Source organism: Typopeltis vanoorti, chromosome 7 (assembly GCF_054136105.1).
Source record: "Typopeltis vanoorti isolate ZY-2024b chromosome 7, IOZ_Tvanoo_1.0, whole genome shotgun sequence".
NCBI lineage: Eukaryota > Metazoa > Arthropoda > Arachnida > Uropygi > Thelyphonidae > Typopeltis > Typopeltis vanoorti.
The window spans coordinates 146,944,209-147,222,952 of record NC_143555.1 but is presented as its reverse complement, the minus strand read 5'-3'; the positions used below and the strand labels follow the sequence as shown (position 1 = coordinate 147,222,952).

General features: G+C 36.8%; 1 protein-coding gene across 1 annotated transcript; it reads left to right on the top strand.

Annotated features, from left to right (window-relative positions):
- Positions 1–73,640: 73,640 nt before the first annotated feature.
- On the top strand, positions 73,641–263,777 carry LOC150105174 (meiosis inhibitor protein 1-like). Its single transcript, XM_090395131.1, has 7 exons — positions 73,641–73,682; positions 91,986–92,091; positions 111,057–111,266; positions 155,946–156,161; positions 207,483–207,528; positions 241,314–241,384; positions 263,674–263,777. The coding sequence occupies exons 1-7, from the start codon at positions 73,641–73,643 to the stop codon at positions 263,775–263,777; spliced, it is 795 nt and encodes a 264-aa protein (XP_090251257.1).
- Positions 263,778–278,744: the final 14,967 nt, after the last annotated feature.

Genomic DNA, 278,744 nt, shown 5'->3' with positions numbered 1-278,744 from the left:
AAAAAAAAAAGAAATTAGCACAACAGGTGAGAGGGAGGATGTATCCAGAGGTTTGCTTGGGCCAACCACAGTGAAGGTATTAAAGAGGGTTGAGGTGGTGGAATTGTGGGAGGATGTAAGTAAAAGCCAGTGGTATCAGACGGAGGGATCACACAGGTATATCCAATGGTCAGGGGAAATTCCTGAGCACTTGCGGTAAATCACTTTTACAACCATTCACTATCCGCTGAAAGCAGCAAAAGCTACCGTGTCAGTAGCTTGACACTTCCTGTCTCAAACAATAGCAAAACAGAAAACAACGAGCAGAAGAAAGAACTAAACACTTACGTTCGAGAGCTATTCTGTGCAGTAGAAATGGCTGCCGAGCTTATAAACCCCTGCAATCGGATATTGCTACCGGATGATTGTGGTGGAAAATGTAAGCAGCACTATGATTGGTTACTTTACATGGATGGGCTGACCTGTGTTATCAAGCTGTTCAATCACGCCCTTAAAGACAGATTAAAAGAGTCAGACAGAGAAAGGAAAAACAGAATGACGTATCATCTTCGTACCATTTTTGGGTCAGAGGTGCGACAGCCGCTTCTGGAATCCAAGCGTTCACTTGCTCGCTCTTTTTCCGCACGTTTGTTCTCTATTTCTGTATGGACTGCTCCACAATATAGTGCCACTCACTGAGCCAGCCGCTCGGACTAAAAATACCCTTGCACGACTATTACATGCAACTGTTAAGAAAGCTGTCATGGGTAGTGTAAATCGCATATTATAGGCCTGTGATTGGCTTTTCGCTACATAAACACATTTGATTATCTGCAAATGAATATTTAGACATGTTAATAGTAAACGTCCCTCCACCCACAGATATAATGAGAATTCATGGTATCACCAACGAAACATTCATTCCACATTCTCCTGTCTAATTTTAGACGAAAGCAAATCTACCCGTTATAGAAGAGTTAACGGAACACCACAAAAGGTTCATTTTGTTCTTTCATTGTCTGAGTATACCAATAGAAGTTAGGTGCCATGTGGCTTATGACAGTTAACCTAAAGATTATCTCATGGATAATTATTATATCAGAGATATTAATTATTCCACTAAACAAGAAAAATCACATCTCATCTCATTATCACTGCAAATTGCTTAACGGATGATTTCCTGTTTTTTTTAATAAAAAATCGGTAAAAAAACGTCAAAATAAATCTGCTACAGTACTCACATTTATTTCTGGTGTTTGTTTTAAAACTAAGGTTATATAAATAATATATTTAAACGTCTTAAATTAGCGGAAAATTAGTAATTTTAAATAAAAGACTTTAAAACTGCTTACATAAGAAGTCGTTTGCTTTGTTATTGCCATGATTAAAGCGACATCTAGTCATTTTGATAGTTATATGAAATCTTAATCAGGAAATCGTAATTTTGAAAATAAGCTAAACGAAATAAAGTAAATAAGAAATTAGAGCATAAATAACACAGATAAATAGTATTCGAGTATTTGTTATCCCGTAAAAGAAAAAAAAGTATCTTTCAATCAAAATACTTTGAAAATCTTATTTATTTAATCTTCATCCAACATAAATTTTAGTTTTGTATATTGCAAAAAATAATAAAGAAAACAGATAAATCCTTCGCAGACGAAATTTAATTTATTCTAGTTGATCAATTTTATAAAAATCCTACTTTAAGATATTGATTGTAATTACTTACGTAATCAGTACATCAAGTTATAAACTGAATTTAACAATTAAATAGCATAATCTGTAGCCATGAATTGTATGCAATCTTGCATCATTCATGATTTAATCTAAATTTTGTATTTTTATATAAACAATATGTATTTATGTATGTATTTTATATATATATACACACTCAGAAATTGAATTAAAATTAAAGTTAATATAAGATGGAAGGTTCTCTTAAGAGGGTCATACAACTAGATAGCTTGGCTTAGTTCCTTGTAGTAAAACTGGCACTGTTCCAAGTCACCCAACCGTCCGCCATGATTCTATTCGGTAACTTAACGACCCCTTTCTACTCCGCTTAATGGCGTATAGTGAACTATGCATCAGATAGTTCTAAGTGACGTGAGCAACATTAGGAAGCCTTTGACCGTGCATGTACTACTGCCATGAAAGACTGATGACAGTGACCTTGTGAATGTTTCAGACATTTGTAATAAGGTGGGAGTTATCATTCTAGGTTCTAAAAAAATAATAAGATATGGATTTATATATTTATATATATATACAGATGAAAATGTATTTAAAACCGGATCAATTGTATACCAAAGATAATTTTTTGGTCCTACTGGAAATTGAGATTTTTTTGATTCATTAATAATCGCCTTAGTCTTTTTAGAGTGAATTATATTTGACGTCTTATATTTGTGCAAAATTTCAGTAACTTCGTTCTATTAAGCTGCTTAAATTTTTTATTATTACTTATTATTATTAAGATCTTTGTTCGTTGCTGAACTAGCTTCGGTGTGGGCAAAATCATGTTGCATAAAAATCCAGGCTTACTGATTTATTATATTTTGTTTTTCAAAAATGGAGTGAAGTATAGATACCTTGCTGCTGGAAGTAAAACTTGCTTACACGAAACTAAGTTTTATCCCCTTATATTCAACTAGTTTCTATTCCAGGTGCTTCATTAGTATAGCAGTATACTAAAGCGGGGCTAGTCTATCACCGGGACAACCTCGATGACTCATTAGCTAAATTTAGATTAATGATTAAGAATAGTAAAGAAAAGCTCGCTCCTGTAAATCTACTTTTACTGCATCGCAGAATTGCTTTAACGTAACAATGACTACATATTTTAAGTTGAAAAAAAAAATAGGGTTTTTCTCTTTTTTTATTCAACTTTTATATACATCATCCCAAGAAACTTTTCTTTTCTATTTTAAGTGAAAATTTTAGTAATACGAATATAATATTCACGCCATTGAAACTGGTTTCAAGTAATGCAATGCAAAAGTTATTAAACCAACATCCACAGGACGGAAGCGACTTGAATACTTTAATCCGAGATCTAAATATATTGAGAAATTAATTTTAAAAACATAAAGGCATAGACATGAATGAGCACATACACATTCAATATTGTATCCACGAAATGCATGTAATTGGGCAACAGTCCATATATTAAACATGCATATTGACCTTCAGAATTTTTTTCTTTTTACTTCTTTTTTTTTCGGTTCCAATTTCTGTCCTGTTATCAGCATTTTTTTGCAAGGAAACTTTTTATCACATGAAAAGTTGTAAACTGAAAACTAGAAATTAGATTCCAAGCTGAAATTGGATCCTCATTGTTTATTGCAAATTAATAAATCCTCCTTCGAACCTCAGTTAAAAAAAAAAAACTTTCACCAGTATACAACTCCACGCATCCAGGTGATATATGCATCTTTAACAACTCAGAATTAGGCATTATAAAGTTAACCTATATGCTTTGATAATATTCTTTAATGAATCCAAGAAATATTATTTTTCTATGCATTTTAAATATTCGGTAATAAGATAGTCCTCGGTCACTTACCATTTAAAATTCGGCCCGCATTATCATTAACAGAATAAAAATAAATAAAAAAATACTATAACGTCTTTTATTCATCAAAGGATGGAATTCCATTAGCTCTAACTTTTTCTGAAGACCGGTAGGTAGCCAGACCTTCAATCACTTCTTTCCCCTGTTTCACTGATAGTCAAGTCAGCCCAAGCTACCGATGAATTAGCCTTTTTAGGAGAAAGAAAGTACAGCAAACAACTGACGCCATCTTATGGTCGTGAGGCCTAATCTCCCTTACATCTATTCCAGTACCACCCCCCCCTTTCTAATTTCCATATAGGGGAGAGTTGCCCAAATTTAATTGCTTAAGACATTTTCGACATGTTTATTGCCAAATATGCTTTTAAATGATAAATCATGTTTGATTCTACAAATCGGTTCCTTATGCATCTCATGTCTGTATTTTTAGTACGTTTTTTTTCTTTTTTTGCAAGTGTTTTAAACGTTTTAATATGACTCTGCAATGGGTACTATTTAGGAAACCCAGTGCCTAAATCGTACTAGTCTGTTTCCAAAATCGTACCTGATAATTGTGAATAAGGAAATTACAGTAATATGAAACTTACTCTAGAAATTCAATTCATTTTTAAAAAAAATTGAAAAATTACAAAATGTTTAGGGATTTTTATAAATCACATTTGGGGCAGTAATATATTTTGTCCTCTTTCAGTACACCACCACAAGAATTTTTCAAAATAATAAAAATGTGCATGTAATCTCCTAAATCGTACCAGTACGATTTTAGAAACACTACAGTGGTACGATTTAGGAAACTATGCATTTCGTTTGAAAAACTAACATAACCTTAACAAGAGTTAAATGGTTTTTATAAAACAAATACTGAAAATAATATAACCAGTCTAGTATCAAAAAAACTCTAGTAACGTACCATGAAATGTTATTATTCGATCAATATTTAAATAAAGTCAAAATTTACATTGAACTTACCTGATTTTTTTCGACCTTAATAACTCATGAAAATCACAATTTAACCTCTCAACTTTTTTCGTACAATAGACTAGCCATTTAGTTTATGTGCCAGCCGCTAGATACCGCTTATATTAATTGGTTTATGAAAAATACCTAAAGTACGATTTAGGCAACCGGTACTGTTGCACCCTGATACCTGAAGAATGTAGAATTCCCAGTTATCATGGTGTAACATGAAGAGAAAATAAAATAAAACCCCTGTATAAAAGCTAATAGATGAATTATTTAAAAGAAAGAAAAATATTCTTACATCCAAGTAATATATATGAAAAAAAAAAGAAGGGTGTTTGTTGAACTAACTAATAAAAAAAGGAATATATTACAGTTGTGATATAAAATATTAAATTAGCTAAGTAAGACAGAAAGAATTAGTCATAAGAAATTGTATGTGAGAGGCTAGAGATTAAAATATTAAGTAAATTCTTAAAAATTTGGAAGGGGGATTAATTTAGAGGCTAGCAAAAGAAAAACAATAGACTATCGCTCAGGGTCAATTCCCGGATTTGAGACATCGTTACAGGCTCGTCGACCAAAGGATGTTTGGTAGAAAAGCGCCACCCTAATTGGTCGGTGAAGTCGAATTAAGTAAGGGGCGGAGAAAAGAAATTAAAGTGGGTGCCATTAGGGATCAAGATATAAAAGGGTTAGAAAGCCCCACAAGAGGCTTTTTCCTGGATAATTTCTTCACGAGCTCCTTCGTATAGGTTTTCACGTGGTTTTCCTGAGTGGCGGGATTGGAGTTATCTCCGTCATCCAAACAAGGCAACAAAAGTGAGCGGGATTTCGATTCCGTATTTCCTATGGTGAGAAACGAGGAATGCCATTTAACTAAAGGAAAGAAGGTATTATCTATGTGTTTTATAATCCAGTGACAACTACGAAAAAAGAAAATCTGTAAAGAAGTCTGTGTCCACGTGGTGAGTTTCACAGCCATTGTATAGATGATTCTAAAAGTGTCCTTAATTCAAGTACGAAAGGTTAAGATCGCGTAAGCACAGTTTATTGCCAAAAGAACTTAGGAGTGACCGATTATAGGAATCATACCAGGATAGTTCAATCGGAAAAAGGTAGAAGCCAATATAGAAAACTCAAGAGAAAAAGGTACTGTAAAAATCTCGTGTTAACTGAAAATCGTCTGTAATTGTAATCATTATTCTATTACTGAACTGTTGAAGAGACTAAGGAAATTTATACTAGGACTTTATTACATGACTGATTATAATGAGAGTATGCTTGTTAATATTAATATTATATAAGTAATTATGTGTCTTGAGAATTATTGTAACGTACAGGAAAGTTTAAATGTCAAAGTTATGTGTTAGTACAGTGAAAGGATAAGTTAATCTACATAGTTTTGGATAGTTAAATAGAGGGAATTGATCACACATGTCCATGTACTACAGCATATAGCGTATTCAGACTAATATAGGGTTAACTAAAGTGTTAATTAGATAAGGGATTATACATATGATTGTATGAGTCGAATTTTTCATGGCGGCATGATCGCATTACTCATATAGGATCATAGCCAAATTACTTGTGATAAGCAAATGCTATTTTGTAAATATTTTCTTAGTATTGAATTGAATTATATTAGAAATTGAATTGTACCATACTAATGAGTTTAATAAACCTTTGTTCATTGATAAAACAGTTGTCTGAAATTGCTGCCCAATGCACCACTTGAAAAACGTACGAACCTAATCACGAGGGAAATGAATGTGTTAAAAAACGAGATAAAGTGTCACGACTGCAATATTGTTTCACATTCAGACATATTTTAGTAATTGCTCCTTGTTTTTGTATTTGATATCTCAAACTAAATGTCCCCAAAGGCGCAGCATGATATAAATATTAGGGACACTAAGGTGAGAAATAACTTAAATATTTGTATTTTGGGGTGATATCTCGTACATAGATAAAAGTTGAATATAGATAACCAGAATTTCACTAGATAGGATAATAATCATAAATTGGGACACAACAGTACGCATTAAGCAACTCTCACCTATTTATGACATCTTCTTTCTCTTCACCTATGATCATACTGAGATGAAATTAATGATGATTCTAGTGCTACCATTAGAATAATCGTTAATTTCTGTTTATGAATGCTAAGTATAATAAAAGTAGTATAGTAAGAAATAAATAAAATAAAATATTGAATATTGCTGCTTATACCGTGTATATGGCCAGACGGAATACCATTTAAAATTCGGCCCGCATTCACGCTAACAGATTAGTTCATCAAACATCAAAGTTACCTCTTGAATCGTATCTTAATGCATTAGTTTAATAAGGAACAATATGAAAAATAACTTTCTCTCAAGCTTATGTTTTTGACGAATTTCAGTTACGCTGTGACCCAAGGATTTTAATGTTTAGTGATCACTTTACCACACATCTTGCGCGAAAAGGATTAATAATATTTTTACCAAGTATTTATAAAGAGAGCACAGCGATAATAATAAATGACTGTCGATGATAATATTGTACTTTGTACAACCATCATCCGATAAATCAACATTCGACTCGAAAAACATTTACTGTACATGTGTATGTTTTCCGGCATTACGAGATCTATTTAACTGTATGTCTATTATATCAGTTTAATTTGTGAATATACGGAAAGTATCTTAATGTAACTTATTATTAATAATAATATTTGAGACATTGAGAGCATTATATAAACTATATTGAAATGATTATCTGAGTCTCTGCTGCATTTCTGTCTAAACTGAATACACATCCATCATATGGGCTCTCACTGTTCACCCTACTAGGCATACTGTGTATCCTTTTGCAATAATATGAGTGAGGTCTTTTGGATCACACTTCATCACAACTACTAGTATATCTACCGTTATTGGACGCACTGTCTGATTCGTAGTTGAAGTTCAAGTTCGTATCAAGAGGTGTTCTATTTGGTTTGAGATAAGAACTCTGTGGAGGCCAGTTTTACCACATCGTTTCATTATTTCTGTCCACCCGATCGGGAATAATGTAGCTAGATTCATCGCTTCATATAACGAATTCCCAACAATCTCTAGATCACTTATGTTCCTTACATTAATGTTGTCTGCGCTATTGCAATGATTCATTTTTGATTGTGTGAGCTGTTCTTCAGTATAAACTGAGATTGTGCAGCAGCCACTAGCCTTTTTTGAACTTATCGATTATTTCCACATCGTATTAACATTTCTATAGCATCCTTCCGAGCATCGTTTATGTTAGTGTCAGCTTCCTGGGTCAACTTCCTGTAGGATGGTAGCTTTACCGATGGTTGATTTTGGATAATGTTAATAATTTCATGAGTATGCTAATAATAATCTTTCGAAATCCATAAGTTCTAAGTCGATTGCGCATTTGTATTATCACTGGCATGTGGAGAGGTATCAGTGTTATTTACGTATATATAAATAGCATACATCCTATAAGCAGCATCACACGTGTATGACGACAGGAATATACATATCAGCATGTTTCAATCTAAGACATAGGAAGTCCCAGTACTTATATGCGTGCATTTACATTCGTTTCATATGATTACCATCAGGAAATAATGTATAACAGATATAATGCTCTAGTTGCTCACTGATATGCTATCTTTAAACAAGAAACAAAAACACAGACAATAATCCTATCCTGAGGAAAAGCATAATTATATTAATACGTTTTACAATTACTTCAAATTAGGCTTATTCAACCTCTGTTCTGACAGCATTTTTTCGAAGAGAGAGATGACATATCATCATCAAAATTAGTTATTAATATTTGAATTTTTCCTCATTGCTATTGTGCTACCATTCTGTTCATATCCATCACATACCTCCATTGATTATACACCCTATCTCTACTTTTGCTTATGATGATAGCTACACCAATATTTTTCCTTTCATCAAACTCTCTCGTAAAGAACCGATCGTTCCAGAAATTTAACTTTTTTTTAAATCAAACCCTTAAATGCTGATTTACAGAGGATTTGCCATCGTGAGAAGTCCACTGGATGCTAAGTTTAATAGATAACCCTCGTTTATTGCAGTACTATATATATAAAAGCCAGAATGGTACTTTTTTACTTCTTCAAGTTTGTAATAAGCGTGATCGTGGTCTCACACCGAGCGATGAAAAATCTTAAACTCCACTTTAAAGCATTCAGAAATATCGATGTCGCCATGGATATTTCTGAATGTTGTTCGAATCCCATGGATGTTTCTGAACCTCCATGGGATTCGAACTCATATATTAATAGTTGCAAAGCGAGACGATATACCATCGGCCATCCAAGTCGGAACCTGGATTGCTGTTTTACATCTTGAACTGATATTTCAAAAACCTTCATGAAATCCTCGATACCGCACAGAAGGGGACAATTTGATAATAGATGGTATCCCACAAGTAGCCACCTCGTTCCATTCTCCTCTGCCACACAATCTGTTTTTGCTTTAATTTACTACTGTTATCTATGTATTTCCATATATTCTACATAATCGAAATGACATTTCACAATTCCTCTAAACAAATTAATAAACAAGAATAAAAGCCGGATTGATAGATACGAAGCTGAACTGTTCATAAATATTTCTTATGAACAGGTGATATTTTTTCTCTTCAATTTTCTTCGGTCTATACTGTATATGCTGTCGTATAAGGCACATGAGTTCAGCGCATTATGCCTGCCAGTCATCTGTATATTGGAGTATATATATATATATATATATATATATATATATATATTGGTTGTTTTTTTTTTGTTTTGTGTGTTTATTTTTCAGAATAACACCACTAGTGTGTAATGACAACAGCTAAATTTAATTATATCAGAAAAATTACTTAATGTAATTGAATTTTAACTTTTTTTAAAATTTAATTTATCATTAAAAGAGCTTATAATGAAAATCCATTATCGTTTTATACTCATGTGGCCAAACAGCGTCTTTAAAATTAAAAAACGATTGCAACTAAAAGCTTGAGAAAATTTATTTCTTCTTGTTCTTAATCAGCGGTTTTCCGTTTGGTGCTAGGCGAAGGCCTCCCTATAGTCCTTAAATGCTGATTTATAGCTAAGTTTAATACTATTCAGTTCTGTCTTGAGCTCTTCTATGCCACTGAACTCTAACCATCTCTTTAATCTCATCTTCCCCACGTTTCTTTGGTCTTCCTGTAGCTCTCTTTTCATCTCTTGGATAGCCTTCAGATATCAATTTTGTCCATTTTGAGTGTTACTTTTTGCAATATGATCTGCCTGTTGCCATTTAGATCTTTTAATGGTTGTTATAATGTCTCTCACCCTAGTCTGAGCTCTGATCCAAGTATTGCGCTTTCTATCTAGAATGGTAATGGTCTTTCCATTTTCCTAAGAGTAATCCTCCACATGGTCATTTTAGTCAACATTTCACTTCCATAGGTCATGCATAGAAGTATAGAACTGTCGAATATTTTTAAGGCAGATTGGGATGTTTCTTTTTGAGTGCTTAACGGAGTTTTCCAAATTACTTTTAATTTTTTTAAAAATTAAATGTACAAAGATAAAATGTACAAACCTTAAGTATTAATTTTCAATGTAATCTTATTTTTGTCCAAACTCTCCATATGAAACCGACCAATCACCTGATTCTCCCCTTTTAAATTCCTCTTGTCCTAAAGAGAATTCGAACCAAAGTAACACTTTTCAAAGCAGCTAGTTTTTATGCGATTTCGCTCAGTAGCAGTAGACGTTTGAAATTGGACAAAAGGGTTAGCTTCCATTCACATATAATAATAACGTAATAGAAGAAGTAAATGAAAACGAATATATTGCTTATGTGATCTGCATAGAAAAAATCTATTTCATGTAATATTCGAAACTAAATACTGACAAATGAAAACTGCGAACTATGTAATGATCAGGGTGTTCAAGTTAATTACGAAGAATAATTTTACAAAGTACATGTAGTAACAATATAATAAAAGTGGAAAGTATGGTTTAGAAAGTGAATACTTTATTTGGGAACAGACTTTTAAACCACATATTTTAAGAACAACGATTTGTTTGTGATATACCTTCTCCTCTATACCGTTTTAAATACCAACGTATTCTACTGCAAAAGTCGGTTTCAGCATTTACGCCTTGGCTTGCTATCAAAAATCTGTGTGCAAGTCAGGAAGCACTCGCCAATGATATTATTACCCTATCTTACAGGAATACAATAGGAAATTCTTTTATTTCTCCAATTCAAGTAAATTGGTTGTTATCTTCAAGTTTGAATGAAATAAATCACTTATTTGCTTCCAGAGTAACATATTTTACAAACGAGACAATGCACCGCAATACTCAACTATTTGATTGTTGCTATGGTCGAATTATCATTCATGATAATTAAAAACTAGCCATATTTTTGATTGCATATATGAAGATAAAACACTACCTTTTAGTATTAGTTTTCAATGTAGTCTTCTTTTTGTCTAAATTTACACTATAAAGCTCTCTTAAAACTGAATAAATGCCGTTTGAATGAAATGTTTTTTTATAGTACTAAAAAATTTTTGAAATTTTAATAATCACTGATATTGTAGGATGGGTGACGAATTTTAAAGTTAATCCCTAAAACTACTTCAGTAATGGCATCAATTAAATGAAATTGAACATGTAGTAATGGAACATGTAAAAATAGTAATCTTTTGTGTTTACAACTATGCCGATATTCTTCTGCAAATCTCGAAAAGTTTGATACCATGTAAAAACCAAAATAAATCTGACGACAGATTAAATTTAAGCCGAATAATTGTAGAAAGAAAAAGAATATCATTTCTTGTACTTAAACAAAATAAATTTAAAAGAAATTAATACGGCTCTTTTACCTGAGAAGGATTAGAAGGAATTCTTTTAGACATAAATAACATTTTGAAATCAGCAGGTAGTCAATATCTACCCTTACTAGTTGTTATTATTTGAAATTAAGGTACAAACAACTAAGATTATGAGGCTAGAAGGAAAACCTCTACCATCTCTATATGAGACATGCAGTTGAAAAGCCCTTATAAAGTTCTTTTCGTCTCAGACTGGATTCAAACCCACTCTTTCCAAACAAAGGGCATCGTCGATACACACACCTTTACTTGTTACTAATGTTCAGTTCATAGCTACTGATGATTTTGATGAATTTGGGAAAATTCCCCAAAACTTAATAGGTATATATCACGGTATTAACAAGTGCTGAGTTGTAAGGACAACTAATCTGAGTTGCGTGGCTAAAACAGTAGTTTTCTGGAGGAAAATCCTTTTTGCCTGCTCCAAAGATTAGCCAATAGTAGCCTAACGTTGTTACAAGTATACATAAGTATAAATACGCAAATTATTAGTAGATAAATAGTTTAACTATAGAGAAATTTATTGAAAGAAACCATAATAAATATCTTCTTATACTAAGTAGGAAAATAATGTTTACTTATGATACTTAAAGGTTAAGAAAGTTGTTGACAAGATATCAAAAAATTGAATCCTCAATACAAAAATCCCTTTATCTCGTTTCATTATTATTATTGGTAAAGTCAGAGTTTTTCAAACTGCTTCAGTGATGCCATCAACTGAATGAAATTGGCGGTGATGTGTATATTTATTTTTTATTGATTTATTTTTCAGTATAATTTTTACAGCCAATCACGTACGAGTGGGGGGATAAAAAGTTCTGATAATCACCTAGAATAAAAATGATATAAAAGCAACTCTTCTTATATATTTTAAAAAACAAAAAAAATTATTACAATTTGATTAACATGGGAGTTTAAAGGGTTTTAATAGATGTTTTTCTCGTGGTTATATCAATTGCTTTAATATCATTTTTGTTCTAGGTTTTTATCAGAACTTTTCAGCTCCACCTAGTATACATGTTTGAATATAGTTTGGATATAATATCAGTAAATCGTCTGATATTTTTACTAGTATCTGATATTGGTACTGGTATTCTTTATGTGTGCATTACATAAATAAATAATAGTTACATATTTTTGTTGTTTAATTGTTTAATTTAGTTTTGTTCACGTTCATAGTTTGATTTTCTGCGTCGACAACTCACATGGCATATCTGAAGTTTTGTAGTTTATTTCTGAATTAATTCTGAAACTGGCACCTCGACCCTAATCATACTTTTGGAAAGACTAGGCAATTGGTTTAGTGAATAAAAAGAAAGAGAAAACGTTTTGAGTTGCTTTAGTTAAGGTAATTAAATTGGACGAAAGCGATAGCATTACAAATGAGCAAACCCAAATAGATTTCTTGAGTTATTGGCTGTAATATGGGAAACGCAAGATTCTCATATTACAGCCATGTCAATATTGTGTGAAGAAAGCTATCTAAAGACTTTCACAACATTTCGCAAATGCCATAACCCACAGCGTATTGGTTGGACAGCTGAGACACTGTCCACCAAACCAAACAGGATGGCATTTTAAGGTTTCAATTTGAAACGCAAGGTCGAATGCTATAAGCGCGATTTGTGGGAATCTATTGAAAGAGGGGAAGCATACAAAGACCTGGATGAGATGGAGACTTGAAATGAGGGGACTCATTTCAAGTCTCCATCTCTTGAAGTGAGGGGACTCATATATGAGAATTGTGAGGACAACGCAACAAATTATGACATTTTAATGAAAGTGCATTGATATGCATAAAAAAAGGATCCTCTTTTAATATATAAGAGCGTAAATAAGATGATTCTTGATTCCTATGCCCAGATTGGCTGAGTTAAGTGGTTTCATAGTGGCGAAGACATATTGGAGAGACTGCAAGGGAAATGGCTAAGGTGATTTTACTGTCACCTACTGCTACCACCACAACTATTACAACTACTGCTAATAATGATAATAATAATAATCTGAAACATATTATTATTATTATTATTATTATTATTATTATTATTATTATTATTATTATTATTATTATTATTATTATTATTATTATTATTATTATTATTATTATTATTATATCGTGGTTATATCAATTGCTTTAATATCATTTTTGTTCTAGGTTTTTATCAGAACTTTTCAGCTCCACCTCGTATACATGTTTGAATATAGTTTGAATTAAACGATCCTGTAACATTATACGAGAATTTTCAACTAAAGTTCACAGAAATATACAAAAAAGCAACAAAACCTACACAAGCGAGGCGACAAACATACAACAATCCATGGATAAATAACGACATACTAAATACTATTACTGTAAAAGAAAATCTATGGAAAAAACTTAAAAAGTCACCCAGTAACACACATTTACAAACCTTATAAAAAACACAAGAAATAAACTAACAACACAAATTCGTAGGGCAAAAAGACGCTACTACTTCCAAAAATTCATGGAATATAACGACAACATTAAGCAAACATGGGCTACACTCAACGAATTAGTAACCCGAAAAAAGAAAACTTCAGCACAAGATTTTATTGCAAAAAGCTTCGGTCAGGACACAAACCAAGAAAACTAGCAGACTCATTCAACCATGTTTTCACAAACAACATCACACAACTCAAAAAAGACAAACTACCAACGATCAACAAAAAACTACCAACACAAAGTCAACAACAAACGATGTATTTTCCACCCATAACAAAACAGGAACTGAAAGAAGCAATCCTACAACTAAAACCAAAGACCACTCCAGGAAAAGACAAAATAAGACTCACAGACCTTATAACACACTTTGAGCAAATAAATCCAATACTTTTGAAATTCGTGAACATAATATTCAACACAGGCATTATTCCACAACAACTAAAAACTGCAGTGATTACGCAAATATACAAACATGGCCAAAGGAAACGATACTCAGAACTACAGACCAATAGCAACACTACCAGTCATATCAAAAATTCTAGAAAAAAATAACACACACCAGATTACAGAACTATTTACAGAAGTACAACATCATCTCACAAAACCAATACGGCTTTCAGAAAACAAAAAGCACCATTACTTTATTAGAAGACATCGCCGACACAATAAACAAAGCTCTCGACAAAAACAAGTACGCCGTCCTTATACTGCTGGACCTAACCAAAGCATTTGACACACTTGAACATGGCATACTACTCACCAAACTATACTCAATAGGTATAAGAGGAACACTGCATACATGGTTCAAGAAGTACCTCTCAAACAGAACGCAAGTAACAAAAATAGGTACATGTCACAGTTGGAGTATACAAGTAAAACACGGTGTACCTCAAGGTGCCATATTATCACCCACTCTATTCAACATATACATTAACGATGTTCATAACATATCCATAAGAAGTCAAATATTTCAATACGCAGATGACACTGCACTACTAGCAATCCACACAGACATTAACACAGCTCTCTGAAAAGCACAACAAGACCTAAACGAAATCACAACATGCTTCCACCAAAACGCAATTCTAATCAACGGCACCAAAACACAGATGTTGATAATACACAACCCAAGAATCATACGCCATGCATCACTATCGATACATTGTCACACATTCCGCTGCATTAACAACAAAAATACCTGCCAATGTTCAGAAATCAAACCTGTAACACACGCAAAATACCTCGGTCCCTATATAGATTCCCAACTTAAATGGACAACACATATAGGTTACCTACACACCAAACTCCGGATCATCGCAGCAAAACTCTTCCAAGTTAAAGACATTATTCCACTCAACATAAAAAAACTCTTACATCACGGTATCTGCGAATCCATACTCAGATACGGAATAACAGTCTATGCAAATACATGAAACAGCCACCTAACAAAATTAGAAACACTACACAGGAATATCGTGTCAACAGTGATCTGGACACCTTACACGCAACAACCAATATCGAACAAGCACATGGTGATACACAGAATTCTGAGCATTAAAAACCTGAAACACTACATGACATTAACAAGGAATTACTTCAACATCATCTATCGAAACAACAGAGACACATATCGTATAACACGACCTACAACAACCCTCTACATCCCCACACCCTTCAACAACTCATACGGTTCTTTTGTGAGATCACATCAGATACCCACGCAACTCAACAACCTACCAAGAAAGTTAAAACACGTAGATAACTACAGAACATTAAAAAACGAACTCTGGAAAATATACCAACAAAGATAAGAAACCATTAACACTAATATACACATCACAAATCACTAGCATCCAATGCCTACATCCCATAAATAAGCAGTAGCAACAACAACACAAATAGGGAAGGCTAAATCCCACTCTCTTCATAAAAGCTAACCCAAGCTTCGAAGTAGGTGGGATTAACTTGCCTCACTCATCTACAAGTAATCCTTATAAGCAAATGCAGAAATTTGTATGTTTAACCACTCTTTCTTAAACTTTAAAAAAATAAAATAAAAATAAAATAAAAAAATAAAAATTATGCAAAAATTCTGTATAATCTTCATTGTTAATATTAGAATAACATGTGTTGTAAATACATAATATAAAGGCAAAAAAGTATTACCAAAAATTTTAATTGAAATCCAATGTAGGAATTGCAGCACTTAGTGCTGAACTCTGTAAAATTATAAGGTGCAATGTCACACAAGATGTTTATTGTATGTATAAATATTTTAGCAATCAAAAAAATATATATTTTATTTTAAAAAAAATAGTAGTAGTAGTAGTAGTAGTAGCAGTAGTAGTAGTTTTGACTAAAGGTGTACCTGGTCTGACAACTGGGAACTTAGTTTCCAAGTTGTCCAAACTGTTAGCTCTCATTATAGACAAGGCATAAACCCTGAATAGCTAAGAAGTTCATGCTTGAATGTTATGCATTTTTAACGTGATCTTTGGATTGCTAAGTAAATCATTATAAAAACAGCATTATAAAAACAGTAAAATGAAAAAATAATAAAATAAATAAATCCTCTAATGCATTTTTAGTTCCCAAAAGGAGGTAAGCAGTACTTTTTAATAACTTTTGGAAATCCGTAAGTAGCAGGTTATCCCTTCCCACTATCGCTGAGGTCGAGTGCATTCTCACACCTTGCTAGATGAATGGTGATATTTCCTTATCCTAGGTAATCATAGGTGATAGAAGGATAAAATATGCATATGTTTTTTTTACTCCCCAAAGAGAATAGGCAGTACCGCTTTTTCTGATTTTTGAAGATTGTTGGCAGCTAGACTACCTTTTTTCGTAGCTGAAAGACTAACGCCCTTTTAGGGTGTGGATAGAACTAAAGTGAAATTAGACTATCTCTGACAACATTTCCTAAAACTAGTATTATTATGGAATTAGGTATGATCACTATTGTCGATTTTTCTTAATTGAGGGTTTAAAATCCAAGGTTCTTCGAGGGGGAAAATAAACCCACTTACCTGTACCAAAGATCGATTAACTTTTTTTCTAGGCGTTGTAAACGGCCCAAGTAAAGTTCATCTAGTCGGTGAACAGAATAGAACCTAGAAGGTTTTTTGTTGTAGGGCTACTACGGTCATCATATCACCATCAGGCTAATCAAACACCCAGTTAATGAATAATTTTAAAAATAATTTTCACTGCTAGTTTGAATCATTTTAGACTCTTTTCAATAAACAATGATTTTGTCGTGACGTTCTATTTTCATGTTGTGTTTTAATCTGCCATCTTGTTTCAAGTCACTCTTATTAATAAAACAACTAATTTCAAATTGATCACCGATCCAAAAGTAGGGAAATTTATAATTATACTGCGCCACCCTATTTTTAGATTAGTCTATATAAAACAGTAGGATCAATTCTTAATTAAGTTAGCAGTCTTCTCATTTAGGCCGAATTATTTACTATTCTACTTGGGGCACCCGCAAGATTCGAATTTTTTATGAACGGTGCAATAAAAGGGAATTCAGGCAAACACAATATTTAGATTAACAAAATAAAACATTTAATATATGATATATAACAAATACAAGAATTCTACTTTTAAATGGAACAATACAAATAACTTAATACATCTTGCTAAGTCACTCATTCCAATTCAATGTTCTAAAGTTTAGCATACAATTCACAGCTTCAAAATTACAAGCTTTCTTAACTCAAGTTAATAAAACAAAACTTCTCATTTGATCAGTCTGCATATATCTATCAGTTGTACTTAATGTTTAAATTCACAGCAGGCACTAATCAAGGTAGACAATATTCCAAGCAATCTTATTTCGGATCTTGAACTTCGAAGATACGTTATAGTTAATGTTAGAATAAACAAACATGTATGACTACTCTTACCAGATACAATCTTCAATACATTAATCTATTGTGAGCACACTTATGAATTAACTTATTTAAGCTAGCGGAACACATTAAATAAAATTCTCCAACGCTTTAACTGAACTACTGTTAATCGCGCTTCACTACTCTAAACAACAGCAATAAGGTACTGATATCTTTCCTTGTTTACTTTTCTCCAACTAGTTAAATTCATTATAATTCTTCTCAGGGCAATATAGAATTAAGACATAATCCTAGACTAATTGGAGCTAATCAGAATTTCCCATTGAATGTCCAGTTCTTTTTTTTATCCGATTACGAAATTAATTTTCCTCTACAACAACAGCTGATTTCACTTGCAGCTAAGTATTCACTACGTTTTGGCTCACTTCTAAACACTATTCTCATGAATTTCTGCCCTAAAGAATTTATAATTTTCTTTCACTTCCTTGCTTGTATCCTACCTTCCTTCAGGCTCCGCAAAACTCTCTCCTTTTTCTCTCTTTTCTACTTCTTATTGCCTTTCTTTCTCCTTTTTGGTTCCAAGGTCCCGCACTCTTCGACTCGTGCTTGTTTATTTCATGCGTCTCCATGACAACCAATGAACGCAAACATTTCGCTAATGTAATACAACGCTCCACAACTACATAAGTGATTACATAACGTTAAATTTTTACAAATAAGAATAAACAGAATAATTGAGCTACTTAATCAGCTTTTTCATTACGTATACAATTATTTATAATAACACTTTTCGTTACTTTATATATATCTTAGTTATCATAAATTTCTACACATATTATTATTTAATAAATTAATAGTAGGTTAAGTTTAGAATAAATATTTAAATAGTAATCCTTAATTAAGGAACAATAAATAATTTTTATACAAATCATGATTAATATATAATAAGCAATGTTAAATGTGAATGAAAAAAAAATAAATTACACAACATAGTTTCATTCACAATTTAACAATTTAATTTAAGGAAAGATAACAAATAGATAAAGAAACGGCATATCTGTTATTATTTTATACCAAGTAATAAATTTTAAATGATGCGAAAGGGTTTAGATATTTTAAGTTTCATGCGTTTTTCGCGCGTAGCAGTCGTTAAAAGACACCATATCTGTAGAATACGTATATGCACCATTTATTTATTTATTTTGATACATGCTCTGTACATAGCTTTCTAAGGAAGTGTCTTTTAATTATAGCTAACTCTTCTTGACTAATATTTCACTAATTAATCACATGTATTTATAATTTATAATTATAATTACAGTTTATAAATCTATTTATTCCTAGACACAAAATATAAAAATTAAAATGTTTATTATATAGATTTACGTCAGTTTTAATTTATGTGCACGTTAATTCATATACGATAACTCTAGAGGGCGTTTTTATCATAATAATAATTCTACAACTAGCAGACGAAGCATTTTGTTGCATGGCGTTTAGTTTTGCTGCACGTTACTGTATTTATAAAGGTAAATGTTCTTCATTTATTAAATTTCATTCAGAAATATAGTAATGGTGTTAAGTAATAAAATTTAAATTAATTAAAAAAATATTTGGATGTTACATGAAATATTTATAAATATGCACCAAAAATAATAAGAAGCAGAATATTTCATTATGGCTTATTTTAAACTTTTGATTGCGCTTTGAATCCATTTCGTATAAGTCATCACAACGAGAAAGTAGACATAACGAAGAAATTATTCAATCTTTCTTATAAACAAATCAGTTCATTTATCACTTACCGTTATTGTATTTCATATGTTTACTTAAACAAATGCATGAGATAACTGAGTTGATTTGTTTATCAGAAAGGTTGACTAATTTCTTCTCTCGTGAAAAAATCAATTCAAGTATTTCAAGCTTACATGACTTTAACGAAGGTATTAAGTTGACGATGGACATCGATTGCGAATTACATATATTGAATTGTTACTGTAATTAGAAGTGAAGTAAAAAATTATTTTTTATATTATGAGCATATCATATATATGTATCTTATGTGCAATTATACAGAAACTATATTACCATATATTCAATAAACACATACAAATAATTCTTATCACAAAATCCTTAACTTTTTATTTATTTTAATTAAGTTTCCAAGCTGATAAGAGCGTTTGATGAATCCATGCCATACCTTGTCATGGATTACTTCGCATATAGCATATATTTCACAATTTGCATAATCCTAATATTTCCACGTAAGCAGAAATTATGTCATGTTTTTTCAAGGACATTTTTTTTCTCTCTCTCTGTAATAACCAAATGGTATATTCCTTACTCACATCAAAATCCACCATATTTTTAAAGTGAAAATATAAACACCTGTGAAGTTTTACACTTTTAGTACCATTATAAATTGATTTGTTTTGTAATTCCGTTAGTTGATAATATTCATTCTGTCATATAACGTGTCTGGCAGAATTACTATCACAAAAAAAAGGATACATTTTATAAACTAACACTAATAGAATATCGGGTTTCATTCACAAATGCAAAAAATCATAAAATTTTAATGATCCACATAGCAGGCGATCGCACCTACTGAGTTGTGTGCATATAGTTAACTGTCAAAATACGCCTGTTTAGGGCAGTAAGCGTAAAACAGTGTTGTTTTAGGCTTGCTGACTACAAAATTCCACTCCTGTCCGTATTCCTACCTTAACTGATTTTTACATATTTGCATTTGAGGGACACAGTATAAACATTTCTTTTAAATAAATGCTGTGTTGTGAGAAAGCTGTGATAAGAAGCTGTGTATTCAGTTAAGCACTTTTACAATGGAAACTGTTCAGTGTATTACCTCGGTACGTCGAGAAGAATTTCGTATCGCATTGAGATGATCACGAAAATCTCAAACTGCTTATTTCCTGGTCAACCGTAAATAAAAATCACGTGTGTAGGTTTTACTGTATTTTTGTGTACTGCGATTGGAAAGTATATTTTTTTGAGTAGTTAGACTAAAATATATTTACAGCTGTTTTTGGCTGATGGCTTGAGTAAAATGTTTGTCTGTGATTAATGCTTTAAAGAGGATGTTCTCCTTTTGATTAAACCATTCATTGCGAGTCGACTGTTTGTTTCATATCGTTGTATCCTGAAATTCTCGGAAAGTTGCAGATTCTTTTTGTACCGCGTATTTCGATTGCTAGTTCGCATTTTATACAATTTTGTAGCCTTTGTTGGATGATATTTACTCATGATGGATGATATCAGTGTTGTTGGATGATATTTACTCATGATGGATGATATCAGTGTTGTTGGATATTTACTTTAGTCTATCTTAGTAATAGATTAAGGTGCAGTTGTTTATCCATAGAATAAAGCTGTTACTTCTTCCCTTTCGGATGTTTTGTTGTGTGTGTACATGGAATTCGGCGAGCAGTTTTGTTAGGGGAATTGTAAGCGATTTTTCCACTTCTGCAAATAGTCACAGAAGATGATCGACCCATTATTTCAAAGCTAATACTTTTCTGATAGTGAGAAAAAGAAACGGTTCCTCTGCAATTTCCAGTATTTGCACACATGCAATCGAGGATGCAAGGTATATAATTGTAAAACCACTGTAAGGTGTGAATGGGTTGATGAGAGCGTATTCTCAGAATCAGTTTGAAAGCCATAGGATTTTATACAAAAATATAATGTGGAACGAAGTTTATAATAAAGCCTTTTGAACATGGCAACAAGCTACTAGTTTTTAATACTTCTGTGAACAGCAGTATATGGTAATAAAGCTATTGGGTGGTTTATTTTAAGGTACATAGGGTCATCCGGGGTTTTTCTTGATAATATATTATGAAAAATATACCAACATCAATTAAAAATAAGCAAAACAAAACAGAATAAGAATGATTGAATGCTTTAAATGCTCGATTTGGTCCACAGTAAACGTAGACCCAAAATGAGGACAATAAACAATAAACTATGAAAACAGTAGAAGAATGTGAGGTAGAGAATGGCATGTGGAAGTACAGAAAGGCATTGAAGATTTTTTGGATCCAAAAGAAAAGGAATGAAGAAGTTTATGATGGGTACTAAAATGAAACTAATAAAGAACAGACAGAAAAGAAAAATATCATATATGGGGTTATATTGTGAAACAAGAGGGTCTTCAGAAAGATTTATTAGAAGGAAAAATTGAAAGCAAGCAAATGAAAGGAAGTCAAGTCAGAGACATACGCTGTTCAAACACACATATCTGAGCATGAGTTATGCAGAGAGCAGAGAGTATCCCAAGACAGAAATATATGGAGATCCATAATGCCGACTTCCTTGATGGAGATGACACTTGACAAGACATTATATTAAAGTATAGTATATCTTGTTTTATGCAATGCGTGGGAGGGGAAGAATAGCACCGTGAAAGTGAATGCCAGGTAATGATCCACTATTTTGGGTTCTCGTGGTGACCTGTGTATCCTGAGAAGCACTACACTTGTACTTAAAAGTTGACATCATGTCACAATTCACTTAAAAGTTTATATAATGTCATAATTACACTTAAAAGTCTATATCATGTGGACAGTGCTTTCAGCTATCCTACAGCAGGGTAGCAAGACTATTTAGCCCCCATTCAAAAAAGAAAAACAAAGAATAAAAAAAGAAGATGAAATCTGCCTTTTTATTATCGATCAATTGTTCTTACCAAGGTACTGTTTGAAAGAATAAATAATGTCATTAACAGCCAACTTCTTTGCCCCTCCAATTTGAAACCAGAATGGATTCCTCCATCCTAGATAGCGGTCTACACATCTAGCCTACAGATCTGGCCTACATCACCCACTCTACATGACATGCCGCAGAATCGTTTGGAGAATATTTGTTGTTGCACTACATTTCAAAGAGTTGGTATTTGATTTTGTAGGAATTAGATAACGTAGGTTTTGTTTGGTTTAAATTACGACCGAATCAACTGAGGTTATGAAACAGCGTGTTATATCTATTCCGTTGAATGGATTTTATTCTGGGAATTTTACCGCCTTTGCAGAGGGCTGCTCAACAAATTTTCATCATATGGCCTGCTCTTCAAGACTGCTTAACTAAACAGTTAGTGTTTTCTCTACTTGTTTATTACGTTTTATTATGTTGAAAATGGTTTTCTCTTCAAAGTTTTCTGCTAATACCCTGCTATGTTCCAGAGCCATTCTCTTTCTCACAAACAAATGACCTTTCACTGACCACAAACCCTATTCAGCATACTTACTGCTACTACTAAACAGTAATTTCTACAATATCTTTCAGAGAGGTGAAAGAAATCTAGTCTCGTCTACTGCTATCAAACAGTCCTGTCATTTTTTTGCAGACAAGAACTTGCTTTTCCCCCTTCCTTTTGTTAATACCCATTTCTCCAAACAAGATCAGATCTCGCTCTCTTCTGGTTGGGTAGAATTTACCTTTAGCTCTTCTAGGATTGGCATTTAGCCTTTCCTGGTACAAACACATCGCATCTCTAGCGGCTTTCTAAACTCTATAAAACATTTGATGTCCTTTTTCCGTTAAAGAAGTATACGGTTATTTATACAAAGTTATTAGTATGTACAGCAAATAGCTTTGCATAAATTCCAAATCTGCCAGCCTTGAAATAATGGTTTCATATTTGGAGTTGTGCACAGAAACTTCCCTAAAGTTCTTGATGCCGTTCAAAAGAGAATAGTTCAGCTAACTGCTCTCAGACAATTCGTTTGTGCTTTACATATTTTATAATTGTACGTCTATGGGTTCCACTAAATTTTCATCGACCATCCCTCAAAGTTTCTCTAAGTTAATAATAATAATAGGGCAATCTACCCCTCTTCCTCCTCCTCCTCATTCATTCAATCTGCCTTTATCTTCTGGAACAGCATTCCTCACAAAGTGTTTCCATGGGATTTCTTCTCTTTTAATTCCTGTACACACACGGTACTAAATAAATTACTATAAATTCTGTCTTCTCATGTGAGGGAATGGTACACTAGAATGTAATCAATGCATGATTATTTTTTTGTTGCTGAGTATTTATTATTATTTAATGGCTTAAAGTTTTTATCGACTTAATGTGCCGAGTAATGTATTAGAACGAGAATGAGTGATATGTTCTGCGTCCTGCTGGTGCCTCTTATCTGCTTTTCTAGTTCATGAAGAGAAAGTTGCGTTCTTTTTTCGAGAGTCTGAAAATTATTGTTATGTGTACAATTCATTTGTGACTACATCCAGCGCTTGTGTTGATCTTAAAGACTAGTGTTTCTGCTTACTCGAAGTGGATCAAGATGTCAAACTACACGGCACTCTTTCCTTAATGGCGATCTCCCCAACCCTTCCTTCTGTTTTGTTGTCTACATAGTCATATGCGTGCGCTTCTGTATTATTCCGAACAATTTCAGAAACATTAAACTTAGGATTTTCTGCAGGTTTGGTGAAAGTATATTGATTCAGTCGGACACACACACACACACACACACACACACACACACACACACACACACACACACACACACACACACACACACACACACACACACACACACACACACACACACACACACACACACACACACACACAATATATATATACATAATATATATATACATAATATATATATACATAATATATATATACATAATATATATATATATATATAATATATATATACATAATATATATATACATAATATATATATATATATATATATATATATATATATATATATATATATATATATATTATGTATATATATTTCTTAAATAAATACATATAATTATTTATTTATGAAATATCACCCATTAAAAGGGAATAGATCATTCATTTGAAAACTCGGTCCTGGAGACCAAACAGAACATATTCCAGCCTCTTCATATCTTCTAATAAACAGAATTATTTCACACTGGAATACTAAAAATCTTTAGCATCTAAAGACTTTCCCGAAAATCCATGCCACCGTGGATTCAAGCCATAGCCTATTGGATGGAGAGAGGGGATACGCTGTATATGCTTGTTCATCTAAGTAGATAATTGCATACATTCAAGAACTGTCATATTTTTGATTAAAAATATCAGTATATTTATGTTTATATTTATGGATAAATTTCATTTCCTGGAATGAGTCCACATCGTGCTTCTTGGAGACCTGAATTGCTGAAATGGTCGAAAAATGTTCAATGTTTAGTCTCTATAAGAGTCTTTTCGGGTTATCTTGCTCTTAATCCACTCACGATACTGATGTGCTATAGGTTTGTGACCTGCCCTGGGTAGGACCCTATTATATATTATATATAATATATATTATATTAAAATAATATATGTTATTTTATTTGAATTGAATTGATAACATTTTATGGTCCGTGTTTCAGTTTCTCTAACTGTTTAGCGAGTTTAAATTGGATAATAAGCAGTTCAGTTATGTTTTTAAAGCTACACCATAAGAGTTATTAGGACTGTGTCACAAAGTTGTAGTAGATACGACATGCAGCTATTAAACTTGAAAAGAAATTATATTCTTATTTAATCCTTTATCCAACTATAAGCAAACAAAGTTTGCAGGTGCAGTGTCTTCGTGATTAGGTTATTTGAAGACACTTGGATAAAGGATTAAAAAATAATATAATTTCTTGGCAAGTTTAATTTAATTTGATAGCAAATGGAAAAATTTTGTACAACATGCTCCTGTATAGTCATGTCGAGTATCATCTTCGTTATTTCTATCCAGGAGGTTGACTATTTTGAATCTCCATCAATTTCTGTCTTGAGCTGCTTTCTTGCTCTATAGTTCAGGCCATTCCTTTAAGTTTCTAAACCATATGTATGTCGCTGTCTTCCTTTCTTTCAATTGTATTCAATTCTTACCTCTAATAAATCCTTTTGAAGACTTTCGTGACTTACAATATGACCCATACGTGCTAATTTTCTTTTTTGTATGTTCTTTATTAGTGCCAATGTCGGGTCCATCATCCCCAAAACTTCGTCATTTAACTCTTACTGGATCCACGAGATCTTCAATGTTCTTTAATATGTCCGCATCTTGAAAGTATCAATCCTATTGCTATCTTCCTTGTTTATTATCCATGTTTCTGCACCATTGAGAAAAGTAGAAGAAAATAAAGCATTTAATCATGTTAATGAAGTATTTTTTATTTCTCTTTATGTCAGTATATTTTTCGTTCTGTTAAAGGTTGATATTGCAGTTTCTATTCTTCTCTTAATCTCTCTTTTGCACTTTCCATACTCTATAACTAAGTGTCCTAAATAAGTATATTTGACTCGTTCTATAATTGGTTGTCTAGTTTAATTTTTAACTTGGGGATACATTTCTTCTCTGCTATCTCATAACTTTAGTTTATTTTGAAATTTAATCTAAGACCATATTTTTTCTCTGTGTATTATTTGCTCTATTAACTTATGTAATACTTCCTCTTTCTCAGAAATAATACAGTATCAGCTGAATAACGAAGATTATTTATATTTCTTCCTCCTATTTGTACACCCTCCAGTTCTTCTATACTTACAAAAATTTCTTCACTGTGCAACATTCACCGAAGAACGTCTTTCGACATTTCCAAGTTTCTTTCTGTATCATTCTGATATTGAAGATACTCTCTCTATATACCATCTATATATAAAACATTCTTAAATGTACTGTTTATTATTAATAAGTAGTAGGTTCAGATTATTTGTGGGGACATTTTGTGTTAATCCATAACTGTATCACATATTCAATGATAATTTGAGCATGTTATATCCATAAAGCATTTTGAAAGAGTTCGTTAGTGTATTTTTTAAATTTTAGTAGCATCTATTCATTTAAAATGGCAAGTAAGTCTACGTATTGACATATTTAAAAGTGTATTATGCGTATAGTTTCAGGGAAAATGTTAATGTTGTCGATGAGGTAATGAATTGTATTTGTAAACTGGTAGCGAGAACACAGTGGTACGATTTTTGACTTTCTTGGTAATTAGCGTCTGTTTTTATATTCATTTTCATAACTGACCTTTTTTTTGTAGAGGTACGTTGTTTGTTATGTTGATATCTGTGTGTTTTTTGTTTATTATTTGTATGATATAATTTTCATATCCATAAATCTATACTATAGAAACAGACATTCCTCTTTTCATCTCGCTACCTCTCCAGTTCACAAAATCTACCAATTTCTAATTTTTGTTCTGCTTTTTATTCGTAATCAAGAAGCATAAGTCACGAAAAAGGCACAAGTTCTCTTCTCCGTTCATTTTTTAAAATTTATATTTTTATTAATATATTGGCGAACAAATAAACAATGTAACAAACGAAGTTTTCAAATGGATTTTTTTTTTTGCTATTTTTCTGGTTGTTACTCAGCTTTCATGAGCGTGGGTTTTATAACACGTGACCTGAAGTTGACAGAATGCATTAGATGGGATCTTACATCTGTAGAGACTGCACTTTGATGGTTTAACTTATTTCGAGTTCATTATTTAATTTAAACCTATGTATTGCATAGTGCAATAAAATTGTCTATTTGCATACATTAAGCTCATTGGGCTTGTCAGCGTGCAGTGCTATTTTTCTGTGATTATCTCTCATTGAATAGACTATACTAGCTTTTTTGTGACTATATAATTGTAATGTAATTACCATCTGAGAAACTCTGCAATGTTTTTTTGTTTTTTTTTAAACTGGGGTTGTGGGAGATTGCTTTCTGCTCAGTGAAAACAGTAAGTGGTCTTAACTAATAATTTGTAGGAGAGGGGAGACAAACCTAAACAGTACTATGGGAAATTTTACGTTTTCTATGGGCCATATGCTTGCTACCGAAACTATTATAGATATAAATGATTGAGAGAGAGAGAGAGAGAGAGAGAGAGAGAGAGAGAGAGAGAGAGAGAGAGAGAATCTTTCTAGTTTAAATCTGATCGCATTGGGGTGATCAACACATGACTTAATGCTATTGTCAGATGAAGGTGATGATGGACTGCAGCTCAACAAAATGGGCTGTAAAAATTCTGTAGGTCTATTTTAGCAACGATGTGACTAGAGATCTCAAAAAGCCAGAAATCAATGATGTGTTTTTAATCAGTGAATGAAATCACTTCATTCTTAATTTCATATTATAGTGCAACATTTTGGATAATCATATGTGCAACGTAAAAGCAATAGCCTCATCCAGGTTCATAACGCATATAGTTAGACATTTTCCTGTTGGGCTTATGTTCCCTGCTGCAGGAGGCGTGGACCGGTTTGACGACATATCTTGGTCGGCAGACATTACACACACACAATGGGATTATTGGTTGTTCAGGTGTTAAAATGTTATGAATAATAATTTTAAGCGAACAAGATCTAGATAAAATTATTAACCTAGATCTTGTTCGCTTAAAATTATTATTCATAATTTTAAGCGAATGTATAATAAAGACCATTTTAAGGATAAAATTGTCTTTATTATACATTCAGAGAATAATTTTCATTAAAATATCACTCTCTCTCTCTCTCTCTCTCTCTCTCTCTCTCTCACACACACACACACACACACACACACACACACACACACACACACACACACACACACACACACACACACACACACACACACACACACACACACACACACACACACACACACACGCACGCACGCACACACACACAAAATTATTCATAGGGCTACATGTTTGAATTTGATTATTAATAATGTGTGACTTGCATTTAACAATAACTGTAAGTTTCTCAGTTCTATATAAATTTGTTTTTCTGTTCCTTACAGAAAAGTGATGGAAGATTTATGTTCCATAATCACTGATCAGCATCAAATCCACGATCAAAAGTGGATCATTGTGAACCAGTCTCCGGAAGTCGCCGATCTATGTTTAGCTTGTGTTGTGCTGACGTTAGAGAATCATGAACAGCTTACTATACGTAAACGCTTTGCTCTTTCTATGGTACTTGATGCCCTCCAGACGAATTCTTCGACTATTCTGAAGGTCATTAGTAGCGATGAGCAAGCTACCTTCAAAATACTTACAGTTCTTCTAGGTTAGTAAAATAAACAGCAGATTTATATAATTCCCATATAATTAAAGAACTCCGTATTAAAAACAAATGTAATTGATGCTTGTAAAATATAATGAAGTCACTGGAATAATAAATAAAAGAAATTTATGTGTTTCGAATTAAAAAAAAACTGTAAATGATGCATTGATATCGAACTTAAAGAAAGGGTTATCTTTGAAAGGGAATATACACTTCTGTAATTTGATGTAAATGATTCGCATATTGCAAAGTGATGAAAAAATTTTTTTTCATCACTTTGCAATATGCGAATCATGGTAACTCTTCACTTGTGTAGCTATCGATGTTATCTCTCAGTGGTTCGTCTGACCGCATAGTACATGCATGGATAGCTTAACATTTTTAATTGAACATTTTTGAATAGGAAGATCTCGTATGATGTCGGTCTGATTAACAGTGGATTGCTTACTCTCCAACCAACAGCCTGCACTGTGGCATGTATGTTTGTAAATATCTTCTGGCGGTAAATGGTTTTCGTTGTCCGGTGTGGGGGCATCACCATGCTTACGGAAAATCTGAAGCGGATTAAAATAGTTCCGATTTTGACCCCTAGAATTTTCGAACTCTCAGCTCACTCATGGTACTCATGTAAGACAGGTGTATAATCTTGCATGGTTAAAGATTATGTGCTTTTTCTTTACTGAGATTTCAAGATCGTCAGATCTTGAGATCCGCAGTTATCTTGAAAATGTTACCATCATCAAAGAACTTTCGCGGTAAAGCCATTGTATGAATAGTATGAGAATCAAGTCCGTCCTATTTGGCTAGCAGGTTCCTTCGTCAAGAATGAAGATAAAATGATGAATATTCTGGTATGCCTCAACATCGACTTTCCTTATTTGAAAAGCTGATCTCCTAATATCCGTTTTTTATTTATTAAATTCGAACTGTTCGCCACTCTTTCTGGAATATAAAGGTTTTGCAGTGAGTTCATATGGCCTTTCCAACGAATATTTTAAACTATCTCGAATATTAATATCTGAGTTACTGAACAACTTAACGTTGTGTTTTTCTAATTTCTATCAGAAATGATTTTGTCTAATTTAAATAATGAATTTGTTTTTGACCTAATTAAATTTTATAGTGTTAAGGTTGTTGAAAGGTGAGACACCGTTTTATTCCTTTTATTTATTTCCTTTTTTTTATGCAGATGTAATGCACAGTGAAGATGAAAGGCAATCCAAGACAGCAACAGAATGTAAGTGTTCTTTTGCCCCCTGAAATCGTAAAATGTTCTTAAAATAGCAGCTTATTTATTTAACCAGTAAAATATTACTTTATTACATAGAGTTTGTTACAATGTCATAGCTTTTAAATCAAACATAAGGATAGTCATTTTAATGGGAAAATTTTAAATACTTAGTCAAGATCTATTTCCGGTTTGCAATTCCACCAATTGAGGTAATGGATTTCGCATGAAAGAGGATTCTGTGTTTTATATATAGTATATGAAAAGGAGAAATGTAAATATATTCTGTCGTTTGGTTCTAGAATAATTTTCGAAGGTTGAAGACAAAACTAGTATAAAGATGGATTATGAAAAATACTCCAAATCATATTTGTTTAATTTATTATTATCTCAGATCTTATTTAGTTATTTATTTTCAGTTAAATATCCTAAATATCATATCCCATCTCTAATTTCCTAAACTATGACTATTCACGTAGTGATATTTTAGGAAACTATACTTATTCTATGAATTACTACAGCAGTTATAATTAAAATTATAACTGCTGTAGTAATTCAGGGCTTTTCTGATACCTGGCAAAAAATGGACAATTTTATGAAAAGTGTTTCCTTTTTTCGATATTTTATATCATTATCTTATTGCCTTTTATTATTATTTTATTTTTTTGTAAATTGGTTCGTTTTAATTGTTTTTATAAATTAATTGATTGTTAAGTTAAACTTTTGTAAACTGACATTTTTTAAATTTCTTTCTCTCTCTTTTTTTCCCCTTTCTTTTTACCCTTCGTTTAAAATCTGGCTCCTGAGATCAAAACCTATTTCCTACTCCTACAGGTGCCGATTTCCCCGTCATCTTTATTTCTTTATTTGTTTTTCGGTTTCATGAAAATAGGACACTCTTATACACTAATAAAAATACAAGCAAATATAATTCTTCTCTCTCTCTCTCTCTCTCTCTCTCTTCTTTCTTTCGATCTTAAGAAATTTATATTCTTAGAATGTGTTCCCTTCTATATCTCCAGTAAAACAACTTACATGTCTTGTTGTAAATAAGCGGTTATATAGGTGACAATTAATTAAACGTACCAATAAACGGTTATTTAGGTGACAGTTATTCAAAGGAAGCCATTTAGCAGCATAAATATTTCTTTTCGCTTTTTGTAGGGATAGAGTTAAGTATAAATACATAATTCCGCACGTCACATGCACGTTAGTGTCTTGACCTAGTGGATGTCAGAAAATTAGGATAAAAAATCCAGCTTAACTACAATGGCGTTTCTCAATTTAAATCATGAAAAATTGCTAATAAAGATTTGAAACACAAAATAGGATAACTGTAATATACATTATTTACGCTTAATGAAACACTTTAAAAGCAAAGCAAATACAGAACATCTTTAAAGACAGCAGGAAGTCTGATTTAGTATTTAATATTTTTCTGAGAAAAAAGAGATTTTGTCAGAAAAGTATTCGCTGATTTATCTGGCTAAAACTCTCGGATGGATTTTCATGACCGCAAAACTTACGCTGTTTGATTTGACTTATCATGTGCGATAGTTGTCTTCTATATTTTTGTCTCCTTAAGTCTAAAGATTTTCACTAGAAATAAATCCAATTGTCGATGATGACAAAGGGTGGATACTGCTGCCTATCGATTTCCAAAAGTTTGGACTAAAAAGAATTTCTCCTTTGCTTCATTTGGGAAATGAAAACGTGTCAGAGGATTTATTTATAATTATTTATGCGGGGGAATATTGTGCTTATCAATGATTAAAAGCGGTAAATTATAACGGTTCATTGGGATTTATTAATAAAAGGTATTTTTAAAATATCTTTTAGGAATTTTATGGTTAAAATATCTTTCATTAATAAATCTTGGTTTCTAAATCATTAAAATCATTATCTTTCATTAATAAATACTGGGTTTGAAGTCCGTAATTTTCGCTAATTAAAGCATATTATACAATATTAGTCATCACTAATAAATAAATGAAACCATACTCTTTTATTGCTTCAATTGTAAACATTTTTGTATAAAATAATTTAAATTAAAAACTTTCTTTTCCGTGTTATTTAGAAATATCTTGGTTTCACTAGACCTGGCTTTGAATTCTCTCTAGGATGTGAACAGATTATATAAGGGTTTTTGATTCGAAGGTGCGTAAGAAGGTCTCATACCGTTGTGGAAAGGTTTTTCCATGGAACTTGAACATTTCATGTCTTAAAATAGGGAAAAAAAAACGCCCAGAAGAACACGCAATTTACAGACATAAGACACATGCCTCATACGCTTAGATACTTCGGCGGTAATTCAAAAGAACTAAGTTCAGTTGGTAATGGCGATTTCCTTTTGTTTGAAAGACCTGGATTTGAATCCCAGCTAGGAAGCGAAAAACTTCTATAACGGCTTTTTAAAAGTGAAGGTGAGCCAGCTTGTTTCATTTGAAGTTGGCAAGGTTTTCTCCCTCCCAGCAATACTAGTTTTTCATTCCGCAATACAGGCAAACCGCCCAGAAGAATATGTGCAATAATAAACGTAATACATTAGACTCATAGCCTTATTTGATTCTACCATAATTCCAAACAATCCAATCCAAACCATCAACAAACTAACTTGCCCTCCTACCTTTAGTTTCTGTATCCATAATTGCAACCAATCCAATTGAAATTTGCTTATTTTGATAAGTTCATATCACTAATGCTACTTCGAAATTATTTAGCTGAAACGAGAGAAGCTATTGTGGATATGAAAATCACCGAAATTTTTTTGTGTAAAGAATCGGTAAATAGCTTACATGATATATAAAGGTTTTACACATCATGTATTCGGTGAACAGTTATATGATATGTTTAAGAAACACTTTACGTGATAATATTTTAAATCGTAAGTGATTTAACGAGACACACTCTTTATCGCTTAAAGCGAGTTGATAAAATCTCATTTCATTTTTAAATCTCTTATTCAAACGAAATAAGAGATTTCATTTGAAATCGCTTATTTCAAATATCATTACAATATTATCATTTTGTTAGCATCATTTTCCACATTGTCTTAAGAACATACTATCATCTAACCTATAGATGTTTGTGGAACATGAGGAATGCAAATTAAAATAAATCCAAACTACAGCTTTGCGTGTTTTGCAGAGAAAAAATATGCTGTCTGTAAATATGAAATCAGCTGACTAACCTATTTTCCGGTGGGGAATGAGGAGAACTTCTGCAATTACCTGTGCATTTGGATTAGAAAACCTGGATTTGCATACAGTCCAGGATGCGAGGAATATTTATGGTTATTCTGCTGAGTCTCATGCAGAAGTATTGAGGTGGCAAGATTTCCTTCCTCGGAAGCTGGAGTTTCTCTCTCTCCCACACGAGAGGTCTAAACTGCTTAGAGTGTGCAAGCAATTGACAGAGATAATACACTCCTCGCAGCGTTGGCTGGAAAGACGGTGTAACTACTCGCTTCGTCTGATATTGTTTATGACCAATTAACCGAAAAGTTCCTCACGTCTGTGAAACGATGTATACTTTTCTAAGAGACTGACTTCCTGAAGAAACTACTGCTTTGCACAGGGGTGATTTTCTTATTAAATAAAAGAGAAATTAAGAGTGCCAATGCAGTTTAGGTAGTAGATGATTTTTTTCTCTAGGTGTGGGACCACCACCTTACATAATTATTAAAGGCCTGAAGTGGCGTATAATACGTGGTCTGTATAGCAGGAAATCTCAATTATATAAGCTTCCACCAGCGTCATTAATGCACAATAAGTGTACATCCTTTCATCGATAGGATTCAAGTAAAAAGCAAACTAGAGGCAAAAACTAAGACTACACATTTTCAGGTGTTATTCGAATATTAGCTTATTATTAAAAAGCACCTCCGTGATGTTGCAATACTCATTGCTCAAAAGTACTGCAAGTATTTTATCTTTTCCTTTCTTTTAAGTTAACACGGTGATCTGAATGCATTTAAAAAGATAAAAGATAAAATGTATTTTATCTTTTATCTCAAGGGAAATAAAAATACAAATGCATTTTTATTTCATCAGCGTACAAGTTCCTATAAAGATACTTCGCATCCTAGACCGGATTTGAACCCAATTATTTCTAATCATTGAGTATCGTTCTTGATCCTCCGTAACTCTGTCGGTAAAGTTAATATGAGAATGATTTCTCTCATTATGGAAGAAATTCTTCCATCCTTGATAATAGCACTGTACTTCCAAGAATGATTCTCTTTCTTTTCCATTTCTTCCATGTTCGAATAATTTCTACTGAATCTTTTCTTTTACTATCTTGTAAATTCTTTTTAAAATTCTTTAAAATTTTTTAAATTCTTTTACTATCTTGTATGTTTCTATCGTATTCCCTTTTCTTTTGTCTATTTAATTAAGCCTCGTAGACGACATTTTTGTGATTTTTCCTCATATTTACTATTACACCGTTCTGAGGCTAACCTGGTTAATCTCTTCTGCATCTTCTCTACCACTTTCTCATTCTCTTGAAATGCAGGTGACTAAATCTGAGCACGATAGTTCAGATGTGACCGTATCAAGACCTTATAAAGAGGAACAATAGATCCCTTATCCCTACTTCTACAGTCTTTTTTCAGCATCGCTTTTATGCTGTGTTTACAGAGCGCGCGCTGAACCTTTTCGTGATGAATCTTTATTCGCTGCTACTCTTCAAATTACACTCTGGGAACTGTAGTATGTTAATTCTAATTGTAATTCAGTATGTAAATTTTAGAAATGGAATATTCAGTACATAGGAGATACAATTCGCGTTTTTTTTTTTTTGTTCGACTAGTTTTTAAAAGATGAATAATTAGTTTTATCAATTACCATTGTCTTCAAGTTACAAAAAATAAAATAAAATAATCATCGGCCATCGAGTATAACTGTTTAATTCCATTGACAAAAGAAGTTTGAATTTATTGTTTGCAATGTCGAATATATATTCTTATAATTTTTACTTGTTAGTTTCTTTAAGTGACTTGTTATTTACGCATAAGTAATATGCATATCATAAAAATGTGTACGCATTTTTTTAATATTATCAATAATTAGTCATCAATAAATACTAAAATGTTGCAATCAATATCAATAAATAATTTCTCATTGCTTAAAAGATCCAAGATTTATTTTTCAGTTTCTTTGATTTTTAATTCTAGGCATTCTTCATATCCTACGTCAACTGAAAAACGAGAAGTTGAACTTTGCAATTACTCAAAAGTTAACCGCACGAGTAAGTATGTCTCTTTAACTTGAGTAAAACAAGTGGCATGCCATTACGTCAGCCTGATATTTTAAGTGACCTAAACAGCGGTGCCGTCTGCTGTCTTTTTCTTCTTTCCCTTTCTTTGTTTTCTTTTAGTAGGAAGTAGCGAACGTGAAAGGTGATCTTCAGCAAGAATATTTCTACTTACTAGCTATATCAAATCTCTTAAATTTTGCAAAGAAAATAATGTTTGTATTGATGTTGTTTTCTTTGTGTTTTTTTTTATTTCAGGTTTTCTGTAATTCACTGTAACGAAACTACGGCCTGAGAAAGAAACTACAAAATATTGCCCTCATTATTTTCATTAAGCAATTACTACTGATCATTACGTAACGCTTTTTTCCTGTTATTTTTAGTCTCCTTTCACCTTGTCATAAAGACTATATATATAAGGGATCATCCTTGACTCCCAGCCTACTGCTGCATAAATTTTATCTTCCCATTCCACAGATGAGTTGCGTGATTTCTAGATATTTAAATAACTAGAATATTTCCAGAAGTACAATCATTACTTTGTTTTCCATTTAGCAAAGTAGTGATTATACATCTAGAAATATATTTTTTCTTGATGGAGTGCGGAATGGAACTTTTCCCAGCAGAAAATTTTTAACAAATAAAAAGCAAATATTGACATTGAGATATTTGCTTCAGAATTCCCCAAAATAATTACAGAATATATCTGTCTTAAAGTTTACGATTCTAGGAGCAGAATTTCTTTATTTGTTTAACAAATAAACAAAGCAGATAGGAATTAAGTTAAAGTTATCGCAAACGGAAAAACGGAATATCAATATTTTTTGAGTTTTGTGGGATAAAAACCATGACTTGTCGAATGAAAAACATTAATATCCCAGTATGAGACTGGCTCACTTATCTTCATTTGAAAAGCCCTTATAAAGTTTTTTTTTTTTTTAATTAAGGGGATATTAAATCCCACATAGTTTTAAAACCGATTCTTATTCGGTTTTAAAACTATGTGGGATTTAACATCCCCTTAATTTAAATATTGTTTTCATGGCCGAAATGAAGCTTATTAGCTCTTTATACTTAAGTAGCCCTTATAAAGGTTCCTCACATCCTAGATGGGATTCAAACCTTACTTCTTTCCAAAAAGGGGCATAGTCGATATCAACCGCTGCAGATGTTTCAGCGAAGGACTTAGGCAATCATTCCAAAATACACTGGTATCTATTATATTCGTTTTGCTGTCGATACGCAAGTTATTCTTATTTTCAGGTTGAATTGATTTTATTAAAATTCAGTACAGGACCATGTAAAGATTCTCAGTTATCATTTCTGTCCGACTACTTGCAGGAAAAATTTGTTGGTTGAAATGTAATGATATCTAGTATTTGAATGCACTCTAAGATGTGTCTGCTCACCTTAATTTACACCTCTGGGAGGCCATTTTATTGACTTTTTTTTTAATAGGGGCGTGTATTTCTTTACAAACTAAAATACAAGATATTTATATTATACAATTCAAGTTGTATAATTCAATGTACAGTATTATGCAATACAATTCAAGTATTACTATAATTTTCTGTTGGTACTTACGCTTATTTTTGGCTATTTATTTTGTTATAGTTAAATAAAAAGTTTTCTCATATATGCAAGTAGAGTAGAATACATTTCGGATAGTTGTTGTAGTTTATAATAAGTTACTGGTTTTAGTGATAAAGTAAGTAGTTTATGTATTTACTAGAGAATTTAATTAGTTCGAAACAGTTACTGCGAGTCCAGTGACCGTATCTTTGAGGGCTCACCTTACACGGTTTGATTTGATGTACATGTTAATATATTAGTCTCCTAATTAAATGAACTAGTTAGTATATTGTTACCTTAATTGGATATGATATGCGAGTTCCAATGACCTCTTATACTATGCGTTTAAATTAATTGTCAACATTGTTTAGTCCCATGAGGTAGTCTCTCAATCTTTTTCTGTATGCATATTCTGAGATTATGGATTTGATTTCATTTGGGAGTTTATTGTAGCTGCTTGTCGCTAGGTATTCGAAGAATTTATGAAAAATTTCTTTGTTTGCCTTGGGTACTACCAGCATGTTCCGAACGCAGCGTAATCCATAGTCTACATTATATACCATGAAATTTTCAGCGTTTCTTTTTACATATTTACTATATTGGTCGATAGAGGTCTATAAACGTTTGAATGGGTGTTATAGCATTTCAAATGATGAAATGGAAGGCTGGGAGAGAACACGGGGGGCATCCATGGAAGTTAAGGTTGTTCTCAGTCAAGAAAGGGTTAAGAGCTAGGTTTTTCTCCCAGAGAGCAGTGAGTGAGTGGAACAATTTGCCCTTACGGGTAGTGAGTGCATCTAGTGTAAATGAATTTAAGGGAAGGCATGAAGCTGGGTTGGGTAATTTACAGCCTCTCTCGATGAGTTCTTGACTCCCTGAAGGTCTCAGATAATAATAATAATAATAATAATAATAATAATAATAATATAACAGACAACCATAGAGATATAATTTCTGTAGTGGTAGAATATTATGAACGACATACAAATCGTTGGTCGAATGCTCGAAGTCGGTAGTGGTTATGGCTCTAATTATTCTATTTTGCATTCGTATTAATGGAAGCAGATTGTTGTAATAATCTCCACCCCAACAGGTGATGCCATATTGCAGTGAGGAATTTACCCAGGAATAGTATAAGCATCTTAAGAATGCTGAATTTACAAATTTTTAACATAATATATTCTGTTAATTATGAACCTAAACTTATTTGTTAAGAAAGTGGTGTGGGAGTTCCACTTCAAATTGGTATTGATATGGAGGCCCAAATACTTGACTGATTTTGTTTTTTTTTGATTAAGCTACAGTTACAATTTAGGATGCCACTACATTTCCTTTCATGCCATTTTATGGTTATATTGTGGTCTAGCTTATCCGTTCATGTGAAGTACATATATCTCGCTTTATCGGTATTAATTTTAAGTCCATTATTTCTAAACCATTTATTTAGTTTTAACATATCACGATTAATCCGATTTTCTAGATCCTCGAGGGTCGTTTCAGTGTATACTAATGCCGTGTCGTCAGCGAATTATATCATTTTGCCAAACAGTTTGTATTTACATAGATCATTAACATATATTAAAAATAGGATGGGTCCTAGTACCGACCCTTGCAGGACTCCATATTTTATTATGTTTGTTGTGCTATTGAATGTGCATTAGCTGGTATATTGTTTTCTATTATTCAGATAGGATCTGAACCAGTCATTAGTAATTCCTCTAATGCCGTATTTGGACATTTTCAGTAGCAATAGGTCATGATAAACACAGTGGAACGCCTTAAATATATAGAAAAAAAAAACGACTGCTGTGTACATTCCTTTATTTATTCCACTACAGACCATTTTATGAAACTCCAATAGAGCTTTCCAAACAGTTCTAAATTATAGCAAATAATACTTCTCAGATTGCAGATATTTATGAATTTGGGATTAAGATGATGGCAAAAATTTATCGAATCACTCTAGTTTTGATTTTAGCAGTTTTAGGACAGTTTTTTTTGGAAAAATAGCAAAATGAAATCATGTCTTCAATATAAAAATGGATCAACTCTTAAGATAATGATCGTCACTACACAAGAATGGTATTACGAAAAAAATCTTTCGTTTATGATCGTCTCCAGTTATTTCCTTTCTCGTTCTTATATTTGGTTCATGTTTAAGATGCTAAAATAAGAGAGACACGGGCGAAAGTTTTTCTGAAAATAAATAATTTTCCACAAGTTTTTTTTATTTTTTATTCGTGTGGGGTTCCCCTTTCCTCAACCGTCCCTTAGGACTGGTTGAGCCCTCTTAATGACGGATTAAGTATGTATTTTATGACTGCATATCCGTGCGTGTTCAATCGGTTTGCCTGTACTGAGAGACGAAAAACCGTCTACCTTCGTATGAGCCCGGTTAACTCACCTTTAGTCGAAACAGACCAGATACATTCCTCACGTCATAGACGGGAATCGAACCCAAGTCTTTCCTACCATAGGACTTCGTTTATACCGACTGAGCTACGGAGGCTCATTCCGTTATATATCGTCGCTTATAATCTAAAACGCTCGCTTATAATGTACCGTGCAAGCAGGGCCGGATTTAGACTTGCTGAGACCCTAAGCTATACAAAACCCAGATGCCCCCTACTCTTTTAAATTACATCAGCTGGTCTCAGAAAAATTTAAAATATATACGCCTTTTTAATATATGAAAAAATATTGTCTTTTAATTTTTATTAAAAAAATAATAAAGTATGCGTTTACAAAATAATCACAGAAATAATTATATAGTTAAAGGGTTTAAAAACGACAAATAAGGCTCAAAAAAAAAAAAAGAAGACAAAATATCTCAATCACTTTTACAATGAGCCAAAATTATTTTAATGTTATATTTTGTATATTTAAAATTATTTAGAAATTATCATCGTGATATGTCTGACTTCGTTTGAGTGATTCTTCCAGGAATAGTTTTTTTATCAATTTTTATATTTTTTTGTTTTTTTATTTGAGGCCCCGGCAGAATGCGAGGCCCTAAGCTGTAGCTTTTTTAGCTTATCCATATGAACATCTGCATTACATAAGAAAAGTATATTCCCACTAATGTCTGAAAACTTTCCTACTTGTTTAATAATACTCTTCAATTTTTTCCTGATATAAATATATAATGAAGACTTCCACATTGTCGTTCTTTCTTTAATATGACAAAATATAATCGTGCTACCATAAAGATTGGAAAAAAAGACCACTTTCCACGGAAAACGCTTCGATTTTGTCAGGAAATGAAACCAGAAGGACCTGAAAATCACCCCAAATCATGAAAAATGTAGTTTTGTATACAAAGTCTAGCCAAAATATTATACTCACCTTCCATTATTTCACAATCCCATTCCACTCCGTCAGTATACGTGATACTAAAAGTGTGTTCGTTCGAAGTTGCTGATCGACGTGAGCAAAGGGACCTTTGCTCACGTCACGATCTGACACACTTCTCAAAGCCAGTTGATGGGTGGCAGTACATCATATCCGGAAACAACCAATACTGTAGGTTGTTTGCGGAGTGCTGCAGCTAAGGTGGTCCAAGAGTGAAAGAATACTAGATAGAACAGCCTCTGGGGTAATAGTAGACATCTACTCCTCATCGATTCTCGTGGTGAACGCAGGTTGTCTCGTCTCGTGCAAACCCACATAAAAAAACTGTGCAATGGCTGACTATGAAATTTAGCCAGAGGAAGAATGACAGTGTTTCCCATACTACAACTCAGCGCATCCTCCTCCCTATGGGTTTCAGAAGTAGGTATCCAAGATATCCAAGCATGGATATCTTGGATACCTACTTCTGAAATACGACTACTTTACAGTATCTACCTGAGAGACGTCAGTGGACCATTAAAGACTGAAAAAAAAAGTTAGCTTTTAATACGAATCTCATTTCCCAGATATGGCATGTAGACGTATGTGGAGGATTAGGGGAAAAAAACCTATATATATGAGATTATGTTGATCGAGAGATCCGACATTTACATCCTTCACTTCGAGCACTCGAAGATCTGAGGTAAACAAATACTCTTTCAACATCCTTATAGAATCCATGCCATGCCGTGGTGCAGTTCTGGAAGCAAGATGGGAGTAGAGAACTATAAGGGTGGTGATCATAATATTTTGACTAGACCGTATTCTGAAAGAAGGTCACGCTTTAATAACAAAGGCGAAAGAGCGGAAGTGTATTTTCATCTTTAGAGTTATTTGATTTTGTATATTTTTGGTTAGAAATAAGCTTATCTGACTTCGTATCGAGATCATCAGCCATTTTCTCTCTTCCGTTTTTTTTTCTTCTTCTTCCCTGGTCTGACAGTTTCTCTGATTTTATCTTCCACCCCACCAGCGTCTTTTTTTGGTGTGCCTCCAAGTCTGCTTTGATCTTAGATTTTCAAGTAGACAAGACACAAGTAGACAAACCATAAGTTTGTCTACTTGTGTGCGGTTTTCGAATTTTTCTCTTTTTGTTTAAGTGATAGAAATAGAGAAATAGTTTTTTTTGATGATGTTTATACAAATTTCGTAACTAAAAGTTACGAAAGGGGTCTGAAGTTTTAATAACTTTTTTAATTAATGTTTTTTATTTTTATTTTATTTTTAATTATTTATATTTCTTTTATTTATATTTTTATTTTACAATGGTATTGTATATTACCATTGTAATATAGTAATACTCCAAAAAATAAAGTGTATTTAAACATTGTAATACTCCAAAAAATAAAGGAGTATTTAAACATTGAAACCCCTTCGTGCCTTTTAGCCCACCCTGTATAATCATTTTTATGGAATAATTGTGCACTTATGAAGGCGAATTCAGATTGAGCGCAGATTTTATAGTTAATTTTGATTAATTATAAAATTAATCAAATTAACTCACAAAATGTTGAAAAATCGACAGATAGAAAGAATCGTCATATAAGTGATAGAAAGAAATGCGTTTATTTTTTGAATACTTATAGATTGTGGTTTCTTGGAATGAAAAATATACAGCTGAAGGATGCTTCTTACAAACACAGAGGTAACGGGAAAATAACTGAAAAAAAAAAAGGATGAGCAGTGAGATTACTAGTTTCATGTTTAATAAAATTGCTGTTGATTGACTGTTACCGGATTTTAACATATTCTGAGGAAAGTGGTGGAATTAAAGATATGAGTTCGGATGAACGTAATGTCCCTCTAATATTATCGTCCCACATGCCCATGAAAACATTTTATGCATATTTGTATTTGTGTGTATCAGTCTCAGACTCAATGTGTGTGTGTGTGTGTGTGATAGTCTAGCTTTAATAGAGTGTATTAAGTTGGAATGGGTTGGAATAATATTGGATGGAGACATTGGAGAAATCACTAAATAAAATAAGCGAAAAGTATGAGTTATCGTATAATTTTTTATAGTACGTTCAAAAATGGAAAATGAACTAAATGGAAAAATACTGGTATACAAGTACTGAAATTTAAATATCTACAAATAACTGTGAAGAGTGAAAATATAACTCAAGATGATGTAAAAGAACAATTCTTCAATGCTAATAATATAAGAGAATGTCTAAATTCAACTATATGAAAGATATAACAAAAGTAACATTATGTAAATCAATAGTCCGACCAATATTGACGTATGCATGTGAACAAGAAGGGAAACATCAAAATTACAACAGATAAATACAACATGTGAAATGAAAAGATTAATATCTTTATGAAGAATGTCAGTTACCACCAATAAACGCGTGGATAAAAAAAAAAGAGAACATTGGAATGGAATCAACATGTTAACAGGATGAACACCAAAATAAGCCAAAGACTGGAAACCAAATATGAAAAGACTAGTTGGTACTGATTAAAATGAGAGTGCATCTGCATAGTAACTGAGCGCATAAAATGTTTGCTTTCAGAATTTATAGTCAATAATTTTTGAACGTCTTCTTAATTTTCTTGCTTTAAGCTTCGCATTGTTGCGTCTTCAATACCTCAATGCAGGCAGTCTGTCCATCGCTTTTTTTTTTTGGTGTAAAAGCGATGGACAGATGCTTGCATTGAGGTATTGAAGACACAACAATGCGTAGCTTAAAGCAAGAAAAATAAGAAGACGTTCAAAAATTATTGACTGTAAATTAGATATTCTGAAAGCAAAACTTTAATTGTCTCAGTTACTAAGCAGTGCACTCTCATTTTGATCGGCTCACGTGAACGCAAGTTAGAGGAAACATTGCCATGGAAGTATTATGCATAGCAGATACTGAACGTCTGTATGCTTGATAGTGGGATACGCAATCAGATTAATTTATTCAATCAGTATACTGGATTAAATCAAGTGTTTGGAGATACTTCCACAAAAATGAAAGCCGCGTTCGATGTTCCATTGGGACAATTATTTGGGATTTATACAGGATAAGTAGTGGTCTATATAAGAAATAGCGACTGGAAAGGAAGCCCAGATATTTGGATGCTAAGCCAGCCTTATTTGTGATAAGTTCGGTCAGGTGCTATTACAAATGAAAATTTCTTCTTAACTTAAATCTGCTATTTCCAAAACAGGAAATGGTCTTATTTTTAATTGAGGCAGGATTAATTTTTGAGTTTGATCACCTTATCTTTTCCAGTTATCGAATAGTATGGAATGGTTGCACATATTAAGTAGCCTCCGTAGCGCAATTGGAACAACAGCAGAAAACATTGCGCCCTTCGATTGGAAAATACTTGGGTTCTATTTTCGTCGTGACAATGGGAATCCTTATATGGATTTTTTCAATTGAAGGTGAGTTAGCCGATCTCATACGGAGGTAGCAGGCTTTTTTCTCCCTGAAACTCAGGTTTTTCATCCAGCGTACAGACAAATCGGTCTTCAGAACACACACAATTTACAGACAAAAAATATGTTGTTGGTGATGATGGGCGGTAGATGGCATTGATGGTAATAGTGGCGTAGTTTTTGAGATATGGTTTGTTTGTTGCAGAGTTTCTGAAACGAAAGAAAGAAAGAACGTTGAGTGCCCTCTACAAAACTGGTTTACAGTCAGCTAAAGTAAGTGTTTGATATAAAGTAGAAAAAATGAGAAAGAGAATAGAGCTTTAGAGCTATTTCCGCATTCGAGAAGCTAAAGGATAAAAAGCGATCGACAGAGAGAAAACATACACAATTGCAGAAATACTACCATAAGATGGTGGCATACTCTGAAGATCTTTATACCAAACGCAACGTAATAGCAAACTGCCCCCCCCCCACGTGCCCACTCAATCGTATCTTGGGAAGATTAATGGCTGTTAGCATAAAATAAATATAGACCAATCCCTTAGCCTTTCCAAGTTGGGAACGCAGATGTTGAGCGTTTTTAACTTTCTTAATTTCGAGTGATGACGACAAATATAATAATGCAGCGATCTGTGATATTACTTTTATTTATTAAGTGCATTGCGCAGTAAGTCTATATATCTAATATCTTCACAGATATTAAATGTCCAAAGATTTGAAGATTCTAAACTTTCTAAATCTAGTTTCTAGTATTTGAGACAGATTGTATCAAAATTAGAAAGGGAATTTGATCTTCCTAATTAAGGACAGCACACGAACGAATGCAATTTCCTTAAAAAATAAAAATAAAAGGAATTCTGTTCTGTGTCATTAAAGACATTTTAAAAGATGACTTACACTGAAATTGCCAGAAGTTTATGTTTCATGCAACGCTGTTTGAAAGGAAATAAATTCGTAGCTTTCAACGAAGACCTATTCGTAGCAAGGCAGAGTAACTCATAAGGAGGTAAATGTATCCCATGAGAATGCTGTACAAATAGTTGCTTAGTTTAGAAAGTACGAATGCCGACGAGGTAGGGGAGTCAGTTGTAAATTTTGTGATTTATAGTGTGTGTGTGTGTGTGTGTGTGTGTGTAAGAGAGAGAGAGAGGTTGTTAATTCTATGGAAGAACGACGATGCTGCATTTCTATCATCGAGAATGAAAGCATACTGTGAGCTTTTATTAATTTATTTTTTACTCGTGAGCTAGATTTATATATATTTGCCGGCCTGGTTGGCCGAGTGGTTAGCGTATCCGCTCTCTAGCCAAAAGTTCGAATCCCGCTGTGGGCGTGATTGTCTGTGAAGATACTAGTGCTGGTGGTCGGCGGTAGATGGCGTTGGTGTAGATGATGAAGGTTGGTGGAGACGGAGTTACAGAGCAGGTACCTTCCTTGGACTCCCTGGGAGTGTTATGTAATAATTATAATAATAAACTATACATCTCTATGTAATTAGATATAGGAGAGGGTAAAGCATAACTAATGTATTTTTAATTACTTAAAATAAGATATATACATAAATTGGCTAGATGGTAAAAACAAAAGCTAAATTTATCATTTGCAATCAAGGGAGCTTTAGAAGCGCTCACTTTCCTGTAGAATCTGATCATTACTATGTAGCCTTTGATTTTTGTTATGATAAAAAAATCAAATTGTGGCGAATGAGAAACTAGAACGCTAGAAAGGAAAAAAAATCAGACATGATATAAAGAAGACGAAAGAAATTTAGGTTAATATATAATGAGGTGACAAGAAATTCTTCAGGTACTAAGAAAGAAAAACAGATACTATGAATCCCACATAATGTATGATGACGATGTTATTCTTATCTTTTTTTTTTTTTTTTGATGCGTAAGGTTTAGTGTTTTGGTTTGGAAACGCCTTCTTTGGAATCTGATCAAAAATACGAGAAATTTTAACTGGATTCGAACAGAGGCGGTGGTTTTCTTTTCTCTTCCAATCCAAAAAATCTGTACTCCATACATATCTAAACAGTTAACTTGTAACAGTGTTTTGTTTCAAACTTTGTTAGCCTCTTCAAGTGGTTCGGAATGCCGTCTGTTTTTTTTTTTTTTTACTTAATATGTATATTTATAATGCTACCGTAGCACAACTGAAAGAGCTATACGTATTCTTCGAACACGTATGGTTCTTACAACTGTGCCAAGCATCTCCCAAAAATTGTCAGGAATATTAACAAGGATTTTTAAACCAAAGGTGAAAAATTTGGTTGGCTTCAATAAGAATATAAAACAGTCCCCTCTACCATAAAAAGGCAAACCAGCCAAAGAGCACATGCTATTAAATATAATTTTTACTTAAGAAGTAAAAATTATATTTAGGAAAACATGGAACTTTTAAGCTGTTAGTTTTTCGTAAGTCCTAAATAATTATTCATTTATGTTTTTAGTATCTCTAGTAGACAATTCTTTATTCAGGGGATGACAATTAATTTAAATTTCCATCTATGATTTTATTAAAGTTATTCGTTAATGAAAGAACTTCCGTATCTCAGTCAGCTTGGTTGGAAAGACCAGGGTTTGTATCTTGTCAAGGACGCGAAGAACTTTCTGCTATCAGGGCTTTTCAATTGAAGATAAGTTAGCTGTTTTGATACGGGGTGACAGGTCAGCACGTAGAAATTTGGGTTATTAGGCTGTCTGGACAGGAGAACATCCATGATTTACGCACAAAAATATATTTCAGAATAAGTCTAACCAACTTATCCTAAAATTATGATTAAAACTAAGAATTACTGACCTATTGAAACGTCGTGGATATTACGAGTCTACCACGGATTATTATTATTATTATCGTTTAATGATTCGAAACTGGTCACTGAAGCATGGGCTGCAAAACAATGAATAATTACATCAGTATGAAAAGAAGTTCGTTGTAAGAAGAAAATGTAAAGATAAAAAGGTGTTAGTCTGAAAGAACAATCTAACTGGATGGTTCGCTTAGAATAACGGCAGAAGTAATCAAAGCTTTGGCGGACAGTAAAACTGGGAGTGTTGTCTCTAATAGAAAGAAAAAAAAGTTGAAACATCACCAAGGTTTTGTAATGAAAATGTGGTATTTTATAAAATGCTTCTTAGGTATATTTTAATGTTTAATATTTTTAAATATAGTTAGTGGAAGTGAGTGCATAAGCGCAGCCTTTTTTTACTCTTCTAAAATTTAAAAAAAAAATCAATTAGTTATTCGCAAATTGTTATTCTTTCTGCCCTGAAGCGTTTACGAGTATCTTAATAAACTCTAAAAAATAAACAATTGTTAAATATTACCGCGAAACACTTAAACCTCTATTAATGGAAATATTGCTCTTGGTACTCTTCCAGTGTAGAGAACACACACGCTGTGTGCCAATTTTCTTTCTTTCTTTTTTTAAATAGAACCTCGGTCTTCTTGTAGCGAGTGTTTAACGTATTGGCAGTGAAGTTCCAAAACTACCTCTTATCAAGAAGGAAATGAATAGTTCTCCTTATCTATATTACCGAAGAGTTTGCTTTTGAACTAACCATTGTCACCAAAAATGGACTCCTATTGTGATAGTCCCAAAAGAACCAGGTCTATACATTTGTTGCCCTCTCTCGGCCCACATAACAGAGGTGCCTCTGGTAACACTGCCTGGACAGCAGGCAACGCCAAAAACAACTAGGACGTAGTTTCCGTGCATCTGGCGTGTAGTTGAATCAGCACTTGAATAAAAATAGACAAACCTTCCTTCTAGTAGGCATCGCGACTCCAGCATGTTAGTGACGTAGTTAGACTAGTTTTTTTTTTAATTGTCAGGTGAAAATGATTGTCAAAAATTCCGTAAATGTTCCGTATATGGTATCAAAGCGTAGGGGTTAATTGCTTTATCTTTTATTTTGTTGTTTAATTCCAGCATATCAGACATAAGATATTATTTTCTCGAGCTATTGTTGTTGTCGTTGTTCAATGATGTAATAACACAGTTTATTTAAAGCTTTAAAACTGTTTAAACATTTAAATAGTTTTCTATGATCACAGAAATTATGAAATATGCTATTTCAAGATTTACGAGGTTTAAGTTAGAAATATTTAATATTAATCAATTTTATATTAATAATAAGCATGAGTGTAAATAAAAAAAAAAATCAGTGAATTACACGATAGGTAAATGTTAATAACCTTTATCAGGGTTTTTTTTAATTCAATATGAGTTAGTCAGTCTCATATGGAGACGGAGCATTTTTCTCTCTGAAACTCGGATTTTTCATCCCTAGAAACAGTTGAACCGTCTGCCTGATCACAATATCTACAGACAAAATACTTATCCTTAGAGGGAATGGCAAGTTGGCCCCATTAAATTGCCTAAAAACCTCTAATTAGAGGACTCAACTCATCTAAGCACGAGAACTGGATGGATAGATGGACATGTTAATATTTTGTCAATATAAAAATATTCTCTTGCAACTCACGTGATGCCTACTTATTTCGTCATAAGAATGCTTAAGATTTTTAAAGGAGCGTAAAATTTTTTTTTTTTCGCTTTACACCTTTCAGCAGCTAATCAAGTATTCCCTTGTAGTATGAATAAAAAGGTTAAAATACACAATACTTCTTATTCGTTTGTTTGTTACTTATTAATTCACTCAGGCATTCTCACTAAAATGTTCGGGTGTAAATCTGAATTGTGTCATTACTATTCTCTCTCTCTCTCTCTCTCTCTCTCTCTCTCACACACACATGCACATTGAATTTCAAAAATGTAAATCTGCATGAAAAGTTGAATTATCTTCATAGTATCCAAGGCATGTAAATTCATATTTTTTTTCTGTAGAATTGCTTCGTTCCATTCTGAACCCCTTTGCATTGTTGCTCTACTTCCCCCTTCATTTTCTATTGTATATTGCATTCTGCCATATGTTAAGGGTTTCCTATTCACTTTTCAAATTCACAGTTTTCTCGATTGATTCCATCTCAACTGTTCTTAAGCCAAGGTCTGCCTAGAGTAATCTCCAAATATGTAACAGTTATGGAGTCAATTTATAGTATATTACGAAACTTTCGTGTAGCCGAAAGCTAAAGAAAATTTATTTTTCCTTTCTTTCCCAACTCATTGCGAGAGTTGTGTCGGCATCTCTCGCGATGAGAAGAAAGGAAAGGAAATCCTTCGCAAAAACAGCTATCGTAGCAGTTTTACTGCGCATGTTTAAATGTGAACGCAACCAACAAACGTAACAGGGAACCGAGTCTGTAGGAAAGCTGAAAGTGAAAAGATGACCGCAATCTACAGCCAATTTGTAAGACCTCTCTCTCTCTCTCTCTCTCTCTAATGAAGTTTACACTCGTGAAAATTCACGACGTATTATTTTCGTAAATTTCTGATTTTCAGATCACTCAAAAGGTCTCTACGAATAGATTCAGAAAGTATTTTTCTGAATTTCGAATAACCCCGTTTTAATGTGGATATTTCTGAGACCTTCCTTTTGGACCTGTCTCTTTTAATCCCCTTGTGTATCTCACCGCCTAGAGAGAGAGCGATAATTTCCAGTGCCATTCAGGAATGGTGCTGGAATTTGACATTGGAAAGGGGGGGGGGATAGTCCTCAAATTCAGGTTAAGTTGCTAAGACACCCGATAAGTCCTTTCCCGATTAGCCCCAGGCAAGGTTCTGCTGTTTGATTTCCTCACTACTACTACTCCTCACTTCGTTTTTGCTCCTGACTTTTGTAAGAGAGAAGCTGCATCCAAAATAATTCCATTTCAGCATAAAATATTGAATAATTATCATTAATATTAATATTAAGTAGGCAAAATGCTCATTCTCTTCACATTTTCTCCTCTCGATAACTTTAATTAGATACAATCAAGTTAAAACTAATTAAAACTTAACAATAATTTAAACTCTTAAAAATTCTCATCAAAAGTATATTAAGGCTCGTTCATAAATAACATAACGCTATTTTGGGGTTTTTAGGACCTCTCTCACTCCTTGTCACAAACTGCGATACATTATAAACTTCTCAAATATCATGAAACGAATATATTATATTATATCTCGCTTTAGTTTTGATAATATAAAATTGAATAAATTGTATATTTTATTTTGAAAGTTTATGTCTGGTATATATTTCAATGGAGATCGCTCGTTGAACAATTATTATTATTATTTTAATTTTAATCTCTGTTAGTTTCTTTTGCGTGCACTACAGTACACTTCTTCAGGAGAATGAAATAAAAAAAAAACAACTAAACTGATAGTATACTGATCGAGTTAAGCAACAAGCAAGTTAACATTAATAAGAGATGTATGAAATAGATTACCAATGTTATGGCTGCGTGATTTGCGTTGTATTATGATGGCTATCTAGCTATGTGATAAGTAGAGTATCTCACATCTGTGTGCACCACATTGTTGATAAAAGATGACCAAACGTGATGTAGGATTATACCTTGTTTCTCGTTATGTTGATTTGTCTTTTTTTTTTAATATTTCTGATGACTCTTTAAATGCTCCTCCGACGAAAAAATGTATGATGATTTGTAGGCCATTTCCCTTCACCCCCCCCCATTTACTTTCTTAATGTGTTTTGTCATACGTATCTCTCTTGATTGACCTGTTTGTCCCACATAGCGAATTCTACACAAGCAAACAATCTTGCATATCCCGATTTTTTCAGTGCTAAATGAAGAGTTTTGGAGGTCGAAGGGAACTTGAGATCTTGGGCAGCGAGGAGAAGGCCACTTTTGCTCCTTTTGACGCAAAAAAAAAAAAAATATATATATATATATATATATATATGTATATGTTAAAGATACCAAGCAATTTATATGTATATATACATATATATATATATATATATACGGGAGCTCCTTTCGGATGTTCTAAACCATTTTTTAAATTAAAACTATTTTTGGAAGAATATAACTGAGGTATCCAAGATCTATAACGCAAACACCAGCGATCTACTTGACTATAATCACATTTGCACGATTATAAGCCGGCAAACAACTCGTTTCAAGACTGTCAACTAACCTCAGGATATCAAGAAGCATCTTACAGAATAGATATCAGCTACTTCCGATTTTCATAGTGATGGATCGTCATCGCCTCTTTCTCTTCAAAATAATGGAGAAAGTCATCAATAGCCAACTCTTCCACTACACTACTTCTAATTAATCAGCGACCAATAGTACGGATTCCGCTATTGAAGATCCACAGCTGAACTTGTAACTTGCATTACCCACCACTGGACACGTGCTATGGAAAGGTTCGGAGAAACTTGTGCTGTTGCCTTTGACATTTTCAAAGCTTTCAACCGTGTGTGGCATCAAGGCCTACTAAACAAATTTCCGTTCTTTTGTCTGTCTACCGCCCTCTGCAATTGGGTAGCCAATTGTAGAGGGTGGTAGACAGATGAAAGAATGGTAATTTGGTCGTTCTCTGCGAGTCATGGTAGATGGCTCGTCGAGCTTCACCACCAATGCTGGAGTGAATCAAGACTTTGTCCTATCACCTACTCTCTTTCTTCTGTACATAAATTATTTACAATCTTCACTAATCCTATCCTCAGCTTTGCAGATGATAGTACTCTTCACTCATCCAACATTCGACAAACCAGGCAGTACTCTGACATCCCAGGCTACAAGATCACCTACAACTAATGCCTTAAACATATTATCCTTAAATGGAGTAAGGATACACATGTTCAATGTCTAAGTTGTAATAATTACTGATATAAAATAAATAAAAAATAGTTCCGCTAAACGCCCTTATTGCGATGCACGTGCTGCTATATGGCTGCAAGTTAATTTTGTATATTACATATTCTGAGGGGGGACAGTCCATTAAATTATTATAACTTATCATAAAAGCAAGCCATGTGCAGAATTACATGGAATCTCTATTGGATTTGGGTGCATTGAAATCTACATACAGTGAAACACGCATAACACAGAAGCGCATGATAAAATACCAATGTATCTAGAGCGTACAAATATAGATAATTATGAAAGATATACGATGAGTACATGAGAAAAGGAAGCAAATCAAGTTTGAAATTACGGAAGAACATTTTTGGAATGGTTTTAAAAACCATTCCAAAGTTAGCAAGAAATCCAGTGGAAACTCGCGAAAAAGGTTAATAGAGATCTCAAAAAGGGGGGTTTATTGGGTTCATCACATTCTTTTCCACCCATTCCTGAATTGTTTTTGACCAACTTTTCCAATACTTTTACTATTGGAAAAGTTGGTCTTCCTGAGATATCCTGAGATTCCTGAGATACTAATTGGTCTATAATTTGCTACCACATACTTTGGTTCTCCCTTATGCAAAGAAATTATTTTTCCCTTCTTCCACTCTCCTGGGACTTTGCCAGAGCTGAGACTTAAATTAAACAGCCTAGACAAAGGCATCACCTCTGTCCAGGCGATATTCCCCTGCATATTCTCATAAAACACGAGCCAATATCTCATCCAATCCCACAGCTGTATTTCCATTCAGATTACCTCAGATTCATCAACCTGTTCTCACATCAGTCCCTCTCACCTCTGTCATAACAGTATCCTCACTTGGATAAATGATATACACTTGCAAAATGATCACTCAGTAGCTGAAAAATTTCGTTAGCCTCTCTCTCTCTCTCTCTCTCTCTCTCTTACCTCTCTGCCACCTGCACTGATTATTCTCCATAGTTATTCTTCATCCTAATTGCCACATAACGAAAAATTCTAGGATTTTAAGAAATTCGCCAAACAGGTGAATTTCTTCTCATGATCTGATTTTCCCTTCTTTACCATGCTGGTCACCTTTCTTGTTTGTTCCTTGTACTATTCACGAGTTATCTGGTCAACTTTCTCCTTATATACCTTTTACAACATTTTCTTTGCTTGCTGCTCATGCTTAATGATACTACTCATCCATCTAACTCTACTCGATTTACTCACCTGGCCTTGGATATATTGCGTGATAACACCCATGCACTGTGAAATCCATCCATTACAGAACTTTATGTCATGGTGCTGCTTCAAGCTGCATCCTAAATCACCTGCCTTATAGTTAGTTCCCTTTCTTAACTGGAATTTCCACTTTTTGCTACCTACCAAGTTCAAGACCACATAATTACTTTCCACAGTTGGAAGCAATGTAGCCATCTTAGTTATGGACAAGTCTTCTGACCCTATAATATCATCCAACACCCATACTCCGAGTCCCCTCCGTGACATTCTGCTTCAAGTAATTATCTCTCAGTAAGTGTATACATTCCATTTCCTTCCTGCCATGTGATCTTTCCTCCTTCCAATGTATGTCTCCAAGGTTGAAGTGCTCCATAATAATTACTCGACTTGCACTCATTGTCTTGATCTGCTGATATAAGTCTTCCACATCATCCCTGGCACCACCTAGCCTATAGCAACAACCAATTTTACATTTTGTCCAATTGGCCTCGATCTCACACCAGATTGACTAAAAATAATTGCCATCTGTCCGACTGACTCCTAATCTTGTTGGCTGCAAGTCATCAATTATGGCGAAAGCAACTAAAGTGTATTCCATCTTTAAACTGTGTGAGTGTGTGTGGGTTCTTCAGACCAGACTGCCTGTTTTGATGAATAAAAAGCCTGAGTTTCCAATAAGAGAATCCCTGCTGCATCCATAAAAGCTAGCTAACTCACCTGCACTGAAAAAGAAGAAAGAAAGAAAAAGGGAAATTGCTTAAAAAGGTTTTTCGCTTCCTATACGTGATTCAAATCCATGTCTTTCCACCCGAAGGGCATTATCGATAAGGACTAAATTATGAAGGCTCGCAATAGGTTATACAAATTCTCATGTATGGAGTTAAACATACACTCAGTCGGCTCTAAAATGTTGGTAAATATTAAAGTTACAAAAAAAAAGCACCCAAAAATGTTAAAGAAAAACCGAGAGATAACCGAACGCGCAACTAGTTTCGTCTTATACAAGACTTCATTGGGCGCATAACGTGAAATGAGAAATATAAAAAATATACATTACACGAGAACAACAGTTTTAAATTAAGTTGCAAAATGATTAATGATGTTTGAAGGCGTTCTCAGTGGCGCACTCAGGATTTAATCTTGGAGGGGGCCGAGCACTCAAGATTTAACCTTTGAGGGGGGGGGGGGAGTTGAGTAGACGATTTGAGAATACACAGTGCGCATTGCATACGAGCTATGACTGAGCATCTGCAGTGATCGCCAATACATGATACCCGTGATCTCCTCTGACCCGGCTCGGGCAAACTAAGTAGCGCCCGAGCACTACTTCGTTCGCCTTGCGTTCACAGCGGCCAGGATTCCCGACCGCTATAGGGTATTCCCACCTTATGTGACCGCTAATTCATATAAGTAGCATAGAAATAGAAGACACAACATACATTTAAAAAAAAAAAAAAATTTAATTAGGAAAAGATTTTTGGAAATTTTTCTAGTGCTTATTTTCTTTTTCTTTTTTTTGGGGGGGGGCAAGAGGATCCCTTGCCCCCCCTGGGTGCGCCAATGCGCGTTCTAGATGTCATAGTATTGCATAGCATGTTTATACAGGAATGATCTCGCGTACGCCAAATTATCTCCAGGTCATCATAGCATCTGATAATGGTTTCTGATTTGTGTTCCACGCAGCTCAATGGATTTCTCCATCCGATCAAAACAGGGCATCACAGTTACATAAAAAACGATAAACTTCTGGACACTTTAGGTTGTCATGTTCACGTCATGTCATGTTTAGGTGTACCGAGTAAGGAACTCCGCTCCTTTCCGTTCTTTATTCGTTTCCTTACTCGATACACGTAAACTGAAAACCGCTATCCAACACGATATGCCAACGTGAACATGCTCAACAATACTATGCCATCTAGAACACTTTCAAACATCAGCAAATTTATAGCTGTTGTTCTCTTGTAACGTATATATTTTTGTGTGTGTTTCTCTTTTCATATTATGCACCCGATGAAGACGACGAAACTAGCTCTGCGTTCAAATAATAAATAGTTTATTCTATTTTGTTATTCCTCGGCTTTCAGTCATTAAATTTCTTAAAATTACCGAGTAAATCCGTTGCATCAAATATATACTGTACTATATACATAGAGTATATACTTAGCGCATTTACAGTTCGTTAGTTTTGTATTTGTATTGCTGCCATCTACCGTCAGAAGCAAATACTGCAATAGTTTAATAATAGCGAATCTTTCTCTTTTTTTATATATTGAACAACTTGAACTATCTATTTTGATGATGTAGGTAATTACTTGATAAATGCTATTAACTAATTAATTGAATATTTCATTAGCTGTTATGTGCTAATTTAATTTTAATTAAGGAAATGTTGAATTTATTATAAAATATGCTTTTCAGAAAAAAAAAAACAGTGGCTTATGATGGTTAATAAATAAATACAAATAAATAAAAATAATAAATGAATATATATTTAGCAGTATATAATATTGAAATAACCTAATAAATTAGCTGCTATGAACCAGGTAATAAGGCGTCGCCAGTGATTACATATCAGGAAGTCATTCATCATCATCATATTCCCTCATCCATTCCCCCCCCCCGGGACGGGTTGATTCCCCCCTGCTGAGGGGCTTATAGCTAATTAATGCAGCCCGATCGCCACTCGTTGCTGCGTATCAGTTCTTTAGAAAGCACTGATCTTAATGCTAGATTATTATTATTATTATTATTATTATTATTATATTATTTCCAAAACACAATACGGTTTTCAGAAAAATAAGAGAACAACATCTCTCTTGAAAGACTTTACAGACGTAATTAATACCGCCTTAGACATAAACAAAATTGCCATGGTAGTCTTTATTGATCTAACTAAAGCACTTGATACACTCACACATCAAACAAAAGCTGAGGCATGTTGGAATAGATGGGCCTCTGCACAGGTGGTTTACAAACTACCTTCAAAATAGAAAGCATAGTACACGTATCGGGTCAAACCGAAGTAGAGAGCTACCAGTAACCTGTGGAGTGCCACAGGGAGCTGTACTCTCCCCAACTCTATTCAACATTTACACGCACGATATTAATCAGCTACCTCTCAAAGGTAAGATCTTCCAATACGCAGACGATACAGCTATAATGTCCATCCATAATAACGCAAGCATAGCCCAAACAAATATGCAACATGACATAAATCTGCTCATAGACTGGCTCACCAAAAACTCCATAACCTAAACTCAGATAAGACAAAATTAATGATATTCAGAAATCCACTGATTCAACCAGTTGATAACAAATATATAACTATCCAACATCTACTCTCCAACATTAAAAACACACAGCACCGTAAAACTACTACAATCACTCAAGTTAGAACATTACGACACCTTGGAATTTACTTCGATGCAGATATGAACCATCTACACAACAAACTCCGAACAATAACTGGCAAACTCTACAGGTAAAAGACAGTTCCCAAACGCCTAAAAACACTAATGTGCAAAGCACTATGCCAAAATATACTAAGATACGCTATAACAACATATGCTTTCTGTGCACCCTACTGTTAAATTGTGAATGAAACTACGTTGTGTAATTTTTTTTTTTTTTCATTCACATTTAACGTTGCTTATTATGTATTAATCATGATTTGTATAAAAATTATTTATTATTCCTTAATTTAGGATTACTATTTAAATATTTATTCTAAACTTAACCTACTATTAATTTATTAAATAATAATATGTGTAGAAATTTATGATAACTGAAATATATATGTAAAGTAACGAAAAGTGTTATTATAAATAATTGCATACGTAATGAAAGAGCTGATTAAGTAGCTCAAATATTCTGTTTATTCTTATTTGTGAAAATTTAACGTTATGTAATCACTTATGTAGTAGTAGAGCGTTGTATTACATTAGCGAAATGTTTGCGTTCATGCGTTGTTATGGAGACGCATGAAATAAACAAGCACGAGTCGAAGAGTGCGTGCCTTGGAACCAGAAAGGAGAAAGGGAGGCAATAAGAAATTTATTAGAGAAAAAAAGGGGAGTTTTTGCGGAGCGGGAAGGAAGGTAGGATACAAGCAAAATAAGTGGAAGAAAATTATAAGTTCTCTAGGGCAGAAATTCATGAGAATAGTGTTTAGAAGTGAGCCAAAACATAGTGAATCATATACTTAGCTGCAAGTGAAGTCAGCTGTGTTGTAAAGGAAAATTAATGCCGTATCCAGATAAATAAAGAACTGGACATTCAATGAAAAATTCTGATTAGTTCCAGTTAGTCTAGGATTGCGTCTTAATTCTATGTTGCCCTGAGAAGAATTATATTGAAATTAACTAGTTTCAGAAAAGTAAACAAGGAAAGATATCAGTGCCTTATTGATGTTTTTTTTTTTTTTTTTGAGTAGTGAAGCGCAATTAACAGTAGTTCAGCTAAAATCGTTGAAGAATTTTTATTAATGTGTTCCGCTAACGTAAATAAGTTAATTCATAAGTGTGCTCACAATTAATTGATGTATTGATGATTGTATCTGGTAAGAGTAGTCATACTTGTTTGTTTATTCTAACATTAACATATCTTCGAAGTTCAAAGTCCGAAATAAGATTGCTTGGAATATTGTCTACCTTGATTAGTGCTTCCTGTGAAATTAAACATTAAATACAGCTGATAGATATTTGGAGACTGTTTAAATAAGAAGTTTCGTTTTACTAACTTGAGTTAAGAAAGCTTGTGATTTTGAAATTGTGAATTGTATGTGAAAGTTTAGAACATTGAATTGGCATGAGTGACTTAGCAAGATGTATTAAGTTGATTGTATTGTTTCATTTTAAAGCAGAATTCTTGTATTTGTTATATATATCATATATTAAATGTTTTATTTTGTTAATCTAAATATTGTGTTTGCCTGAATTCCCTTTTATTGCACCGTTCATAAATATTCGAATCTTGCAGGAACCCCAAGTGGAATAGTAAATAATTCGGCCTAAATAAATGAGGAGACTGCTAACTTAATTAAGAATTGATCCTACTATTTTATATAGACTAATCTAAAAATAGGGTGGCGCAGTATAATTATAAATTTCTCTACTTTTGGATTGGTGATCAATTTGCAATTAGTTGTTATATTGATAAGAGTGACTTGAACCAAGATGGCGGATTTAGAACATAACATGAAAATAGAACGTCACGACACTACAAACTAAATAGATTAATGTCGTTATAGCGCAAAATGATAAAACTGATCTTTTGGGAACAAAGAGACAATAACGACTTTATATACACTGCAATGTCAGAACACAAAATACTGACAGCAAAACACTTATGTCACTATGCAGCTTTGCTAAAACATTATTTCGATGCCAACTACAGGACAGTCAGCAATACATACCGTATAACAAGACCTCAGACAACTAATTATATCATATATAAATACAATAATCACTTCGGAAAGGCCTCACGAAACTTCTACATCCCAGATATGATAAACGAATTACCTTTTGAATACAGAAACCTTACAAACTACAATAGCCTGAAAAGAGCTCTAAGGACATACTATGAACAAGAAACACGCACCCAAAATACCACACAAACTTAATGAAACACAACATATTCGTTCAAGCTTCCAGTTCAGCCACGCATCAAGGCATTCCAAGTTATCATATGTGTGTACGTGTGTGTGTGTGTGTGTGTGTGTGTGCGTGGCATGCGCGAATTTCACAATCAACGGCTGCAGTGGAAATCAAATCTATTAAACATAGGTTTGATATCGTAACTTCCCAACACAGCAAACAAACCAATAAATAATAACTAACTGGTGTCATCTTCAGATAACCTTACAAATAAGCTTCGAGGATGAAAGCTGAGAAATTACATCTCACCCAAGATTAAAAAAAAATAATAATAATAAAAAATATCCAAACCCATATATCACATTTCAGCGCTGTAATTACAGCAATTAAATATACTAAAAAAAATCAAAATTGTAAATATATATATATAATGCATTTATTCATTGTTAAATGCTGTATTATTATTATTTAAAAAAATATTATTATTATGTTCAATTAACAGAGTTCACAGTCAAAAAGTAACAAGAAACAAATAAACAAACAAATGAAATCTTTGACTGGCAAATGGGTTCAATTCGGGTCTTATCTATAGGCCTAGGAATCGACTAGATATCGTCGTGAAATGTGAGATGTTACTAAAAGTGCCGTTTTCTGGAGTTGAGATGGTGTTATATCTTAGAGGTTCAACTTTTCCACCTATCAACTGCTGCCAGTGCTCTTATGGCAAATGGAACTGTTGTTGCTTTCTTGCTCAAGTCGTTGAATTTTAATCACCAGATCCCTTAGAACCTCCGTAGCTCAGTCGGTATAGACGAAGCCCTTTAGTTGGAAAAACCTTTGTTCAATTCCCGTCCATGATGTGAGGAACCTTTACGTCTCTTTCGAGTAAAGGTAAGTTAGCCGGTTTCATACCGAGGTAGAGGTTTTTTTCACATGGAAACTTGGGTTTTTCGTCCCTCGCAACAGGCAAACCGGCCCATGAACAAATACAAATTTACAGTCATAAATACATACTTAATCCCTCATTAGGAGGGCTCGACCAGTCCTATGGGACGGATGAGGAACGGGGGGAACCCCATACCATTATATATAAAAATAAAATCAGATCCCTATACTTGGTTAATTTTTCATGCACTTTTTCTACTATTCTACTATCCTCTAGTATTGTCACATCAATAAACCATACGTTGCTTTTCGATTATAGTGATGTCTAGCATATTATATTCAAGATGCCTATCTGTTTGAACTTTAAAGTCCCATAATATCCTGGCGTTTTCATTTTCAATAACTTTTTCAAATGTGTGCTCCCAAGTAATTTTGCAATTTAGGAAACCATATTTCCTGCACAAGCCAGTTTACAGTGTTTTCTATCCAATCATGCTTTTGTTTATAGTCTGTATGGACAATCTTGCTGCAAGAACTAATTAGATAGCCAAATGTCTCTTCTTTATCTCTCCACAGTCGTTATTTGGTCTCATTACAGATCTTTTCAATCTCTGCCTTTATTGCATTCTTTTGTAGTGCTTGTTCTTGAGCAGTAAGTATTGGACTTGCTGTCTTTCTTGATGCTGCTCTGCTGAAGCCGTTAATATCAAAGCCTTATAAAGAGGAAGGATAACTTCCTTATCTCTGTTTGTTTTTCAAGAAGGGATATGTAACCAAGTAATCCTGTAAGCTATCTTCCAGCTTAGCAATATACCCTCTGAACTTCAACGCTGTTATTCAACCCTTTCTCCCCCTCCCAAATCCTTAGCTTCATCAATTTCGAGGAGTAAAATTACACCAGTGTGGTACACAGCTTATTATCCTGTTATCCCAAAATGCGTAACATCATATTTTCCACATTACACTAGCATCCATTATTTGTTGTGCATATTGTCAGCCTATGTAAACATTTTACCATTTTACTACTTTTTACTACATCCATATCACCAGTTTCACATCCATCCTCATTTGTTCCAATTTGCGTACCAGAGTTCCATGTGGTATTTTGTCAAATGCCTTTGCAAAATCCTGCAGAATTATCATGTAGCTATTCACTTTTCCAAGTCAGCTGTCACTCTATGAAAATTGTTAATAAATTATTACGGAATGACTGATCTTTCACAAAGCAATGCTATGCCAACAAAGAGTATTGTATTCTTAACAACCCATCCCTGCATTCTGCCTTTGACCATTCTATACACAAAACCATGGAAAGAAATAAAAAAGATTGTATAATACATACAACATGTAACTGGAGAAGATTGAGTGAGGTAAATTGTTCAGAGATCTTAGTAGTCCGAACTGTAAGCGATGGACAAGTTCAAAAGTCTACAAAGGAGCTTTGGTTGTTAGACAAGAAAGAAAAGGATGGCCAGTATCGGCTCGCTAAATGAAGACTTGAACTAACGTACCTGAACTTAACTGAGTGCAAAATATATGTGCAATAATGTGCCTGGTCCTCTTAGTATAAAAACCGAGTTTCTGTGGCAAAGGTAAATATTGTATATATAATTTCACGGGAAGGCACAATTTTCTGTATTATTATATCGGCGGCAGATTATATTGAAGCATTTCATTTATCTTAACTTGAAGTTGTTTTGAGGAACATTTCTTTGGCGCAGACATCCGAGTTTCTTTCCTCCCAGAAACCTTTGTTTTCAACCACTTAACGCAGAAATATTTACTATAGAACTCACACTATTTCACTAACCTCCCCAAATGTGAGGATAATATTCGATTGTTGATCGGATTTGTGATTTATAAAGTTAACAGCTATACAGAGGTAATGCTTTGAGTAAAAGAGAAATCCTAGTTTTTTGGAAGCTGAGGAGGCAATGGTTATGATGTGTTTATGCTAGGAGAGACTTGATGTCAGGGTAATGCCAAGAAGAGAAATTTCTTCTCGTTTAGAGTTTTGGGTGTTATCAAAGCTAATCTTCTTCTTCTTCTTCTTCTGCAGCTTCTCCCACTTAAGTGGGGTCACTGTTTATTATGAGTCTCCTCCACACCTTCCTGTCTTGGGCTGTCACCACATCCAAGTTCTTCATCTTCAAGTCCACTTCTACCAGCTCCCTCCATCTCTTCTTTGGCCGCCCACGCTTCCGCCTTCCTTGCACATCCATCTGCATGACCCTTCTTCCCACATATTCGTCCTCCCTCCTCATCACATAACCAAACCATCTCAACCTTGCCTCCTGTATTTTCGCTCCTAAGTTCGTAACTTTCACTGTTCCCCTGACATAGTCATTTCTCAGATGATCCTTTCTGGTCACACCGCACATCCACCTAAGCATTCTCATCTCTGCTACTTCCATCCTGCTGATGTTATTTTTCCTCAGGGCCACAGTTTCCATAACATACGTCATAGCTGGCCTCACTACTGTCCTATAAATTTTGCCTTTCAGATTGATCGGCACCCTCTTATCACATAACACTCCAGCCATCTCTCTCCATCATTAGTTATCAAAGCTAATGCTGGAAGAAAATGTTTCTTTCTTTCTTTTTTTTTTAATGGGAAAAATGTGTTTCACTAGCATTGAAATTGAAGAAGTTATACGAATCCCATTGAATGATGGTTTAGAAATCAGAATCGAGGATAGTGGAGGTTGATGCACTGCAAGTTGAAGTGCACTGTATAGTGAATGTTTGTGAAATGAAAAGGAAGAGACTGACGTCCTCGAAAGTGTATATTGAATTGGCGGTCAACTGGAGTAGGTCGCTGATATGCAGAAGGAAAAGGGTTGGTGAGAGAACACAACCATGCCCATCCTTCTCATTAGTTACTATACATACTGGAAGGAAAAGGAACCATCATGCCATCACACGAATATGCATCTAGTCAGAATGGTAACCCAATTGCAGCAGTCGTCGAATGGAACAAATGATGGGAATTTTATTAATAGGCCTTTGTACCTGATCCGATGCAAAGCTTTGTAGATACTGAGCAGTCACTTGAGATTCTCCAAACGCTTCCATGATTCTTGGGTGTGATTGGGGTGGAAGGAGTGTTTTGCAAAATTTCTAAGATGCTTTATATTTTTCAAAATCTTTGGGACACATTGAGAGTTTTCTGGTAGCAATTTTGGGCTTGGGTGCAAAGGAAGATCGAGTTTCGGATGAAAGCCAATCATAGTATGATCGATTTTTCGCTTGTACAACCTTACACACCTTTTGGACAACCAAGAATTGCCAGCCCTATCTAGCCCTTGGAAAGGTTTAGATAGGGGTGGCAGTTTATAGTGGGGTGAATGATGTATGTTTTCATGCCATTAAGGGCTGCTTCGAAGATAATACGTTCAGTGTATATGTTTTGGTTGGAAGGCTAAAAAACAACAGTCCATTCATGGAACAACAAAGCATAGAAATCACGAAAGTCATCCCACATGGAACTGGTATAATGCTAGACTACTCTTGATCGAGATGGTTGTTTGAGCATTGCTATGTAGGAACGAAAATATGCTCTAGTGCAGTTTGAATTACCTTGGGGAATTCCCCATTCACAGTGAAGTTGGAAGCGTGACTAGTAAGGAAGAAATCTAGGATGTTTGGGGAGTGGTTAGGATTATTTGACATTTTAGTAGCCATGTGATTAATTTGTATAAGTTCATTAGTGATAGCAAATGTCTCAGCATATCTTCCTGCTCGGTTTGTGCAACTGGAAGAGGAGGAGTGCCATTTGGTGATGTGAACATTAAAATCTTCTAAGATAATGATTTTGCTACTAGGAAAGTAGAACTAGAGAAAATCGATGTTTAAGGAAGGAAGTTAAAGAGTTCAAGAGTGATTGGTGGCACTATGCGAGTGATGGAAACAGCGAACGAATTGAACTAAGTGTGGCAGAAAGATTTTCAACCAGAACAAATCAAAGTCTGTTCTCTGGAATGGTATGTCAGAGCGGACGTGTGCATAGACACAATCCTCAGGTTGAGATGATTCAAAGAGTGTAATTGAGAAAGCTGAGATGAGTAGCGCTTGAGTTAGATTTAGGATTTCTTCCAGGAAAAGTAAGTCCGTTGTTGCAGAATGGAGATGGTAGTGAAAGCTGTTGAGGTCTCTTATGTGTTGAGCGAGTTTGGAAAACACTGTGGGCTTATTGTTGACCGCATGGGTGGTGCACATTTCCTATGCAGTGCCTGTATACTGGTTTCCAGGATGGCTAACAGCATCACTTGATTCCTGCAATAGCTTTCATTTTTTGTCAACCGAATAATTCGACTGAAGTTACCATTTTGGAGTTTTTCTTCTAGCTGTTTTCGTAGGAGTCAATGCATGTGGGTCGTAAGTGACGTTGAATTGTTTATCACTCTTATTAGATTCAATGTACTTTTTTTATTTGTGGGTTTGAAACAATGTCACCTAAGCTTTTTTTGGGATCGAAGTTGCATTCTCCCCGTTAACTTAATGTTATCATCCTTTAACTATTCGTCAATTTCTGTTTGAAAATTTAGAATGAGAGCGTTGAACTTTTTTTTCGGTCCCGATCAAGTCGTCTACCGCTGATGCGATGGATTGCGGAGTTTTATTGGTGGTTTCGGGGGAAGGCAAATTTGTGTTCAGGCACTGATCGTCGAGCAATTTGAGCCAGTGTTCTCATTTTATTATTATTATTGTTATTACATGACACCTCCAGGGAGTTCAAAGACTCACCGAGGGAGGGCACCTGCTCTACAGCTCTCTGTCTCCACCACTCTAATCCATCAACTACAACGAACCGCAGCTACATCAACGCCATCTACCGCCTAACACTACTAGTATTTTCACAGACAATCACAAACATCTATGCCTACTGCCTGATTCAAACCCACAGCCTTTTGGCTGGAGAGCAGATACGCTAACCACTCCAACCAAGCCGGAAGGAGAAAGTTTTGTCATTAGTGCTAAGGTGCTATTGAAAGTTGTTGTAGATGAGTTTTCCTAAGTTCACTGAAGAGAGCTCTCTTGCTTTACTGAAGAGAGACACGGTGAACAGAAGAAAGGCTGGCAATGAGCAGCTTGTGTGTCGATTCTTCTATCTTTGCACAGCTAGCATGCAACTAGTGGCAACAGAAATCCAGCGTAAGATTTTTTTTTCTTTCATGTTTTTTCGTGTTATCTTCTTTATGACTTGGAGCTTTGTAGCAATTGATTTCGTTGGTAATCGACTGTGCTATGCTGGTAAAATCCCAAGGACTCTTCTCTTCCATTGGTGGCCTTTGTTGCTGCCATCTTTGCTTCGGTTGGTAGACAGCAAACGCTTGTTCGTGGCCATTATTAAATTGAGAAAACTAACTGTCTTGAGGCACTTCAAGAACTTTAGCGGTTGTGTGAAAGTCTTCACCTACTTAGTACCTGCTGTTGCGGTTTTCATTCATAGATATTTTGGTGGGAAACATTTTTAATAACTATAAAACATAGGAACACAAGCTTAGGCAACGTATTCCAAGGCGCTACCTTATGATCACTGAAAGGAGAAGGCCATGGAAAGGTAGGGAGTAAATCACGTCGTTGCTTGATATTTCCAAGGCATTTCATTCAGGTCTTACCAAGCTACCATCTTATGATGTTCCTCTTCTGTGTGATTGGAATACTAACTTTCTCTCCTGTCGTCATGGTGGATGGCTTCCTCATTAAATTTCTTTTTCATTGGTGAAGTATCCTGGAGTATGTATTCTCTCTCTCTCTCTCTCCTTCTTCTTCTTCTTCTTCTTCCTCTTCTTATGCATCAATTAATCTCTGTCTCTAACTTTAAATCCTATCCAGTTTTGCTGATGAAAATGTTGTTCGTTTGTTTTCCTCAACTCAGAAATCCTGTAGTACTCAAATGATTCACACTTCAAGATTCTCCATAATTAATGTCTTAAACACTGATTTCCTCACCATTCTCAAGTGAAGGTAATCTAGTGAATTTCAATGCTATCAAAACATCCTAACTTATCATTCTGAAGAAATATCCAATTTCACTCCGCATTACGTTTGATAATATTTTCTTGCCAGTCCTGATAGTTTCCCTCTTCTTGGTCTATCTTTCACATCTGGCTTATCCTGACTTAAACATATCGCATCCATAGTCTTAAAAATACCCCACTCTCTTGCTCAACTGACGCTTTACAAATTTCAAGTCTGACTGATATCAGAATATTGTTCTTACATTTGGTGTGCACTCACACTTTCTGAATTCTTGATTATATACTGAAGAGGGCAATTTGCTTAATTGGTGATGCATCTTTCTCAGAGATTACCTCTAATCACTTTGTATAGGCACTCTGTTTTCAGAGTAGACTTTTTTATAGGTCGATTCATGGGTGGTGTTACTCCAATAAACTGGTCACTACCCATTCCTTCACTTTTCTCATATATGAACATGAGCAGTCATGGTCAACATGTATGCATGCATACACTCAATTCTGGATTAACCCTGACATTGTGGCACAATTGCTTCAGAACCCCTACTCTTAAGGGTACACAAATATTAGGAAACTGAACAAATGAAATTAAACAGTCATATTTATCTTTAATCCAGTGTTACATACACAGTTCAAATGTAAATAAATAAATAAAATCAATTTCTAACCTTCTTCATTTTAACTGCTGTCTGTTCTTTAGAACAGCCTTTACTATTGTGTTTTCTCAAATGAATATAATCCCCAAACGTTTAAAGGAACTTATTTCTTTTGGGCTACTTGCTTACACCATGGCACTAGTGTTGTATGTTTTTGTGATACATCTCATTGAGTGGTTAATATAAATGATATATATATATATATATATATATATATATATATACACATACCAAAGCTAATTATGAGAGGAAGCTAGCTGATGAATCCAAAAGAAACCCTAAGGAGTTCTTTCGCTATGTGGCAAGTAAAAGGAAGAATAACCACGGAAAGATTACTTCAAAAAGTGTTGATGGTAGGGAAATTACAGAAGCAAATCAAATAGTTGAGTCGCCTAGTGATCATTTTGCAAAAGTGTACCATTTTGGTTGTGATAGTACAGTGTCAAATATGTCATTGACTGATGAGAGTCTAGAGATAGACGAAATAGAGGTGCTTAGTATATTACAGAACCTTAATGCTAACACTGCCATTGGGTTAGATGGCATATCGGCCCATGTGTTACGAGAATGTGCAAGAGAATTAACACCTCCTCTAACCAGGCTGTTTAATTTAAGCCTCAGTTCTGGTAAAGTACCAATAGAGTAGAAAGAGGAGAAAATTCCACTGCACAATAGCGGCTCTAAAACTGAGGTTGCAAATTATAGACCAATCAATATATCTGGACTGGTGGTTAAGGTTTTGGAGAAATTAGTAAAAATTAGAATTCAGGACTGGGTGGACAGCAATATGATACTTTATAAGGGACAACATGGTTTTGGGTAGGGTAGGTCTTGCTTCAGTAACTTGCTTACGTTCTATAATAAAGTAACAGTAGAGTTGGATAAAGGAAATCCTTACTCAGTGATACTGGTGGACTTTGCAAAGGCATTTGACAAGATTTCATACGGAACTCTTTTTCATAAATTAGAGCAAATTGGTATGGATCAGAATCTGGTGATTTGGATTAGAGTATGGCTGGTGGATAGATATCAAAGACTGATTTACGGAGGAGCTGAGTCCAGGAGAAGGCAAGTGACTAGTGGTGTACCTCAAGGCTCAGTCAGTGCTTGGTCCTCTATTGTTTAATTTGTACATCAATGATATTGGAAATACTTTGAAAGGAAATATACGCTTGTTTGGTGATGATGCAAAATTAGGAAGAGCGATAGTCAATTCAGATGATGTAGATATCTTGCAGGATGACTTAAATAGGCTGATAGTATGGACTAAGGTAAATGGCTGTCAGTTTAACGTGGTTAGGTGTAAGGTGATGCACTTCGGGAGGATGAAATCACATGCTGTTTACTATATTAACGGAACTGAACTGCAAGAAGTTGACAAGGCAAGGGATGTGGGAGATATTGTGGACAGAGAACTTAAGTTTAAAGGGCATATTGCAAATATTACCAAAATATGAAATCAAATTACATGGTTGTTGAAGAACACACTAACAAGTAGGGATAAGGAAGTTATTGTTCCACTTTATAAGGCATTAATAAGACCTCATTTGGACTATTAAGCACAGATCTGGTCACCTGGATTTCTTGGTGATGAAAAAATGGTGGAGAAGATTCAGAGGCGAGTTACAATGATTGTTGCAGGTCTGTGGGATGTTCCCTACGAGGATAGATTGAAGATCTGTGGCTCCAAACACTAGCTGATAGATGTTGGAGGGGAGATATGATAGAAGCATATAAATTATTAAAGGGATTTTACAGGATTGATACTTATGACATTTTTAAGACCAGTGCAGGAATGGAGAGGACGAGGGGCCATCCCTGAAGATTATGTAAGAGTGTGGTTAACAAGGGTGTTAGGACTAGATTATTTACTTGGAGGTTGTAAAGGGGTGGAATGCGTTGCCAGAGGTGGTTGTGAATGCTTCTCCTGTGAATGAATTTAAGGAGAAGTATGACAGGTATTGTGTAAATAATGGTTAGTGGTGTCAATGAGGAGTCTCCCGCGATGAGTCTTCTGACTCCATGGAGACCGTTATAATAATCATCATCATAATAATAATATCATCCTTCTATATGTCATATATATGTGTGTGTGTGTGTGTGTGTGTGTGTGTGTGTGTGTGTGTGTGTGTGTGTGTGTGTGTGTGTGTGTGTGTGTGTGTGTGTAGAAAGTTTTTTACCTTGGGTATATGCTATGTTCAAGATACAAAGCAATTTTATAAGCTAGGTTTAAATCCTTTTTCCCAAGTAAGCAAACAGACAAGTAAGTCAAGTTTGCGCCTGCATGAAGTGCAAGTCTGAGGTAACTCGTGGTAAAGGTGGAATAAGATCCGATCACTTTCCTTAGTATTTTCCCCTAATGCAAAGCACATCCACATGCGAAGATGTATGATACTATGCATTAAAGGCAAGAGTCACTACCCAGACCGGTTTCGACCTTTATTGAGGTCTCGTCAGTGGGAGCCAGACCTAAAAATGCCAAGGTTGAAGTAATACAGAGCTTATAAATTTTACCTAAACAAGTTGAATAAGGTGCTTTGACCTTATTAAATAAAAATCTCAGGATGAGAGTAAGATGTAGAAAGATTTTTATCTTGAGTATATACCTATGTTTAAGACACCAAGCAATTTTATAAGCTACGTTTTAATCCTTTTTCCCAACGTAAACAGACAAGTAAGTCAAGTTTGCGCCTGCACGTAGTGCAAGTCTGAGGCAACTCGTGGTAAAGGTGGAGTAAGCTCCAATTACTTTCCTTTGTATTTTCCTCTATTCCTCTTGCCTTTAATGCATAGCATTCATGCATCTCCGCAAGGGGTTGTACTTTGCATTAGTGGGAAATACTACGGAAAGTGTTCAGGGCTTACCCCACCTTTACCGCGAGTTGCCTCAGACTTGCACTACGTGCAGGCGCAAACTTGACTTACTAGTCTGTTTGCTTACTTGGGAAAAAAGTTTGAAACATCGCTTATAAAATTGCTTGGTATCTTAAACACACACACACACACACACACACACACACACACACACACACACACACACACACACACACACACACACACACACACACACACACACACACACACACACACACACACACACACACACACACATAATATATATATATATGTTAAAAATACCAAGCAATATATATATATATATGCCTCCGTAGCGCAATTGGAAGAACGACGGTACATTGCGCCCTTCGATTGGAATAGGCCTAAGTTCGATTCTCGTCGCGACGGGAGGGATCTTTATCTGGTCGATTTCAATCGATGGTGAGTTAGCCGATCTCATACGGAGGTAGCAGGGTTTTTTCTCCCGGAAACTCGGGTTTTTCATCCCGCATACATACAAATCGGCCCTTCAGAACACACGCAATTTACAGACAAAAATTACTAGTTGTGGTGGTGTTGGAGGTGGGCGGTAGATGGCGTTGATTCGTAGTAGAGGTAAGATGTAGAGACAGTTGAAGATGTCCTCCCGCGATGAGTCTTCGGACTCCTTGGAGGTATCAGGAATAATAATAATAATAATAATATTATATATTATACACACACACACACACACACATATATACAGTATATATATATATATATATATATATATATATATATATATATATATATATATATATATATATATATATATACAGGGTGTTCGGGATAAATTTGACATATTTATAATTAATTATATTTTTCCGTAAGTTACATGTATTAACACACACTTCTCTTCATTTAAAAGTTTGGACCCTTCTTCATTCATATACAAGATGTCAGAAAGGATGGATAGCTGGAACCCACCTGAATCATGGAAGAGAATAACTTGTATCATGATGATTCGTGCCCGCCATCAAAATAAGGATATTACGACTGCTGCCCAATGCTCCCTGAATACAGTAAAAACAATCAGGCATGAACTAGAGACTTGCAATGGTGACTACGAGGATGTAGCAAGAAGAAAGATCCCTAGCAGACGATCTGATTGCGTTCGTACAGCAGACTTCCTCGCAAATCTGCAGGAACAGGTGTTGAAGAACCCTGGCATTGGAATTCGGGCTTTGTTCGTGGAGTTGCTAACTGTAGTCAAGCCCTGGATAACAAGGGTAGCCAATGGTAGGCCGTATGTATGGCAGCAGGATTCGGCCCCTTGCCACACCTCTGGGAAAAGACAAAAATGGTTGTCTGAAAATTTCTACGACTTCACCAGTCCAAATGTTTGGCCTCCAAACTCCCCAGACCTTAACCCCATGGATTATTTTGTATGGGGCGCAGTTGAAAAAGACACCAATCGCACTTCCAGTAATACAAAAGCCCAGTTAATGGATAAAATTAAAACAGTTTTTGCGGCCCTTCCCAGGGAGACTGTAGCATCAGCTTGTTCGAGGTTCCGAAGCAGAATTGAAGCTGTGATCGATGCTAATGGTGGTTATTTTGAGTAAATCTTGTTGATAGTATTGTAATTAACTCTGCCTGTAATGTTTTTTGTCAATTCATTAAATTTAATAGATACAAAGAAGATTTTCTTTTTCCTTACGAAACTGTCAAATTTATCCCGAACACCCTGTATATATATATATGTGTGTAATTATATGCTTCAACTCGGTTGTTGTGATACATTTTTAAAAATAGATTTAATGAGTTAAAAACCGAGATTACTTATATAGATTTAATAAGATTAATACAACTAGTTTCGGTTTATAATAGCCTTCATCAGGTATTCTTAAAGGAAGAGAATAGTAATAAACATTGAAATATCTAAAAACTTGAAAATACAGGTAAAATATCGCCACACATAATTGATACATAAAAAAACGTTGTATCCTCCTGGATCCTCCTAGACAGTGCACCACAGGAACTAGTAATTTTAAAGGCAGCATCTCCATCCCATATATTAGCACAGTCTCTAACAAATCAGCAAAAGTCCTTAAAAAATATAACATCAAGACGTTCTTCACCACCCTTCCAAAAATCCGTACTCTAATCAGTCATCCAACGCCTCCTCATCACAACCTAAAATATCCAGGTGTATATAAATTATGGTGCGATTGCAATATCCCTTATTTCGGACAAACTAACAAATCTGTTGAGCAACGTATAGAAGAGCATAAAAGAGACATCTCTTACAAAAGATCACATGCAACTGCGTTATCCAGCCATGTTATTTTTTCAAATAATCCTAATGATGATCAACAAAGCCATTCCGTTTGCTGGGATAGATCAGAAAATATTTTTCGCTCTGATGATGAGTTTGAGAGAAAAATTATAGGATCAAGGGAAATCCTTCTGAATCCTGTCCACTTAAACAACAATTTGAGTTATAACATCCCAGATAGCCATGCTGCAGTTATTCAATATTGGCGTTCACGTGAGTCTGCATGCATGCTTGCAATAAACAATGCACGTCTGTTAGAACAACTTGAAAAAATACAACGTTTTTTATGTATCAATTATGTGTGGCGATATTTTACCTGTATTTTCAAGTTTTTAGATACTTCAATGTTTATTACTATTCTCTTCCTTTAAGAATACCTGATGAAGGCTATTATAAGCCGAAGCTAGTTGTATTAATCTTATTAAAACTTTATAAGTAATCTCGGTTTTTAAGTCATTAAATCTATTTAAAAAAAAAAAAAAAAAAAATATATATATATATATATATATATATATATATAAACTTGGTTTTAATTCTATTTCCCAAGTAAGCATATACACAGTATACTATGCGGCACTGTCCGTTGCGCAGTGTTCCACTATTGTTTATATGCAGTTTGCGCAGTAGTAGAGTGTTCGTAGTGCATAACGTGTTTATATGCAGTTTGCGCAGTAGTAGTGTTCGTAGTGCATAACGTGTTTATATGCAGTTTGCGCAGTAGTAGAGTGTTCGTAGTGCATAACGTGTTTATATGCAGTTTGCGCAGTAGTAGAGTGTTCGTAGTGCATAACGTGTTTACTCCGTCTCTTTATAAATATTTGGACATTACAATTAAGACTTAACATTTGTTATAGTTTTTATTTTAGAACATTATTGGAGTTATGATAATAGATTTTATTTTTAAGTAATTTTGAATTATACTAAACTGTATAATTTTATCGATAATAAAAAATGCCAGCAAAGTTTGGTTGATTGGTAGCGCATCTGCTAATAGTGGCTCGCAAAAAGTTAAACAGGTTTGAGCGTAATTAGAAAGGGACAATCGTTCGATGGTATTGCCACATTCTCCCTTGATGAGTCTTTGGACTCCCTGGAGGTGTCACATAATAAACAATATTTTTTCATCTTTAATTTTTTTTAAAATTTTTGCCATGATTTTGATATTTTTTCCAAAAATGTATACACTGTACTTATAATGTGTATGTTTATTTCGAAAGTTGCAGCATCCCCACCGCCATTGTATAGAAGGTGCATCATTTGCATATTCTGTACACTATGTGTTCAGATATATATTATTTATAATATATATCTGAACATATATATATATATATGTTATATAATTTCAGAATTTGGTTACTTAGTGGACATAGAGGCACTGCTCAAAATATGAAATTTCAGATATGTTGAGTTTGTAGCATATCTAAAATTTGACCAAATCTGAAATCTCAAATTTCAGATTTTGTCACCCAGTTTTCAAACGGATGAAGAGATATTGGAACGGGTCCAAATGTAATGATTGAGGTGGTTTCTAGTCTCTGGGCCATTGAGTATGAAGAATGGTTGGAAGATGCAATTTACAGATTCTTATCAAATTAATGTTGAAAATGTTATTTCATAGAATGATGGGGAGGAGAACAAGAGGTCATTCCTGTCAGCTATATAATGAGAGTATAAGTAACAGAGTGAGAAGCAGGTTTTTTGCATGGAGAATCACGAGTGATTGGAATGCACTGCCTGAGAGCATGTGTTTGCAGAAAAAGTGAATGTCTTTTAAAGCACTGCATGTGACAGAGCCACCTTCCACAATGAATCTTTGACTTCACAATGAATCTTTGACTTCATGAAGATCTGAAAATGAGCAGTGGCCCTTATGGTACCTAATGGCTTGAATTTTGATTTCTAAACTTTATATCTACAAAGTTTTTTTGGTACCTGAGGCAAAACTAATTCAGTGTATTGTTGAATTAAATTTTTGAAAATTAGTGCCTTTAGTATTTAGTTATTTTTGCAAATCCATATTTAAAAAAATAAAAATCCTGCAAAGGACATTTCATGCTTTGATTCAATGCCTAGGGACAGTTCCTCACTTGCCAACCTGTATTTAGCAACCAGTCTAGAATAACTATTTTAAAGATTTCTTCCTTGAAAAGAAGAAATATTGGGAGACATTCATGATGCTCTTCATTAGTCAGAAAATATAATTTAAACTGTGTGCTATAAGAAATAGGATAAAAAGAAAGGAAATTTGGAAAGTTCTGTATAGCCAAACATTTTTTTTTCTCTTCATAATCTTCTGATAAAATGTCAGCATTACACTAGTCAATGAAATTCATCCAACACAGTGGTACCTGGTATAATTGATTGTTGGTGTTTCATCTTAGGTTGTGGTCATTACTTGATCTTTTCATGTACACATTTATCCTTAAATAATTTTTTTTTTTAATTTGACATAATGCATGTTGGCTAGGAAAAATATTCACAGCTATTGAGACCTGCTATATGAAGTATAGAAGATGATTTGGCTGCTGCAGACAGACAGACACATTTCACGAACATTTATCATACATCCAAATGAGGTTGTAGCAGGCCAAACATGAATATTCCCCTCTCTCTTGTGTTTGTTTGACTTCCAAGGTTTAATGTCACTTGTTAAATCCTTGACTGTCTCAAGCAGAATATCCACAATGAAAATTATCACCCCTCATAGACTAAATAGATGCAATGCATTATTTCTTATGCTTTCTTTGCCTCTTCTGACAGTAAGAATAACACTGATAAGCTGGTAAAAAATAGGAAAATGGTGTACCATGATAACAAACAGAATTACCAAGCTGGTATGGTAAGAAGTCAGCTGAATAAATTAAATTTATATGGAATAAAGAGAGAGATTAGTCAAAACACTAAACTAGCTGTTATCTGGAAGTCAATTTTCAATGGTGGCTTCTCCGTAACGGCTACAGGGCTGCATTGACAAGCCGCCACTGCCAATTTTAACTTATGGATCCGAGAGCTGGGTTAGAAATTATTATTATTATTATTATTCGTGACATCTCCAAGGAGTCCGAAGACTCATCACGGGAGGACACCTATTGTACAACTCTCTGTCTCCACCGATCTCTGTACATCAGTGATCGGTGGAGATCGCTGATGGACAGAGCTACATCAGCACCATCTACTGACCACCACAGCTAGCATTTTTTGTCTGTAAATTGCGTGTGTTTTGAAGGGCTGAGTTGTCTGTATGCAGGATGCAAAACATGAGTTTCCAGGAGAAAAACCCTGCTACCTCCGTATGAGATCGGCTAACTCACCTTCGATTGAAAAAGTCCATATAAAGATTCCTCCTGTCATGACGAGAATCGAACTTAGGCCTTTTCCAATCGAATAGCGCAATGTACCGTCGTTCTTCCAATTGCACTATGGAGCTTCAATAAAGCTCTTGATCAAAGACTGGGGACCACAGATATATGAGAGTTCTGAGAAAGATTAGGGAGCTAAACAGATGAGTGTATCACATTAAAAATGCAGATATTTGACAAGAACTTGCCATTGGTAGCATTCAGGAATGTGTTAGTAGAGCAAATCTCAGGTGATATGGCCACTTAAACTGAGTGGGAGAGGAAAGATTAGCTATAGAAATGTTCTTTGCCAGGATGGCAGGAAAAAGACCCAAAGGAAGACTACAGTAAAAAGTGCTTTAGAAGACAGAAATATAAAATCTGATATTGGAATATCAGATTTTATATTTCAAATTTAATTATTGACAAATAACAGGCTAATCTGGAGGAAAATTGTTAGTTATGAAATTAGTAATGATGTAACTTTTCATGTAGTATTACCATAAGATCCTGTATCCCCCCTCTCCCAAGGGTATATGTCAAGAATTTGATGATGATGATTTTGCCAACATCTGAGGTCCTAAGTCTAATATTAATGATGTGCACCACCAGCTACAAATATCCAAACTCAATGGAGTATATTGTCATGTGGGTGGAGAAGTGGAGACTGAGGAGATATATGTGTTAAGCGGTGATAAAAGTGATTTGGCAGGTGTAGTGGGGAAATCACAAACAACATATGGCTTGGATAGGACTGGCTATAGACCTAAAAATGAACTGTTGTGTTTCTTTACAAATGCCAGAAGTATCAGAAATAAAGGAGATGAAATGGTATCAGTAATTGAGTTTATTCGCTCCCAAATCATTGGAATAAGTGAAACATGGGTGAATGAAGATGATATCGTAATAGGAACAGAAATGGAAGGGTACAGTATTTTTCTGAGGATAGAAAGGCAGGAAGGGAGGGGGAGAGTGTTGCTGATGATAGCAGGGGAATTAAGTCCACATAAGGTAGCATGAAAGGGGGAAATAGTGGCAATGGTTATGAGGCAGTGTGGGGTAACGTAGGGGTTGAGAGGAAGACATATTTAGTTGGATGTTGCTATAGACCTGGTAATGTGGAAGGTGGTGATGAAGAAATGTATAAACAACTTGGATTAGTGAACAAAGGAAGGGTAATTACAGTGGTGTAGCTAGAGCTTTTGCTGCCTGGGGCAGTTCCTGAGTTTGCCGCCCCTCTCAATACACACCAAAAATACTACAAAAAGTCAAAACGATGTATAGAGAAATAAATTAAAACACTGCATTTATTTTTGAAGTAAAACTTTAATTTCAACATTCTAAAATGGTATTTTTCTTGCTTTTCTATTAGCAGAATCATCGATGACATTGGCGAAGCCTGTTTCATAATAATATAGGTAATTCTTAATCTGTATTATTTAGAAAAACTCCTCTCACAACTAGCAACACTTACAGCAATTGTGAGGAAAATTCGCAGTAGTATTTCATTTGGAAATGAGTTCTCGAGAACTGTATTTTAGAATTAACTGCAAAAGTTCAAAAAGATTCAAAGTGCTGCCCGGGGCGGACCACCTCCTCTGCTCCTCCCTAGCTATGCCTCTGGGTAATTATTATGGGTGATTTTAATTATGGCGGTATAGATTGGAATGAAGAGATAGCATTTGGGAATAAGGAAAGTGAATTTCACGAATTCTTCAGAGATAACTATCTCAGGCAGCATATAAAGAAAGGCACGCGAGGATCAAGAGTTCTAGATCTCATTATTTCATCAGAGGATGAAATTGTTAAAGGTGGGTTTCACATTTTCCTCCAGTTTGGTGAAAGTGATCATGAAGTAATCACCTGTGTTGTGGCTAGTCATATGCAGGCTTTTGCGAGGAAAGGATATATGTGAAATTATAAGGCTGGTGATTATGACAAGCTTAGGCGACAACTTCAAGCTATAACATGGAACAAGGAGTTGAACGGTAAGGAATTAAATGCTGCATGGGAACTTACAAAGAAATACATAACAGGATCAATGTACGAATGTATCCGAAAGGCCAAAAGGCTGAATAAGGTTGTAAAATGGATGAATGTGGAGCTTAAGCATTAAATCTGGAAAAAGAAAGTCCTTTGGAGGAAGTACAAGATGAATAATGGTAATCAGTCACATGAAGAATATAAAGAACAAGCCAGGAGAGTGACTCAGTTAGTAAGGAAAACAAAAGTAGAGGATGAGCAGAAATTGACAAATCAGGCTAAGAAAAACCCTAGAGAGTTTTTTAGATATGTGGCAAGTAGAAGGAAGAATGGTCATGGAAAGACAAAGTTAAGGGATGAAAGTGGTAGAATGGTAACTGCTGCAGAAGACATTGTTGAGGTATTCAGTGATCAATTTATAAGTGTGTTTCATCCTGATCAGGGTGGAATCATGAGGAACTTAAGTGTAGAGGACATGGGAGAGAATAGCTTAATTGAGTGAGCAGGAGGTATTTGAGGAAATAAATAACCTTGATGTTAATAAGGCGATAGGATGTGATGAAATATCACCACACATCTTAAGAGAATGTTCCAGGGAACTGGCAGTAGCATTGGCATGCCTGTTTAACAATAGTTTTCCAACAGCACAGGTTCCAAGGGAGTGGAAGTAGAGTAAAATTGCATAAAGGCAGTGATAAGGCTGTAGCTTCAAATTATAGACCAGTCTGTATATCTGGAGTTGTGGTGAAAGTCCTAGAGAGATTGGTGAGAAGTAGGATACAGAAATGGGTTGATGACAGCAGTGTTCTTTGTGGTTATCAGCATGGGTTTGTTAAGGGGAGATCATGTTTAACTAACTTACTTATATACTATAACAAGGCGACAAATACCTTGGACAGAGGAGATGCATATACAGTAGTGTACTTGGATTTTGCAAAGGCTTTGATAGACTGCCACATGACAAGCTCTTAAATACATTGAAACAGATGGGATCAGATAACAGACCTGTGTTGGATAAGTGACTGGCTGTCAGATAGGTATCAGAAAGTTGTATATGGGGGTGCAGTATTTCGAAAGAGAAAGGTTACCAGTGGTGTGCCACAGGGGTCAGTTTTGGGGCCATTGTTGTTCAATTTGTATGTTAATGATATTGGGTTGAGTTTAACTAGTGATATCCAGCTGTTTGCAGATGATGCAAAACTGGGAGGTCGGATGTTGATAATAATAATAATATGGTATTCGTTAGTGAACCATAAGTCAGGCTGATGTTAATGTCTTACAAGAGGACTTGAATAGATTGCATGAATGGGCAGGTAAGTAGAACTAGCAGTTCAATGTTGCCAAGTGTTAGGTTTTGAGATTTGGTAAGCAATGATGGGATGCAAAGTATACACTTGGTGGGGAAACTTTAACAAAAGTGGAGGAGATCAGAGATCTAGGAGTGATGGTGGACAGGGACCTGAAATTCAGGGGGCCACATTGCACAAGTTGTGAAGACATCACATCAAATAATGGCAATAATGCGGAGAACCCTGACATGCAGAAATAGGTTTTGATTCCATTGTATAAGGCCTTGATCAGGCCTCATATGGATTATTGTGCACAGATTTGGTTACTGGGTTTTCATGGTGATGAGGATATGTTGGAAAGGGTACAGAGAAGATTCACAAAGGTAGTCAGTGGTCTTTGGAATGTGGAGTATGAGGACAGATTGAGAGAATGTAAGTTGCAGAGGAGCCTCGTGAATAGGAGGAAGAGGGGGGGGGGATATGATTGAGACATAGAAACTGGTCAGGGGTTGTTATCAGGTAGACATGGAAGATAGTTTTCATAGAATTGGAGAGGGGAGTAGAACAAGAGGCCATTGCTGGAAACTGTATAAGGATGGTGTGAGCAAAGGAGTGAGAAGCAGGTTCTTTGCATGGGGGGTAGTTGGTAAGTGGAATGCATTACCTTAGTGTGTTGTGGATGTGGACAGACACATTGAATCAGTTTAAGACATTGTTGGATGAGCATTGTATGCAATAGTGAGTACTTCCCATGATGAGTCTCTGACTCCATGGAGGTCGGATGTTGATAATAATAATAATATGGTATTCGTTAGTGAACCATAACTAACAGCTTCTGTAATAATATCTCACCTCAACTTTCCTCATTATATTTTTGATGATGCTTTTATAAGAAGGCTGCATTTGCACATTTGTCAGGTCTGACATCCCATGAATGCCAATGGTTATTAATTCTTATGATTCCCTTTGCCTCAACATTTCCTTAAAACACTTTGTTGTCTTCATTTGCTGCCTATACTGTTCTCCTATCTCCAATGCCAATGACTTCACCATTCTATTTCACTATTTATCTCTGGAAGTCTAATTATACTTACAGTCTAATTACTCTAACAGTGAGATTGTCTTCCTTGATCCTTCCTTGATTTCAACATCCACAATTCAAACTCACTTCCTTCTCCAACATTGCACTGAAAAAGAAACTGAACTGTTTGTAATGATTTTACATTGTTTACTAACCCAGCAAAATTTCATATAATCCTCATCATTCTCTCAATAACCTGGACCTTTTGTTTGCCAACCCCCTCCAAATACACCACTGATATTAGTGCTCTCCCTGGTAATCTTAACATAACTTTGTCCATGTCCCCTTTCTGCAGATTGTCTTCTACCCAGTCAATTGTAGTCATATCGTGTGGCATAATTGTGCCAAAAGGAATGACCTTTATGACTTCCATGGCACGTTTCCATGAACTGATTGCTCCTCCTGCTCTTCTTATCCTAGCATCTGCTCTGGTCTAATAACGATAATTATTCTCCCTGGAAATTGTGGCAAAGCAGTCGAAGCCAGAAATTCACCATGTGCCCAATGATTCAAGTTAAAAATTGACCTTTCACCTAGTTCACACTATAGCTTGTAAGAAGTGTGTGTGTGGGGGGGGGGGGGGGGGGGGAATCAACAGCAGACTTTTTAAGGGTCAAATACACTAACTTGTCTATGCCCAAATGGCAGTTTGTCTCTCTAATCCCTTGTCAAAGCTATGGAATTCAACTTCTGTCCTTCCATGTTTCCATATCTTTCACATCCTGATGGTACATCAGTAATGTCTCATCAGTTTATTGTTCCAACTCTTGTGTAGATGATTAAGATAAATCAAGATTTCTTCCTGTTGTTTCAAACTATCCACAATATGCTTCCTTTGAAATTTGACCTGAATGAACACATCAGAAAAATACCCAGTAGCCATAGCCTTGGTACTATTAAGTCTTCTGATTATGATAGTATTCCTTCAGTTGTTGTATTAAAACATGTCCAGAACTCAATATTGTATTGTCTCTTTAGGCTATTTTGCTCATCTGGTCTGTCTAATAGCTTGGAAGCAAGCCTTTATCCAACCTGTTCCCAAAAAGGGAGATAAAATGCCAACCATCAGATCATTATCATATTGCTCTGACCTTCATATTCTCAAAATAATGGCTATCAGCAGCCAACTGCTTCACTTCTTGGAGATCCACCATTGACTGAGTGATCGCCAATATTCATTCTGCCATTCTCATTTCACAGCAGATCTGTCTAGCGCACCTAGCCCATTGTTGAATGCAGACCATGAAAATTCCAGAGAAACTGAAGTGGTTATTTTTGATATTTTCGAGGAATTTGATTGCATCTAGCATCACAGGCTCATTTCCAAGCCAACTCTTATGTATTCTTCTTCTTCCCTTTGAGAATAGATTACTGGCTTCCACTCCAGTTATTCATTGAAAGTCATAGTAGATTGCTTCCTTTCATCAGATTTTTCAATCAGTGCCAGTGCGCACTGAGATCCTGTGCTTTCACCTACACTTTTCCTCCTATACATCAATGATCTTTTCTCTATAAAATCCAATCCTATCTGTAGCTTTTGATGACAGTACTCTCCATTCTTCTTTTTCATTTTTAAAACCTTGTAGTGCCCAGGTGAGCCTCCATAGCTCAGTTGGTATGGAAACCCTTTGATTCAAATACTGTCTTTGACTTGAGGAACCTTTATCAGGGCTTTTCAGTCAAATGGTGAATTAACCATTCTCCTTCAGAGGTAGATGGTTTTTTCTTCTGGAAACTAGGGTTTTTCATCCATCAGAATAGGCAAACCAGCTCCCATGAACACACAGATCTACAGCCAAAAAACAGTTACACTTATGGGATGCATCAGAGGAGTAATGTGCTGATATTAATTTGTCATGACACCTAATCAGGGGACTCTACCCATCTTAAAGGACAGAAGGGTCGAAGAAATGCCTAGATAATTCAGACTTCAAGATCTTTAATGCCTTAAGCACTGATCTTGTCATTCTCTGGGTTAAGGATAAATAACCTGGTGAATTTTAGTACCACTAAAATGCAATATATTTAATTTGCTAGAAGATAGAGTCTGCTTTACTTGTCTTTCTGTTTGTCAACCAGATGGTGACAAGAAGAAGGACAGAAGGTTTTTCTCTTTTAGGGTTGACCTCCACATCTAACCTATCCTAATATAAGCACATCAGTTCCATACTATCGTCAACCTTCAAAACAAGTTGTTTTATTCCAAACAGTAATTCTCTCTGTTCAACTCTGGACACTTTATAAAGCTCAAATCCACCCAACTTTGGAATACTGTTTCCACACCTAAGACTTCATCAGAATGATTGATTGTATTTAGAAGACAGCAGTATGCTTAATTGATGACCTACTCTCCCACTGACTCCTTCCAGTCACTTTTCTGTAGATATTCTGTTGCCACATTGTCTTTTCTATGCAATATTTTTTAACATAAAAATATTGTTAGGGTCAAGGACCATGAGATGGCAGCATTTGTTAGCCATCTCTTCACTGTGTGGCAATTAAAATTAGTAATAGCCTTGGCCAGCTATCTCTGATTGGCTACCAGTGGAGATTGAACTGCCTACTCAGTCTCCAAAAAGTTAGATAGGGCTAAAACAGCCTTGCCTACTCCCTGTATGGTAATAAAAGGTTGGCTGATTTTTTTTTTTTGATTAAAAGTTCCAAGGATATTCTGGCAAGAATTACATTTCAGTTGTACTGAAATACAAAAAAAATAAAAAATAAAATAAAATAAAAAAAATGGAACACTGATTTAAATTGATTGATTGTGTGACACTGATCATAAGTCTATCTTGACAAGACAACCTTGAAGATGAAACCGCATAGATTTTTTCACCTTATATAAGCATCAGAAACTAAAATTGAGTGTGTTATTGAAATTTTCAATAACATAAGTGTGTTATTGAAAATTATCAAGAACCACTGGAGTAAGATTTAGGAATTTTCATGATGAGTGGTATGAAATACATTGCCTAAGATGGAGTGAATGTACAAACAGTGAATAATTTTAAGATTTGGTTTAATAAACTTTGTATAATATTTTTATGGCAATATTATCCAATAAAAGTAAATCTGTACCACATCATTACTGTGGGCAGGTATAAGCAGTGATGAGTTGCAGCCAGCTTCCACAAACCATTAATAAAATGGTCTTAAACTTATAAAATGTGGAAAACATATGGTGTATAAAATAAACTTCAAATGTAAAGGTACATGAAATTTAACAGTTGACGATCACTTTCTACAGCAGATGGGTAGAGATCTGTATCAATAATCGAAATTAAAAAAAAAAAAAAAACCAGGCTGTTTCATGCAACTGCATCACATTTAGGGTTCTGAGATTAAAAGAGAGGACAAGAGGAATCTTTATATGGGCTTTTTAAATTGAAGGCAAGTTAGCCGATCTCATTCTGAGATAGCAGGGTTTTTTCTCCCAGAAATTTGGGTTTTCATCCCACATAAAAGCAAATTGGCCATGAGAACACATGCAATTTATAGACAAAGAAAATACTTGGTGTTGTCGGTAGATAGTGTTGTGTGTTGATGGTAGTAGGGGCATTGCATTTAATTGGAGAATTAAGTAGTAGAGAAGATGGTAATATGTATGTAACAGAGTCAGTGGTGTAGCTAGAGCTTTTGCCACCCGAGGCGGTCCCTGAGTTTGCCACCCCTCTCAGTACACACCAAAAATACTACAAAAAGTCAAACTGACGTATAGGGAAATAAATTAAAACACAATGTTTATTTTTCTAGTAAACCTTTAATTCCAACATTTTTGTTTTTCTGTTTTTCAAAATCATCGATGACATTGTTTCAGTTGCTGTTTTATAGAAAGTATGACAAGATTTCTTAAACATAAGGTACTCATTGTAGATCTTAGGTTATTCTTAATCAATTTTAATTTAGAAAAATTCCTCTCACAACTAGCAACGTTCACAGTAGTATTACAATATTTGGAACCGAGTTCTCGAAAATGTATTTTAGAGTAAGCTGCAAAAGTTCAAGGGGACCGCCCTTCCACGTCTCTGTTTCGTCTTGCATAGCAACAACAGAAATAAAACTCTGAAGTCTTTTTCTCTCAATGAGGAACTCTTCCTTATTAATATCATCGTGATCATTATTATTATTATTATTATTATTATTATTATTATTATTACCCAAGACCTCATGGAGTCAAAGACTCATCTGGGAGGTCCTTTTATCACACACACATCTCATCATACCGTGTCTTTAACATACTCAAACTCCTTGCAGACACCATAATCTCAGGCAAGGCATTCCAATCATTCACAACTCTGCACAAAAAAAACCTGCCTCTCATTCCCCTACTCACACTCTCTTTATACAGTTTCCAGGGATGACCTCTGGTTCTCCCCTGATCTCCCACTATTCTCTGTAGAACTTCTCCACCATTGATCTTATAACAACCCCTTACCAACTTGTAGGTCTCTATCATATCGCCCTTCTTCCTTCTCTCCACCAGACTCTGCAAAATGCATCCTCTCAATCTTTCCTCATACTCAACATTCCAGAGGTCAGAAACTACTTAGTCAGTTGCCTTTGGACCCTTTCCAAGATCTCTTCATCCTTCTGAAAACCCTGTGACCGAATCTGGGCGCAATAGGCCATGTGTGGCTTAATCAAAGCCTTATACAATGGAACAAGAATGTCCCTACTTCTACACATCAGTGTCCTCTGCATCATTCCCAGAAGTCTTTGTGTTGTCTTCACAATTTTGGCGATGTGTCCCCTAAATTTTAGATCCTCTACCTCCAACAATATATTCTCACCAAGCATAAATAATGCATCCCATCTTTGTTTTCCAAATTTTAAAACTCACATTTTGCAACATTGAACTCACATCCCCATTTGCTTGCCCATTCACTCAATTTATTCGTCTTCTTGCAAGGCCACAACATCTTCACTACTCTTTATGGTTCGTCCCAACTTTGCATCATCTGCAAACAACTGAATATATCCATCCAAATCTTTGCCAATATCATTAATATACAAGTTAAATAGTAATGGCCCTAAAACAGACCCCTAAGGCACTCCACTAGACACTTTTCTTTTCCTGGATATCGCACCTCCATACACAACTTGTTGATACCTATCAGATAGCCAATCTCCAATCCAATGCACTAATCTAATATCCAACCCCATCTGCTCTAGTTTGACTCTCAACTTATCATGAGGTATTCTATCAAAAGCTTTTGCGACATCCAAGTATATTACTGTGTATCCTTCTCCTCTGTCCAAGGAAGCAGTCACTTTATTGTAATAAGTAAGTAGATTACTAAAACATGACCTCCCTTTAGCCAATTCATGCTGTCCATCAAAGATTATACCATTGTTGTCTACCCAACTCTGGATCCTAGTTCTCACAAACTTCTCAAACAACTTAACCACAACACCTGACACACAGATAGGCATATAGTTTGATGCTTGAGTTCGATCACCTCCTTTATGAAGTGGCACAATCTTGCCCTCCTTCCACTCTTTAGGAATTTGACCAAGTGCAAGACTCGTATTAAAAAAATATGTCAAGGCAGGTGTCAACTCTCTGGCACATTCCTTCAGAATACACCGTGATATATTATCAAGTCCCACAGCCTTATTTACATCTAGTTTACTCAACTTCCCAAACACCACTTGCTCACTTACAGTCAGTCTCTCCTCCCCATCATCAACTGCTCTAAATCTCTCCATGAAGTCACATTTACAAGATTGAAAGATCTTTATGAACTGCTCATTAAGTATCTCCACCACACATTCTGCAACAGCTGTCTTCATACCATTTCCTCCAATCAATGTCATCCTTCCATAATCATTCTTTCTTTTGCTGGCTACATATTGAAAGAACTCCCTAGGATTCTTTTTGGCTTCATTAGCTAACTGCTGTTCATACCTCTCTTTAGCTACTCTTACCAACCAAGTCACCCTCCTTGCCTGGTCTTTTTAGACCTCATGAAATTGGTTACTTCCACTTCTCTTATGCTGCCTCCACAATGCTCTTATTCTCTGTATCGCATGCTTAATCTCTTTATTCATCCATCTCACATTTATCTTATTTAACCTTCTCACCCTTGGAATACATTTAGACATTTCATCTACTAGATAGTTTTTGAAAATCCCTCAAGTTGCATTGATCTCTTTTCCAGCTAACTCCTCATTCCATGCTACACCCGCAAGCTGTCTCCTGAGCACTTCATAATCCCCCCCCCCCCTTGTAGTTCCACATATACCCTTTTCTCAGAGGGATCCTTGCACTGCTGGCAACCACCCAGGTAATCACCTCATGGTCACTTTCACCAATTGGTGGATGATTTGACATCTCATTTATAATTACATCCTGTGATGAGATGACCAAATCTAAGACCCTTAATCCTCGTGTGCCCTCTGTTACATACTGTCTGAGGTAGTTATCCCTCAAAAACTCAAGAAACTCATTTTCTTTACTTCCAGTTGCTTTTTCTTCATTCCAGTCTATATTGCAATAATTAAAATCACCCATAATGATCACCCTTTTCTTATTTGCTTGGCTAATTTGACTATACATTTCACTATCACCACCATCCACATTACCAGGTCTATAACAACATCCCACCAAGTATTTGATTCTATTTACCTCTATCTCACACCATACTTCCTCAAAACCACTGGCCCTATTTCCCTCTAGCATCTCTACCTTGTATGGACATAACTCTTTCTCTATCATCAATAGCACTCCCCCTCCCTTCCCCTTCTATCCTCATGAAACACTAAATCATGATTTAGTTGACATTCGTATTTATCATTCAAAAGATTCAATGAAGTAAGGAAGGCATATTTTTCAGCAAGAACATGAAGCTGTTGAAATGACATGGTGATTTCTTGGATCACTCTGTCCAGTGAAAACACATTTCTCTCCTCAACTTCGTTTCGTATGACAATTCAGCTTCTCGTGATTCTTCACCTGCCATCATTTTCTTTTTTCTACACCCATGACTATCCCCAGATCATCACAAATTTCTTTGACGTAAGCTACTGAATTGTTAACTAATTCATCCCTATTTTCAGTTAAAAATACTTTTAAAGCCTAGAGGTTTATGTCATTATTGTATATTCAATCCTTTGGTTTGGAGGTAGACGTGTGTGTGTGTGTGTCGTTAATTTCTAAAAGGACGGATTCCCACCAGAAAAGCAGGAAGGAAAACTATTGCAACGCAACAAGGAACACGCGAGCATCTGACCTAGTAACTCTATTTTCTTCTTCACTAGTTAAATGTTCTACAGCACTTAAGATTTTTAAGAAATTTTTTTACAACACTCACAGCATCTCCCCATGAAAATCCACTGAGATTCTACTACACGCTTGACACTTTGATCAGTGACTGAACTCAAAAGTATCTAAGCGATGGGTTGAGGAAGAAAAAAAAAACGTGAACAAATGCTCCACATTTCCAAAAAAAAAAAGTATCTGAATTCACAGCAACAGTAGCTGCATGTACACTTGCCAAATTCAGCGAGGGATTTGTACATGTGAGAAATTCTGCTTTTCCATTAATTTCCTCGATGCATCTCTGAACGCCAGTATGTTGACCAGCCATCACAGCATTATTATTATTATTATTACGTGACATCTCCAGGGAGTCCATGGACTCATCGAGAGAGTGTACCTACTCTACAACTCTCTGTGTCCACCACTCAATGAACGAACTGCAACTACCATGATTATCTACACCAACATCATCTACCACCCACTACCACCACTAGTATTTTCACAGACAATCACAAACATCCATGCCCACAGCGGGATTCGAACCTGCAACCTTTTGGCTGGAGAGCGGATACGCTAACCATTCGGCCAGCCAGGCCAACCGAATGGTTACCTCTACAATTCTGAATATCAATTCTGTTGTTTTTTTCTAATTTTTGCAAAATCATAGTTGAAATATTCTCGGCAGTTTTACCTTTTGTTTCAATGAAATCAAAAAATGATTCCACAACCTTCACTTTATTTCCATTGATCATAACGTAGGGTAAAACTTGGCTCATTTGATCCTTATGAGAATATCAGGGGCACTGTTGAATATCATAGAAAAATACTTTGTTTCTTTTACTTACTCGATAACTTTTCTTCTTACTTTTTCTTCCAAAATTTCTATAAACTCGTCCTGAATGGTTCTCAATCGCGTGCCATATGTTTTATTTTTAAGAATTTGAATTATAGTATGATAGGGAAATGTAACGGTTTTGTTATATATATATTTTATTTATTTTAGTTGTAAGTATAGTTGATAAAAACTAATTACTAATTAAGTAATAAAAATTACTAATTAACATAAATAAAAGAATCATCGAAAAATAAAATTGTCTCACATGAAAACCTCCAAAAAAAGTGCCACCCGGGGCAGACTTCCCCCCCTCTTCCCCCCTCCACCCCCTAACTATGCCACCGAATAGAGTAGACTTACATAATGAGTCCTTGGACTTCTTGAAGGTGCCATGTAACAATAACAGTAATAGCAATGAAATAATTACACATATGGAAAGCAAAAGCATACTATTAAAGCAAATAGAATTGAGAATTGTGGCATATCCTTTAAATCTGAACTGGTTAAGCTTTTGGCAGCTTATCACTGGGTATCAGGGTTGGATTACAGTGGAACCATCTACTTGAGAGATAAAGCTGGTATTGAAGCCACTTTCAGGCCTCCAGTGAGTGAGGTGGTGGTGTTGGTGGTGTCGCAACAGGTAACCTAAAGATATTCATCAACTAAGATACAGTATATGATGCATCTTATACTGAATACTGTATCCAATCCACAGCATAAAGAGTGGAGATGCTGTCCATAAGGCCAATAAGGCTAGAAAATAGTAACAACAGTAGTAGTAGTAGTAGTAATACTAATATTGCTATTATTTAATAAATAGAGAAATAATAGTGATAGTGGTTTGTAATATTTGAAGAAAGTTTTTTCTTTCTCCCAGCCTGATAATAAAGTAAATTATGCTAGAAAAGAAATTATTATCATTATTAAGAGAGATTTTTAGGGAGTCAGGAACTCATCGAGAATGACACACACCAGATATCATACTTATTCTTGAATTTATTCACACTGCTTGCACTCACAACATTCAACAGCAGTCCCTTCCAATCGTGCACTACTCTATTAGAGAAAAATCTAGCCCTAGTCCCCTTCTTGACAGCATTCATTCTCAACTTCCATGGATGCCTTGTGTCCTTTCCCAAACCTCCATAAAATGAAAAATTCCATCTACCGAAATACTGTATAACCCATTCAGAAGTTTGTAAGTCTCAATCATATCACCCTTCTTTCTCCTGTTTGCTAGTGTCTGCAGCCTACAAATTCTCAATCCGTCTTCATAATCTGTATTTCACAATCTTGATATCATTTTGACACTCTCTCCACTGTATCAGAATCACCACGGAAACCAGGAGACCAGACCAGACCTGGGCCCAATAGTCCAAGTGAGGTCTTATAAAGGCCTTCTAAAGAGGCAAAATAACTTCCTTATCTTTACATGTGAAGGTTCGTTTCAGTATTGCCATTATTCTCTGAGTTGTATTTACAATTTTTGCTATATGACCCTTGACCTTCAACTTCCTGTCTACTAAAACTCCAAGATCCCTAGCCTCATCAGTTTCTTCAAGCATAATCCATCAATATAATACGACAGATATCTAATAAACCCAAAGTGCATGACTTTACATTAATTAACATTGTATTGACAGCCATTTTCACATGCCCACAAATCCAGACTTTTAAAATCATTCTGCAAGTACTGCTTATCAGCAGCACTCCTAATTACCCTACTTATCTTTGCATCATCAGCAAATATCTGTATGTCACATGTCAAATCCAACCAATGTCATTAATGTACAGATTACATAACATGAAAGCATATGGTGTGAGGTAGAGGTGGGTAAGACAGAATATTTAGTGGGGTGTTGCTACAGACCCAGGAGCACAGAGGGCAGGGACCAGGAAATGTTCAGACAGTTGAGTTTGGCAAGTGCAAGAAGAATGATTATTATGGGAGATTTTAACTACAGTAGAATAAAGTGGGGAGAGGAAGATGCATGTAGCAATAAGGGAATGGAACTTCTAGAATTCTTGAGAGACAAATGTCTTAGGCAACATGTAATAGAGGGAACAAGTGGTTCAAGAGTTTTAGTTTTGGTTATAGCATCGGAAGAGTTGATAATAACTCAGAAAACATCTCTCCCACCAGTTGGAGAGAGTGACAATAGGGTTTTGACTTGGAAAATGAATAGACATGCAAGAGTATCAAAGAGACGGGAACGTATGTGGAATTATAAGGCAGGTGATTATAATAGTCTAAGACGTCAACTTGGGGAAGTTTCATGGAGGGAGGAATTGGAAGGCTGGGATATCATTAGTACGTGGGAAATTATGAAAGAATATTTGTTAGCAGCAATTGTAAGTTGTATACCACGAGTGAACAAGAGGACACAATTTGGAGTAAAGTGGACGACAAATAATATTAAATAGGAATTGCATGCGAAAAAGAGGCTATGGAAGAGATATAAGGAGATATGTGAAGAGAAGATGCATGAAGAGTATAAGACACAGGCCAGAAGAGTGACTAGTATGGTAATGAAGACGAAACAGGAATATGAGAGGAGATTGGCCCTAAGATCCAAAGAAAATCGTAGGGAATTTTTTAGATATGTGGCCAGTAGATGGAGAAATGATTGTGGAAGAATGATATTGTGGGATAAAAATGGGAATAGAGTGACTGATGCAGAGGTCATAGTAGAATTGTTCAATGAACACTTTATTGGTGTATTTCATCCTGGAGGAATCAGTTTTAATGCAAGAGGGATAGGGCAGGTTCGAGTTTTAGAGGTACAGGAGGAGAGTGTGTTTTAAATACTGAGTATTTTGGATGTCAGTAAAGCTGTGTGACTGGATGGTATTTCACCACAAGAGAATGTGCTAGGGAACTGACAGTGCCTTTGACCTGGCTTTTCCATTCCATGGGCACCTTTTCCGCAGCCAGACTTGCTGCGGAAAAGGTGCCCATGGAATGGAAGGAAGGTAAGATAGTGCCATTGCATAAGGGCAGTAGCAGACTGGAAGTGTCTAATTATAGGCCAGTTTGTGTGTCGTCAGTAGTTAGCAAGATCTTGGAGAAAGTAGTGAAGGACCATATATAGCATTGGGCAGATGAGGGTAATGTTATCTGTGAGAGTCGACATGGATTTGTGAAGTGGCACTCTTGTTTTAGCAATATGCTAGTCTTTCATGATAAAGTTACAAGAGCATTAGATGAGGGAAAGGCATATACTGCCATTTTCTTAGACTTAGTGAAGGCATTTGACAGGGTGCCACATGATAAACTGATATTTAGGTTGCAGGACATGGGTCTCGATATCCGATTGGTCAACTGGATTCAGGATTGGCTGTCCGATAGGTATCAGAGAATTGTGTATGGTGGGGCAGTTTCAAGGAAGCAGAGGGTTATAAGTGGGGTCCTACAGGGCTCAGTACTGGGACCTATTTTGTTTAACCTTTATGTCAATGACATTGTCAGTGGATTGCAAGGGTATATTCAGTTGTTTGCAGATGATGCAAAGCTGGGAAGGATTATTAGTAATAGTGCAGATGCAGCAGCCCTACAAGAGGATTTGAATAAACTAGATTGATGGGCAAATGAATGGGGTGTCGGTTTAATGCAGCAAAATGTGGTCTTGAGGTTTGGGAAACATTGATGGGATGCTGCATACTCTATGGGAGGAGTTATACTGGAGGAAGTAGGGGAGACAAGACATCTGGGGGTTGATGATTGATAGAAACCTAAAATTTAGGGGACATATTGCAAAGGTGGTAAAGGTAATACAGAGGATTGCTGCAATAATGAGAAGGATGCTGGCCTGCAGAGATAAAACAGTTATCATTCCATTGTATAAGATCTTGATCAGACCACACTTGGACTATTGTTCTCAGATTTGGTCTCCAGGATTTGAAGGGGATAAATTAACTGTGGAAAGGGTACAAAGGCGAATAACAAAGATGGTTTCAGGACTGTACAATGATAGTTATGAGGATCGGCTGAGGGAATGTGGACTGCAGAGTTTGGTGGATAGAAGAAGGAGAAGTGATATGATTGAACTTTTAAACTGTTGAGAGGTGGTTACAGAGTTGACACTTAGGAGTTCTTTTGCTTGGTTGAACAGCCGGAAGGAGTGATGACAAGAGGCCATCCCTGGAAATTACGAAAGGAAACTGTGAGCAAGAGGGTGAGGAGTGGCTTCTTTGCATGGAGGGTGGTTGAACCATGGAATACATTGCCTGATGGCGTGGTGAGAGCGAGAACGGTCAATGAGTTTAAGGAGTGGTATGAATGATAGACTTTGTATTGAGTGTAGGAGGATCCTGCACTCGATGAGTCTTGATAGACTTTGTGTTTCTTAGGAAGGACCTCCCATGATGAATCTTTTGACTGCATGGAGGCCTGAATAATTATAATAATAATAATAATAATATGGACCAAGGACTGATCGTTGAGGCACACCACTGGTTACCTTGAATCTTGCAGATTCACACACCCCATATACTACTTTATATTCTTGCATTAATCCTTTATCCAAGTGTAAGCAAGCAAACAAAGTTTGCATATGAGGTATCCTCATGACTAAGCTTCCCATAATGCAAAGCAATATACATGTCTCAAAGGAGGTGTATGCTGTGCATTATGGGATACTTAGGAAATCTGAGTATTTTGATATTATTTTCACTAACTAGTGGCAAAAATACTTCACATGTAAACTTTTGTTTGGTCATGCTTATGTAAAATATTAAAACAAGAATATAATTTCTTGTCTAGTACAGTTTAATATAGTAATATATAGAATACTGAAAAAGATTATCTCCATAGAAATGAGTAACATATGAAATAACTAACAAGTTTTTTTTTCTGGAAACTGAGGTTTTTAATTCTGTGCATCAGCACTTGCTTTCATAATACATGCAATTTACAGAGAAAAAAAATAGTGTTGTTGGTGGTAGTAGTAGTAGTGATGGATGGTAGATGGCATCTCCATAGAAATGAGTAACATATGAAATAACTAGCAAGTTTTTTTTTTCTGGAAACTGAGGTTTTTAATTCTGTGCATCAGCACTTGCCTGCATAATACATGCAATTTACAGAGAAAAAAATAGTGTTGTTGGTAGTAGTAGTAGTGATGGATGGTAGATGGCATTGATGGTAATTATGTGTAGTAGGAGAACTAAATAGTAGGGGGAGACAGATATTTGTAGCAGAGGAGTAGAGTGCTTTCTCTTGGACCCTTTGGAGGGGGATCACGTAATAATAATAATAACAATAATAAATTATCATCCATTTCATGTTTGTAAGCATTTGTCCAGATAAATTCCTTAAAGTTTTTATTTATTCATTTATATTTTTTTAAACTTTAGCTTAAAGAAGAATGTAACTACCAGAAAAGTTTAAGTAACTTATATATTCTTGGTCAGTTATTGCAGGGAATACCAGAGCTGATAAAATTACTTTTATGTGATAATGGTAGGTACATTAAATTATTAATTTTTCTTCTAAGAATTATTATTTTTTTTATACATGCATGGCATTTACATTTCAGAATTAATGCCTAAAAGAATTTTTTAAAATGTTGTTATAGTTACCAGCATAATGGATATAATGGATGTCTGATATGCTTCATAGACATATTAGAGACCTTGGGTCTCATAATATCTAGTAAGTTTCTTATATACCTATGTAGCATATCAGACCACCATTAATCTAGTAACCAACTGAAGGTCATTCACAACAATGTCATAAACATATCATGTTATTCCTTAAATACATTCACATTCTCTGCAGACACCACAATCTGAGGCAATGCATTCCAATCATTCACCACTCTTCATGCAAAAAACCTTCTTCTCACTCATTTATTCACACTTCTTATACAGCTCCTTCACCTATCCACAAGACTATAAATTGCATCTGCTCAACTTTTCTTCATATTTCAACATTCAAGAGACCAGAAACCACCTTAGTCTGGACCCCTTCTAATACTTCTTTTGAAGAAAACTATGTGACCAAATCCATGCATAGTAGTTCACACACACACACACACACACACACACACACACACACACACACACACACACATATATATATATATATATATATATATATATATATATATATTATATAATTAATATATAATTTCATTATATATTATATAATGAAAGCAGTATAAAACATTACTTCAACAAGTCAGTGTCCTCCACATCATTTCCAGAACTTGTTGCATTGTCCTCACAACTTTAGCAGTGTGTTCTCTGAATTTTAGATCCCTATCCACCATCATATCTAGATCACTTATTTCCTCCAATGTAAGGTTTTAAAAATAAATTTTAAAACCTTACATTTTGCAACATTCAACCAGCAACCTCAATACTGTCCTCATTCACTTACCTATTCAAGTCCTCTTGTAAAGCCACAACACCTGCTCTACTTCTCATAGTTCTTCCCAACTTTACATCATCTGCAAACAACTGAATATCTCCATTTAAACCTTCCCCAATATCATTAACATACAAGTTAAACAGCAGTGGCCCTAAAACAGACCCTTGAGACACACCACAAGTGATTTTCCCCTTCTTGGATATTGCTCTCCTATGCACAACTTGCCAATACCTATCAGACAGCCAATCTCTAATTCAATGGAGTAATCTAATATCTAAACCCATCTGCTCTAGTTTAACTATCAACTTATGTGGCAATCTATCAAAATCCTCTGTAAAATCCAAATATACTAATGTGTATCCATCTCCCTCATCTAAAGCACTGTCACCTCATTGTAATGAGATGCTAAAACATGATCTTCCTTTAGCAAATTTGTGTTGTCCATCACAGTAGTATTCTCTTTGATGGACAACACAAATTTGATATCATGCAATGGTTCTCACTATCCTCTCCAACACTTTAACCACAACACCTGACAAACAGATTGTCCTATAATTTTGAAGGTTTGAGTTCTGTCAATTCCCTTATGAAGCAGTACAATCTAGCTTTCCTTCCACTCCTTTGGGACTTTACTCAGTGTAAGACTCATATTAAACAAATATTAACTCCCTGGCACATTCCCTCATAATATTCAATGATATATCATCAAGTTCCATAGCCTTATTAACATGACGTTTGCTCAGTTCCCCATATATCTCTTGTTTTCACTCAGCATTATTGTCTTCCTCCTCTTTACTTCTCTCAAATTTTGCATGATGTCACATTCACAAGAATGAAATATCTTTATGAAATGCTCATTTAATATCTCAACTATATCCTTTTATCATTTTTTTCAATCAGTGTACTCTTTCCATAATAATTTTTTTTTCTGCTGGCTATATATTAAAAGAACTCCATTAGGTCTTTTTGGCTTCATTAGCTAACTGCTGCTTACACCTTTGTTACCAACTGAGTTACCTTTTTTTTTTTTTCCATTGTTCTTTGTATTACTCATGGAACTGATTATTACCAATCATCTTATGTTGCCTCCATAATGTTATATACCTTCCTTTTTATTATATATATATATATTTGTATGTTTCACTACTCACTCATACACAGTTAATTTCCCTTCTACCTTCTGTAATAGTTTCCAATAAATTTAGCAAATCAGCTATCACCCTCCTATCCTTAAACAAACTAAAATTCAGGCTGTTCTTAAGTTTAGTCACGTGTAATTCTTTCATTCATAAGTGTTTTGTCAAAGTATGAGACAAGGCCTTAAAATATAACCTCTAAGACAGTCCGCCTGTTAAATATTGATGAATTTATATTTTTGCTGCGCCAGCCAATACATAGGATAGATGAGACTCTTATCCATGGCTCTCTCAGAGTATTACACAGTGATGAACTTTCTAACAGTAATTCAACTAATCTCAATTCACTTTGTCTCCGCATGCAGTCGTGGTCTGGAAAATCAAACTATATTCATATATCCCTCCCGCTAGGTTCGATAATAATTTTATGAGTGGCTATTTGAATTCATAAGATGGGCTAGATTCAGGCGAATGCTATAAAACATGTTTATTTAGGTTTAAAAGATATACATGAGAAAATTAAAGTACATGGTTAACTTAATCACTTTCCTAGTAAAATTCTGATATCATTACTAACACAAGAATACATGCATAATAACTAGATCCACAGTTTTTCTATAAACATACAAACTTCTGGCTTGATTTAACATTATCTTCAATCACTCTCTGATCACTGCTCATATCTCACAATATATCTCAGTTATCTCACATACAGATCCCTTCTAGGGAGACATTCTTCAAAACAGGGACAGGTCACTGCCAAATTGGGATAATCTCTAAAGTTCTCTACAGCATGTCCATACACAAATTAACCTATAGAGTTCACTTCAGATCTTTAATTGGAAATCAGATACTTTAACATTCTACGTTACCATCCCATGGAATGATTTTCTGTTCTATCATCAGCCTTGTCTGCACATCAAGGCCTTCGTTCTGCGATTCTCCAGATCACTTACAATAACAGCACGGCCTGGTTCCCCTAGTCGATAAGGTGATGTGCCGCTCTGGACTTTCTCTGGTACTGCAGGCACACATCTAGATTACCGGTCACTCAATATGGCTTAGCTACTCTGTTATGAAGAGATAGCTAGCCTTGCCTCGCAAACATCGATAGGCCTCTCATGACTTCTACGGCTGACCTGGACTCTTCACGTTGGCAGAGAGTGCAAGCCAACATCCACGAGTGCAGGAAACAGGAAAACCAAAAAGCCCCGTGTGTGTGTGGGGGGATTGACCCTCATATTCTTCCCCTTTTTTCTCAGAGATTCTCGCGCTTAGCTACGTTTTTTACCACACGGCACTCATCCACGTGCACGTGGCATTCTTCCGAGAATGCATTCTCGCTTCACTTTCCTTATAATTTCTCTTTCCCTTAGGCCATACGTTATACTGGACGGCTAAAGTGTGACCCTTGGACTTTAGCTTACACTCAACTTGCTTTCATACAATACATAGAATGGGATACTCTAATTAAATTATAATCTTATATAAATTCCTCTATTTGACTCTGTACAAAGGTTAAGTCTCACATTTCTTATGCTAAACATTTCTTCAGTTTTGCCTTAAAATTATAATGTACATTTTTATTTCCTTGCCAAAGCACAACATTCTCTACCTACAATTAAAGATAGTTGATCCTGAATAAAATAATCTTTTGTCCCAAATTTTGAATATTCAGGACACAACAATAATGCCTTCTTCCTTTATATTGAATACTTCTCTGCATTCATCCATTTCATATCTACCTTATTTAACCTTCTGACCCTCGGAATACATTTAGACATTCCTTCTGCTATATATAAATCTTGAATATCACCTAAGTAGCATTGATCTTATTTCCACCCAATTCTTTGGTTCACGTGATAGCTGTAAGCTCTCTCCTGTAATCACCAACCTTGCAGTTCCACATATATCCTTTTTTTACAGAAGACCTCACATGCTGACAACCACCCAGGTAATGACTTCATGGTTACTTTCACTAATGGGAGGGAGATTTGATATCTCATTTATAATATACTCTAATGAGCTGATCAAATCCAATACCCTAAATCTTTGAGTATTCTCTGTTATATATTGCCTGAAGTAGTTGTCCTTCAAAAACTCTAGAAATGAATTTTCTTTCCTTCCAGATGCTGTGTCGTCATCCATAATTAACATCACCCATAACGATCACCCTTTGAAAACTTGAACTGTATCCTGAACAGTACAGGATACCTATAGAACAAGTAAAACATTTCAGCTATTTAGGCATATTTTAATGAAGATGGCAAATTAAATATGGATATAGACAACACAGTTAGTGAAGATGGTATGGGTTAGAATAAATTTAGTTTAATCCTTTATCCAAGTGTGTGCAAACAAAGTTTGCCCTGAAAGTATCTTCCGGACTGGGGTAAAGTGGTACAACACCGGGCAGCTCCTTGCAAAGGTGGAGCAAGCTACCAACACTCCTATCTCAGTATCTCTCATAATGCAAAACACATCTCCTTGCGGATATGTATAATGTTATGCATTAAGGGAAGGCCCACTACCCAGACTAGTTTCGACCTTTATTGAGGTTTCTTCAGTGCTCCACCTTTGCAAGGAGTTGCCTGGTGTTGTACCACTTTACCCCAGTCCTGAAGATACTTTCAGGTGCAAAGTTTGTTTGCACACACTTGGATAAAGGATTAAACTAAATTTATTATAGTCTGACCAAGTGAAAAATAAACTTTCAACATCTTTCTCTAAATCCAGAGTAATTTAATAAAAAGGTGGCACACCGTTTGGCAGCTCCTATAGGAGGAGATGACCTTGCTAATGCTTCTGCCTTGGTATCTCCACTTGGGCCTGGCTCCCACTGAAGAGACCCTAGCTTCCACTGATGAAAGCTCCATGTTCCAGTCCTTCTTCAAGCCTGTTCCAGCGGATTCCAGCAACAGTTTTCCAGAAAGGAAAGTCTTCTTCCTTTCTTTCGTTAAATAATGGCTTCGGTTTTATCGAGGGTGAGAACCCTCGGGTTCGAAATAGATACTGGTATTTTCATCAGAGGACGTTTGTGAGGGCTATTATTGACTGCGTCGGGGCAGACAATATTTCCGGTTTCACCCCTTATGGGGGGGGGGAGGTTTCAAGCTGTATGCAAAAACGCTGCAACTAGAGAAAAACTTCTGAAAGGAGTCGAGTGCGAGGCAAAAATTTTTCAACCTTTTGTGGTAGGAAGCTTTGCCAAAAGAGTAAGAATAGATCGTTTCCTGCTTGAATATCTAGAAGAAGACACTAACATCATAACTAAAGTCTTCTCGAAATGGGGAGCCGTGTGGGATATCGAAATTGGCACGGACGCTGAGATCCCACAATGGAAATCTGGTGAAGTCACCTTTTCCATCATGATGAAGGCAGAAATTCCGAATTTCGTCAAGATAGGATCGGCCAGGGTAATGGTGAGTTACCCTGGAGTAAAGAGGTAATGCTTTAGATGCGCCGCCCTCACTCATCTAGGGGCCCAGTGCCCGAAGTTAAAATGCAAGAACTGCCTAACAGCAGGCCATACAGTAGCACAGTGCCAGTCAGCATGCTTAAAATGCGGCACTAACGGCCATAAGGTGGACACCTGTCCGGACAGAAACCTGGCCGAAAAATTGGGAGGCAGTATTATGCCCAACACGGAAGCAACAGCCAAAAATGTCATTGGCGCAGAACCGAATGAGTTCCCTACCCTGAAGGCCACGCATGAGGGAACAACAACAAAGAATCATGCCACCATGTCTGAAACACTGTCAAATACACCAATAGAGAAACCTACAACCAGGAAAGATAAAAGGCAGAAAGAACCAGCCACTGAGCAAGCCGCCACTACAAATGTAGCAACCGAAAATAACCAGCAGCACCAACAAAATGGAACTATCACTGCAGTCACAGTAGACGAGGACACGGAGGCAGTAGATATGGAAATCAACAATGCAGAAACCACACAAAAGAGGCCAGCCAGCCCTGAAGAAGTAAATATAAAAAAACCAAAACCAGCTGAAGTTGGAAAAATAAAGTCAACTTCAGAACCCACAAAGTTCCCTCATGCAAAGGCCAATGCATATTGCATCTCTTAAAAGACTTCCCCAAGGAGGAGACGATACTACGAACAGCAATAGAAATATTCGGAGACATTCAACTGATACTCACAGGACAAAACGGGCCAAGAGTCGTCAGTGCAGAATGGAACGATGTGTTTGTCGATAATATAGATGAAATCACTCCTGAAGAGATCAATGATTTTATCGATGCAGAGGACGCATGGGACTAGCACTGCACAGAGGCCTCTACATGCTAAATCACATCCGTCGAGACAAATTAGCAGATCTCATCATTAAAACCCACAACAATAGACAGCAGGAGGATTTAAACCTCACCTAACAAGTCAGTCGACTCCTAGTATCGATCTGCCAGGGGGGGAAAAAAAAAAAAAAAAAAAAACTTTTCCTTTTTTTAAGTTTTGTTTCCGTTTAAATTTTGTCCACACAGGAGGGGGGTATCCTGAGAACCTGGGCTGTGAAGGCTTACACCAAGGCAGTGCAGCTCCTTGTGGGCTGCATCACCCAGGCCAGGCTCTTCCCCCACTCTCCTCAGTTTAAATTGGTCTTTCATGTCACCCAGTTGTTGTTGTTGTTTTTTTTTCATTTTGTCTTTGCTATTAGTGATATGTAACTTCTTGTGTCCTTTCTCAGTTCTTCTTTTTAAGTGTCATCTTTCATTTGTTTTTCACTCCTTTCGCCGGCCAGACATCTGAAGAGATGACTGGCCGTCGAGAGCTGAAAATAACGGATGGAGAAAGGAAATGTCAGAGATCTGCTTGGCAATGACTCTTGAGTGTGGCCAAGTAGATCGACTGAGGCCTCTTTTAGCTACCTACTACTGCTATTACCTACTACTATCAACTCTATCTTTTCTACTCCTCTCTTACTATCAAAGCTGGTTCTCAGCACAACTTTTTGACTCTAAAGAGGCCAATGGTGATGAGATATGAACCCCCATTCTACCTCAATAAAGGTCGAAACTAGTCTAGGTAGTGGCCCTTCCCTTAATGCATAACATTATACATGTCCGCAAGGAGATGTGTTTTGCATTATGGGAGATACTGAGATAGGAGTGTTGGTAGCTTGCTCCACCTTTGCAAGGAGTTGCCCAGTGTTGTACCACTTTACCCCAGTCCTGAAGATACTTTCAGGCGCAAACTTTGTTTGCACACAGTTGGATAAAGGATTAAACTAAATTTATTATAGTCTGACCAAGTGAAAATTAAACTTTCAACAGGTATGGGTTAGAAGTCAGCTGAATAAATTTATATTGAATAAGAAAGAAATTAGTCAAAACATTAAATTAGCTGTATACAAGACAGTGTTCAAACCAATTTTAACTTATGGATCTGAGAGCTGAGTTAGAAATAAAACACTTGATTAAAGACTGGAGACCATGGATATGAGATTCCTGAGATTAGGGGACTGAACAGATGGCATCATTGGCAGTATCATATAAAAAACGAGGATATTAGCAAAGAACTTGCCATTGTTAGCATTCAGGAATGTATTAGCACAGCTAATGTCAGGTGGTATGGCCACTTAAACAGAATGGGGAAGGAAAGATTACCTAAACAAGTGTTCTTTGGCAGGTTCGCAGGAATAAGCTCCAGAGGAAGACCAAGGCGTAGATGGATTGATACAATAAAAATGCCTTAAAAGACAGAAATGTAAGATCTGATAAGTTGGAGTCTTGACAGATAATGGATGCATTTGGAGGAAAATTGTTGATCGGAAGTTAGTAATGGTGTAACTTTTTTATGTAGTACTGTCATAATTATCCTGTACATCCCCTGAGGGTGCATATCATGAATTTGATTATTATTATTATTATTATTATTATCATTCAGACCTCCAAGGAGTCAAAAGACTCGTCGAGGGAGGTCCCTCCCAAGACACAAAGTCTGTCAAGACTCATCGAGGGGAGGTCTCCCCCTGATAAACACAAAGTCTATCATACCACTCTTTAAACTCACTGACCGTTCTCACTTCCACCACTCCATCAGGCAATGCATTCCACGGCTCAACCACCCTCCACACAAAGAAACCACTCCTTACCCTCTTGCTCACAGTTTCCTTTCGTAACTTCCAGGGATGGCCTCTTGTCATCACTCCTTCCCGATGATCAACCAAGCGAAAGAACTCCCCAGTGTCAACCCTGTAACCACCTCTCAACAGTTTAAAAGTCTCAATCATATCACCTCTCCTTCTTCTATCCACCAAACTCTGCAGTCCACATTCTCTCAGCAGATCCTCATAACTATCCTTGTACAGTCCTGAAACCATCTTTGTCATCCGTTTTTGTATCCTTTCCACAGTTAATTTATTCCCTTCAAATCCTGGGGACCAAATCTGAGAACAATAGTCCAAGTGTGGTCTGATTAGAGACTTATACAACGGACTGATAACCCTCTTATCTCTGCAGGTCAGTGTCCTTCTCATAATAGCAGCAATCCTCTGTGTTACCTTCTCCACCTTTGCAATATGTTCCCTAAACTTCAGGTTTCTATCAATCATCAATCCCAGATCTCTTGTCTCCCCTACTTCCTCCAGTATAACTCCTCCCATAGAGTATGCAGCATCCCATCAATGTTTCCCAAACCTCAAGACCTTACATTTTGCTGCATTAAACCAAAACCCCCATTCATTTGCCCATCTATCTAGCTTATTTAAATCCTCTTGCAGGGCTACCACATCTGCACTATTACTAATAATCCTTCCCAGCTTCGCATCATTTGCAAACAACTGAATATCCCCCTGCAATCCACTGGCTATGTCATTGATATAAAGGTTAAACAATATAGGTCCTAGTACTGAGCCCTGTGGGACCGCACTTGTAACCCTCTGCCTCCTGGAAACTGCTCCACCATACACAACTCTCTGATACCTATCAGACAGCCAATCCTGAATCCAGTTGACCAATCTGACATCCAGACCCATGTGCTGCAACTTAAATATCAGCTTATCATGTGGCACCCTGTCAAATGCTTTCGCCAAGTCTAAGAAAATTGCAGTATATGCCTTTCCTTCATCTAATGTTCTTGTAACTTTATTATAAAAGGCTAGCATATTGCTAAAACAAGAGCGTCCTTTCACAAATCCATGTTGATTCTGACAGATAACATTACCCTCATCTGCCCAATGCTGTATACAGTCCCTCACTACTTTCTCCAAGATCTTAACAACTGCTGATGACACACAGACTGGCCTATAATTAGACACTTCCAGTCTGTTACCACCCTTATGCAATGGCACTATCTTACCTTCCTTCCATTCCCTGGGCACCTTTGCCAAAGCCAGACTTTCATTGAAAAGCTACGTTAAAAGTACTGTCAATTCCCTAGCACATTCTCTCAAAATTCGTGGTGAAATATCATCCAGTCCCACAGCTTTACTGACATCCAGAGTACTCAGTATCTGAAACACACTCTCCTCCTGTATCTCCAGACCTCGAACCAGTCCTATCCCTCTAGCGTTAAAACTGACTCCTCTAGGATGAAATACTCCAATAAAGTGTTCATTGAACAATTCCAATTTGTCGTCTCCATCATTCACTCTGTTCCCATTTTTATCCCACAATATCATTCTTCCATAGTCATTTCTCCTCCTAATGGCCACATAGCTAAAAAATTCCCTAGGATTTTCTTTGGATCTTAGGGCCAATCTCCTCTCATATTCCAGTTTCGCTTTCCTTACCACACTAGTCACTCTTCTGGCCTGGGTCTTATATTCCTCATGCATCTCTTCACCTGTCTCCTTATATCTCTTCCATAGCCTCTTTTTCGCATGCAATTCCTGTTTAATATTGTTTGTCATCCACTTTACTCCAAATTGCATCCTCTTCTTCACTCGTGGTATACAACTTACCATTGCTGATAACAAATATTCTTTCACAATTTCCCACGCACTGGTGATATCCCGGCCTTCCAATTCCTCCCTCCATGAAACTTCCCGAAGTTGACGTCTAAGACTATTATAATCACCTGCCTTATAATTCCACATAAGTTCCCGTCTCTTTGATCCTCCTGCATGTTTATTCATTTAAGATTTTAAAAGAGGTAAACCGTGAGTAGACATAACTATACATAATAAATAACGGAAAAACTCACGTAGAAATATTATTTAATAGTATAATTTTCGCCTGTGTGTCACAGGCATCTTCATTACAATTGAGCACAAAATTAAACACTAACTGACAATTCCAAAAAGCGCTACCTAAGTAGCTGGTGTAAGATAACTAAAAAGGTCAATAACTTTCCTAAAAAAAAAAAAAATAATACAATAAAAAGTTAGGAAAGATTAGCTGATTTGTAAAGTACTATCTCCCATAAAGGAGATAGACGTAAGCCGTCAGATCTGTTTAAGTTAGGAGAATGAAGTAGAGTTTCACATGCTTCTTTATAAAGGCGTTCCATGAGAAACTGACTTTTGTGAAGAACTCTTGTCTTTCTCCAATGAACTCTGTGTCTAGTGAAGATGGCATGTTCTGCAAGTCCAGACTTTTCAGGTTTAAAGTATTCAATATAAGATTGGTGTTCTTCTAGCCGAATGGAGGCAGATCTTCCCGTTTGTCCGAAATAACATAATCCACAAGAGCACGGAATCTGGTAGACACCTGGATGATTAAGATATGGAAGCTTGTCCTTTGGAGAAGCGAGAAAGGTGGAGATTTTTCTAAACGGTCGAAAGGCAACAAAAATATTCAGTGGTTTTAAAATTTTTGCTATACGTTCACTGATGCCTTGTATATAAGGGATGGTAATGTGCGTTATTTCCTCTGTGTTTGAAGAGGGAGACATATTAAATCTACTCAAAGTTCTTTTAATGAAGCAATTCTTATAGCCATTAGATAGAAAGGAAGAGGTTATATATCGTATTTCTTTCTGTAAAAGATCGTCTGTAGAACAAAACTTCTTCTTTTCTATCTAATGGCTGTAAGAATTGCTTCATTAAAAGAACTTTGAGTAGATTTAATATGTCTCCCTCTTCAAACACAGAGGAAATAACGCGCATTACCATCCCTTATATACAAGGCATCAGTGAACGTATAGCAAAAATTTTAAAACCACTGAATATTTTTGTTGCCTTTCGACCGTTTAGAAAAATCTCCACCTTTCTCGCTTCTCCAAAGGACAAGCTTCCACATCTTAATCATCCAGGTGTCTACCAGATTCCGTGCTCTTGTGGATTATGTTATTTCGGACAAACGGGAAGATCTGCCTCCATTCGGCTAGAAGAACACCAATCTTATATTGAATACTTTAAACCTGAAAAGTCTGGACTTGCAGAACATGCCATCTTCACTAGACACAGAGTTCATTGGAGAAAGACAAGAGTTCTTCACAAAAGTCAGTTTCTCATGGAACGCCTTTATAAAGAAGCATGTGAAACTCTACTTCATTCTCCTAACTTAAACAGATCCGACGGCTTACGTCTATCCCCTTTATGGGAGATAGTACTTTACAAATCAGCTAATCTTTCCTAACTTTTTATTGTATTATTATTTTTTTTTTAGGAAAGTTATTGACCTTTTTAGTTATCTTACACCAGCTACTTAGGTAGCGCTTTTTGGAATTGTCAGTTAGTGTTTAATTTTGTGCTCAATTGTATTGAAGATGCCTGTGACACACAGGCGAAAATTATACTATTAAATAATATTTCTACGTGAGTTTTTCCGTTATTTATCATGTATAGTTATGTCTATTCATTTTCCAAGTCAACACCATATGGTCACTCTCTCCAACTGGTGGGAGAGACGTCAACTCAATTATTATCAACTCTTCTGATGCTATAACCAAATCCAAAACTTTTGAACATCTTGTTCCCTCTGTTACATGTTGCCTAAGACATTTGTCCCTCAAGAATTCTAGAAATTCCATTCCCCTATTGCTACATGCATCTTCCTCTCTCCAATTTATACTACTGAAGTTAAAATCTCCCATAATAATCATTCTTCTTGCACTTGCCAAACTTAGCTGTCTAAACATCTCCTGGTCCCCATCCTCTGCGCTCCTGGGTCTGTAGCAACACCCCACTAAATATCCTGTCTTGCCTACCTCTACCTCACACCATACGCTCTCAAAATCATTTGTCTCACTTCCTTCCAAATTCTCCACTCTTAGAGGACATAGGTCATCACTTATCATAAGCAGTACCCCACCACCACGCTTTCCCCTCCTATCCTGACGAAAAATGCTATACCCAGCGACTTCTATTCCTGTTGTTATATCCCCTTCTGTCAACCACGTCTCAGTGATCGCAATAATTTTTGGCCAGGCTGATGCTATCTGCGCCACCAATTCCTCTCCCTTATTCCGGATACTCCTGGCATTAGTATAAAGCATATAAATGCCATTGTTTCTATACCCAGCTTTATCCCTTCTAGACTCCACTGGGCTCAGTGTTACCTGACATTGTCTCCCTTCTCCCAAGTATCCATTCCCACAAGAGGCCACCCCTGCTATCATCCTCCCTGGGACACACTGACTCGTTCAGAACAGCAATCTCTCCAGATGCCTACGTCCTTCCTCATTCAAATGTAAACGGTCTCTCGCATACAATTCCTCTCTTTCCTCAAATGCACTCCAAGAATCCACATATACCAGTCCTCTCTTGTCACACATTCTCGCTATTATGCCATTCAATATCACTGCTCTTCTGCTCAGCTCATCATTATCATACCTAGGCAACAAGCACACTATTTTTCCTCTCTCTGTCTTCTTCCGTACAGTCTCATGCAAAAATCTCATATCTCTCGCTGCCCAACTTACATTACCACTCAAGTCATTCGTTCCTACCATCACAATCATCTCATCCACCCTTTCACCTCTCTTAATTGCCATAGCCACCCTTTCTATTGTTCCTCCTGGCAAACACTCCTCACACATCCTATCTTGAACACCACGGATCATTGAGTCGCCATACATTATACCTCTTACCATTCCCTTGCTCCTATTGTTTCCATTCTCTCCTCTTCTTTCATTCCCATACCTCTTTCTTCTACTGTTTCCATTCTCTCCTCTTCTAGCACTCCCATACATCTCTCATTCCCTCTCTCCTACGGTTTCCATTTTCTCCACTTCTAGCACTTCCATATCCCTCTCTCATTCTGTCTCTCCTACTACTATTTCCATCCACTCGTCTTCTAGCATTCCCATACCTCTCTCTCATTCCATCTCTCCTACCGTTTCCATTCTCTCCTCTTCTAGCACTTCCATATCTCTCTCTCTCATTCCGTCTCTCCTACTGTTTCCATCCTCTCGTCTGCCAGCATTCCCATACCTCTCTCTCATTCCCTCTCTTCTACTGTTTCCATTCTCTCCTCTTCTAGCACCCCCATACCTCTCACTCATACTCCCTAAATTCTCTCTCTCTCCTACTCTGATTCGCCTTGCATTTATCTCTTCCATTCTCCTAATCTTATCTTTCATACTTCTGCTCTCATTCACAAGACATTCCACCTCCTCTTTCAACTCATCTATCTCCCTGTGCAGGTCAGTCACTCTTAATCTAAATTCACTCTCCAAAAATTTCCTCTAGTCGCTGACTAGACTCGAAACGAAGTCTTCCTTCGTGCGGCCAAGCGCCGTGGTGCGCAAACGCCACATCCACTGAGCTACACAGGCTCTCTCAAAATAACTCACTGCACCGTGATCCTTCCAACCAAGCCACACGAAACCTCTTATGGTTTGATTATGATGATTTTCCTATTTGCTGGCTAATTTGCCTATACATTTTATGATAACTTTATGATTTTATCATTACCTTCTACATTTTCAGGTCTATAGGCAACATCTGACAAAGTATTTCATTCTATTTTCATTCTCTCAGACAATAAATGCTTCACAAACCTCTGCCACTATTTGTCCCTTATATATCTATCTGTCTTCCAAGGTCATAACTCCTTTTTTTATCATCAACAGCAGCCCACCTCGTTTTTATCCTTTTCTGTCTATAATAAAAATATCATACCTTTCCTTTGCTGTCATGTAGTTATTATTATTATTTACTGATGATAAAATTATAGTAGAATAATAGAGTAGCAGAATGACACTTACATTAGGAAAAAATTACTTAAGATTTGTAGAATTTTCAGCTAGGTTTTCTAGCCATTGTCAATACAACTGAAAAGAGATAACTACAATATGAACAACACTTGAATTGCAAGCACAATAGGCTATCAACTGATAATTCCATCTACAACTATTAGAATTCAAAGAAATAAATGTAGATAATTACAATTTTAATACATTCAAGAAGATGGGTATTACTTAATGACTTCCCAAAATATTGGGACAGTTGAAAAAACTCATTTTAATTGAGGCAAACCTCAATGAAAAACGATTTTTTTCAACTTTCCCACTGTGAATGTGGGCTTCACAACTTTCTTTATATAATCTTTAAAGAAGAAAATAACTTTTACATATGACTTTAGCTTTGTTCTAGTGAATTCTATACCTGGTGGATAAGGCATGGCTAGATAAACCAGAGTTATCTGACTCTTGAAGTAAAATATGCTCTTGATGTTCTTGTTGATGAATCTGCACAGAATGCCCCGTCTTCCCATAATAGGAAAATGAATAAATAAAGGATCCTGAAAAGCATAGAATAACAGAGAGGAGGATATTTGTTTTTCGGAGAGTCTAGGGGGAAAGAAAACATACTGGAAAGAAAGTTGTAGATCACTCTGATAAAGCCTCGCAATTTTCCTAAGTAACGCTCCTCATTCCTGTGTTTTTTAAAATTGTAATTATTTAAATTTATTTCTTTGAATTCTAATAGATGTAGATGGAGTTATCCTCCTGCAGTTGATAGCACGTATTGTCACCCACTTGCAATTTAAGTATTGTTCTTATTGTGTTTATCTATAAAAAAGAAATGAGAAGAGGGGATAGTACTACTAATGATATCAGATGACACAAGTCCAGTTAGGATAGAAACATGAAAGTAATAACATTCCGCATAACAGTGAATTTGAGACTATCTGGTGTGAGGTGGAGGAAAAGGATGAAATGTATAATGGGCTGTTGCTACAGATATGGTGGTTCTGCTGTGGAAATGAAGAAATGCATTTTCAATTTACCCTGATTGGTCCTAAGCAAATAATCATTATGGGTGACTTATCAAAACATTGATTTTGTTGAGGAGAAATCTCCTGATAAGAATGAAAGAGAATTTATTGAGCTTTTGTGAGACAACTTCCTCAAGCAGCATGTGAAAGAGGGAACTCCAAGTCAGAGAGCGTTAGATTTGATCATAGCAATAGAAGGCGACTCATTTAAGAAGGTGACTGACAGTTTTACCAGCAGTTGGTAACAGTGATCATTATTATTATTATTATTCAGGCCTCCATGGAGTCAAAAGACTCATCATGGGAGGTCCTTTCTAAGAAACACAAGTCTATCAAGCCTCATCAAGGGAGGTCCCTCCTAGGAAACAGAAAGCCTATTCATACCACTCCTTAAACGCATTGACCGTTCTCACTCTCACCACTTTATCGGGCAATGCATTCCATGGTTCAACCACCCTCCATGCAAAGAAACTCCTCACCCTCTTTCTCACAGTTTCCTTTCGTAACTTCCAGGGATGGCCCCTTATCATGACTCCTTCCCGCTGTTCAACCACGTGAAAGAACTCCCCAGCGTCAACCCTGTTACCACCTCTCAACAGTTTAAAAGTCTCAATCATATCAACTCTCCTTCTTCTATCCACCAAACTCTGCAGTCCACACTCCATCAGCCGATCCTCATAACTAACATTGTACAGTCCTGACACCATCTTTGTTATCCGCCTTTGTACCCTTTCCATAGTTAATTTATCCCCTTCAAATCCTGGGGACCAGATCTGAGAACAATAGTCTAAGTGTGGTCTGATCAGAGTCTTATACAACGGAATGATAACCCTTTTATCTCTGCAGGTCAGTGTCTTTCTCATTATTGCATCAATCCTCTGTGTTACCTTCACTACCTTTGCAATATGTCCCATAAATTTCAGGTTTCTATCAATCATCAACCCTAGATCTCTTGTCTCCCCTACTTCCTCCAGTATAACTCCTCCCATAGAGTATGCAGCATCCCATCGATGTGTCCCAAATATGCCTTACTTTCCTGGAAGTAGCTAATAACTATATGGATGTTTCACTTAGGACAGGTTACATGCTAAACTACAAAGCTAGATATTATGACCAAATCAGGGAAATATTGTCCTTGGTTACATGATATCAGCAATGTATGAGAATGAAAAGATGCTTAAATGCCTCAATATCTGAAGAACAAACAGGATAGAGGGTGAAATGGATGTGCAACCTTATTAAAGATGAGATCCATAAGGAGAAGATGATGTGAAGGAACATCATGAGATTAAGAGTGAGAGAAGTTGAGAAATATATAAAGGAGAAACTACTAGTTTAGCTTTCTGCACAAAGCATTGTGAATAAATCTAAATCAGAGCATGAAAAGAAATTAACTGCACATTCAAAAGGCAATCCAAAAGAATCCAAATAGGGTTGGTCAGATGGATAGGAGGGTTGATGGAGAGATATCAGAGAGTAATTTATTCAGGAGTAGAGTCCAAAAGAAGGCCTGTGATCAGTGGCATGTCACTCTCCCCCTCCTCCTCCTGTCCACCAGACCCTGCAAGTTGCATCTTCTCAATCTTTCCTCATACTCGACATTCCAGAGGTTAGAAACTACCTTAGTCAGTCACCTCTGGACCCTCTCCAACATCTCTTCATCCTTCTGAAAATCAGGTGACCAAATCTGGGCACAATAGTCCATGTGTCGCCTAATCAAAGCCTTATACAATGGAACAAGAATCTCCCTACTTCTACAAGTCAGTGTCCTCCGCATCATTCCGAGAAGCCTTTGTGTTGTCTTCACTTTGAGTATGTGTCCCCTAAATTTCAAATCCTTATCCAGTATCACCCACAGATCTCTTATTTCCTCCACCTCCAACAATATATCTTCACCAAGCATAAATTCTGCATCCCATTTTTGATTTCCAAATTTGAAAACCTTACATTTTGCAGCATTGAACTCACATCACCATTCCCGTACCCAATCACTCAAATTATTCAAGTCTTCTTGCAAGGCCACAACATCTCTACTCTTCATGGTTCATCCCAACTTTGCATCATCTGCAAACAACTGAATATCTTCATCCAAATCTTCATCAATATCATTAATATACAAGTTAAACAGCAATGGCCCTAAAACAGATCCCTTAGGCACACCACTAGTAACTTTCCTTTTTCTGGATATCGTTCCTCGATACACAACTCGTTCATACCTATCAGACAGCCAGTCTCTAATCCAATGCACCAATCTAATATCCAACCCCATCCACTCTAGTTTGACTATCAACCTGTCATGCAGTAATCTATCAAAAGCCTTTGCAAAAATCTAAATACATGGAAACAGTCACCTTATTGTAATAAGTAAGTAGATTACTAAAACATGACTTCCCTTTAGCAAATCCATGCTGTACATCAAAGATAATACCATTGTTGTCAACCCAAGTCTGGATCCTAGTTCTCACAAGCTTTTCCAGTCAGTAAACTGGAGCAGATGGGGATGGATATAGGGTTGGTGAGATGGATAGGAGGGTGGTTGATGGAGAGATACCAGAGAGTGGTTTATTCAGGAGTGGAGTCCAAAAGACGGCTTGTGACTAGTGGTGTGCCACAGGGTTCTGTTATTGGACCACTACTTTTCAATTTGTTCATTAGTGATATAGTAAAGGATCTGAGAGGAAGTGTTTACTTGTTTGCTGATGATGCAAAGTTGGGCAGAGCAATTGTGAATGCACAGGATGTCAAAATTTTGCCATGCAATGATTTGGATAGTTTGGAGGACTGGGCTAAGGAAAATGGATGTCAATTTAATGTGGCAAAGTGTAAGGTTATGCATTTTGGAGTGAAAAGATTAGCAGCAGTATATCACATTGGTGGAACCGTACTCCAGGAGATTGATGAGGCTAGGGATTTGGGAGTGTTGGTGGATAGGGAGTTGAAGTTTAGGGGCACATTGCAAAAGTGGCTAAAATAGTTCATCAAATCACTTGGTTACTGAAATATACTTTAATGAGCAGAGACAAACAAGTTATTGTTCCTCTATATCGAGCCCTGATAAGATCCCATCTGGACTACTATGCCCAGATATGGGTGCCAGGGTTTCTTCTTGATGGGGAGGAGGTGGAGAGGATCCAGGGACGAGTGACCAAGATGGTGGCAGGTTTGTGGAATGAACCTCATGAGAACAGATTGAAGATTTACGGGTTGCAAAAATTGGTTGATAGGTGGAAATGAGGTGATATGATTGCGACATTCAAAGTACTGAAGGGTTTCTATAAGATTAATCCAGAAGATATTTTTGAGAATAGGGCTGGTGGTGGGAGGACTAGGGGCCATACATGGAAGTTGGGCAAAAATGTGGTTGGCAGGGGTGTTAGAGCTAGGTTCTTTACATGAAGAGTGGTAAACGAGTGGAATAAGCTGCCAGAATCTGTTGTGTGTGCTATGACCGTGAACAGTTTAAGGCGAGGTATGATAGATATTGTGTGAAAGACGAATAGTTGTTCTTGACATGATGTTAAGGTCTCCCTCGATGAGTCTGTCGGCTCCTTGGAGTTGCCCGTATTAATAATAATAATAATAATAATAACAACTTAACTACAACACCTGACACACAGATAATTGCTTGAGTTCTATCACCTCCTTTATGAAGTGGTAATGTAATGTAATATGAAGTGGTAATGTAATGTAATATAATATAATATCCAGATGATGCCACCTCATATATATATATATATATATATATATATATATATATCAGTCAGCTATTCTAAAACTATATTAATTTACTATTTTCAGGCCATTTCTTATATTTTTTGAGCTCTGGTCTTGAATATCCATGTGAAATTGTTAAATCATCAATCCTGTATATCCTTATTCCTGTGTATAACACCACTCTTCTAAATGTTGAAGAAATGTTTCCATCAGTTAATCTACATGTGGCAAAAGGTACCTTGTCAATCCTAAAATCAGTTAAGAAGAAGAATGAATTACTCTTAAATGCATTAGGTAAGGCATTTTTTTTTATAATCATCATAGGAAGCAACTATTTTGGTATTTGCTTTGGTATCAGAGATACCAAATCAAATACCAAAAATAATTATATTTAAAAAGAAAAAAAACATGCAAAAGTCTAGGTAACTTACCCTGACCTTGCATAAATGCAGTGCTGAAAGGTGGTTTTTGGAACAGATAGGATCAGTGATATTTGACAGAGGGATTTTATTGAATAAAGTATATGTGAAAAAGATTGGACTAGAAAAGAGAAAGTGGGGCAGATGGTTTGTGTAGCCTGTATACAAACAAGCTGTTTGTATACAGTGATATTAAACGGCATGTTGCTGCTGCTTGTTGAACTATCTAGTAGAAGCAATGTCTAAATGTATTCTAAGGCTCAGAAAGTTAAATAAGATAGGTGTGAAATAGATGAATGAAGAGATTAAGCATGCGAAAAAGGGCATTATGGAGATAGCATAAGAGAAGTGGTAATAACCAATTCCATGAGGATTACAAAGACCAAGCAAGGAAGGTGACTTGGTTAGTAAGGGTAGCAAAAATGAGTTATGAGCAGCAGTTAGCATATGAAGCCAGAAAAGAATCTTAGGGAGTTCTTTTGATATGTAGTCAGCAAAAAAAAAAAAAAAAAAAAAAAAAAGATTATGGATGGATGACATTGAGTGGAGAAAATGGTATAAGGACAACTGCTGTGGAAGATATAGTGGAGATACTTAATGAGCAATTCATAAAGGTCTTTCATTCTTGTGAATGTGACTTCATGGAGAGATTGAGAGCAGTTGATGATGGGGAGGAGAGACTGACTGTAAGTGAGCAAGAGGTGTATGGGGAGTTGAGCAAACTTAATGTTAAAAAGGCTGTGGACTTGATAATATATCACCATGTATTCTGAAGGAATGTGCCAGGGAGTTGACATCTGCCTTGACATATTTTTTAATATGAGTCTTGCACTGGGTCAAGTTCCAAAGGAGTGGAAGGAGGGCAAGATTGTGCTGCTTCATAAGGTAGGTGATAGAACTCAAGAATCAAATTATAGGCCTATCTGGGTGTCAGGTGTTGTTGCTAATTGTTGGAGAAGCTGGTGAGAACTAGGATCCAGAATTGCGTTGACAACAATGGTATTATCTTTGATGGGCAGCATGGATTTGCTAAAGGGAGGTCATGTTTTAGTAATCTACTTACTTATTACAATAAGGTGACAGCTTTCTTGGGCAGAGGAGAGGGATACACATTAGTATACTTAGATTTCACAATGGCTTTTGATAGATTACCGCATGATAAGTTGATAGTCAAACTAGAGCAGATGGGGTTGGATATTAGATTAGTGTATTGGATTTGAGACTGGCTATCTGATAGGTATCAGCAAGTATGTATGAAGGAGCAATATCCCAGAGATGGAAAGTCATTAATGGTGTACCTCAGGAGTCTGTTTTAGGGCCATTACTGTTTAACTTTACATTAATGAAATTGGTGAAAATTTGCATGCAGATATTCAGTTATTTGCAGTTCATGCAAAGCTGGGTCGAACTATGGAGAATAGAGAAGATGTTGTGGCCTTACAAGAAGACTTGAATAAATTGAGTGAATGGGAATGGGGGGGTGCGAGTTCAGTGTTGCAAAATGTAAGCTTTATGCTTGGTGGGGATATATTGTTGGAGGTGGAGGAAATAAGAGGTCTTGGGGTGATAGTGGATAAGGATCTGAAAAATTAGGGGACACATTGCCAAAATTGTGAGGACAACACAAAGATCTGGGAATGATGCAGAGGACACTGACTTGTAGAAGTAGGGAGATTCTTGTTCCATTGTATAAGGCTTTGATTAGGCCACACAGACTACTGGGCACAGCTTTGGTCACCTGGTTTTCAAAAGGATGAATAGTTATTGGAAAGGGTCCAGAGGCAACTGACTAAGGTAGGTTTCTGACCTCTGGAATGTTGAATATTGTGAAGATGCAATTCACAGAGTCTAGTGGATAGGAGGAAGAGGGGGAGATATGATAGAAAGAAAGTAGTTAGTGATGGGTTGTTATAGGATCAGTGTTGGAGGGATTTTACAGCAAAAATTGGGTGATCATGGGAGAACCAGAGGTCATCCTTGGAAGCTGTATAAAGAGGGTGTGATTAGGGCATGAGAAGCAGGTTTTTTTGCATGCAGAGTTGTGAATGATTGGAATGTCTTTCCTGAGAGTGTGTTGTCTGCAGAGAATTTGAGTGTGTGTGACAAAAGGACTTCCTAGATGAGTCTTTCACTCCATGGGATCTTGTTGGACTAGAAAAGAGAAAGTGGGGCAAATGGTTTGCGTACAGCGATATCAAAGAGCTTGTTGCTGCTGCTTGGTGAAACAAGAAGCCTGTGATCTGATGGAGCAGCAAAAAACTTCTGCTTTCATCAATCATAATTCACTCCCCCCCTTACACACACACATGCACACCAATTTTCAACTTTTTTCACTCCAAGAACTTTCATTTGTATCTTCCCCATGAAAACTTCTAGCTAATAACAGACCTCTTGGTTCCAGAACCATTTATTAGCATCAGTTTTATTGCTGGTCAAGATAATCTGATTTTCTTTTTATTTTCCCTTGTAAAATGTAGCTTTCTGCTCTATGATAATTTATTCAGAGTTAATTTTACACAACATATGGAATTTCCATTGTGTGTGTGTGTGTGTGTGCGCGTGCGTGTGTTTACTGTATCAATTATACTGATTCAGGTATGATAAAATTATTATTATTACTGAGGTATTTCCTTAGTTGTGGGAAGTCCACACTAATCACTATTCATAAAATCTAACATACTTCTCAATCAACTGATTTATTAACATTGTACTCATGACCACTTCAGGCAGCTCATTTTTCTCAATCTTCATTCTCCAAGTAAAAAATCTAGTTCTCATGCTACTAACCACACTCTTGCACATTTTCTGGGGTACTGAAAAATTTCCTCTGCTTTTATCATGTAAAATCCCTTTAGTAACTTATCCATTCTTCTGTCATCTCCTAGTTAAAACTGATCTACATTTCTATTTTTTCTGATTTTTTGTGTTTGGAGATTTTTGGAGTTCAGTAGTTCTGTTCTTCTGTTGTCATATTTCTAGATGCCATATGGGATGCAGGTGAGAATTTCAAACTCATGGACCTGTTAAGCCATTATTACTGTCCAGATGGGAATGATGGATCAGCATCTCAAAGGCTTCTTTGAGTTTTCTTTTGTACCAAGTTTTGGTATGATTAAAGACTAGATGGTTACCTTTCCAGTCAGTTCTGTGGCACATTTGAGGTGCATGATCAGAAATGCCCAATTTTCATAATTAAGGAATTTAATGTCATTTGTGTTCTCCTTTTCTTACCATGATTGTTCAGCCTGTTCTACCTGTGTTGGATAAATTACAGGTACAATGGATTTGATATACCCATGAGCTGTCAATGGGAGGAAAGGAATATTTATAGGAGATGAATAAGTTTTTAGTTTTTTGGGAGACCTTAAATGTAGCTCCAGATTTACTAATGAAAGATAGCTTTTGTGTTGGATGATCATAAAAATCTTTGTGTATATATTGGCCCAAGTGAGTAGGTTTACAGTAGACTGGAAACAGTAGACTAGGTTTACATTATGAAGGGAAAACAGCCTGAAGAAGATGTGTAATAGGTATATCTAGAAAGGAAGTATGTTATTGTTTTTAATCTCAATAGTTTATTTGATGTATCTCTATGTTTTTTTGTTCAGGTGGATTAGGAAGGTGTTTAAAGTTTAGTGGCTGTTGGGCCAAATATCAAATATATCATCAACATATCTGAGCCAAATTTTTGGTTTTAGAATATTGTTGGATCTATTATTATAATTATTATTATTACTCTAAGACCCCCATGGAATCAGAGACTCATCTAGGAGGTCCTTTTGTCATACACACAGCTCATAATACTATGCCTGAAACACACTCAAATTCTCTGCAGACACCAAACTCTCAGGCAAGGCATTCCAATAATTCATAACTCTGCATGAAAAAACCTGCTTCTCACTCCCTCGTTCACACATCCAGAGCACTTTTCTCAAAATCTTCCATATAAAAGTTAGCTATGGAGTGTGTGTGTGGGGGGGAGGTATAATGAGCCCATAGCCATACTTTTTTTTTTGTATGTAGGAAGTTATTTTGCCTTATGAAATAACCAGAGTGCAGCATGCTGACAAAGAGGATTATGCTACTGGGTAGAAGTTTGTTCTGTAGGAGAACCACATCAGTAATTGGGGCATTCATGAAAAGGGCAGTTACATCAAAGCTGACTAATAAATCTTCATTGAGTCTGATGTTCTTAATTTTATTTTATGAAGTGCTGTATGTTTTTTATATAGGGAGGGGAAATGACTTACCAACTCCTTGAGTGCCAATGCTAAGTTCTTGGCTGAGTGGGCTGCTTATTCCTTCACTATTGGATGCAATGGCATATTATTTTTGTATATTTTTGGAGGACCAGAAATTCTTGGAGCATGGTCATAATGCATTACTAGCTTTATGATGGTTTCTATCGGCCATATAGTGACTGACTTAAATCATTCTGTTGTGTTCTTTTTAATGTGGTTTGTTGCATTGTTCTTAACCAATTGACATGTGTTGATATCAGTTAACAACAGATTAATTTTTTGTAGTACAGTCTTGCATCATTCTTGAACAAACAGCTAAGTAAACTGTTTGGTCAAGAATGATGGCAGCATTACTATTATTGGCCTCAGTAATATCGATATTTTTGTTAGTTATCAGACATTTTAAAGCTGTTACTTAATATGTTAGACTATTAATATGTTAACCATTGCTTAATGTTACATTTTTCCAACTATGTTTTATCAGCTTCATTGGCAGGTAGCCAATTTTATACATCTTTCACTGTTAAAGGTGAAATCTAATTTATTGACTTATCTGGTACAATTGGGTAGCTTAGGCAATTGTGAAGAAGTGAGGGTTTCCACTGTTCAAGTTGTGGCTTCACAAGCTTCTAAACTTGGCTATTGCACACTGGTGGTTGCTACTTCTTGCATTGCTGGTTTATTGTTGGTTGCTTTGGCACATTGCTTTTAGGTTGTATGTTAATTTCCAATTGTTGTTTTAGCCTTAGGAATATAGCAATAAGTTTTATTTTTTTGTGTGCAAGATGTGTTCTGCAGAGTTAATGGTAATCCTTTAAAGAAAACATCCTGAATGTTTTAAGTAGCTGGATAGTATAATGAGATTAAGCAGCTATTTTTGCAAGACTCCTGGATTTTTTTTGGCATAACTGGGCTTTTTCTATATAGTCATAAATATGGTTGAAGTGAAAATTCATATCAACCATATTTATGACTATATTACATGTTTAATGAGCCCTGTTGGACCCCACTTAGAACGTTCTGCCTCCTTGATACTACCCCACCATACATAACTCTCTGATACTATCCTGAATCCAGTTGACTAACCTAACATCTAAACCCATCTGCTGCAACTTAAATATCAGGCAATGCATTCCACAGTTCAACAACCCTCCATACAAAGAAACCACTCCTCACCCTCTTGCTCACAACTTCCTTTTGTAACTTAGGGATGGTCCCTTGTCCCTGCTCCCCTCCCCCCGTTCCACCAAGCAAAAGAACTCCCTAGTGTTAACCCTTTAACTACCTCTCAACAGTTTAAAAGTCTCAATCATATCACTTCTCCCTCTTCTGTCTACCAAACTCTGTAGTACACATTCCCTCAGCTTATCGTCATAACAAATATTGTATAGTCCTGAACACAGTTAATTTATCCCCTTCAAATGCTGGGGACCAAATTTGAGAACAATAGTCCAAGTGATCTGATCAGGGCTTTATACAATGGAATGACAACTCTTTTATCTCTGCAGGTCAGTGTCCTTCTCAGTATTGCAGCAATCCTCTAGGTATCCTTCACCACCTTTGCAATATGTTCCCTGAATTTCAGGTGTCTATCAATCATCACTCCCAGATCTCTTGTCTCTCCTACTTCCTCCAGTACAGCTCCTCCAATAGAGTATGCTACCTCCCATCAAAGTATCCCAAACTTCATGAGTTTACATTTTACTGCATTAAACTGAAAGCCCCATTCATTTGCCCATCTGTCCAGTTTATTCAAATCTGCTTGCAGGGATGCCACATCTACACTATTATTAATAACACTTCCTAGCTTAATATCATCTGCAAACAACTTAATATCCCCTTGCCATCCACTGACAATGTCATTAATATAAAGGTTAAACAATACAGGTCCTAGTACTGAGCCTGTTGGATCCCACTTAGAACGTTCTGCCTCCTTGATACTACCCCACCATACATAACTCTCTGATACTATCCTGAATCCAGTTGACTAACCTAACATCTAAACCCATCTGCTGCAACTTAAATATCAGCTTATCATGTGGTACCCTGTCAATTGCCTTTGCAGAATCCAAAAAAAATGGCAGTATATGCCTTTCCTCTCATCAACTGCTCTTGTCACACAAAGGCAATCATATTACTAAAGCAAGAGCAACCTTAACAAATCCATGTTGACTCTCACAGATAACATTACCCTCACTTGCCCAACGCTGTATATGGTCCCTCACTAATTTCTCCAAGATGACAACTACTGATGAAGCACAAACTGGCCTATAGTTAGACATATCCAGTCTGCTACCATCCTTATGCAATGCCACTATCTTATCTTCCTTCCATTCCTTGGGTACCTTTCCCATAGACAGACTTTCATTGAAAAGCCTAGTCAACGGAGCTGTTAGTAATTTTGCATTCTCTCCAAACCCACTGTCCCACAGTGGGTTTTGAAATACCATCCACTCCCACAGTTTTACTGACATCCAAGGTACTCAATATTTGGAACACAGTCTCCTCTTGCACCTCTAAACCTCGAACCTGACCTATCCTTCTAGTATTAAAACTTACTTCTCCAGGATGATATTCTCTAATACAGTGTTTTATTGAACAACTCCACTATGTCCTCTCCATCAGCAACTCTATTCCCATTTTTATCTCACAATGCCATTCTTCCACAATAATTTCTCCTCCTACTGGCCACATATCTAAAAAATTCCCTAGGATTATCTTTGGATCTTAGTGCCAGTCTCTTCTCATATTCCAGTTTTGCCTTCCATATAATATTAGTCACTCTCCTGGCCTGAGTCTTATATTCTTCATGCATCTGCTCTTTAGCTCTCTCCTTATATCTCTTCCATAATCTCTTTTTCATCTGCAGTTCGTGTTTGATATTGATTTCATCCACTTTACACCAAATTGCACCCTCTTCTTCACTTGTGGAATTCAGCTTACTATTGCTGCCAACAAATATTCCTTCATAATTTCCCAAGCTAATGATATCTTGCTCTTCCAATTTCTCCCTCCATGGAACTACTGAAAGTTCATATCTAAGACTATTATAATTACTTGCCTTATAATTTCACATATATTCCCTTCTCCTTGATACTCCTGCATGTCTATTCATCTTCCAAGTCAAAACCACATGGGCACTCTCTCCAACTGGGGAAAAGATGCCATCTCAGTTAGAATCAGCTCTTCTGCTGCTATGACCAAATGCAAAACTCTTGAACCTCGTGCTCCTTCTATTACATGTTGCCAAATACATTATTATTATTATTATTATTATTATTATTATGATTTGACATCTCCAGGAGTCCAAAGACTCATCGAGGGAGAGTGTGCAACAGCATCGAACAATTGGTCCCCTTTCAACTACTAACCATTTGTCTCTCAAGAATTCTAGAAATTTCATTCTCTTATTGCTACATGCATCTTCCTCTCCCCAATTTATACTACTGTAGTTAAAATCTCTCATAACAATCATTCTTCTTGCACTTTCCAAGCTCAACTGTCTTTAAACATCTCCTACTCCTCATGCTCTGTGCTCCTTGGCTTGTAGCAACACCCCACTAAATATCCTGTGTTGCTCACCTCTACCTCACACCATATGCTTTCAAAATCATTATTGTCACTGCCTTCCAACGCCTCCACTCTGAGAGGACATAAGTCATCACATATCATACCACCACCACCACCACATTTTCCCTTTCTATCCTTTTACAAAATGCTGTACCCTGCTACTTCTATTCCTGTTATTATATCATCTACTGTCAACCACGTCTCAGAGATCCCAATAATCTTCAGACAGGTTGATGCTATCAGCACCACCACCAGTTCATCTCCTTTATTCCAGATATTCATGGCATTAGTATAAAGTATAAAAATGTCATTGTTTCTATACCTATCCTTATCCCCCCCCCCCCCCCCGACTCCACTGGACTCAACGTTACCTGATGTATTTCCTCTTCTCCCAAGCTCCTCTTCCCACAAGAGGCCATCCCTGCTATCATCCACCCTGGTACTTCTAGTTTCTCTGCATTGACACACTGACTCATTCAAAGAACAGCAATCTCTCCAGATGCCTACAACCTTCCTCATTCAAATGCAAACGGTCTCTTGCATACAGTTCATTTCTGTCCTCAAATGTCCCACAAGCATCCACGTATTCCAAGCCTCTCTTCTGACACATTCTGGCTATCATGCTATACATTATTAATGCTCTTCTACTCATGTTGCTGTTGATATATCAGTTTTAAAGAGGCCAGCCAATTAATCAACACAGAAATGCACATCTTTAGCTTACCATAGTGATTATACTGGTTGGGCTTAATCTCCTCTTTCTTTCATTGTGAAAGAATGATCAGCATTCGTTGTTTAGGATTGTGGAAACAAACTCCCACTAAAATGCAGACATCATCATCATCATCATCAAATACCTGCCATGTACCCTCAAGGGGGTGTACAGGATATGATAGTACTACATGAAAAATTTACATCATTACTAACTTCCTATCTACAATTTTCCTCCAAATCAGTCTGTTACTTGTCAAGACTCCAATATTATTATTATCAGATTATATTTCTATCATCTAAGGCACATTTTACCGTATCAATCCACCTATATCTTGGTCTTCCTCTGGGTTGTTTTGATGCCAACCTGGCAGAGAACACTTGTTTTGCTAATCTTTTTATTATTATTATTATTCAGGCCTCCAAGGAGTCAAAAGACTCATTGAGGGAGGTCCTTCCTAAGACATAAAGTCTGTCAAGACTCACTGAGGGGAGGTCCCCCCCCTGAGAAACACAAAGTCCATCATACCACTCTTTAAACTCACTGACCGTTCTTGCTCCCACCACTCCATCAGGCAATGCATTCCACGGCTCAACCACCCTCCACACAAAGAAACCACTCCTTACCCTCTTGCTCACAGTTTCCTTTCGTAACTTCCAGGGATGGCCTCTTGTCATCACTCCTTCCCGCTGATCAACCAAGCGAAAGAACTCCCCAGTGTCAACCCTGTAACCACCTCTCAACAGTTTAAAAGTCTCAATCATATCACCTCTCCTTCTTCTATCCACCAAACTCTGCAGTCCACATTCTCTCAGCCGATCCTCATAACTGTCCTTGTACAGACCTGAAACCATCTTTGTCATCCGTCGTTGTATCCTTTCCACAGTTAATTTATCCCCTTCAAATCCTGGGGACCACATCTGAGAACAATAGTCCAAGTGTGGTCTGATCAGAGACTTATACAACGAAATGATAACCCTCTTTTCTCTGCAGGTCAGTGTCCTTCTCATAATAGCAATCCTTTGTGTTACCTTCACCACCTTTGCAATATGTCCCTTAAACTTCAGGTTTCTATCAATCATCAACCCGAGATCTCTTGTCTCCCCTACTTCCTCCAGTATAACTCCTCCCATAGAGTATGCAGCATCCCATCGATGTTTCCCAAACCTCAAGACCTTACATTTTGCTGCATTAAACCAAAACCCCCATTCATTTGCCCATCTATCTAGCTTATTTAAATCCTCTTGCAGGGCTACCACATCTGCACTATTACTAATAATCCTTCCCAGCTTCGCATCATCTGCAAACAACTGAATATCCCCCTGCAATCCACTGGCTATGTCATTGATATAAAGGTTAAACAATATAGATCCTAGTACTGAGCCCTGTGGGACCCCACTTGTAACCCTCTGCCTCCTGGAAACTGCTCCACCATACGCAACTCTCTGATACCTATCAGACAGCCAATCCTGAATCCAGTTGACCAATCTGACATCCAGACCCATGTGCTGCAACTTAAATATCAGCTTATCATGTGGCACCCTGTCAAATGCCTTCGCCAAGTCTAAGAAAATTGCAGTATATGCCTTTCCCTCATCTAATGTTCTTGTAACTTTATTATAAAAGGCTAGCATATTGCTAAAACAAGAGCGTCCTTTCACAAATCCATGTTGATTCTGACAGATAACATTACCCTCATCTGCCCAATGCTGTACACAGTCCCTCACTACTTTCTCCAAGATCTTAACAACGACTGATGACACACAGACTGGCCTATAATTAGACACTTCCAGTCTGTTACCACCCTTATGCAATGGCACTATCTTACCTTCCTTCCATTCCCTGGGCACCTTTGCCAAAGCCAGACTTTCATTGAAAAGTCACGTTAAAGGTACTGTCAATTCCCTAGCACATTCTCTCAAAACTCGTGGCGAAATACCATCCAGTCCCACAGCTTTACTGACATCCAGAGTACTCAGTATCTGAAACACACTCTCCTCCTGTACCTCCAGACCTCGTACCAGTCCTATCCCTCTAGCATTAAAACTGACTCCTCTAGGATGAAATACTCCAATAAAGTGTTCATTGAACAATTCCACTATGTCCTCTGCATCAGTCACTCTATTCCCATTTTTATCCCACAATATCAATCTTCCACAGTCATTTCTCCTCCTACTGGCCACATAGCTAAAAAATTCCCTAGGATTTTCTTTGGATCTTAGGGCCAATCTCCTCTCATATTCCAGTTTCGCTTTCCTTACCACACTAGTCACTCTTCTGGCCTGTGTCTTATATTCCTCATGCATCTCTTCACCTATCTCCTTATATCTCTTCCATAGCCTCTTTTTCGCATGCAATTCCTGTTTAATATTGTTTGTCATCCACTTTACTCCAAATTGCGTTCTCTTCTTCACTCATGGTATACAACTTACCATTGCTGATAACAAATATTCTTTCACAATTTCCCATGCACTGGTGATATCCCGGCCTTCCAATTCCTCCCTCCATGAAACTTCCCGAAGTTGACATCTAAGACTATTATAATCACCTGCCTTATAATTCCACATAAGTTTCCGTCTCTTTGATACTCCTGCATGTCTATTCATTTTCCAAGTCAACACCATATGGTCACTCTCTCCAACTGGTGGGAGAGACGTCAACTCAGTTATTATCAACTCTTCTGATGCTAAAACCAAATCCAAAATTTTTGAACTTCTTGTTCCTTCTGTTACATGTTGCCTAAGACATTTGTCCCTCAAGAATTCTAGAAATTCCATTCCCCTATTGCTACATGCATCTTCCTTTCTCCAATTTATACTACTGAAGTTAAAATCTCCCATAACAATCATTCTTCTTGCACTTGCCAAACTTAGCTGTCTAAACATCTCCTGGTCCCCATCCTCTGCGCTCCTGGGTCTGTAGCAACACCCCACTAAATATCCTGTCTTGCCTACCTCTACCTCACACCATACGCTCTCAAAATCATTTGTCTCACTTCCTTCCAAATTCTCCACTCTTAGAGGACATAGGTCATCACTTATCATAAGCAGTACCCCACCACCACGCTTTCCCCTCCTATCCTGACGAAAAATGCTATACCCAGCGACTTCTATTCCTGTTGTTATATCCCCTTCTGTCAACCACTTCTCAGTGATCGCAATAATTTTTGGCCAGGCTGATGCTATCTGGGCCACCAATTCTTCTCCCTTATTCCGGATACTCCTGGCATTAGTATACAGCATATAAATGCCATTGTTTCTATACCCAGCATTATCTCTTCTGGACTCCACTGGGCTCAGTGTTACCTGACATTGTCTCCCTTCTCCCAAGTATCCATTCCCACAAGAGGCCACCCCTGCTATCATCCTCCCTGGGACACACTGACTCGTTCAGAACAGCAATCTCTCCAGATGCCTACGTCCTTCCTCATTCAAATGTAAACGGTCTCTCGCATACAACTCCTCTCTTTCCTCAAACACACTCCAGGCATCCACATATACCAGTCCTCTCTTGTCACACATTCTCGCTATTATGCCATTCAATATCACTGCTCTTCTGCTCAGCTCATCATTATCATACCTAGGCAACACGCACACTATTTTTCCTCTCTCTGTCTTCTTCCGTACAGTCTCAAGCAAAAATCTCATATCTCTCGCTGCCCGACTTACATTACCACTCAAGTCATTCGTTCCTACCATCACAATCATCTCATCCACCCTTTCACCTCTCTTAATTTCCTCGCCCATTCTGTTTAAGTAACCATACCACCTGAGATTAGCTCTGCTAAGGCATTCCTGGATGCTGACAATGTCAAGTTCTTTCCTAATATCCTCATTTTTAATATGATAATGCCATTGATGCCATCTGTTCACGCTTATAATCTTTCTCAGGACTCTCATATCCGCAGTCTCTAGTCTTTGGTGAAGTATTTTACTTCTGACCCAGCTCTCAGATCCATAAGTTAAAATTGGTTTGAACACTGTCTTGTATACAGCTAATTTAGTGTTCTGACTAATTTCTCTCTTATTCCAATTTATTCAATTGACTTCCCACCATACCAGCTTTGCTGATTCTGTTATCTATTTCTATATTTAATTTACCATCTTCAGTAAAAATCGTGCCTAAGTAGCTGAAATGTTTTACTTGTTCCACAGGTTCTCCATTCACAACACAATTAACATTTTCAATGATTCTGCCTATTTTCATTGTCTTTGTCTTTTTATTGCTGACCTTCATACCATATCTATTACAACAGCTATTCAATTTAGTCAGAGAATCTTGCAGACTTGTAGCAGATTTATTTAGAAGTATAACATCATCCGCATAAAGCAAAGAGCTGACATTAACATCTCCAATTTTGATATCATGTATAATACCACTTTCCTTCATAATGTGATCCATATAGATAATGAATAACAGAGGGGATAATGAACATCCTTGTCTCACACCAGATTTAACATTAAACCATCTCCCTGTACTTCCTTCAATTCTAACTGCTGACTTACAACTCAAATAAAGACTAAGTATTGCTTGATATAATGCCCCATTGACACCATATAACTGCAATGTATTCAATAGCTTCTCTCTTGGCACCTTGTCATATGCCTTTTCCAAATCGACAAAACTTAAATACAGATCTTTGTTATATTCCCATGCTTTCTCGACTATTTGTCGTAAAGTGAAGATCTGATCCTGACATCATGTATTTGGCCTGAATCCAGCTTGTTCTTCACCAAGCTTTTCTTCCACAATTCTTCTCGACTGTTTCTCAAGTATACTTGAATAGATCTTCCCAGTAGCACTCAGTAGGGAAATACCTCTGTAATTCTCACATTCAGTTTTATTTCCCTTTTTATATATGGGTACTATGAGAGCTCTACTCCAATCATTGGGAATTCATCCCTCTGTCCAGGCTTTCTGAACTATGCAGTGCAGCCACTGTAAGACTCTTATACCACCATACTTCAGCATTTCTGGTCGATATCATCTACTCCTGCTGCCTTTCCACATTTCAAGCCTTTGATGGCTTTTTCTACTTCAAGTATGGATATGTATTCCTGACTGCATTCCTGGTCAGTGTTTTTTACCACTGTGCTGTCATCACTGCTTATTTCATTTAGCAGTTTTTCGAAGTAATTACTCCATACTTCAAGGATATCTTTTTCTCCCATTTTCATGTCACCTTTATCATCTCTAACTCCTTTTACAGCACTCTTTCCTCCATTCCTATGCTTCTTCCACATCCTCCAGAATATTTTGCCATCTTCTTGATATTTATTTTCTATGTTCTTCCCAAAGTCCTCCCATGACTTTTGTTTAGCTAGTTTTACACACTCTTTAGCTTTCTTACATTTGTCTCTGTATTCTGTAAGAGTAAAAGCTGACTTATTTGACAGGAACTTTTGATATGCTTTCTTCTTTTCCTTCACTGCCTCTTTAACTTCCTGTGTCCACCAGGGAGTTCTGATTTTTTATTCTTGCAGACAACCTCACCACATGCCTCTCTGGCAGAATCAATCAATGTTTTCTTCAGAGTTTGCCACTGAATCTCCAAGGTTTGATTCCTGTTCTCAAACTCTTTCATTTTTTCTTCAATAATCTTTGTGTATTTTAGTCTACAGTTCACATCTGAGAGCTGCTCAACTTTTATTCGCTTTAAAACTTTCTTACATGTTATTCTTTTCAATATGAAATTCAATTTTATCATGCACAAGACTAAATAGTGATCACTTCCAATTTCAAATCCTGTGTACACTCTGGTGTCCTGCACCATGGAGAAAACATCACTATCAACAATAACGTAGTCAGTGAGACTTTTCTTATTCCTAGCCTCTTCTCTCCATGTGAATTTGTGCACATTTTTATGTTGGAACATGGTGTTAGTAATAACCAGTCCATGTCCTGAGCAGAAATCCAACAGATATTTGCCATTATTATTAGGTTTGCTCTTTTCTCCAAATTTTCCCAAAATATTTTTGTATGTCTCACAATCATTTCCTACTCTGCTATTTAGATCCACAACAAAGACCAACTTTTCCTTAAAATGCAGACAATGAATGCATTTAAGGCTTGGCATGATGAACTGTGTGTGTTTGTGACAGTGGGAGCTCCCATGATGAGTTTTTGAGCATGGAGTTCTGATGATGATGACAATAATAAAATTAATAATAATAATTTTAAAAAATAAAAATCCTGACATTTCAACCTTCATGCCAAGATTCTCATCAGAACACACACACATACAGGGTGTTCGGGATAAATTTGACATATTTATAATTAATTATATTTTTCCGTAAGTTACATGTATTAACACACACTTCTCTTCATTTAAAAGTTTGGACCCTTCTTCATTCATATACAAGATGTCAGAAAGGATGGATAGCTGGAACCCACCTGAATCATGGAAGAGAATAACTTGTATCATGATGATTCGTGCCCGCCATCAAAATAAGGATATTACGACTGCTGCCCAATGCTCCCTGAATACAGTAAAAACAATCAGGCATGAACTAGAGACTTGCAATGGTGACTACGAGGATGTAGCAAGAAGAAAGATCCCTAGCAGACGATCTGATTGCGTTCGTACAGCAGAATTCCTCGCAAATCTGCAGGAATAGGTGTTGAAGAACCCTGGCATTGGAATTCGGGCTTTGTTCGTGGAGTTGCTAACTGTAGTCAAGCCCTGGATAACAAGGGTAGCCAATGGTAGGCCGTATGTATGGCAGCAGGATTCGGCCCCTTGCCACACCTCTGGGAAAAGTCAAAAATGGTTGTCTGAAAATTTCTACGACTTCACCAGTCCAAATGTTTGGCCTCCAAACTCCCCAGACCTTAACCCCATGGATTATTTTGTATGGGGCGCAGTTGAAAAAGACACCAATCGCACTTCCAGTAATACAAAAGCCCAGTTAATGGATAAAATTAAAACAGTTTTTGCGGCCCTTCCCAGGGAGACTGTAGCATCAGCTTGTTCGAGGTTCCGAAGCAGAATTGAAGCTGTGATCGATGCTAATGGTGGTTATTTTGAGTAAATCTTGTTGATAGTATTGTAATTAACTCTGCCTGTAATGTTTTTTTGTCAATTCATTAAATTTAATAGATACAAAGAAGATTTTCTTTTTCCTTACGAAACTGTCAAATTTATCCCGAACACCCTGTATATATATATATACATATATATATGTATATACATATATATATACATATATATATGTATATACATATATATATACATATATATATGTATATACATATATATATACATATATATATATATGTATATACATATATATATACACATATATATATATGTATATACATGTGTATATATATATATATATATATATATATATATATATATATATATATATATATATATATACAGGGTGTTCGGGATAAATTTGACATATTTATAATTAATTATATTTTTCCGTAAGTTACATGTATTAACACACACTTCTCTTCATTTAAAAGTTTGGACCCTTCTTCATTCATATACAAGATGTCAGAAAGGATGGATAGCTGGAACCCACCTGAATCATGGAAGAGAATAACTTGTATCATGATGATTCGTGCCCGCCATCAAAATAAGGATATTACGACTGCTGCCCAATGCTCCCTGAATACAGTAAAAACAATCAGGCATGAACTAGAGACTTGCAATGGTGACTACGAGGATGTAGCAAGAAGAAAGATCCCTAGCAGACGATCTGATTGCGTTCGTACAGCAGAATTCCTCGCAAATCTGCAGGAACAGGTGTTGAAGAACCCTGGCATTGGAATTCGGGCTTTGTTCGTGGAGTTGCTAACTGTAGTCAAGCCCTGGATAACAAGGGTAGCCAATGGTAGGCCGTATGTATGGCAGCAGGATTCGGCCCCTTGCCACACCTCTGGGAAAAGTCAAAAATGGTTGTCTGAAAATTTCTACGACTTCACCAGTCCAAATGTTTGGCCTCCAAACTCCCCAGACCTTAACCCCATGGATTATTTTGTATGGGGCGCAGTTGAAAAAGATACCAATCGCACTTCCAGTAATACAAAAGCCCAGTTAATGGATAAAATTAAAACAGTTTTTGCAGCCCTTCCCAGGGAGACTGTAGCATCAGCTTGTTCGAGGTTCCGAAGCAGAATTGAAGCTGTGATCGATGCTAATGGTGGTTATTTTGAGTAAATCTTGTTGATAGTATTGTAATTAACTCTGCCTGTAATGTTTTTTTGTCAATTCATTAAATTTAATAGATACAAAGAAGATTTTCTTTTTCCTTACGAAACTGTCAAATTTATCCCGAACACCCTGTATATATATATATACACACACACACACATGATGGGACACAAGCTACATCACAATATCACAATACACTACAGTAAGCTACAGCATTACTGCTCTGATCAACATTGATCCCAGCCTGATCTTTGGTTAGCAATATCATTAATGCAGAAATAGCATCATCATCAATCTCCTGATATTCACCACTAAGGGGTGTTCAGGTTACTATGACAGCACTACATGATTACATTTACATTATTATTAATCTCCTATCAACAATTTTCTCCAAATCAGTGTATTACTTTAATATTTTCATATCTAACATTTTGTGCTTCTAAGGCACTTCTAACTGAATCAATCCACCTAGACTTTGGTCTTCCTCTGGATCTCTTTCCTGCCATCTTGGCATCAAACACCTGTTTTACTAACTTTTCCTCACCCATTCTATTTAATGGCTGTAACACCTTAGATTGGCTCTGCTGACACATTCTTGAATACCAATTCAAGAATGTGTCAGCAGAGCTAATGATGCCATTGGTTCACTTCCCTAATTCTTTTCAGAACCCTCATATCTATGGTCTCTAGTCTTTGTTCAAGTGCTTTATTTCTAACATAACTCTCAGATCCATAACTTAAAACTGGTTTGAATAGTGTCTTGTATGTTGCTAGTTTGATGTTTTGGCTAATTTCTCTCTCATTCCATATAAATGTATTGAGCTTGCTACCCACCATATCAGCTTTGCTTATTCTGTTGTCTATTTTCAGATTTAATCTGCCATCTTCAATAAAAACTATGAGTAAATAACTGAAACATTTTATTTGTTCTATAGGATCTCCATTCAGAATGCAGCTGAAATTTTCTATGCTTCTGCCCATTTTCATAGTTTTAGTCTTTTTATTGCTGATTTTCATGCAAAATTTGTTACAGCTGTTATTCAATTTAGTTAGAGAATCCCGGAATCTTGCACTAGCTGTGTTTAGGAGTACAACATCATATGCATAAAGCAGAGAGCTATGTTTGACATCTTCAATTCTTATATCAAGCCTATTCCACTTTATTTCATAATGTGATTCATATAGATGATGAATAAAAGTGGAGATAATATGCATTATTTTCTTACCCCTGATTTTACATTAAACCTTCTTCCTGTATTTCCTTCAATTTTAACTGCTGACTGACAAATTAAATATAGACTATGTGCTCTGTATAATGTTCCATTCACCCCATATAATTGAAGTATTTAAAAAAAAAAAAAAAGCTTTTCGCTGGGCACCTTGTCGTATGCCTTTTTTAGATCCATAAAACTTACGTACAGTCCTTGTCATATTTCCACAATTTCTCAACTATTTGTCTTAAAGTGAATATCTGATCTTGACAACCTCTATTTGGCCTGAACCCAGCTCGTTCTTCTCCAAGTATCTCTTCCACGATCTTTCTCAATCTCTTTTCAAGTATACTTGCATAAATCTTACCTGGAACATTTAGTGGAGAAATTCCTTTGTAATTCTCACATTCATCTTTATTTTCTTTTTTAATAGATTGGTATTATGAGAGGTACTATCAGTACAGTAGTGTCGAACTTTTTGAGGAGCAGATATAGATTCAGATCACAGCTTAGTGGTTGCAAACATCAAGTTGAAATTAAAAAGAAAATATATATCCCTTCATCAGAAACATAGAGATACAGCCAGAATAAGTGAAGCAAAAATAGGAAGAACGTACAGAACAGTGTTACAGGAGAAACTGAAAAGTGTGGAAAAAGAAACATTTTAAATCTAAGAGAGAAAGGAGTAATGAAGGCAATGGAAGATGCAATTGAAGAATCAGTACCAGAAGAAGAGAAGATCAAGAAGAAGAAGTGGATTAGACAGGAAACACTGTTGTTCGTACAGGAGAAGAAAATATGTAGGATAAGAAAGGATACATCAGAAGAGATAGAAAAGCAATATAGAAGAAAGTGTAATGAGGTGAAAAAAGCAGTCAGAATGGATAAGATGAAATGGTTAGAAGCTCAATGCAATAGTATAGAACAGCACAAAACAAGGGAGGTATACAAAATGATTAGAACCATTGATAGAAGCAACCAAAACAGATCACAATTAAAGATGAAAAAGGCAAAGTATTGATGAATAAAGATAAAATTGTACAGTTGTGGACAAGATACAGTACTGAACTATATGAAGAAAAACTAGATTTTTTTTTTATGTTATGTCCATACACAAGTGGTTGGTTGATCAACCTATAGTACATTAGCCGTGTATGGGTAGTGGTTGGGAAAGGAGGAACTTGTTTACAGTTGATATAAATGACTGTAAATTGTATTCCTTTGGAAACACAACAGGGAGGGAGACTGTTCCACAGTGCAGCAGTTGCAAGGATGAAGGAGGAGGAGGAAAAGAAACTTGTTCTGTTTGTTTCTAGGTGTACTGTGAAAGGATGTTGAGCAGCAGCTGCACGTGTTCCAATGAGCTTAGTACTGAGTGGAGGAATTATTGATGTTATTTGAGATGAGCATTTCCCATGGAAATATTTGTAGAATATACATACTGCAGAAACCAAACGTCTGTGCTCAAGTGGGGGGGGGGAGAGTTGGTAAGAGATGGGTCATTAATAAGTAATTGCTGTCCTCTGTATTGAGTCAAGAATTTTCAGAGAGCTTTTAGGGGGTGCCCCATCCCATATGTGGGAGCAGTATTCAATAGCTGGGCAGATTTGTGATTTGTATAATGTTGACAGCTGTTCAGGGGTGAAGTAACGTCTTGAGCGAAAGAGAAATCCTAGTTTTTGAAGCTGAGAATGCAGTGGTTGTGATGTGTTTATGCCAGGAGAGGTTTGATGTGAGGGTAATTCCAAGAAGAGAGATCTCAAACGGTCTGGAAATTTGGGTATCCTCAAAAAGCATACTGGGAAAAAACAGAACTGGGTTTTATTAGCATTGAAATTGATGAGGTTATCCAAACCCCATCGTAGGATGGCTTGAAGATTGGAATTGGAGGGTGGTGGGGGTTGATGTACTGTAGGTTGAGGTGAGTTGTGTAGGATAAGGTTTATCAAATGAAAGTGAGGAGTGTAGTGTGCTGTCGTCTGCAAAACTGTATATTGGGTTGGAGATCAACTGAAGTAGGTCATTGATATATAGCAGGAAGAGGGTTGGTGAGAGGACAGAACCTTGTGGAACCTTGTGGAACTCCCTGTCCTCTCACCGATGAATGGTGAGAGGACAGGGAGTCATCCATCACACACACATTGTGCATCCAGACAGAAAGCTGGCAATCCAACTACAGAAGTCTGGGTCAGACCAAATGATGGTAGCAAATTGAGATTCGCCAACCTTCTCCATGGCATTTGTCGAGAGATGGGTGACATATGTGAGCAGATCTCCTGTTGATCAGCAGCGACAGAATCCATACTTGCAGTTGTTTATTAGGTGGGTGTCTTCAAGGTAGTGTAGGAGTTGAGAATTGATAATTTTTTCCATTACTTTAGACAGGACTGAGGTAAGCGAGATAGGGCAGTAGTTGGACGGCAGTGACTTGTCACCCTTCTTGGAAATGGGCTGAATATAAGCCAATTTCCAAGAAGGGTGACAAGTGTGGGATAGATTCCAGTGGAGTAAGAGAGTATATATAGGCATTGTATGTTGGGTGTCCGAAATGGTTGGGGGACATTTACCATCATCGGTTATGAATGGAATGAAAGCAAAGTGTGAGGCCAGACGATCTGCTTTTTCTGTGGGTGATGATGCAATAGAGCCATCTGGGTATGATAAGGATGGGAATAGTGTTGGGCAGAAGTTACGGCCAATTGCTTTGGTGAGAGACAAAAGGCTCGGCTGCTGTTTGGACAGTCAGCTGGTTTCCTGCTTTTTTCTCTTTCAAACTCTATTTTGGAAGCATTGATTGTTTTTTTGCATCTATTTCGGGCTTCGGTATAAGCTCTAAAGGTGGATGAGGTTCTTGTTTTCAGCCAGTTATGATATATCTGGTGTTTCATCTGTACAGCCTTGGCACATCTTTTGGAGAACCAGAGTTTAGTAGGGAATGGCAGTTCAGAGTACCGTGTGGAATGTATGTTTCCATGCCGATGAGGATTACTTTGGTAATAGGTTCGGTGCATATGTTTGGGTTGGAAGGCCAGAAACAATAGTCTAACCATGGGAATGTAGTATAGAAGTTGCAGAGGCTGTCCCACTTGGCACTGTTATAATGTCAAACTATTGTATGGGAGTGTCTGTGTAAGTGTGGTTGCATGGGGGAGGAGATGAGCACTAGATTGTGGTGAGAATTACCAGGGAGCTCACTACTTCCACTGTGTATTTGGAGGGGTCATTGGTAAGGAAGAGATCTAGGATGTTTGGGGAGTGGTATTCTGGTTGGCATCTGAACAAGTTGTGTAAGGATGTTGATGATGAAACATTTGTTATCGCTAACGACCTTACACAACTTGTTCAGATGCCTACCAGAATACCAGATTACCCAAACCACTCCCCACTTCCTGCAAGATCTGTACAACTGGAGGAGGAAAACCAGCTAGTGTTGTGGACATTAACTCCTAGGAGGATAATTTCACTGTTTGGGAAAGTGGGATTGGAAAAAATCAATTTTTAAGAGAGCAAATTAAAGAGCTCAGAGTGTTTGGTTAGGTTGGGGGAGTGATAGAGACAGCAAATGAATTTGACTAAGTGGGAAAGGGATATTTTCAACCAAAGAAGGTCAAAGTTGGGTGATTCTAGGTTGGGTGCTCTCTGGCAAGATATGTCAGAGCAGATGTATGGGCAGACATCACTGTTGGGATGAGAGTTATTAAAGAGTGTGTAGTTTGGAAGGTTGAGATAAATAGTGCTTGGGGGGGGGTGAGATTTGAATTTCTGCCAGAAAGAGTAGGTGGGGTTTGGTAGACTGAAGGTGGTGGAAACTATTAAGGTTGGAGTTTATGCCACAGATGTTGGTGAAGTGGATATGTAGGATTTTGTGAGTCATATGTTTGACCGCAAGGGTCTTGCGCATTTAGATGGAGTTGGGAAACTGATTGAAGAATTGGAGCAGATATTACCACCAGGTAATGAGCATGACATAGACATTTTAAGAGGAGAAGTAGAAAAAGCAATAGGATGGTTAAAACACAACAAGAGTCCTGGTAATGATAACATCACTGTTATGATTAAATATGGTTACAAAATGCACCAACTATGTAATATGGTATGGAAAGAAGGGAAAATACCAGAGGAGTGGGTGAAATTGATATTAGTGACATTATACAAGAAAGGAAATAAGCTAGAATGTAAAAATTATGGAACAATTGCTTTGCCAAGTCACCTTGATAAGGTGATGATGATGATATTGACAGAAAGATTGAGAACACAATTGGAAACATACCTTGCAGATGAGCAAGCAGGATTTAGGAAAGATAGAAGTACAATTCAACAGATTTTGACAATGCAGTTAATAGCAGAAAAAGCTAGGAGAAAAAACAAAAACATATATACTTGCTTTGTTGATTTTCAGAAGATATTTGACAGCATCGACTAGAAAGTGACATTAACAGTGCTAGAATCCTATGGAATTGACAGCAAAGTAATAGCCATATTAAAAGATGTTTATAAGGATGCGATGGCAGCAGTTAGAATAGGTGAGGATTTGGGAAAATGGTTTAGAACAAGCAGAGGTATTAAACAGGGGGACCCAATATCACCAAACATTTTCATCACACATTTAGAAAGAGCAATGGATAAAATGAAGGAGGATGCAAAAGGAATATCAGTACACGGGATGAGAATTAACAATCTGAGATTTGCAGATGACATTGTTATTATTGAAGAAGACAAAAAAGAACTACAAGAAATGCTGAAACTGTTAGGAAGGGAAGAGATTTGGTCTTGTTATAAACTTTGAAAAAACAAAGACAATGGCATTTGGTGAGAAGAACATGAAACAAAAGATACAACTGGATGGAATTGATATAGAAAATGTAGAACAATTCACATATTTGGGAACTTAATTCCTAAACTGACATATGACTTGGGCTGTAAAAAAGAAATAAAGATCAGGATTGTAAAAGGGATGAACAAATCTGAAGGCCATGGATAACATCTGGAAAAGTAAAGCAATCAGCCTGCAAATGAAATTAAGAGTACTAGAAACATGCATCTTTAGTGGTGTGCTGTATGGATCTGAAACCTGGGTAATAAATAAGGAATCAAGAAAAAGAATTTTTGGCATGTGAAAGAACTTGTTACAGGAAGATTCTAAGAATAGAATGGGTACAGAAAATCACAAATGAAGAGCTCTATTGGAAGGAGAATTTAATGTAGAAGATTATACAATGGAAGCTGCAATTTTTTGGACACATCTGCAGAACGAGTGAGGATCAGAAGATAAAGACATTCATGTTTAGTATTATGGATGGTATAAACAGAAGAGGTAGACCATACAGAGAATGGATGGATGACATAAAGGACTGGTGTGGAATGGGGATTACAGGAACTGCGACACTGTGCACTGGACAAAGAAAGGTGGAAGAAGATAGTGAAGGAGACATCGGACACCAACGGGCAGTGTGCCCATAGTTCGTGATGATGATGATGATGACTATGAGAGGTCTGCTCCAATCATCAGGAATTGACCTTCTGACCAGGCCCTCTGAATAATGCAGTGTAGCCACTGCAAACTTTGATACTTCCATAATTAAGCATTTCTGGTCAAATATAATCTATTCCAGCTGCCTTTCCTCATTTCAAGTTTTGATGGGTTTTTCTACCTCAAGTATTGATAGGTCTTTTCATTCCTTGAAATTTTTCCAGTTCTGTCACTGCTTGTTTTGTTTAACAGTCTTTCAAAGTAATGACTCCAGACATCTAGGATATCCTTATCTTCAGTTTTCATGTCAGTTTTATCATCTTTGATTCCTTTTCCAGCTCTTTTCTCCATTTTTTCAGTAGCCTCCAGAACATTTTGCCACCTTCCTGATATTTATTTTCCATGTTGCTACCAAAGTCTTCCCATGAATATGCAGAAATAGCATCCCCTAAAATCTCTGAAAACTAACAAAGATATTGTCGTTACTATAGCCAACAGAGGTTAATGCGCTATCATTCTAGACTTGAACAGCTTATCCATAAAAAATAAACTTACCTGTATCCAATGATGCATAACCAATCAATTAACTATAATCCAACAAACCACATGAAATAAAAAAACAACAGAATGACTTAAAAATCAGTCACCATGTGGCCAACAGAAAGTGTTAAAAGCTCATACTGTATTATGTCCATGCTCATAGAATTTATGGTTTTTTCCAAAAATACACAAAAATAACATGTCACTTCAGCTGATAGTAGAAGAAATTGACAGTTCTAATCACTTAGCCAAGAAACTAATATTGCACTCAAGAGGTATTGTTGCTAACTTCATAAAATTATTATTTTCCTGACTAGACTCATCATGGGAGTCAACACAAAGTCTATCATACCACTTCGTAAACTCGTCCACTGTCTGCATGTTCGGCACTCTCTTAGGCAATGCATTCCATGCTCCTATCATTCCATGCAAAAAACTTACTTCTTACCATTGTACTCAACATTTCCTTTTGCAACTTCCAGAGATGGCCCCTTGTCCTTGTGCATTCTCCTCATTCTGCCATATGAAAAAATCTCCTTCAGCATCTTAAATGTCTCAATCATATTTTTTTGTCTCCTATCCACCAAGTTCTGCTGTCTTCATGAGCTCAGTCTGTTCTCATACTTAACATTGTAGAGTCCTATATCATTTTTGTTATCTATCTCTGCACCCTCCCTAAGGTTACCTCATCCCCTTCATATCCTGGTGACCAGATCTGAGCACAAACATTCAGAGGTGGTCTGATCATAGCTTTATACAATGAGACCACCACACTTTTAACTATTGTGGTCAATGTCTTCCTTAACGTTGTAACAAAGGTTGTGCAGACTTCTCAGAGAAGTCTGCACAACCTTTGCAATATATCCTTGGAAATTCAAATCTTTATCACAGTCACTCCAATATCCCTTGATTCCTCCACATCTTCCAGTATAAGTCCACCAAGTGAGTATGAAGCATTTCATCTGTGTATTCTAAATTTTAAGACATTATATTTAGTTGCAATAAATTGATTCTCATTTGTTTGCCTACCTTTCCAGCTTATTAAAATCCTTTTGAAGAGCCAAAACATCAACATTATAACTAATACTTCTTCCCCCCCCCACCCCACCCAGTTTCATATCATCTGCAAGCAACTGAACATCTCCATGTAGTCCTGTGACAATATCATTTACATAAAGATTGAACAGTAATGGTCCCAGTACTGAACCCTGTGGAACTCCACTTGTAACCATCTTACTTCCTGATACTGCTCCTTCTTATTCAACTCTCTAATATCTATCCAGAGAGCCAATCACCAAATTAGTCCAATAACCTGATATCCAAACCCACATGTTGCAACTTAAAAATGAACTTGTCATGTAGCACCCTGTCAAATGCCTTTGAAAAATTCAAAAAAAAAAAAAAAAAGTGTATGCTTTATCCTCATCCACGTTCTTGTTATTCTATTGTAAAAGGTATCCAGATTACTAAAACAAGAGTGCCTTTTTAACAAATCATGCTGACCTGCATGAAATATTTCCCTCCTCTGCCCAATTCTGTATAGGAATTCTTACCAATTTCTCCAAAATCTTAACAACTACAGAAACAATACAAAGAGGCCTATAGTTTCATACCTCCATTCTACCACCACCTTATGCAATGGTACTATCTTACCTTCCTTCCCACTCTCCAGGAATCTATCCCATTGCAAGATCCCATTGCTTTCCTTAAACAGCCAAATTAATTATCCAGTCAGTTCCATAGCACATTCACTTAAAACACATGGTTTCATCTAGTCCTCCTGTCTTATTGACATTTTGCATACTCAGTATTTGGAATACATTCTCTTCATTCACTTCTAACACTTCATTACTCATTATCCTTCTAGGAATTAAGCTTGCTGTACCAAGATGGAACACCCTAGTAAGGTAATAATCAAATAGCTCAAGTCATCTGCTTTGGTCACCTGATTCCCATATCCATCAAGCAAGGTAATCCATCCACTATTGTTTTTCCTCCTACTAACCACATAGCAAAAAAACTCCTTGGGATTCTGATCGAATTGCAGCTCTAGTCTCAATTCATATTCTAATTTTTCTCTTGTTACAATAGTAGTCACTTTCCTAGCTTGAGCTCTATATTCGTCTGCAAATTTTCTCTACCTCTCTCTCTTTATATGCTCTATATGAGCTATTTGATGATTATTTTATTAGGGTGTTCCATCTTGGTATAGAAAGCTTAATGATTGCTTTCATTTCTGTAATTTTCCTTTTATATCTGTCATCTGTTTGACTCCAGATTGCTTTATCGTCTTAACTTGAGATATACAAAATTGTTTTTTCTTAAGTATCTCCCATGCACTAATGACCCCCCCCCCCCTTCCTTCAAATTCTTTCATCCATTGTATTGCTGCAAACTGGCTGCTGAGTCTATGATAGCCGATTTGCAGAAATACCTGTCTTATAATGCCACATAAATTTTTTAATGACTGGCCTACTTGTATATAGGCTAATGACATCACATCAATTGCCTAAAACCACGTTTCTTTTCTAGGAGAAAAAACAAAAACATATATGTTGATTTTCAGAAAGCATTTGACAGTATTGACCAGAAAGTGACATTAGTAGTTCTGGAATCCTATGGAATTGATAAAAAACTAATAGCTATATTAAAAGATGTTTATCAGAATGCAGTTGCAGCAGTTAGAATAGGTGATGATTTGGGGAAATGGTTTAAAACAAGCAGAGGTACTAGACAGGGAGGCCCAATATCACCAAGCATTTTCATCGCACATTTAGAAAGAGCAATGGATAAAATGAAAGAAGATGCCAAAGGAATATCTGTACATGGAATGAGAATTAACAATCTGAGATTTGCAGATGACATTGTTATTATTGAAGAAGATGAAAGAGAACTACAAAAAACACTGAAACTGTTAAATGAGGAAGGGAAGAGATTTGGACTTGTTATAAACTTTGAAAAAACAAAGACAATGGCATTTGGTGAGAAGAACATGAAACAAAAGATACAACTGGATGGAATTGATATAGAAAATGTAGAACAATTCACATATTTGGGAACTTAATTCCTAAACTGACATATGACTTGGATTGTAAAAAAGAAATAAAGATCAGGATTACAAAGGGAAGAACAAATCTGAAGGCCATGGATAACATCTGGAAAAGTAAAGTGATCAGTCTGCAAACAAAACTTAGAGTATTGGAAACATGCATCTTCAGTGGTGTACTGTATGGATCTGAAACGTGGGTAATAAATAAGGAATCAAGAAAAAGAATTTTGGCATTTGAAAGAACTTGTTACAGGAAGATTCAAAGAATAGGATGGGTACAGAACATCACCAATGAAGAGCTCTATAAGAAGATACAACCAAAACAGAATCTAATGCAGAAGATTATAAAACGGAAGCTGCAATTATTTGGACACATCTGTAGAATGAGTGAGGACCGGAAGATAAAGACATTTATGTTTGGTATTTTGGATGGCTTAAACAGAAGAGGTAGACCATACAGAGAATGGATAGATGATATAAAAGACTGGTGTGGAATGGGTGTACAAACACTGCGACACTGTCCAGTGGACAAAGAAAGGTGGAAGAAGATAGTGAAACAGGCATCCGGCATCAACGGGCATTGAGCCCATGGTTCGTGATGATGATGATGAAAAGGTGTCACACCTTATTATTAAAATACTCTGGATTAGAGATAGATGTTGGAAGTTTTTCCACTTGGTTATAGTATAAATTAAGCATACAAACTTTGTGCCTGAAGTAATTTCAGGACTGGGTAACTCATATATAGAATTATACATAGCATTATACATATCTATAAGGATATGTGCTTTGCATTATGGGATACTAAGGCAAGTGATGTGAAGTCATTAGCTTCTATATATGAGTTGTCCAGTCCTGAAATTACTTGAGACATAAACTTTGTTTCCTTTCGCTTGGATAAAGGATTAAACCAAGAATATAATTTCTTGGTATCTTTAATTTATAGTATAACCAATTGGAAAAATTCCAACATGAGCAACACACCAACTACCTTTCCTTTCATGCCATTATCTTTTATTCTTCTTAACAACCTCCCAATATCCTGTCTCACATTCTCCTTGTTCCTAGTCAAGTCATTTTGCTCGCTTACTCCTCACATCCAATGCCTCAATTACTTTATTCATTTTACCTCCCGGAAAATAAACCTTGTGCATGTTCTTGTTTACTATGCCTCTAATAATCAAATGACACATCAAATTTGTTAATTATGAAAATTCGGGCTTATTTTGATCATATACCTGAAATGTCCCACAGAATTGACTGAAAAGGCAGCTATCTAGTCCTTACATCATACCAAAACTTGGCAAAAGAAAACTCAAAGAATCCTTTGAGATGCTAATCCATTATTTCAATCTGAACAGTTATGATGGCTTAACAGTTTCAAGAGTCTGGAAGGCCTAGATAACCTATATTGCAACCTATATAGCATCTCAGAATAGGACAACTGAAGAAGAGCACTGTGGAGCTCCAAAAATCTTCAATATAGATATGTTTTAACCAGTAGGTAAAGGACAATAAACAGAAGTAAAAATGACAAGCCTGTAGAGAACGAAACTCTAACAAATAGCAATTAATGTAGTTCAGTTTATTTAAATGTTTAATGATTACTACTTTTATTATTTAATTTTTTCCTTTATTTTATTTTTCATCACCAGAGGTCAGGCTAGAATCAGTGGTTGATCAGAGCAGCAATACTGTAGCTTGTTATAGTGTATGTGATGTAGCTGAGTTCCAGTCTATGTATGTATTCCAGATGATGATCTCAATATATACAGCTTAAAACGCTGAGTGTCATTTTATTTTAATTTAAAATAAAGTAAGTGCTCCACCGTAATTCTATACAATGAGAGCCATGGGATTAGATGAGATAACAGTCCACGTATTGTGAGAATGCACAAGGGAATTGGCAGTTCCTCTGAACAAACTGTTTTTAAGTCTTACCTTTGGGAAGGTGCTAAAGAAGTAGAAAGAGGGCAAAATAGTTTTATTGCATAAAGGAGAGTCCAAGAAGAAGAAGGAATATTCTCGAGACATATAAGTTGGTGAGGGATTGTTAAAAGATTAATGTGGAGGAGATTTTTCATAGTATAAGGGAGGCAAGGGTAGAAATAGAGACCATTCCTGGAAGCGAATAAGGAGGGTGTGAGCAGGGGAGTGAGAATCAGGTTCTTTGCATGAAGAGTGACTAGTCAGTTGGAATGTATTGCCTGAAAGTTTGGTGAGTGCAGAAACTGTGAATGGGTATAAGGCATGGTTTGATGATCTTTTTACATGAGAGACCTCCCATGATGAGCCCATTGACTCCATGGAGGTCAAATATTAATAATTATAAACACCAAGGATTATGGACTAATCAGTATCCCAGGAGCAATGATTCAGTATTGGGGAAGTTGCTCAAAGGCAGAAATTAGGAATTGGGCAGACAGGAATGTGATACTCATTTTTGAGGGGTGGGGGGGGTACAGCATGGTATTGTCATAGTAATTTGCTCACTTTTTATTAAAATATGACAGTTGAATTTGATATGATATGGAATTTTTTAAGATGTTTGATAAAATATCACATAGGACTCTGTTGCATAAATTTGAACAGATGGGGAGGATTTGAAGCTGGTGAATAGGGTCATTGATAGACAGATCAAAGATTAGCATATTTGGAAATTGAATCCAAGAGAAGGTAGGTGACTGGTGGTTTACTTCAAGGCTGTGTACTTGGGGTGCTGCTGCTTCTATTTAATTTGTAAATTTAAGTGAATATATTTAGTTGTTTGCTAATGACCAAGACTGGGTAGAGCAATAATTAATGATGAGTGATATAGAGAACTTGTATGATAATTTAAATAGACAGGAGCATGAGTAAAGGATAACAACTGGCATTTTAATGTGGCAAATTTGTAAGGTCATGCACTTTGGGATGAAAAGATCACAGGCTGTGCACTACACTGATGAAACTGAACTGGATGTTTGGATGTTTGAGAACACACTGACAATCAGGGATGTATAGATTATTATTCCTCTTTATAAGCCACAGTAGTTCAGTATACTGTGCAGCATGCATAAATCTGGTTGCCTAGAATTTTCTTGGGGATGAGGAAGTGGTGGAGAAGATCAAAAGGTAGGTAATGAAGATCGTGACAGGTCTGTGTAATGCATCCTATGAGGATAAATTGAAGGCCTCTGTTTTACAGAGATGAACTAGTTGATTGATGGAAAAGAAGGGGATTTGATATAAATATGTTATTAAAGAGTGTGTGAGATAAAAGGACCTCCTAGATGAGTCTTTGACTCCATGAGGTCTTGTTTAATAATAATAATAATAATAATAAGAGGTTTATGGCTTATTTGTTCAAAAAACATATGAACACATTCCTAGTTTCTTCTTAACCTCTTGCCTATTCATGGCACTCATTTTCTATAGGTTTGCATTCTCTCATGCATGAATTTGTTATATAAAAATCTCGATTTATTCTCTCTCTCTGTTTTTCTCTCTCTCTCTCTAGGAATCTAATCAGATACTGCCTCAACTACACCTGTTCAGTGCTTTTATATGCAGTGCTGAGTTTTGTCTCTTTCAGTATCTTGTAAATCTTCAAAAGTATTCTGAGCAGTTTTCTGAAAGAGGAAAGTCATTAGTAGCATGCCTCAGAGTTTTATTGGTTTGAACAGTAGAGCATGTGTAGCTTTACGGTGCATTTGAATAGACTCTGTGAGTGAAACTGCCAGTTCAGTGATGCAAAGTGCAATGAAATTTGGTTTTAAAATTTGGAAAGCAAGGATTGGATGTGGAGATGGGGATATCTTGCTGGAAGTGGAGCTGAAATTGAGGAGACACATTTTACTAATCCCAGTAGATTATGGCAGTGATACAGAAGACATGGCATGTAGAGGCAAGAAAATTATGGTTTCATAATGTTTAAAGTATGTTTGATTTAAAGTTTTTGTTTAATCCCTCTGCTTAAAGAGGTATCAGACAGTAGGGAATTAGAGGAATTTCCCCTAATGGTGTTCCTTGTAAGATTTATGTAAGCATACTTGGAAAGAGGCTGAGAAAAATTGTGGAAGAGAAACTTGGAGAACAAGAAGCTGTGTTCAGGACAAAAATTGGTTGTCAAAATGACATTTTCACTTTATGACAAATACTAGAGAAATCATAAAACTATAACAAGGATCTATCCTTCAGTTTTGCAGATCTGGAAAAGGTATAAGACAATGTGTCTAGAGAAAAGCTTTTCAAAATGCTAGAATTGTATCGGGTAAGTGAAACATTATACAAATCAATACATAGTGTGTATTTAAGTTGTAAGTCAGAGTTACAATTGAAGGAAATACAGGAAGGTGGTTTGATGTAAATTCAAGTGTAAGACAAGGGTGCGCACTATCTCCACTCTTATTTGTCATCTATATGGATCACATTATGAAAGAAAGTGGCATTAAATCTGATATTAGAATTAGAGATATCAAACTTAGTTCTTTGCTTTATGCAGATAATATTGTACTCCTAAACACGTGTAGTGCAAATCTCCAGGATTCTCTAACTAAATTGAATAACAGTGTAACAAATGTGGCATGAAAATCAGCAAAAAAAAAAAGACCAAACTAAGAAAGTATGCAGGAACGTAGTAAACTTCAACTGCATTATCAATGCAGAATCTATAGAACAAGTAAAACATTTCAGCTATTTAGGCACAGTTTTTAGATAGCAAATTAAATATGAAAAGAGACAACATAATTGCCAAAGCTGGTATTGTGGAGAGCCAGTTGAATAACTAAGTGGAATAAGTGAGAATATAGCCAAACCAGTTTTAAGTTATGAATCATAGAGTTAGGTTAGAAATAAAGCACTCAGTCAAAGACTAGAGAGCATAGATATGAGAATTCCAAGAAAAATTAGAGGAATAAACAGATGACATCAGTAACATAATCATATTAAAAAGATGTTATGAAGGAACTTGACATTATTAGCATTCAAGAATGTATGAGGACAGAGAATTTTAACCTTTCCTCTCCCATTCTAATAAACAGAATGGGAGAGAAAAGGTTAAAAAAATAGGTGTGTTTAATGCTAAGATGGCTGGAAAAAGATTCAGAAGAAGACCCAAGTGGATTTATTCAGTCAAAAGTACCCTAGAAGACCTATCTATCATTTCTGATGAGAAATGATAGATTAATTTGGAGGAAAATTGGTGACAAGAGATTAATAATCGTGAGTATTGTCATAGTATCCGGTACATCCCCTTGAAGGTACATATCAGGAAATTGTTGATGATGATGATGATTGTTTAAAGCTATGATTAGTTCGCAATATGTAGATCATGGCATTCAGATTTGATCACTGGTTTTTGAAGGGGAATGAAGATGTATTGTAAAGGGTCCAAAGAAGACTAACTAAGGTATGGAAAATTGGACGTGAAGAAAGATTGAAAAAATGCAATTTGCAGAGTCTCTACTTCAGGGGAAGGTATTAAGATATTAGTTGGTAATGGAATTTAACATGGTAAGGGAGCTGTACAAGGAAGGTGTGAGCAGAAGTTAGCATGATTAGTTGGTGACATTATAGTGAGCAGTACATTGTAATATACAGAAGCTATATATCGTACTATATAAAATACTGAATCTGTCATCTGTATTCTGCCCACGCAGAACTCAAGGCAAAAATAAATAGCTGTAAACTTTAATAATAAGAATAGAAAGATTATCTTTTCACCCATTTAATACTTGATCATTCCATCCAATTTTTCGCTCTTATCTCTTATTTGTTATCTGGTGTCTTATCTCTTATCTCTTAAAATGATATCAGGACTGTACAACATTGATTATAAGGATAGATTGAGGGCATGCAGATTGCAGAGTTTGGTGGATAGAAGGCAAAAGGGTAGATGTGATTGAGACAAATAAGCTGCTGAAGGGTTATTATCATATTAACCACATGAATAAGATTTTTCATGTGGTAGTGTTGGATTCTGAATATATAGAGATTAGAGTAATTATTATTTGGTTCAGAATCCAACATGATCTTCCATCACAAAGGCTAGACTTGTAAATATTATTTAATTTTAAACAACTTATTTTACAATTTAATATTCATATAACTACCTTTAATTTTATCTAATATTTAATTATTTAATCAAGAATATATGTATTAATAGTAGAAAAACTCTGTGTTAAAATATTATCAAGCTATTTAGCTTATTTCTATGTTAATATAAAATTTATATTTGATAATTTAACTGCGCATTAATTGAAATGTAAATATTCTCTATTTATTCCTATTTGTAGAAATTTAACATTATGTAATAGCTCAATTTTATTATGTTTTGTTTTGTTGTCATGGAGACGCATGTAAGCGAGCACGTTTTTGGAACACCACGTGAGGAGAAAGCTTATTGAAAAGAGTTTTAGTTAAAGAAATCACGAGAACCATTTAGGCGGGAAGAATGGATATAAAAAGCGCTGAACGCTGAAATTATATTATTAACCTCCCTACCTGCTAGGACGTCTATAGACGTTCAACTAAATCTGGATAAGATTCAGCCCACCTGTTTAAAGAACCTGGATAAGAAGTGCAATTTGACTGTCATGTCCATTAGAAGGTGTGATAAACCCTGATGCTGTAAGAATGGTTAATCCGATTACCTCCCGTTCGCAGCTGCCTCTCAGTTGCCTATAACAAGAAACGGACTTTCTTGTTCCATGCTGGTGAACTGGATTTTAGTTATATATGATAGACTAAAAATAGAGAAATTATTTATATTTTTGTTTTCTCTTTTTATTGTACAATACAATTTTAATTTCTGGACAAAATAAAGGTCTTGCATAATTTCTTCACGTAAATATTGCCTTACCTTGGAGAGCCAATTTAATTTTTTATTTTTTTGCGCTAATTTTTTTCTAATCGCTTACTAGACAAAAGATTTTTCTTTGTTCTCGAAGAAATTAATTCACGATAATTATTTGAAATAATTTTTTAAAAAAAGAAAAGAAAACCGGCTACCGACGTTCCAGATTATATTAATTTTATTTTTGTACAAAACCATCGAAATCAAATAATACTTAACAGATTTCCTTTAGGACACGCTTGAACAACTTTGCTTTATAGAGAATAACATGAAATTCTTTAATCATATTACTAAATTTTTTCTTCATGTTGTATAGTAATCTGTACTTTCACTTTCTTGGTTTCCTTGTATAATTGGTCATTACAAAATGAAATTAACAGTTATGATTTAAATTTATATTTTCTGCATAATTCAGATATTTTATTCTGCAATTTTTAAAGTAAGCGATACATTTGCTTATTTTTATGATTCAAAATATGTATATCAAATGTGAAATTTCATTTCCATATTTTTACAATAGAATTGAACTTTATTTCGCCTCTGATAGTTTAAACCCCCCCCCCCCCCCCCGTTGCATTACTATCACACACCCGAAAACTGTTATGAAACATAGGTACAGTTTTTATTTAATTCGTTATTTTTCTCTAGTAATTGTTCCACATAACTTTAATTTTTCGATACTGAAACTATGTGATGATTATTATAAATTAGCAAATTATAAATCAGACAATATACATATTTCCTGATTATTATAAATCAGGAAATTATATGATATTCGAATATAGGTGAAATTAATATATAAAATCACTGTCATCCTTCAAATGCAATATCAGAATAAAGAAAGTGAAAAACCCGAAGTTTCGAAATACATTTCGAAAGCCCGCTCTCGAAATGTATTGGTCTACAGACTGGATTCTAAACACGCCAATGTTTCGTGATGTTATGACTGAAAAACAATTCAGTCTCATCATGAAGTATTTGTATTTTCAGAATAATGAGGAATACGATCGGGCAACACATCCTTGCCCATTCCTCAACAAAATTTATGATTTTCTGATGAAAATCCGTCAAAAATGTAGATCACTCTATATTCCTGAGAGAGACTTGAGTATCGATGAAAGCCTTATGCCATTCAAAGGTAGACTGAAATGTAAGCAGTATATTCCCAAAAAGAAAGCGAAGTATGGAGTAAAATTTTTTATGCTTTGCGAATCGGAAAGTGGATATCTTTGGGATTTCAAACCTTATACGGGAAAACAAACTGTAATCGAGCACGATAAATATTCGGATCTCCCCTTGTCGATGCATGCAGTAATGCAGTTACTAGACCCTTTACTGGGGAAAGGTTATTGCATTATAATGGATAATTACTATATATGTCCTGAACTCGCTGATTTGCTTTTACAGCATCTTACAGATAGTTATGGTACTGTAAATGCAAAAAGGCGAGATATGCCTCCAGATCTGGCTTCAGGAAAGCTATCGAAGGGGGAAATCCGAACTTATCAGCGAGGGAAAGTCTTTGAACTACGTTGGAAAGACAAAAAAGATGTTTTTCTGCTATCTTCCCTGCACAATCCATCAACGGAATCCGTGGAAAAGCATGGTTTGAAGAAAGAAAAACCCATTGCTATGTGTGCATACAACGACACTATAGGTTGAGTCGACAGGTGCGATCAGCAGCTATCATTCTACTCTGTAATGAGGAAACAGCATAAGTTTGGATTTTGTTATTTGAAACAGTTTCCTCCTGTACAAGAAAAAATGTTTGTCTACCATAACATATCTAGAATACAGAGTAGAAATTGCGAAAGCATTGCTGCATGCACATGCACCTTCTTCAGCAAGCAGAAAAACAGGAAATCCTGCCAGATATCTGAGGTTGAACGCTGCTAACTCCAACCATTATCCCGAAAATCTACTACCAACGGCTAATAAAAAAAACCTGCAGGCAAATATTATGTATGTAATAAAAAAAATATCAGAAAGGAAACAAAAATCTGGTGCCCTGAGTGTAAAACTGCTTTGTGTTTACCCTTGCTTCAAGGTGTTCCACGCTGTTCAAGAATTTTAAATTCTGAACAGTATGAAATAAAAAATGTTTGTTTTTGAGGCCATCAAAATAGTCCTTTTCAGGACTACAAATATTGATAGAGGGATACCCAAATGCACTGTTTCTTTTTCATCTTGAAGGCTAATTTTTAAGTTCTTTTTATGACACAGAGAAACTGGAAAGAGTATTCCAGGTAAAGTATTTCATTAAAACAATAAAAAATAATAAAATGAAATCTACCCTATATATATATATATATATTACAAAGTTTTGTAACAAAAATTTCTGCTACAATGAAGTTTGGCAGAATGAACAATATTATTACTACCTTATTTCTGTTTCTCGTGTGGGAGAAAAACGGTAAAATGTCACTCTTATAATTATGAGATGTTATAATGGCAAAAATAGTAAGAAAAAAGTCATTTGCACTTTCTCTTCAAAACACAAAGAAAGAACATTGTAAATTCAGCCAGTGGAAAAGAAAATACTACATATTTTTCTCCTGTTATCTGATTTTTTTTCTTGTAGTACAAAGAAGAAATCACTGCATATAACATGAAGTCTGCAGGAGGGGAAAAAAAATCTGGAAATTGGTTACATTATAACGAATAGAGAAATCATGTCAGAAAAATTATTCACGTAAGATTCTAATCTCAGCAGACATAACATTTTCTTCTAGATTAGATATCTAAAGTAACTGAACCTTTGCTACTATTTTACACTAAAATGAATGGGTATGTTCCCCAAGTGATTTACGTTTGTAACAGCTGTCTTGCGAACGATTTATGAAATAAATTATCTGAAATATCCGCAGATTGATTAGGTCTATACCCCCCCCCCCAAAAAAAGAAGATTATGAAACGCATATGCACCTTTTCTTTGAAATTAATTCAAATCCTCTTTTTCAAGATAATTGTATGATTCATGTACATATCTTAGCCAGATAGAAGGCTTGAGAGGGGCAGTCTATGGCTTGTTTTTCAAATCTAATTTTTGATAATAAAAGTGAAACTGATCATTATAAATGAAGCAATTATTTTGGCCTAAATAATGTATAAGCATGTAAACGAAATGTCAGTATTTCTGTTAGGATATAGGTAATCAACAATCGAAAAGGAAACAAGACATTCTTGACATATTCTGCACTACAGCCTGAGGCACTTTAGTGTTCTCCCCTTTCTTCTCAATAGCACTGAGAGTAATAAGCCTTCAACTTTTCCTCCAGCTAAGAGGATATTACCAAGTATTTAGAAGACGTAGATTATTTCAGAAATAGCTTTCAGCAGCAGAAATAATATTTAGATTTTTTTTAAAGAAAAACAAACACAAATAATACTACTGAACTTTCTTTTGTGTGGTATGCATATAAACAATTTTGCATGGTGAAAATATAGCATATTATTTCTAAAATTTCACATAATTTCAGTGGACAGTAGAACAGCTGGTTTTAGATTGCAAATAAATAGAACAGAATTAGAAGCTTCGGGATACAATCTGATTGCCGTATATCTTTTGTCAAAATGGTAAAATGAAGTAATTGATTTTGAATGCTGTCTAGAAAAGGAGGGGGGGGAAGCATTAGAAAATCTTCAAAATGAGCAAAAATGTTGAATCATTCCGTATATGATATTTTTCACATTATATTTTCAACATATCTATGCGGTTATGCACTAGATATTATCGTAATATGCATAATACAAATAAATAAATAAATGACGAAGGCGAAGAATCACTGCTAAAATATCATTGGATATAAATTTTTGATACCAAAAAGAGACGATCGGAAACCGAGTAATGCAATTTAGCATTTTAACATTTTTTTTTATTTTGTCTTTATGAATAACAAAAAATCGTTTCTAAATCTGAAATGTGATGATCCATATAATGCTATTTCGCTAGAAACGAAAGAAAAAGGACATATTTATTTCAATAAATATTATTTAAGAGAGAGAAAAAGGAGAGGATTGGCATTAGGTTCTAATTGGAGCATTCGGCATTCGGGAATCACAGTGTGATAATAACGAGTCGGCAAGTCACTCAAGCAGCTAAATAAAGTCTACTAGTCGAGAGGCGGTTAGCTAATAAGTTGTAGAATAACAATTATAGCTACTGAAGACAGCTGAGTGACTACTAAATAGACTAGCAATATACTTGAGTTGATATTTAATTTCAGGGCCGACCTGTCAAGGACACACAGAATCTTGAAATAAAGCACGGAGTTACTAGAATAGTAGAGGGTGTAAAATTGAAGTTTACCGTTAACTGTGTTTAGAATTGTAGTGTCTAAAGAATTAATTGAATGCCGGAAGAGTGAACAACTGTGCATATAGTTGTTCACTCAAGTTAAGGAATTATTGTGTGTTGCCTTATTTCATGAGTGATCAGTAGTACTTCATGCAAGAACGTTTGTTTATGTGTATAGTGACCGTGAATTAATTCAGTTAATGCTTTGAAGATTTATTTTAATGAGTGCCGATTATTGTTAAGAGTGTTTACAGTTATAAAAAGTGTTTGTGTATAAGTTGATGAAGATAGAAGATTATCGGTAAGATTATTCCAACCATTAATATTCCTATACAGAGAAGTGTGGGAGTTTCATCCTAGAATTTCCTTATGTTAACAGTAACTATTGTGAAGATTAGCTGAAGTGTAAATTTAAAAGTGTTTGCTTGTAAAGTGGTGTTACTGAGATTTTATTGTATTTGGAACTTAAGGAACTGTGAGAAGACTGCATTAGAGACAACGAATTTACCATCTGAGTTTGTATGATTGAATTTATCAGAGAAGTTAAAATGTTTGTGATATCTTAATGACTAGTTTGAACTTAAGTGTAAAATTTGTGATTCTAAAATTAAATGTTTGTTTTTGTTAATCAAAAGTTGTATTTTGCCTGAATCTCTTTTACTATACCATTCATTAAATATTCGAACCAAAGCGGGTAAAATAAGTAGTTATATATATACTCAGCCAGTATGTATAATAACAACATATAAGAGAAGGGTTGTTAAGAGTTGATTTACCTTCAATTCTTGAACTAATTCAGATATAAAGTGGCGCAGTCTTTAAATATAAATTTTCTTTATATTCGGATTAGAAATCAACTTACAACTTATCAATTAGTTAAGAACATCGTAATAGTAATCATATCGGATCCAAAGTATAGATTCAGACGAAGTAGGATCCAACAGTAGAACAAGGGAAAGGAATAAGGACAAGGGGGTCCATCGCTGTAAGTTGTAAAAAGATGTAGTGAGAAAAAGGGTAAAAAGTAAGTTTTTTGCATGGAGAGTGGTAGGAGCATGGAATACATATCCTGAAAGGGTGGTAAATGTAAACTGGATAAATTTAAGGAGTGGCATGATACTGTGTGTTAGATAGTGTTGACCTCCCATAATGATTATTGTGACTCCATGGAGGTCAGGAAAATAAAAATAATCTCTCTCTCTCGCTTTCTCTCTCTCATCAATAGTACTTAGTCCTCATTATTACAGTTATCACAGCTTCTATTTTTCTTTCTTTACAACAATCCCTGTCTCTCCATGAAAATTTGGAAAACTGTTGATATTAAGATGGTTGGAAAGCAAGAGTTAGATTAGATAGATTAGGTTAGGTTAGATAATTCAGTAATCCTTTTCCAGAGACCATAATTATAGCAGATTTTCAAGCAACTTCTGACACCCAGTAAGCAGTATTGTAGTGGGTTCACACCAGGTGTTAAAAGCATCTACCTTGAAAACAAGTTTCATTACCACAGTGGGATTTGAAACCACAGATTAAAGAGAAGAGATGCTAGCTACTTGGCCTTGATCCAGACCAATGAATATGGAATTTTGCAGCATATTGATTTATGCAAATTACTGCAATTGAAATATAAAAAGATGTGCACAATATTAAAATTACTTTATCATAGGAAAACCAATTACTAACTGCCGAAAATATTATTTTTGGATATAAATAGATCATTAGCCAAGTGAAAAAATTTCCATCAACTATCTCTAATCCAGAGAATTTTAATAATAAGGTGTTGACACCTTTTGGCAACTGGTATATGGTGATATGACTTTTGCATTACTTCCATCTTAGTATCACCTTCTCTATGTCTACCTCCCACTGACGAGACCTCAATAAAGTTCGAAACCTGTCTGGGTAGTGATCCTTTCCATAAGGATATGTGCTTTGCATTATAGGATACTAAGGCAAGTGATCAGAACTTATATAACCTTTACCACAAGTTTCTCCAGTGCTGAAAATATGTCAGGTGCAAACTTTATTTGCTTACATTTGGATAAAGGATTAAACTAAATATGTAATTGGTAGCATAGCCAAGTGAAAAAACTTCCATCAACTATCTCTAATCCAGAGAATTTTAATAACAAGGTGTTAACCCTTTTGGCAACTGCTAGTATATTATTATTATTATTATTATTATTATTATTATTCAGGCCTCCATGGAGTCAAAAGACTCATCGTGGGAGGTCCTTCCTAAGAAACACAAAGTCTATCAAGACTCATTGAGGGGAGATCCCTCCTAAGAAACACAAAGTCTATCATACCACTCCTTAAACTCATTGACCATTCTAGCTCTCACCACTCCATCAGGCAATGCATTCCATTGTTCACAGTTTCCTTTCGTAACTTCCAGGGATGGCCTCTTGTCATCACTCCTTCCCGCTGTTCAACCAAGTGAAAGAACTATCCAGTGTCAACCCTGTAATCACCTCTCAGCAGTTTAAAAGTCTCAATCATATCACCTCTCCTCCTATCCACCAAACTCAGCAGTCCACATTCCCTCAGACGATCCTCATAACTATCATTCCTGAAACCATCTTTGTTATCCACCTTTGTACCCTTTCCACAGTTAATTTATCCTCTTCAAATCCTGGGGACCAAATCTGAGAACAATAGTCCAAGTGTGGTCTGATCAGGATCTTATACAATGGAATGATAACTGTTTTATCTCTGCAGGTCAGCGTCCATCCATCTCATTATCGCAGCAATCCTCTGTGTTGCCTTCACCACTTTTGTAATATGTCCTTTAAATTTCAGGTTTCTATCAATCATCAACCCCAGATCTCTTGTCTCTCCTACTTCCTCCAATATAACTCCTCGCATAGAGTATGCAGTGTCCCATCGATGTTTCCCAAACCCCAAGACCTTATATTTTGCTGCATTAAACCCGACAGCCCCCATTCATTTGCCCATCAATCTAGCTTATTCAAATCCTCTTGCAGGGCTGCCGCATCTGCACTATTACTAATAATCCTTCCCAGCTTTGCATCATCTGCAAACAGCTGAATATCCCCTTGTAATCCACTGACAATGTCATTGTTATAAAGGTTAAACAAAATAGGTCCCAGTACTGAGCCCTGTAGGACCCCACTTATAACCCTCTGCTTCCTTGAAACTGCCCCACCATACACAATTCTCTGATACCTATTGGACAGCCAATCCTGAATCCAGTTGACCAATCGGATATCGAGACCCATGTCCTGCAACCTAAATATCAGTTTATCATGTGGCACCCTGTCAAATGCCTTCACTAAGTCTAAGAAAATGGCAGTGTATGTCTTTCCCTCATGTAATGCTCTTGTAAGTTTACCATAAAAGGCTAGCTTTACCATATTGCTAAAACAAGAGCGTCCTTTCATAAATCCATGTTGATTCTCACAGATAACATTACCCTCATCTGCCCAATGCTGTATATGGTCCTTCACTACTTTGTCCAAGATCTTACTTACTACTGATGACACACAAACTGGCCTATAATTAGACACTTCTAGTCTGCTACCGCCCTTATGCAATGGCACTATCTTACCTTCCTTCCATTCCATCGGCACCTTTCCTGCAGCCAGACTTTCATTGAAAAGCCAGGTTAAAGGCTCTGTCAATTCTCTAGCACATTCTCTCAAAACTCGTGGTGAAATACCATCCAGTCTCACAGCTTTATTGACATCCAGAGTACTCAATATTTGAAACACACTCTCCTCGTGTACCTCTAAACCTCGAACCTGCCCTATTCCTCTAGCATTAAAACTGACTCCTCCAGGATGAAATATTCCAAGAAAGTGTTCATTGAACAATTCCACTATGTCCTCTGCATCAGTCACTCTATTCCCATTTTTATCACACAATCATTTCTCCTCCTACTGGCCACATATCTAAAAAATTCCCTAGGATTTTCTTTGGATCTTAGGGCCAATCTCCTCTCATATTCCAATTTCTTCTTCCTTACCATACTAGTGACTCTTCTGGCCTGTGTCTTATACTCTTCATGCATCTTCTCTTTACTTGTCTCCTTATATCTCTTCCATAGCCTCTTTTTCGAATGAAATTCCTGTTTAATATTGTTTGTTGTCCACTTTACTCCAAATTGTGTCCTCTTGTTCACTCGTGGTATATAACTTATCATTGCTGCTAACAAATAAAAAAAAAAAAATCAGCTAATGCCTTTTTATTCCCGTATACGGGAGTAGGCGAGACCATTTAGCCCTATCTAACTTTTGGAGACTGAGTAGGCAGTTCAATCTCCACTGGTACCAATCAGAGATAGATGACCCAAGGCTATCACTAATTAAGCAGTACACAGTGAAGAGAGATGGTTCAAATGTGCCGCCATCTCATGGCCCCTAACCCTAACACAATATATATAATGTCTGAAATAATGTGAGTTCTACGGTCGATTTTCTTGAGTTTACGGAAAGAAAAACCCGAGTTTCCGGGAGGAAAAACCCGCTTGCCCGTGCCAGAGATCGACTAACTCGGGAACCGGTCGAAAAAAGGCTTAGAAAAATTTCCTCTAGTCGCCGACTAGACTCTTCCTTCGTGCGGCCAAGCGCCATGGTGTGCAAACGTCACATCCACTGAGCTACACAGGCTCTGCTAACAAATATTCTTTCATAATTTCCCACGCACTAATGATATCCCAGCCTTCCAATTCCTCCCTCCATGAAACTTCCCCAAGTTGACGTCTTAGACTATTATTATCAGCTGCCTTATAATTCCACATATGTTCCTGTCTCTTTGATACTCTTGCATGTCTATTCATTTTCCAAGTCAAAACCGTATGGTCACTCTCTCCAACTGGTGGGAGAGATGTCATCTCAGTTATTATCAACTTTTCTGATTCTATAACCAAATCCAAAACTCTTGAACCTCTTGTTCCCTCTATTACACGTTGCCTAAGACATTTGTCCCTCAAGAATTCTAGAAATTCCATTCCCTTATTGCTACATGCATCTTTCTCCCCAATTTATACTACTGTAGTTAAAATCTCCCATAACAATCATTCTTCTTGCACTTGCCAAACTCAACTGTCTAAACATTTCCTGGTCCTCATCAAATGTGCTCCTGGGTCTGTAGCAACACCCCACTAAATATCCTGTCTTGCCCACCTCTACCTCACACAATATGCTTTCAAAATCATTAGTGTCACTGCTTTATCAAGTCTCCACTCTTAGAGGACATTGGTCGTCACTTATCATAAGCAGTACTCCACCACCACGCTTTCCATTCCTATCCTGCCGAAAAACGCTCTACCCAGCGACTTCTATTCCTGTGATTATATCCTCTTCTGTCAAGCACGTCTCAGTGTCCCAATAATTTTTGGCCAGGCTGATGCTATTTGCACCACCAATTCCTCTCCCTTATTCCGAATGCTCCTGGCATTAGCATAAAGCATATAAATGCCGTTGTTTCTTTACCCAACATTATCCCATTTAGACTCCACTGGGCTCAGTGTCACCTAATGTCATTCCCCTTCTCCCAAGTACTCATTCCCACAAGAGGACACCTCTGCTACCATCCTCCCTGGAACACGCTGACTTGTTCAGAACAGCAATCTCTCCAGATGCCCATGTACTTCCTCATTCAAATTAAAGCAGTCTCTCACATACAGTTCCTTTCTGTCCTCAAATGCACTCCAAGCATCCACATATTCCAGTCCTCTCTTGTCTCACATTCTAGCTATTATGTCATTCAATATCACTGCTCTTCTGCTCAGCTCGTCATTATCATACCTTTGCATTACTTCCACCTTAGTATCACCACCTCTGGGTCTACCTCCCACTGATGAGACCTCAATAAAGGTCGAAAGCAGTCTGTGTACTGATCCTTTAAATAATGCATAGCATTATACATACTCATAAGGATATGTGCTTTGCATTATGGAATACTAAGGCAAGTGATCAGAAGTTATACCAACTTAACATGAGTTGCCCCAGTCCTGAAAATATTTCAGGTGCAAACTTTGTTTGCTCACACTTACATAAAGGATTAAATCAAATATGTAATAGGTCATTATCTCTTTGTCTCCTCCCACTTCCAAAAAAAAAAAAAAAATAATAATTTAAAAAAACTTTTACCAGACTCAACATTTTTTCCTCTCCACTGTTCTCTTCCACACATCCTAATATGTTTCATGGCTCAGTGATCTTTCATGAGGAGTCCAATATAATTCAACTGATGTTAACGTTACTCTCCAGAAACACAATCTTAATTGGAGAAGTAAATTGAGGACATGAAATAGTGGCTTACCATTTCAATGTACCATTAACATATTTTTATAATGAATAATTTCAGTACAAACTATTAAGATTACCTGAGTTTGTGATGCTGGACACTTTTGAGATCTTTGTGTTGTGATGCTTATATCTTTTATCTTTTTATTAATTTATATATAGAAATAAATTCCACTTCCTTTTTAATTTTTAGGTTTTCTTCGAGTACTCTCTCAGAAAGAAACGTTTATGACATTATTCCTATGTTCTAAAACTGAAATAATGATTTTGCCTTCTGTACTTAAAAGAATATTTCTTCTCAATGACCCAGTTCTTCAGACTTCGGCTGTACAGTGCATATGCTACATCATTTCATGTCATTCAAAATCTGAAGTTTTTGCGAATGTCTTAATGGAAGTTAATATTCCAGGTAATTGTCTATCTTACCGGTTTCTTTAATAAGAGTCCATTCAAATGAAATTTAATACATCTTGCTAATAGTTTTGGATATAAAATATCAGTCAGTATTTTACAAATATAAACAAATTCACTTTTTAAGTTATTATAAGAAACCATAAGCAATGTTTAATAAGTGTTTATTATTATTATTCTCTACATTACTCATAACATAATTATTCTACATTCTTGTAGCACAGCTATCAATATGCCTAAGCTTACAATTCAACAAATTTCTGAATAGCAAATACCCTTTAATTTGACCTTTAAATAAGTTAACATTCTCATATTAGTTATGTGACAATATGATTAGCTGCATAACAGTTTTTGCTCAAAAACTGTTATGCAGCTAATCAAAAAATTACTGATCCTGCATTTATTGCATTTAAGTTGGAGTGGAAGTTTATTTTTATTTACTTATTTATTTATTTATTTTTATTATTATTCCCACACACGAGAAGAAGGAGGACCTGTAGTAAATAAATACTACATGTGGGCTTACTGGGTTTGAAGTAGAGTAATTTGTTGATATTCTTCTTAAACAGTTGGAGATTTTGGAAATACTTTGTGGGGAAGGCTAGTCCACAGAACTGACATCGATGGAATGAACAATGACTGGGAGCAACTGTTTTAGTGAGTATGCAGTTTAACTGTAAAGGAATGTTGAGCAGCTGTTACTCAAGTTCCTGTAGGTCTGGTAAAAATGGTACTATGCAAGTACCATTTCTGCCAGAAAAGTACTAGCATAATTGATGCTAGTACTGCTGAAGAGCATCCATGGAAATATCAGTAGAAAAGACAATGCAGAAACTGATCTTCTATGAGAGAGTGGCCGAGGAGAGTCTGAAAGAGAGGTATCATTAATCACCCAAACCATCTTTTTCTGAACAGCATCAAGGATTTTTAGAGAGATCTTAGGTGCACACTGCTCCAACATGAGAACACTATTCCAACATTGGCTACATTTGGGATTCATGGAGAATAAATAATTGGTCAGAAAAGAAGTATTTTCTTGAGCAAGAAAGAATCCAACATTTTTTGAAGCTGAGAATGCTATAGAAGTGATGAAATTATGCCAGGAAAGCCTTGGAGTAAAAATAAGTCCAAGAAGAGAGAGAAAAAGTCTTCAATGTTGAGCTCAGCATAACCAAAACTATATGCAGAAGATCTGAGTTTTTTTTAGTGAGAAAGAAAGCAAAACTATATTCTGCAGCATTGAAGGTGGCTAGGTTGTTTTTATCCTAAAAGAATATTGCAGAAATCAGTGTTCAGGGTGCTTATTGTATCTTGAAGATGATCTTGAAGCTTGAGATCTTTAAGACTGCAAGACTTGCGATATGAATAGGATGCATAGAGAGTGCTGTTAGGGAAACAATGAATATCAATGAGAGCAGGTCATTTATATAAATCAGAGGAACTATGAATATCAATGAGAGCAGGCCATTTATATAAATCATAAAAAAGAGTGGATGAATAAAATGATAGAGCCCCTGAGGGGCACCTGGTGAAGATACATTGACGATGTGTTCTCTCTTTGGCTATATGGCTTAGACACCTTCCCTCTTTATCTCAACAGATAGCACCCAGAATCCAGTTCATTATAGAAAAAGAAAACAATAGTGGCCCGTCTTTTCTTAGAAACTCTATATATCCCCCTCGTCTTCCCAATGGCATCCTTTCTTTCTCAGTTGACAGAAAATTCACTCACACAAGTAGATATATGCAGAAACTTTTCCATCATCTCTCTCTCTCTCTCTCTCTCAACAATATAGTGATATCCAAACCCCCTGTTAACAGAGCTTCCAATCACGTGGAAGCTCTGTTCAGCCCTGATAGCCAATCACTTGGCCATCAGGGCTGAACCCCTTTATTTGTCAGGCTTTCCTGTCCAATGGCTACAATGCCAAAGAGATCAACAAATTAATTGTTCCTCCCATCTCCTCACATCCTTCTCAACAGTTGACTATAATATTGTTATCTTTATCTTTTATATTCGGGACACCTCAGAAAAAAATAGCCTGAACAAAGTATAATCTCTGCACTGCATTCAAACCTTATCTGAAGCTAGCCACCCTCATCTGCTCTTCCAAAGATCCTTGGATCCCCTCTCTCTCCCTCTCTTTGTTATAGTTTTTTATAAAGTTCCTTATTCCTGTAACTTATATCATAAGTACATAAAAAAAACATCCGTTGCCCTAAGTATGGTCAGTCAGGGCTTGCTGACTGACCATACTTGGATACCTTGCACACAATCAAATGCAAAAAAAAAAAAAAAAACTACCATGCTTCACCACAGCAAATACAAATTTGAAAGACTTTTTTGAGAATCAGCAGCAGATTTAAAAAATTAACCTATTCTTAATAAATATGATTGTATTAAACTTCCTATGATTTGGGAAACTTTAATTCTTAGGCCGTCCTTTCCAACACAGCTAAGGCTAGTCAACAGCACCATAAAGGGGCACCCCCTCATAGACTTTCAGTGTAATCTTTTTTAACTTATTGTTTTCTACAAATTTGTATGTTTTTGCAATTTAATATTGTTTCCCCTGACAGGGTCTCAGTGACTGAGATGAAATATAGTAGAGATTAAACATGTAGTTTACTTTTTTATATATGCTGTATTTATTCCATTGAACCTTAAAAAATGAATCATGAAAGCATGAATGATGGAGGAAAGGAATGAGAGAAAAAGTAAAAGTGACCAGCATAAGGATGATAGCATGGATGATGTGAAGAATGAAGAATTGGTTTTAATGAAAGAGAGAGAGAGATAACATGCTTGTGAGAGATTGCAGAAATTCCACATCATGATCATGAGCCTGCAAATGTAGAAATGCCTTGTGATTGTACAGCTGAGAAGAAGAAGAAACAAAAGGTACAAGGAAAGAAATACTTAACTAAACAAGAAAAGTTTAGTTTAATCCATTATCCAAGTGTGAGCAAACAAAGTTTGCGCCTGAAAGTATCTTCAGGACTGGGGTAAGGTAGTGCAACACCAGGCAACTCGTTGCAAAGGTGGAGAAAGATCTCATCACTCCCATCACTATCTCCCATAATGCAAAGCACATCTCCTTGTGGATATGTGTAATAAAACATATCCTTGTGGATATGTGTAACAAAGCACATCTCCTTGTGGATATGTGTAATGCATAGCATTACACATATGTGTAATAAAACATATCCTTGTGGATATGTGCAATGCATAGCATTACACATATGTGTAATAAAACATATCCTTGTGGATATGTGTAACAAAGCACATCTCCCTGTGGATATGTGTAATGCATAGCATTACACATATGTGTAATAAAACATATCCTTGCAGATGTGCTTTGCATTATGGGAGATACCGAGATGGGAGTGATGAGAACTATGTGTAATAAAACATATCCTTGTGGATATGTGTAACAAAGCACATCTCCCTGTGGATATGTGTAATGCATAGCATTACACATATGTGTAATAAAACATATCCTTGCAGATGTGCTTTGCATTATGGGAGATACCGAGATGGGAGTGATGAGAACTTTCTCCACCTTTGCAACGAGTTGCCTGGTGTTGCACTACCTTACCCCAGTCCTGAAGATACTTTCAGGCGCAAACTTTGTTTGCTCACACTTGGATAAAGGATTAAACTAAACTTATTATAGTCTAACCAAGTGAAAAACAAACTCTCAATAAACAAGAAAAGAAGAGTAAGGGAGAGAATTTTGTAGATTCCATGATAAGAGGAGTGCTTGATAAGAGCATGATGAAATTATGCTTCCCCAGTGTGCAGATTAATGATATTAGGGAAGTTGTTAGGATGCAAAAAAGGTCAAGTTGAAAAAATTGATCATTTTGGCAAACAAGTAGAGGGAGGACATGACAGAGTTACTGAAAGTAGCAAAAAGAGAATAGTGAGATCATAACATTGAAGAGGCAGGCCACTTCAAATAAGTCAATGTATAAGTTGTGCAGAAGAAATCATGTTCAGTTTGTGGATGTGTGAAGTGTGCTTGATGGATGGATGGAAGGATATACATAAGGCACTTGAGGCAGGTTGCACTTGAATGGATTTGATGTTCAGAGTCTGGAGAACGTGCTGCTGAATGGAATGCAATTGGAGGCTAGAGCGAATAAAAAAATGTTGAATATAGTTTTGTAGGTAACAAATCAAAATGGGATAGTTAATGCAAATTGTAAGGGTAGTTGTGGGCCTATATAGGGCCTGCACTTTATATATACTAATGCCAGGAGCATTTGGAATAAAGAGGAGGAGATGAATTCTTGCATTGCTTAGTTCTAGAAAATTATTTGCATTAGTGAGACATGGCTGACAGAAGATGAATAGTGAGATATAGTATTTTCAGGAAGGATAGAGAGAGAGAGAGAGAACAGGATTGGAGGTATGGTACTACTGATGAAAGCAGTGCAGATATTATATTATTTTTAAAGTTTTGGTATTTTTTTTAGATGCCCCCAGATATAGGGCCTCCAACTTCTGTTTCAGCCAGGTTTCCCGCACAACTGAACTCTCCTTTATTCATCATACCTTACCAATATCTACAATGCCAAAAAGATTAACAAAACAGTTCATCTAAAAATCGAGATGTAAGCAGAAGAATTCATCATAAAATATTAATACCAGAATCACTTACATTTAATATTCAGTTTCAGTTTAATCGAAAGCACGTGATATTATGTGCACTATAGACTGCAGGAGAATAGGCTCGATCTCTATTAATTTCAAAATGAATTACAATAAATAAACTAATTAATTTTAAATATAAGCAAAATTTAATTACTATTAAGGGACATGCAAATGGTGAGTATTAGTCAATATAACTTTCCCAAAATTGAGAAAGCTTTAGACAATCGCTTTTGTTCTGGTTCCAGTTGTGAATATGTGCTTCAGAACTTTCTTTGTAGATGCTTTCCAGAAAAAAAAGTAACTATTGTGTAACATTTTGGTTTTGTTCCACTGAATTCTGTGTTTTGTAGATAAAGTGTGGCTTGCTAAACCAGATTTTGCAAGTTGCTTTCGATCCATTTTCGCAAACTTAATACAATCCTTATCTCACCTATCTCACCTATTCTGGAGTTTGCAGAATCCTCTGCTCTTTTGGCTTATGGACAAACTGGCCAGTCTGCAAAAAGTCATTTGGAAGACATCAAGAATACATTTCTATTAAAGGACCCGACAAATCCGGTTTAGCAAGTTATCTTTATCTACAAAATCTACTAAGACTTTGTCAATTTTGGGAAGTTATATTAACTAATACTAACCATTCACGTGTTCCTTAATTGTAATTAAATTTTGCTTATATTTAAAAAAAATAATAATTATTATTATTACTATTATTCAGGCCTCCATGAAGTCAAAAGACTCATCATGGGAAGTCCTTCCTAGGAAACACACAGTCTATCATACCAATCCTTGAACTCATTGACTATTCTTGCTCTCACCACTCTATCAGGCAATGCATTCCACGGTTCAACCACCCTAAATGCAAAGAAACCACTCCTCACCCTTTTGCTCATAGCTTCCTTTTGCAACTTCCAGGGATGGCCCCTTGCCAATCCTCATAACTAACATTGCACAGTCCTAAACCATCTTTGTTATCTGCCTCTGTACCCTTTTCACAGTAAATTTATTCCCTTCAAATCCTGGGGACCAAATTTGAGAACAATAGTCTAAGTGTGGTCATATCAGGGTCATATACAATGGAACGATAACTCTTTTATCTCTTCAGGTCAGTGTCCTTCTCAATATTGCAGCAATCCTCTGAGTTACCTTCACCACCTTTGCAATATGTTCCCTGAATTTCAGTTTTCCATCAATTATCACACCCAGATCTCTTGTCTCCCCTACATCATTCAGTACAGCTCCTCCAATCGAGTACGGAGGAGCTGTACTACATCGACCGTAAGCAGATTATATGCTGCCTGTCATCGATGTATCCCAAACGTCAAGACTTTACATTTTGCTGCATTAAACTGAAATCCCCATTCATTCGCCCATCTGTCTAGTTTATTCAAATCCTCTTGCAGGGCTGCTGCATCTATACTATTACTAATAACCCTTCCCAGCTTCACATCATCTGCAAATAACTGAATATCCTCCTGCAATCCACTGACGATGTCATTGATGTAAAGGTTAAACAATACAGGTCCCAGTACTAAGCCCTGTGGGACCCCACTTGGAACTTTCTACCTCCTTGATACAGTCCTACCATACACAACTCTCTGATACTTATTAGAGAGCCAATCCTGAATCCAGTTGACTAACTTACATCTAAACCCATCTGTTGTAAATTAAATATCAGTTTATCATGTGGCACCCTGTCAAATGCCTTTCCAAAACCCACAAAAATGGCAGTATATTCTTTTCCCCTCATCAACTGCTCTTGTCACTTTATTATAAAAGGCAATCATATTACTAAAGCGAGACCACTCCTAACAAATCCACGTTGACTCTCACAGATAACATTATCCTCATCTGCCCAATGCTGTATATGGTTCCTCACTAATTTCCCCAAGATCTTAACAACTACTGATGAAACACAAACTGGCCTATAGTTAAACACATCCAGTCTGCTACCACCCATATGCAATGGCACTCTCTTAACTTCCTTCCATTCCTTGGGTACCTTTCCCATAGACAGACTTCCATTGAAAAGCCAAGTCAACCGAGCTGTTAGTTCTTTAGCATTCCCTCAAAACCCTTAATGAAACACCATCTAGTCCCACAGCTTTACTGAACATCCAGGATACTCAGTATTTGGAATGCAGTCTCCTCTTGCACCTCTAAACCTCGAACCTGCCCTTTCCCTCTAGTATTAAAACTTACTTCTCCAGAATGCAATTCTCCAATAAAGTGTTTATTGAACAACTTCATTATGTCCTCTGCATCAGTAACTCTATTCTCATTTTTATCCCACAATGTCATTCTTTCACACTAATTTCTCCTCCTACTGGTCACATTGCTAAAAAATTCCTTAGGATTATCTTTTGATCTTACTGCCAGTCTCTTCTTATATTCCAGTTTTGTCTTCCTTATAATATTAGTCACTCTCCTGGTCTGAGTCTTATATTCTTCATACATCTGCTCTCCAGCTCTCTCCTTCTATCTCTTCCATAACCTCTTTTTCACCTGCAGTTCCTGTTTGATGTTTTTGTCATCCACTTTACACCAATTGTGTCCTCTTCTTATTCGATCATGGAATACAGCATACTATTGCTGCCAACAAATTACTCTGGATTTAGAGAAAGATGTTGAAAGTATATTTTTCACTTGGTTAGACTATAATAAATTTAGTTTAATCCTTTATCCAAGTGTGAGCAAACAAAGTTTGCGCCTGAAAGTGTCATGTTGAAATACGCTTTCAACATCTTTCTCTAAATCCAGAGTAATTTAATAAAAATGTGGCACACCTTTTGGCAACTCCTATAGATAAAGATGACCTCGCTATTGCTTCTGCCTGGTATCTCCATGTCTGGGCCTGGCTCCCACTGAAGAGACTTCAATAAAGGTCGAAACTAGTCTGGGTAGTGGCCCTTCCCTTAATGCATAACATTATACATATCTGCAAGGAGATGTGTTTTGCATTATGGGAGATACTGAGATAGGAGTGATGTTAGCTTGGTCCACCTTTGCTAAGAGTTTCCCGGTGTTGTACTACCTGACCCCAGTCCTGAAGATACTTTCAGGCACAAACTTTGTTTGCTCACACTTGGATAAAGGCTTAAACTAAATTTATTATAATACATAATACTAATGCAGTTGTAGTCAATTGGGTTGATGGATATAGTATTCTTTATGATGGTCACATGGATTTATAAAGGGTAAGGGAGAATCATATACAGTGATATTCTTGGACTTCACAAAAGTGTTTGATAGATTACCATGTGATGTTAGTGTACAAGCTGCAGGTGATGGGAACTGATAGTATATTGGTTAGATGGATTGGAGGATTGACTCTCTGAACGACACCAGCAACTTGTGTATGATGGAGCAGTGTCTCAAAAAGGTAGGTTTACCAGTGGTGTGTCCCCAGGGTTCTGTTCTTGGGCCTCTGCTGTAACTTGTTTGTAAATGATACATCATGTGAACTGACCGGAGATCTTCGGCTGGTTGCTGATGATGATGCAAAGTTGGGGAGAATTATAAGTAGCTGCTAATATTAATTACCTTCAAGAAGTTTGGACAAAGGAGTGGGATTGAAGTTTTAATATTAATAAGTGGTGTTGAATTTTGGAGGGAAGCAATATAAGGCTATTTATTAAATTGACAGTGCTGTATTGCAGGAGATGGATGAGATTTGAGATTTGGGAGTGATTGTTGACAGTCACTCTGCAACATTTGTGTTTTGCAAAGACTGCACATCATAGTGCCACTATGATATGAAGTCCTCTAGCATGAAGTGATAAGGAGGTAGTTGTGTCACTGTATACAGCACTGGTCAGACCATGCTTGGAGTATTATGCTCAGCTTTGGTCACTTGGTTTTCAGTATGATGTAGAAACATTGGAGAGGATCCAAAAAAGAGTGACTAAGACAATATCATGACTCTGGAATACTGTCTAAAGTTTGAAGAAATGTGGATTGCAGAGTTTGGTGGATAGGAGGTAAAGAGGGGATTATGATAGAGATGTTTAAGTTGGTGAGGGGATTTTATCAGATTAATCCAGAGGAGATTATAAAAGAAAAGTAGAAAGCAAAAAGGGAAGAACCAGAGGCCAGTTCTTGAAGTTGTGCAAGAATGTGGTGAAGAGGGGGGGGGGGGTGACGAGTGGATTTTTTACATGGACAATTGTCATGAATGAAATGCATTACCAGAATATATTGAAAGTTTATTGAAAGTTTATTTTTCACTTGGTTAGAATATAATAAATTTAGTTTAATCCTTTATCCAAGTGTGAGCAAACAAAGTTTGTGCCTGAAAGTATCTTCAGGACTAGGGTAAGGTAGTGCAACAGCTGGGCAACTCCTTGCAAAGGTGGAGCAAGCTACTATCACTACTATTAACAGAGCCGGCGCTAGGATCTTTGGCGCCCGCATGCAATTTCTATCTAAGCGCCCCTGTAACGATCTGGGAGTGTGTGGTTCTTTTACGATAATAAAAATTTTAATTATTTGAAATTTCTTAAATACATTTTGACAGAACAGCGACACGTTGGTTCGCTAAATGTAATGAACCGGGGGTGTTGGCTAGGCAGGATAATCGTTAAAAACCAGAATATTCAAAAAATTCTCAAAACTTAAAGCAAATTTTGATAAAGCCACTTCACTTTAATCGTTGAATATAATGATACAGGGATTATAGCCTTCTCACCAACCTGAATCGCTAACAAAATTAAAATGAATTTTAATTAAAGTTAAAATTTATTTGAACTAAAGTTTAAAAAATTCTTGCATTTTACAAGTTACTAAATTCTTAGTAACTTGTAAAAAAATTTTAATAATTTTTATAAGTGGAACTATCTTTTAGAAAAATAAAAGAAACTCAAGATAGATGAGAAAATAGGAAAAGAATTCAGAAATAATTGAACATTTAATATAAGTATTCAAAAAATGACATCTTTACAGAGTAACAGAAAATAAATTAAATTATATAAATATACTTGAATTTTTTTAAATTAAAATTTTAGGGTTTTTGATTTCATATTCACAAAATTAGAAATAATGGTCTTAACGTCTAATTCCACACATATATCATTTTCAATAGCTATTAACGCTAAAATAACAAGCCTTTTTTGTGATATACATGTTCTTAAGTAGGTTTTAATCAATTTCAACTTGGAAAAGGAACGTTCACCGCTCGCTACACTAACAGGTAAGGTTAATAGTATTCTTAAAGCAATTGGTAAGATAAATTATTGGACACAATAAAATTAAGAATATCGAAAGGGCTTTTGAATATTTAAATCATCCTTCCAAAAAATATCCCGGAAAGCACATAACTCGTCATATAGTTCTACTGCATTTATGTCTTTATTATCGCAGTCCTTCAAGAGAATCTCTAAATCATCACAATTTTTTCGTAAATCTTCGTTATTAATTTGTAGTAATCTATACAAGAGATTGAAATTATCATAATATGTTTTTAGTTGTTCAAAACGTTCTATTAACGAACACATTGAAACGTCTAGAAGTGTATAAAACACGTTCACTCTAAATTTATCTTCTGGTGATTGTGGCATTTCGTCATGATGCTCGTAGTCAAATTGTCGTCGAACTTCCGTACCAGTTTTAAATTCTTGTCCTCCATCCACCTCTTCACTCAGTTATTTTTCCGTTTTTAAAACTTCTTTAAAATTTGTATCTGATCGATACTCTTGTAAGAATATTTTTAAGTTTTCGATAGATTCTAAAGCAAGTGTAATGTTCATATTTTTGTCTTGAAGCATTTTACTCACTGGGTTTATTCTGTTAAGTAAATCATGCCAAGTTGTAAGAGAGCAAATAAATTTGTAGTCCTTTATTTTAGCACATAATGTTTGTGCTTCATGCTGAGTTTCTTTATTAAAATTTTCATTATTTAAAATTTCAAAAAGTGCATCATAAATTTTTCCTAACTGATATCGTAGAGGATGGATTGCATTAATTTTACTTTCCCATCGTGTTTCTGATGGCTGTTTCAATGTTAATTTTTTTAGGAACTTTAAAAGGATTGCCCAATGTTTGTAAGAGAATGAAAAGAAATTTTATATTTCTTGAATAATTGCAAAGAAACTAATTGTATCTGCATTCGCTTTGGCTGCATTGTTAATGATTAAATTTAGAGTATGAGCAGCACATGGCACGTAAAATGCTCGAGGATTTTTGTTCAAAAGCAAATTTTGGAGCCCATAATTTTTCTCTTTCATATTTGCCATATTTTCATACCCTTGACCTCGCATGTGATCAAGTGGGAATGTTCCATTCTTCCAGTTGCTCCATTCCCAATGGAAAATGGAACATTCCCATTTTTGGGAATGTTCCATTTTTCCAGTTGTTCCATTATTGTTGCACATAAACCACTTCTGTTCGAATCTGATATATCTGCAAAACCTAAAACGTTTTCCCTGATCTTGACAATTCCATTGTCACAGGAAAAAAAGCAAATAATAATGGTCATGTGTTCTGTTTTACTTGCATCAGGTGTGCAGTCTAAAATTATGGAATAATATTTAGATTTTCGAATTTATAACAAAATTGTACCCCTGATTGCGTTACTTAAAGTTTCCAATATTTCATTTTGACTGTCTTTACTCAAATAGTGTACCCTATTGTATTCATTGTAGGGCCCTTTCAACATGATTTTCCATAACGGGATCAAACATAGCAAACAGTTCGACTAATTTTAAAAAATTGCCATTACTCCTTTCATATAACTTATCAGATGATCTGCGAAAAGCTAAGAATTTTATATTTTCAATGAAGCATTCTAAAACACTCGTCCAATGTTTCTTTTCCATTTCATACATGGAAATCAATAGTAGTTTTGTTTTTTTTAATTTTTATCAAGTTCCTTCCATTTAAAGAAATTTTTCATGTGAGTTAAACTAGTCTCATGTCAATGGAAAGTTGTACTTACATTTCTCCAATCCTTAATACCCTTCTACAAGACTCAGTAGGTGATTCAGTTGATTTAGTAAGTGCAACAAGTTTACAACAAAAGCAAAAAACAGAGTTTAAAGTTTCAGAATAAATGAGCCATGTTCTTGGCATGAGCTCCAGTTTTCCATTTTTCTATTATAATACGTGTCGCCAAATTTATGACCATATGTATCTCTGGGATATATTATATTTTTCTTTTGAACAAACCCCATTTCAATTAAAACAACTCGTAATTTTTCATCAATATTTCCCCATTCACCTGGATCTTCTAAATTTACAGAGACTAACAAGGTGTTGGTTTCGTGGTCAACTTCAACTAAATCTTGTTGTAGTTGACTAAATCCTAACTATTTTTCTCTTAAATCATTATTATTATTATTATTATTTCGGGCTACTCCAGGGAGTCCTTAGACTCATCGAGGAAGGCCCTAAACTCCATGTCCACACAACTATTTGACATTCTCACAGTATCTATCATACCTTACCTTGAACTCGCTTACTGTCATAGCACCCACAACTGACTCTGGCAGCTTATTCCACTCATTTACCACTCTAAAAGTAAAGAACCCAGCTCTAACACCCCTGCTAACCACACTCTTGCCCAGTTTCCATGGGTGTCCCCTAGTTCTCCCACCACCAGTCCTGATCTCAAAAATATCCTCTGAATTAATCTTATAGAATCCTTTTAGCATTTGATTGTCCCAATCATATCTCCCTTTTTCCGCCTATCAACTAGTTTCTGCAACCCGCAAATCTTCAACCTGTTCTCATATGGTTCATTCCATAGTCCTGCTATCATCTTAGTCACTCACCTCTGGATCCTTTCCACCTCCTCCCCACCAAATCTGGGCACAGTAGTTGAGATGAGGTCTTATCAGGGCTCGGTACAGAGGTACAATAACTTGCTTATCTCTGCTCGTCAAGGTATTTTTCAACAACCAAGTGAGTTGATGAGCTGTTTTAGCTACTTTTGCAATGTGCCCCCTAAACTTCATCTCCCTATCCACCAACACTCCCAAGTCCCTGGCCTCATCAATCTCTTGGAGTACAGTTCCACCAATGTGGCATACTGCTGCTAATCTTTTCACCCCAAAATGCATAACCTTACATTTTGTCCCATTAAATTAACATCCATTCTCCTTAGCCCAGAACTCCAATCTATCTAAGTCATCCTGCAAGACTTTGACATCTTCTGCATTCACTATCGCCCTACCCAACTTTGCATCATCAGCGAACAAATGAACTGTTCCACTTAGATCCTTCCCTATATCATTAATGAACAGATTAAACAGCAGTGGTCCAAGAACAGAACCCTGCGGCACACCACTAGTCACAGGCCGTCTTTTGGACTCTACTCCTGAATAAACTACTCTTTGATATCTCTCCATCAACTACCCACCTATCCATCTCACCAACCCTATATCCATTCCCATATGCTGTAGCTTATTGATTAGAATTCCATGTGGTATCCTGTCAAATGCTTTTGCCAGGTCAAGGAGTATCACTGTAAACCCATTTCCCTTATCCAGTTCTGCTGTCACCTTGTTATAAAACTTGAGCAAGTTACTGAGGCATGATCTATCCTTCACAAAGCCATGCTGTCCCCTGTACAGTATCTCATTTTATTATTATTATTATTATTATTATTATTATTCAGGCCTCCAAGGAGTCAAAAGACTCATCAAGGGAGGTCCTTCCTAAGACATAAAGTCTGTCAAGACTCATCGAGGGGAGGTCCCCCCCCTGAGAAACACAAAGTCTATCATACCACTCTTTAAACTCACTGACCGTTCTCGCTCCCACCACTCCATCAGGCAATGCATTCCACGGCTCAACCACCCTCCACACAAAGAAACCACTCCTTATCCTCTTGCTCACAGTTTCCTTTCGTAACTTCCAGGGATGGCCTCTTGTCATCACTCCCTCCCGCTGTTCAACCAAGCGAAAGAACTCCCCAGTGTCAACCCTGTAACCACCTCTCAACAGTTTAAAAGTCTCAATCATATCACCTCTCCTTCTTCTATCCACCAAACTCTGCAGTCCACATTCTCTCAGCCGATCCTCATAACTATCCTTGTACAGTCCTGAAACCATCTTTGTTATCCGCCTTTGTACCCTTTCCGCAGTTAATTTATCCCGTTCAAATCCTGGAGACCAAATCTGAGAACAATAGTCCAAGTGTGGTCTGATCAGAGACTTATACAACAGAATGATAACCGTCTTATCTCTGCAGGTCAGTGTCCTTCTCATAATAGCAGCAATCCTCTGTGTTACCTTCACCACCTTTGCAATATGTCCCCTAAACTTCAGGTTTCTATCAATCATCAACCCGAGATCTCTTGTCTCCCCTACTTCCTCCAGTATAACTCCTCCCATAGAGTAAGCAGCATCCCATCGATGTTTCCCAAACCTCAAGACCTTACATTTTGCTGCATTAAACCAAAACCCCCATTCATTTGCCCATCTATCTAGCTTATTTAAATCCTCTTGCAGGGCTACCACATCTGCACTATTACTAATAAACCTTCCCAGCTTCGCATCATCCGCAAACAACTGAATATCCTCCTGCAATCCACTGGCTATGTCATTGATATAAAGGTTAAACAATATAGGTCCTAGTACTGAGTCCTGTGGGACCCCACTTGTAACCCTCTGCCTCCTGGAAACTGCTCCACCATACACAACTCTCTGATACCTATCAGACAGCCAATCCTGAATCCAGTTGACCAATCTGACATCCAGACCCATGTGCTGCAACTTAAATATCAGCTTATCATGTGGCACCCTGTCAAATGCCTTCGCCAAGTCTAAGAAAATTGCAGTATATGCCTTTCCCTCATCTAATGTTCTTGAAACTTTATTATAAAAGGCTAGCATATTGCTAAAACAAGAGCGTCCTTTCACAAATCCATGTTGATTCTCACAGATAACATTATCCTCATATGCCCAATGCTGTATACGGTCCCTCACTACTTTCTCCAAGATCTTAACAACTGCTGATGACACACAGACTGGCCTATAATTAGACACTTCCAGTCTGTTACCACCCTTATGCAATGGCACTATCTTACCTTCCTTCCATTCCCTGGGCACCTTTGCCAAAGCCAGAATTTCATTGAAAAGCTACGTTAAAGGCACTGTCAATTCCCTAGCACATTCTCTCAAAACTCGTGGTGAAATACCATCCAGTCTCACAGCTTTACTGACATCCAGAGTACTCAGTATCTGAAACACACTCTCCTCCTGTACCTCCAGACCTCGAACGAGTCCTATCCGTCTAGCATTAAAACTGACTCCTATAGGATGAAATACTCCAATAAAGTGTTCATTGAACAATTCCACTATGTCGTCTGGATCAGTCACTCTATTCCCCTTTTTATCCCACAATATCATTCTTCCACAGTCATTTCTCCTCCTACTGGCCACATAGCTAAAAAATTCCCTAGGATTTTTTTTGGATCTTAGGGCCAATCTCCTCTCATATTCCAGTTTCGCTTTCCTTACCACACTAGTCACTCTTCTGGCCTGTATCTTATATTCCTCATGCATCTCTTCACCTATCTCCTTATATCTCTTCCATAGCCTCTTTTTCGCATGCAATTCCTGTTTAATATTGTTTGTCATCCACTTTACTCCAAATTGCATCCTCTTCTTCACTCATGGTATACAACTTACCATTGCTGATAACAAATATTCTTTCACAATTTCCCACACACTAGTGATATCCCGGCCTTCCAATTCCTGCCTCCATGAAACTTCCCGAAGTTGACGTCTAAGACTATTATAATCACCTGCCTTATAATTCCACATAAGTTCCCGTCTCTTTGATACTCCTGCATGTCTATTCATTTTCCAAGTCAACACCATATGGTCACTCTCTCCAACTGGTGTTAGAGACATCAACTCAGTTATTATCAACTCTTCTGATGCTATAACCAAATCCAAAACTTTTGAACCTCTTGTTCCCTCTGTTACATGTTGCCTAAGACATTTGCCCCTCAAGAATTCTATAAATTCCATTCCCCAATTGCTACATGCATCTTCCTCTCTCCAATTTATACTACTGTAGTTAAAATCTCCCATAACAGTCATTCTTCTTGCACTTGCCAAACTTAGCTGTCTGTAGCAACACCCCACTAAATATCCTGTCTTGCCTACCTCTACCTCACACCAAATGCTCTCAAAATCATTTGTCTCACTTCCTTCCAAATTCTCCACTCTTAGAGGACATAGGTCATCACTTATCATAAGCAGTACCCCACCACCACACTTTCCCCTCCTATCCTGACGAAAAATGCTATACCCAGCGACTTCTATTCCTGTTGTTATATCCCCTTCTGTCAACCACGTCTCAGTGATCACAATAATTTTTGGCCAGGCTGATGCTATCTGCGCCACCAATTCCTCTCCCTTATTCCAGATACTCCTGGCATTAGTGTAAAGCATATAAATGCCATTGTTTCTATACCCAGCATTATCCCTTCTAGACTCCACTGGGCTCAGTGTTACTTGACATTGTCTCCCTTCTCCCAAGTATCCATTCCCACAAGAGGCCACCCCTGCTATCATCCTCCCTGGGACACACTGACTCGTTCAGAACAGCAATCTTTCCAGATGCCTACGTCCTTCCTCATTCAAATGTAAACGGTCTCTCGCATACAACTCTTCTCTTTCCTCAAACGCACTCCAAGCATCCACATATACCAGTCCTCTCTTTTGACACATTCTCGCTATTATGCCATTCAATATCACTGCTCTTCTGCTCAGCTCATCATTATCATACTTAGGCAACACGCACACTATTTTTCCTCTCTCTGTCTTCTTCCGTACAGTCTCAAGCAAAAATCTCATATCTCTCGCTGCCCGACTTACATTACCACTCAAGTCATTCATTCCTACCATCACAATCATCTCATCCACCCTTTCACCTCTCTTAATTGCAATAGCCACACTTTCTATTGTTCCTCCTGGCAAACACTCCTCACGCATCCTATCTTGAACACCACGGATCATTGAGTCGGCATTAATTATACCTCTTACCATTCCCTCACTCCTATTGTTTCCATTCTCTCCTCTTCTTTCATTCCCATACCTCTCTCTTCTACTGTTTCCATTCTCTCCTCTTCTAGCACTCCAATATCTCTCTCTCATTCCATCTCTCCTACCGTTTCCATTTTCTCCTCTTCTAGCACTTCCATATCTCTCTCTCATTCCGTCTCTCCTACTGTTTCCATCCTCTCGTCTGCTAGCATTACCATACCTCTTTCTCTCATTCCCTCTCTTCTACTGTTTCCATTTTCTCCTCTTCTAGCACCCCCATACCTCTCACTCATACTCCCTAAATTCTCTCTCTCTCCTACTCTGATTCGCCTTGCATTTATCTCTTCCATTCTCCTAATCTTATCTTTCATACTTCTGCTCTCATTCACAAGACATTCCACCTCCTCTTTCAACTCATCTATCTCCCTCTGCAGGTCAGTCACTCTTAATCTAAATTCACTCTCCCAAACAAAACCATCTCCTAAACGTTTACAGTCACTCACACCTTCCACACTATCAACTATTATTTTCTCATTCTCTCCTATCACACTACTTGTCTTCCTACATTCATTCACCGTTCCTGGAGCAACAAAGTCGGATATCGATATATCTAATGTACTTATTTCCTCCAACTGCCTACATTTTGCGCACATACGCTCTCCACTCTCTTTAACAAGCCACATATGTAATTCCCGAGACGCATACATGCCACAAGTACTGCGTGCCACAAAGTCCCTTATGATATTGCTAATAATTGAGTTCTTAAATGGTGGAGGACTTGGCGTTATGCCACTTGCGACTGCTGCTGAATCCACCATCATTCCTTACTGCCGAGTAGCGTAATTTTTAATAATTATTCAATTAATAGATAGGATTGTAGATATGAAGGTTAGTAATGATGTAATTTTTTCATGTAGTACTGTCATATCCTGTACACCCCTTGAGGGTACATGGCAGGAATTTGATGATGATGATGATGATTCAATTAATAAATAAGAGGGAAAAAAAGTACAAACATCAGAACATTTAAGTACCAAATATAATTAAATAAAATGAAATATAACTAAATACAGTAACTTAGCTTCGTTTTGTCTTCGACCGTAACGCGTTCGATTCCGAACGGTATCAAAATATATTATATTGCGACAGCAACTAACTTCCAAAAAACAACCACTGAAGTACACTCGTATTCAGAGAAACAATTTAGCACTCAAAAACGTAGAAAAACGGGGAAAAAAGCGGACTATTCAACGATTAAAAATTGCTTTCTTCTGCACAGCTCAAATTCATCGCCATGTGCTACGGCGACGCTAGTGCCACCCAATCAATCACCCAAGACCTTGACAATTACTCCTGATATGCTGATCGGTCGGTAATTTGCCGCCATAGTCTTGGATCCTCCTTTATGCAGTGAAACTATTTTCTCCTCTTTCCATGCCTTTGGGACTAAACCAGACCCGAGACGCAGATTAAACAACATGGTCAAGGGCACTGATAATTCCTTAGCTGCTTCACGCAAGACCCATGCCGGTATACGGGTTTTGCGTGAATTAACAGAACCTTAATGTGAATACATCTGTAGGATTGGATTCACATTAAGGTTCTGTAATCGACTATTCACCTCCACTTCATTCATCACAATTCCCATATAAACTAACGGTTCCTTCATTTTTTCAATGTCACCACCTGGATGATATACTTTTGCAAAGTGCGCGCTCAGTAACTCCACTATATTGACCGGTTCAGTGACCTCCTTACCACCATCATTATTCCTTAAAATCATTTTGCCATGTACAGTTTTTTCCTTGCTTGCAGCATATTGAAAGAACTGTTTGGGATTCTCTTTTGCTTGCATAGCTAGTTTCCTTTCATAATTGGCTTTTGCTGTTTTTACCACACTCGTTACCCTTCTGGCCTGCACTTTATACCGTTCGTGTGCCTGCAGGTCACCCCTTTCTTTAAATTCCCTCCTCAGTTGTTTCTTTTTTTGCAGCTCAAGCTTAATGATGTTATTCATCCATTTAACCTCTACTTGTTTTACTATTCAGACCCTAGGTATACAATCAGCCATAACCTCCTGTAAATGCTCCTTGACCACCTCCCATGCACTATCGACGTCCAGCCCTTGCAGTTGTACATACCATGGCACCGATCCAAGCAATCTCCTAAGCTTGTCAAACTTGCCAGCACGGTAATTCCACATATACCCTGTCTTAGTCAAAAATTCCACACCTTTAGCCACCTCCCAGGTCAAGACCTTATGATCACTCTCACCAATAGGTGACAATATGGTCATATTCATTACAGTCAAATCATGTTCAAATATCTTGTTCAATAGTTGCAATAGTACTTTCATGAAAACTGGATGATGTGCACGGTTCTTCAACTCTGATTTCTGATGTATCGAGTTGGTTACAATCTTGCATCAGAATATTTTAATATTTTAACAAATTTATTAAGAGCCCCAGTTTGTTTCTTAATATCTGCTTCTTTCGCAGATATTAAGAAATCTTGATTGTTAATGCAAGAAATGGTAAGGATTTTAAGATTCAGTATGATAAATTTGTTGTCATTTGAATGAACCTCCCACAGTGAGTCCGATGAGTCCATGGAAGGTGTAATAATAATGATGAGCTGACGGTGTAGCATAAGTGTCTGAGCTTAGTTTATGAGATATGTTGTATTATTCTGCCATTTGGATTAATTTGTCCATTCCTGCATCATGAAAATCATCTAACTCTTCATTCTTCTTTCATCTCGCTAACGACGTGAACCATAACCAATACTGCAATGTGTGTATGGCGTTATCCTGCTGAACGTAATTTATTAGTGTACTAATACAGATGGCATTATCTTGCTGGTGGTCAGTATTGGTGTATTAGTACACTAATAAGTTACTTCTGGCATTATTGCCACATATCGCAGTATTGGTTGATTGGTGATTAGTGACAGCTGAAAAAAATGGATGAAGGGTTACATGATTTTCATGCAGTCAAACAGCAGGACTGGACACAATCGATACAAATGGCAGCATAATACACAGCAGTTTACAATGAAACATATTGGAATGCATAGTATCTTGGACACCATCATGATATCTATGGGAGGTGGGGGATATAACAGCAGATGATCTTATTGCCATAGGTAATAAGATCATCTATAGAAACAAACCTGATATTTGAAAAGTGGAAAGCATTTCTCTGACATTGATGGTATGAACAAGCAGCGACACTGCAGACTGGTAGCAATGTCAAGAGTTTATTTCATTTTACCATCATCAAATTCCTGCCATGTACCCTCAAGGGGTGTACAGGATATGACAGTACTACATGAAAAAATTACATCATTACTAACTTCCTATCTACAATTTTCCTCCAAATCACTCTGTTACTTGTCAAGACTCCAACATTATCAGATCTTATATTTCTATCGTCTAAGGCACTTTGTACCGTATCAATTCACCTATATCTTGGTCTTCCTCTGGGTTGTTTTCCTGCCAACCTGGCAGAGAACACTTGTTTTGCTAATCTTTCCTCTCCCATTCTATTTAAGTGACCATACCACCTGAGATTAGCTCTGCTAACGCATTCCTGGATGCTGACAATGTCAAGTTCTTTCCTAATATCCTCATTTTTAATATGATATTGCCATTGATGCCATCTGTTCACGCCTCTAATCTTTCTCAGGACTCTCATATCTGCGGTCTCTAGTCTTTGGTCAAGTGTTTTACTTCTGACCCAGCTCTCAGATCCATAAGTTAAAATTGGTTTGAACACTGTCTTGTATATAGCTAATTTAGTGTTCTGACTAATTTCTCTCTTATTCCAATTTATTCAATTGACTTCCCACCATACCAGCTTTGCTGATTCTGTTATCTATTTCTATATTTAATTTACCATCTTCAGTAAAAATCGTGCCTAAGTAGCTGAAATGTTTTACTTGTTCCACAGGTTCTCCGTTCACAACACAGTTGACATTTTCAATGATTCTGCCTATTTTCATTGTCTTTGTCTTTTTATTGCTGACCTTCATACCATATCTATTACAACAGCTATTCAATTTAGTCAGAGAATCTTGCAGACTTGTAGCGGATTTATTTAGAAGTATAACATCATCCGTATAAAGCAAAGAGCTGACATTAACATCTCCAATTTTGATATCAGGTTTAATACCACATTCCTTCATAATGTGATCCATATAGATAATGAATAACAGAGGGGATAATGAACATCCTTGTCTCACACCAGATTTAACATTAAACCAACTTCCTGTACTTCCTTCAATTCTAACTGCTGACTTACAACTCAAATAAAGACTAAGTATTGCTTGATATAATGCTCCATTGACACCATATAACTGCAGCGTATTGAATAGCTTCTCTCTTGGCACCTTGTCATATGCCTTTTCCAAATCGACAAAACTTAAATACAGATCTTTGTTATATTCCCATGTTTTCTCGACTATTTGTCGTAAAGTGAAGATCTGATCCTGACAGCCTCTATTTGGCCTGAATCCAGCTTGTTCTTCACCAAGCTTTTCTTCCACAATTCTTCTCAACCTTTTCTCAAGTATACTTGCATAGATCTTGCCAAGAACACTCAGTAGGGAAATACCGCTGTAATTCTCACATTCAGTTTTATTTCCCTTTTTATATATGGGTACTATGAGAGCTCTACTCCAATCATCGGGAATTCGTCCCTCTGTCCAGGCTTTCTGAACTATGAAGTGCAGCCATTGTAAGACTCTTATACCACCATACTTCAGCATTTCTGGTCGAATATCATCTACTCCTGCTGCCTTTCCACATTTCAAGAATTTGATGGCTTTTTCTACTTCAAGTATGGATATGTATTCCTGACTGCATGCCTGGTCAGTGTTTTTTATCACTGTGCTGTCATCACTGCTTGTTTCATTTAGCAGTTTTTCAAAGTAATTACTCCATACTTCAAGGATATCTTTTTCTCCTGTTTTCATGTCAACTTTATCATCTCATTTTAGTCCTTTTACAGCACTCTTTCCTCCACTTCTAAGCTTCTTCCACAACCTCCAGAATATTTTGCCATCTTCTTGATATTTATTTTCTATGTTCTTCCCAAAGTCCTCCCATGACTTTTGTTTAGCTAGTTTTACACACTCTTTAGCTTTCTTACATTTGTCTCTGTATTCTGTAAGAGTAAAAGCTGACTTATTTGACAGGAACTTTTGATATGCTTTCTTCTTTTCCTTTACTGCCTCTTTAACTTCCTGTGTCCACCAGGGAGTTCTGATTTTTTATTCTTGCAGACAACCTCACCACATGCCTCTCTGGCAGAATCAATCAATGTTTTCTTCAGAGTTTGCCACTGAATCTCCAAGGTTTGATTCCTGTTCTCAAACTCTTTCATTTTTTCTTCAATAATCTTTGTGTATTTTAGTCTACAGTTCACATCTGAGAGCTGCTCAACTTTTATTCGCTTTAAAACTTTCTTACATGTTATTCTTTTCAATATGAAATTCAATTTTATCCTGCTCAAGACTAAATAGCGATCACTTCCAATTTCAAATCCTGTGTACACTCTGGTGTCCTGCACCAGGGAGAAAACATCACTATCAACAATAACATAGTCAATGAGACTTTTCTTATTCCTAGCCTCTTCTCTCCATGTGAATTTGTGCACATTTTTATGTTGGAACATGGTGTTAGTAATAACCAGTCCATGTCCTGAGCAGAAATCCAACAGATAATTGCCATTATTATTAGCTTTGCTCTTTTCTCCAAATTTTCCCAAAATATTGTTGTATGTCTCACAATCATTTCCTACTCTGCTATTTAGATCCTCAACAAGGTCCAACTTTTCCTTTTTCATTGTATCAGTTGCTTTTTGTAAAGCCTCAAAAAATTCCTCCACTTGTACCTTAGTAGAACCTTCTGTGGGACCATAGGCACAAATAAGTCTCATTGTCCAGTTCCCCATTCTCATATTTGCCCACATTACTCTACTTGAGACTGACTGCCATTCAAGAAGATTAGCCTCGTATTTTGTGATGAATACTATGGCTACTCCTTCTTTTCCTTGATTTTCATTGCCTGAATATAACATTTTGTATTTATTGCTCAGAAAGATCTCCCCAGTTTTGGTCTTTTTTGTTTCAGTCACCCCTATTATGTCGATCTGGTACTTATCTAATTCATCAGCTAGCTCCATTTCTTTGCCATTCAGGCTTCTTACGTTGATAGTACCGATCTTTAACTCTGGTGATGTTGAGTTGGGGTTTGTTTTCAGATTTATTCCAGTAGCTGACTTTTCGCTGTTCGCCCTGGTTCCCTGGCAAAAACAACGGGGGCCTTGTTTAACCGGGCGACGCCCCAGCCGGCATGAAATGTTGTCATTTTGTACCATCATTTTGTATTTTAGTTTAAGCCAATAAGAATATAATTTGTTCGGCTAAATCCCAAATTGCCAGCCCATCCTCGTTCATTCAGTATCAAATTAGATACCCAACAGGGTGCACCACGAGAAGGTGAGGATTGGACATTAGGTCAGAAGCCCTGGTCGGTTCTCCACATTCCTTTAAAGGCTATGTGGAGGTCTCCTCTCAGTTATACAGCTTTGACCCTTAAGCACCACTGATAGAGTAATTCCTGAATTCCACAGTCTACTTGTTTTTTATGTTGCTCCCACCCACAAAAGGTTATTTACAAACATATAGTACATTTTGTACTGTAGATAGATTAAGATTTTTTTTTTCTTATTTTAAATTTATTTTTTACATAGTCTAGAAACCCTGCACTGGACCAAATATGGAAATTTTTCAAGCCACTTCAGCCTTCTAGCAAGCAGGACAGTGGTCTCACACTGGGCAGTGAAATTCATCTTCCACCTAATGACAATCACAAACATCCATGCTCATGGTAGAATTCAAACCTGTGGCCTGTTGGTTGGAGAGCAGGTTCACTAAGCACTCAGCCAACCAGGCAACCTGATATTCATTGCCAACTAGATGCATTCCTTGATGCTCAATGGTGGTAGTCTTCCTAGTAACAGCTACTTCTGTAATATTATTATTACCATTATTATTATTATTATTATCATGTAACGCCTCCACGGAGTCCAAGGACTCATCGTGGGAGGGCATGCATCTCTACTTTGCTAAATACATCTCATCCTCTCCACTACTACTCATTTTCCCAACTATTGACACCGCTATCATGAATCCCATCTGTTGCTAGGTTAGAAGCCATAGATCATTTAGGAATGACTTCAGATGCATTAAGTTCACAGATTTCAGCTAATTCAACATCTTTGGAGTGATGCAGGGTGAGCTGTTCGACACAAGGATCTGCTGCAGTCCGGTCTTAAACAACTTTATAAGCTAACTTACCTGTAGAATGCTTTTAGTTTTCTCCAGGGAATCAGAGGCTCATCAAGATATACTACATATCAGTCACACCAGATGTCTTAACATTTCTTTAATTAATTCACACTACCTGCACTCACCTTCCAAAGACAAGCTATTCCATTTACCTTCAGAAGTTTCTAAGTTTTTATCACCACTTTGTCCAGTTTACTAGTATCTGCAGTCCACAAATCCTCAGTCTGTCTTCATAATTTACATCCCACTATTATTGTTATTGTTAATGCAGAATGTCAAAGCTATAGACCTATCGCATTAACTAGCATACTTTGTAAAATTACTGAAAGAATCATACACTTCAGGCTTATGCACTGGCTGACAAAAAATAAGAAAATCAACTACTACCAAACTGCCTATAGAACCCATCATTCAACAACAGATCAATTATTCCACTTCTGCCAAACAATAATAGACTCATTTCAGGAAAAACCGACAAAAAAGACAACTGCCATATTCCTTGATATGACCTGCTTTCGATCGTTTTTGGATCAAAAAATTAATACAAACAGTACATGATATTGGAATTAGAGGAAACACTTTAATCTGGATTGCTGATTTCATTAGAGGAAGAAAGATCAAAGTCAGAATCAATGCAGTAATATCAAGAGAGCGGAGAACCTTGGCTGGTGTTCCCCAGGGCTCAGTACTCAGTCCCTTACTATTCCTTCTATATGTCAATAACATTCATCTACCTTACAGAAGACACAAAAGTAACTTGCTATGCAGATGATATAGCCATCTGGCACACTAGTACTAAAATCAAAGAATCAGAGGAGATTCTAAACAAATCCATGAGAGGATTAGAAAAATAGTCAGATGAACTTAAACTCAAAATCAACCCAGACAAAATAAAACAAAACTAAGCACCTTTAGTACAGACAGGAAAAATAGACATTCTTACAATCTCAAAGTCATGATTAACAACAAGCTAATTGAAAAAGTCACAAATCCAAAATACCTCGGTATTATGCTTGATCAGGAATTACATTTTGTACAACACATCTCTAACACTTCCAACAGAGTTCTAAAAAAATTAAATATATTGAAAAGGCTTTGTGGAACAAATTGGGGTCAAAGCCAAAAATCCTCAAAACTACTTACACTACACTAATAAGGCCAATAATGGAATATGCAGCACCTATCGGCCTCATCGGAAAAGAAACAATTAGACAAAATACAAGCAAAAGCATCCAAGATTATCATTGGTGCAGTCTCATCCACTAACAACATCAGTGCCCAACAGGAATGTGGGCTTGACCTGCTGGAGGACAGAAAATTTGCCACCATAAAATTCATAAATAATATCAGGGATCAAGAGGAAACAGATGGAATTGAAAAGGGTTCTAAAATGAAGAAGCAGAAAGGGAAATGGTCCAGATAAGCATGGAGAGATCACATCAAGTGAGTGGTATCAGTGGAACTAGCTGTAGATCCAGAAATGAGCTGTTGTGTTTGTATACCAATGCTAGAAGTATTAGAAACAAGGCGGATGAAATGGTTGCACTAATTGCGTCTGTTCACCCAAAGATTGTTGGAATAAGTGAGACAGGGTTAGATGAGGACAACATCCTGACAGGAATAGAGATGGAAGGGTATGATATGTTTCGTGAGGATAGAAGGAGTAAAAAGGGAGGGGGGAGTGATATTGATGATAGAGAAAGAGTTATGTCCATACAAGGTAGAGATGCAAGAGGGAAATACGGCAAGTGGTTTTGAGGAAGTATGGTGTGAGATAGAGGTGAATAGAATCAAATACTTGGTGGGATGTTGTTATAGACCTGGTAATGTGGATGGTGGTGATAGTGAAATGTATAGTCAAATTAGCCAAGCAAATAAGAAAAGGGTGATCATTATGGGTGATTTTAATTATTGCAATATAGACTGGAATGAAGAGATAGCAACTGGAAGTAAAGAAAATGAGTTTCTTGAGTTTTTGAGGGATAACTACCTCAGACAGTATGTAATAGAGGGTACACGAGGATTAAGGGTCTTGGATTTGGTCATCTCATCAGAGGATGTAATTATAAATGAGATGTCAAATCATCCACCAATTGGTGAAAGTGACCATGAGGTGATTACCTGGGTGGTTGCCAGCAGTGCAAGGATCCCTCTGAGAAAAGGGTATATGTGGAACTACAAGGGGGGGGGGGGGATTATGAAGTGCTCAGGAGACAGCTTGCGGGTGTAGCATGGAATGAGGAGTTAGCTGGAAAAGAGATCAATGTAGCTTGAGGGATTTTTCAAAAACTATCTAGTAGATGCATTGTCTAAATGTATTCCAAGGGTGAGAAGGTTAAATAAGGTAAGTGTGAGATGAATGAATAAAGAGATTAAGCATGCGATATAGAGAAAAAGGGCATTGTGGAGGCAGCATAAGAGAAGTGGAAATAACCAATTTCATGAGGTCTACAAAGACCAGGCAAGGAGGGTGACTTGGTTGGTGAGAGTAGCTAAAGAGAGGTATGAACACCAGTTAGCTAATGAAGCCAAAAAGAATCCTAAGGAGTTCTTTCGTTATATAGCCAGCAAAAGAAAGAATGATTATGGAAGGATGACATTGATTGGAGGAAATGGTATGAAGACAGCTGTTGCAGAATGTGTGGTGGAGATACTTAATGAGCAGTTCATAAAGATCTTTCAATCTTGTAAATGTGACTTCATGGAGAGATTTAGAGCAGTTGATGATGGGGAGGAGAGACTGACTGTAAGTGAGCAAGTGGTGTTTGGGAAGTTGAGTAAACTAGATGTAAATAAGGCTGTGGGACTTGATAATATATCACGGTGTATTCTGAAGGAATGTGCCAGAGAGTTGACACCTGCCTTGACATATTTTTTTAATACGAGTCTTGCACTTGGTCAAATTCCTAAAGAGTGGAAGGAGGGCAAGATTGTGCCACTTCATAAAGGAGGTGATCGAACTCAAGCATCAAACTATATGCCTATCTGTGTGTCAGGTGTTGTGGTTAAGTTGTTTGAGAAGTTTGTGAGAACTAGGATCCAGAGTTGGGTAGACAACAATGGTATAATCTTTGATGGACAGCATGGATTTGCTAAAGGGAGGTCGTGTTTTAGTAATCTACTTACTTATTACAATAAAGTGACTGCTTCCTTGGACAGTGGAGAAGAATACACAATAATATACTGAACCATATGGGACGAACCATAAAGAGTAGTGAAGATGTTGTGGCCTTGTAAGAAGACTTGAATAAATTGAGTGATTGGGCAAGCAAATGATGATGTGAGTTCAATGTTGCAAAATGTAAGGTTTTAAAATTTTGAAAACAAAGATGGGATGCAGAATTTATGCTTGGTGAGAATATATTGTTGGAGGTAGAGGAAATAAGAGATCTGGGGGTGATAGTGGATAAGGATCTAAAATTTAGTGGACACATCGCCAAAATTGTGAAGACAACACAAAGACTTCTGGGAATGATGCGGAGGACACTGACGTGTAGAAATAGGGAGGTTCTTGTTCCATTGTATAAGGCTTTGATTAGGCCTCACATGGCCTATTGTGCCCAGATTTGGTCACCTGGTTTTCAGAAGGATGAAGAGATGTTGGAAAGGGTCCAAAGGCGACTGACTATGGTAGTTTCTGACCTCTGGAATGTTGAGTATGAGGAAAGATTGAGAAGATGTAATTTACAGAGTCTGGGGGAGAGAAGGAAGAGGGGAGATATGATAGAGACCTACAAGTTGGTAAGGGGTGTTTATAAGATCAATGGTGGAGAAGTTCTACAGAGAATAGTGGGAGATCAGGGGAGAACCAGAGGTCATCCCTGGAAACTGCATAAAGAGGGTGTGAATAGGGGAGTGAGAGGCAAGTTTTTTCTGTGCAGAGTTGTGAATGATTGGAATGCCTTGCCTGAGATTGTGGTGTCTGCAAGGAGTTTGAGTGTGTTTTAGACATGGTATGATGAGATGTGTGTGTGTGATAAAAGGACCTCCCAGATGAGTCATTGACTCCATGAGGTCTTGGGTAATAATAATAATAATAATAATAATAATATATCAGAAGCTACCAAAGCGATCATATCTCCCTAAAAACTTATGAATATTGGGATCAAAAATGCAGACTTCACAGATCACAAATTTACAAAATGATGACATTATCAGGAAAAAATAGGTCTTGATCAGCTAAATGCCTACATAAACATAGAACCTCTATTTTCCAGTCCTTTACCTTCAAATACTTCCATAAATATAACCTTACTAAACTCTTTACAAAAAAGAACCAAAAGAAATGCTCAAAGAAAAATGCCTAAATACTATCAACCTTAATTCATCCTCCAAACATGTTATTTTTTATACTGATGGATCGTCAGACACATATGATTAATGGAGGTGCTGGTGTTCTTCTACTCCCGAAAGTGAAAAACTTTCAATAAAAGTTGGATCTGGGAGAATCGCTTCCAATTTTACCAGCAAACTCTATGCAATAAATAAAGCACTTGAAGCCTACTTAAAACTATCATCATCTCGACAATCTGAAGGAATTATAATTTACAGTGACTCGAGATCAGCTATGGAGGCAATCAGAAATGACAATACCAAGTTCACACAAGACATCCAAAAACTCTTAAATCAACTAAAGTGTTTAGGAAAAAGTTCCATTTTACAAGGGATTCCTGCTCATGTAGGCATTTATTACAATGAAGCAACTGATAAATTAGCAAAAGAGGCCAGAGAACTCAACCAAGAAACTCACATGATAACTCTTGCTGATGCCAATGCACTAGCAAAAGCTAAACTAATTCCACTGAAATCAGTGATACAACACCAAATTCCTGAAATCAGTGCTGACAGAAAGACCTCCACCACGATAGCAAGACTACGAACAGGACATTATAGAGCAATGAAGATCAATATAGATGATACGAGAACATACAGAAACTGCAACAACTGCCCCAGTACCGAACTGACACCCACTCACATCTTTGCCTGTACAGCAATTACAGCAGCCTTGCAAGAAATAGATCCTAATCCTGAACAACAGCTCTATACAAACAAAATCATTGACATAGCCAAAGCAGTACAAGGAGCACACAGAAACATCTAAGACTCTTCAAAGGACAAGACAACAACAAAAATATTGTTAATGCTCTCCTTTGCACCCCGTCGACTGTATTTGCATCACATTGAAAAACAATAGACCAATTCTGCATACAAAAGAGGCAAAATGATTTCCTTATCCTTAGATGTCAAGGGTTGATTCAGTATTACAATTATTATCTGAGTTGTATTTTCAATCTTTATTATATGGTCATTGAACTTTCTTTCTACTAAACTATATGATCATTAGCCTATTTCTTCTAGGATAATCCCATCAATGTAATATTATTATTATTATTATTATTATTATTATTCAGGCCTCCATGGAGTCAAAAGACTCATCGTGGGAGGTCCTTCCTAAGAAACACAAAGTCTATCAAGACTCATCAAAGGGAGGTTCCCCCACCCCAAGAAACACAAAGTCTATTATACCACTCCTTGAACTCATTGACCGTTCTTGCTCTCACCACCCCATCAGGCAATGCATTCCATGGTTCAACCACCCTCCATGCAAAGAAACCATTCCTCACCCTCTTGCTCACAGTTTCCTTTCGTAACTTCCAGGGATGGCCTCTTGACATCACTCCTTCCCGCTGTTCAACCAAGTGAAAGAACTCCCCAGTGTCAACCCTGTAATCACCTCTCAACAGTTTAAAAGTCTCAATCATATCACCTCTCCTTCTTCTATCCACCAAACTCTGCAGTCCACATTCCCTCAACCGATCCTCATAACTATCATTGTACAATCCTGAAACCATCTTTGTTATCCGCCTTTGTATGCCCTTTCCACAGTTAATTTATCCCCTTCAAATCCTGGGGACCAAATCTGAGAACAATAGTCCTAGTGTGGTCTAATGGAATGATAACTGTTTTATCTAAGCTGGTCGGTGTCCTTCTCATTATTGCAGCAATAATCTGTGTTACCTTTGCCACCTTTGCAATATGTCCCCTAAATTTAAGGTTTCTATCAATCATCAACCCCAGATCTCTTGTCTCTCCTACTTCCTTCAGTATAACTCCTCCCATAGAGTATGCAGTATCCCATCAATGTTTCCCAAACCTCAAGACCTTACATTTTGCTGCATTAAACCAAAACCTCCATTAATTTGCCCATCTATCTAGCTTATTCAAATCCTCTTGCAAGGCTGCCGCATCTGCACTATTACTAATAATCCTTCCCAGCTTCGCATCATCTGCAAACAACTGAATATTCCCTTGCAATCCACTGACAATGTCATTGATATAAAGGTTAAACAATATAGGTCCCAGTACTGAGCCCTGTGGGACTCCACTTGTAACCCTTTGCTTCCTTGAAACTGCCTCACCATACACAACTCTCTGATACCTATTGGATAGCCAATCCTGAATCCAGTTGACCAATCTGACATTCAGACCCATGTCCTGCAACTTAAATATCAGCTTATCATGTGGCACCCTGTCAAATGCCTTCACTAAGTCTAAGAAAATGACAGTATATGCCTTTCCCTCATCTAATGCTTTTGTAACTTTATTATAAAAGGCTAGCATATTGCTAAAACAAGAGCACCCCTTCACAAATCCATATTGATTCTCACAGATAACATTACCCTCATCTGCCCAATGCTGTATACGGTCCTTCACTACTTTCTCGAAGGTCTTACTAACTACTGATGACACATAAACTGGTCTATAATTAGTCACTTCCAGTCTGCTACCACCCTTATGCAATTGCACTATCTTACCTTCCTTCCATTCCATGGGGACCTTTCCAGCAGCTAGACTTTCATTGAAAAGCCAAGTCAATGGCACTGTCAGTTCCCTAGCACATTCTCTCAAAATTCTTGGTGAAATACCATCCAGTCCCAGAGCTTTACTGACATCCAGAGTACTCAGTATTTGAAACACACTCTCCTCCTGTACCTCTAAACCTTGAAGCTGCCCTATTCCTCTAGCATTAAAACTGACTCCTCCAGGATGAAATACTCCAATAAAGTGTTCATTGAACAACTGTTAAGTCCTCTGCATCAGTCACTCTATTCCCATTTTTATCCCACAATATCACCACAGTCATTTCTCCTCCTACCTCTCATATTCCAGTTTCGTCTTCCTTACCATACTAGTCACTCTTCTGGTCTGTGTGTTGTACTCTTCATGTATCTTCTCTTCTCCTGTCTCCTTATATCTTCCACAGCCTCTTTTTCACATGCAATTCCAGGTTAATATTGTTTGTCATCCAATTTACTCCAAATTGTGTCCTCTTGTTCACTCGTGGTATATAACTTACCATTGCTGCTAACAAATATTCTTTCATAATTTCCCACGCACTAATGAGATCCCAGCCTTCCAATTCCTCCCTCCATGAAACTTCCCCAAGTTGACGTCTTAGAGTATTATAATCACCTACCTTATAATTCCACATATGTTCCTGTCTCTTTGATACTCTTGCATGTCTATTCATTTTCCAAGTCAAAACCGTATGGTCACTCTCTCCAACTGGTGGGAGAGATGTCATCTCAGTTATTATCAACTCTTCTGATTCTGTAACCAAATCCAAAACTCTTGAACCTCTTGTTCCCTCTATTATATGTTGCCTAAGACATTTGTCCCTCAAGAATTCTAGAAATTCCATTCCTCTATTGCTACATGCATCTTCCTCTCCCCAGTTTATACTACTGTAGTTAAAATCTCCCATAACAATCATTCTTCTTGCACTTGCCAAACTCAACTGTCTAAACATTTCCTGGTCCCCATCATCTGTACTCCTGGGTCTGTAGCAACACCCCACTAAATATCCTGTCTTGCCCACCTCTACCTCACACCATATGCTTTCAAAATCATTAGTGTCACTGCCTTCCAAAGTCTCCACTCTTAGTGGACATAGGTCGTCACTTATCATAAGCAGTACTCCACCACCACGCTTTCTCTTCCTATCCTGCATATATCATGTTAGCTCCTCGAAAGCAAGGGGAAAGTGACAACTTCATCACTGATCAAATGAGTTGCCATTTTATATCTCAAAACATAAAAATGCGTAACTTTGCATTTACGAACATTGAACTGACATCCATTTTCACATGTCCGCAATCCAGCCTGTTCAAATCATTTTGTAAGTGTTGTATGTCAGGTATGTTCTGGATATAAACCCTGCCTATCTTTTATCAGCAAACAGATGTATAAGAAAGATTCCGGTAATTGGACCACATGTTTAATAATCTAAATGAAAATAAAAAACAAACCCGACAAGTTTCTTAAGTGATTTGACTGATATCTTCAGGGGTCAAAAGTAACTAAAAGTTTAAACACAAGAAGTGAGAAATTACTCAGAATAATTCATTATATACAGTTGTGGTGGTCTAACTGTTATTAAATTGAAATCCGATTTAATAATAGTCAGATTTAATATTTAATAACAGTTAGACAGCCACAACTGTATATAATAAATTATTTTGAGTAATTTCTAATTTCTTGTGTTTAAACTTTTAGTTACCTTTGACTCCTGAAAATGTAAGTCAAACAACTTATGACTTGTCGGGTTTCTTTTTTATTTTCATTTAGCTTAATAAACATGTGGTCTAATTACCGGAATCTTTCTTATGAACTGCTAATCCAGAGAAACTTTCGCATACTTTCTTCCTATGATTAAGGGTATGGAGAGTGGTATGCATGAGGAGTGCTTGGCTGATGGTACAATAGAAAGAGTGGCTTTAGCAATAAAGAGAGGGCATGAAACAGACAAGATGATAGTTATGGTGGGTACGAATGACCTGAGAGGTAGTATAAATCGGGTAGGAAAAGATTTAAGAACATTATTAGATATTGTGAAGAGGAAAAGTGTCAATGGGAGAATAGTGTGTGTGCTGCCTCGTTTTGACAATTACGAGTTAAGTAGACGAGCAATTATAATGAATGATATGATTGCAAGAATGTGCAGAAAAAGAGGTCTGGAGTTTGTTGATGTTTGGAGTGTGTTTGAAGGAAAAAGGCAGTTGTATGCCAGAGATGGACTGCATCTTAACATGGAAGGACATAAGAGATTGAAGAAGTTATTGTTTTCTGAACAGGTTGAAGTTATTGGGCAGGGAAACTAATATTGAAAAGGTTGAGTGTAAGAGAGAGAAACTTTAGCACTGATTGTGTATTTATTGATCCTTATAGGCAGAATAAATTGCAGAAGAGAGGGGGAAAAAATCGGCATAGGACTACGGTAGTTAGTGACTTATATATCAGTTCTAAAGCCGGTACAAGATCTAGAGGGAATCTGCAATTTTTGTATACCAATGCTAGAAGCATTAGAAATAAGAGAGAAGAATTTTTGGCATTAGTCAGTGAAATCTCACCAAAAGTTGTAGGCATTAGTGAAACTTGGCTGTCAGCAGAAGATGTGGTCACTGGAATTGAATGTGATGGGTACAGTATTTTCAGGGAGGATAGAGAAGATAGAACAGGAGGAGGAGTACTGTTGATGATAGCTGATGTGTTGCAGCCAAAGAAAGTAGTATATCATGATGATAGACATGTGAATGAGAGTTCATTTGAGGCAGTCTGGTGCGAAATAGTGACCAACGCAACCAAATATACAGTTGGATGCTGCTATAGGCCAGGGAGTACAGGGGGAGATATTGAATTCATGCATCAGCAACTTAGTGCAATGAGTGAAGGCTTAGTGATTATTATGGGGGATTTTAATTATGGTGATATCAATTGGAAGGAGGAAATATCACGTAGCAAAAAGGAAATGGAGTTCATACATCTGCTACGAGATAATTACTTGAAACAGCACGTAACTGAAGGGACACGTGGTGTGAGAGTGTTGGACCTGGTTATTGGTTCAGAGGTTATATGCATAAGTAAGGTGACCTCGTTACCTCCAGTTGGTGAAAGCGATCATGTGGTATTGACTTGGGAGGTTGCAAAATCTGTGGATTTTTCTATTAAGAAGGGGTATGTACGAAACTACAGGTTAGGCAATTATAACAAGCTTCGGAGTGAGCTTGCAGCCATCCCATGGCAGAACATATTGCAAGGGAAAGATGTTAGCAGAGCTTGGGATAAAATCAGTGGGTATCTGAGGAAAGCAATATCAGATTGTGTCCCCATGGTCAGGAGGTCAAACAAGGCAGGCATTAGATGGATGAGCAGTAGTATCAAGCTTGAACTACAAAAAAAGAAAATGTTATGGAGAATTTACAAGGAGAAGGGCGATCAGGACACCCATGAGCAGTACAAGGCTCAAGCTAGGAAGGTTACCAGCATAGTAAGAAAAGCTAAATCAGATTATGAGAAGACCTTAGCCAAAGAGATCAAGGGTAATCCCAAAGAGTTCTTCCGCTATGTGGCAAGTAAGAGGAAGAATGACTTCGGAAGGATAACCTTAGTGGGTGCTGATGGTATTGAGGTGACAAAATCAGATGTAATAGTCGAGTTACTGAGTGATCACTTCTCAAAAGTCTATCACCCAAGTGAGGATATCTCTATACCTATAGCAATACCTAATGTGAGAATTGAAGCTAAAGAATCAGAGGTATTAAATATATTGCGAAACTTAAATGCAAACACTGCGGTAGGCTTAGATGGAATATCAGCTCGGGTGTTGCGTGAATGTGCAAATGAGTTGTCAACCCCTCTTACCTGGATATTTAATTTAAGTTTGAACTCTGGTATGGTCCCTAGGGAGTGGAAGTTAGGCAAAGTGGTTCCTTTGCATAAGGGTGGCTCTAAAACTGCAGTATTGAATTACAGACCAATCACCATCTCAGGAGTAGTGGTAAAAGTATTGGAAAAGTTGGTTAAAGACAAAATTCAAGAATGGGTGGATCAGGATATGATACTCTATAGAGGCCAACATGGTTTTGTTAAAGGTAGATCCTGCCTTAGCAATCTATTAACTATCCATAATAGAATAACATCAGAGTTGGACAAAGGAACTGGCTACACAGTGGTACTTCTGGATTTTGCTAAGGCTTTTGACAGGATACCCCATAGAACACTGTTACGCAAATTGGAGCAGATGGGAATGGATATTAAATTGGTGATATGGATAGGAGAATGGCTCAGGGAGAGATACCATAAGGTGGTGTATGGAGGAGCCGAGTCCAGAATGAGGCAGGTGACCAGTGGTGTGCCTCAGGGCTCTGTGCTTGGGCCAATGTTGTTTAATTTGTATATAAATGATATAGGAAACGGCTTAAAGGGAGATATTCAGTTGTTTGCTGATGATGCAAAGTTGTGTAGTGCAATAAAAAATCAAGCTGATGTTGAAAGTTTGCAGGAGGATTTAAATAAGCTGGTAAAATGGGCAAAAGAAAATGGATGTCAGTTCAATGTGGAAAAGTGTAAAGTCTTGCATTTTGGGATTAAAAGATTACCAGCTGTGTACTACATAGATGGAAAGGTACTCCAAGAGATTGATGAGGCTAGGGACTTAGGGGTATTGGTAGATAAGGAGATGAAGTTCAGAGGACACATTGCTAAGGTGTCCAAGATTGCACATAGGATTACTTGGTTGTTGAGGAACACACTGACATCCAGAGATAAAGAGGTTATTATTCCCCTTTATAAAGCATTGATACTTCCACATTTGGATTACTGTGCTCAGGTCTGGTCACCTGGATTCCTTGGAGATGAGGAGGCTGTGGAGAGGGTTCAGAGAAGAGTGACCAAGTTGGTGAGTGATATAAAAAATGCTCCCTACATTGATAGATTGAGAGCTTGTGGATTGCAGAGATTGGCTGATAGGCGAAGAAGAGGGGATATGATAGAAACATTCAAATTACTAAAAGGTTTTTATAGGATTGATGCAGGGGAAATGTTTCAGCTGTGTGATAGTGATGGAAGAACAAGAGGTCATCTCTGGAAATTAAAGAAGAGTGTGGTTAACAAAGGTGTCAGAACAAGGTTTTTTGCCTGGAGGGTGGTGAATGAGTGGAATTCATTGCCTGACTTTGTTGTGAGCTCTTCATCTGTAAATGAATTCAAGAAGAGATATGACAGATATTGTTTTGCTAGTTTGGGTCTCCCGCGATGAGTCTACTGACTCCATGGAGATACCCGTAATAATAATAATAATACAAACAGATGTATATTTCCTGTCAGGTTCTTCCTCATTAATGTGAAGATCAAATAATAATGGACCAAGAAACGATCCCTATGGTACCCCACTGGTCTCCTTAAATCTTGCAGACCCCCCTCTTATCATCCTCTTATCTAAGCTAATATTCATAATCACTCCCATATCTTCCAGCTTATCCACCAGCCCTCCATGCTGAATCCTGTCAAAAATCTCTTAGCAAGATCCAAAAGTATCATGGAGTATCCATTCTCCTTGTCTAACTCAATCATAACATTATTATAAAACATGAGCAAGTTACTCAAAAAGGGTCCAGATAAGATCCACAAAGGTGGGCAGTAGTCTTTGGAATGTGTAGTAAAAAGATTGAGTAAATATAAGTTAGTTATAAAGCCTCATGAATAGGAGAAAGGGGAAGGGGATATGATTGAAGGGATAAGCTAGTCAGGGGTTGTTATCAGGTTGACTTGGAAGAGATATTTCATAGAATGGGAGAGGGGGGGGCAGAACAAGAGGCCATCACTGGAAACTGTATAAAGAGGGTGTGAGTAGAAGAGTTAGGAGCAGGTTCTTTGCATGGAGAGTGGTCAATGAGTGGAATGCATTTCCTGAGTGTGTTGTGATTGTAGACACATTGAATCAATTTAGGCACAGCTGGATGAGTATTGTGTGCAATAGTGTCTACCTCCCACAATGAGTCTCTGACTCCATGGAGGTCAGATAATAATAATAGTAATAAGCTTCCTACAGTATGCTCATGCTGTTCATTGTAGAAAGCTCTTCCTAACTTTTCCAAACTCTTCCCTGCCACTCCAACGATATCAGTCTTTGCACCACTATTGTTCAATGGGATTATCATACATTGTTTCCACTGCTGTACACTCCTGTTTACATCCATGCTGACATCCACCTACCCCTATTGCCAAATTCTATTCAGTTTATTTAATTGCTATAGTACCTTCTGCTCATATAGAGTTTCATCATCCATTATAGAGGAAGCATTAAGCTCCATGTTGCATACTACAGGTTCATAGCTTTAAGCAAAATGGGCACTCATTAGTTGAACACATCTCTTCATTTGCCACCTGCGAATGAATGAAGATGGTAATCTTCATTCAGTGGAGTTATTCTTTTACATTCATTCTTTCTTTTACTTTTTGGTTCTCTTCTTTTCATAATCACATTGCTTTCTGTACAATACTTCTAACTCTTTTCAATTTTTTTTCATAACAGTTTTCATTTTTTCATTTCCATTTCTTTCATTTACACCATCTTTTATATTTTTAGTCTGTTTCGCATTCATTGACTCATGGTCTAATAATATATCACACTTCCCGCAAATCCATACTTTCTCTCATCTCTGTTCATTCTCTTCACAAACACATCTCTTACACTCCACCATGCACACATGTTAAACTCACAACATGAAACCATTTTTTAAAAGTCTATGTCATTAATGCCACTTGATTTTAACTAGTTTCGCCTAGTTTCACTGGTCAATGCCTATCTGGTTGACTTTGTAGGTGCCACCATTGTGTTCTGTTTAAAGAAGGCAATTTTAACAGTTTAACAGTTTTTATTATTCACATCACATATACAAATTATACATATTATACTATTCAACTTGTATAAGTATGACAATATTTCAAATACAATTCAATGCACAGTACAATGTTACAAAATAAAATTCAAGTATTACTATCATATTCTGTTGGTGCTAACACTTATTTTGGCTATTATTTTATTATTGTTAATAAAACGTTTTCTCATATATGCAAGTAGAATATAATATTTCATAGTTATGATAAGTAACTGTTTAGAGCAATGTAAGTTAGTTAATGCAAATATGTGTAACCAAGGGCTAATTGAAATAATTAATTTATTAATTGAAATTTATTAATTTCATGCCAAAAATCATGCAGACACACTTCATTATCATAAATAAATAGTACAACACTAAAATATAACAAATATTGCTAATTATTACTCAATTTGCACATATCTTTTACGGAGATCTTTTCCAACACTCTTACATCCTAAATTCTACTTTATTTACCTGATTATATTTACTTAATAATAATATCTTAAAGGGGTACTTAAGGGTCAAAGTTATATAACTGAGAGGAGACCTCCACATAGCCTTTAAAGGAATGCAGAGAATGAACGAGGATGGGCTGGCAATTTGGGATTTAACTGACCAAATTGTATTCTTATTGGCTTAAACCAAAATGCAAAATGATGGTACAACATGACAAAATTTCATGCCGGCTGGGGCGTCGCCTGGTTAAACAAGGCCCACGTTGTTTTCGCCAAGGAACCAGGGCGAGCAGCGAAAAGTCAGCTACTGGAACAAATCTGAAAGCACACCCCAACTCAACATCACCAAACTTAAAGATCAGTACTATCAACATAAGAAGCATGAATAGCAAAGAAATGGAGCTAGCTGAAGAATTAGATAAGTAAAAGATCTGAAACAAAAAAGGTAAAAACTGGTGAGATCTTTTTGAGCAATAAATACAAAATATTATACTCAGGAAATGACAATCAAGAAAAATAAGAAGTAGCCATAGTATTCAACACAAAATACGAGGCTAATCTTCTTGAATGGCAGGCAGTCTCAAGTAGAGTGATATGGGCAAATATCGGAATGGGGAATTGGACAATGAGACTTATTTGTGCCTATGGTCCCACAGAAGGTTCTACTAAGGTAGAAGTGGAGGAATTTTTTGATGCTTTAGAAAAAGCAACTGATACAATGAAAAAGGAAAAGTTGGTCCTTGTTGGGGATCTAAATAGCAGAGTAGAAAATGATTGTCAGACATACAAAAATATTTTTGGAAAATTTGGAGAAAAGAGGAAAGCTACTAATAATAATAGCAAATACCTGTTGGATTTCTGCTCAGGACATGGACTGGTTATTACTAACACCATGTTCCAACATAAAAATGTGCACAAATTCACTTGGAGAGAAGAGGCAAGGAATAAGAAAAGTCTCACTATGTTATTGTTGATAGTGATGTTTTCTCTCTGGTGCAGGACACCAGAGTGTACAGAGGATTTAAAATTAGAAGTGATCACTATTTAGCCTTGAGCAGGATAAAATTGAATTTCATATTGAAAAGAAGAACATGTAAAAACGTTTTAAAGCGAATAAAAGTTGAGCAGCTCTCAGATGTGAACTGTAGACTAAAATATACAAAGATTATTGAAAAAAAAATGAAAGAGTTTGAGAACAGGAATCAAACCTTGGATATTCAATGGCAAGCCTTGTAGAAAAGCTTGATTGATTCAGCCAGAGAGGCATGTGGTGAGGTTGTCTTCAAGGATAGAAAAATCAGAACTCCATAGTGAACACAGGAAGTTAAAGAGGCAGTGAAGGAAAAGAAGAAAGCATATCAAAAGTTCCTGGCAAATAAGTCAGCTTGTGCTCTTAGAGAATACAGATACAAATGTAAGAAAGCTAAACAAAAGTCATGGGAGGACTTTGGCAAGAACATAGAAAATAAATATCAAGAAGATGGTAAGATATTCTGGAGAATATCTTATTGTTGAAGAAGCTTAGAAATGGAGGAAAGAGTGCTGCAAAAGGAGTTAGAGATGATAAAGGTGACATGAAAACAGGAGAAAAAGATATCCTTGAAGTATGGAGTAATTACTTCGAAAAATTGTTAAATGAAACAAGCAGTGATAGCACAGTGGTAAAACACACTCAACAACAAGCATACAGTCAGGAATACATATCCATACTTGAAGTAGAAAAAGCCATCAAAGGCTTGAAAAGTGGAAAGGCAGCAGGAGTAGGTGACATTCGACCAGAAATGCTGAAGTATGGTGGTATAAAAGTCTTACAGTGGCCGCACTGCATAGTTCAGAAGGCATGGACAGAGGGACGAATCCCAGATGATTGAAGTAGAGCTCTCATAGTACCCATATATAAAAAGGGAAATAAAACTGAATGTGAGAATTACAGAGGTATTTCCCTAATGAGTGTTCCTGGCAAGATTTATGCCAGTATACTTGAGAAACAGTTGAGAAGAATTCTGGAAGAAAAGCTTGGTGAAGAACAAGATGGATTCAGGCCAAATAGAGGCTGTCAGAATCAGATCTTCACTTTACGACTAGGGAATATAACAAAGATCTGTATTTAAGTTTTGTCGATCTGGAAAAGGCATATGACAAGGTGTCAATAGAGAAGCTATTCAACATGCTATAGTTATATGGTGTCAATGGGGCATTATATCAAGCAATACTTAGTCTTTATTTGAGTTGCAAGTCAGCAGTTAGAATTGAAAGAAGTACAGGGAGATGGTTTAATGTTAAATCTGGTGTGAGACAAGGATGTACATTATCCCCTCTGTTATTCATTATTTATATGGATCACATTATGAAGGAAAATGGTATTATACATGATATCAAAATTGGAGATGTTAATGTATGCTCTTTGCTTTATGCGGACGATGTTATACTTCTAAATAAATCCGCAACAAGTTAGCAAGATTCCATGACTAAATTGAATAAGTGTTGTAATAGATATGGTATGAAGGTCAGCAATAAAAAGACAAAGACAATGAAAACAGGTAGAATCGTTGAAAATATAAAATGTGTTGTGAATGGAGAACCTGTGGAACAAGTAAAACATTTCAGCTACTTAGGTACGATTTTTAGTGAAGATGGTAACTTAAATATGGAAGTACACAATAGAATCAACAAAGCTGGTATGGTAGGAAGTCAATTGAATAAATTCATATGGAATAAGAGAGAAATTAGTCAGAACACTAAATTAGCTGTATACAAGACAGTGTTCAAACCAGTTTTAACTTATGGTCCTATAACATCTCCTTACTTTACTTCTGAGAGCTGGGTCAGAAGTAAAACACTTGACCAAAGACTAGAGACCACAGATATGAGAGTCCTGAGAAAGATTACAGGCATCAACAGATGGCATCAATGGCAATATCATATTAAAAATGAGGATATTAGGAAAGAACTAGACATTGTTAGCATCCAGGAATGCGTTAGCAGAGCTAATCTCAGGTGGTATGGTCACTTAAACAGAATGGGCGAGGAAACATTAGCAAAGGAAGTATTCCCTGCCAGGTTGGCAGGAAAACGACCTAGAGGAAGACCAAGATATAGGTGGATTGATATGGTACAAAGTGCCTTACACGATAGAAATATAAGATCTGATAATGTTGGAGTCTTGACAATTAACAGACTGATTTGGAGGAAAATTGTAGATAGGAAGTTAGTAAAGATGTAAATTTCTCATGTAGTACTATCATATCCTGTACACCCCTTGAGGGTAAATGTCAGGAATTTGATGATGATGGAAGGACACATAGGAAGACAGAATAGAGACTGTGAAAGGGTACATGGTGGCCACGGAGTGGGAATGATGAACCAGGAAGGAGAGAGGGTTGTGGACTCTTCAGTAGCGTTTGATCTGGCAATTGTGAACTTGTTTTTGTACAAGAGGGAAGAACATTTGATAACATTAAGGAGTGGTAACAACAGTTCACAAATTGACTACATTTTGACTAGAAGAAAACATCTTAAGTTTGTGACAAATTGTAAAGTAATTCCAACAGATCAAGTAGCACAGCAACACCGACTGCTGTGTGCAGACTTTAAAATAAGATCGAAGATAAGAACCTCTGGATGCCATGGGATGAAGACAATTAAGTGGTTTCACTTAAAAGAGGAGAGTGTGAGGAATCGTTTTAGGGAGAGGGTGTTAGAGAGGATTTTGGATGGACTGGAAAGTGTACAAGATTGGTGGAAACATAATTCAAAAGTAATCCTGAGCTGTGCAATCGAGGTGCTTGGTGAGACATCTGGAAAGATTAGAGAGCAGAAGGAGGGTTGGTGGTGGTATAATAATGTACAAGTGACAGCTAAGAGGAAGGCAAAGCAGAAGTGGGATGAGTCAAGAGTGGAATAGGACAGAGAGGTGTACAGATAGAGAAACCAAGAAGCCAAGAGAGTTGTGGCACAGGCGAGGGCCATGGCATCTCAAGATCTGTATGATCAATTAGAAACAAAGGAAGGACAGAGAAAAATTTACCAACTAGCAAAATGTAGAAATAAAGCAGCAAAGGACATCTTACATGTGAGGCAGATCAAAGATGCTGAAGGAAGAGTATTATGGAGGGATGTGGACATAAGAAACAGATGGAAAATATACATTGATGGACTTTTGAATGAGGAAAATGCAAAGACTCACAGAGGAGATGGGCAGCCTTCTGTGGAGATGGTGCAGAACATCAGTAGAGTGGAAGTGACGGATGCCATGAAGAGGATGAGGAATGGAAAATCCGTGGGTCCCGATAGAATTCCAGTGGAGGCATGGAAGGCACTGGGGGAAGAGGGAATTGACCTGCTGTGGGACCTGTTCATGAAAGTTTGCCAACAGGAAAGTATACCTGAGGAATGGAGGGAGAGTACTCTTGTCCCCATCTACAAGGGTAAAGGGGATGCACAAGACTGTAAAAATTATAGAGGAATAAAGTTGATGTCCCACACAATGAAAATCCTAGAAAGGGTTCTTGATGTTAGATTGAGGAAGGAGGTGGAGATTGCAAAGGAACAATTTGGCTTCATGCCTGGTAGATCAACAACAGATGCTATCTTTGGGTTATGGCAGATGATGGAAAAGTATCAAGAGAAACAAAGGGATCTACATCTGGCATTTATTGATCTGGAGAAAGCATACAATAGAGTGCCAAGGCAAGAAGTCTTGAGGTGTCTGAGGGAGAAGAAGATGCCGGAGAAATATGTCAGGCTGTTGCAGGAAATGTGCAGAAATGTGAAGACAAATGTTCAGACCTGTCTGTAACAGACAGAAAGTTTTCAAGTAACAGTTGGCTTGCATCAAGGGTCAGCATTAAGTCCGTGTCTGTTTAATATTGTGATGGAGGTGGTAATAGAGGAGGTGAGAGAAGATGCACCTTGGACAATGTTGTATGCAGATGACGTCTTGCTGTGTGCAGATTCAAGAGAAGAAGCAGGAACTAAACTGGAAAGATGGAGAAAAGTACTGGAAGAGAGAGGTATGAGTCTGAGCAGAAGTAAGACAGAGTATATGTGTTGCACAGTGGGCAGCAGACAGGAGACAGATCTGGAGCTGGAAGGAAATGTCATCAGGAAGGTGAGAGACTTTAGATACTTAGGTTCAACAGTGGAAGAAGATGGAGGAGCTGAGAAAGAAGTGGGATGCAGGATACAAGCAGGTTGGAGGACTGGAGGGAGATGGCTGGAGCGTTATGCGATAAGAGGGTGACGATCAATCTGAAAGGCAAAATCTATAGGACAGTAGTGAGGACAGCTATGACATATGCTATAGAAACTGTAGCCCTGAGGAAAAATGACATCAGCAGGATGGAAGTAGCAGAGATGAGAATGATTAGGTGGATGTGCGGTGTGACCAGAAAGGATCGTCTGAGAAATGACTATGTCAGGGGAACAGTGAAAGTTACGAACTTAGGAGCGAAAATACAGGAGGCAAAGTTGAGATGGTTTGGTCATGTGATGAGGAGGGAGGACAAATATGTGGGAAGAAGGGTCATGCAGATGGATGTGCAAGGAAGTTGGAAGCGTGGGCGGCCAAAGAAGAGATGGAGGGAGCTGGTAGAAGAGGACTTGAGGATGAAGAACTTGGATGAGGTGACAGCCCAAGACAGGAAGGTGTGGAGGAGACTCATTATCAACAGTAACCCCACTTAAGTGGGAGAAGCTACAGAAGAAGAAGAAGAAGAAGATGATAATATCTTAATTGCTTTAATAAATTTAGTTTAATCCTTTATCCAAGTGTGTGCAAACAAAGTTTGTGCCTGAAAGTATCTTCAGGACTGGGGTAAAGTGATACAACACCGGGTGACTCCTTGCAAAGGTGGAGCAAGCTACCAATACTCCTATCTCGGTATCTCCTATAATGCAATAATGCAAAACACATCTCCTTGCAGATATGTATAATGTTATGCATTAAAGCGAGGGCCCTACCCAGACTAGTTTCGACCTTTATTGAGATCTCTTCAGTGGGAGCCAGGCCCAAGTGGAAATACCAAGGCAGAAGCATTAGCAAGGTCATCTCCTCCTATAGGAGCTGCAAAATAGTGTACCACCTTTTTATTAAATTACTCTGGATTTAGAGAAAGATGTTGAAAGTTTATTTTTCACTTGGTCAGATTATAATAAATTTAGTTTAATCCTTTATCCATGTGTGTGCAAACAAACTTTGCACCTGAAAGTATCTTCAGGACTGGGGGTATAGTGGTACAACACCAGGTGACTCCTTGCAAAGGTGGAGAAAGCTACCAAACTCCTATATCAGTATCTCCCATAATGCAAAACATGTCTCCTTGCAGATATGTATAATGTTAAGCATTAAGATACTTTCAGGCGCAAACTTTGTTTGCACACACACTTGGATAAAGGATTAAACTAAATTTATTATAGTCTGACCAAGTGAAAAATAAACTTTCAACATCTTAATTGCTTCTATGCTTTGTTGTCTCAACTTTTGCTGCTTCATAATAATAATAATTTTAGCTTTGAGATTTAAGCTAATTCAATTTCTCTATCTTTATTTGTTTCAGTACTGACATGTTTCTGTCCTGTGTGGCAAGCCTTCTTGTTCTAAACCCATTCTTTTTTTTGTTGTTGTTGTTCTCTCCTGTTTGATGTTTTGTTATTATTATTATTATTATTATTATTATTATTATTACCCAAGACCTCATCATACCGTGCCTTGAACACATTCACACTCCTTGCCGACACCACACTCTCAGGCAAGGCATTCCAATCATTCACAACTCTGTATGAAAAAAACCTGCCTCTCACTCCCCTACTCACACCCTCTTTATACGGTTTCCAGGGATAACCTCTGGTTCTCCCCTAATCTCCAACTATTTTCTGTAGAACTTCTCCACTATTGATCCTATAACAATCCCTTACCAACTTGTAAATCTCTATCATATCTCCCCTCCTGTGCACCAGATTCTGCAAATCACATCTTCTCAATCTTTCCTCATACTCGACATTCCAGAGGTAAGAAACTACCTTAGTCAATGACCTTTGGACCCTTCCAACATCTCTCCATCCTTCTGAAAACCAGGTGACCAAATCTGGGCAAAATAGTCCATGTATGGCCTAATCAAAGCCTTATACAATGGAACAAGAATCTCCCTACTTCTACACGTCAATGTCCTCTGCATCATTCCCAGACGGCTTGGTGTTATCTTCACAATTTTGGCGATGTGTCCCCTAAATTTCAGATCCTTCTCCACTATCACCCCTAGATCTCTTATTTCTTCCACCTCCAACAATATATCCTTACCAAGCATAAATTCTGCATTTCATCTTTGTTTTCCAAATTTTAAAACCTTACATTTTGCAACATTGAACTCACATCTCCATTTCTGTGCCCAATCACTCAATTTATTCAAGTCTTCTTGTAAGGCTACAACACCTTCACTACTCTTCATGGTTCATTCCAACTTTGCATCATCTGCAAACAGCTGAATATCTTCATCCAAATCTTCAACTGTATCGTTAATATACAAGTTAAACAGTAATAGTAGCCCCAAAACTGACCCTTGAGGCACTCCAACAGTGACTTTTCTGGATATCGCACCCCCATATACAACTTGTTGATACCTATCAGATAGCCAGTCTCCAATTCAGTGCACTAATCTAATATACAACCCCATTTCTGTAGTTTGACTATCAATTTATCATAAGGTACTCTATCAAAAGCCTTTGTGAAATCTCAGTATATTACTGTGTATCCTTCTCCTCTGTCCAAGGAAGCAGTCACTTTATTGTAATAAGTAAGTAGATTACTAAAACATGACCTCCCTTTAGCAAATCCATGCTGTCCATCCAAGATTATACCATTGTTGTCAACCCAACTCTGGATCCTAGTTCTCACAAGCTTCTCAAACAATTTAACCACAACACCTGACACACAGATAGGCCTATAGTTTGATGCTTGAGTTCGATCACCTCCTTTATGAAGTGGCACAATCTTGCCCTCCTTCCACTCTTTAGGAACTTGACCAAGTGCAAGACTCGTATTAAAAAAGTATGTCAAGGCAGGTGTCAACTCTCTGGCACATTCCTTCAGAATACGCCGTGATATATTATCAAGTCCCACAACCTTATTTACATCTAGTTTACTCAACTCCCCAAACACCTCTTGCTCACTTACAGTCAGTCTCTCCTCCCCATCATCAACTGCTCTCAATCTCTCCATGAAGTCACATTCACAAGATTGAAAGATCTTTATGAACTGCTCATTAAGTATCTCCATCACACATTCTGCAACAGCTGTGTTTATACCATTTCCTCCAATCAATGTAATCCTTCCATAATCATTCTTTCTTTTGCTGGCTACATATTGAAAGAACTCCTTAGGATTTCTCACCAAGCAAGTCACCCTCCTTGCCTGGTCTTTGTAGACATCATGTAATTGGTTATTTCCACTTCTCTTATGCTGTCTCCACAATGCCGTCTTTCTCTGTATCGCATGCTTAATCTCTTTAATCATCCATCTCAAACCTACCTTATTTAACCTTCTCACCCTTGGAATACACTTAGAAATTGCATCTACTAGATAGTTTTTGAAAATCCCCCAAGCTGCATTGATCACTTTTCTAGCTAACTCCTCTTTCCATGCTACACCCACAAGCTGTCTCCTGAGCTCTTCAGAATCACTCCTCTTGTAGTTCCACATACAGGGTGTTCGGGATAAATTTGACATATTTATAATTAATTATATTTTTCCGTAAGTTACATGTATTAACACACACTTCTCTTCATTTAAAAGGTTGGACCCTTCTTCATTCATATACAAGATGTCAGAAAGGATGGATAGCTGGAACCCACCTGAATCATGGAAGAGAATAACTTGTATCATGATGATTCGTGCCAGCCATCAAAATAAGGATATTTCGACTGCTGCCCAATGCTCCCTGAATACAGTAAAAACAATCAGGCATGAACTAGAGACTTGCAATGGTGACTACGAGGATGTAGCAAGAAGAAACCTCTGGGAAAAGTCAAAAATGGTTGTCTGAAAATTTCTACGACTTCACCAGTCCAAATGTTTGGCCTCCAAACTCCCCAGACCTTAACCCCATGGATTATTTTGTATGGGGCGCAGTTGAAAAAGACACCAATCGCACTTCCAGTAATACAAAAGCCCAGTTAATGGATAAAATTAAAACAGTTTTTGCGGCCCTTCCCAGGGAGACTGTACCATCAGCTTGTTCGAGGTTCCGAAGCAGGATTGAAGCTGTGATCGATGCTAATGGTGGTTATTTTGAGTAAATCTTGTTGATAGTATTGTAATTAACTCTGCCTGTAATGTTTTTTGTCAATTCATTAAATTTAATAGATACAAAGAAGATTTTCTTTTTCCTTACGAAACTGTCAAATTTATCCCGAACACCCTGTATATCCTTTTCTCACAGAGGTCCTCACACTGCTGGCGACCACCCAAGTAATCACCTCATGGTCACTCTCAGTAATTAGTGGATGATTTGACACCTCATTTATAATTACATCCTCTGATGAGATGATCAAATCCAAGACCCTTAATCCTCGTGTGCCCTCTATTACATACTGTCTGAGGTAGTTATCCCTCAAAAACTCAAGAAACTCATTTTCTTTACTTCCATTTGCTATCTCTTCATTCCAGTCTGTATTGCCATAATTAAAATTGCCCATAATGATCACCCTTTTCTTATTTGCTTGACTAATTTGTTTATACATTTCATTATCACTACCATCCACATTATCCGGTCTATAACAACATCCAACCAAGTATTTGATTCCATTCACCTCTATCTCACACCATACTGCCTCAAAACCAGGCACTATTTCCCTCTTGCATCTCTACTTTGTATGGATATAACTCTTTCGCTATCATCAATAGCACTCCCCTCCCTTTTTACCCTTTCTATCCTAATGAAACACATCATACCCTTCCATCTGTATTCCTGTCAGCATGTCATTCTCTTTCTACCATGCTCTCACTTATTCCGACAATCTTTGGGTGAACAGATGCAATTAATGCTACCATTTCATCTGCATCTGCCTTGTTTCTTACACTTCTAGCATTTGTATACAAACACAACAGCTCAATCCTGGATCTACAGCTCGATCCACTGATACCTCTCATTCGATGTGATCTCTCCATGCTTATCTGGACCATTTCCCTTTCTGCTTCTTCATTTTAGAACCCTCTTCATTTCCAACTGTTTTGTCTTGATTCCAGGTCATCCCATTTCTTTCCTGTCTACACACACTCTCACCTCCTCTCGGAGCATCCACCTTTTTCATGCTGTGTACTCCTGTCCACCCTATGCCTCCCTGTTTACCTGCTCCTCTTGCACACTCATTCTCTCATTTTCTATATGCCACTCACGTCCTCATTCATAACCACCTCTTCAATCTCTCCTATCTTACTCTCCTGTTCTTCCACATCACTTCCCACTTGATCTGATTCATTCTCTCTCACTCTACTCACTTCTCTACCTTCCAGCAGAAGTCTCTCCAAGCGACTCACACCATAACCACTCAAATGCAGTCCATCGCTCCCATACAGTTCACTTCTTCCTTCAAACTCATTCCACACATTAACAAACTGTACTCCCATCTCCTCACACATTTCAGCCAGCATATCATTCGTAATCCTTGCTCTCTGCCTCATCTCGCCATAGTCATACCTAGGCAACACATCGACTACCCTTCCTGTCACACCATTCTCTTTTATCCTTCTAAGCAGCTTCCATTCTGACATGCTCTTTGTCCTCTGTCAAATCATTCGTGCCGATCAAAACCATCAACTCCTTTGCTCGCTCCCTCCTCATATCCAATGCCTCAATCACTCTACTCATTTTAACGCCTGGATAACATACCTTGTGCATCCTATCATCCAACACACCTTTAATAATGGAGTTGCCATATAACGGCACTTGCTCATCTTTCGTTAACTCTTTTGTGCCATCATGATTAGTTTTAATAATTTTTACCCGAATTTTCTTAATTTCATTCGCGTCCATTTCATCTCTTTCCTCATCCAATCCAATTCAACTTCCGAATCTCGTGTCACATTCTCTCTATCACTCATTCTTTCTAATTTTCTAACTCTCGACACCCTCTTCTCACTTTCACTCTCAGTCATCCTTGTGTGCTTCTGTACTTTTGGCCCAACATGCGTCCGACTTTTGCTATCATTTATTCTTTCGATTTTTTTCACTTTCCATTCCTGCATCACGCCATTTCCAGTTTCATTCGTTCTCTCAATTTCGTTTCCTTCTGCTACTCTCGCCTCACTTTCGTCCTTATTAACATCTGTTACGGTTTTTAAATCGCTCGTTTTCTTTTTTACTGATTTTTTAACATTCTTTTGCCTCTCTTTCACACCATCCTTCTCTTTTGAATGTGCACTCATTTTCCCTGCGACATTCTCGCTACTAACACTTTCTGTCATCAATTTCATATTTGTATTCATCAATTCATTGTTCAGATCACACTTTGCACACACATCCTCCTTCCATCTGCCCTAAACATCCACAAATCATTTATGTAATCAAAAATATACATATAACACACTTCACACTTAACGAAATGACTGAAATCTAAGTTAAAGTAATGGAATGACAAAGCCGCCGCCATGTTTAATCTTCCAGTTAACACTCTAAAGTCTAATAATAACAACGAAATATTAATTAATTTTAAGCAAAACAAAATCCGCCACGCTAATAATAATGGTAGCACACAACTTTTACAGCATTTCTTACTCAAACAAACACTCCTGGAGCTCTTCTTACACACGTGTGCCACGTTTGACTCACAAGCTCCCTCTTCAAACTCAAAAAACTCATTTTCTTTACTTCCAGTTGTTATCTCACCATTCCCAGTCTATATTGCCATAATTAAAATCGTCCATAATGATCACCCTTTTTTGACTTATTCTCTCATGTTTTTGTGCCATTTTACACAGCTACTTTGATATTGTATTATCTTAACATCTATAAGAGGAAATATTCTAAATACAGTAAAAACATGAAAATCACCAGTAATAACTATATAACACTAACACATACAAATTATTCATTTTACAGGAATATTGAATAAACTCATTTTTCATGATATAGCCTCAGATTCTATTGAGATTCTGGTAATTCAAATGAGTGTTTACATTGTCAGACATACCTTAGAAACAAATACACAATGATTAAATACTAATGGTTAAAAAAGTAAAGAGAATACAATATTTATAACTGTTTCATTAATATCAACATGCTAATAAATGAACAGAAGTAAATTCTCACATTCTCAAAAAACTTTGGAAAGAGACAATTAGCTATTAGTTTATTGCCTAACTAATATTAATTAGTTAAGCAATGGTTTATAAGGCCTCGTCATAGAAGACACTGAGGTATGCTATATAATACAGCTGGTGAGAGAAACTTAGGGAAGTAGAATTTGAGGACTTGCATGAAGGTGATGTGGAAGGATCTAGATGAGCTGATCAAATCTGCATAGAACAATAGTTAGGATGATGTGGTAGTAATCAGTCAAAACTAATATTGCTATTATTATTATTATTACACAACACTTCTACATTGAGGCTATTATGCTAGTAATTGCAGTGTTCTCTCAGATATAGTGGTTAAGGGAGATCCCTTTATCAAAAAAAAGGTTATTGAACTTTAAATAGCAGGAACCAGAAAATCAAACAAAGCTGCTCTCTAACATTTTTTAAAGATTCTCCACTATCATTACTTCAAAACTAATATTATTATTATTATTATTATTACACAACATTTCTACATTGTGGCTATTATGCTAGTATTTGCAGTATTCTCTCAGATTTAGTGGTTAAGGTAGATCTATTATCAAAAAAAAAAAGAAAAAGTTATTAAACTTTAAATTGTAGGAACCAGAAATTCAAACACAGCTGCTCTGTAACATTTTTAAAGATTCTCCACCATTTTCAGCAAGAGTTGCCAGTTTTGTTTAAAAAATTCACAAAAATCAACTGTGTGTTTACAAATGTACAAAATGGATTTTTGCTAAAAGATTTATATTTTCATGTTAGTTAATGATAAGAATGAAATTTTATCACTTCAATGATTCCATTGAAATCTTATAATAATATCTTTCAGAATTCTTATTTGAAGGACTAATGACATGCCATGAATTGCTTTTAGAGTAAGTAGTTTTGAATTAATTTATCATCATGTTACCCCTTTCAGTATAATTATATTGTATGTATTTTATTTCCAGTTAATTGACTATTTTCCTAAAATGGTTAATTATATTCTAAACTCAGTATTATTATTATTAACACGAGACTTCCATTGAATCAAAAAGGCTTATCGTGATAGACAAACAATGTTACACACAAAACCCATCAAACCACACTTTAAACTCATTCAATGTATTTGTATTCACCACAATGTCAACCAAGGCATTCCACTGACCAATCACCCTCCATTTAAAGAACCTACTTCTTATGCCCCTGCTCATACCCTCCTTATACAACTTCCAGGTATTATTATTATTATTACTATTAATTACGGGCAACTCCAGGGAGTCCTTAGACTCATCGAGGGAGGCTCCAAATCATAATCATCACAACTATTCTACATTCATACAGTATCTATCATACCTCGCCTTAAACTCATTCACTGTCACAGCATACACCACAGACTCTGGCAGCCCATTCCACTCATTCACCACTCTAAAAGTGAAGAACCCAGCTCTAACACCCTTATTAACCACACTTTTGCCCAGTTTCCATGGATGTCCCCTAGTCCTCCCACAACCAGCCCTGTTCTCAAAAATATCTTCTGAATTAATTTTATAGAAACCCTTCAGTAATTTGAATGTCTCAATCACATCTCCCCTCCTCTGCCTATCAACCAATTTTTGCAACCCACAAATCCTCAACCTGTTCTCATAAGGTTCATTCCACAGACCTGCTATCATCTTGGTCACTTGCCTTTGGATCCTCTCAACCTCTTCCCCATCAAGAAGAAACCTAGGTGACCAAATCTGGGCACTACTGTGCCCAGATTTGGTCATGTAGGGTTATTGTTCGTTATTGTTCCTCTGTATCAAGGCTCGATACAGAGATACAGTAAACTGCTTGTCTCTGCTTGTCAACGTATTCTTCAGCAACCAAGTGATTTGATGAGCTGATTTGGCCACTTTTGCAATGTGCCCCCTAAACTTCAACTCCTTATCCACCAACACTCCTAAATCTCGTGCCTCATCAATTTCCTGGAGTACAGTTCCACCAATGTAGTAAACTGCTGCTAATCTTTTCACCCCAAAATGCATAACCTTACATTTTGCCATATTAAATTGACATCCATTCTCCTTAGCCCAGACCTCCGATCTATCCAAATCATCTTGCAAAATTTTGACATCATCTGCATTCACTATTGCCCTACCTAACTTTGCATCATCTGCAAATAAATGAACTGTTCCTCTCAGATCCTTTCCTATATCATTAACGAACAAATTAAACAGCAGTGGTCCAAGAACAGATCCTTGTAGCACACCACTAGTCACAGGCCGTCTTGTGGACTCTACTCCTGAATAAATCACTCTCTGATATCTCTCCGTCAACCACCCTCCTATCCATTCCCATATGCTGCAATTTACTGATTAGAATTCCATGTGGTATCCTGTCATAGGCCTTAGCAAGGTCCAGTAGAATCACTGTAAACCCATTACCCTTATCCAGTTCAGCCATCACTGTGTTATAATACGTGAGCAAGTTACTGAGGCATGACCTACCTTTCACAAAACCATGCTGTCCCCGATACACTATCCCATTTTCATCTATCCAATCTTGTATTTTCCTCTTGACTATTTTCTCCAAGACCTTGATAATGATTCCTGTTATGCTGATTGGCCAGTAATTTTCAACAGCAGCCTTGGAACCTCCTTTATGCAGCGGAACTATTTTCCCCTCTTTCCACCCCCTTGGGACTGACCCAGAACCGAGGCTCAAATTAAACAAAATTGTCAAGGGCACTGACAATTCTTTAGCCACTTCACGTACGACACGAGCTGGTATACCATCCAATCCCACAGATGTATTGACATTGAGGTTCTGTAATAGACTAGTTACCTCTACTTCATTCATCACAATTCCAGTATAAACTGTTGGTTCTTCCATTCCTGCAATGTTACCACCTGGATGATATTATTATTATTATTATTATTATTGTTCCGGGAAACTCCAAGGAGTTGACAGACTCATCGAGGGAGGCCCTAACATCATGTCTGGAACAACTATTCAACATTCACACAGTATCTATCATATCTTGCCTTGAACTCATTCACGGTCGTAGCACCCACAACAGACTCTGGAAGCTTATTCCACTCATTCACCACTCTCCAAGTAAAAAAAAAGCTCTAACACCCTTGTCAACCACGCTCTTGCCCAGCTTCCATGCATGGCCCCTAGTCCTCCCACCACCAGTCATATTTTCAAAAATATCTTCTGGATCAATCTTATAAAAACCCCTCAGTAATTTAAATGTCTCAATCATATCACCCCTCCTTCACCTATTGTCCAATTTCTGCAACCCACAAATCTTCAACCTATTCTCATAAGGTTCATTCCACAGACCTGCTATCATCTTGGTCACTCGTCTCTGGACCCTCTCCACTTCCTCCCCATCACGAAGAAACCCTGGTGCCCATAACTGGGCACAGAAGTCCAGTTGGGGTCTTATCAAGGCTCGATACAGAGGAACAACAACTTGTTTGTCTCTGCATGTTAAAGTATTTTTCATAAGCCAAGTGATTTGGTGAGCTGTTTTAGTTACTTTTGCAATGTGCCCCCTAAACTTCAACTCCCTATCCACCAGCACTCCCAAATCCCTGGCTTCATCAATCTCCTGGAGTACGGTTCCACCTATGCGATATACTGCTGCTATTCTTTTCACCCCAAAGCGCATAACCTTACACTTTGCCACATTAAACTGACATCCATTTTTCCTAGCCCAGTCCTCCAAATTATCCAAATCATCCTGTAAAATTTTGACATCCTGTGCACTCACAATTGCTCTACCCAACTTTGCATCATCAGCAAACAAGTGAACACTTCCTCTCAAATCCTTTCCAATATCCTTGATGAACAAATTGAAAAGCAGTGGTCCAAGAACAGAGCCCTTCGTCACTCCACTAGTCACAAGATGTCTTTTTGACTCCACTCCTTAATAAACCACTCTCTGGTATCTCTCCTTCAACCACCCTCCTATCCATCTTACCAACCCTATATCTATCCCCATCTGCTCCAGTTTACTGATTAGGGTTCCATGTGGTATCCTGTCAAAGGCCTTGGCAAGGTCCAGTAGTATCACTGTAAACCCATTACCCCTATCCAGTTCAGCCATCACTGTGTTATAAAACGTGAGCAAGTTACTGAGGCATGATCTACCCTTCACAAAAACCATGTTGTCCCCCATACAATATCCCATTTTCATCTATCCAATCCTGTATTCTTTTCTTGACTAATTTCTCTAAGACCTTGACAATGATTCCTGATATGCTAATCAGTCGGTAATTTACAACAGCAGTCTTGGAACCACCTTTATGCAGTGGAACTATTTTCCCCTCCTTCCACCCGCTCGGGACTAACCCAGACCCGAGACTCAAATTAAACAAAATGGTCAAGGGTACTGACAATTCTTTAGCTGCTTCTCATACTACACGAGCTGGTATACCATCCAATCCCACAGATGTATTGACATTGAGGTTATGCAATAGACTACTCACCTCCACTTCATTCACCACAATTCCCATATAATCTACTGGTTTATTCGTTTCTGCAATGCCACCACCTGGATGATATATTCTTGCAAAGTGCTCACTCAGTAACTCAGCTATCTCAACTGATTCAGTTACCTCCCTACCATCGGCATTCTTTAAAATCATTCTGCCATGTACATTTTTCCTTTTACTTGCTACATATCTAAAAAACTGTTTAGGATTCTCTTTAGCCTGCATGGCCAATGTTCTTTCGTAATCCTTTTTTGCTTTTCTTACCACACTCGTCACCCTTCTGGCCTGCTCTTTATACTGTTCATGTGCCTGCCGGTCACCTTTCTCCTTAAATTTCCCTCTATAGTTGTTTCTTTTTTTGCAGCTCAAGCTTAATAGTGTTATTCATCCATTTAACCCCTACTTGGTTTATTATTCGGACTCTAGGTATACAGTCAGCCATTGCTTCATGCAAGCACTTCTTAACTACCTCCCATGCACTATCAACTTCTAGTCCTTGCAGTTGTACATGCCATGGCACTGAGCCAATCAAACTCCTAAGCTTGTCATACTTTCTAGCCCAATAATTCTAAATGTACCCTGTCTTAATTGAAAATTCTACACCTTTAGCCACCTCCCAAGTCAAGACCCTATGATCACTCTCACCGATTGGTGGCAATGTGGTCATATTTGTTACAGCCAAATCCTCAGATGTAATTACTAGATCAAGCACTCTCTGACCCCTAGTATTTTCCATTACATGCTGTCGCAGATAGTTATCCCTTAATAACCACATAAAATCCAATTCCTTCCTCCCGTGTGTCCTCTCCTCACTCCAATCAATGCGACCATAGTTGAAATCTCCCATAATAATCAACCTCCTTCCACTCATTTCTTCTATTTGCTTGTGCATATTGTCACCACCATCTTTTCTATCACCTGGTCTATAGCAGCACCCAATTGTATATTTAGTTCTGCTAGCCACAATCTCCCACCAAATGGCCTCAAATGTGCTCTTTTCTCTATCCTGCAATTCAACTTCTATTCTCCTTGGCTGTAGCTCATCAGCTATCATCAACAATACTCCTCCCCCCATTTTATTCTCTCTGTCATTCCTGAACACACTATACCCATCACATTCAATCCCACTAGCTATATCATCTACAGTCAGCCATGTTTCACTAATACCAAGAACCTGTGGTCTGGAAGTGCCAACCATGGCCAAAAACTCTTCCTTCTTGTTCCTAATACTCCTAGTATTAGTGTACATGAATTTAAGACCCCCATTAGCCCCAACCCTACCTTGATGCCTTATATTAACTATCCCACTCTGGTTTGTTGTCCTTATTTGCTCTAGCATATTATATTCATTCTTACATTCAACTGCCTCTCTAAGGACTGTATATCTACTCCCTCCCCCTTAACAAATCTAGTTTCCCTGAATTTGCGCATCCACTACATTCAGCAACACTTTTTCAAGTCTTCTTACACCATAACTATTCAAATGCAAGCCATCCATCTTATATAGATCCTTTCGCCCATCAAACTCACTCCACACGTCCACAAATTCCACACCACTCGTCATACATAACCCATGCATAAAGTCATTCGCAATTATGGCCCTCCTTTTAAACATTTCACTGTCATACCGTGGCAAAAGACTAATCATTCTAACTCTCTCACTCTTTTCTTTTGCTACCTCAAACAATTCATTTAGGTCTTCTATCATTTCCATTTTATCTCCTTTCAAATCATTCGTACCTGCCATATACTCTTGCAAAGTGCTCGCTCAGTAATTCCACTATATCGACTGATTCAGTTACCTCCCTACCCTCAGCATTTTTTAAAATCATCCTGCCATGAGCATTTTTCCTTTTACTTGCAACTTATTGAAATAAACTGTTTGGGATTCTCTTTAGCCTGCATGGCCAATTTTCTTTCATAATCTGCTTTTGCTTTTGTTACCATCCTGGCCTGAGCTTTATACTGTTCCTGCGCCTGATGGTCACCCTTCTCCTTAAATTCCCTCCACAATTGTTTCTTTTTTTGCAGCTCAAGCTTAATAGTGTTATTCATCCATTTAACCCCTACTTGATTTATTATTCGGACTCTTGGTATACAGTCAGCCATTACCTCCTGCAAACACTTCTTAACCACCTCCCATGCACTATCAACATCCAGCCCTTGCAGTTTTACATGCCATGGCACTGAGCCAAGCACACTCCTAAGCTTGTCATACTTACCAGCCCAGTAATTCCACATGTACCCTGTCTTAATTGTAAATTCCACTCCTTTAGCCACCTCCCAAGTCATGACCTTATGGTCACTCTCACCAATTGGTGGCAACATGGTCATGTTCGTTACAGCCACATTATCAGTTGCAATTACTAGGTGAAGCACTTTCTGCCCCCTGCTATTTTCCACTACATGCTGTCGCAGATAGTTTTCCCTTAATAACCGCATAAATTCCAATTCCTTCCTCCCATGTGCCCTCTCCTCTTTCCAGTCAATGTTACCATAATTGAAATCGCCCATAATAATTACCCTCCTTCCACTCATTTCTTCTATTTGCCTATGCATACTATTGTTGGATTCTGAAGAGAGTATCAATATCCTGTATATTATCCTGTAGAACCAAATTCGGCATTCGTAGGAAGCAAAGAAAAAAAAGAGATTGATTCGGGGAATCAGAGTGCGATATTAGCGAGTCGGCGAGTCACTCAAGTAGCTAATTAAAGTCTGTTAGTCGTGGAGTGGGTTAGCTAGTGAGTTGCAGAATAACAAATAAAGCAACGGAAGATAGCTAAGTGACTACTGAATGACTATATGTATTTTGTTGAGATTTAATTTCTGGGCCGACTTTTCAAGGACACACGGAAATGTGAAGCATAGCACGGAGTAACTAGAGAATAATTGGAGGCAACAAGGTTGAGTTTAACGATAGCTGTGTTAAGAATTATAGTGCCTAAAAGATTAATTGAATGCCAGAGGAATAGGCAACTGCGCATGAAAACTTCAAGTTAAGGAATTATTGTGTGTCACCTTAGTTCATGAGTGATTAGTAGAATACTGAATTGGTCAAGTAATGTCTAAGATAGTACAAGCGTTTTACTTCATGCAAGAACATTTAACCATGTGAATTGTGACCGTTAATTAATTCAGTTATTACTATGAAGATTTGTTTTAATGAGTGCCATTAATTCTTTAAAGTGTATAAAGTTATAAAAAGTGTTAGAATATAAGTAGATGAAGAAGGAAGATTACCGGTAAGAATATTCCAACCATTGATATTCCTATGCAGAGATATGTGTGTGTTTCTTCCTAAAATATCCCTATATTAACAGTAACATTTTTGTGGAGATTAGCTGAAGTGTGGATTTAAACGTGTATACTTGTGAAAAAGTGTTGCCGTCATTATATTGTATTTGAAACTTAAGTAACTGTGAGATATTTGTGTAAGTGGTTACCAAGGAACTTTATAACTTTGAGCTTTACCAAGTGTTTAATTGAATTTTGTGAAGGCTGTGTTTCGGACAACAGATTTACCATTGCTTAAAATTATATGACTATTATCAGAAGAGCTAAAATGTTTATAATATCTCATTTAGTGATTTGAACTTAAGTGTATAATTTGTGATCCTAAATTAAATGTTTGTTTTTGTTAATCTAAAGTTGTATTTTGCCTGAATCTCTTTTACTGCACCATCCATAAAAATATTCGAACCAAAGCGGGAGAGATATGTAAGTTAAATAAACTCGGCCTGTAAACATAATAACAACATATAAAGGAGAAATAGTTGAGAGTTGGTTTTTCTTCAATTCTTGAACTAATTCAGATATAGAGTGGCGCAGTCTATAAATATAAATTTTCTCTATATTTGGATTAGAAATCAACTAGCAACCTATCAATTGTTTAAGAACATCGTAATAGCTAAATATCGGATCCAAAGTATAGGTTAAGACGAAGTAGGATCCAACAAAATGGCGCAGCCGACAGGATTTGATTCCATTAATATTAGTTAAGATATCGAGTATTAATTTTAAGATAGTAGTAGAAAAAGTGATCCCAGAAACTTTAAGAGTAATTTAAAGGAATCAAAGTGGATAGAATCAGGCAAAGAAAGAAATTGTAAACTAGAATCAGGCAAAGAAAGAAATTGTTTTAGGACTCTGAATTTCTTTTTTGTTTGTAAGCTGATAAAAATTAAAATGGCAGTTTCATCTAGTTCAGAGATGGAAGACAGTGAATTTTTCAGAAGTGTGAATCCCCAACAGGTAGTTCCCCAGTTTTCAGGAGAAGACTCTGATGATGTGTTATCATTTTTTACTTTTATTGAGAAACTCAGAGAAACAGCAGGTTGGACGGACTTTCAGTTGTTGATATTACTTAGAAACAAGCTAATTGGTAAAGCGAAAACATATTTTTTCTCATCTCCTATACTTAGAGAAACATTTGAGTACAAGAAATTTAAAGAAGCCTTACTATCTCAATTTTGTAAACGGAGGAGTGTTGGACCAAATTTATGGAAGCTACAGAGGATTACACAGAAGGACAAAGAAAGTGTTGCTGATTTCTACAATCGTTTACTAACTCCCTCTAATAATTTAAATGTATCCAATGAAGACAAACCTCACTTGGATTGGGCAGTTTATCAACAATTTAGACAAGGTGTTAGACAAGAACTGAGGGAGACAGCCTACAAGAAGAAGATAACCTCACTAGAGGAATGCCTTGTAGCTGTCAAGGAAAAGGAACAGATGATTGGAGATCTTTGTCCCTCATCCAATATAGGCCTTGTAAACATAGTAAAAAGAACTGATTGTTCCCTAAGTTTAAATAAATCCTCAAAAGAGAATAGAAGGAAAGAAGATGAAAGGAAAATTATTATTAAAGAGAATTCTATTAATTATAACTGCATGTCTGAGACAAATGAGCAAACCAACAAGAAGTTATTCAAGGAAGTACAAGACTTTGTTCACCAGGAGGTAGAAAAGTTACAACAGCCAATGAAAAATAAGTTAGATGAAGTAATGAAAAAATTGACAGAACAGAAATAACTATAGGATTTCAAGAGAACTTCAATTCCACAGCAGATTATGTTAGCGAAGTAGTCAAACTGGAAGTTGAGAGGCAAAATAAACCAATTTTGCCCAGCCAGAAGGGTAATGAGTGTGGTAAGGAAAGCAAAAGCGGATTATGAAAGGAAACTAGCTATGCAAGCTAAAGAGAATCCCAAACAGTTCTTTCAATATGCTGCAAGCAAGAAAAAAACTGTACACGGCAAAATGATTTAAATAATGATGATGTAAGGAGGTCACTGAATCAGTCGATATAGTGGAGTTACTGAGCGAGCACTTTGCAAAAGTATATCATCCAGGTGGTGACATTGAAAAAATGAAGGAACCATTAGTTTATACAGGAATTGTAACGAATGAAGTGGAGGTGAATAGTCTATTACAGAACCTGAATGTGAATACATCTGTGGGATTGGATGGTATACCGGCATGGGTTTTGCGTGAAGCGGCTAAGGAATTATCAGTGCCCTTGACCATGTTGTTTAATCTGAGTCTCGGGTCTGGTTTAGTTCCGAAGGTGTGGAAAAAGGGGAAAATAGTTTCACTGCATAAAGGAGGATCCAAGACTATGGTTGCAAATTACTGACCGATCAGCATATCAGGAGTTGTTGTCAAGGTCTTGGAGAAAGTAGTCAAGGGAAAAATACAGGAATTTATTGATGAAAATGAGATACTGTACAGGGGACAGCATGGCTTTGTGAAGGGTAGATCATGCCTCAGTAACTTGCTCAAGTTTTATAACAAGGTGACTTTTATAACAAGGTGAATAGTCTATTACAGAACCTGAATGTGAATACATCTGTGGGATTGGATGGTATACCGGCATGGGTTTTGCGTGAAGCGGCTAAGGAATTATCAGTGCCCTTGACCATGTTGTTTAATCTGAGTCTCGGGTCTGGTTTAGTTCCGAAGGTGTGGAAAAAGGGGAAAATAGTTTCACTGCATAAAGGAGGATCCAAGACTATGGTTGCAAATTACTGACCGATCAGCATATCAGGAGTTGTTGTCAAGGTCTTGGAGAAAGTAGTCAAGGGAAAAATACAGGAATTTATTGATGAAAATGAGATACTGTACAGGGGACAGCATGGCTTTGTGAAGGGTAGATCATGCCTCAGTAACTTGCTCAAGTTTTATAACAAGGTGACGGCTGAACTGGATAAGGATAATGGGTTTACGGTGATACTGCTGGACCTGGCAAAGGCGTTTGACAGGATACCACATGGAATTCTAATCCGTAAACTACAACATATGGGAATGGATATAGGGTTGGTGAAATGGATAGGTGGTTGGTTGATGGAGAGATATCAGAGAGTAGTTTATTCAGGAGTAGAGTCCAAAAGACGGCCTGTGACTAGTGGTGTGCCACAGGGTTCTGTTCTTGGATCACTGCTGTTTAATCTGTTCATTAACAATATAGGGAAGGAACTAAGAGGAACAGTTCATTTGTTCGCTGATGATGCAAAGTTGGGTAGGGTGATAGTGAATGCAGAATATGTCAAAATCTTGCAGGATGATGTGGATAGATCGGAGTTCTGGGCTAAGGAGAATAGATGTCAGTTTAATGTGACAAAATGTAAGGTTATGCATTTTGGGGTGAAAAGATTAGCAGCAGTATACCACATTGGTGGAGCTGTACTCCAGGAGATTGATGAGGCCAGGGACTTGGGAGTGTTGGTGGATAGGGAGATGAAGTTTAGGGGGCACTTTGCAAAAGTAGCTAAATCAGTTCATCAACTCACTTGGTTGTTGAAAAATACCTTGACGAGCAGAGACAAGCAAGTTATTGTACCTCTGTACCGAGCCTTGATAAGACCTCATCTCAACTACTGTGCCCAGATTTGGTCACCTCGGTTCCTTCTTGATGGGGAGAGGATCCAGAGGCAAGTGACTAAGATGATAGCAGATCTATGGAATGAACCATATGAGAACAGGTTGAAGATTTGTGGGTTGCAGAAACTAGTTGAGAGGCGGACGAGGGGAGATATGATTGAGACATTCAAATTGCTAAAGGGTTTCTATAGGATTAATTCAGAGGATATTTTTGAGATCAGGACTGGTGGTGGGAGAACTAGGGGAGAACACCCATGGAAACTGGGCAAGAGTGTGGTTAGCAGGGGTGTTAGAGCTGGGTTCTTTACTTTTAGAGTGGTAAATGAGTGGAATAAGCTGCCAGTCTGTTGTGGGTGCTACGACGGTGAGTGAGTTCAAGGTAAGGTATGATAGATACTGCGAGAATGTCGTATAGTTGTGTGGACATGATGTTTAGGGCCTCCCTCGATGAGTCTAAGGACTCCCTGGAGACACCCGAAATAATAATAATAATAATAATAATAACCATAAGACTACATCCCATTATCAAGATATTAGGAAACCAAAACGAGTCATCAATAAAAGAAGAGATGGGTTAACTGATCCATCCTAGTTGATAGCTACATTGCATGCTTGGGAGCCTCTATATCTTGCCAATGGCTCATTTCATAATAGTGTAATTATCTTTCTCATTATTTCTCATCATTTATTTAATTAAACTTTAATAGAATGCCAGAATAAAACCATAATGCCAGAATAAATGGTTAATACAGCACATATAAATATAATTGAAGACATTTAATCAATCCTATATTTCATATCAGTCTCTGAGACATTGTTAGGGAAATAATAATTTTAAAATTGCAAAAATACACACAAAAAGTCTACAAAACAATAAATGGAAAAGATTAGACTGAAAACCTAAAGTCCTCTGACAGGTGCCGTTTGTGCTATTGACTAGCCTTAGCTTTGATGGGTGGGAGACCTAAGAATTAAAGTTTCCAAAATCTGGAAATTTAATGCAACCATATTTATTAAGATTAGGTTTTTTTTTTTTTTTTTTTTTTTTTAATCTGCCTGCTGATTCTTAAAAAAAAGTCTTTCAAATTTGTATTTGATGTGGTGAAACAATATTTTTTTTATATTTGATTCTGTTCAAGGCATGGTTGGCTAGAACTGACTGAGTATATTTATAGCAGCAAATATATTTCTTATGTTCTTCTAGGTGGATGTTTGCAGATCTCCCATAATGTTAAATTGCAAGAACAAGGATCTTTGTAAACACGTAGAACAGAGAGAGGAAGAGAGGATCATTGTAGAGGATCAACACATTGTCAAAGATTAACATGATATTGTTATTATCTAAATTATGCAAAGACAGTAGCATGATAATTACTATAGCTAATAAGGGTAATGCTTCTGTAGGAGAGTAGAGAGTAGATGAGGGCAGCCAGCCTCAGGTGAGGTTTGAATTCAGTTCAAAATTGTATTTTTTTAGAGTTCTGATTATTTATTAATTTTTGAGGTGCTCCAGATATCATCATGAACAATGATAGCATTACTATAGTCAGCATGTTGAGAGGAATGTGAGGCACAATTAATTGGTTGATCTTTTTGGCATTAAAACCATTGGACAATAAGGTCTGGTAAACAGACCTTTTTGTCCAATGGTTATAACAAGGTCTACCATTGGCCTTCTTGTTTGGCCAATGGTAGACCATGGTAGAACAGAAATTGGAGGCTCTGTTAATAGGGGTTTTGATAACACTGTATTGTTGAGGGGGGGGATAATGGGAAAGTTATTATTATTATTATGTGACACCTCCAGGGAGTCCAAGAACTCATTGAGGGAGGGCACCTACTTTACAACTCTGTCTCCACCACTCAATCCACCAACTACAACAAACTGCAACTACCATCATCATCTACACCAATGCCATTTACTGCCCACCACCACTAGTATTTTCACAGACAATCACAAATGTCCATGCCCATGTGGGATTCGAACCTGCAGCCTAGCTGGAGAGTAGATATGCTAACTACTCGGCCAACCAGGCCTGCCTGTATAAGTGGATTTTCTGTAAACTACAGAAATAAACCAATTCTCAAATGAAAACTTTAATAAAGGCTTAAAAATGTCACATCTTGGCCTTCTGAAATAGTTTCAGATGTCACCACTATTTTTCCCACTATAACTCTTTTTGACACCTTAAATTTACTAAAAAATGTTTTTCTCCCCCCAGTATCATTGATCTTTTTAATTTTAGCATTCATTCTGGCTACTGCACTTGGAAAGATACCATTTATAAACAAATTGAGGATACAGCCATGAGATCTCCCCCTCTAGCCAATTATTATATGGAGCATTTTGAGAAGCATGCTCTTAATATTGCTATTCGCAAACCTCCTCTCTGACTAAGATACATCGATGATGTGTTCTGTATATGTCCACATGGCTCAAACACATTAGACTCCTTCCTCCTCCATCTCAACAGATAGCACCCCAGAATCCAGTTCACTATAGAAAAAAAAAACAAAAAAAAAACTGCCTTTTCTAGATACTCTAATCACTTGTCTTCCCATATAGCACTCTTTCTTTCTTTCTCAGTTTACAGAAAACCTACCCACACAGGTAGATATATACAAACATAACCATCATATCTCTGCTCAACAATATACTGTCATTAAAACCCTTTTTAATAGAGCCTCCAATCTCTGTTCTACTCAGGTTGAACTTACATCTGAATTATCCTTTATTCACCAGACCTTCTTGTCCAATAGTTAAAATGCCAAAAAGATCAACAAATTAATTGTTCCTCACATCACTCTCAACATGCTGACTATAGCAATGCAATCCTTGTTCCTTTTATTTGGGTAACCTTGAAAAATAAAATAAAATAATACCAGAACTCTAAAAGAGTACAATCTCTACAATGCATTCAATCCTCATTTGAAGCTGACTGCCCTCAAACAACCTGAAGGATCCTCTAATACGCCACCTTCTCTTTCTGTTCCAGGTGCTTACAAATTTCCTTGTTCTCCAACTTATTATATGGTCAAACTGGTATTCTTTATTTAGCATTTGCCACCACACACACACACACACACACACACACACACACACACACACACACACACACACACAAGACAATAAAACATGTATGAGATGTATAAAAGGATACAATAATGTGAAGTGACACTATAGTCGTATATAAAGTTATACAAGTAAGCATAAAATAAAAATTGAATGCCTAAGTTCGACAGCCAATCAACAGCATCTGTAGAAACTGTTATAAAGTCAGTTACAGGTCCCATATAGGCTCTGTGAGGACAGTCAAATGTGATATGTTGTATAGTTTGGTTATCCTCACCACAGTCACAAGATGAGTTGGTCTTATCCCCCAAGTAAATAAGTAAGCTCTGCATCTACCATGGTTGGTGTGGACCCTATTTAGGGATTTCCATATTTTTTGAGGTAGGTAGAACCCTGATGGTGGGCTGTTTGGATTAAAGACAGTCTGCCAGATTACTGGGGCTTGGGCAGTCCATTCTGTCTGCCATGCTATTGTTGCATCATAGCCCTCAGTGACAAGTCGTTGTGTTGTTATAATAGGCAGGTGTCTTGACTTAAGCCTCTGTGATGTAAAGCTGTCAATATCAGAATGTATAGGAAGCAGTGGATTCCAGCACATTTTGCTATATTCGTGAATCAAGTTGTCTTGGCATTGTAGTTGAGGTGGTTGTATGTTACTCAGAACTGGTAACCAATATGATGGAGTAGTCTTTATTGTTAAAGAAACTATATGCATTGTCTGATTCAGGATGGTATCAGTTAATCTAACATGTGCACTGTTCAGCCAAACAGTTGAGTAAACAAGGCCCAGAGCAGATGTCCTTAATGTGGTAGCACAAGACCCCAGGTTGTTTCAGCTAGTTCATGTAGTGTGTTATTTGCAGGAGGAGGGCGTGTTTCAAATACTGAGTACTCTGGATGTCAATAAAGCTGTGAGACTGGATGGTATTTCACCACGAGGTTTGAGAGAATGTGCTAAAGAACTGACAGCTCCTTTGACCTCGCTTTTCAATGAAAGTCTAGCTATGGGAAAGATGCCCAGGCAATGAAAGGCAGGTAAAATAGTGCCATTGCATAAGGGCAGTAGCAGACTGCATGTGTCTAATTATAGGCCAGTTTGTGTGTCATCAGTTGTTGTTAAGATCTTGTAGAAATTAGTTAGGGACCGTATACAACATTGGGCAGATGAGAGTAATGTTATCTGTGCGAGTCAACATGGATTTGTGAAGGGGTGCTCTTGTTTTAGTAATATGCTAGCCTTTTATAATAAAGTTACAAGAGCAATAGATGAGGGAAAGACATATACTGCCATTTTCTTAGACTTAGTGAAGGCATTTGACAGGGTGCCACATGATAAGCTGATATTTAAGTTGCAGCACATGGGTTTGGATGTCAGGTTGGTCAACTGGATTCAGGATTGGCTGTCCGATAGGTATCAGAGAGTTGTGTATGGTGGGGCAGTTTCAAGGAGACAGAGGGTTACAAGTGGGATCCCACAGGGCTCAGTACTGGAACCTATATTGTTTAACCTTTATATCAATGACATTGTCAGTGGATTGCAGGAGATATTCAGTTGTTTGCAGATGATGTGAAGCTGGGAAGGGTTATTAGTAATAGTTTTAATGCAGAATCGGTTTAATGCAGAATAAAGCTATACTGGAGGAAGTAGGGGAGACAAGAGATCTGGGATTGATGATTGATAGAAACCTGAAATTTCGAGGACATATTGTAAAGGTGGTGAAGGTAACACAGAGGATTACTGCAATAATGAGTAGGATGCTGACCTACATAGATAAAAGAGTTATAATTTCGTTGTATAAGACCCTGATCAGACCACACTTAGACTATTGTTCTCAGATTTGGTCCTCAGGATTTCAAGGGGATAAATTAATTGTCGAAAAGGTACAAAGGTGGATAACAAAAGCAGTTTCAGGACTGTACAATGTTAGTTATGAGGATCGGCTGAGGGAATGTGGACTGCAGAGTTTGGTGGATAGAAGAAGGAGAGGTGATATGATTGAGACTTTTAAACTGTTCTGAGGTGGTTACAGGGTTGACACTGGGAAGTTCTTTCGCTTGGTTGAACAGCGTGTAGGAGTGATGACAAGGGACCATCCCTGGAAGTTGCAAAAGGAAGCTGTGAGCAAGAGGGTGAGGAGTGATTTCTTTGTGTGGAGGGTGGTTGAACCATGGAATGCATTTCCTGATAGAGTGGTGAGAGAAAGAACGGCCAACGAGTCCAAGGATTGGTATGATAGACCATGTTTCCTAGGAGGGACCTCCCAAGATGAGTCTTTTGACTCCATGGAGGCCCGAGTAATAATAATAATAATAATAATAATAGAATTTTGTCTGCCATACCATTGTATTTGGTCCAGAGGTTTTTAAAAATTCAGGATGAATGTTATCAAATCCAGGTGCTTTACCAGTTTTCACTGCCTGGAGTGCAGCAAGAGGTTCTCTTTGGTGAGTGGATTCGATAGATTGGTCGCTTCAGAACAACCTTCTTTAAGTCTGGTCAATTTCTTCCTAATTATTTTAATGTGAGTTTTTTCTGATTTAGCTCTGGACAGATTCACTATCCAGTTGGTGATAAATAATTGGTCTTAACAGCAGCTTTTGCTTGAGAATGATGGGAATCACCTAACTTTTTAAGGAGGCTCCATGCCTTCCTGCTTGAATGTTTAAAATTCAGCCTTTCGATGGTGTCAATCCATTTGTTCTTTCTAGCTTTATTTAAGCTGTCAATAAGATCATCTGCAATGTCTACACATCCACTATTCAGAAAGTCGTTATAAAGTGCTTCGCTGGTTTCACTCCAGCCAGGTATATATTATTTTCTAGCACCTCTAGGGATATGTTTTTTGACTGTAGAAATTACTATTTTCACAAATCTTTGATAATTACAAGATTGTGGTGAAATCCAGCACATATTTTTATCGAGCTCTGATGAGAAGCTGTTCCAGTTTTCCTTGGCAAAATTCCAATATGGCATTGGTGTAGTTTCAGTTATTAGGATTTGAGGGTCCACCTCAGTAAAGACAGGGTGGTGTTGACTGTTTGGAAATCTTCTTAAAACAATGCTGGTCGGCACTGGGAGGTCCCTTTGATTGGCTATAACATAACTTAAATCAGGATCGGTGCCACTGTTCTATCTAGCTGAGTTAAAAATGCAATTATCCTTGGGATCGAAAATTAGCTGTATGTGGTTTGCATCTGCCCATTAGCTAGCTTGGCATCATTTGCATTAGTTTCTCTATAACCCCAATTGGGTATGATGATTGTTAAAGTCTCCAATATAAACAGCAGGATGCATTAAGCCTGGCAAAACATCAAGCCAGCTTGTAGATGGTGGCTTGTAGACATTAAATATTTTTAAGTCGTTAACTTCTACGATTATGGTAGATATGTTTGCAATATCGCTCTCAGAAATAAAACAGACCTTAATAAGTGAATTTTGGACATAGGTGGCTATCCCATGCATCTGATGGTATGTTGCTCCTATAATATAAATTAAATATACCAAGAAATTATATACTTGGTTTAATCCTTTATCCAAGTGTAAGCAAACAAAGTTTGCACCTGAAGTATTTTCAGGACTATGTTGCTCTTGTTGCTCCTATAAGATTGAAACCTGGAATGGAGCCTCTTTCTCGTAATTGCAACTCATTGCTTGTATGGGTTTCTTGTATGATGGCAATGTCAATTCTGTTGTCATTAAGAAGTTTAGTAAGACATTCACTCTTAGCCCTGCTAATACTTTCTATATTCAGCTGGCAGACTTTAAGCAGTTGTCCTAGGAGATCCCAAGAGTCATGTCTGAGTCTTACGACATTTCTGGTTGACAGGATGAGTACTAGTTTCCATCATTGTGACCTGACAGACTGTTTTCATATGCATGTACACTAAGCCAGGAGATCCTAAGATAGTCTAGATGGCCAAGTTGTTCTAACTCTTTAGTGTTACCAAGGGTGCACTACGTTCTAGCTATTTTTCCACCAACTCTAGACGAGCTAGAGTTGGTGGAAAAATGGTGGTGCTGCATGCCGTCCACCAGTAAGTGCACAGGCCTGAACCTGTCAGTAATGAGTCAGGAGGCTTCCCGATCAACTGGCATATAATCCTGCTGTCTCATACTCTGCCAGGTTGTGCCTGGAGAGGGAGTTTGAGGTAGTGGTATGTGGGAGGCACTGTCGATGTCACGTTATGGCAAGGAGACCAGTCACTCTCTATATGGAAGTCATGTCCAAGATTATCTTCTCTCACTGCATGTCCCCACTCCATCTTTCCATCTAACTATGAAAACTAATGATGACTTTCACAAACAATGACACTGCAATGAAAGGGAGTCACCCTCATAAACAAATTCCAATAAAAAATACAGAACACAACCAGTCACCTCATGCCAGAATCTCCACATTAAAAACTCACTTTTGCATTCACATTACTAACATCAGTGGCATTAACGCTAACATAAATGACATCCACCATTACTTAGTCATCCAAACCATAATTCCTACTCTTAACGAGAACCCAAATAACATCTACATCCACTACCATCCACTACCATCCACTTGATTGTCTAAATTACACTCTACCCAAGTCTTTTCACCACAGGGATGGCACCTGTGCTTTGTAAGATCAGCCATTGTATGCCAGAGAGAGAGAGAGAGAGAGAGAGAGAGGCTAATTTAGAATCCCTGCCTTTGACCTCCTCTGGCTCAAGGTGCATTTCCCATTCTCCGAATCCCAATAATTCCTCAAACCTCTTCACATTCTTCTCCATGAAACTTGACATCTACAACCCAAGCCATCTAAGTGACCTCAACATCCATAATTCCAACTGACTCCCCTTTTCCAACACCACCATCCAAGCAGGATGAGAGGTAGAAATCTTTCCCACAAATGACTCTGACAATCCTCTTCACTCCAACTACTCCATAGTTATCACCTCAAGCTTCTCCTGACCTTGTGTCCTCTGGCACTTGAAAGGCACCAAATGGTGACCTCTGGAACTGCTGCTATTTTCCAGGGTCAGACTATTCCTTCAGCTCATCTGACCCTAATACCTGCTCTTAACAAGTCACAGAAATTATCCTCTCTGGCATGAAGACCTTTCATTCGCCATTCTACTCAGAATCCTCATCTACTTTTCAAGCCCTGGTTCAACAGAAATCTGATCACAACATTTGAAAAAAAAATTCAAGTTACCACACGTGGCTTGCATCAAGAACTCCAGCTTCATACCTTGTCTATACCAAATCATTCAACAAATGCGGAACAGTCAACAATCGAAATCCAACAGCAGAAAACTTGCCTCCTGTTCATATGAAAACCATGCCTTCTGGTCGCTTGCTACTGCTCACCTGCACTTCCACCTCTCTCCCATCCCGATGGCACCACTGTTACATCACCCAAAATAAACCTGACCTCCTAGCATCACTCTTTTCTTCAAACTCTTGCATTGATAATTAAGGAAAATCGCCACCTACCATAACTGAATCGAAGCACTGTATGCCTCCTGTATTTTTTCAACAAGAAGACATCAGAAAATTACTACATAACTTGGACACAATAAAATTCTCCTAGTCCTGATGGAATTTCTCCATTTATTCTCAATATCATGCTCCACAGCTAATACCAGCCCTGTGTTCAGCTCTAGAACATTTCTACATTCTATTATACATAATAGGTACTTATCCCAACATCTGGAAGCAATCTCATATGCACTCTATTCTAAAAATAGGAGATAGAAGTCTACCATCAAACTACCAACCAATTGCCATCACCTCAGTCCTGTCCAAAATAATGGAGAAAGTCATCAACAGTTAACTTCTCCACTACCTAGAGTCCCATCAATTAATCAGTGACCACCACTATGGATTCCACCTTTCAAGATCCACTGTTGACCTCTTAGCTTAAATCACCAACCACTGGACATGTGCAATGGAAAGGTTCAGTGAAACTTGTGCTGTTGCTGTTGACATTTCCACACTTCTGATTGTGTGTGAGACATCAAGTTCACTAAACGAACTGTCATCCATTGGTCTACCAATCACCCTCTGTAATTGGGTTGCTGCTAACTTTCTCTCTGGTCGCCACCATTCCTTCATTGCTTCCTGGAGGGGAAGCCATCAACCATGATGCTGCATAGCGTGGTTGATGGCTCCCTCTCTTTGAGCTTCGCTATCACCTACCCTCTTTCTCATGTACATGAACAACCTATTCTCAATCACCACTAATTCTGTTCCACAGCTTTGCAGATGATAGTACTTTCCATTCATCCTACTCATTTGACAAACCATGCAGTGCACAGATATCGAAGGGATCAGTTCATCTAGTACTACAGCATCCAAAAAACTAGGCATTCTCTTTCATTTAAGTTTCTATTTTATACCCAACTAATATGCAAATCCTAATATATGCGATATGCAAATATACCAATATACAAATCCCAAATCTGCTCATTCTTAGGATACTATTCACATGTTTGGGGTGAAAAGTTTCTTAAAAAATCCTCAATGATATCCAGAAAATTCAGCTCATAGATGATCACTGGCTCACAGATGCAGTGTTTCATCTCTGCTTATTCTAAAAGTGCTTCAATGATCATTGCTCCACTGAGCTGTCAACCATAATTTCTCCACTCTCTGTTGCACCTGTTAATACAAGAACAGCAGCTATAGTTCGCCCACCGATTAGAGGTCCCTCGACACTTCTGCGCATCTCAGAGAAAGGAGAATCCATTCCGATAATAGGGTAATCAGTCCGTATAGTGGGATGAGTTGTTTATTATTACCGGTCGGAAAATTAACTTCTCTTTTATGATTATTGTAGTTAACTATGTTGCTTGTATAACAGTTGGAAAATTTTACCTATAAAGCATGTGATTTCGCGTGTTGGCGACCAATTCGGACGTCCTTCATTTTTTTCTCCCCTTCAGCATGAATCGACTATTCTTGGAAAGATGCGAAGCAGGGACCTGGAAACGGTGGGCGAACTATACCTAGCATCCCATTACTGTGCAACCTTGCAAACACACCAAACTGGCTTTACTTCTTCTTCCTCTTTCATTCCATCTACCTCCATCTGCTAAAACAGCCTACTGCAACTGCACAAAGTATTTCCAAACAGCTACAATCTGCAACTCTTAAAAAAAAAACTTAACTTCTGAGTCTTCACTTGCACCATAGACACAGCACTGATGTGCTTATAAGTCCTATGAATTCTCGTGTATGGGATCAGTATAAAAAAAAGAAGGGAAGCATGTGATGAAGTTATCTTGGAAAATAAGAAAGCATGCCAAAAGTTCCTAGCAAATGAATTGGCAGATGCCCTAAAATAATATAGAGAAAAATGTAGTAGAGCTAAGCTATGTTTAAAAGTAACTAATCAAAAGTCATGGGAAGACTTTGGTAGGAATATAGAATATAAATATCAGGAAGATGGCAAAATGTTCTGGAGATTATTGAAAAAAACAACAACTTAGAACTGGAGGAAAGAGTACCATAAAAGGAATCAAAGAAGATAAAGATGATGTGAAAACTGAAGATAAGATGTCTGTAGCAATTACTTTTAAATACTGTTAAATAAAACATCTACAGAAGTAGTAGAAAGGTTTCAAGAGGACTGCAAACAGGAGTATGTATCGCTACTTAAGTTAGAAAAAGCTATCAAAAATTTGAAATGCAGAAAGGCAACTAGAGTAGATGATATTTGACAAAATGTTCAAATATTATTATTATTAACAACAGCCCTTCATGGAGTCAAAGACTCATAATGGGAGGTACACACACTGTTACATACAAAGCCCATCAAATTGCACTTTGCAGTTTGATGGGCATGCAATGTATCTACATTCATCACAATATCAGGCAATACATTCTATCACCATCTACCCTCCATACAAATAATCTGCTCCTTATGCCCCTGCTCACACCCTCTTCATACATCTTCCAGGGATATCACCTTGTTCTATCCCCTTCTCCCATTCTGTGAACAATTTCTTCCACATTAACCTGTTAGCAACCCCTTACCAACATAAATGTCTCAATTGTATCCCCCCCCTGTTCCTACTATTCACAACCCTTTTGCAGACTGCATTCCCTTGATCTGTCTTCATATCTGACATCCCAAAGACTAGTTACCACCTTTATCAATATTCTCTGGACCCTTTCCAATATATCCTCATTACCATGAAAATCAGGGGGACAAAGCTGTGCACAATAATCCACATGAGTCCTGATTAAGGTCTCACTCAAAGAAGAAGATATAACCTCTTTATTTCTGCACATTAAGTCCACTGCATCATTGCCATAATCTGATGTGATGACTTCACAACTTGTGCAGTGTGACCTCTGAACTTCAGATCCTTGTCCACCACCACTCTAATGTCTCTTGTCTCCTCAACTTCCTCCAAAATTTCCCATCAAATGTATATTTTGCATCCCATTGTTGCCTACCAGATTTCAAGACCTTACACTTTGGAAATGTCAGTTCAGTGTTGCATACTGTTGCCTATTCATACAATCTATTTAAGTCATCCTTTAAGGCCACAACATCTTCTTGATTACTCATCACTTTCCCCAGTTTTGCATATGGAGGTATAAAAGTTTTACAGTGGCTGCACTGCATTATTCAGAGGGCCTGCTTAGAAGCTCGAATTCCAGATAATTGGAGTAGCGCCCCCATAGTACCGATCTATAAATTGGGGAATATTACTGAATGTGAGAATTAGAGGAATTTTGCTACTGAGTGCTCCAAGCAAGATTTATGAAAGCATACATGAATTGTGGCCAAGAAAAATTGTGGAAGAGAAGCTGGAAAAGAGAAAGCTAGATTAAGGTCAAATAGAAGTTATCAAGATCAGATTTTCACTTTACTACAAATAGTTGAGAAATCATGGGAATATAACATGGATCTGTGCTTTGTAGATCTCAAAAAGGCATGTGACAAGGTGCCCAGAAAAAAGCTTTTTAAAAACTACAATATTTATATGGAGTAAATCCTGTCGGCTGCGTGATTTTGTCAGCCTGGTTGGCCGAGCGGTTGTGGGCATGGATGTTTGTGATTGTCTGTGAAAATACTAGTGGCAGTGGTGGGCAGTAGATGGCATTGGTGTAGATGATGATAGTTGTGGTTCATTGTAGTTGATGGATTGAGTGATGGAGACAGAGAGCGGTAGAGTGGGTGCTCTTCCTCGATGAGTCTTTGGACTCTCTGGAGGAATCATGTAATGATAATAATAATAATAATAATAATAATAATAATAAATGAAATATTATAAAGAGAAATAGATAGTCTATATTTATCTATATTAACTTGTATTGTCTATATTTAAGTTGTAAGTCAGGAGTTAGGATTAAACGAATACAACCTGCAACTCTTCAAAAAAAAGTCACTAAACTTCCATGGGAACTAATCAAAAGAAGGCAGTTGGAAAAACAAAGAGACACAGGGACTGAAGAATATAAGAGATTACATAGAGAAGTCAGAAGAGCCATCAAGCAGGACAAGGAAAAGTTCTATACTAATAAATGTGAAGAGATAAGAGTTCCAGATGAGGAGGCACAATTATAAAAGGATGTTTTATTTAGTTTGTGACTTAAAGCAAAATTTTAAACCCAAATTGAATGTCATCAAAGACAAGAATGGAGCATTACTAACAGAAGAAATGGAAATCAAAAACAGATGGAAAGAATACTGTGAGGAACTGTACAGTAGAGTGGATAAAGAAAATGTGGAGGAGTCCTCTCACTAGGAAAATTTTGATTTGGAACCTCCTCCACTTAGGCATGAAGTTGAAAGAGCAGTTAAGCAGCTTAACAGCAATAAGGCACAAGGTGCAGATGAAATCCCAGCAGAGTTAATTAAGGCGACAGGGGATGGAGGTATAAGAGTGTTTCATAGATTGATTACAAGGATGTGGGAGACAGGATCATGGTCTAGAGACTTGAAAAAGTCTGTTTTCATACAACTACATAAGAAAGGAGATATGAAAGCATGCAACAATTATAGAACTATCAGTTTAGTATCTCATGCAAGCAAAATTTTATTGAAGATCATACTAAATAGGATTGAAGTCAAAGTTGAGGCAGAGATGCCCGAGGAACAAGCAGGTTTTAGGAAAGGTAAGGGGACCAGAGATCAGATCCTTTGCCTTAGACAGATCATAGAAAAATATAAAGAATTTAGACTTCCTCTGGTAATGTGTTTCTTAGACTACTCTAAAGCTTTTGACTGTGTTCAGCATGTGAAACTGTGGGAAATAATGAAAAGAATGGGTTTGGGTTTTCCTCAACACACCATCTGGTTGATAGCCAACTTGTACAAGGTGCAAGAAGCCACAGTAAGAACAGGTGTTGGATTGACTGATTGGCTTCAGGTTGGAAAATAATTAACAAGATCAGTAATAACAGATGACTTCAACTAAATCCTAGCAGCATGACAAAGATTATGGTTCTCAAAGGAAATACAAACTCTTGAGAAACAAGTTTACCTTAATAGAAAAAGAATTGAGGAAGTCAACAAGTTTGAGTACCTGGGATCCATTATTAATCTGAAGAATTGCTGTTCAGAAGACATCAGAAGAAGGAACAACAGTCAGAGACTTGTCTAAAATCTGGAAGGATGGACCTATCTCCATGGGAACAAAGTTGAGGATTTTGGATGCAGTTGTTTTTCCAACATCGACTTATGGATGTGAGACTTGGAACCGAAAAGAAGTCAGATAAGAAAAGGATATCTGCTTTTGAGATGTGATACTACAGAAGTCTGTTGAAGATATCATATACTGAAAGGCATACAAATGAATGGGTGTTAGAAAAGATAAGTTGAACTTTAAGGCTCCTTAAGGATATTGACAAAATAAAGTTAAAATATTTTGGACACATTGAAAGGATGGAAGGTGGACTTCTCAGAACAGCAATAGAAAGTCAAGTTCCTGGGAAAAAAGAGGAAGGGGTAGACCATCAATGAGATGGATGGATGGTGTGTGTGGAGCAACTAATCTTCAGAGAGTTGAAGTCTCCAGAAAAGCAAACAACAGGACTACATGGCGAGGCCTGGTATGGCACATCACTGAGCATCGGAGTGACCATACGGCGTCTGTGGATGTCCAGTGAACCTATAGATAGATAAACTTCCAAGTTTGCATCAACTCATCTTCCACAGACGCACCACATCTATGCTGTGCATAGTACAGGTGAGGATGTGGAAGATGATTTGATGCAAACTCAGGATGCATATTATCTCTATTCTTAATTTTTATCTATAAAGATTGAATTGAAAGAAAGTTGCATTAAACATGATATTAGAATTGGAGATATCAACTTAGCTCTTTCCTTTATGCAGATAATGTACTAATAAATGCATCCAGTACAAATATCCAGGATTTTCTAACTAAACCGAATAACACGTGTAAAAAATCTCGCATTGAAATTAGAATAAAAAAAGACTGCCCTATGAAAATAAACAGGAACATAGAACACTTCAGCTGTATTCTCAATGGAGAAATTGGAGAACAAGTAAAATCTTTTAGCTAAAGGCACAGTTTTCAATGAAGTTGAAATTAAATTTGGAAATATACATCAGAATTAGCAAAGCTGTTATAGGGGAAGCCATTTGAATACATTTATATGGAATAAGAGAGAAATTAGCCAAAACACTTAACCAGGAGTATACAAGACAGTGTTTAAACCAGTGTAAGTTATGAATCTGAGAGATGTTTTAGAAATAAAGCACCTGATCAAAGTTTAGAGACCAAAGATATGAGGGTTCTGAGAAAAATTAAGGGCCTGAACAGATGGTATCATTGACATAATCATATTAAAAATGAAGACATTAGGAAGGAAATTGACACTGTTAGCATTCAAAAATGTATTAGTAGGGCTAAGCGGTGGTATGGTCACTTAAACAGAATGGAGGAGATAAGATTAGCAAAAGCTTTTTGATGCCGAAATGGCAGGAAAAAGACTCAATGGAAGGCTATGGTTTAGGTGGATTGATTCAGTCAGATGTCTTGAGGAATTTGAAATGTTAGGCACAACAATATTGGAATGCTGACAAATGATAGAGTAATTTGGAGCAAAATTGTTGATACGAGATCAATAATAATGTGAGCTTAATCATGTGGTGCTGTCATAGTGGCCTTGAACATGTTAAAGGTACATATCAGGAAATTGATGATAAAATATATGGTAATGAATTTTTACTAACCCTTACACATGGAGAATTTAACTTAACTCCTCTGCAAACTGTAGCATTGGCAGTGTTCACCCCTTCCAATTTAGACTTTTCAGCCACATTGCAGAGTGGTTTTATCTTTCAGATCATCAAGAGAATACAAGATTATTCTCTTGATGATTTGGAAACCTCCTAATGCATTACCATTAAGTTTGGTTAGGTATGCAACATAGTAAGAGGCCATAACCATTACTGCAACCTCAAAAAGATAAAAAGTTGGGTCTCACTATGTGTAAGGGTTAGTAAAAATTTATTAGGAGGTTTAGGTTCATATAACTGATCAATCTGTTCTCATAAGGTTCATGGAATGAACCGTACGAGAACAGGTTGAAGATTCGTGGGTTACAGAAACTGTTGATATGTGGAAAAGGGGTGACATGATTGAGACATACAAATTATGAGGGATTTTTACAAGATTAATTCAGATGAAATTTTTCAGAACAGGTCTGGTGGTGGGAGAACTAGGGCCCATCCATAGAAACCTCACTGAGTAAGCATGTAGTTAGCAAGGGTGTTAAAACTAGGTTTTTTGCTCAGAGAGTAGGGAATGAGTGAAATAGGTTGCCAGAGTCTGTTATGGGTGCCATGACTGTGAATGAGTTCAAAGCAAAGCATGAAACTGTGCAAATGTTGGATTGTTCTTGACATGATGTTTAGGGTCTCCCTTGATGAGTCTGACTCCTTGAAGATGCCCGTAATAATTATACTAATATGTCCAGAATATGGGAACCTGAACACTAGTATCATCATCTTTTTTGAATTCTCAACAGCTCCTTCTAGTTAAGCACTGAAATTTATGCATTTTCTCATCTTTTCCTGAGAGGAATGTTTATATCTTCTGTTTTATGTTTCAGAACCACCTATAGTGCATTAGTAAATGTGTAAATGTAGATAGGGGGAGAATAAATGAAAGGAGGGTTATCTGAAAGAGTTGTAGAAGAGTATGGTAAGCAAAGAAGCAACTGCTTTTTTATATGGAAAATTGTGATGATGGAATGCATTATTATTATTATTATTATTATTTGACACCTCCAGGGAGTCCAAAGACTCATCGAGGGAGAGTGTGCCAACAGTATCGAATGATTTATCCCCTTCCAACTACTAACTGCGCTCAAACTTACTTAACTGAGCCATTAGTATCAGAGGCTCTACCAATCGACCAACCTTTGCCGGCATTGTCAAAGAAAGATGTGAATGCACATTCTCTAGAGTTGAATTTGAATGTGAACATTGTGAAATGTAGTTTATAAGACAGTAGAACATGAAATATTGGATTTGAATCTTCAGGATGCAAAAAACCTTTATATGGGCTTTTTCTTTGAAGGGGAGTTAGCCAGTGTCATACAGCGGTGGCAAAGTTTTGCCTCCAAGAAACTGCACTATGCTGAAATAAGTATTGAGACAGCACTTCAAAGAAACCAATATTAGATAAATCTAAATAGCTTCTTAGTCCTTCATTGCCTGATCATATTTCTGAGCCCACTGTCCACCAGTTTTTAATAATATGAGTCACTTGTTTTTGGACCATTCTTCAATATGATCGCTGTCCATGTACAGTTGCTGGATGTGCTGGTCTAATTTACACTTAACATTCCATTTCAGTTCATCCCAAAGGTATTCATTCCATTTGGTTGAGATGAGAACACTTTACAGACCATTCAAGTGTTTTTTCCACATCTCTCCTCAAACCATATCATAGTAATATCTATAGTATGCATAATGCATTGTTGTTCTGTAAAACTTCCACAATATTAAAAGCGTTACATTGTTCAGAAATGTTGCCTCTTCATCAGTACTCAATTATCAAGACATTACAACCAAAAGTTGTAATGTCAAGAACATATCTAGAGAAACAGTCCCAGACCATTATATCTATTATCAAACTTCACAAGTGTGATGTACTAGCATTCTGAGTCATCTGCCTTGCCCACCAGCACCCATTTCATTGGGAAAAAAAAGGGTATAGCATGATTCATTGTTCCTTTTCATGGACATCTGGTTCTTTTTGAATCAGCCACAATGTTCTTTACTCCAGTGCATTTGACACTGACAGTTGATTGATTTTTGGGTTATGCACAGCTGCCCTTCCTGTCTTTTATGCAGTGAAATCTTTGAACTCTGGAATGATTATTTTCTCATTGAACTTGGAACATTTTCATACTATCCTTCTGAGTCTCCTTTGGTCCTCTCTGTTAACTTGCTGGGCCGTTTTGTGTATTTCTTGGCTGAGGTGGCATCATATTTACATTGGCTGATAATATTGCTTATAATTGGTCTTGAGAGTTGTGGTCTTTACTAGTGCCATTAAGGGATAGGAAACTGATATTTCATTCCATGAAACATTTCTTTTGAGGTTTCTGTATTCTTCTCCATGTTCTATTGACAGAATATGCTTGAGGGATAATATGTCTGTTTGCTTTATATAGTAGTATAGGCTATATGTGATTACTGGAATATAAAGATGTTAATGTGCTTCATTCTATAACAAGTGCCCCACTACTTATTTCAGCATAGTATATTTGAGTGAAACATCCTATACTGAGCACTCTGACTCCATGGAGGTCTGTTAATAATAACTGGTAATACTGCAGTTCCTACTTCTCTCTCTCTCTTTCTTTCTTTCTTTCTTTTTCTGGAAATATTATGTCCACCACATATGATATATTCCCATTTACCACTAAGTATCACTAGCATAATGCCAATGATTTTTGACCATTTTGTACTACATGCCAGTTTCACAAATTCTTCCTTGTTATTCCTTCTTGTTGTGTTAATGTTCAAGTATAAACAGTTCAAATCCTCAAACTTTGTAGTGCCTAAACCATTATACCTCCTAGATGCATAGTCCTTTTAGAGTAGTTAGAAGAATGACTGTGACTTCATTTGAAAACCTAGTTATTGATGATTCCTTTGGTTAGAATGACTTGGATTTTCCATTGAGAAAGCAAAAAACCTTTATCAGGGCATTTTAGCTGAAGATTGATTATCTAGTCTCATAAGAGGCGGAGTTTTTCCTCCAGGAAACTCAGTTTTTCATTTTACAAAACAGACAACAATTAACAAGCATAATATACTGACTTTTTATTATTATTATTATTATTATTATTATTATTATTATTATTATTATTATTCAGGCCTCTATGGAGTCAAAAGACTCATCGTGGGAGGTCCTTCCTAAGAACATAAAGTCTATTTAAATTGTACATGTTTTGGTCATAAAGTATTACAAAATAAAGATTTATTGTTACATAGACCATATATGTAACAATTTGTAAGAGCTTAAGTATGTTGAAAATATAGGCAATTTGTAAGAGCTTAAGTACGTTGTAAATATATGGTCTATGTAACAACAAATCTTTATTTTGTAACATAAAGTCTGTCAAGACTCATCGAGGGGAGGTCCCCTCTAAGAAACACAAAGTCTATCATACCACTCCTTAAACTCATTGACCATTCTCGCTCTCACCACTCCATCAGGCAATGCATTCCATGGTTCAATCACCCTCCACCCAAAGAACCCACTCCTCACCCTCTTGCTCACAGTTTCCTTTCGTAACTTCCAGGGATGGCCTCTTGTCATCACTCCTTCCCGCTGATCAACCAAGTGAAAGAATTCCCCAGTGTCAACCCTGTAACCACCTCTCAACAGTTTAAAAGTCTCAATCATATCACCTCTCCTTCTTCTATCCACTAAACTCTGCAGTCCACATTCCCTCAGCCGATCCTCATAACCAAAATTGTACAGTCCTGAACCCATCTTTGTCATCTGTCTTTGTATCCTTTCCACAGTTAATTCATCCCCTTCAAATCCGTACTATATCTGAGAACAATAGTCTAAGTGTGGTCTGATCAGAGACTTATACAACGGGAGGATAACCCTTTTATCTCTGCAGGTCAGTGTCCTTCTCATAATTGCAGCAATCCTCTGTGTTACCTTCACCACCTTTGCAATATGTCCCCTAAATTTCAGGTTTCTATCAATCATCAACCCCAGATCTCTTGTCTCCCCTACTTCCTCCAGTATAACTCCTCCCGTAGAGTATACAGCATCCCATCGATGTTTCCCAAACCTCAAGACCTTATATTTTGCTGAATTAAACCCAACAACCCCCATTCATTTGCCCATCAATGTAGCTTATTCAAATCCTCTTGCAGGGCTACCATATCTGCACTATTACTAATAATCCTTCCCAGCTTCGCATCATCCGCAAACAACTGAATATCCCCTTCCAATCCACTGGCAATGTCATTGATATAAAGGTTAAACAATATAGGTCCTAGTACTGAGTCCTGTGGGACCCCACATGTAAACCTCTGCCTCCTTGAAACTGCTCCACCATACACAACTGTCTGATACCTGTCGGACAGCCAATCCTGAATCCAGTTGACCAATCTGATATTGAGACCCATGTCCTGCAACTTAAATATCAGCTTATCATGTGGCACCCTGTCAAATGCCTTCACTAAGTCTAAGAAAATGACAGTATATGCCTTTCCCTCATCTAATGCTTTTGTAACTTTATTATAAAAGGCTAGCATATTGCTAAAACAAGAGCGCCCTTTCACAAATCCATGTTGACTCTCACAGATAACATTACCCTCATCTACCCAATGCTATATACGGTCCTTCACTACTTTCTCCAAGATCTTGCTAACTACCGATGACACACAAACTGGCCTATAATTAGACACTTCCAGTCTGTTACCACCCTTATGCAATGGCACTATCTTACCTTCCTTCCATTTCCTGGGCACCTTTCCCGCAGCCAGACTTTCATTGAAAAGCCAGGTTAAAGGCACTGTCTGTTCCCTAGCACATTCTCTCAAAACTCGTGGTGAAATACCATCCAGTCCCAAAGCTTTACTGACATCCAGAGTACTCAGTATCTGAAACACACTCGCCTCCTGTACCTCTAAACCTCGAACCTGCCCTATCCCTCTAGCATTAAAACTGACTCCTCTAGGATGAAATACTCCAATAAAGTGTTCATTGAACAATTCCACTATGTCCTCTGCATCAGTCATTCTATTCCCATTTTTATTCCACAATATCATTCTTCCACAGTAATTTCTCATCTTACTGGCCACATAGCTAAAAAATTCCCTAGGATTTTCTTTGGATCTTAGGACCAATCTCCTCTCATATTCCAGTTTCGCTTTCCTTACCATATTAGTCACTCTCCTGGCCCGTGTCTTATATTCTTCATGCATCTTCTCTTCACCTGTCTCCTTATATCTCTTCCATAGCCTCTTTTTCACATGCAATTCCTGTTTAATATTGTTTGTCATCCACTTTACTCCAAATTGTGTCCTCTTGTTCACTCATGGTATACAACTTACCATTGCTGCTAACAAATATTCTTTCACAATTTCCCATGCACTAATGATATCCCGGCCTTCCAATTCCTACCTCCATGAAACTTCCCGAAGTTGATGTCTAAGACTATTATAATCACCTGCTTTATAATTCCACATAAGTTCCCGTCTCTTTGATACTCCTGCATGTCTATTCATTTTCCAAGTCAAAACCATATGGTCACTCTCTCCAACTGGTGGGAGAGATTTCATCTCAGTTATTATCAACTCTTCTGATGCTATACCCAAATCCGAAACTCTTGAACCTCTTGTTTCCTCTGTTACATGTTGCCTAAGACATTTGTCCCTCAAGAATTCTAGAAATTCCATTCCCCTATTGCTACATGCATCTTCCTCTCTCCAATTTATACTACTGTAGTTAAAATCTCCCATAACAATCATTCTTCTTGCACTTGCCAAACTTAACTGTCTAAACATCTCCTGGTCCCCATCCTTTGTGCTCCTGGGTCTGTAGCAACACCCCACTAAATATCCTGTGTTGCCCACCTCTACCTCACATCATATAATCATTTGTCTCGCTGCCTTCCAAAGCCTCCACTCTTAGAGGACATAGGTCATCACTTATCGTAAGCAGTACCCCACCACCACGCTTTCCCCTCCTATTCTGCCTTTTGAACACTTAGTTGCCATTATTCCAAACAATAACAGCCCTTTAGTTGCAAAAATGTATATTTGAACTTCATCTTGGACACAAGGAATATTTATATTCATCAAGGTAAGTTAGCATCTCATATATATATATATATACAGGGTGTTCGGGATAAATTTGACAGTTTCGTAAGGAAAAAGAAAATCTTCTTTGTATCTATTAAATTTAATGAATTGACAAAAAAACATTACAGGCAGAGTTAATTACAATACTATCAACAAGATTTACTCAAAATAACCACCATTAGCATCGATCACAGCTTCAATTCTGCTTCGGAACCTCGAACAAGCTGATGCTACAGTCTCCCTGGGAAGGGCCGCAAAAACTGTTTTAATTTTATCCATTAACTGGGCTTTTGTATTACTGGAAGTGCGATTGGTGTCTTTTTCAACTGCGCCCCATACAAAATAATCCATGGGGTTAAGGTCTGGGGAGTTTGGAGGCCAAACATTTGGACTGGTGAAGTCGTAGAGATTTTCAGACAACCATTTTTGACTTTTCCCAGAGGTGTGGCAAGGGGCCGAATCCTGCTGCCATACATACGGCCTACCATTGGCTACCCTTGTTATCCAGGGCTTGACTACAGTTAGCAACTCCACGAACAAAGCCCGAATTCCAATGCCAGGGTTCTTCAACACCTGTTCCTGCAGATTTGCGAGGAATTCTGCTGTACGAACGCAATCAGATCGTCTGCTAGGGATCTTTCTTCTTGCTACATCCTCGTAGTCACCATTGCAAGTCTCTAGTTCATGCCTGATTGTTTTTACTGTATTCAGGGAGCATTGGGCAGCAGTCGTAATATCCTTATTTTGATGGCGGGCACGAATCATCATGATACAAGTTATTCTCTTCCATGATTCAGGTGGGTTCCAGCTATCCATCCTTTCTGACATCTTGTATATGAATGAAGAAGGGTCCAAACTTTTAAATGAAGAGAAGTGTGTGTTAATACATGTAACTTACGGAAAAATATAATTAATTATAAATATGTCAAATTTATCCCGAACACCCTGTATATATATAGAAAGATTTTTATCCCATAAAACAGAAAGGCCACAGCTTAGTCTTTCATGATACTAGCCACATAGAGATATTTGCATCTTTGGTACTCTTGAACAACCAACTACTAACATCAGTGAAGCTCAGAATAATCCAAACTTTTCATTCATTGCTTTTAAAACACAATACAGGCAATTAACACAATTCATTGCAATCATATTGACAATATGTAGTTTCTTAAAATAATAAATCCATTTTGGTAGATCAAGCAATCACTACAGCACGCAGAGTAAAGTGGAAAAGAATAAAAATTCAACATAATTTTCTTTTGCTTTCTTCTCAGAAAGTTGGGGGAAGTTTAATATCAATTTTCTGTGGTTTATTTGACACTTTGTTTTGTAAAATGTTGATCCTACCCTGTAAATAATCTGGAACCACTTGTTTTCTGGAGACTAAACATGTTAATTCAGATCTCTAAAAATTAGGGTTGTGGTCATGAAGCAGTGCAAATTGTTTACCACCTAAAGACTTTCATAAACATCCATATGGACCTCAGCATGTTGGTTGAAGAGTTGTGGCCTATTCACACAGCCAACTAAGCTAGTGAGTTGCAGTAACATGCTATATACAAAACCGAAAAATGAAATGAGAGTACAGTTCTTTTTCAAATACGGAGATTCTGATATAATAATTTTTCCCGCTACAGCTCTATAGGAAATTGCTATATAGCAATAATAATGCTACAGTAATTTTCTTTTACAGCAGATAAATCTATGAGAATTATTTATTATTCTCATACCATGATTGAATGATCTCATTAATTTAGCTCCATATTAACATAGTGTATAGTGTATAAAATATAATGTAAAAAATATAAAATATAGCTCATAGTGTATAAAATATACTATGATTAAAATATAAAATATACATATTTTATAACTGTTTAAAATTGTTTCTGTTTATTCACAACTTTTCTCCTCAATACAGATCTCTCTTTTGTTGTATCTCATTGTTTACATCATATTCAGCATTTTTTATGAGAAGTCATGCACTATATGGTAAGTCATAATTTTGTTTAAATATGGCTGTTTCTGAATAATTCTGAAAGTATATTAGTATTATTTCCCAAAAATTGTTGGATTAAGTAAAATATAGTTGAATGACGATGATATCCTGACAGGAATAGAAATGGAAGGCTACAGTGTTTTTCACAAGGACAGAAAGAACAAGAAAGGAAAGGGACATTGCTGCTGATAATTGCAAGTGAATTGTGTCCACATAAAGTAAAGATGCAAGAGGGAAATAGTGGCAATGTTTTTGAGGCAGTATGGTGGGAGATGGAGGTGGACAAGAAGATATATTTAATTGGATGTTGCTATAGGCCAGTGATAGGATATTTATTTATATATGTCAATATTTTGATAAGAATGTTTTATAAGGCCATAAATCATGCTTATACTTTTTATAACGTTGTTTTCCTTTTCTGTTTAACTACTTACTTTTCAGTAAAATAAGCCAGAAATGAAATTCCAAATTCATAGGTCTGGGGATAAGTCTCATTCTAGGAAATGGAAAATTATATATAATAATTGCATAAAGTTATTATATATAATAATTGTATGCAATTATATATTTTAATTAGATATTTCAATATGTCAATTGATAACAAACATGTAAGATCCTTGGATACACTCTGAAGCAGTATCCACACAGGCAGTAATTTATCAACTGACATCTGATGTTCATTTAGACTTATGCGTTGGTTAATACATATTATTAAGAGTTTAATGGCTTATCATAACACAAAAGATAAAAGATCTAGCACCATCTTTATCTTACTGTATGAGATGTAGAAAGATGGAAAAAATACAGTTTACTCTATTCTAATATTTCACAAATTATAATAGAGTAGAAATGCTGGACTAGATTTTTGTGTGGAGAGTGGTAAGTGAGTGGAATGGATTGTAGAATTGGTTGCAAGTTCCCTGACAGTGAATGGAATCAAGGAGAGGTATGATAGGATTTGTGTGTACAATGGTTGATTTGGGTTTCCCACAATGAGTCTCTGGACTTCATGAAGATGCTGTAAATAATAATAATAATAATATAATAATAATAATAAAAGATATGGTGAAAAAGGATGCGAGGAGTATTTTTATGTGGAGAGTTGTTAGTGAGTGGAATGCATTGCTGGAGTGCATTCCACTCACTAACAACATAGTGTAAATAACACAATGCAGATTGTGTTATTTACACTATCTGCATTGTGAATGCAGATAGTGTAAATAACATCAAATAACTTTAAAGCTCATTATGATAAACACATTGCTGATTGAGTGGGTCTCTCATGATGAGTCTGTTGACACCATGGAGGTTACCAAAATAATAACAACAACAACAATAATAATAATAATAATGTGAAATCATTAGCCTCTATATACAAGTAGCCCAGTCATGAAGAAACTTCACATGCAAACCTTATTTGCTTACACTTGGATGAAACAAGAATATAATTTCTTGACATTTTAAACTTAATTTATAACCAGGTGAAAAAAACTTTCTATAACAGGAATGAAGGTCTTCATCTCCCATTCCACTTCAAATTCCAACCACTATCCAAGTCTTGGTTCTTAAACAAGTGTGCGAATGCAGTACAGGAAAAAATTCAGTATATCACGAGTTGCTCAAGACCAAAAATACAACTGCACACTTCACCTGTGTTGCAACTCACAACAAATCTAAAAAAAAAAAAAAAAACAATAAATCTGAAGCAGATTTTGAAAGGGCCAAATGTTGCAAACTTACTTCCCATCCAAATTCAGTCGAGCCTTCTGTCCCCTTGTCAAAGCCATTGGGTGCAGCTTTTGTCCATCCATGTTTCTGCTGCTCTAACATCCAGATGGTACTATAGTAACATCACCCAAAGATAAGGTTAACTTATTGGTATAGTTGTTCTCTTCCAATTCATGTACTGATGACCAAGGCAAAGTTCTTCTCCCTCAGTCTTCCACTAGAAAGAAATAGAAGAATCCTTAATAACTTGGACACAAATAATGCATCCAGTTCTGATGGAATCCCACCTGATGTGTGAAAAACCCATGTTCTACAATTAAAATCTGTCCTATATTGACTTCTCCAATTATCCTATTCAATTGGCATCTACCCCACTGCATATAAACAGGCTACGTCCAGCTCATTCCAAACAAAGGCAACAAAAGTCAGCTAACAATCTATTCTCCAGTTGCTCTCACTTCTTTTTCTTCTTCTTAGGTGGTATCGTCAGTGGAAATCCATAATTGCAAACCTTTGGTTGAAGGTTTGCAATTATGGATTTCCACATTGCTCTATTTTCTGCCATTCTTTTGATGTTGCCATATACTTTAGATTTTGTCCATTCTGGAACATTGACTATCCATATCTTTCTTCTCCTTTCCCTTGTTCTCTCTATCTTTCCTTCTAAAATTACTTTACTCAATTCTCCAGCTGACCCTCTCATTATATGTCCTGCCATTCTCATCTTGCTATTCATGATGTCTCTGACTAGTTGGTTCTTCATGTTCATCATTCATAGCACCTCTACATTTGTTATTTTATCTCTCAGTGAGTTCTTGAGGACTCTTCTATAGCACTACAACTGGATTGCTTGTATTCTTCTGATTGTCCGTTTATCCAATTTTCACATTAGAACTGACCACATGTATGTTTTGATTATTCTTAGTTTTGATTTGCTGTCAGTATAATTTCTGAGGATGTATCCATTATTCCAGAATGCTGCTTTTTCCTTTTGGATTCTGGTGTGTATTTCTTCTTTTCTTTTCCCAGTCTATGTAAATATACAGCCGAGGTAACTGTATGTTTCCACTTATTGTATGTTATGACCTAACACTTCTAGTTTGCTTTTTATTGTACTTCCTTTATTTATTATCATGTATTTGGTCTTTTTAAGGTTTAATTCTATTCCATCTCCTTTCCATTTTGGATTATCTTGGTTAGCATTTCTTCCAATCCTGTATTTGAATTAGATATGAACACAGTATCATTAGCATATCTGATATTATTTATGTATTTCCCATTGATCTTTATTCCTATTTCCATATCCTCTATGTTTTTCATTAGATATTCACTATAGATGTTAAGCTTTCACTTCTTTCAAAAACTGTGGAGAAAATCCTTAATAGCCAACTTCTGCACCACTGGAGACCCACCAGCTAAGTGACCAGTAATATGGATTCTACCACTCTTGATCCATTGCAGATCTTCTAGACTCAAGACATGGAAAACTTTGAAGAAACTCACATGGTTGCTCTTGATATTTCCATTTGATTAGGTTTGTCACAGAGGCCTACTTAGCAAACTACCATCCTATGGCCAGCCTTCCACCTTCTGCAACCGGATCACCAGCTTTCTCACTGATTGCTTAATGCGAATTATGGTTGATAGCTTCCTCTCTTCAGATTTCTCCTACCGATGTAGTAGTACCCCAGAGCCCTCTGCTTTCTCCCCTGTCTTCTTTTGTATATAAATAACCTGCTTTCCCTGACTTCAAATCCATATCCATGACTTCATATTCACATTCCTCTTTTTCATTTGCCGGTCTGGTTGGCTGAGTGGATAGCGTATATGCTCTCCAGCTAAAAGGCTGCGGGTTCGAATCCTGCGGTGGGCATGGATATTTGTGATTGTCTGTGGAAATACCAGTGGTGGTGGTCAGTGGTAGATGAGTTGGTGTAGTTGCGGTCAGTTGGTGATTGAATGGTGCAGACGGAGTTGTAGAGCAGGTGCCCTCCCTTGATGAGTCCTTGGACTCCCTGGAGGTGTCAAATAATAATAATAATAAAAACCTTGTAGTAATAGGTTTATCAAATGGTATTGCCCAAGTATTAGAAACCTCAAGATAAACCAATAACCTAATCTGTAATCTCCTTGCTGTGCTTTCACTCGTATAGCATGAGGATAACCTTGTAGACTTTAGTTCAAAAAGTGGTGCTTTTCCACTAAAAGCACCACATTTCACATATACAGCTGCTAACTCTGTACAAATCTCAAATCTACCCAACTATGGCTCAAACTGAAGTGGTGCGTCTGAAATACTCTCTAAGATTGCTTGATGCTATCCAGGAGAGGGCAGTATGGTTAATTGATGATCTATTTTTCCCAGATTGGAAACAGAATCCACTCCATTACATCAATACATTACCAAATATCCACTTGGATCTCTTTCTTTTTCATAGTTTCCATATCATGTGAATTCTGCAGATACTTTCATGGACAGTGCTCTGCTAAAGTGGCCACTATCATTCCTCCACTTTCCTCCAAAACATTAAGAGCAAAAGCAGATACTGGTCAACACCAATTTATGGTCCAGCCTTCCTCACTTTGTCTCCCCCAAAGACTAACCTTCAGCTGTCCAAAAAAATTTAACAGATTCCTCCTTGCATCTTCTTACCTTCTTGTGCATACATGATACTGATATGCCACAGGTTTTATATTACCTTTCGGGCATGGTCATACAGTCCTTGCTTTTCATGGTAATGCAGGACTGTAAAAATTGTTGAACATGCAAGCTGAAATCATGCAAAGTGATCTTAATGGTAAAAAATATGATTGTTCTGCAAACTTTAAACATTTTTGCCATAATAGCAAAAACTCTCTTACTGCCAATTAATAAATGTATAGGAAAATGGAAAAAAAATTGCACAAAACAATAAGTTGAAAAAAATAAGACTGTAATGTCAAAAAAGGTCAATAAATTAATTGTTGGAAGTTTACCCACTTGGTTATACTATAAATTAAAGATACCAAGAAATTATATATATACTTGGTTTAATCCTTTATCCAAGTGTAGATAAACAAGTTTGCGCCTGACCTATTTTCAGGACTCGGACAACTCGTATATACTTGGTTTAATCCTTTAACCAAGTGTAGACAAACAAGTTTGCACCTGAACTATTTTCAGGACTGGGGAAACTCGTATATAGAATAAAGTGGAAAAACTTCCATCAGCTATCTCTAATCTAGAGTATTTTAATAATAAGGTGTGACATCTTTTGGCAACTCATATATGAAAATATGACTTCTGCATTACTTCAACCTTGGTATCACCTTTTGGTCTGGCTCCCACTGACGAGACCTCAGTAAAGGTCAAAACCAGTCTGGGTAGTGACCCTTCCCATAATCCATAACATTATGCATACCCATGAGGATATGTGCTTTGCATTATGGGATACTATGTTAAGTGATGTGAAGTTATAAGCTGCTATATACGAGTAGCCCCAGTCCTGCAAATAGTTCAGGTGAAAACTTGTTTGCCTACATTTGGATAAAGGATTAAACCAAGCATATAATTTCTTGGTATCTTTAATTTACAATTAATTAATTATTCCTTCCATCACCTCACATCCCTTTCAACATGTTGACTATAGTAACGCTATCATTGTTCCTTATAACTGGGACACCTGAGATAAAATAGCTAGAAAAATTAAAGAAAAAAAAATTACAATCTCTGCACTGTATTTAAACCACTTCATCTGAAGCTGGCTGCTCTCATCTGCTCTCCCAAGGAACTTCTACCTTATCTCTCTCTGTTCCAGGTGGTTATGTTCTGCCTAGAAGAACATAAGAAATACATCTGCCATCATAAGTATGGTCAAAATCAAATTGAAGAAAACTACTATGCTTCACCATAAAAAATGGAGTTTTGAAAGACTTTTTTTTAGAACTGGCAGTAGATTTTAAAAAAACCCAACCTAATCTTAATGTGATTGTATTAAACTTCCCAAGATTTGGGAAACTTTAATTCTTAGGTCTCCCACCCAACAGCACTCATAGATGACACCCCCTCATAGGATTTTAAGCTTTCCCTTCTTCACCACATCTTTATACAACATTTTTTTCCAATTTTGTGCAATTTTGTGTGTTTTTGCCATTTTAATATTGTTCCCTGATGATGTCTCAGTGATTGAGATGAAATATAGGATTGGTTAAGTGTGTGTTTAATTATTTTTGTGCTGTATTTATTACATTAAACCTTAAAGTGCTTACGGTGAGTATTTAGAACACTGTAATTTAAAATATTAGAAACATTGAAAATTAGTGTTTTATTTCTTTTTAAAAAACTTATCAACAGTAGTTTAACAGTGCTTGCCTACTTCTCATTGTATAACTTCCAATACAGAGCGAGAATCTTTTCCATGCCTTGGCGAATTGTCATTCTCCATTCCAAGTTTCGATCAGCTTCCAATATTTTATCTTTTGCCTTTTCAGTGTCATGAAATATCTCTGAGATAAAATTCCTTTAAATGTGAAGTATTTTGCCACCATTGCTTCCTCTGGTACATCTTCATCCTGTTTGTAGCCACTTTCATCATATATGGGAGGGGGGGGGAGGGACTGAGAAGTTCTGATAAACACCTAGAACAAAAATAATATTAAAGCAACTGATATAACTAGAAGAAAGAACATATCTTAAAACCCTTTAATCCCCATGTTTCATCAAATTGTAATAATTTGTTCTTTCTTTCTTTCTTTTTTCTTTCATTTTTGTTCTAAGTGTTTATCAGAACTTATCAGCTCCCCCCCCCCCCTTCATATATTGATAAGTTTGCCTTTGCTAAGTTCCTTTGGCTGCACATCTAGAGTCTCTCAAATGGTGGCAGTGTCAACATTTCCATGGTCAGCTATTATCTGTAACTCCATTTATGTTCAAATCAAATCCTGCAAAATTATTTACATAGCACTGTAAAAATTCCTGCCATACTGCACACATATTACTTGCTGTCACTTCCTGCTGTGATGTTTGAATGTTTTCAGTTGCATGCTTTATGTCATATTTCTTCCAAAACTCAGCTAAAGAAATTACATGATCTCTAGTTGTAGCATCAATAGCCTGTTCTAAAATCTAAGATAACAGACTTCTTTCATAGTTGAAATAACCATGGTAACTAAAATTTGAACAAAGTGCTGTTGGAGGACTGGTGTCATTTAACTAAACTGTGGTAATTGAAATTCATGTATGTCAGAACTGTGCAAAGCAAAGACCTGTATATATAAAACACTTTAAATAAATAGTAGTTCCTTCCTTCCTGATTCATGCTCATACATAGACCCACACTTTATTATTCAACCATTCAAAACCAAACTAGATGGAATAGGATGGAATACGTAGTGTCTTAAGTCTGTATATTGCTTGTGTTCTTCTGACCAGTTTGCCTGTTTTGAGGGACGACAAACCTGAATTTCTAGGAGAAATTATATTCTTGTTTAATCTTTACCCAAGTGTAAGCAAACAAAGTTTGTGCAGTTCTTGTCAGGTTTAATTTATTTTGTAACTAAGTGAAAAAAACTTTCCACAACTATTTCTAATCCAGAGTATTTTAATAATAAGATGATAAACCTTTTCTCAACTTGTATATAAAAAATACATGACTTCTGCATTAATTCAACCTACATATCTTCCTGGGTCTGGCTCCCAATGATTACATTTTATATGTTTGTTTGGGAGCTACCTGAGGGAAGGGTATCCTGTTCTCTGGCAAAGTGGTAAGACTTTGTGCATTGTGAACTTGTCTGCTGCTGTGTAGAGCTGATACTTGGTGTGTGGTACTTTTTTGCCTGCTACTGCATAGGACTGAGGCTAGTGTGGCAATGGAGTTGCTTGTGGCTGTGAAGGTATGAGGTTCAGTGCAGTATTCTGAGTAGAGCTAAGATATTACTGAATGCTTTTTGTGCTATATGTAAGAATATGGGGATAAATTAGCTCTACTCAGAATACTGCACTGAACCTCATACCTTCACAGCCACAAGCAACTCCATTGCTTGTGGCTGTGAAGGATAATGTGACCTAAGGATAATGAACCAATGAAAACCTTCTCTTAATGCTTAGTAATATACAGATGCAAAACACTTCTAATATAAATTCAGTTTAATCCTTTATCCCAGTGAGAGCAAACAAAGTTTGCACCTGAAAATATCTTCAGGACTGAATACAGTGTTGTACTATCTTACCTGGGTAAGTAGTACAACACTGTATTCAGTCCTGAAGATATTTTCAGGTGCAAACTTTGTTTGCTCTCACTGGGATAAAGGATTAAACTAAATTTATTATAGTCTAACCTAGTGAAAAATAAACTTTCACCACTTCTAATAGGAAGTGCATTTTGCATTATGAGATATTGACTCAACTGATGTGATGTCAATAGCTTCTATATATAAGTAGCTAGTTATGAAAAGACTTCCTGTGCAAACTTTGCTTGCTTACATTTAATTAAAGGATAAAACTAGAACATAATTTCTTGTCAAGTTTAACTTTCTCCAACTCTGTGTTCACTTCTAAATCCATTCATGTCTTTCTTTTCCAAAGATAATCTAACACCAAATATCGTTTGTTGTTAAATTAGGTGTGTGGTAGTGCTATAAGCTATTTCCACTATAATTATAGATAGGATATTAATAAAAGTGATGCTAAATCTGACATTTAAACAGGAGAGATTAAGCTGTTTAGTACTTTACTTTATACTTTACATTATCCTCTTAAATCTGTTGTCTTCAAGAACTTAAACTGCTATGACAAATTTACACAGCTCAACTACTCAGACAAAATTTTAGTGATGATGAAAATTAAATATGGAAATAGATAAAAAATTAATAATGGCCGGTATGATGAATCACTTTATATACATGGATAAAACTGAAGATATGAAAAATAGAACTCAACATTATAATTATCATTTGAGAATGTGTGAGCAATGCTAATTTAAAGTGGCATGATCACATACACAGAATGGAAGAGAAAACATTAGAAAATAAGAGAAAGACCAAAATACAAATGGATACATGCAGTTAGGAATGTTTTATACAGCCTAAAAAAAAAAAAAAAAAAAAAAAACGTTTAAGAAACTTTTTTGAGACTGCAAGAATCCTACATAAAAATATTCTCTTTCATAAAAATTTACATACAAAATTATCAGAAAGTAAATTATAGCAATAAACAATTACATACAAAATATTGATTAATCATCATCATCATCATCAAATTCCTGCCATGTACCCTCAAGGGGTGTACAGAATATGATAGTACTACAGGAAAAATTTACATCATTACTAACTTCCTATCTACAATTTTCCTCCAAATCAGCCTGTTACTTGTCAAAACTTCAACGTTATCAGATTTTATATTTCTATCGTCTAAGACACTTTATACCATATCAATCCACCTATTTCTTGGTCTTCCTCTGGGTCGTTTTCCTGCCAACCTGGCAGAGAACACTTCCTTTGCTAATGTTTCCTCGCCCATTCTATTTATGTGACCATACCACCTGAGATTAGCTCTGCTAACACATTCCTGGTTGCTGACAATGTCAAGTTCTTTCCTAGTATCCTCGTTTTTAATGTGATATTGCCATTGATGTCATTGTTCATGCCTCTAATCTTTCTCAGGACTCTCATATCTGTGGTCTCTAGTCTTTGGTCAAGTGTTTTACTTCTGACCCAGCTCTCAGATCCATAAGTTACAATTGGTTTGAACACTGTCTTGTATACAGCTAATTTAGTGTTCCGACTAATTTCTCTCTAATTCCATATCAATTTATTCTATTGACTTCCTACCATACCATAGCTTTGTTGATTCTATTGTCTATTTCCATATTTAATTTACCATCTTCAGTAAAAATCGTGCCTAAGTAGCTGAAATATTTTACTTGTTCCACAGGTTCTCCATTCACAACGCAGTTGACATTTTCAATGATTCTGCCTATTTTCATTGTCTTTGTCTTTTTATTGCTGACCTTCATACCATATCTATTACAACAGTTATTCATTTTAATCAGGGAATCTTGCAGACTTGTATCAGATTTATTTAGAAGTATAACATCATGCGCATAAAACAAAGAGCATACATTAACATCTCCAATTTTGATATCAGGTTTAATACCACTTTCTTTCATAATGTGATCCATATAGATAATGAATAACAGAGGGGATAATGTACATCCTTGTCTGACACCAGATTTAACATTAAACCATCTTCCCGTTCTTCCTTCAATTCTAACTGCTGACTCAATAAAGAGTAAGTATTGCTTGATATAATGCTGCATTGACACCATATAACTGTAGCGTATTGATTAGCTCTTGGCAGTTTGTCATATGCCTTTTCCAGATCGACAAAACTTAAATACAGAACTTTGTTATATTCCCATGATTTTCCAACTATTTGTCATAAAGCAAAGATCTGATCCTGACAGTCTCTATTTGGCCTGAATCCAATTATTACTGAATCCAGCTTATTCTTCTTCACCAAGCTTTTCTTCAACAATTCTTCTCAGCCGTTTCTCAAGTATACTTGCATAAATCTTACCAGGAACACCCAGTAGGGAAATACCTCTGTAATTCTCACATTCAGTTTTATTTCCCTTTTTATATATGGGTACTATGAGAGCTCTACTCCACTCATTGGGAATTCGTCTCTCTCTCTGTCCAGGAGTTCTGAACTATGCAGTGCAGCCACTGTAAGACTTTTTATACCACCATACTTGAGCATTTCTGGTCGAATATCATCTACTCCTGCTGCTTTTCCACATTTCAAGCCTTCGATAGCTTTTTCTACTTCAAGTATGGATATGTATTCCTGCCTGTATGCTTGTTGTTGAGTGTGTTTTACCACTGTGCTATTACTGCTTGTTTCATTTAACAATTTTTCGAAGTAATTACTCCATACTTCAAGGATATCTTTTTCTCCTGTTTTCAATGAACTTTATCATCTCATTTTAGTCCTTTTACAGCACTCTTTCCTCCACTTCTAAGCTTCTTCAACAACCTCCAGAATATTTTGCCATCTTCTTGATATTTATTTTCTATGTTCTTCCCAAAGTCCTCCCATGACTTTTGTTTAGACAGTTTTATACAGTGTTTAGCTTTCTTACATTTGTCTCTGTATTCTCTAAGAACACAAGCTGACTTATTTATCAAGATCTTTTGATATGCTTTCTTCATTTCCATCACTGCCTCTTTAACTTCCTGTGTCCACCATGGAGTTCTGATTTTTCTGTCCTTGCAGACAACCTCACTACATGCCTCTCTGGCTGTATCGATCAGGGTTTTCTTCAAGGCTTGCCACTGAATCTCCAAGGTTTGGTTCCTGTTCTCAAAGTCTTTCATTTTTTCTTCAATAATCTTTGTGTATTTTAGTCTACAGTTCACACCTGAGAGCTGCTCAACTTATTTGCTTTAAAACTTTCTTACATGTTATTCTTTTTAGTATAAAATTCAATTTTATCCTGTTCCAGACTAAATAGTGATCACTTCTAATTTCAAATCCTCTGTACACTCTGGTGTTCTGCACCAGGGAGAAAACATCACTATCAACAATAACATGGTCAATGAGACTTTTCTTATTCCTTGCCTCTTCTCTCCAAGTGAATTTGTGCACATTTTTATGTTGGAAAATGGTGTTAGTAATAACCAGTCCATGTCCTGAGCAGAAATACTACAAGTATTTGCCATTATGATTAGCTTTGCTGTTTTCTCCAAATTTTCCCAAAATATTTTTGTATGTCTGACAATCATTTCCTACTCTGCTAGTTAGATCCCCAACTAGAACCAACTTTTCCTTTTCCATTGTTTCAGTTGCTTTCTCTAAAGTCTCAAAAAATTCCTCCACTTCTACGTTAGTAGAACCTTCTGTGGGACTATAGGTACAAATAAGTCTCATTGTCCAGTTCTCCATTCTGATATTTGCCCACATCACTATACTTGAGACTGCCTGCCATTCAAGAAGATTAGCCAATGAATTTAGTGTTGAATACTACGGCTACTCTTTCTTTTCCTTGATTGTCATTGCCTGAATATAACATTTGTATTTATTGTTCAGAAAGATCTCCCCAGTTTTTGTCTTTTTTGTTTTGTCAATCTGGTACTTATCTAATTCCTCAGCTCTCCATTTCTTTGCCATTCAAGCTTCTTATGTTGATAGTACCGATTTTAACTCTGGTGATGTTGAGTTGGGATGTGTTTTCAGATTTGTTCCAGTAGCTGACTTTTTGCTGTTTGCCCTGGTTCCCTGGCAAAAACAATGTGGGCCTTGTTTAACCGGATGACCCCAGCCGGCATGAAATTTTGTCATGTTGTACCATCATTTTGTATTTTGGTTTAAGCCAATAAGAATATAATTTGGTCGTCTAAATCCCAAATTGCCAGCCCATCCTCGTTCGTTCAGTATCCAGGTAGATACCCAACAGGGTGCACCACGAGAAGGTGAGGATTGGACATTAGGTCAGAAGCCCTGATCAGTTCTCCGCATTCCTTTAAAGGCTATGTGGAGGTCTCCTCTCAGTTATATAGCTTTGACCCTTTAGCATCCCCCATATTGTAATCAATAAAACATATATTATATCACAAATAATAAAGTAGCATAACAAATTCTAGAAATAAATCAGTTTAATAAAAATGTTCCCTCACTAAATACAAAATATTACTGAGAAATATGAGCTTGCTCTCATTTGTTCACTGGACATCCACAGATGCTGTATGGTTAATCTGATGCTTGGTGATGTGCCACACTAGTCCTCACCATGTAGTCCTGTTGTATGCTTTTCTGCAGGCTTTAACTTTTTGAAGATCATCACTACACACACACACACACACACACACACACACAATCCATCCATCCATCCATCTTATTAATGGTCTGCCTGTTCCTCTTTTTCTAGGAACTTTATCTTCTATTAGTGTTCTAAGAAGTCCTCCTTCCATCCATGCAATGTGTCCAAAATATTTTAACTTTCTTATGTCAGTATCCTTAAGGAGCCTTGAAGTTCTACTGATCTTTTCTAATACCTATTCATTTCTATGGCTTTCATATATGATATCCTAAACAGCCTTCTGTAACAACACCACATGTCAAAAGCAGCTATCCTTTTCTAATATGACTTCTTTAGGTTCCAAGTCTCACATCCATAAGTCGCTGTTGGAAAAACAACTGCATCTAAAATCCTCAACTTTGTTCCCATGGAGATAGGGGTCCATCATTCCAGATTTTAGATAAGTCTCTGACTGTTGCTTTAGCCATTCCTAATCTTCTTCTGATGTCTTCTGAACAGGAATTCTTCAGATTAATAATGGATCCCAAGTACTCAAACTTGCAGACTTTCTCAATTCTTTCTTCATTAAGGTACAATTGTTTCTCAAGAGCTTCCCCATTTGTATTTCCTTTGAAAACCATAATCTTTGTCTTACTAGGATTTAGTTGAAGCCCTCTGTTATTACTGATCAGAATTAACTTTATCAAGAATTTCTCCTAGTTCTTCCTTGTCTTTACACAGGAGTACAGTATCATCAGCATACCTCAGATTACTAATAAATTTACCACCTATCCTAATTCCTGTCTTTAGCTCATCTAGTGCTTCACACATGATGTCCTCAGCAAGGAGAAAGTAGGTATCCTTACCTAACTGTCTTTTCCATCCTGATGCCAGTCAGTTAATCCAACCTGTTCTTATTGTGACTTTTTTCTCCCTGTACAAGTTGGCTGTACAAGTCCACCTGAGTATGTTGAGGGAAAATCCAATTCTTTTCATTATTTCCTAGAATTTCATATGCTGGACACAGTCAAAAACTTTAGAGCAATCTAAGAAACACATTACCAGAGCGAGTCTAAATTCTTTACATTTTTCTTATATTTGTCTTAAGGCAAAGGATCTGATCTCTGGTCCCCTTACCTTTCCTAAAACCAGCTTTTTCCTTGGGCATCTCTGCCTTAATCATATTTAGCATGATCTTCAGTTCTTGCAATCCTTCATATCTCCATTCCTATGTAGTGTATGAAAACCGACTTGTTCCAGTCTCTAGGCCACCCTGTCTCCCATATCCTTGTAATCAATCTATGAAACACTCTTATCCTTCCATCCCCTGTGGCCTTAATTCATCTGCTAGGATTCCATCTACACCTGGGGTCTTATTGCTGTTAAGCTTCTTAACTGCTCTTTCAACATCATGCCTAAGTGGAAGAGGTGCCTCCTTCAGTCCCTGTGAATCTTTGTTTTTCCAACCGTCTTCTTTTGATTAGTTTCCATTTTGAATCTGATATCCAAGGGTCTCTTGGTCTACTTATTGGGCCGAGATACTTCTTGGCTGTATCCTGTATTATCACTTTGACTCCTTCCCAAAGCATTTCTGGTGAGTTCTCCTCATTGGTCTCCAAAAACAACTTAGTTGATGTTTCTTCTATGAATTCACTAGGAATTACTCTAATATCGAGTCTAGTGGGATGTGCCTGACTTGGACGTTTTCAGAGCCTTAGTCTTACTTTGGCTCTTACTAGCTGATGGTCTGTACCATAATATTCTCCAGGATAAGTATGCACATCAGAGATGTTTTTCCTCCATTGCTGGAGAGCCAGGATATAATCAGTCTGGTGCCTTGACCCATCAATGTCATGGGTGTTTTTGGAAACAGGTATTGGTAATAACTAATCTGTTAGCATGGGCAAATTCCAACAATCTTTCACCATGGGGTGTTATGTTCACCCAGACCAAACATGCTACACTCCGGCCTAACTCTCATACTCTTCCCCACTTTTTCATTTAAGTCTCCTAAGATGTAAAGTATGTCTCTCCTTGGTAGAAGTCCAAAACAGGCTGTAAGTTTTCATAGAATTCCTCCCTCTCTTTATCAGGCCTATCCATGTGGGGTGCATAAACTACCATGATTGATACATTGGTAGGATGAGCCTTCAGTATCATAGCTACTCCATGATGCTTGGAGTCACCTCCTGAGTAAATAACTAGCTTACTCTCCTGTCTTTTGAAGCGATTTTCTCCATTCCACCTGGTCTCTATAATTTCCAGGTGTCAATTTTATACCTATCCATCTCTTTACAGACAATCTAAAGAGTACCCATCTATAGACCCGAAACATTCCATGTGCCTATGTAAAATTCCCTTCTAAAATTAATCCTATGCCTTTTGTATTCCTCATTCACAATGTCACTGACTTTTGTTGGAGAGACTGTAATGTACTTCTTGAACAGGATCCTCTGCCTAAGCCTTGAACATGGCTTTGATTATTCTGGGTGCACCAAATGACAAATCATCAATGTTTGGTATAATGTTTGTTGAATATAGTCTTAAAGCAGACATCAAATTCAGACTATTTCAATGTTTTATTGGGTTGCAGAGAAGCCACTTTTCTATTCCATCGTAGATTGTTGAGAATTCACTTATGTGAAAGTGGATACTTAATCACTGCAACAGAGTAGGATGATTCTAAATCCTGTTTCATTTAAGGCCCATATTCACTATGAATTTTTATCTAAAATTTATCAAGTAATAAATTGTTCTTCAAAATTTCAATGTTATGTTTGAGGAGAGATCTGCCAACATATCTTCCTCTTCAGCATGATTCCTATGAACCCCAACTAGTAACCTCAACAACCCCACTATCCACCTTAATTGCCCAAACTCCACATTACATAGCTCTTTTGGCCATAAGGGCACCTTATGGCCAAAAGAGATTTCAATGCAGTGTTTGTGCGAAAAGACATTTCAATGCAGTGTTTGGCAGTGTTTAATCACAATTCGCAGGATTTTTGCATCGATTCGTGATGTAGATGAAATGTGGATCCAACCACTACACACCTGAGTCCAAGCAGCAGTCAAAACAGTGGACAATGCTGAGTGAAAGAGCACCAAAAAAAGTGAAGACTGTTTTGTCAGCTTGGAAGGTGATAACCACTGTTTTTTGGGATTCCCAAGGAATTATCATGATAGACTATTTGGAAAAGGGGAAGACAATAACAGGAGTCTGTTATGCGCATTATTGGACTGTTTAAAAGAAGAACTGAAGGAAAAAAAGGCCATGATTGGTGCACAAAAAAGTGCTCTTTCATCAAGACAATGCACCATCCCACACATTGGCCATCGCAATGGCAAAATTGCACGTACAATTGAGTTCGTGCAATTTTGCATGAATTGTGGAACCAATTCATGCAAAATTGCATGAATTGGTTCCACATCCACCGTATTCTCCAGACTCGGTCCCGTGTGACTTCTTCTTGTTCCCAAACTTAAAAATTTGACTCATTGGGAAAAAATTTTCTTTGAACGAGGATGTCATCAAGGCTGTCATTGACTATTTTGCACAATTTGACAAATCCTACATGGAATGAAAAAATTGGAAACTCGCTGGACCGAATGTGTAGACCTCGATGGAGACTATGTTGAGAAATAAAGGTGATTTTTTCCAAAAAAAATGTGTTTAACTTATTTTTTTACCAAACTTTTCAAACAACCCTTGTATGGTCTACGTTCCTTACTCTGCAACTGGATCTCCGCCTTTCTCACTGGTCGCTCATTACATGTCACATGGTGGATGACTTACTCTATTCAGATTTTCTCACCAATGCAGGAGTACCCCAGGGTTCTGTTGTTTCACTCACTCTTTCACTCTGCTCTCACAGATTTCCAATCCTATCCATAGCTTTGCTGACAACAGTACGTTCCTCCTTTTCATTCTTGAACAAGCTTGAACAATATTCAAGTATTAGAATCCTCTAATACTTGAACATTGTGCCATAACCAGGGATCTGAACTCAGATCTCCTACCTATATGCCAGTGGAGCAAGGACAACCTTGTAAACTTCAATGCCACCAAAACTCAGTTTTGGTGGCATTAAGACACTACTTCACACTGAAGACAAGACAAGATACTACATCACACCTTCACAGCTACTAACTATACAAAGCTGCCCAGCCATGGAATATTATTGCCATATTTGAAATGGTGAACCAAAATTCTCTTTAAGATTGCTTGATTTTATCCAGAAGAGGGCAATCTGACTTCAAACCCACTTCAAATCCCTCTCTAATAGATGTTCTGTTTCTGCCTTGCTTCTTCTACAGATACTTTCATGGACAGTGCTTTGCTGAATTGGCCACTATTATTTCCCCAATCTCATCCAAAATCATTAAAACCAAAGCCACTACTAACCAACATCCTTTTACAGTCCATCTAGAAACTCACCGAAACAATTTCACTGCCTCTTCTTCATTCCATGTACTTTTGTCCTGTGGAACAGTCTCTCCCCACTGTCTTCCCCAACGATTAAAACACTCGGCTGTTCAAGCAAAATGTGAACTCCTCCTCCTCTCTTCTCTTCTATTCCTCATGGCCATGCTATAGGTCTTGTGGCATTTCATGTATGGATCAAATATATATATATATATAAATTCTGGAAGATATCTCTTTGATTCCACTTCGATATATTAAAGGAATTCTGAACATATTGCTAAAGTTCTAAGACCTCTTAACATTCTGGTGTCCATTTGTCCTGTCAGGAAGGTTTCTACCTTCCTTTCTTCACCCTGAAGACAAGCTTCCTCCACACAGCTCTCCAGGTATCTACCAGATCTCTTGTTCCTGTGGTTTGTCTTACTTCAGACAGTTTGGTAAACTGGAGCAGTTTGGTCTACCATAACATGCCATCTCAACTAAACATAGGGTTATTGGGAAGAAAATTAAGCTTCAAGGGCTTACTTCACTGCACAAATTTAAACAGATCTGATGGCTTTTGGTTGTCCCCTTTATGTGAAATATTATTGTATAAATCTTCTGTAAATTCCTGATTATTATCTTATTATATTAATATTTATTAAATTAGAAATTTGCTGACTGTCTTTCTTACACTGTAGTGGAATTTTTTTCAATTAATTATTTTATTGCATTTTATTTTGTGATCTATTGTTAACATACTGAAAATGGCTTTGATACTTTGGCAAACATTTTACATTGATTAAAATTATTTCTACTTAACTTTGAGTTTCCACCTTTAATTTCTACAATTTAGCTGCATTTTTTAATGAATATGCCAAATGAAGTAAGTAAACAGATAACAAGAGAAGCAAAGATAGAATGGTGGGTACTATTTGAATCAATTCATATGGAACAGAAAGAAAACAGTCAAAAAACCAGGCTAGTTTTATCCGATTTGAAAGTTTCAGTTGTAAATTATGTATTTAAGTTGCGACAAAGGGGTCTGAATATCATGCTAGTGGACTGGATTGGTAACTGGCTTTCAGATAGGTGTCAAACAGTTGTATATGGGAAAAACAGTAATGGGGAGTAGAAAGGTTATTATTTCAGTCATAAGATATTTAGTTGTTGTTTTTTTCGTATTTTTCATTTATTAATTTTTCATTATTTGATTGGTGGAAGTTTTTTTTCCCACTTGGTTAGATTATAATATATTTTGTTTAATCCTTTATACAAGTGTAGGCAAACACAATTTGCACCTGAAGTTTCTTCAGGACTAAGGCAATTTGTGGTAAAGGTGGACCAAGCTCTCATCACTCCTTGTCTTAGTATCTCCTATAATACAAAGCACATCTCCTTGCGTACATGTATAATGGGAATGCGTTAAGGGAAGGGCCACTACCCAGACCGGTTTCGATCTTTATTGAGGTCTCATCAGTGGGAGCCAGACCTAGAGGTGGTGATACTAAGGTGGGAGAAGTCATATTTACCTATACAAGTTGCCAAAAGGTGTCTCACCTTATTATTAAATTACTCTGGATTTAGAGGAAGATGTTGGAAGTTTTTTTTTTTCCCACTTGGTTAGACTATAATATATTTAGTCCTTTATCTAAGTTTAATCCTTTATCCAAGTGTAAGCAAACAAATTTTGCACCTGAAGTATCTTCAGGACTGAGGCAACTCATGGTAAAGGTGTTTCCACTTTTACATCTTTTTCTAAATCCAGAGTAATTTAATAATAAGGTGAGACACCTTTTGGCAACTCGTATAGGTAAATATAACTTCTCCATTGCTCCCACCTTAGTATAACCACCTCTGGGTCTGGCTCCCACCGACGAGACCTCAATAAAGGTCAAAACCAGTCTGGGTAGTGGCCCTTCCCTTAATGCATTATACATGTCTGCAAGGAGATGTGCTTTACATTATGGGAGATACTAAGACAAGGAGTGATGAGAGCTTGGTCCACCTTTACCACGAGTTGCCTCTCAGTCCTGAAGATACTTCAGGCGCAAACTTTGTTTGCTTACACTTGGATAAAGGATTGAACTAAATATATTATATTATTTGATTGGTGTTGGAAACCTTGCTCTAGAGACTAAACATGGAATCTCATCAAGCCATTTCACCTCTAGTAAGCAGAGCAGTGATCTCACACTGGGTGATGAAATTCATCTCCAACCTAAAGACAATCACAAACATCCATTCCCACAGTAAGATTTGTACTTACAACCTGTTGGTTGGAGACTGGATACACTAACCTCCCAGCCAACAAAGATATATATATATGAAGGTGGTCTGAAAAGTTTTGTGCCTAACAATGAAAAAAAACGAATTTATAATTTCAAAATTATTTTTATTTTTCAACATAATCTCCCTTAAGACTAATACATTTATTGTTGCGATGATCCTGTGCCATTATCCCATCCCTGTAGTGGTTCTCAGTAAGATTTGAAAAATACCCCTCTACAGCTGCAATCACCTCTTGATTCGAAGAAAAACACTGACCAGCGAGGAAGAGTTTTAGTTTTGGGAAGAGATAGAAGTCAGAAGGAGCCAAATCTGGGGAATAGGGTGGATGTTGCAACTATTCAGAGTGCAGATCCCTTAATTTTCCCATTGCCAAAACACCTTTGTGGGCAGGCGCATTGTCCTGATGAAAGATGATTTTCTTCTGCAAACCAGGTCTTTTCTCACGAATTTTGCATCAAGTCTGGTTAAAAGATCGGAATAATATTCCTTGGTTATTGTTTTACCCTTTTCAAGATAATTAATAAACAAAATGCCTTTAGCATCCCAAAACACGAATTGACTTTGTCTTCTTTGGCACTGAACAACCGGCTTCTGTCCACTGTTTTGACTGCTGTTTGGATTCTGGTGTGTAATGGTGAATCAAAGTCTCATCCATAGTAATAAATTGACACACAAAATCAATTTTATTATTGTTAAAAATCCTCCAAGCACCGGTCAGAGATTTTCGTGCAAGTGCGTTTTTGATCTGCTGTGAGCAAGTACAGCACCCATCTTGCACAAAGCTTTTTCATTTGCAATTCTTCATGCAAAATATATCCTACACGTTCTTTTGAAATGCCTATAGTCTCAGCAATTTCATGCACTTTGACTCGCTGGTCATCCAGTACCATGGCATGCACTTGATCAATGATTTCTGGTGTTGTTACACTTTTTGGACGTACTTCATGTGAACCATGTTCAAGGCTGGTACGGCCACATTTAAACTTGGCAGCCCATTTCTTAATTGTTGAAAATGAAGGAGAAGAGTACCCATAAACTTTGATGAACTTCGAATGAATTTCTTTTGCCGTTAAACCTTCTTTTGCAACGAATTTTATAACTGCATGATACTCAGTTTTATCCATTTCAAGGGATACAGACACTTTTGCTTCAGACAGCTGTATAAAACAAAACTACTTGATAGAATGACTTGCGATTTCACATGGATTCTTATGACAGATATACCAACTTAGAAAAAAAAAATCTTGCTGATAGTGTTGCCATCTATGGTCGAGGCTGAGAACTTTTCAGACCACCCATATATATATATATATATATTAAGGATACCAAGTAATTTTATAAACTTAGTTTTTTTACTCCTTCTCCCAAGTAAGCAAAACAGTTAAGTTTGCACCTGAACATAGTTCAAGTCTAAAGGTAGTGCAACACCAGGGCAACTCGTTGTAAAGGTGGGTAAAGATCTGATCCCTATTCTTAGTATTTCCCATAATGTAAAACACATCTCACTAAGAGATGTATACTGTTATACATTATGGGTTTGGGGGTCACTACCCAGACCGGTTTTAACCTTTTTTGAGGTCTCTTCAGTGAGTAGCTAGACCCTGAAATACTAAGGTTTTAGTAATACAGAGCCTTATCAACTTTACCTATACAAGTTGCTTTTACTTTGATTAAGAAACTCTGGATAAGATAAAGATGTGAAAAGTTATTTAGAAGTTTTTTTTATAAAAAACATTTCACACACACACACACACATATATGACAGAATGATCATTAACTTGGTTAACATACATAGTTTTATGAAAAATTGAATGACTAGAACCGAGATTTAAGTAAAAAGGTTTTAATATAAAAACACTACTAGTTTCGGCCTGTAACAGCCTTCTTCAGGTGACATTATAAAAGAAAGAAAAAACACTAAACATTAAAGGTTAAAAGACTATGAACAACATAGACAGTCTCTATACATAATTAGCATGAAAACGTTGTAGTTGTATTTGAAGCTGTTCTTTCGTTTGTTGGATTGTTGGGAGAGTGCGTGCTTGCAGCGTCACGTGAACGCCAGTACATGATTAGAGCTGAATAACTATCTGGGGGGTTGTAGCTCAAGTTGTTATTTAGATGAACAGGATTGAAGATGATTTCTCTAGATTCCACGATTTTTCTCTCTAGTTCGTCACTGCAACAGAAGATGTTAGTAGATTTTTCCAGCAGACTTTGTGACTTTGGTTTTTATCATTAGGATTAGCCGAGAAAAGGATATGACTTGATAATGCACTCCCTCACTGTCTCTTGTAAGTAATATCCCTCATGTGTTCTTCCATATGCAATTTGACAGATTTGTCTGTCTGCCCAAAATAAGGAATATCACAATCACACAATATTTTATATACACCAGGGTATTTGAGTTGATGATGACAAGGTTTTGGGTGGCTAATTAAGAAACTGATTTTTGGAAGTGGAGTGAACAATGTTCTGATATTGTATTTTCTTAGAACTTTTGCTAATTTATGTGAAACAGTACTTATGTAAGGAATAGATATATTGCCTTTGAATCTATTTGTTTCTTCCGAGTGATATCTAGAAGGATTAAGAAGGAATTTTTCAATGATTTTCTTGGAATATCCATTAACTTCGAAAGAAGTTTTCAGATGGTTTATTTCTGTAAGAAGTTCATTTGGGTCATCAAGAAGAGAACGGGCTCTGTATCCCAATGTGGAAATTATTCCAAGCTTATGAGGAGGGAAATGATGGGACTGACTGTGCAGATATCTGTTGGTATGTGTGGGCTTTCTATATATCGATATTTTGAGTTTACCAGAAGAGCGAGTCGGATAATTGAAATGGATAATTCCTTGCCTTTTCTTGATGTCAAACTGACTCGCTCCTCTGGTAAACTCAAAATATCATTTTTATAATATACTGTAATATTACTGTTATATAATATACTGTAATATAAAAACACTGTAATATTCCAGGCTTATTACAGTGTTCTATTAAATATGTAATCCAATTTGCTTCCATTTCATACCAAGTAGTCTTCAGTCAATGCCATTGCTATCTGTCATTTTTTCTTCAGGAATGGAATCAGTACTGCGTTCTTCTGAACATCTTCTACGATTAAAGAATTGGAGATTAGCTACAGCTGGATTAAAGTTATTGGCAGCTATTCTTATTAAGTAAACTTTTATCTGATTATTTATTTTTAAAAAAGTTTTCTTTTTTAGTTTTAATCATGTGTCAAACCTCTGATGCACGTAGTGTTTATTGATATACAGAAACTAAACAATACTTATGTAACCTCAACCTTTTTGAAATTTATATGGAACAAACTGCAACATTAGGTAAATATTTGTCATGAATAGGAAACAGCCAACCATTTTTTTTTTTTTTTAATGTTGCTCCCATTCACAAAAGGTTATTTGTAAACCTATAGTACATTTTGTACCATGAGGGATTTTTTTTTCTATTTTTTATCAATTTTATATATATATTTCTTTTCATTTATTTTTTTACATAATCCAGAAACCCTGCTCTAGAGACCAAACATGGAACTTTTTCAAGCTATTTCAGGCCTCCAGTAAGTGGGGTGGTAGTCTCACACCGGGCTATGGCATTCATCTCCCACCTTGGTCTGGTTGGCCGAGTGGTTAGTGTATCCGCTCTCCAGCCAAAAGGCTGTGGGTTCGAATCCTGCGGTGGGCATAGATGTTTGTGATTGTCTGTGGAAATACTAATGGTGGTTGTGGTAGATGGCATTGGTGTAGTTGGTGGAGAGTTGTATAGTAGATGCCCTCCCTCGATGAGTCTTTGGACTCCCTGGAGGTGTCACGTAATAATAATAATAATAATAAAGACAATTACAAACATCCATGACCACAGTGGGATTTGAACTCGCAGCTTGGTTGGAGAGTGGGTACGCTAACCACTCAGCCAACCAGGCAAGCTGGCAATGCCATTACCTCCCATGTAATTCATTTAATACTGCTTTTTGATGAGTATGTAGATTTTTTGACCAAAACATGAGTTCAACAAAAGATAACTGACACTGATTTTAATAGGTCATGATAATACAGATAGCTAAACTGACTAGTTTTGCCACATATGCTAGTTGCTTCTTAGGATGAACAAAAGAATACAATAAAGGATAAATGTGAACCATTACATAACTATCATTGAACATGTAGAATCATTACACAAAAGTAAAAAGCAGAAATGCATGGAAGCTGGCATGGGTTAGTCATTGTTCGGTAGCTATGCATGATAGTTAGTAGAAAAGGTAGCCTGACATGTGAAAAGATCTAATAAGCGACTTCCAGATATCACATAAAATCATTCCCTGTTTTCTGTTGAGTGTGAGTGGCATTGTGAGTGGATAACCATTGTAGACTCTTTGATGTTTCAGGCACTGAAGTTGTCTTCTATGTAAAGCGTGGAGCTCTTGTCCCATTCAATATTGTGGTAAGTGTGAGAGAAGTGGAAAGCTAGTCCTGAACTGTCTTTGCTGTTGTTATTAACATCTCTCTTTTTGTCTAATATCCAAATTAGATGTTTGCTCTATATAAGCAAGGGCAAAAGAAGAACATGGAATATTGTAAACTCCAGGCTGTTTGTTGAAAGGGTTGTGGTCCTTAGGTGAATGTAATAGAGTTCATATAGTCACAACTTGAAAGCCACTCTTATGTCATGAGATTTCAGGAGATTGGCGATTTTGAGAGAAGGTCAGCTAACATAAGGGTTGGAAACCAAGGCTCTGTAGTGAATGCCAGGAATTTGTTGTGGAGCAGGAGTAGAAAATAGCATTTTTTGTATAATTTTGTTAGAATATCCATTGCTCACAGTAGTTCAATAAGAGAATGTATTTCTTTTAGTGTTATTTCATCTCTTGTAATAGAGAATGCCCTTTTTTTTTTTTTTGTAAAATGAGGTATTATACACATGATTTAAGCATGTGTATAATACCTAATTTTTGTGATATATTTTTGCAAAGAAGTAGGAGGCCTCTCTCTTAGCGTATACCGTAAGTCCATTCTGCATGCCTTACAAGTCACTACCTACATTTCTTCCATCTGCAGATCAACCGAAAATATTATTCTTTTGACAGAGTATGAACAACAGAACCATCTGGACATTACTTCTGCCCTCTTAAGATCCTTGGATGATGGTAGAAGAGCTCGCTGATGAAGAAATGAACACCCTCACCCAGATCAAGTTGCAAGGCTTGGTCACTGTTTTGTCAAATGGGAGGCACCATCACTCCAAACAGGACTAAAGGAAAAGTAAACCCTAATGATATTGCAAAAATATTAGCACAAAAGCTAAACCCAAAATTCTCATAGTCACCAAAAAAAGAGATCCAAGAGATCATGTCCTACATATATATGAAATTGATGCTGCAATCAAACTAACTAAAACAGGTAAAGCTCCTGGCATTGATGGCATCCTTCCAGACTTTCTTACTTATCTTGGCTCAAGAGCAAAATCTTGGCTATCTAATTTCTTCTCCACAATAATAAATAATGAATGGCTCCCAAAACTTTGGCATGAATCAAAGATAACAGCCCAGCACAGTGGTGTAGCTAAAGCTTTTGCTGCCAGGGGTGGTTGTTCCTGAGTTTTCCATCCCTCTGCACCCATCTACACAACAAAAATACTACAAAAAGTCAAAATGACATATATAGGGAAATAAATTAAAACACTATGTTTATGTTTATTTTAGTTGTAAATATAGTTGTTAAAAGATAATTATTAATTAAGTAATAAAAATTACTAAGTTAACATAAATAAAAGAATCATGAAAATAAAATTGTGTCTCACATGAAAAGTGCCCTCCCCAAGCTACGCCACTGGCCTTGCAAAAACCTAATAAGTCAACCAATGACCCAAATAACTACTGCTGTCTTAATAGAAACCATCTTACCCAGTGAACAGGCTGGGTGGTTTAGGCCTGGCAGAAGCTGCTATGATCAGGTCCTAGCTCTCACAACTCATATAGAAGCTGGATACCAAAAGGCTTTAAAAACAAGTACTACCTTCATAGACCTAACATCAGCTTATAACACCATATGGAAGAAAGGTTTACTCTATAAAGCAGCTAAAATAATCAACTGCCAAAAAAATAAAATAAAATAAAATTACTAGAACAAATGCTTTCTAATAAGAAAATAAAGGTTCATCTGAATTTACAAAAAAGCAGAACATTTATCTTACAGGATGGATTGCCACAAGGAGCTGTCCTTATCCCAGCTTTATTCAATCTGTACACAAGCAGTACTCCTGTTGTTTTTGCTTTCCATGAACCATGAGGGTCATAAAAAACTAAAAATAAATTTCTGCAACAGGACTCTATCTATGAAAGTAACTCTAGTTTATCTTGGTGTCACACTTGACTATAGTCTAACTTACTGAAAACATTTGGAAAAACACTAAGTTAAAGATATCTGCCAGGAAGAGCATCATAAACAAGCTGACAATCACAACTTGGGGTTGTAATGCTTTGACTCTTAGAACAGCAGTCCTGGCTCTAGTCTTCCTGTTGCAGAGAACTGTTTACAAGTTTGAAGTTGAAGTCACCACATGACCTGTAGACACACAGCTTAATATAACAATGAGAACCATTTCTGCTACCTTATGATCTACTTTTCTTCCATGGTTACCGGTTCTTTTCCACATCACACCTCCATGCTTCAGAAGAGAAGAAGCTATTATCAAAGAAATAAAGAAAATCAGAAATAATATGTATCTTCCTATTCATCAATATACAGAGTGGTTCAAAATTCCATGTACAAACCTTGAGGGGAGGTAGAGAACATCAAAATCAACCATATTCTCATAGGAAAGCATGACCGGAAACGCCACTGGAAGGTACTAACAGGGACACAGTGATATAGAAATAACATAAGGCAGTAAGTAGTGTAAAAAACTTTATTAGATGTAACTGAACAGTTCAATAGTAGTTGGATGCATAATATGGTTTCACATCAGGTGCTCCAAGTTACCACCATTAGCAGTGATGCATGCCTAATACCGACGATGCATTGATTGCTGTACATTTTAGAAAATACCTGGAGTTTCCCGGATATTAACAGCGGCGATGTCGATTCTTGCCACAAGGTCCATGCCAGAGGCAACAGGCGTTCGTACACCATGGCTTTAAGGGTCCCCCACAGAAAGAAAGAAATCAAAAATGCTCGATAAATCAGGTGAGTGTGGGGGCCATGCGACGGGTCCACCATGCCCAATCCATCGAGCCCCAAAGGACCTGTCCAAATACTGAATCACAGAAATGCCAAAATGCGCTGGAGCCCCGTCGTGTTGGAACCACATCTGCCGATGTACAGTCATTGGAACATTGTTCAGTAAATCCGGTAGAACTTCTTCCAGAAAGGTCCGATACTTCTGGGAGTCCACTCGTGATGGTAACAGGTGTACGTTGACTAAACAGTCAGCAACGATAATACCTGCCCATACATTAATGGCAAAGCGTTGTTGTGCAGCATGTGATCGCACAGTGTGTGGGTTCTCATGGGCCCACACATGAGCATTGTGATGATTGAAGACCCCTTTGCAGGTAAATGAAGCTTCCTCCTCAAACAAAACAGAAGTTGGAAAATTCGGGTCTACAGCACTTTTCTGCAGAAACCACTGTGCGAATTCCACACATTGAGGATAATCTTCAGCCATCAGTAACTGGACTTGTTGAAGATGAAATGGATGTAAGGACTCAGAGTGCAAAACGTGCAATACACTGGATCTAGATACTTCTATGGCAGAGGCAATGGCATGTGTGCTTGTCTCTGGATTATTGTCCATCACATGCAACACCTCCTCTTCTATGGCGGGATTTCGTGTCGATTGTGGCCTCCCACTATCATGCCTGTGATCCCTGAATAATCAATAGTCACACAAATTCTGATGCAAATGCGCAAACATTTGGTGATGTGGTACACATCTGTTTAGGTACCTTTCGCAATACATTCGTACAGCGGCTTGTCCATTACCGTCAGCTAACCCATAAACGAGGTGCATGTCTGCTATCTCAGGGTTCGTAAAATGATGCATGTTCTTTGTACGACGTCGAAAGCTTGAATGAGGAAGCCCCAATTGCTCACCTAGAGTGCAACCTATCACTTTTCGGGTGGCTTTTCCAGTCATGCTTTCCTATGTGAATATGTGTAGAGAACATCAAAATTAATTGATTTTGATGTTCTCTACCTCCCCTCAAAGTTTGTACGTGGAATTTTGAACTACCCTGTATGTATTGATATACTGATGTATTGTACTGATTATATATCAAGGCCGCTGTGTCCACTTACTACATCTGTGGGAAATTTCACAGTCACAATTTTGCACGTATGGTGCTGTGCAGACTATGGATCATACCACTCATGACTGTCCCGTACACTCCTTTTCAGGAGGCCTCAGGAATTTACATTTACTCCCAAACAGTGCCATTCACTGGTCAACTGAACTGTTAGTCTGTATATAGTTTTTCTCAATAATTTCTTGAATTTCCCCCATACATAATATAAATAAATAAATAAATAAATAAATAAATCTTATGTTGCCTACTGTTTCAAGTAGTTGTCCCTCAAAAACCCAAGAAATCAATTTTCTTTACTTCTGGTTGCTATCTCGTCATTCCAATCTATATTGCCATAATTAAATCACTTATATGATCACCCTTTTCCTATTTGCTTGGCTAATTTTCTAATACATTTCATGGTTACTATCCTCCATGTTGCCAGTTCTGTAGTAAGATCTGACTAAGTATTTCTTTCTTTTCACCTCTATCTCACACCATCTGCCTCAAAACCACTGCCACCATTCCCCCCTTGCATTTCTACTTTGTATGGACATAACTTCATTTCTATGATCAATAGCACTCCACCTACCTTTTTCTTTTTTTCTGAGAGCAATGGATGAGAAGGAGGAGAGATGGTGAGTGACCAAGAGGTGTGTGAAGAATTGAGCAAATTTTATGTTAATAAGGCTATAAAGAATAAATTACACGATAACCATAGTAATTAACTTTAATTAAATGAAAGTACAGATATTTTGTACTGAAAATAACAGTACATCATCAGTGTATAGAAACAAGCAAATCGGAGGAACGGGAATACAAAGTACATACACCAATTGGTGGTTTACAAATTAAAAACTGTTGCTGCATGCTAGAAATTAATATTAATAAATAATATTATTAAAAATATTATTAAAAACTATTTTTGATGTTTACATAAGATAAGAATCTCCCACACTTTTGGAAGAGAGAGAGAGACAATCGTTCCGATTCAGATTTGGCTGATATAAAAGGGCTTTGCAACTTTCTTTGAAAAGGCATTCATATTTAAACCTGCTTCTATGGAGAAGATGAGCTTCATTCCACTGGATACTGTGTTTAGTGTCAATACTATGTTATACCAGACCAGACTTTTGAAGTTTCATGTATTCGATATAATATTGATGTTCGTTAATTCTTTTTTCCACAGAATGGCCTGCTTGCCCAAAGTATGTTAGATTACATTTACACAGTATTTGGTAACTGCCGGCTAATGATAGAGGTGCCAGTATGTCTTTTGTAGATGGCAACAGATGAGAAATTTTGTTGATCAGAAAATATGTGGGAATGAGATGATACTTCTTCAAAATTCTAACAATCGGTTCCGAGATGCCAGAAATATAAGGGGAACCCTGTGGTCTGTTGAAGAATCCTGAGGTGTTGGAACATAGGGGTCAATTATCCTGAGAATCCTGAGGTATTTGAACATAGGAGTCGATTATCTGCTGGATTTGATTAGGATTGTACCATTAAATTCCATTAACATTTTGATAATGAGAAGTTCTAAGCTTGAGGAGAGGAGCATACCTTATGTGTTCTATTAATTAAAGACTTGATAACACCAATTTTTGAGAGGTGTGATGAGCAGACTTTTGATGAATGTATCTGCCAGTAAAGGTAAGTTTTCAATAAACACTGGTTGATAAATCACCGGAGGCTGTGCGCATAAGAAGGATATTCATGAATGGTAAACTACCAGCCTTTTCTTTTTCTATGGTGAACTGAATGTGTGGGTGATGGCTATTGATCTGTTGTAGGAAAGTGGTAAGTTCATTTTCAGAATGAGGCCAATAGCAAAGACATCATCAACATAATGAAACCAATGAGGGTTGAGGATGAATGGATGAGAACAAGTATCTTCCAGATGGTACAAAAAATAGTTTGCCAAAGGTGGAGGCAGAGGACTACCCATGGCCAGTACCTTCAACTTGTCTGTAGATCTTGTTTTTCCAGCTTTTTATTTTTACTGTTATTTTCAGTACGAAATATCTGTACTTTCATTTCATTAAAGTCCATTATTGTGGTTATTGTGTAATTCATTCTTTATATATGGCAACAGGACCTCTTGCGGTGAATTTTTGACTCCATGGAGATCTTGGGATAATAACAGTAATAATAATATTTTGCCTTTCTTGCATGATGTGGAAAGTTCAGGTGACAACTCAAAGAGAATGCTATTTGAGGTTCAGTAATGAATAGCAGTTGAAGTTAGGCTGTAAATGGTCATGCACATTAATGTTGGAATTGTCTCCAGATGTTGCTAACATCTATCTGGAAGTCGTTTTTTTTTTAAGTAGCATTTTGTTGTTTTGTGAAATTTTTATTGGGATAGGGGCTATATATATATACAAGTATATATTATTATTATTATTTTGGTTTTTGTGGGAAGTTTCTTGACCTCAGTAATATAATTTTTTTATGCTGCCATTCACATTTGTGAAGTATTGGGAAAAACTTACAGAATAGATCATGCAGTGGGAATAAAGGACTTGTGGACTCTTACACATGAAGCACCTGGAACCCAATCAGAACTTTGCCTTGACATTGCCCCCCCCCCTTCTTTGCAAGCGGAGTGGTTAGCATATCTGCTCTCCAGCCAAAAGGTTGCAGGTTTGAATCCCACTGTGGGCATGGGTGATTGTCTTTGGAAATATCAGTGGTGGTGGTCGGCGGTAGATTGCATTGGTATAGTTGGTGGATTGAGTGGCGGAGACAGTTGTAGAGCAGGTGCCCTCCCTCAATGAGTCTTTGGATTCCCTGGAGGTGTCTAATAATAATAATATTAATAAGCTGCTAAACACTGCATCCCTCCAGGCACAATCTGGTAGAAACAGCAGAATTATCAGCCAGCTGATTGAGAACCTCTTGAAGTTACTAACAAGTTTGACCTGTGTACTGTCTGTAAGCCATTTTGCTGCTATAACCTTGAATGGATAAGATACTGGTTCCTTGAATAATTAGGGTGTGAGTACATGGCCAGCATTATCTGCACATGTAAGAAGAAAGGGATGACATTGAAACTGGAGACCCTACTCTAGAGATAAAACTTAGAAATAGTCACTCCATACCTCCAGTAAGAAGGGCAATGGAGTTTCATCTGGCAATGAAATTCATCTACCACATAGAGATCTGGTTTGCATTTCCTCCTAGTTACTAGGGAATTCATGCCTTTAATGTAGCAATACTCACCTTCCTAGAAGCCCTTTTGTGGAAATAAGTCATACCACAGGAAGGTGTGGTTTACTTGGTTGAGAGAGGCTATATATATTTAGACTTGCCAGACATTCCATATATATATATATATATATATATATATGGGACTGTCCTGTATTGTACTTGTAGGGACAGCCTAATGTCCTGTATTTTAATGAAAAGATAAAATTATAAATATTATGTTAAGCAATTATAATTTTCAATATTCTTTTTAAATAACCCAACTTAAATAGATTTGTAAGCCATAAAAACTGACAATTCGAGGAAATTAATTGTGTTTACAGCGGCAGCATGGCAACGATGGTCCCTTTCATTGGCCGTTTTTTATTTAGTATAAGCATTTTATTTATAATTCTGTACATATATATTGAAGTCATTTGCTTATTTTCAAACAGTTCTTATTTGGACAATGTGCGGTGCAGTATCGATACAGTACGTGGATGTTATTTCAATAATTATTAAAAAATAATATCACCTTTTCCGAATGTGCAATATTTGGTTAATACATAAAATATATAATTAAACGTAAATTAAACTTTGTTTCTTTCCTTAAGCCCTTAACAATGCCAAAATGAAAGTGCATTTTTAACAATGATTATTCAAAAGAATGGAATTTTATTGCAAAAGGAATGTAAGTTGAATGCAAAATCTGTAGATGAACATTTAGTATTGAACATGGGGGACGATCAGATATTATACAACACATTAACACTCAGAAACACAAATTGAGCATTTCAAGTTTCAGTTCCAAAAGTACTGATACTTATTTTGTAAAAACCAAACACCACCAATGAAAGAAAAGTTATTACTGCCAAAATAACTATGGCATTTCATGGCATAAAGCATCATCATTCTTTTAATTCTAATGACTGGAGCAGCAAACTTGTTCCCATAATATTTTCGGACTCACCAAAATTGTCCCGTATTCGGGAAACCAAATACGGGACATGGATGACCCATGTCCCGTATTTGGTTTTCCAAAATCTGACAACCCTATATATACTGCATGTCACCAGTACAATAATGGCCCATTAATTCTAGATATGCTTTGATATTTTTCAGTCCTTATTGAAGTCTTCAAGCAGATATAGTTATGGAGGTGTATAACATGAGCAGAAACAACACTCTGTAATTGTCTTCACCATTGTGCAGTGTATCTTCTGCACTTCAGATCCCTACCAAAATGATGTGTGTTATGTCTGTGTATGAATGGGTGAATGTGTGAGTTAGTTAGAGGTTTGAGAGAGAGAGAGTGAGAGAAGGAATCTGTTCATGTACTTTCTTGAAGAGTTGGAGGCTGTAATCCTTTGGAAAACACTGAGGAAGTAGATAAAATCCCTTGGGGAAGGGGGGGGGAACTGGTTTTGTGGTTTTTCATTGAGTTATCTTTTAAAATTGGAATGACATATACAAGCATAATATTAAGAATAAAAGAAATGAAAACCCATATTAAATAACTTAATCTTTAATGCTAAAATTTTCTCCTATATGCCAAAGGCATCTTCAGTATACAAAAACAGAACAGTATAATGGTAAAGCGCCTCTGTAGCGCAATTGGAAGAACGACGGTACATTGCGCCCTTTGATTGAAATTGGCCTATTCGATTCTCGTCACGAAGGGAGGAATCTTTATCTGGACGATTTCAATTGAAGGTGAGTTAGCCGATCTCATACGGATGTAGCAGGGTTTTTTTCTCCCAGAAACTCAGGTTTTTCATCCCACATACAGATAAATCGGCCCTTCAGATCACACGCAATTTACAGACAAAAAATACTAGTTGTGGTGGAGGCGGGCAGTAGATGGCGTTGATGGAGATGATTCGTAGTAGAGGTTCAGTGTAGTGGTTGAGACAGTTATAGGTGTCCTCCCACGATGAGTCTTCAGACTCCTTGGAGGTATCAAGAATAATAATAATAATAATAATATAAAATTAATTAACAGAATGATTCTAGAATATGCAACAATTGCTTTAGTAAGGTAACCAAATGGCTAACAACTTTCTACACATATTTGTGTATGCACGTGCATGCACACACACACACAAATTTAACAAATTAGTAGTTATTCAATGTACTAACCTTTCCTATCTCCCCTAAAGGAAATATATATAGGCCATCAGATCTAAGTTTGGAAAATGAAGTAATGTTTCACAAGTTTCCTTATATAGACATTCCACAAGGAATCTTCTGTTATAGGATTTTAGTGTTATATTATTATTATTATTATTATTATTATTATTATTATTATGGGAGATGGCATGCTCAGCAAGGCCAGATTGTTCAGGATTGACATACTAGATAAGATTTATTATTATTATTATTATTATTATTATTATTATTATTATTATTATTAAACAAGACCTCATGGAGTCAAAGACTCATCTAGGAGGTCCTTTTATCTCACACACATCTCATCATATCGGGTCTTAAACACATTCAAACTCCTTGCAGACACCACACTCTCAGGCAAGGCATTCCAATCATTCACAACTCTGCACGAAAAAAACCTGCCTCTCACTCCCCTACTCACACCCTCTTTATACAGTTTCCAGGGATGACCTCTGGTTCTCCCCTGATCTCCCACTATTCGCTGTAGAACTTCTCCACCATTGATCCTATAACAACCCCTTACCAACTTGTAGGTCTCTATCATATCTCCCCTCTTCCTTCTCTCCACTAGACTCTGCAAATTACATCTTTTCAATCTTTCCTCATACTCGACATTCCAGAGGTCAGAAACTACCTTAGTCAGTCGCCTTTGGACCCTTTCCAACATCTCTTCATCCTTCTGAAAACCAGGTGACCAAATCTGGGCACAATAGTCCATGTGTGGCCTAATCAAAGCCTTATACAATGGAACGAGAATCTCCCTACTTCTACACGTCAGTGTCCTCCTCATCATTCCCAGAAGTCTTTGTGTTGTCTTCACAATTTTGGCGATGTGTCCCCTAAATTTTAGATCCTTATCCACTATCACTCCCAGATCTCTTATTTCCTCTACTTCCAACAATATATTCTCACCAAGCATAAATTCTGCATCCCATCTTTGTTTTCCAAATTTTAAAACCTTACATTTTGCAACATTGAACTCACATCCCCATTTGCTTGCCCAATCACTCAATTTATTCAAGTCTTCTTGCAAGGCCACAACATCTTCACTACTCTTTATGGTTCATCCCAACTTTGCATCATCTGCAAACAACTGAATATCTCCATCCAAATCTTCGCCAATATCATTAATATACAAGTTAAATAGTAATGGCCCTAAAACAGATCCCTGAGGCACTCCACTAGTGACTTTCCTTTTCCTGGATATTGCACCTCCATACACAACTTGTTGATACCTATCAGATAGCCAGTCTCCAATCCAATGCACTAATCTAATATCCAACCCCATCTGCTCTAGTTTGACTGTCAACTTATCATGAGGTACTCTATCAAAAGCTTTTGCGAAATCCAAGTATATTACTGTGTATCCTTCTCCTCTGTCCAAGGAAGCAGTCACTTTATTGTAATAAGTAAGTAGATTACTAAAACACGACCTCCCTTTAGCAAATCCATGCTGTCCATCAAAGATTATACCATTGTTGTCAACCCAACTCTGGATCCTAGTTCTCACAAGCTTCTCCAACAACTTAACCACAACACCTGACACACAGATAGGCCTATAGTTTGATGCTTGAGTTCGATCACCTCCTTTATGAAGTGGCACAATCTTGTCCTCCTTCCACTCTTTAGGGACTTGACCAAGTGCAAGACTCATATTAAAAAAATATGTCAAGGCAGGTGTTAACTCTCTGGCACATTCCTTCAGAATACGCGGTGATATATTATCAAGTCCCACAGCCTTATTTACATCTAATTTACTCAACTCCCCAAACACCTCTTGCTCACTTACAGTCAGTCTCTCCTCCCCATCATCAACTGCTCTTAATCTCTCCATGAAGACACATTCACAAGATTGAAAGATCTTTATGAACTGCTCATTAAGTATCTCCACCACACATTCTGCAACAGCTGTCTTTATACCATTTCCTCCAATCAATGTCATCCTTTCATAATCATTCTTTCTTTTGCTTGGCTACATATCGAAAGAATTCCCTAGGATTCTTTTTAGCTTCATTAGCTAACTGCTGTTCATACCTCTGTTTAGCTACTCTCACCAACCAAGTCACTCTCCTTGCCTGGTCTTTGTAGAACTCATGAAATTGGTTACTTCCACTTCTCTTATGCTGCCTCCACAATGCCCTTTTTCTCTGTATTGCATGCTTAATCTCTTTATTCATCCATCTCACACCTAACTTATTTAACCTTCTCACCCATGGTATACATTTAGACATTGCATCCGCTAAATATTTTTTGAAAATCCCCTAAGCTGCATTGATCTCTTTTCCAGCTAACTCCTCATTCCATGCTACACCTGCAAGCTGTCTCCTGAGCTCTTCATAATCACCCCCATTGTAGTTCCACATATACCCTTTTTTCACAGGGGTCCTTGCACTGCTGGCAACCACCCAAGTAATCACCTCATGGTCACTTTCACCAATTGGTGGATGATTTGATACCTCATTGATAATTACATCCTCCGATGAGATGACCAAATCCAAGACCCTTAATCCTCGTGTGCCCTCTGTTACATACTGTCTAAGGTAGTTATCCCTCAAAAACTCAAGAAACTCATTTTCTTTACTTCCAGTTGCTATCTCTTCATTCCAGTCTATATTGCCATAATTAAAATCACCCTTTTCTTATTTGCTTGGCTTATTTGACTATACATTTCACTATCACCACCATCCACATTACCAGGTCAATAACAACATCCCACCAAGTATTTGATTCTATTCACCTCTATCTCACACCATACTGCCTCAAAACCACTGGCCCCATTACCCTCTTGCATCTCTACCTTGTATGGACATAACTCTTTCTCTATCATCAATAGCACTCCCCCTCCCTTTTTACCCCTTCTATCCTCACGAAACACATCATACCTTTCCATCTATATTCCTGTCAGGATGTCATCCTCATCTAACCATGTCTCACTTATTCCGACAATCTCTGGGTGCACAGACGCAATTAGTGCAACCATTTCATCCGCCTTGTTTCTTATACTTCTAGCATTGGTATACAAACACAACAACTCATTTCTGGATCTACAGCTAGTTCCACTGATACCACTCACTCGATGTGATCTCTCCATGCTGGACTGGGGCCATTTCCCTTTCTGCTTTTTCATTTTAGAACCCTTTGCAATTCCATCTGTTTCCTTTTGATCCCTGATCATCCCATTACTTTCCTGCCTACACATTCTCTCACCTCCTCTTGGAGCATCCACCTTTCTCACGCTGTGTATCCCTGTCCACCCTGAGCCTCCCCGTTTCCCTGCTCCTCTTGCACACCCATTCTCTCATTTTCTATACTCATACCACTCACTTCCATATTCGTTTCCACTCCTTCAATCTCTCCTGTCTTACTCTCCTGCTCTTCCACATCACTCCCCTCTCGATCTGATTCATTCTCTCTATTCACTTCTCTACCTTCCAGCAGCAGTCTCTCCAAGCGACTCACACCATAACCACTCAAATGCAGTCCATCGCTCCCATACAGCTCACTTCATCCCTCAAACTCATTCCACACATTAACAAACTGTACTCCCATCTCCTCACACATTTCAGCCAGAATATCATTCATAATCCTTGCTCTCCGCCTCATTTCACCACAATCATACCTAGGCAACACACTGACCACCCTTCCTGTCACACTATTCTCCTTTATCTTTCCAAGCAGTCTCCTGACATTCATTTTGACATGCTCTTTGTTCTCTCTCAAATCATTCGTACCAATTAATACAATTAACTCTTTTGCTCGTTCCCGCCTCATATTCAATGCCTCAATCACTCTACTCATTTTACCGCCTGGAAAACATACCTTGTGCATTTTATCCTCTAGCACACCTTTAATAATGGAGTCGCCATACAACACCACTCGCTCATCATTTGTTAACTCTTTCATGCCATCATGATTTATTTTAATAGTTTTGACCTGAATTCTCTTAATTTCATTCCGCATCCATTTCATTTCTTGCTTCATCCAATCCAATTCACCTTCTGAACCTCGCGACACATTCACTCTATCATTAAATCTTTCTAACTTTCTAACTCTCGACCCCCTCTTCTCACTTTCCCTCTCATTCATCCTTCTTTGTTTCCGTACTTTCGGTCCAACATACGTCCAACTTTCACTATCATTCTTCTCACTTTTACATATCTTTCTTTGTTTCCGTACTTTCGGACTAACATGCGTCCAACTTTCGCTATCATTCTTCTCACTTTTACTGTCATTGATCTTTCTTTGGTTCAGTACTTTCGTTCCAACATGCGTCCAACTTTCGCCATCAGTCATTCTTTTTTCGCTATCATTCATTCTTTCGATTTTTTTTACTTGCGATTTCTGCACCACACCATTTCTACTTTCATTCGTTCTCTCAATTTCGTTTCTTTCTGCCTCAATTTCGTCCCTTTTAACATCCGTTACTGTTGTCAAATCGCTCTTTTTCTTTTTTCCTGATTTTTTAACATTTTTTCGCCTGTCTTTCT

Excerpts from the sequence above, each read along its gene's own strand:
- LOC150105174 (XM_090395131.1), top strand. The coding sequence starts at position 73,641 with ATGGTGTACCATGATAACAAACAGAATTACCAAGCTGGTATG. Across the intron at positions 92,092-111,056 it reads ATTACTTTTATGTGATAATG|GCCATTTCTTATATTTTTTG; the intron begins GTAGGTACATTA and ends TACTATTTTCAG. Across the intron at positions 207,529-241,313 it reads TGCCATGAATTGCTTTTAGA|ATCTCTCTTTTGTTGTATCT; the intron begins GTAAGTAGTTTT and ends TCCTCAATACAG.